The sequence below is a fragment of the Tinamus guttatus genome, unplaced genomic scaffold (assembly GCF_059628265.1).
Source record: "Tinamus guttatus ecotype Peru unplaced genomic scaffold, ASM5962826v1 Tinamus_guttatus_pri_ptg000208l, whole genome shotgun sequence".
NCBI classification, from domain to species: domain Eukaryota; kingdom Metazoa; phylum Chordata; class Aves; order Tinamiformes; family Tinamidae; genus Tinamus; species Tinamus guttatus.
In genome coordinates this window covers 762,129-1,050,486 of record NW_028288742.1, presented here as the reverse complement: position 1 = coordinate 1,050,486, position 288,358 = coordinate 762,129, and the positions used below count along the sequence as shown (strand labels likewise).

General features: G+C 40.9%; 3 protein-coding genes across 3 annotated transcripts; all 3 read left to right on the top strand.

The window, feature by feature from the left end:
* The first annotated feature begins 47,993 nt into the window (after positions 1-47,993).
* On the top strand, positions 47,994-218,960 carry PLD5 (phospholipase D family member 5). Its single transcript, XM_088524166.1, has 10 exons — positions 47,994-48,265; positions 114,589-114,725; positions 147,722-147,890; positions 155,799-155,913; positions 180,235-180,362; positions 202,170-202,367; positions 207,127-207,266; positions 209,044-209,209; positions 215,317-215,431; positions 217,922-218,960. The coding sequence occupies exons 1-10, from the start codon at positions 48,080-48,082 to the stop codon at positions 218,155-218,157; spliced, it is 1,590 nt and encodes a 529-aa protein (XP_088380292.1). The 5' UTR covers positions 47,994-48,079; the 3' UTR covers positions 218,158-218,960.
* A 31,792-nt stretch (positions 218,961-250,752) lies between these two features.
* LOC104567139 (ligand-dependent nuclear receptor-interacting factor 1-like) lies at positions 250,753-266,386 on the top strand. The gene is made up of 6 exons (XM_088524287.1): positions 250,753-250,922; positions 255,176-256,268; positions 256,901-257,089; positions 260,352-260,478; positions 265,027-265,159; positions 266,218-266,386. The coding sequence occupies exons 1-6, from the start codon at positions 250,753-250,755 to the stop codon at positions 266,384-266,386; spliced, it is 1,881 nt and encodes a 626-aa protein (XP_088380413.1).
* A 13,395-nt stretch (positions 266,387-279,781) lies between these two features.
* MAP1LC3C (microtubule associated protein 1 light chain 3 gamma) lies at positions 279,782-281,706 on the top strand. Its single transcript, XM_088524312.1, has 4 exons — positions 279,782-279,848; positions 279,925-279,980; positions 280,157-280,263; positions 281,179-281,706. Exons 1-4 carry the CDS (start codon positions 279,782-279,784, stop codon positions 281,384-281,386), a joined length of 438 nt encoding a protein of 145 aa, XP_088380438.1. The 3' UTR covers positions 281,387-281,706.
* The last annotated feature ends 6,652 nt before the right edge of the window (positions 281,707-288,358 follow it).

Sequence of the window (288,358 nt, the reverse complement as noted above, 5' to 3'; positions counted from 1 at the left end):
GCTCTCGCGGCCCGCAAGCAGCAGGCAGGAAGGGGAGAAGTGGCGGCCGCGCAGCTCTCCTGGGAGCACCCGCAGGAGCTGGCAGGTGCGGAGCCGGCTGCTGGCTGTGCAGCCAGGACGGCAGCTTCTTCTTGCAGGGCCTCCTTCGCTGTGGGCAGCTGCTGGGGACGAGCTGCATCCTTGTGCGCACGCCTGGGGCCTCCCTGGGCCCTTCTCCCATCTCCTGAGCCGCCCGTCATGGCCAGGGCTGGCTCTGAGAGGCTCCTGCGCAGCGTGCGCAGAGGAGGCAGTGGAGGGGCAGAGCCGCAGGGGCCATTTCTGCACCTCCCGCTGGGGCTTCTCTCCCGGGGCTGCTGCAGGGCCTCGGTGTCTGGCGAGCCGCCTGCAGCTCCAGCCTCTGGGCAGGGCACAGCAGGAACCTCCTCGAGAGCTGCCCCTGCGTGGGCTGTGCGGAGAAAGAGGCTCTCAGCTCCTTTGTGCTGGGCCTCTGAGGAGGGAAAGGGTCACTTCCCCGCAGAGAGGTCCTAGCACGGCCCATGGCAAGGTGCAACCCAAGCAACTGTGGAGGTGAGGAGCAGGTCTGGAGGGGACACAAGTGTCTGTGGGGACAGTATCGTGCTGGAGGAGAGGGCCGTGGCAGCCCCTAGGAAGTAGCGCTGTGAAGATCAGGGGGGTACGGAGGTTGGCTATGGGGGATGCCTTTGGGGGAACAGCGTTGCCCCTTGGAACTTCGGGCAAGCGTGGGAGGAGGAAAGCACTGCCTTAAGGTCCTGGGCCCCCTGCCCCTCTCAGCAGGGCCCCACATGTCTTGCAATCGATGACCGAGCCGGCACGTTGCTCGATGCCGGTCCTCAGGGCATCGTCCTACCTGCGGAGGTGTCCGTGGCCTCGGCTGCCTCCGGAGCTGCCTCAGCTCCCTCAGAAGAATTCAGCAGCTCCGGGAAGGGCTGGCGAGTGTTCAGTGCCTGCGGAGGACATGGTTGGCTGTGGGAATGGCCCCTGCCATGAGCCCTCCCAAAAGTCGGCTGGCTGCCGCCATTCCCCAACAAGGGCTGGGCCAGAGGCAGCTCCCGCTCACCTGCACCACCAGCAGGGCCTCCACGATGCGGGGGGTCAGCGACCCCGGCTAGGCAAGAGAGCAGAGAGGTCCCGTGAGCAGCTGCTCGCAGGGCCCTTCCCCAAGGCCCCGCCGCAGCGCTGGGAGCGCAGCGCACGACCCCGCGACACTTACGGGACCGTTGAAGGCCACGACGGTCTCCATGAGGAGCCGAAGGGAGGCGAGGCGGGTGAGCCGGCTCTCCTGGGCTCCTGGGCTTTGGCTGGGCACAGGGCAGGGACGAAGGCAGAGCTCGCTCACTGCCAGCCCCTCTGCTCGCTCCCCCCCACCAGCCGTGTGCCCCCACGCCGCCACCCTGGCCGCGGAGTCTTCCCGCTGCGCTGGCTGGCTGGCAGCAGCGCTCTGCATCTCCCCTGCCCTGCTGCCTGCGCGGGGGCCCCTTCCTGGGTCCCTCTCCCCCAGCTCCAGCGCTGCCCCGCGCTGTGGGCAGCTCTGCACCGCCGGTGGCCTTGGCGCCGCCACCGGCGCGCTGAGCTCCCCGGCACGCCTCACCTGAACATGGTGCTCAGCCAAAGCTCCTTGGCCTCCTGCGTCCTGCAGCGAGAAAGAGAAGCAGCGTCAGCGCGCGCTGCTCCTCCTCCCCGTCCTGGGCAGAGGCCCAGGGCCCCAGACACATCTCGCCTGCTTGGCACCGCTCGCAAGCCCTCCAAGCGTCCCCAGCACTCACCCAAAAGTGAGCACGCAGGGGCCCATGGGCCAGATGAGGACAAGGCTCCTGGGGCACTTGAGGCCCCCAACCTGCTCTTCCTCATCTTCCCATCCGGATGCCGCCTCATCCTTCCCACACAGCACCCAGAGGTCCCGCAGCGGCACCTGGTGCTTCACGAGGAAGGAGCCACATCTGCCGGGAGGAAGCGCAGGTATCGCCTTGTGGCTGTGTGCTGGGGGCGGCCCCAGCACCCGCAAGGGCACCTTGGAAAAGTCCGCGAGGGCTCAGCTACGACGGCAGCTGCGTTAGCCTGCAGACTGCAGCACAAGCACGTGCCGCTCTGCGGCCCCGACAGAGCTGCAGTGAGTAGCCCGTGCCCGCCGCGTCAGCAGGGAGCGTCGAGGAGGCGCTTTCTGCTGCGGCGGGAGCAGCTGCAGGAGCAGCGGTGCGCGGAGGCAGGGGCCATAGGCGGTGGTTGGGGAAAGGACGGCTCTGGCTGCTCTTCTCACCTGAACCTGGCAATGGCCATGGCATCCGGCAGGAGCAGGAGATGCCTGCTCTTGGTGCGCTGGCGCCGGGTCACCAGCACGCTGTCGCAGAGCAGAAGCCGGGGGCTCCTGCGCGACACAAAGGCGCCGAGAGGCGCCGCGGGTCGGGAGGCTTCCGCGGGCACGAGTCCGTGGCCACTGGCAGGATTCGCGCCGTGAGGGGCCCCAGACCCTTGCTGCGTGCCCTCAGCGGGGCCATCTGCGCCCCGGGCGCCGCAGCACATGGCCTGGCCCATGGTGACACGGCCAGGCAGAGGGCTGCGGTGTGTGCCTGTCCCACGCCGACGAACAGCAGGCGCTGGTCAGGTCGCACCGAGCCTACAGCGCTATCTGTGTGCCAATAACACCGCTGGGCTGGGAGCCTGCGACTCCCTGCTGCCCCGCACCGGCACAGCGCTGCACTGGGGCGCGGGCGGGCGCCGCGGGCCTTATCACCCGCGTGCCAATGGGGCACATTGTGATGCGCCGGCTGGGTCGTGGAGCCGAGCCGGGCATGGGCCAGGGCTGTGGGCGCTAAGGGGATTCTGCCGCTGCCCGGCAACTCTGCCACCGTCACAGTGTCCTGTCTGCTTGGGCTGGGCACCGCTGGTGGCTCCTGCGATGCCCCTTGGCAGTTGCTTTGCTCTCTGGCCGCGGGGCCTACCTGCCCCGTGCCAGCTCCTGCCATGCAGAGGGTCTAAAAGACATGATCAGAGACGAGGAGCTGCCTTTGCGAGTGCCAGTGGGGACTCCTGACGGGAGGCCCGCGGTGCCCGGGCGAAGGGTGCACATGGCCTTGGGGACCATCTTGCTGCTGGCCTTCACAGCCAGCTCCGTGTCGGTGAAAAGCCCCTACGGACAGGCCTCCCCACGCGCCTGCAGCATGCCCTGTTGCAGCTTGGGTTTGTGATTTAAGAGAGTGATGCAGCCCTGTACGGAAATCACAGTTCACACAATCACACAGTCACAGAATGGTTGAGGCTGGAAGGGAGCTCTAGAGATCCTCTAGTCCAACCGCCCTGCTCAAGCAGGGACACGTTGCACAGGGTGGCATCCACGCAGGTTTTGAAGAGCTTCAAAGCAGGAGACTCCACCACCTCTCCGGGCAGCCTGTTCCAGTGCTCCGTCACCCTCACAGTAGCCATTTTCTTCTTCCTATGGAGACGAAATTTCTGTGGTTTACTTCATACCCATTAGCCCTTGTCCTCTCACTGACCAGCACCGAGAAGAATTTGGCCCCATCCTCTTTACAGTCTCCCCTCACGTATTTGTACGTGTCGATGAGATCCCCTCCCCATCTTCTCTTTCCCAGGCCCAGCTCACTTAGTCTTTCCTCATATGGTAGATGCTCCAGTCCCTTAATCATCTTCATTGCTCTGCACTGGACCCTCTCTAAAAGTTCCACGTCCCTCTTGTACTGGGGAGCCCAGAACCGCACACAATACTCCAGGTGCGGCCTTCCCCGCTCTCCATGACCTCTCAACGATGACGGAGAGCAGCTGAGCAAGAATGTCTGCCAGATCCCTCAGCACTCTTGGGTGCATCCCATCCACGCCCATAGATTCATGCGTGTCCAGGTTGCCCAACTAATCTCTAACGCAGTTCTCCTCGACCAGCGGGTCGTCTTCATCTCTCCCGCTCTTCTCGCTTGTGTCTGGGCTCTGTACTTCATGGGGACTAGCCTTAGCATTAAAGACTGAAGCAAAGAAGGCATTAAGTAACTCTGCTTTCTCTGGATCCTCCGTCACCAAGGCACCCACCCCGTTCAGCAGCGGGCCCGTGTTTTCCTTAGTCTTCCTCTTGCTGCTGATGTGGTTGTAGAAGCCCTTCCTGTTGTCCCTGACATCTTTTGCTCACTCTAATTCCAAAGGGGTTTTGGCCTTCCTGGTTGCATCTCTCAGTGCTCCCCGCTCAGTGTTCCTATATTGTCCCCTCTCTGTGGTCTGACCCTTCCTGCACCTTACGTATGTTCTCTTTTTCTCTTTAAGTTTTCCCAGGAGTTCCTTGTCCACCCACACAGGTCTCCTGCCCCCCCCTTGCTTGACTTCTTTCTTGTAGGAAGGCGCTGACCCTGAGCCTGGAGAAAGTGCTGCTTGAACATCAGCCAACTCTCCTGGATCCCCTTTCTTTCTAGGACCCCGGCCCAGGGGATTCCTCCAAGGAGCTCCCTGAAGAGGTCCAAGTGAGCTCTCTGGAAGTCCAGCGTTGCAACGCTACTTGTTGCCCAGCTCGCAGGGTCGTGAATTCCAACATCTCGTGGTCACTGCAGCCAAGACTGCCCTCCACCTTCACACTTCCAACTAGACCATCTCTCTTTGTTAGTATCAGGTCTGGCAGTGGCCCCGCTCCTCGTTGGCTATCATCTACCACGTGCATGAAGAAGTTATGTGCCGTGTTCCGCAGGAACCTCCTGGACTGTCTCTTCCTAGCTGGGTGGTCATCCCAGCAGACATCAGGGGCGTTGAAGTCCCCTGTAAGGACCAGGGTCTGTGATCGTGATGCTAAATCCGGAGCATGCACTTAGCAAAAGAGAGCAATTGCGATGTACGGCTCCGTCACCACGCCGCGGGGGTGATCCCCGTTCCTGGTTTCTCGAAAGCGCTCACCGTCACGCCGCGGGACATTCCCAGTCGCCGGGAGTGAATGCGTTGGCTGAAGGCAGCTCAAGCCCGCGCTTCTCTTGGCACTTGCTCTGGTTGTGCTTCAGGTCTCACACTCTGTGAAGTGTCTGGGCTTCTGCTCCTGCGTGCCCTGAGGTGCTTCCAGGCCAGCAAACGGGCACTTCCGTTTGCTAGGACACCAGCCAAACGCTGGTACCAAGCCAGCCCCAAGGCAATCCCTGTGTTTCTGCTTGAAGGTGCTTGGGAGCTCTTGCTTGCCAACTGCTGCCTTCTTTCCCTTTTCTTCCAGCTTTTCTCCCCCTTTCTACCCATTGCCCGCTTTCTTCTTCTCCCTCTCCCTTTTGTCTTCTTTTCTTAATTCCTACTTCGATTCTCCCCATTCTTTGCTCACCCTTCTCCTTTTCAACTCTTCTTCTCCTTTCATTTCCCTCCTGCTTTCTTTTCTACCCTTTTCCTATTCTTTTTTCTTTCTCCCATTCCTGTCCCCCTCGTTTTCTTCCCCCTTTCTCTTCCCTCTTTTCTCATCTCCCTCTTCCACCGCTCTTTTCCCCATCTTTTCTCTGTCCTCTTCCCCCCTTTTCTCGACTTTTCTCTTTTTTTCTTCCCCTTTTGTTTCACCAGTCTTTTCTCTAGCCTCTTCTCTGCCCTGCCTTTTCTTCTCCCCCTCCTCCCTCCCTTCTTTTCACCACCTTTTAGCTCCTGGGTTTTCTCCTTTTTTCTCCCCGTTTTCCTCAACGGTTTTGGCTCTTTTTGTTCCCCCTGCCTTTTGTTATCCCATTTCTCCCACCCTTTCCTCCTCCTTTTTCTCTCCCCCTCTTTTTCTCCTTTCTTTGCTCTCCCTCTTTCTTCTCCCTTTGCTCTCCCCTTTTCTCCTCATCTCTCCCTCCCTTTTGTCCCCCTTTTCTTTCCTCTTTTCTTATTTCCCCCTTTCCACCTCCTTCTCCTCAACTTTTTTTTCTCCGCCTTCCTTTTCTTTCCCTTTTAGTTCTCCCCTTCCCTTCGTTTTTTTTGCTTCACACCCTTCCCCCCCATTTCTTTTCCCTTTTCTCCTCCCTTTCATTCTTCTCCCCATTTCTCTTCATTATTTTCGCCCCCTTTTTTTCATCAACACTCCTTTCTCACAGTTTTGCTCTTTTTTTCTCTCTCACCAGTATTTCTCCCCCGTTCTTATCTCCCACTTTTTTCTTCTACCCTCTCTCCCCCTTTTCTTCTTTTTTTTTTTCCTTCCATTTACATCCCCCTTGCCTACTCACCAGTTTCTTGTCTCTTCCTTAGTTCCCCTGCCTGTTTTTTTTCCCTTGCTTCATCATTGCCTGCCCCCCTTGCTTTCTCCCTTTTCTTTTTCTTTTTTCTCCCTCTCCCTTTATTCCCCTCTCGAGCACTCCTGTCCCTTGCTTCTTTCCTTTTTGGCTCCCGCTAGCTTTTCTCCCTTCTTTTTCTTCCCTCTCGCCTTAGCTCACCCTTCTTTGCTCTCTTTACTTGCCCCTCTTGTCTCCCCATTCATTTTGGCACCACTCTTTTCTCCCCCTTGCTTTCTCCACCTCTTCTCTCCACTCCTTTCTCTTCACTTTCCTTACCCCTTTCCTTCCTTACTCCTTTCTTTTCACACTGGTCTTTATTTATTTATTTCTCTTCCTTTATCGCCTTTCCTTTGCCCTTTCTCCTTCTGCTTCTCTTTCTTGCTCTCTTCCTTCTCTGTTCTTTTGGCCTTTGCGGCCCTCTCTGTTTCTCCTTCTCTTTCTCTTTCTCCCTCTCCTTTTCTCTCTCCTTCTCCTTCTTCTCTCTCTCCTCCTCCATCCCCTTGGCCTTCTCTTTCTCAGTCGCCTCCTGGCTCTTGCGGCTCTCGCGGCCCGCAAGCAGCAGGCAGGAAGGGGAGAAGTGGCGGCCGCGCAGCTCTCCTGGGAGCACCCGCAGGAGCTGGCAGGTGCGGAGCCGGCTGCTGGCTGTGCAGCCAGGACGGCAGCTTCTTCTTGCAGGGCCTCCTTCGCTGTGGGCAGCTGCTGGGGACGAGCTGCATCCTTGTGCGCACGCCTGGGGCCTCCCTGGGCCCTTCTCCCATCTCCTGAGCCGCCCGTCATGGCCAGGGCTGGCTCTGAGAGGCTCCTGCGCAGCGTGCGCAGAGGAGGCAGTGGAGGGGCAGAGCCGCAGGGGCCATTTCTGCACCTCCCGCTGGGGCTTCTCTCCCGGGGCTGCTGCAGGGCCTCGGTGTCTGGTGAGCCGCCTGCAGCTCCAGCCTCTGGGCAGGGCACAGCAGGAACCTCCTCGAGAGCTGCCCCTGCGTGGGCTGTGCGGAGAAAGAGGCTCTCAGCTCCTTTGTGCTGGGCCTCTGAGGAGGGAAAGGGTCACTTCCCCGCAGAGAGGTCCTAGCACGGCCCATGGCAAGGTGCAACCCAAGCAACTGTGGAGGTGAGGAGCAGGTCTGGAGGGGACACAAGTGTCTGTGGGGACAGTATCGTGCTGGAGGAGAGGGCCGTGGCAGCCCCTAGGAAGTAGCGCTGTGAAGATCAGGGGGGTACGGAGGTTGGCTATGGGGGATGCCTTTGGGGGAACAGCGTTGCCCCTTGGAACTTCGGGCAAGCGTGGGAGGAGGAAAGCACTGCCTTAAGGTCCTGGGCCCCCTGCCCCTCTCAGCAGGGCCCCACATGTCTTGCAATCGATGACCGAGCCGGCACGTTGCTCGATGCCGGTCCTCAGGGCATCGTCCTACCTGCGGAGGTGTCCGTGGCCTCGGCTGCCTCCGGAGCTGCCTCAGCTCCCTCAGAAGAATTCAGCAGCTCCGGGAAGGGCTGGCGAGTGTTCAGTGCCTGCGGAGGACATGGTTGGCTGTGGGAATGGCCCCTGCCATGAGCCCTCCCAAAAGTCGGCTGGCTGCCGCCATTCCCCAACAAGGGCTGGGCCAGAGGCAGCTCCCGCTCACCTGCACCACCAGCAGGGCCTCCACGATGCGGGGGGTCAGCGACCCCGGCTAGGCAAGAGAGCAGAGAGGTCCCGTGAGCAGCTGCTCGCAGGGCCCTTCCCCAAGGCCCCGCCGCAGCGCTGGGAGCGCAGCGCACGACCCCGCGACACTTACGGGACCGTTGAAGGCCACGACGGTCTCCATGAGGAGCCGAAGGGAGGCGAGGCGGGTGAGCCGGCTCTCCTGGGCTCCTGGGCTTTGGCTGGGCACAGGGCAGGGACGAAGGCAGAGCTCGCTCACTGCCAGCCCCTCTGCTCGCTCCCCCCCACCAGCCGTGTGCCCCCACGCCGCCACCCTGGCCGCGGAGTCTTCCCGCTGCGCTGGCTGGCTGGCAGCAGCGCTCTGCATCTCCCCTGCCCTGCTGCCTGCGCGGGGGCCCCTTCCTGGGTCCCTCTCCCCCAGCTCCAGCGCTGCCCCGCGCTGTGGGCAGCTCTGCACCGCCGGTGGCCTTGGCGCCGCCACCGGCGCGCTGAGCTCCCCGGCACGCCTCACCTGAACATGGTGCTCAGCCAAAGCTCCTTGGCCTCCTGCGTCCTGCAGCGAGAAAGAGAAGCAGCGTCAGCGCGCGCTGCTCCTCCTCCCCGTCCTGGGCAGAGGCCCAGGGCCCCAGACACATCTCGCCTGCTTGGCACCGCTCGCAAGCCCTCCAAGCGTCCCCAGCACTCACCCAAAAGTGAGCACGCAGGGGCCCATGGGCCAGATGAGGACAAGGCTCCTGGGGCACTTGAGGCCCCCAACCTGCTCTTCCTCATCTTCCCATCCGGATGCCGCCTCATCCTTCCCACACAGCACCCAGAGGTCCCGCAGCGGCACCTGGTGCTTCACGAGGAAGGAGCCACATCTGCCGGGAGGAAGCGCAGGTATCGCCTTGTGGCTGTGTGCTGGGGGCGGCCCCAGCACCCGCAAGGGCACCTTGGAAAAGTCCGCGAGGGCTCAGCTACGACGGCAGCTGCGTTAGCCTGCAGACTGCAGCACAAGCACGTGCCGCTCTGCGGCCCCGACAGAGCTGCAGTGAGTAGCCCGTGCCCGCCGCGTCAGCAGGGAGCGTCGAGGAGGCGCTTTCTGCTGCGGCGGGAGCAGCTGCAGGAGCAGCGGTGCGCGGAGGCAGGGGCCATAGGCGGTGGTTGGGGAAAGGACGGCTCTGGCTGCTCTTCTCACCTGAACCTGGCAATGGCCATGGCATCCGGCAGGAGCAGGAGATGCCTGCTCTTGGTGCGCTGGCGCCGGGTCACCAGCACGCTGTCGCAGAGCAGAAGCCGGGGGCTCCTGCGCGACACAAAGGCGCCGAGAGGCGCCGCGGGTCGGGAGGCTTCCGCGGGCACGAGTCCGTGGCCACTGGCAGGATTCGCGCCGTGAGGGGCCCCAGACCCTTGCTGCGTGCCCTCAGCGGGGCCATCTGCGCCCCGGGCGCCGCAGCACATGGCCTGGCCCATGGTGACACGGCCAGGCAGAGGGCTGCGGTGTGTGCCTGTCCCACGCCGACGAACAGCAGGCGCTGGTCAGGTCGCACCGAGCCTACAGCGCTATCTGTGTGCCAATAACACCGCTGGGCTGGGAGCCTGCGACTCCCTGCTGCCCCGCACCGGCACAGCGCTGCACTGGGGCGCGGGCGGGCGCCGCGGGCCTTATCACCCGCGTGCCAATGGGGCACATTGTGATGCGCCGGCTGGGTCGTGGAGCCGAGCCGGGCATGGGCCAGGGCTGTGGGCGCTAAGGGGATTCTGCCGCTGCCCGGCAACTCTGCCACCGTCACAGTGTCCTGTCTGCTTGGGCTGGGCACCGCTGGTGGCTCCTGCGATGCCCCTTGGCAGTTGCTTTGCTCTCTGGCCGCGGGGCCTACCTGCCCCGTGCCAGCTCCTGCCATGCAGAGGGTCTAAAAGACATGATCAGAGACGAGGAGCTGCCTTTGCGAGTGCCAGTGGGGACTCCTGACGGGAGGCCCGCGGTGCCCGGGCGAAGGGTGCACATGGCCTTGGGGACCATCTTGCTGCTGGCCTTCACAGCCAGCTCCGTGTCGGTGAAAAGCCCCTACGGACAGGCCTCCCCACGCGCCTGCAGCATGCCCTGTTGCAGCTTGGGTTTGTGATTTAAGAGAGTGATGCAGCCCTGTACGGAAATCACAGTTCACACAATCACACAGTCACAGAATGGTTGAGGCTGGAAGGGAGCTCTAGAGATCCTCTAGTCCAACCGCCCTGCTCAAGCAGGGACACGTTGCACAGGGTGGCATCCACGCAGGTTTTGAAGAGCTTCAAAGCAGGAGACTCCACCACCTCTCCGGGCAGCCTGTTCCAGTGCTCCGTCACCCTCACAGTAGCCATTTTCTTCTTCCTATGGAGACGAAATTTCTGTGGTTTACTTCATACCCATTAGCCCTTGTCCTCTCACTGACCAGCACCGAGAAGAATTTGGCCCCATCCTCTTTACAGTCTCCCCTCACGTATTTGTACGTGTCGATGAGATCCCCTCCCCATCTTCTCTTTCCCAGGCCCAGCTCACTTAGTCTTTCCTCATATGGTAGATGCTCCAGTCCCTTAATCATCTTCATTGCTCTGCACTGGACCCTCTCTAAAAGTTCCACGTCCCTCTTGTACTGGGGAGCCCAGAACCGCACACAATACTCCAGGTGCGGCCTTCCCCGCTCTCCATGACCTCTCAACGATGACGGAGAGCAGCTGAGCAAGAATGTCTGCCAGATCCCTCAGCACTCTTGGGTGCATCCCATCCACGCCCATAGATTCATGCGTGTCCAGGTTGCCCAACTAATCTCTAACGCAGTTCTCCTCGACCAGCGGGTCGTCTTCATCTCTCCCGCTCTTCTCGCTTGTGTCTGGGCTCTGTACTTCATGGGGACTAGCCTTAGCATTAAAGACTGAAGCAAAGAAGGCATTAAGTAACTCTGCTTTCTCTGGATCCTCCGTCACCAAGGCACCCACCCCGTTCAGCAGCGGGCCCGTGTTTTCCTTAGTCTTCCTCTTGCTGCTGATGTGGTTGTAGAAGCCCTTCCTGTTGTCCCTGACATCTTTTGCTCACTCTAATTCCAAAGGGGTTTTGGCCTTCCTGGTTGCATCTCTCAGTGCTCCCCGCTCAGTGTTCCTATATTGTCCCCTCTCTGTGGTCTGACCCTTCCTGCACCTTACGTATGTTCTCTTTTTCTCTTTAAGTTTTCCCAGGAGTTCCTTGTCCACCCACACAGGTCTCCTGCCCCCCCCTTGCTTGACTTCTTTCTTGTAGGAAGGCGCTGACCCTGAGCCTGGAGAAAGTGCTGCTTGAACATCAGCCAACTCTCCTGGATCCCCTTTCTTTCTAGGACCCCGGCCCAGGGGATTCCTCCAAGGAGCTCCCTGAAGAGGTCCAAGTGAGCTCTCTGGAAGTCCAGCGTTGCAACGCTACTTGTTGCCCAGCTCGCAGGGTCGTGAATTCCAACATCTCGTGGTCACTGCAGCCAAGACTGCCCTCCACCTTCACACTTCCAACTAGACCATCTCTCTTTGTTAGTATCAGGTCTGGCAGTGGCCCCGCTCCTCGTTGGCTATCATCTACCACGTGCATGAAGAAGTTATGTGCCGTGTTCCGCAGGAACCTCCTGGACTGTCTCTTCCTAGCTGGGTGGTCATCCCAGCAGACATCAGGGGCGTTGAAGTCCCCTGTAAGGACCAGGGTCTGTGATCGTGATGCTAAATCCGGAGCATGCACTTAGCAAAAGAGAGCAATTGCGATGTACGGCTCCGTCACCACGCCGCGGGGGTGATCCCCGTTCCTGGTTTCTCGAAAGCGCTCACCGTCACGCCGCGGGACATTCCCAGTCGCCGGGAGTGAATGCGTTGGCTGAAGGCAGCTCAAGCCCGCGCTTCTCTTGGCACTTGCTCTGGTTGTGCTTCAGGTCTCACACTCTGTGAAGTGTCTGGGCTTCTGCTCCTGCGTGCCCTGAGGTGCTTCCAGGCCAGCAAACGGGCACTTCCGTTTGCTAGGACACCAGCCAAACGCTGGTACCAAGCCAGCCCCAAGGCAATCCCTGTGTTTCTGCTTGAAGGTGCTTGGGAGCTCTTGCTTGCCAACTGCTGCCTTCTTTCCCTTTTCTTCCAGCTTTTCTCCCCCTTTCTACCCATTGCCCGCTTTCTTCTTCTCCCTCTCCCTTTTGTCTTCTTTTCTTAATTCCTACTTCGATTCTCCCCATTCTTTGCTCACCCTTCTCCTTTTCAACTCTTCTTCTCCTTTCATTTCCCTCCTGCTTTCTTTTCTACCCTTTTCCTATTCTTTTTTCTTTCTCCCATTCCTGTCCCCCTCGTTTTCTTCCCCCTTTCTCTTCCCTCTTTTCTCATCTCCCTCTTCCACCGCTCTTTTCCCCATCTTTTCTCTGTCCTCTTCCCCCCTTTTCTCGACTTTTCTCTTTTTTTCTTCCCCTTTTGTTTCACCAGTCTTTTCTCTAGCCTCTTCTCTGCCCTGCCTTTTCTTCTCCCCCTCCTCCCTCCCTTCTTTTCACCACCTTTTAGCTCCTGGGTTTTCTCCTTTTTTCTCCCCGTTTTCCTCAACGGTTTTGGCTCTTTTTGTTCCCCCTGCCTTTTGTTATCCCATTTCTCCCACCCTTTCCTCCTCCTTTTTCTCTCCCCCTCTTTTTCTCCTTTCTTTGCTCTCCCTCTTTCTTCTCCCTTTGCTCTCCCCTTTTCTCCTCATCTCTCCCTCCCTTTTGTCCCCCTTTTCTTTCCTCTTTTCTTATTTCCCCCTTTCCACCTCCTTCTCCTCAACTTTTTTTTCTCCGCCTTCCTTTTCTTTCCCTTTTAGTTCTCCCCTTCCCTTCGTTTTTTTTGCTTCACACCCTTCCCCCCCATTTCTTTTCCCTTTTCTCCTCCCTTTCATTCTTCTCCCCATTTCTCTTCATTATTTTCGCCCCCTTTTTTTCATCAACACTCCTTTCTCACAGTTTTGCTCTTTTTTTCTCTCTCACCAGTATTTCTCCCCCGTTCTTATCTCCCACTTTTTTCTTCTACCCTCTCTCCCCCTTTTCTTCTTTTTTTTTTCCTTCCATTTACATCCCCCTTGCCTACTCACCAGTTTCTTGTCTCTTCCTTAGTTCCCCTGCCTGTTTTTTTTCCCTTGCTTCATCATTGCCTGCCCCCCTTGCTTTCTCCCTTTTCTTTTTCTTTTTTCTCCCTCTCCCTTTATTCCCCTCTCGAGCACTCCTGTCCCTTGCTTCTTTCCTTTTTGGCTCCCGCTAGCTTTTCTCCCTTCTTTTTCTTCCCTCTCGCCTTAGCTCACCCTTCTTTGCTCTCTTTACTTGCCCCTCTTGTCTCCCCATTCATTTTGGCACCACTCTTTTCTCCCCCTTGCTTTCTCCACCTCTTCTCTCCACTCCTTTCTCTTCACTTTCCTTACCCCTTTCCTTCCTTACTCCTTTCTTTTCACACTGGTCTTTATTTATTTATTTCTCTTCCTTTATCGCCTTTCCTTTGCCCTTTCTCCTTCTGCTTCTCTTTCTTGCTCTCTTCCTTCTCTGTTCTTTTGGCCTTTGCGGCCCTCTCTGTTTCTCCTTCTCTTTCTCTTTCTCCCTCTCCTTTTCTCTCTCCTTCTCCTTCTTCTCTCTCTCCTCCTCCATCCCCTTGGCCTTCTCTTTCTCAGTCGCCTCCTGGCTCTTGCGGCTCTCGCGGCCCGCAAGCAGCAGGCAGGAAGGGGAGAAGTGGCGGCCGCGCAGCTCTCCTGGGAGCACCCGCAGGAGCTGGCAGGTGCGGAGCCGGCTGCTGGCTGTGCAGCCAGGACGGCAGCTTCTTCTTGCAGGGCCTCCTTCGCTGTGGGCAGCTGCTGGGGACGAGCTGCATCCTTGTGCGCACGCCTGGGGCCTCCCTGGGCCCTTCTCCCGTCTCCTGAGCCGCCCGTCATGGCCAGGGCTGGCTCTGAGAGGCTCCTGCGCAGCGTGCGCAGAGGAGGCAGTGGAGGGGCAGAGCCGCAGGGGCCATTTCTGCACCTCCCGCTGGGGCTTCTCTCCCGGGGCTGCTGCAGGGCCTCGGTGTCTGGCGAGCCGCCTGCAGCTCCAGCCTCTGGGCAGGGCACAGCAGGAACCTCCTCGAGAGCTGCCCCTGCGTGGGCTGTGCGGAGAAAGAGGCTCTCAGCTCCTTTGTGCTGGGCCTCTGAGGAGGGAAAGGGTCACTTCCCCGCAGAGAGGTCCTAGCGTGGCCCATGGCAAGGTGCAACCCAAGCAACTGTGGAGGTGAGGAGCAGGTCTGGAGGGGACACAAGTGTCTGTGGGGACAGTATCGTGCTGGAGGAGAGGGCCGTGGCAGCCCCTAGGAAGTAGCGCTGTGAAGATCAGGGGGGTACGGAGGTTGGCTATGGGGGATGCCTTTGGGGGAACAGTGTTGCCCCTTGGAACTTCGGGCAAGCGTGGGAGGAGGAAAGCACTGCCTTAAGGTCCTGGGCCCCCTGCCCCTCTCAGCAGGGCCCCACATGTCTTGCAATCGATGACCGAGCCGGCACGTTGCTCGATGCCGGTCCTCAGGGCATCGTCCTACCTGCGGAGGTGTCCGTGGCCTCGGCTGCCTCCGGAGCTGCCTCAGCTCCCTCAGAAGAATTCAGCAGCTCCGGGAAGGGCTGGCGAGTGTTCAGTGCCTGCGGAGGACATGGTTGGCTGTGGGAATGGCCCCTGCCATGAGCCCTCCCAAAAGTCGGCTGGCTGCCGCCATTCCCCAACAAGGGCTGGGCCAGAGGCAGCTCCCGCTCACCTGCACCACCAGCAGGGCCTCCACGATGCGGGGGGTCAGCGACCCCGGCTAGGCAAGAGAGCAGAGAGGTCCCGTGAGCAGCTGCTCGCAGGGCCCTTCCCCAAGGCCCCGCCGCAGCGCTGGGAGCGCAGCGCACGACCCCGCGACACTTACGGGACCGTTGAAGGCCACGACGGTCTCCATGAGGAGCCGAAGGGAGGCGAGGCGGGTGAGCCGGCTCTCCTGGGCTCCTGGGCTTTGGCTGGGCACAGGGCAGGGACGAAGGCAGAGCTCGCTCACTGCCAGCCCCTCTGCTCGCTCACCCCCACCAGCCGTGTGCCCCCACGCCGCCACCCTGGCCGCGGAGTCTTCCCGCTGCGCTGGCTGGCTGGCAGCAGCGCTCTGCATCTCCCCTGCCCTGCTGCCTGCGCGGGGGCCCCTTCCTGGGTCCCTCTCCCCCAGCTCCAGCGCTGCCCCGCGCTGTGGGCAGCTCTGCACCGCCGGTGGCCTTGGCGCCGCCACCGGCGCGCTGAGCTCCCCGGCACGCCTCACCTGAACATGGTGCTCAGCCAAAGCTCCTTGGCCTCCTGCGTCCTGCAGCGAGAAAGAGAAGCAGCGTCAGCGCGCGCTGCTCCTCCTCCCCGTCCTGGGCAGAGGCCCAGGGCCCCAGACACATCTCGCCTGCTTGGCACCGCTCGCAAGCCCTCCAAGCGTCCCCAGCACTCACCCAAAAGTGAGCACGCAGGGGCCCATGGGCCAGATGAGGACAAGGCTCCTGGGGCACTTGAGGCCCCCAACCTCCTCTTCCTCATCTTCCCATCCGGATGCCGCCTCATCCTTCCCACACAGTACCCAGAGGTCCCGCAGCGGCACCTGGTGCTTCACGAGGAAGGAGCCACATCTGCCGGGAGGAAGCGCAGGTATCGCCTTGTGGCTGTGTGCTGGGGGCGGCCCCAGCACCCGCAAGGGCACCTTGGAAAAGTCCGCGAGGGCTCAGCTACGACGGCAGCTGCGTTAGCCTGCAGGCTGCAGCACAAGCACGTGCCGCTCTGCGGCCCCGACAGAGCTGCAGTGAGCAGCCCGTGCCCGCCGCGTCAGCAGGGAGCGTCGAGGAGGCGCTTTCTGCTGCGGCAGGAGCAGCTGCGGGAGCAGCGGTGCGCGGAGGCAGGGGCCATAGGCGGTGGTTGGGGAAAGGACGGCTCTGGCTGCTCTTCTCACCTGAACCTGGCAATGGCCATGGCATCCGGCAGGAGCAGGAGATGCCTGCTCTTGGTGCGCTGGCGCCGGGTCACCAGCACGCTGTCGCAGAGCAGAAGCCGGGGGCTCCTGCGCGACACAAAGGCGCCGAGAGGCGCCGCGGGTCGGGAGGCTTCCGCGAGCACGAGTCCATGGCCACTGGCAGGATTCGCGCCGTGAGGGGCCCCAGACCCTTGCTGCGTGCCCTCAGCGGGGCCATCTGCGCCCCAGGCGCCGCAGCACATGGCCTGGCCCATGGTGACACGGCCAGGCAGAGGGCTGCGGTGTGTGCCTGTCCCACGCCGACGAACAGCAGGCGCTGGTCAGGTCGCACCGAGCCTACAGCGCTATCTGTTTGCCAATAACACCGCTGGGCTGGGAGCCTGCGACTCCCTGCTGCCCCGCACCGGCACAGCGCTGCACTGGGGCGCGGGCGGGCGCCGCGGGCCTTATCACCCGCGTGCCAATGGGGCACATTGTGATGCGCCGGCTGGGTCGTGGAGCCGAGCCGGGCATGGGCCAGGGCTGTGGGCGCTAAGGGGATTCTGCCGCTGCCCAGCAACTCTGCCACCGTCACAGTGTCCTGTCTGCTTGGGCTGGGCGCCGCTGGTGGCTCCTGCGATGCCCCTTGGCAGTTGCTTTGCTCTCTGGCCGCGGGGCCTACCTGCCCCGTGCCAGCTCCTGCCATGCAGAGGGTCTAAAAGACATGATCAGAGACGAGGAGCTGCCTTTGCGAGTGCCAGTGGGGACTCCTGACGGGAGGCCCGCGGTGCCCGGGCGAAGGGTGCACATGGCCTTGGGGACCATCTTGCTGCTGGCCTTCGCAGCCAGCTCCGTGTCGGTGAAAAGCCCCTACGGACAGGCCTCCCCACGCGCCTGCAGCATGCCCTGTTGCAGCTTGGGTTTGTAGCCCTGTACGGAAATCACAGTTCACACAATCACACAGTCACAGAATGGTTGAGGCTGGAAGGGAGCTCTAGAGATCCTCTAGTCCAACCGCCCTGCTCAAGCAGGGACACGTTGCACAGGGTGGCATCCACGCAGGTTTTGAAGAGCTTCAAAGCAGGAGACTCCACCACCTCTCCGGGCAGCCTGTTCCAGTGCTCCGTCACCCTCACAGTAGCCATTTTCTTCTTCCTATGGAGACGAAATTTCTGTGGTTTACTTCATACCCATTAGCCCTTGTCCTCTCACTGACCAGCACCGAGAAGAATTTGGCCCCATCCTCTTTACAGTCTCCCCTCACGTATTTGTACGTGTCGATGAGATCCCCTCCCCATCTTCTCTTTCCCAGGCCCAGCTCACTTAGTCTTTCCTCATATGGTAGATGCTCCAGTCCCTTAATCATCTTCATTGCTCTGCACTGGACCCTCTCTAAAAGTTCCACGTCCCTCTTGTACTGGGGAGCCCAGAACCGCACACAATACTCCAGGTGCGGCCTTCCCCGCTCTCCATGACCTCTCAACGATGACGGAGAGCAGCTGAGCAAGAATGTCTGCCAGATCCCTCAGCACTCTTGGGTGCATCCCATCCACGCCCATAGATTCATGCGTGTCCAGGTTGCCCAACTAATCTCTAACGCAGTTCTCCTCGACCAGCGGGTCGTCTTCATCTCTCCCGCTCTTCTCGCTTGTGTCTGGGCTCTGTACTTCATGGGGACTAGCCTTAGCATTAAAGACGGAAGCAAAGAAGGCATTAAGTAACTCTGCTTTCTCTGGATCCTCCGTCACCAAGGCACCCACCCCGTTCAGCAGCGGGCCCGTGTTTTCCTTAGTCTTCCTCTTGCTGCTGATGTGGTTGTAGAAGCCCTTCCTGTTGTCCCTGACATCTTTTGCTCACTCTAATTCCAAAGGGGTTTTGGCCTTCCTGGTTGCATCTCTCAGTGCTCCCCGCTCAGTGTTCCTATATTGTCCCCTCTCTGTGGTCTGACCCTTCCTGCACCTTACGTATGTTCTCTTTTTCTCTTTAAGTTTTCCCAGGAGTTCCTTGTCCACCCACACAGGTCTCCTGCCCCGCTGGTGGCTCCTGCGATGCCCCTTGGCAGTTGCTTTGCTCTCTGGCCGCGAGGCCTACCTGCCCCGTGCCAGCTCCTGCCATGGAGAGGGTCTAAAAGACATGATCAGAGACGAGGAGCTGCCTTTGCGAGTGCCAGTGGGGACTCCCGACGGGAGACCCACGGTGCCCAGGCGAAGGGTGCACATGGCCTTGGGGACCATCTTGCTGCTGGCCTTTGCAGCCAGCTCTGTGTCGGTGAAAAGCCCCTATGGACAGGCCTCCCCACGTGCGTACAGCATGCCCTGTTGCAGCTTGGATTTGTGATTTATGAGAGTGATGCAGCCATATGCTGAAATCAGAATTCAGGTGTATACACTTAGCAAAAGAGAGCAATTTCAAATTCCGGTTCAGTCACCATACCATGTAGGTGATCCCATTACCGGTCTCCCTAAAGCATTCACTGTCACACCACGGGACATTCCCAGTCCCCGGTAGGGAATGTGTCAGTTGAAGCCCTATCGAGCCAGTGGTTTTCTTGGCAGATCCGCTCATTGTTGTTTAGGTCTTACCTTCTGTGTCTGTCTGAGCCACATACACCCTTCCCACATGCTGGTCTGGCTAATCTCCATCAGCCAGTCTCCCAAACAGTTCAGCAAGAAACATTGATAGCGGTCGATCCATCCACGGGATACATACAGCCGCTCATCTTCCATGAAGGTCTCCCTCTGGTCTCCTTTGCATTGAGATAAGGCAGCTCCCTGTGGCACAGCTGTGGTGCACAAGTGCCCCCTTACTCTACTGCTGAGCTTCCCGGGAACCTTTCCCTGGCTCATCTCCTGGGAGCCTTCTTCCATTGTAGGCGTTTATTGGTCAGCCCCAAAGGGCGAGATGCCTCAGACCAGAATGCCTGCCCTTGAGCCCTGGGAAAGGGATGGGGCAGCTGAGGCTGGCTGCCACTGCCAAGCACCTGAGGGACAAAGAGTTGAGGAGCACACAGCACTCACTGCAGAAGGGAGAGCAAATAACGCATAGGCAGCCTGAGATCACGGACAAAAAGGACCCTGCAGGAGGGCCACCAGGGGAAACGTGCACCAAGTCTTGCACATAAGCAGAAATAACCCTAGGCACCAGCACAAGCTGGGGGCCAGCATGCTGGAAAGCAGCTCTGTAGGAGGGCCTGGGAGTCTTCCTAGGCAACAGGGTGCAATGCCATCTTGGTCTTGCTTGGTCTGGTCTGGTAATCTCTCTGTGGGTGCAATGGGGTGTTTTCTGCTCCTTCCGGGCCTGTCTCATGTGCAGTGTGGAAGCACAGCTGGCAGTCCCCAACCCTACTGCTGGCTCTCGCCATGTTCCTTCTGTTTATGGAATGTTGCCCGGCACAGATTCTCACTACTGTGTCCAGATAACTTGTGAATGTATCTCAGAATAGAAAGTCCAGCATGCTTTTGGGCTGCATATCCCAGTTTCCAGTTTCTCTCACACTAAAGATGTGTTGTCTTAGATTTAGACTGAACTGTGTTTCATCTTGTATCCTTTCCTTCTTGTCCTTTTGTTGGGCAACCTTGAGAAGAGTCTGATTCCATCCTCTTTACCACCTCCCTTCAGATAGGTATACATTTTGATAATCTTCCTGCAGCTTTCACTTCTCTAGGCTAAGCAGTCTCTGCTCATAAGAGAGATGTTTCAGCCACTTCATCATCTTAGTTGCCCTTCACAAGGCTTCTTCAGGTAGCTTCACATCTCTCTTGTCCTGGTGATGTTAGCACTGAACACAGCACTGCAGCTGTGGCCTCCCCAGGGCTGAGGGGAAGGATGGCCTCCCTCCACCTGCTGACAGTGCTCCTGCCGATACAGCACTGGGCACCTCTGGACACCTTTGCCACAAGGATGCATTGCTGTCTTGTGTTCAACTGGCTGCCAGGGCTTTCCTGCAGATCTGCTTTCCAGCACAGTGGCCCCCAGCTTTTACTGCTATATAGGGTTATTTTTGAATTGGTGCAGGTCTTGACATTTCCCCTGGTCGTCTCCAGGGGATTCTGCCCTCCAAGCAGTTGATGTCCCACTCATCACACAGCCGTGCACAATGTCAGCTGCTCCTCACAGTTGTGTATCATCATCAGACTTGATTCTGAGACTTGCTGATTTTAAAGCTGCAGAACAAGGGATTGCCTTCTTTCTGGTTCCCCATGCGTCTGTTAAAATACCTTGGAGCCAGGAGCAGATATGTCATGAGAATTTCCTGGTTTTATTGGATGCTCCCTGGCCATGGACTTTTGGGCTGAGAGATGAGTGAAGCAAGTGGGAAGGTATCACCATTTAGTACCAAAAGATGTGCATCTGCCATTTCCTCCATCAGAGTTCTATGATTCCTGAATTACATCTTGAAACGCCATATAAGGGAGAGACTACACCAATGAGGAGGTAGCAAGCAGGGCATTACATATTCTTGTTGACCAAAAACCTTGTCACACTAGCCTAACTCTTGTTTTTCACCCATGCTGGGGGCTAGAAAGAGCTCTACCTTGTAATTAATGCAGTCTTTGTGAGAGACCATGAAAGCTGATGGTTTGCATTTGGATGGTAGCCTCTGTCAGGGAAGCTGGTAAGATGATCCTGAATTGTAGGAAGGATGAGTTTGGAGCAGCAGCTGGGCCAGTTTTGTAACTAGTTGGTTAGCTAAAAAGCTAGTTTTGTTTAGATTGCGTGACACTTTTTCATATTCTTCCATGAAAGATGAAACAGAGCTCCAGAAAGCTTAAGCCTTGCTTGCCATGTACTTGCCATTTGTTTAGACAGGCATAAAAAGTAGTTGTTCACTCAACATCCCCAGAGGTTTGTAGCTGTCTTTGTAGCTGGTTCAGACAGGGCTTCTACATGAGCCCACCAGACCCAATCATGGCCTAAAGGAAACAGCTGTCCTAGGAATAATCTTAATGCGGCCTTGCGTTCTCTTTGGCATGTCCTTTGCAACCCCAGTCCATGTGGGGCTCTGGGCGTTGTTATATCTCCTACACCTAATCGCAGGCAGAAAAGGTCCCTTGTTACCTGAAAAACACTGTAAATTCCCATCAGTGCCGGCAAATGCACTGAAGCCCACTGGATTAAATTGCTGCATTATATTTAAAAAGGAAAGCATTAATATTCTGGTAAGGTTACCTTTTTCTTCAAAATTTTCCATTAGCTATTTTCCATCATGCAATTATGGTTTAATTACTTCCTAACACTTTTTAATATATTAATGTTTTGTAATAGTTTTAATTTAACAAAGAGGAAATGCAGTCCATTACACATGATTAACATTGCTGTTAAGAATACATTCATGGACAGTGTTAGGAAGGTCATTTAGATTACAGAGACAGTCTCCAATCATTGCTCAGCACTCAGTTCTCCTGGGCATGTGTGAACTGCAACTGCATTTATAAATCTTTTGCTGTACTTCTGGAGGATCCAGCATGCAGTTTTAGATTAGTTTTGGTGGAAAAATATTCTTGTTCTTCAAACACTGTCATAGAGAATATTTGGCAATTTTGGCTCTAAGTTTATGTTTCCTGGATGTCAGGCAAGTGTGACACGAACAGTAAGACTTTCATGCCTGAAAGAACTATGAGCTCTGAACTATAAGCCACACAGGAATTTAAGCAGGATGGAATGGCAGGATAGGGTGATTTACAACAGGCCACACATCCTGATTTTGGAAGGATGCAGAGAAGACTTCCCTCTCACATCTAAAATTGTGAAATTCAAAAAATACCTATAAATATTACTTCACCATCAAAAAGAAAAATAAAGACCTTAAAATAAAAAGAACCTAACTTCGTGTCAGACATATTTAATAGTGTATTTTGCCTTGGTATGTTTGTACCAAGCTATCTTAATGATTTGTATTATGTCAAATAATTCAATATTTTGATTTTAAGATGAACTGATAATTTAAAGGACATTTAAAATAAAACAGTCATGCTTACAGCCACCAAAAGATCAAAATCATTCCCTTTTACCATCTTTCTATGCTCTCTGATATTGCAAAGCTCAGACATAAGTAGAAGACAAAAAAAAAAAAACTCCCAAAAAGTCATCTGCCACCCTGCAATATGTATTATTCATCATGAATGTTTTATATGGGAGATGTTCACCAGTCTGGCTGCTTCATTAGCTCTGGGTTGCTCAATACCCAACTACAGAGTTGGCCTAATTTTCATAGGTGCTTACAGCTCATAAAGAAGTCTGTGTAATCTTGCATTTGATGTACTGCTCTATAAATCAGGCCAGCAGCTTTCAGCAGGGATAGTAATTAAAAGGAGAGTGGTGATATGTTGTTTAATTTGTGTGATAAATAAACCTGAATGTAAGCAGGGATATATTCCTGCCACTTAGTGGTTCTATCAGCTACTGACATATCTAATCAGAGAAAATAATATTATATAACAAAAACTGCATTTTTTAATACATACGATATAAATATATATATGCCCTCTAAACCCAGTGCACAGTTGGTCTGTTAATCTGCTCTCCTAATATGTTGTCCTTTAACTCCTTAACCTTCTTCCTTCAGGTCAGTGTGAAAGGAGCTGGTACAAAACAACAGCTCCAGTTACCACTGCGGTAATACACAGTTTTGGAACTTCTGGTCTTTACAGTGATTCTGATCATCCTGGCAGAGTATTCCTTACACAGTGAAAGAAAGGAACAGTTTAACTTACGACATCAGTGAGATATAGGTAATTACTAGATGAGAGCTTTTTGTAGACAGAAGAGCTGCAGCTCTGAAGGCCTTTCTGCTTCTCCAGGGAAGTGAAGGTTTACAGCTACTTCTCAGGGAAAGCAGAGTTTAAGCTATTGCTCTGTGGGGAGATCATTGCTATTACCAATTGAAGTTACATTCTCAAAGGGCACATGATATACATAGAGGCCTGGATTGCCTCCCTGTGTTTAAACATCTCTGCTAGATGGTAGTAAAAGTATCAGCATTAGGCCGTTCGTGTTCTCATTTTCCCTTTTCACAGACACACAGGGATCTTGCTTCCATATATGCAGCCAGCTGCTGAGGGAAACATTTTTTTCTTCTGATTCAGATGAAAAGCTTGCAAGAAATTAGCATTATTTTTATTGTATGTCATTTGCTTATGCAAAATTCTAACAAAGTAAGAAGCTTGAATTGTTAACAGACTAACCATTTAAGAGCCATACACATATATGGCTCATATATTGAATCCTGTCTGCTGTTTTTTAAGATGCAAGTCTATAAACAAAAATTACTCTCATAATTTGTAGATCATTAAGAATAACTGATGAAAGAGAAAAATATATGAAAAATAACTGAATTGTTGATACATTCTCAGCAGGAACCAGCATAAGTTCCAGTATTGGTAAGCAGTGAACTCTTGCAAAATTATTTCAAAGTGTTAAAATTATTACTATAAGAAAAAATATATTACTATAAGAGGATAACCCAAATATATAATTTACAGTTATTAAAACTCTTGATTTTATTTTTTTTCAGTATGCTAGTATGGTCTTCTCTGGAGATACTCAAAACTTGCCTGGGCAATGTGCTCTAGGTGACTGTTTCAGCAGGGGGGTTGGGCTAGAGATTCCTTCCGACTTTCTGTGATTTTGTGGTTTTGTGACAACTGCACTAGAAGGAGATTCAACCTCAAATTTACAGATCCTGTGCTGAGACAGAGATCTACCACAAAAAGATGGTCTCCCAGTTTCAGGTCAGACTCTCCATTTCTGTTCCTATTCTGCTTGCCCTGAGATTTACCACCACTAGTGCCTGGGTGATGGTCCATCTTCATAGACCATTGTGAACAGCTCTCCAGCAGCTATCTCAACTGAGTGTCTCCGTTGATCTGCCTCATTTCCAGACAAAATCCTTAGTTTTGTTTATAGCTTCCCTTTAATTTCCCCACTGAACCTACTTCTTGTATCCTTAATAGTCCCTATCCAATTACTCCTAACTTAACTTACTCTAAATGCCTCTTTCATCTCCATCATCCTTGTCACTAATCCCATTGCCAGGAGTGGTGCTCTTATACCAAAAGATATATGGTTGGCTTGGGAGCCTTACTTCTAAACTCTCCAGTTGAGCTAGTCAGACTTAAGACTTGATAAAATTAAGATGTTTCTAGATGTTGTAGCCAGATTAGCTGACTCACTGTAACCTTTGAACAAGAGCTACACGCTGCGAATCTTACGCCAATACAGATGCTGCAGACTCCCCAAAGAAAGGGTTGGATCTAAGTAAAACCTAAAGAAACTATATAAATCAACAGTGTAACAAATAGAATTCAAGGCATATGAACTCTGTCTAGTATAAACATTAACAAATCAAAATGTGGATTTTTATTGCAGGTATTTTCTTAGAAATGATAGTTTCTCTTTAAATAGGTACAGTTAATTCTAGCCCAGAGTGAAGGAACCGGAGTTTGTTTCAGTTTGTAAGTTTGGATGCTCATGACACTTTTTCTCAAAAGGAGGAAAATAACTACAGTAACATACGGAATAAAGCATTTATAAACAGAGTACAATAATACAGTAAAATACTGATAAAAAAACCAACCTTTTAGTATATATAAAACATACTCTCCTCTGCCAGTGTTGAAACGTCATAAATGAGAGTTCAGTTAAAAAGAAAATCAGGCACCCTGTGTAGCCATGTATAACTTTAAAAGTCTGAAAAAAATGGAGCAGAAAAGAAGTTTAAAAACAGAACAGGACAATAAAAAAAAAAGAAGGGTCCTTCATTTGATATTTTTAGATATTCTATAAAGGTGAATTTTATTGCCAATAGTTAGAGATTGGCTTTATCTTAAGTGATATCCACTGCTGATAAACACTTCTTGTAGGAAGACAATGGCTCAAAGAAATATGAACAACATGATTATAAGCATGAAAAATAGGAACAGGACCAAAATGTTTACTTGAAATTCATATGTTCCAAATTTAAAGATTGGTTCACTTCAATGTCAGTCTTCCAGTTCTAATGTGAGCATCTTCCGAGAAAGCCAAAGCCAGAGATCAGCTGAGTTATTTGCCTGTAAGTACTTGTTATTTCAGATGTTCATCCCTGGATGTATTACAAAGCAAGCAGAGAAATGTTTGAAAAATTTCCTGAAAATAGCCTCTGAAAGCCATTTTGATGCTCTTTACCACTGTTGAACACTAGATAAATGAAGGCAAGATTTAATGTCCTGCATAGTTCAGGAGGGAGTGTGCTATCTTCACTAGGAAAATGACCCAACAAGTGTGCCATAAGCTAACTAACATAAAAAAAAAAAAAAAAAAAAAAAAGGTGAGAAAACTATGGTGGACCTTGGCATAGAAATTTGTACTGATTCCATTTTTTTCCCACTGCTAGGTATAGCCTTGGTGTGCCAAAAAGGAATTTTTAGCACTAACCTTATAAAACTGAATCCTAATCTGCTGATGTGCAGCTAGGTTGCTACTAGTGCCCTTAACTGGTGATCATCTGTCAACCAAAATTAGTGCTCCATTCTGTAATGTTACTATAGACAGAGTGGGAATTTTCAATTCAGACTCTACAGTTATTCTTAGAAGCTTTCCCACTATGTTGTGATAGTTTAGGAAGAGATAAAAAGGTTCTGATTTTCTTTCTAAGGTTGTTGTGTCAGTTTTGAAAATTAATAAATGTGCTTGCTTCTGATGGAATATTCTGCTACATAGATGTTCAGTGATTTTTACAGTCAGTATGCTATATGTTATTAACATTCCCAGGAATTTCAGAAAATCTTTATTATTCCAGAAGGGTTGAAGGCATGTCACTATACAGAATGTCACAAATTCCATGTGCAGATGAGTGCATCCCTTTTATCTTTGAAAACAGCTAAAGTCGTGCATAGCCCTTTTAATGGGAAACATTTTGTTTGTTTGTTTAAATGTAAAGATTTAAGTAGAGAATTTTAATTAGAAAGTTGTATTGACACTTCAAGGATAAATATGTTTTGGATAGAAAAAATATTAAGGAGAGAGATGAGATGTTCTCTACCACTCTCTGAGATTCTAGGTACAGAAAGGTATTTTATTAAGCAGTACCATGGAGAAGTCAAATCTCTGTTTATGGTGAATATACTAGACAGTTGTTGTAAACTGATGTGCTGGATGGATGGGGATAAGTATTAAGGATAAAGAACACTAAAGAAAAAATCCTGTGAATTTAGAGGTGCTCTTAGAAGGTCAAAGTCATCATCCTGAACTTGAATTTGTCAAAGAAGTTAAAAGCTTTCAAGTCTATAATGAGATTGAATCTTTGATTGATGTCCTTCTTTGGGTATAGCTTATAGGAATCATAATTTTATAATGCTATAAAATAATCTTTGTTGTCATCAGCTATACAGAGGTGATCAAACCTATTCGTATTAAGTGTTTTCCTCTGATGCTTTGAATTGTCTTATTTCTCTCTACTGATTACAACGTCTTTTAGACTAAATTACTCGCATAAACTAGAGAGCATATTAAGATGGCTGGGGTTTTCTCTCCCTCAAAAGTCCTTTCAAATGATTCAGGTGAAATCTAGGTCAGTACCTGAAAGGAGTCTGTCAGCACTCCACATAGCTTATAGAAAAGTTATCAGCAGTAAGCGTAAAGGCTTGACCTACAAATCCATGGCTCAGCTTCCAGTTTTGACCACGTTGAAGCCACTTACAGGCAGCAACTGCTTTCTCAGGGACCCATTTTGATCACAGCCTACAGTTGGTGAGGTCATGTAAGTGCTGCCATTTCCTGAAGCTTCAAGCTTCATCTAAAGTTGTTTTTTTTTAAGGAGCCTTCGTGCTTAGAGTGGCTTCTGTGACCTCTGACATATGAATAGCTTGAACTGAGCCTGTATGATACAACTCTTTTAAATTACCACTGATGTTCTCCACGTATTTTCTAAAGTAGGTGACTGAGAAAGCTTGACACTTTCCTTTTTACCATCTAAAGCATTAGCATAAAGTGTACTGCAATTTACAATATAGCTATTACATATACATATACATACATATTACATATAGCTATTTTACAATGTTATTGCCATCCCACAGTTATCTTATTCTCTTTGTTTGTTTGTTAGGGACAAATATAAAAAAGAAATTCACTATCTTTAGAGTTAAAGCTGATTTCACCCTTTATTCATTTATAATCATTCTATTTTAAGCATTATATATATATGTATATTTGCTAGATACTAATAACATCCAGAAAGGATGTTTAAAATATCTATTTGATCTCTTGGATACTGTAAGTATAGAATTCCTGGAAGTCATTGCTACATCTAAGATTTTGAGCTCAGAATTTGCAGTCATCTTTTAAAAGGATATAAACTGTAGTTGCAAAGACGAAGAATTTGTTATGCTCCTTTATGAACACCCTCATTGCCTCACTATTTAATACTGCATCTAATTTCCAGTTTGAACCCTGTTAATTTCAGACAATTTCAATTGTCGTTGGTTCAATTAGGGCTATTCATAAAATACCTTTATCTTCCTATAAGCTCATGAACTTGACATGGTGTAAGGTATAGAGAGCACCTGAAGGAAACAAAAGGCTGTTGAAATCTAGTAGAGGCAGGCGTTGACAGCTGGTTACAGACCCCAGTGAAGGCTTTTCCTCCCCCCTCAGGAACCCCCCCAGGTTTTTGTTGTTCCTGGCAGGGGAACACATGAGAGGTGTTTCTCTCATGACAAAGTCATTTTCTTCCCCAGCAATTGTGGGTTCTTGAGATTGTGGAAAGTCATGTGCCCTACCATTTAATTATTCTTCCTGTAGAGATGATATAACCTATAGTGAACTTGACTGCAACAGAAACATTATTTATTTGAATGAGACTAACAAAATAATGCACAACTTCTCACTTACATTTGATGTTCAGCTGTTCAAAATTAGGTTCCAAAATACACAATTTAGATGGCATCAGATCCAAAAGTTTGTTTTTCTCTGCATCTAAACTCAATTTAAAAAGAGTGATCTCAAATACTCGATCATTTATCCTCACACACCCAATGTTTGTGACATGAAATTTTGTTTCAACATTTAAAACTATTTAAAGTTCATTTCAGTTATTTAAAAAGCAGAAGAATAGCACATTTATTTCAGACCATTTTTTATAGGCCATAAGATAGTAGTGACTTTCTGTTACTGTCCTAACATGGGCAAAGACCTGGTAGTTTGTTGACAAGTATTCAATTTACCCAGCTCCTGAATTCTTCTGAAAAAAAGATGAATCTCTACAGAGAGATTGTATGCTGATAAGATAGTGAGTTCTCCGACACAGATAAGCTGAGGGGTATGTAATTTATCTGCCATCATGTGAGTTATAAATCACACCGAATCACAAAAACACAGAATCACAGAATGGCTGAGGTTGGAAGTGACCTCTGGACCTTTCATCAAGGCCAACGAAGATCATCTAGTCCAACCCCCCTGCTCAAGCAGGTTCACCTAGAACATGTCACACAAATATTTCAGGGAAAAGCAAATGGGACTAAATAGAGTTTACTGTCATTTTTCAGAACTCTCTTCCAGTGTATAAAAATCACAAGTTCACACAGGTGATCTTTCAGAACTAATAATTTCTTTTTTTTTTCCGTTATTTTGGTGTGAAATGGTACAGGACAAAAATAGAGAAAGAAAAAATATTGTAGATAACAGCCTACAAAATGGCCTCAAGAGCGGTAGAGAAATGGACTCAGGAGACACTATATCAGATATTACTCTGATGCTATATCTGAGCATAGCCAAAAGACCAATAAGAAGGCACACATATTTGATATATTTTAACATGTCTTAATGTAGTAATAAGAACAGAACTTTAATTCTCTCCTTTCTCACTAGGAAGTCTGTTACTGACACCTACCTTCAAATTTACCTTTGCTGCAGTCTGTGGCATTTTGAATTTCCTTCTGCACTGTGAAAGCGATGAGAGGAAGAGAACTAAGGCTCTCTTTTATTACTTGCTTTGGAACAGGCCGCAGAAATATTTCTCATATCTTCTTATTGGCCTTCTGGCCATGCTAAAAAACGAAAGTGCAATATCTAATATAGATCTTTTGAGTATTGTATGCTACAGCTGAGGACATTTCTCAGATTAAAATGCCTCTTCTTTCTCTGACAACTTTGGTCTTCGATTTAAATTGCAACATTTTGTTTTCCTCCAGTCAAAACTCTATTTTTGGTATCATATCCCAGATTAACACATATTCTGAAGTTATTGCTATGAAGCGACTTGCAAGTTGATAAGAAACAAAACTCACTGATTGTAAATGCCAGCAGTATCAGTAGAAGATTACTGAGTATAAGTTTTTGAAAGCCTCTTTTCTGTTTCTGTGCAGTACTGCAGGAGATCATCTCCGATGGGTATAAAAGACAAATTCAGATTGTTCTCCCCAAAATGGCAAGTAAAACACACTGAGGAAATCTTTCTTTTGTCAGATAGTAGACAAGATTACAATGATTCAGACACTCCTATCAATTTTTGCGTGCACTTAGAAGATGCAGCCAAACAATCAAAATCTGTTACCTGTGTGGCATTGTTAATCATTGTAGAGAACATTCATATATTAATCAGCTCCTGGGAAGGAACAATATATTAAGAATACTTTGTAAGAGATTTACATATTTATGATAGCAGCTCAGTACTTGCAGCTTATACAAAAATAATGTGCCTGCATGTCTTCGTTGAAATCACATGGAAGGGCATTATATACTACTGATTGAAAATGATGCATCGTCTTTAGCTTTGATTTCCAATAATAGTATTATTATTACTCTCTAGTAGTATTATCTCAGTAGTATCATTCTCTAGGAACTCACATTATTTGGACTGATGAATGTAAATTTTTTTTCTGAGATATGTCTGCTCATCCTAGGAACATTCACCATTTTGGTCTGGTAAAAGTACTATTGTTTAATATCATTTTAGGTGTTGTTTTATATGTTTCCTGAGTGTGTATTAAAAGAATTTCACAAGTTTGTTTTTATTTTGCTGATCATAGAGCCAATCCCATAGTCTGTATTATGACAAATATGATAAAAGTGTACTTGGCTACAAAGGGTCAAAAAAATGACCAAGGCAGCTTGTACAACTTCTTCCTGGTGCCAAAAAGTCCTCCCAGCAATCATGCCTGTTGCTTTTCCTGAGTCTTTCTGATAAAATGGATCGCAAAAGGAGGTTGGCAGAAAGACAAAACATAATCTTGAACTGCACCTGTCCACTGAGGCTCCCTGTACTCCAGAGGAAGCAAATAATAGCTTTGAGAGTTGCTAGGCTGTTTACTTCTCGTGTGTGAGGAGGAGATACAGAAAGATTGTCTTGCATGAATGCAAAATCTAGCTCATTAGAGAGCTCAGCAATGACCACAAAAATAGCAAGAAACTTCACCCTTTATCCCTGGACTGCCATTATGTATCTTCTTGCTCAGTATGGTATTACTAGATCAATGGGGCTGCTGGCATTAATACAAAGACCAGCTTTGTTTTTTCTCTGAATTTGTTTCAGTATGACTTAAACCTGATAAAGAATTCATATCCCCTGTGCAGATGGGAAAGATTACTGGGTTACCAAACAGAGGAGATGTAATAGTCAAACCTGCATCCAGGAAATAGGAGTATCTATCTGTTAATGCACTGTCAGCAGCTTTTTATTTTCTTCTTTTCCTTTTCATTTTTTTTCTTTATCTCTTTTGCTTTTCTTTTTCTCTTTCTTTTTCTCTTTCTTTCTTTCTTTTTTTTTTTCTGGATATGTGTCTGCAGTTCTTCTGAATTTACATGGAAACAAAATTTAAGAAGTTACATGTTTTTACTCCAGATTTTACTAATACTTTTCCACAGACATGGAAAAGCACACACACTAAGTCTCTGGGTCACCAGTTCTCTCTGTTGTCTGATTTTTATAACTACAGCTGATATTTCAGTCAGCAAAAATTGCGAGGGACATAAATAACGAACACACAGGACATGGGAACATAAGAGTTCCCTTTATTCTAAGACTCCAAGAAGGACCTTTAATATTAGTGGTGTTTTTGAATGACATTGAAACCTCCAGACACTAAGACTGATTTTAGAAGCATCTGCACTTCTTGCTCCTGAGCTTGTTACATAGCTGCTCTGTGCTCAGGTATGCAAAGGTGTGTGGTACACTAGTATGATCCCCACCGCTCAGGTAGGCATTAGGGATAAGAATAGCAAAGAATTATCTGTGACCTTTCTAAAGTAGGTGTAGTCTGTGCTTGAGTCACCTGATAGGGCAGAATCCTCAGCACGGCTACTGACTGAAACAGAGATCAACTTAATTTTCTTTTCCAGTCTGTTTATGCAAGTTGAATAGTAATCATCTATGGGGAAGGAGAAATCACTTAACATTTAGCTCCTGAGGCACATGAGTACATGTGCAACTGTGCATAATTTCCAGTGTACAAGAATTGGTAAGGTAGCAGATCACTAAACTGAACCTAGTAACATGTACAATCATATTATATCCTAAGAATTCCAGCTCCTTCTCATTTTCTGTTGCTGATTCCTTATAAGCCTCATTTGCTAGTCAGGAATGGAAACAGGTTTAATATGAATTGTTGATAAGGTGCAATCCAGTAAAGAAAATACCAAAGATCATCAGTAATGTTAGATTAACTACTATACCATTTGCATAAATATTTTTCTACCGTATTCTTTCTTTTTCTTTTTTTTTTTTTTTCATCAGGCAAGATAAACACATTAAAACTCAATGGGATGTGATACCAGGCATAACAAACATGCCAATGATGCATAATGCAATGGTATTTGCATTATTGAATGATTAAGTTGAGTATAGCTTAGTAATATCATTTTAGCTAACCAGAGTGGATAGAAAAAAAACAACACTTAAACTCTACTCAGACCTATACTGAATAGAATAAAGAACTATCTTTGCAAATTACTTTCCTATAATCACATTAATTGCTTCTTTCTGATTGGAGTACTAAAACTGTTGCCTGTGCAATAATGAGTGCTGGTACAATATGCAGACCTTTCAATGTCAAATGAGCAGTCACATATGTATTATAAAGGACAAAGAGAATGAGGAGGCTATAGCCATGTCGGCAGCCCCTTTTGCCCCATTGCTTCCTCAGTAAATTTTCTGTGGGTGTGAAAAATGCTTTATAGTTTAATGGATTAAAAAATATGACTGTTAGAATTGGCCCATCACAAGGGGCAATGCAGCAACGGTTGTTTTCCTAGTTCTCCCTAAACCATTGATCTTTAGCTAGTGATGTCCCCCCTTCACAAAGAAGTTGTTCCCAGGACATGGTCCTGGGCAATGGGTTCTAGGTGACCCTGCCTGAGCAAACAGATTGGACTCCAGAGGGGACCTCCAAAGGTCCCTTCCAGTCTCAACTGTTCTGTGATCCTGTGAAATGTTAAAGCAGCTATGCATGATGGAAAATGATAGGAAGAAAAGAGAAGGAAAACTTTGTACATTCCCTAGTGGACAGTCTTGGGAGTAGCAGCTCTTATTCTACACCTGTCTTTAGGAAAGGATGGGTTAAACCAGAGTGCCATACAGAAGTTCACAGAAAATGTAGGCAAAGTCTTTCAGTAAAACAACAGATGTTGATAGCAGAATGTAAATAAATAAAGAAATAGATAAATAGTAGAACAAATGTCATGTTCCATGTTCCTTTGCCATTTCTGTCTGCACACGTTACTTTCTGACAATGTGAAAAATACATTGACGTTCAAAGATCATATTTTTGATGATTTCAAGAACAATACAGGAAGGCTGTAAAGGTCTGTTTATACTGATCTCTACTGAAAATAGAAGTGTGCTATGTTCTGTATGGGAAGTCTTCCCTTTGGAGATGGAGAGAATACAGTGCATCACAAGTAAGATAAAAGTTCTGAACTTTGATGCAGAATAAGATTTTATTGCTTTCTTCCTTATTTTGCCTACCTAAAATAATTCATAATTCTATTTTGTGGTTCAAATCTCAGCTGCTTGAAAATATAATTTTAATTTGCATATTGGGAACAAGAAGTAGACGAAAGAGACTGCTCACCTAGTAACAGATTACTTAGATCTGGGTTATTCTATCTAATCTGTAACTGCATTTGTATTAAAAACCTATCTAGGGGTTTCCTGAACTGTAGTGTAACTGGATTGTCAGTCACTTATCATCAGTAGTAGCTAATGGCCCACCTATTTTAAGGTCATTTATATGGAATTCATTAAGCATAAAAACAAAAGTAAGAAAGTCATTGAAGAAAACTGCAAAGAAACATTTGCATCTTTTTTTCTAAAAAAAAATCATTATGATTTTGAATTACATTTCAATCACTTTAGTAGGGATTTCATTTTTTAGTCCAGAAATGATTACTAAGATCATTACAAGTTCTGACTACTTCAGAAATGAACAAAAGCTCACCTAAGATCATCCATCCACAAAAACATGCTTCTGCTTTCTGACTAAAAAGTGAATTAAGGACAATGTAGAGAGAAAGGTGAAAGTATTACCTTGCTTTGCAAGACTGTCAGCAATCTATCATTTCTTCAGAAAATTCACACATACTTTGAGCTTTTGCCCTCTTTTATTCTGTGAAGCTATGTCCTACTTCCTCTTTTGTGTCTTCAGGGCAGAAGGACAAAAGGCAGAAAAAAAATGAGACGGGAGCTTGGATGTACATGGTAAGACCTGTGTGTTAAAATTAATGGGATCCACAGAGAGGAAAGTGCCATAGGCAGCAACAGGAATAAAAGGCCATTTGCTTTCCTTTTGCAGAAAGGGAAGCAGCATAAAAATATGCTGCTACTGCTGCCCTTCTTTTTCTTTCTTCTTTTTTCCTTCCTTCTTTTCTTTCTTTTCCTTCATTTTCTTTTCCTTCTTTCTCTTTCTTTCTCTTTCTTTCTCTTTCTTTCTCTTTCTCTTTCATTTCCTTTCTTCCTTCCTTCCTTCCTTTCTTCCTTCCTTCCTTCCTTCCTTCCTTCCTTCCTTCCTTCCTTCCTTCCTTCCTTCCTTCCTTCCTTCCTTCCTTCCTTCCTTCCTTCCTTCCTTCCTTCCTTCCTTCCTTCCTTCCTTCCTTCCTTCCTTCCTTCCTTCCATCACTCTTCTGTATGGGAGGTCCAATGTACAACCTGCAGAATGCTGTTCCAAAACATAGGAAACACAGAAAAACATCAGGAGTTCAAAGGGGATGCTTGGCCTATATACCGCTGTGAAATTGTCTCTTTTGCTGAAAGGAGTCACTGTTACAGAATGTGGGTTTTTTTTTTTTTTTTTACTACTGCAGAAGACTGTTTCTTCACTGACTCCTACAAAAATGCTTGCCTTATTTATGCCACATCTGTTTACTTTGGTAGAGCCAGAAAAAAAAAGCTCTCCCAAAACATGCTTTGACTTTTAGAAAGCAGCAGTGTGTGTAACATGTCATCTACCTCATGTGCATATAGCATTATGAGGATGTATAGTCAGCAGAAGCACGCACACACACACACACACACACAAAATAATGCCAGAGGGAACTGCCTCACAATTGCACTGTGCAGCTCTAGGAATCCAAGGTCATTTCTAGCACAGTACTGACTGAAAATCCTCTTGTAACTTAATGAAGCAGTCCCTCTTCCCTCTTCTTGTATTCTTGACAAATACAGGAATTTAAAGAGCGTGCATCATATATAGTCCAAATTCCCATCAAAATGGGCACTTTGTATCTGCTTTCTGTTTTTTTTTTTTTTCCTAAAAGTCTGAGGTACATCTAGATCTTATTTTCAAGCTTTGCTCCACAAACTTAGAAGCATCTTTGTTTTTTCAGTTTTGTCTGTTTACAGACTGCAGGACTTGTAGTTAGACCTGTCACTCAAGGGCACTTCAAATATTTTAATGTGCAGCCATTTCCCAGACAGTCATGGCAGACTACCAGAATTTGATTTCTGTGGTAGGGAAATAAAGGACTTAATCACTTTCTTAGGAATCTTTATTTTTTCTGACAAAGCAATGCTGGAGTTTTGGCTGGATATAGTGTCCAGTCTTACGTAGTAACGTTTGCAGAACTTACTTTCTCCAAGGATCTCCTTAGATATAATGAACTTCCCCACATTCGTTGTGTTTTCCAGTTGGTTTTGGATACCTTCTCTCTAAACTCTGGGCATGTTCCTTCCTCTTTACCTTGCTCAGGATACCCTATTTCCCATATACTTTCCCACAATCTCTGAAATTTCTCTCTCCTCATCTGTAAATATTGCTTCTTTGCGAATACCTCCAAATTTTCTTTTTTCAAGGAAGATACCATACAGAATTCCTGCTCCTGTCAGTGTCCCAACTCTCCCAATCATTTTCTTCTTCTCATCCAGCCTATTCTTGGCAGTAGAGAAGGCATATTAGAAGAAAAATAGTGCTCTACTCAAACGTTGGCTGATAAGTTGTTCAATCCCTTTGAAAAGTTCATACTGTTAAGAACTGCGGTCATAATATCTCATGTTGTGAGGCTTCAAGAGTCGGTAGACTGCTGTCTCATAGAACACCAGGAAAACAGCACTTTCCTTAAAGGAACAAAATTCAGACTTTAATATTTTTGTCTGTGCTTCTGTTAAAATCCTATTATTCTAGTAGCTTGTCCCCAAATGATTTTAATGAATGCATCCCCTAGTGAAGCTTTAACAATGTACAATCAGGAAAAGCTCTGTTCTTTCCTTGTGTGACTTTTTTTCACTGGTTCATTTCGCTGATTCTTCACTGCTTTGTTATTCGTTTTATCACAAGAGTATTTTAATCCTTACTGACCAGAACAAGGGGAAAAAAAGAAACTGTGCTAAAGCAGAAGTGAATGGGGGAAAAAGCTGTCGCAGAGAAGGCTAGGTCTCCCTCTCCTGCTATTTCCCAGTCAGTCGTAGCAACTGTGCCTGGACTAGCTTAGGCTGAATGTGAGTCCCCTCACAGTCCTGCCATTACCAATGTTACTCCCATCGCTTGTAAATGTGAGTAGGGGCACATCCCACTACTCCTTCTGATAAGGACTTCTTTCACTTCTTTCATACAGTGGTGGTAGTTTCAGGAAAGGCTTGTTTGGGAGGAATGCTAGAGGAATATCAGCTCCAAATGACTGTCTTCGTTTTTGCAGGGTAGCGTGAGTTACAGCCTGAGCTAATTTTAGGTGTTATCCAACCTGTCAGTTAAGTCAACAAGCAAACCTGGGATAAAAAAGCAATGCCTCCACATCTTGGCCATAGGTCGTAGAAAAGTGACTCATTACCACTAAAACTGGGGAAATAATTAGATGAACTAGGCAAGAAAAACAGAGGGACCGGAGATGGCATTCAGCCTGCCAGACTGGTCTTGTGCAAAGCTACAAGTGAGCGAGAAAATAGGGAGAACATCAGGAAATGCCCAGGTAAAAGTAAAAAGATATGAGAATAACAAGAAGAATTCTAAACTACTGTGTCCAATGTGGAAAATGTGCTGAGAGGCCTACATGAAATATAAGAACAGATTACTAATATAAAAATACTATTATTTAATGCTAGAATTAAAATAACTGTGATGTTTTAATAATTTTAACTATTTAGCATGTTTTTTCTCTCCATTCTGAACTTTACAACTTAAGGTATGAGATGAAATTATATAGGCTGCTTTATTAGATTTGCAAGACATATCCATTATTAATAACCTAGTCTTTGAAGAAACTATTCTGTGAAAAATTGTTCAGAATGGATTCCCTTAATATATATTCATGAATATTCAAGTTAACTTCAATGTGTTACTGGTACAGAAAACTAGCAAATAAATCTTATGCAAATTTTTCTCCTTTCTTTCTAGAGGACAAAACTATGTTAAAATGTTGTTGGCAGACACATTTCTGCTCTAAAATCAGATGTGAGTAGTGACATCCTCATTTTGAGTTGTAGTTCCTTAACCACTAGCAGATTGCAAATCATTACTTATTGTTTGGCCAGAGAAACTCCACTTAGGAAGATCTGTGCTTAGCAGGCATGCAATGAAATACTACTTTATCCTTACCAACATCTCTCTCTCAAGTCCTCTTTCTTTTGTCCTCTACCCTAGTTTTCTCTTAGGCCCCATCATGCTGCTCAGCCTCATCGGGTTAGTTCATCTTCTCACATTGTGGTCCCACAGTCATTAAACAGGGTGTTACATGATACTGTTTTTTTTTTTTTTTTGGTCATTTGGCTAAGACATATATAGAAATCATGCTGTTCCTTGCTTTTATGATGGTGCTAGCCAGACTGTACGTCTGTAGAGCTAGAGATATGGGGAAAGATAGTATCTCATCTAGTCATAGCTGTTAATGAAGTGTTCATTGGCATAATTTTTAACCAAAAGACAGAACTTATTTGATGGATACTTTGGGTGTAGGGATGCAATATTTGTCAAACAGCATCAGAAGCTCCCAAATGAGATATATTGAATTGTAGAAAGACAAGCCTCAAAATTCTCTGAACACAAACCTCTTCTCTCTCCTAGTCAAATGTTCAGGACTGCCCAGATTCCAAGAAAGCCAGTCCTACTTTACTCCCACCTCTCATTTCTCTATTCCAGCTCCCTTCCCTTTTCAAACTAACTGTTTTGTCTTTTCATGTGTCTCTGTAAACTAAAGAGGTCTTTTCTAATTCTGTCTCCCAACATGAACAAAAAATATGGACTTAGGAAATCTTTGCTTAATCTGTGGCATTGGAATATCCTTTAGTTACAGAATTTCTTGGGATTTCAAATGAGTTCTAGCAAGTATACACTGAGGAAACCCTATAAATTAGAAGAAAATACCATATGGGTAATTCTGGGTGGACTTTGCAAGAGATGAGAAGCCACATTCCTATACAAAATAATTCCCTTAAATATCTTTATTCTGTTCCAAAGCATAAAGCATGCTAAAATCTTTCTTTATCTTTTTCTTCATACAGCTTGTTCTCATGATCTTGTTCTTGTTCATGATTTAGATAAGTTTCTCAGGAAAGGAAAAAAAAAAGTAAGAATATGCAGGTACTACAATGGAAAACTTTAGACCAAATTACTAATCTGAAAACATGGTTTGATAAGCAAAATAGACTGACAGCCTCGGTAAAAACCTCACTAACTCACTAAGAGGATAAGGAAGAAGCAATTGACATAGTATATCAGACCTTTGATAAAATGTTTGATATCACTCCACATTGGGCTCCGAAAACCAAACTAGAGAAAATATGCGATACATCAGTAGTTTCAAGCTCTATCCATTTTTGGTTCCTTTCTTTTTTCTAGAATGGGAGCAGACTCCTTGCATGAAGAACATACATCTGATGACAAGATGCCTTAGCTTCTCACAGAACATGCAATCTTCTGAAAACAAGAGGCATAGGTTAGTGAAAACAAAATTAAGTAGGAGCTCAAATGATTGACAAATTGCACTTGGAAAATCAGATATCAGTGTTTTGATGTCAGAGTGGAGGTCTGCTTTATGCGCTATTATGCACAATGTCATGAATAATGGAGTACAGATTACAGCCAGGGAGGTTGTGAAAGATATCAGCCTTGTCTCTGATGTGGAAGATAAGGACTAGTATTAAAAATGGCACTGATAAATTGAAAGTGAAAAATGATCAGATTGAAATTAATAAGGCTTTGTTTTTGGAAAAAAAAATTAAAAGTCCATGTACAAAATCTGACTGATAACTAGTTATGCTGTCAGCTGGCATAGAATGATAGGTAGTTTATATGAAACTACCAATGGCCTGTAAGCCAAAAAAGTGAGACGACTGCAAGCAAGATGAACTGCCTTACTGGTTATAGAAAATGGAATGCGGTATACAAGAAATGACAGAAAATTATTCTGTTTTAGTTGGCCTCTGCAAGGTAAAAGCTGGAGCATGGTCTTTGGTGCTATATATTAAGGAAAGCAATAAGAACACAAGATTTAGAAGATATGATCCTTGAAAAGAAAATCAGTTTTGTTTAAAGGAGAGAACACAGAGCAGCAGTCAGGAGTTTGCAGTCACTGTTGTACACTTGAAAAAAAGAAAAAACAGAACAAAATTGAAGCAAAGCAAATTTAGGCTAGATATTAATAAACTCCTTCAAAGTAGAGGTACCTTGGAGGGAAGGTTTAAGGCCTGTGTTAGAGAGAATCTAAGGCACTAGTCTGGTTTTATTCCTGGGGGAAGATGTAAACGATCACTTAAGGCCTTTCCAGCTCCACACCTTAATGAGTCTGTGACAGTTGCACCAGAACTCCTAATGATTTATTGCTGCTTGCTCATTCTTTCTCTTATACCCTGGAAATGGAGGGAGAAAGAAAAAAGGAAAAAAGAAAGAAGGAAAAAAAGAAAATGAGATTTTTGTGGCCCAGATGTATGACTGGGATAATTCAATTTTCATTATGCAGTAATGTCAATACATAATTTGGACTTTTTTTTCAACATTTCAAGAATTTCCACCTGTGAAGTGTAGAACTCTGGAAAAAGTTGGGTGAAGGATTTGAGCATTACTGTAACTCCTTCAAACTTTTCAGCTTCTAATTTTATGTATGTTGAACATACCTATAGTAGCACATTTTCATTATATGAAGAGAATTTAATATTTTATAGAAGGGAAGGAGGATTCTGTAAATTCACTAGCAAAAACAACTTGAACCTCCTCAATCTACTAAATACTAAGATACCCTTTTTGCATCAGTTTTCCTTACCTTTCCTAAGAGCTATCTCGGCTGCAGATGTTTTCTGCATGAAAAATATATTAGTGCCAGGAGAAGGGAGTATATGTAGATGAGATGTCTATCTCATATATGCTGATCTTTAAATCAAGGCAATGCATCAGCGAACGATTTGCTGCACATCTCAGGGCTTAATCTAATCCTTTCTGTGCAGAATAAAATGAGATCCTATGTACCACAACTCATTTTCAGGAATGGATGATGCAATATGTCTTGAACATTCATAGCTATTTCCAGGCCTTGCGGATAGATGAGCGGTTTTACAAATTGAGAAAAGTTTCTCAAATATTTTATTTTTCAGTCTCCCAGAGAATTTTTTTTTCCTAGCATAGAGTATGCAAAGCTTGTGTTGCAGTTCCTTCCTTGTCTGTTTACAGCAGTTGTATAAGGAGTTAGCAAGGTTGAACAGCAGCAGGTCTTGGTTGTGGATGTAACAGAGTAGCTATCTTAATACTACCTGGTGCAACATAAAAGGACCTAATCATATGATACAATCAAAGAAGTGCAGCTTGAGGGCATATGTATTTATGCTCCCTCTTTTAGCTTTTCTCCACCACTATACCCTCCAAGTGAGGATACAATTAAGTGAGGGAGAGCTAAGACTTTCTCCTTAAAGCTGCAGTTCTTAAGGCAAATGTATTGTTATGTTCATCTCCTTCTAGAAGTTCATAAAGGTTCAAAGACCAACTCATGTCCTGAGGCGCTCACACACAGATTCAGTCCTCCAGGATGGGAGCCATCGATGATACAAGAAAGTGTTTCATTGCATAACTTTAACACAACTGTAGATCAATGAGCCTACAAGGATGTGTAGAATTAAGTATGAACTTTCCCGAATGTCCCCTTTAGAATAAATTAAATGCCACAGAAATACAAGTATTGAAATGAATTGCAATTTACTTTTAGGATGGGGAAACAGAATATCCATTCCTTCTTTCCTGTTTTCTGCAGGGGGAAATACTATGTGTATATATGTATATATATATTTAATCTTCAAAGCAGCTATTGTTGCTCTGAGTGGAAAATAGTCCATTAAGAAGAGAATGCCTGTTGCTTTGACTCCTGGTCCTGCAGTTATTCCCTTTCTTGAATTAATTTACCTAAGTAAAGAACTACTCTAGCCCTCTAGTTATAAATCCTTTGCACTAGGAACTTTCTTCAGTTTTGTTGTTTTTCAGATTGTTGTCAGGGAAGATTCAGCTTCCTGGCAGCAGAACACCATTTTTATTTTTTCTGTGGATTGCTACAACTCACAAGCTGATCCTTATTGCCTATTTGTTTTATCACCATTTTATAATAAGGTGGGTTGCTATTTGGCACCTGTAGTTATTTCCTTCTGCCTCTTCTGCTGTATACAAATAACGCTTGACACATTTCATATTATTGTTTTCCTGTACCTTATTGCTCCTTCACTTTATCTTAACTTGTTTTCAGACTTGGTTGTGAAATAGCATCAAGGCTATATAGTAATCAAGAGTCTGAAGAAGTCTGTAATGTAACTGCCAAAATCATGCAATGATCTTCCCTCAGTCCAGCTGAGGACATGTTTGTTTGCCAGGCTGTCTTTGGTGTTCCCAGACCACAGGCTGCCATAGTAATAAAGCCCTAATAGAAAAATGAAGTGACAACCTTTTCTAATCAGATAGAAACAACAACAACAACAACATCAAAACTGTGGTGTTCAGTGATTAACAACAAAGCACGGTGCATTATCCAGCTAAATAATGAAATGAATTCCAGGAGATCTAACCTCAATCTTTAAGTTTGTTTTAGGCTACTGATATAACTTTGGGCAATTCGTTACACTCTTGGAATCTCAATTTCTATCTGCTAAAGAGGAATGAAATTGCTTCCTTTCCTTTTCCTCTCTTGGTCTACTTTATCTCGATAGAGAACTTCAGAGACCAGGGAAATCATCACCAGGAATCATCATGGGGGATATGTCTGTGCAAAACCTGGCACAAAGAGTCCCAACATCTCTGCCTTAGCACAGCCGAATTTGACAGTGTCTTTAGTTTATTTATATCATACCTGTGCTAGAATATATGCTATTTACCAGCAAGTACTAATGCATAGAAGGCTTGTCTTGAATCATTAAGCATGTGTACAGCCCTTACAGCTCAGCAAGGCTTACATCAGATACCTGTCTGTAAAGATGTGCTTCCTCATAAGTAAAGTCTATGCTCTGCTGTAGCCCATGTAAATACATCCTCCCTGGAGGTACCAGTTCAGAGACTGATCTGATTGAATCACCTACCTAAGTGTGATTAGGTAAGGATGAACTCAAATTTCACATTGACTCATAGGTCTCATATCGTCTTCTTTTAGGTGCTGTCATACCACTAAACATTTTCTTGGTCGTGCAAGTAGGTCTGATATCTGATATAATGTGAGGCATCTCTTTTTTGGGGAAAAAAAGTGATGCAGTGAGAAGTGTTTCAGGTCAACTGTATTCACGGTACACAGGATTGTACAAATAAAGATGACTAACTTTTTCTTGTAAGCTTTATTGCAATTAGAAAACAGTGTGTGTTAAAGCTCCTGGTGCTGTAGCTTGTAGCGTTACGTTACTGCGCTAGTATCTTTGAGCCTATTTCCTAAAGGCACTTAGAATTTAGGGAATTTCCTTCACTTGAAAAAAAAATAGTTGCAAAAAAAAAATCTCTTCTGTAGAATCAAGTTGAACTTCTTGAAGAATACTTTGGGGGCACACAAAATTCTGCTTTAAATGATTTAAGAATATTTTAAGGTATATATTTTTGTATAGTAGAAATAAGATTTTATAGCAAAAGAAAAGTCTTACTTGCTAAGAGAGCTGTTTGCCCCTTCATCTAATACTTTTAACTGATTTTTTTTTTCTCAAATAAGTGAAAAAGTACAGTACAGAGGTACTTCGTTTTTATTATTATCACTTTTTTTTTTTTAACTAAGAAATTCTCTGTGTTGTCTAATTTTTTTTTCTGGAATATACTTCTTCCTCTTTCCTATCTCAATTCATTGTGAGGATATAATTTGAGTAAGTTTTAGACTACAAATATTGGAGCTCATTCTTTTCTCGTATGGCCCTACCAACACAGACACTTCTGCTTTTTAACTTCTCTGTTGTTCATGAAGTGAATGCTCAGTTTTCCTCTCTGCTCCCTCCTAGCATTTCTTGTTGTGACAGTGTAGAGCACATATCCCATGTTAGCAGCTATAATTGAAAATAAAAGTAAAAGGGCATTCCTCTCTCCCTGGAGAGAGCCCTTCCTCAGTTTGTGCAGGTCCCTCACCTACTGTGCTTTCAGTTCCAGTTCATGGGGAAAAAAAGAAAAAAAAAAAACAGCTTTTGTCCCCCCCTTCCAGTATTTTTCCTCTGCCGACTACCTCTGCTTTGTAACAATTTTAACTCTTCCCTTCAGAGCAAGAGCACTCAAGAACTCAGATCTTGTCAGCAGTCTGCCTCGTGCTTAGATAAGCCGCCCAGATAAACACAGCAGGAGCAGCACAGGCTGAGGTAGATGTGAGCCTAACGGGGGAGCAAAAACTGAGCCAGGAGCCTTCATACAAATGTCGAGGGTCTCGGGCTCAGGGGAGGGACCCTGGCACTGCTGGCTGCATGTTAATTTTAAGGCCAAATTCTAACCCTCTGGTTATACCTTTGCTATATGATTATTTTTGTCTCATGACTCCAGTGGGGACAAGGGAAGGCATGAGAGGTGCGATGGAGGACAGACAGCCCCATTAGTCTGTGCCACTAGTTAATGTTATTTTCAGATGCAGTATGTAAATTGTTGCGGCCCGCATCTAAAGCTGTTCTTTGGCAAATAGTGGATGGGGGTGCAGGGTGGGATGGAAGAGCAGAGGAAGAAGTCAACTGAACTTTGAGAAGATGAATAATACCACATTTTCCTAGAGGAAATGAGAGTATCCCAGCCCACATTAGTGTGCATTCAGCACAGGTTGGGCTCAAGGGGCAGGTGTAGTGAGGCCCTGGGGATTGTATGCAGGGGGAAAGGATGGCTTGGGAGACCCATTCCAGCCCTGGACCTCTAAATTGCTTGGAAAAAAAAAGATATTTGCAAGATAACTTATTTATTTCATATAGAACATGGGCAAATCTCTTAAATCTCTTAGATATTTTTGTTCAGTTCCTAAAGGAAATGAACCTTAGGTAATTATATTATTTGTCTGTCACTTCCAGGCTGATACATGCAGAAACACGTGGCTAATGTCAGCCAAATTTGACATGATGTCTCAAGAGTAAATATGTTCCTAATGTGTTATTCTTTTTCTTTTTTTATTTTATTTATTTTTTTTTCAGAGAAGACTGAGCTTAGGGTTAAAATTTGGGTCAAGAGACACAGAAGAAGTTGGTTAATGGTTGGATCCTGGAAGACATGGAGGGCTAAACAGGCAACATTACCAGTATGGAGCAATATTTCTCTGTTATTTCTGAGGTAGGTGCCTGATAAACTCATAACTCTGGAACACCTCCTGCCCCAAAACCTCAATGTAACCTTAGCCTCCACCTCACTGTTACATACTTGCAATATGGATTCCTGTCCACAAAATAAAGATACAGGTATTCCCCAAAAGTTACTTATGGGGATACAAAAATTAATTACAATTCTTGATGTACCACTATAGATTTTCTCCTCTCCTACTTTTTTTCCCCCTCTCTGGTTCTCCTCTACAGCAAACTTATGTTTCAGTGATCAGCAGCTGCTACCAAGGAGGCAGGACCAGATAGGCTGGGAGACAGACAAACACAGCAAGGCAATCAGCTCAGAGGAGACAAGCCCCTGCAAAAGGTTTTTTGCTGCAGGCTGCTGGAGTTTAGGGATCTAGGCAGCAGCTGTTGGTGGTTTAGTAATTCAGAAATTGACAGAGTAACGGTTTAAGCTATGATGTGCTTAGGGATATCAAGAGGGTGTGCAGATCTCCCCAGCTCAGTCTTGTCAGTAATTCTTTGATGAGAAGGTAAGTTCAGCTGCAAGGTGAAGTGGTTTTTGTCCTCCTGCTTGGAGCTCTGCTGCTATGGGAGCTGGTGTTCAACATTGCCCTTGGACTGGGCACCAGTTGGAGCCTGCAGGTGATTGCTGCCTGCTGTTGTGGTCAGGTGGAGCAAAGCCCAAAAAGTGGGACAGGGCTTGTGAGCAGTGCAACTGTGCAGCAAAAAATGTAGTGAGTGCACTATGCCCTCAAAAGTCTCAAATTCATTGCAGGTATTTGTTTCTCTCAGTTATCCAGCCATAATGAAGTTTTGTTATTTAGTGTTTGTTGGTTAAAAAGTCTGATACTTTTTATAGGTGTATTGCAAGAACTGCTTTTTAAGAGAGCAAGTACTGTGTGTCTAGAAAGCTAGAGCAGAGGGACTAAGTCCTTAAGCCTTGTCTGGACAAGACTTCCAGAAGAGAAAAGAATTTGCCTTTAAAAGGAATCAGACATGTAGTGGCCCTACCTGAATCTTTTTCACTTGCATCCTTATCCTGTCCTTCTCATGGCCCTGAGTTAGCTCTGCCTCCCACAAGGTTCATCTTGGTGGCAGAGAAAGTGGAAAGTTTGGCAGACAGCCTAGGAGTTTCTCCGAATCTTGGTGCTACAATGGAGAATGACTTAGAGGACTGTAGCATGAAGTACAGTGAAATAAAACATGCTATGATATGCATGACTTGTATCTACTGCTAATGGGATAAGCGCAGTGCTAGTGATTTCAGTTGTTCTTGCTGCAGTGGTTGTCTGGTTCTGGAAGCAAAGGGCCTTGACGGGAGCAGGTGTCTGGGTAATTCTGAAAATTGCATGAAAGACAGACAGCAATTTAATCCTACTCATACAGCCAATTGGAATTGTTGACCTGCCACAGAGCTGATTGAATTTTAATGAGAGTTGAATTATCTCTAAATTATCCTGGATGGTATGGTTGTGGTCCAGACAAACTTGCTTTCTGCTGAGGTCCAAACCAGGAATAAATTGGAAGAGAAATACTAGAAAATGGTGTGTAACGCTCCACAAATTGGATCGATAGCCACACGCTCACGGGGGATTGGCATTGTACTCTTAGGTTGTTTGTTATTCTGAGTAAAATTTTTATGAAGGCACAAAAATTTATAGTCATTAAATTAAGTTCTCCCAACAAAAACCTTCCTTCCTGATTGAGGTTAGGAAATAGCATAGCACTTGTAGGTGTAGTTTACGCATAGCACTTTAATAGGCTTGTTCTGGATTTTTTTTTTTCTCCTCTCTCATCCTAATGAGGACTGCGGTAGTATTAGTGGCAGCAGCAGCAATAGTAGAAGAGAACACATGAAGCAAAGCTGGGGGCCATGGCCCATAAAGTTCTGAAAAGGTGAGCAAGCTCTCTTTAATGCCTTAGGAGTTAAAAACAACATTAGAACTCTATTTGTGAAGGTTGCTGGTAATCTGGCTAAGGACAGTAAGATAAACTAACCCTACAAAAAAGCTAAATCTGTATTTAAAAGAAAAAAAATGAAGAAGTGGCGCAATATATTGTACTGACAATACATTGTGCTGACGTAGAGTTGTATGTTGATTCTGGTCTGTCACATTGCAATGTTTTAAAGGATGAGGAAGAAAACAGGTGGAGAATGCAGAATGACACTAAAAACAAACTTTTAGGAAATATTTGCAAGCAGCATAAATGAGAAAGAGGAATAATGACAAGGCTTAAGTGTTTTATATATCGCTAGACAAACAGTGTGAAATTTTCCAGGTAAAAACAAAAAACAGCATAGAACATCATAAGCATTTTTCTTTTTTCCAGCAACAACATGAACTTATCCTATCTGGAGAAACTTGGGGGCTGTGTTTGGGGGGTGGCTTGTTTTGACTGAGTGCTAGCACATATTCTTGTTCCTTGGTTGTAGGTGCATCTATGTGCACATAAAACTTGGTTATAAAGGGGCATTTGCAAATATAGCTTGGTTCAGCAAGCTTTAAATCATGATACTGTGCAAGAGTTTATGACTAGTACATTGCATGGCCTATCAGAGCAGTATTTCTGATCCTTCAAGGGTGTCTTGCATGAAGCAGAATCACATGGCCCTAACTTGTTCCAGGTGCCAGGAGAGTGCACTGGCTTGCTGCTCTTGTGACTTGGAAATTCCCAAACTTAGTCATTAACAGGAGAAAATGGAAGCAGCTCAGCTACTCGGGGGGAGGGGGAAGCTGTGAGTTCTTTATGCTAGTAAGTAAAAATCATTCACATCTAACATTGATGGTTCTGATTAATCAGTGTCTGGCTACACTTAGTTTTTATAGTATTTGGGTGTGTGTTACCAAACCTGATGTTATTCAACTCTCCCCCCCGCCTCCCCCACCTCAGTGTTTCATGGTCACTAAAATACTTGTACTACCTGCTGATGATCATCCTCAGTTATGAGGTGTGGTGTGTGCATTTTTTTTGCTCTCCTCTTTTAAAACTCAGAAGGACAAAATTTGATTTGCTGCTGTTTTTCAGCCTGATGGTGTATTCTTGCAAAACACCATTCTGATCATAAGAATATTCTACATATGTGTCTTGATCATATGAAAGTAGACTTCACTCCAGATGAAGCTGTTACCAGAGAGTTATTTTTAAGATGTTCTCTCCAACTAATCTCAACCAATTATTTTACTATTTGTTATCCAGTTCTCTTAAGTCAACCGGACTCGGTGCAACCTTTCAGTACCACTTTATCTGCGTTGCTGCATCAGTCTTGTTCCCTGGCAAACTACAAGTTTTCTCCCAGCACCTATTCACCAGCACCCGGAAAACCGCTCAGTAAGTATTTCGTGCTGCTGCCTGAGGAATTCATTCCTTGTGTGTACCTGATGTAGCCGTGCATAGTGTGGGCAATTACTGAGGTGGCTCTTCGTGGCATGAGAAAGTCCTTTTTTCTTTTTTTCATTTTCCCTTGTCGGATCTCGTTTCTGCTAAGCGAACGTCAGCCCCTCCTGGGGGCAGCCTGTGGGGACACGGCCCCGGGGCAGCTCGGCCCCGGGCAGCAGCGCGGCGCCCCGGCCCCTCTCCCCGGCCCACCCCGCAGCAGCGGTGCTGGGGCGGCTCCCGCGGGGGCAGCAGGGGCGCGGAGGAGGCCCGGGGGAGCCGGTGCCGCCGCCGGGAGGGGGGAGCCGCGGCCGCCGCCCGCGGTCCGGTCCGGGGCGGCGGCGGGGGCGGAGCCGCCGGCCGCGGCGGCGCCTCCACTGCGCCAACCTGCAGGCGGGCGGCGGCCCCGCCCGGCCGCGCTCCGCGTGCGCGGAGCCCCGCGGAGCCTCCGGCGCGGCCCGCGGAGCCGCCGTCCCGGGCAGAGGCGGCAGGAGCCGCCGCGGGCTGCAGGGCGCTGCCGGCACCCGGCGGCAGCGCCTCGGAGCGGCGCCCCTGCCCGTGCTTCCCTGACAGCCCTCTCGTACCTGCAGCTCTCCTCCTCCCGCTGCCTCCCCTTCCTCGCCGTCCCTCCCCTCCGCTCTTTGTTTTCTTTTTCCTCCCCTTTCCTTCTTCCCCTCACCCTTTTCTTTTCTTTTCTCTCTCTCTCTCTTCCCCCCCGCCCCTCTCTTATCTCGGACCCCCTTCACCCAGTGCCCCTTAATTTCTCGCTTTCCCCTGGCTCTTGCTTGGACCCTGCCTTGTCATGTCAAGATGGAAGTCAGGCATGACTGGCTCTCCTCGTCCCCCCACGAGGGCTTCGAGCAGCTGAGGCTCAAGAGCAGACCCCGGGAGCCCTCGCCGAGCCTCACCCGCGTCGGCGCCAACTTCTACAGCACCGTCAAGCAGCAGGACTACAGTGCCAGCGTCTGGCTGCGCAGGAAGGACAAGCTGGAGCATGTAAGCCCTTTTCTCCTGCTTCCCCATCCAGAGCTCTCCCTAGGGGCTCCCTTGGGCTGCCCCTCTGCCACCTTGGACTCGGGAGACAAGTGGTGCTTGGATGTTCCCGGGCATGACTTTGCCGACTGGCAGGGGAAGGAGCCACCTGGAGATCCCGGGCTGGCCAGAGCCCAGGTGCATCGGAGTTGATGCCCCCATGTCACATGCAGAGCTCTTCCTCACTGGAAAGATTTTGAATGTTCTTGGCTTATTCATTCTCTTCCCGCAAATTCAGCACTAATGTGGGAGGAGAAATATTGGGGTGGTGCAGATGGAGGTTAGCGCGTTTATCTCACAGTGATTATAATGTAGTTCTAAAATTGCCAAAAGAAAATACAGTCTTTAGTTCTAGATGTGTTAGGGTTTTTTTTTTTTTTTTTTTTTTTTTTTTTCCCCTCTCCTTCCCCCTTCTCTCCCCTTCCCTTCCTTCTTGGGACTTTGAATATTTCCAACCTCTGTTGGGTGGAGGAGATTTTTTTTTTCAAGGCATCTATTCCTGCAGCAGCAGAACGTAACTTAAGTCTGTTTGGGACCACAGCAGAATGGATACTGGAGCAGCTGTGGTGAATACTTTATGAGGTTTAAGGTGCTCCTAAGTATATTCCCATGTCTTAAACAATGTTTGAAAGGATTTTTCGTGTTGCTTCTAACATCAAGGAAATGAGCTGAGATGACCAGCGTACTGTACGGGAGTTTTCTGAATAGCTTACTAGATGAACCCTATTGTTAGTGTGTACAGTACAATTGAAATAGGGGAGTAGCCGTGTGTTTGCAGGGATGTAGGCGAATGTGGATGGCTTTGCATAATGTAGCAGTGTACAAATTATTCAGCAGCATAAAGAATGGCAATCACTGTCTCATTGACTTGGAGTTGCACAGAAAAGCACTTCTTGCGATGCAGCCACCTGAAGTCTCTTTCAATAGAAATTGCTTTGTTACAAGGGTACATTACCTTTGTTGCATGAAAATTCTCAATGTCATAGCAAAATCTTTTAAAGGTGAAACCTGGAAGGGAGAAAAACACGCGCATACACACACACACACGTGTGCGTGCACACACACAAAGAAAAATCCCAACCCCAAACTATCAACTGGTTGATAGGGTGTTACCTTCCCTTTCTACCGAACTGCAGAATATTAAACTTGGGGTGTTGACACTTCTGGGTGGGGGAAAGGCTAAAAACTGATGAACTGCTGGAAATGTCACATTTCAAATTTTGAGAAAGGTATCGAATCCTCTCTGCCCTCCTACATGCGTTTTTGTGATTCTTCACTCTATCAAGGAAGCTGCACAGTCGTGAGCTTGTAAGCAGGGTATTCTCCCATTGTGCATCAAAAGGAAGGTCAGTGCCTCATCTCGGCAGGACTGATGGCTAAAACACAGGAAGCATAGGAATCTAAGCCCTGGCTTTTTTAAGAGACATTAGCCAGACGTGTCTACATGTTGATATGTGTCAGCAAGTAAATGATTATAGATGGGAGAAGTAGTCTGTTAACAGTTTGATAACTAAATACTCTTCCGGTAGCTGATGATTAGCATGGTCACATATCTGTATTCAAAATTACACCATGATATTAGCGTGGATGGGGAAAAATAGGCATTACTTGTTTGAAGATAACTGCATAACCTTAATTTTGACTTGCTTTTTTTCTTTCCTGATGAAGTCAGTATTTTGTCACAGTAATCATCTTCAATAATCCTGCAGCACTGGTGTGAAGAGGCTTTTTCTGTATTAAGTTTGGTAGGAATACATGTTCTTCTGGGGATTTCACTCTCATTTGATCTAGTTATTTTTATTCCCATAACCTGTATGAACCATGGTAAGAAAAAATGGAATATTGATATTTCTTTCAATAGTTATTTCATTGCAATTTGTTGTGAATCCTCTGCAGTACATTAGATGTGCCAACAGTGCATATGTGGAAATAAGTTCTTATGATTTCAAGTAATGCATTATTTGTGAGTGCTGTAACAGACAAACTATTCAATGGCTCAGTTCTGTGGATATGAATAAAATATATATTAATTTCTAGACTGTTTTGTTTATACGGTTCTGATGCAATGTTGATATTTTCTTTGTCATTCACAATGCCTGTATTTTTCAGATAAGGCTTTGAGGTTCTTTATGGTTTTCTTGCTAAAGAAGCTGGTGTCCACATGCCACTCTCCCAGTGCAAAAGACAGACCAAAGACGGATCGTTTTGAATGATAGGATGTATGATAGGTTACAGCCAGTCCTGGAGCATGAAGGTATGCATACTTCATGAGGTGGCTCGAGAGCTACATTTTTTGTTGCAGTCCCTCTCTGAGACAATTAGGTTACTTGAGCCTTGCGGAGAAAATCAATACTCAAGGAGTGAGCATACATGCACTGGTTTTTAAAGTATGTAGTTATAAATTCGGTGCTTCGCAGCAGTAGGTATAGGCAGAAGAAACATGTATAGTGAGTGTAAGTTGGGATATTCATGAACTTATTTTCACGTTTTATAGGTACTCTATAGGCCTTGGGGAGAAGTTGTTTCCAGTGAAATTGTTACTTAAAAGGATATTAGTGTGGTTATAACAGAAATAAAATAGGGCCAGTATATTTTCTATACTACTTTCAGTAAATCCTTGTAGACCACAGTTGATGATAATGTATGATGAGTACTTTAAAAGTGACTGGCAAGACTTATTGATGTGAGACACTTACCATAAATCAATCTATACAAAAAAAAAAAAAACCTTTAAAAACCTTTTAAGAACTTAAATGAGTTTATATCAATTATATACTCCACATTTACAAATAATTTGCTTCTAAATTTCAAAACTGTAACAAAGCTATTGAGGGTTTTGTTTATCTTTTACTGACCTGAGTTTGAAGTTTGATAAAGTTATGAGGTCCAAAATTCAACCATTACCATGACTTTCCTAAAAGCAGAACCAGTTCATATATAAAGATATGATGATGTCTTAAAAGTTGATTAATACTTAATGACTGAGTGACCGCAGAGGAAGTTGAATGCTGGAATGTATTGCTGGCTTCATGGTAGTTGTCTGTTAGGTGAATCTCCAAATAATCTGTGTCCTTTGGGAAAAGCTGATGGACATGACTGAATAACCAATTTCTACTGCATGACCCATCCCTGTTCTTTCTTTCCATTTTTATTCTGTGGAGTCAAACATAATTTTTAAGACAAAATGAGACTGCTTTTATGTATTTAAGGTTAGGCTGTTAAGGTATTTTTCCTGAAGTGCATGTGTACTGTAGCTAATAGGTCAAAGTGGCAATATTTAAGTTAATGAAGGAAATTATCAGAGGTGTGAGGAAGCTTCATGTGCTGGGTGTGATTGTAGCAATGTTGCAAACCTCTGATTAACCTCTCTGCAGAGGTGATTTTGTTCAAATCCTGAGCATCTCCTTCAGCTGGTTCCCAATGCCTTTTTGTAAAGCTGCTTATCACATACTGGAAGAAACAGAGTGAAAACTGTTGTGTGAAAAGTTCCCAAGTCTCCTTAAGTGTTTTTGTGGGGAGATAGGGATGCTTTGTGTTGAAAGAGGGATGTGTGTGGGGAGTTGTCTTTTTTTTGCTTTTGGGGATTTTTTTTTTTGTTTGTCTAGGGATGTGAATTAGGTAAGAGGATGTAAGGATGAGGAGAGGCAGGCTAGCCTGATAGCCCTCAGCTGCAGAGAGTTACCCAAGTCTGATTTAACTTACAGCAAGTCTCCATCATGTTTGTCATTACTAAAAGATGCAGAAATACCATTAGCTACTTTCTTAGTACCTCAGCACAGTATTCAAAAACACAGCCTAATTTTAAACATATATATATTTTTAACCCATACTCTGACAGGTAACACCTGAATCATCGATTCAGGGGTGCTTCATTTTTCATTTTCATGAAAAATGCAGATCTTCCTTCTTAAATATATATTGGCAGTTTCTCTCTTCAGCCACTTTTACATACAACTGTTCACTCAAATACATTAATTCTAAGAATTTATCTTCTAAGAATTGCCTTCAGTAATATGGCTTTGGTGCGTTAGAGAGACTTGGTATTGGAAGAATTTGCATTCCCTAGAGATAGTCGCATGTTAGCATTATGACAATTGGTAAAAATTCTTGACAATTTAATGTGGCATCTCATTTTTACTTAAGTTTTGATCAATAACAAAGATGACTTCAGGATTTTTAGATTCTGTTTAAGCTTGCTATATTGCAAGCTGGCTTGATCAGTTGATGCCACGCAGTCGATGGACACACCGCTGCTGGGTTGGTGGTGTTGCTACTTGGAGAGGAAAGCAGCAGAGGGAATGCAATGCCATCCCTCAACAGAAGCAAATGAATAAGCAGATGTTTGGTCTCAGACACTTTTTTCTTCTTTTTGCCTCTTACGGTACAGGATATTTAAAAACAATGGTAGAACATTTTAATATTGCATTTATGCTCTCACACATATGATAGTGCAAGTGTTAACAGGCAGGGGAAAGGCTTCTAAGCTCCAGAATGAGATATGTTAAGGGTGACAGAAGATACTGCGCACATTGCTGTAACCTGTAACAGGTGAACAAGGAAGGGAAACATATCTGTGATACAAAGGAAAAAAAAATGTGAGTGGATCTCAAAACCGAGCCAAATCTGTTGCTGGCTAGAGCCAGAATAATAGAAGTGAGAATAATAGAAGTTACTGAATTGGGAATGTGTCTTATAGTAAATGCAAACACATGGCTTTTTATGAGTTGACAGTCTTTAACAAATTATTTATTGTTGCTTAAGGCAATCTGGAATAAATTCAGAAACCAATGAAGAAATGGACTGTGTGTAATGTGTAATGATACATTTCCAAGTTTGTAAGTGGGGATAAGTCAGGGGGTTCAAAACAATTAGTTATCAGCATTTGGATCTTATTTAATGGTGCAGTTGCCAGGTTTTAATTCAAAATGTCTATCTGGCTCAAGAGAGAGATTCCCAGCTTCCCCATTTTAAAGAAACAAACTCCATTAAGCAGAGGAATTTTGGCTCTCTTGTAGCAGAAGGCTTGGATGTTTAGGAACTGCTTGACTGCAAGATGGCATTGGCACATGTTGAAGTGCTTGCTGAAGCAGCAGCATATAGTTAGCTTTGTAGCTGAGAAACTGTGTGAAGAGGTTCTTCTGTTGAAGTGCTGTTCACCTTAAAAATCTCTCTGCCTGGTAATGTTGAGTAGTTATGATACTTGCAAGCCATTGCATATTGCCAAGCAGTGAAGACAACAAGCTGGTGGTTCTGTTTTCTCTTTCCAGTTTTTAAAGCTTCTCTCCTAACATAATAGGAAAAACTCGCTATTAGATTAATGTAATTCATTGGTTCTGATGAATTCAACATCAGTCTATTTGAAAGCCCAGATCTTCAAAGCTAAAATTAAAACAGCTGAGAGTCATGGTCACTGTAACAGGCTTAATTTACTGTGTCTGGCTCCTTGTTGTTGCCTAAGAAAACAAAACAACTTGAATTTTCACAGTTGTATTTAGAACTGATTTTACATACGCACGTGCAAACTTAATTCAAACCATTCAACAATTCTTTGAAAGGCATTTTTTTTTAGTTTTTTTGAACAAAATGCGTAAGTCTTATGCAATGTTTGTTCCAGATGCTAGCTTCTGTGAAGATATCAGTTGTCTTTAATGCATCTATCCTAATGCTACCAGCATTAAAGAAAATCCTAATTACTTCTTTAATACTGTCATCCCCTTTATATCTGTGTTGACCATCCTTTTTACAAGGTTTGAAACAGTAGCTTCAGAAACTTGCAACCTATTTTCTCTGGCTGTTGCATAAAGAAATATTTTGTAATCCTTAGTAATCTTATCTTGTAGCAGACCATTAACAGTAATGGTTTTAAAGATAGCAGGGATGCTTAAGAGAGGCTAAGCAAATTATCCTTAGTGAACATCTCCAAACGCAATCACTTCACTGACTGTAGAGGATGCCCAAAGACACTGTTCAGCTCCTTGGCTGAATTTTCTTTTTGTGTGTCTAGCTTGGACCTTTGTCCATTCCAGAACAAGGAATGCTAAAGCACTGTGGTGAAAATCTTTACCAGACTCTTCAAGGAAACAACAGAGCAACTTGTCCCAATGACTTGGTTCATCACCTCTCAAGATAGGAAGCGGTATACTAACTTACTGCTAGAAGAGAAATTCTAGTGTTTTTTTTTTTCTCTTTGGGGAGACCTTTCCTGAGGAACATGCTTACAACCACCTGCTTTTCCTCCGTTCTTTCTATAATCTCATTTAAGGACTGATTCTCAGGCCTTTTACATACAGTCGTAACTGAGAAGAACCAGCTACTCTGTCAGTGTCTTGGAAGGGCTGTATACCCTTTTAAACTAAATATTCTCTCTTGTCCTTTATCTGAATCGTAAGTGAAATTTATGGAAAATGAGACTTAGAACTTAGGTGCTACTTTGAATTTTGTGTTTGTAGATGACAGCTATTAGGATACAAACCCACCATCTTACTGTTCCAGTGCAATGACATTCTTCTGATGTCTGTGTTGTTGTCTAGTCTGGTTGGACAATCCAGTTGCTCGAAATCTCTCCTTCACTGGTCTTGGGAACTAACTAGGAGAGAGAATATATTTAGGCTAGGCAATAGGTACATGCTAGGATCCGTATTTACTGATTGGACAAAAGGTAAAACAAACAAAAAACCTGTGCTTGCTGCTTGCTCATGGCTTCTGTGTGCCTGGATTTCCGATATGGTGGATAGAGAAGTGGATGCACACCTAAGTCTTTCCTTATTTTCTGATGGGGAGACACTTGATCATCCAGATTTCTTAAGGTTAGGAGGGAAGGGAGTTATCCTTATCTTCCTTAAGAAGTGACTTAAATACTGGGCTTTAGTGTGTGTAACTATCTTATGGAGGAAGAGGATCTCAGGTGAGAATGAAGAAATAGGTGAGGGGAATTAGGAGAACCTCAGAGTTCGGGGAAGAAAAAAACACGTAGGTGATACCCTGGCTCCACTGAAGAGAGTTAATCAAACTCGAAGTTTATTAGGTTGTAAGCATATTCTTGTCTTCTGGATACTTATTTATCAAAACTTTCAATCTGATTTTTTTAATGCTTTTTAAAGTTTGATCTTCCAAATTCTGTCACTTTTAGAAAGACTTTTCAAATATAATGTATGACTTGAGTATATTTATAGGGATTTAACTTGTTTTGATTTCGATTAAACGTCTTGTGTAACTATGTAGAGAGCATCTAGCTCTGGACAGAGAAATATCAAAGTGATTTTTTTTTAGCAATACTTCACTGGCTTGATGTTTGAAGATAGAGGCAAAATCACTTAAGAGATTGTAATGCCTTTTTTATACGTGCGGTATGTGCTGAGGAATATAGTTTAATTTCTTGCTTGGAAACATCACTTAAGAGATTGTAATGCCTTTTTTATACGTGCGGTATGTGCTGAGGAATATAGTTTAATTTTCTTGCTTGGAAACATGAATTTCATAAAGCTTAGATGGTTCTATTTCTGACTTTTGACTGCTGTCAACATAATCAGCAGCTTGTTTCATAATTTATATAAGTTGCTACAGCTCATAAATAGTAGTGATTCTATTTTAATTTTTGTTGCTATTAGAGTTCACTGTCTACAATAGCACTCAAATGTCTAGTGGAATAAAAAGCTGATGTATTTGAGAATTGCCACTAATAAAGCAACTAGCAATTCAGATAATTCTTGCCATTCTGATAAATTATATAGGTTGGATTTCCTCAAGGCATTTTAACTGCTTGGAGCAGACACAAATGTGCAGCAGTGCTAAGGGGTTGCTGTGACTGTGACCGATAATCAGATTATCAGTCCCCAGTTTGATTTCTTCTCTGTGTGTGTGTGTGTGTGTGATCTTATTGGTAGATCAGGCTTACTTGGGGTCATCCTCTAGCTTGACACTGTATTAGTGTAGGCTATAAAAAGCCTGTCTTAATGAGCAGTTATGCTTTTATTTTGAAACATGAATGAGTAAAAGCTAGTAGTAACTTCAGCGCTCCCAATCATGGCAAACATGACACATCTCATTAGTGCTTTCAGTGTGTTACTGAGTGGCTGCCTCTCATGTTACATGGCTCATCCGTTCCAGGCAGCGTGATGTACTGGGCAACCTTTAGCTGTTGTTTCTCCTGAGGCAAGTGTTAAAGGTGGCAGTGATTTGAACCCTACTTTCTCAATACGGTTGGTGCGCTTGATCTGGGTCCAAACCCCCAGCAAAGTCTCTACTAACCAATAGTGCAGATGTGAACTGTGTTTTCCAGCTTCCTGAGAGCTCATGGTGGGTCAGCTCAGCTGCTGTGGGACTGGGGTAAAAAACTGTGAGTCTAGCTATAGCATGTTAAGCAGATGGAGGAAGAGTCAGGCACAGAGTTCTTATCTCTTCCTGAGTTTTCACTCTGGACCAACGGGTTAATTGCTGAATGCATAGTTAGGAGCACTTAGCTGTTAGCATGCAGCACAAGCCTTGACAATAAGCTATGAAGGTATCCTGATACATGAGACAGGATGCGAAGAAACAAAGATGTAGGCTCACATGCAAAAATGAGCTAAATCCAGTTCACCATTTTAAGTGCACCATTCGATGGTTTCCTTCTCTACTCTGCATTTTGAAACAATTTGTTGCATTTGAAACTGTCAGCTTCTAGTAGTAATGAACAGCTGCCCGAAGAACTCTCAGAAATAAAAAGCTATCTATGAAGTGATTGCTCTCTCCCCAGTTAAAAGTTTCATTGATAGGCTATGTAGGTGGGGAAAAACATTGGTCCAAGAAATGAACAAACAAAATGCCAAACCTAAACCAGATTATGATGGCATTTTAATGATTGTAGGGATCATATGTCTTCATCTCTTGTGCTGCCTGAGGTAGAAACCTGCAGCTGCTTTAAACACAAAACCTGTTGCCGAGTAGTTGAGCCCATGGAAGGACAAAGATGGATGCACCCAGGGCTGCAGCAAAGATGGTCTTGTCAATTCTGTGGTCTCCCTGTAGTTGCTTATCGCAGAGGACCCAAGAGCATCTAGAAAATCTTGTGTTGCTGAAAACATTAAGAAAAAAGACAAGGTGACAAATCATGAAATGGCTTCCTTATTGGTCTCCTGACAGAAGCAAGTTTAGCCTCTTGAAGGGCAGCAGCTGCACAGCTGGCATGGGTGAGGCTGGGAGGTTGAATGGAGTGGAGTAAGTTGGGGCTGAAGTTCTCCAAGTTCCTCTGCAGACCATTTGCTGCTCATTCAGTGCTGCCTTCATGAGTAAAATAGGTGGGAAGTTTCCAGACAAAGAGCTGATTTATGTGGCCATTGCACTTTTTGCTCATCCCCTGCCAAAATATTAAATACCTTTTCTGCTTATAGAGAATTGTCATACAGTCCATAGTAGTGTGTTTAGGCCTATAAAATCTCAGACTGAAGATGTGCTATCTACTGGCTTTTGTGGTCTTTGACATCTTACAGGGAAGGGGATATCCTAGTTTTCCAATGGGAAATGTAATGTCAACTTCTGGCAGGTTTCAGCCTAACATTCACAGTGTCTGGAGGTAACTTCACTCACCATTTGAAGCATTTGCTAGACTGTGCTATTTCTCCATGCATGTTTTCATGCAAAGTAAAGGTGAGGTGTTTCAAGAATAGTTAACTTTCTCTACTCTCTGCATACAAAGTCATTTGGAGCCATGCATACAGTCCTGTGTATAAGTGCTGCTTAAAATAATATGGGGCAATGTATATTCTGTGCAGCCTATATAGGATCTGTGAATTCCCTGAGAAGAAGATGCATCATCTTTTAAATCTTTATTTAACAGGACTTACCAGATGCAGCAAAAAGTGGCTACCTGGGGTAGTTTTAAGGAAGCACAATTTGCAAATGAATGATTGAAGACAAGCAAGCAAAAAGAACTTTAAGTGAAGGAAAGCCTGATGATTTTGAAATTGGTTGCTATTATTATTATTTTCTTGTTTTTATACCAAATCTGATGCTTAAAATTTGCTGGTGCTTAAGGCTTTGGGATGCTATGAGCATTGAAGAGATCATTAATACACTAAAAGTTGTTTCAAGCCTTTACCTTGAACATGATTTATTGTTTGAGTCAATTTTGGGGGTCTAGCATGAAGCAAAGCTATGGAAGCCTTTTGGAAAGCATTACCATTTTAACACAGCAACTTCCTTTGTCAGTGTGAGCTGCTGTCCCAAGAGACTTGCTTGAAATTCCCCATTGAATGTGTGACAGGCGGGTAGCACCTAGCCCTTCCCTTGTTGTTTCGTCCCATTTTACACAGTATTGCACTCTGAGTTTTCTTGTCATGGTTCAGCTGCATCTGACTCCTGCTGCCGAGAGCTGGAATGTGCCAGCCTGTATTCTCTGGTTGTGCTACGTGGACTCTGAATGCCAGGCAGCCCGAATCAGTCAGCTTCTGCAGCCATATGATAGCTGAAACCCTGCACTTCTGGAAACTTCAACTCTTTTTTTCTCTTTTTCTGAGCTTTGTTCCTGTCTGGGTGGGGACTCTTCCTAGTATTCTGTTCGGCTCTGAATAGCTGCTGATGTTTAGTTAATTTTGAGCAACAGCTCTATAGCACAACTCTTCTTTTACTTCTCTGAAAGTAGATTTATTGACCAAAACCTCACTGTTTCTTCCATGATACTTGATGCTTCCCTCATCTTCTGCTCCTCTGAACCTTTTTTGGCAGATCCGCAGCCCTGTTTCCATATTGCATGTCACCTTTTGCTATAGACTTTCTGTAGGGAGCTTCCAAGAAAGACATGGTGAGTGCCGTGCAATAGGATTGCAAAGCCTTGCCCTTTTGCAAGGGGTGTGTGTGTGTATACAAGTATGTATTTTTTTTTTTATTTATTTTGTATTGTTTTTGGTAGGGTGGTATTTTCCAAAGTCCAAATGTTAGAAATAGGGAAATATTTTCTCTTTTATTCTTTTTCTTCCTTCTCTTTTTCCTCTTTGACATACTTAATTTGAAGAGCCAGAGAGTGACTTCACCTTAAGCTCTATTGTGAATGTTTGCATAAAAACTGGCTAAATGGAGCAGCAAGGAAGGAATAGAAAAAGGAATTTTTCAACACTTGTGGTTGGCTCCTTGGAACAGTGGGTTCTAAAAACACAGGAATTCTGGTGAGTGAAAAATTTGTTCTACAGTATAATAAATGATTGTGTATTTGAACTACTGACTCTTAATTTCTGCCTGGGACATGTAGAGTCATTGGCTTATTTAACTGGCCTCTATTATTTTTGAGAGGAATGTGGAAGTTATACATAAAGACTTTCAAGAGGGGTATAAGTGTTTAGACTGAGTGCAGGGGCTATTTCTGCTTTCCAAAAGAAAGAGGTATTTTCAATGTGAGTCGTATCAAATGTCCTAATGCAAACCAACTCCAGCTAACAAGTTACTTGGTAAATTTTACTGATTTTTAAATTCTTATCTTTTTGGAAATCACTTTCTATGTCTGGATGCCAATAGTGCTTTGTCTTCAGCACTTTTTAAATCCGTCTTAGGGGAGGCAATTGGAGATTCCTAGGTGGCTTTAAAAAACCTTTTGATGTAAACCTCCACAGTGTGCACGAACAGTGTGCACGAACAGTGTGAGATGAGCTTTTGTCAGACATTCTCTTTATATACTACAGAGCCCACTCCAAATGTCTGTGTGTGTGGATGTTAGCAGAAAACAGAAGTAAAATAAAAGTGAGTCTTATGTATTCTGTTCAAATGTCAATTTTAATAAGTCACTCTCACTTTTTTCAAAACAGAATTGCTTTGAGATGTATATATTTTTCTTACTGTTTCTTTTTGCAGTCTGGTAATTTCACATTGATTTACATAATGATTCAAGCATCATCCTTACTGCCTGTGAGGAAAAACTGCATTGAATGTGGATCCTATGGATTCTGAGCCAAAAATGTGAAAATTAAATAATGCTTTTTCTTAGTTATTGACTGCCGTATCATCTGCAAAGTTGTTGTACTACTTGAAGCGTGTGGAGAGACCTACACAAATAATCACTTCAATCATCGTTTTTCCACACGAATAACCCATTGCGTGCTGTGACTAGTCCCCATTTGTCATTTGAGCGACAGCGCTGTCAGCCAGAGAGCTGAAGCGCTCTCTGTTGTGCAGTGTTTCATGAACATCGAAGACAACATGACATTTCTTTCACTGTGCATAGGAAACAAGTTGACACATTTATTCCAGTTAGCCAGCAAGCCTTTACCTTTCATCTCCTATATGCTGTGGGGCAGAAAGATACAAGGAGTATAGATAAACTCTTGACATCTCCACTGAAGACAGGTATTTTATTAGTAATGACCTGGAGTTGCATCTATGTATGATATTACTTCCAGGTATAGCAATGTCATCCGTTTTAAATCCCTTTAGAGTTTTTCTTCTAAACTTTGTAAGTCTAATTTTCAGTTGAAGATGGAAAGTATCAGACTGCTGGGCCCTTGGGATAACGTTGGTTCTCTCCATTTCTCAGTGCTGAATTTATGTCCATTTATATACATTTTAATGGAAAGACCGATATGTAGTTGTTTCAGGGGGAGGAGATGTAGCTTAAGGGCTCAGACTGCAGAGAGTTTTCTAACACTTAAGTTGCTATTACCCTACAAACTAGTTTGTGATGGGGCAGGGGATGTTCATTTTATGCTTGCCTTTTTTCTTTGGGGCTTCAAATACAGGACTAGTTTGTTTTATTTCCTTCTCTAGAGGCAGAAAGGGATGACTTATTTTCATTGATTTCAATGGAAGTTGTATATTGGTCTGAAAAACCTGTTTCTGAGCTGCCTGTTCTTGTTAGTTGGTTTGATTGGATGCGTTTTATGTCTCTTCAGAGTTGACTTTTTGTTTTGTTGTTCATGTCTCTCCCTCCACCTGCCTTAGAGGAAAAACTCCCTATGTCCTTTACATAAGGACAGAGATGAAAAGTTGTCTTGGTGTTGTTCTGGATTTTTGGCCAAGGTAGCACCATCCTTTGCATAACCTTCTGTGTGACCCTTTATCAATGCCACATATTTACTCCCCTTGCCTTTACTATGGGGAACCTGACTCATTCATAAGGAAACTTGGTCTTACATTGGTCTTGGTCTCTTCTGGTTATAGCTGGATGCTGCTTTGCCTCTTGCCTGCTGTGAACAGATGTGCTTTTTGCATCTTGATCTTGCTGATAATTCCAGTTCAACATGCAGCTTTAGGGTATATTCTGATATATAACACTTGTGGGATAGATGATGGGAAGCAGTAGTTTTGATGCCCTCCAAAGGGCCTCAAAGTTTGCCATCAGTGTAAATATCCTTCCCTTTTTCCCTGTGATCTTTTTCTCCCTGTGGTCCCTGAGTTTCCATATTGGTTTATAAAGTGCAAACCCTTTAAATGGGAGGCTGGGGGAGGGATTGTCACCTTCTTCCTGTCTGCTTTGAATAAAGGAAAGGAGTGGGATTTGGACCTATGAAGCTATGGGCTACCTTGAGATGACCTGTGAAGCAATGATATTTTTATCATCCTATATACGTGGAGTTTGTATGCAGATAAAAACGTGTGAGGAAAATCTACCATAATTTTTGGGCTTGCTGCATTCTATTTTCTTTATGTGTTTTCAGCTTATGCCTTCCTCTGCTTCCTATCTTTTTATCCAGTTTGGAGAGAAAAATAATTTTTTGAAAATGTTACCTTGCTGTGACTCCCTGGACTCTTCTGAGGTGCTGTTTTGCCTCACTGATGGGTTTTCTTGTAGGTCTTCCTGCAAGCTCTGCCAGAGAGAACTGGGAGTCAGGTACTGGTGCTTGCAAGGTGCCTCTCAAAGTTGTGACAAATCCTTCTGGGTTTTTTGTTCTGTGATTGTTTCATTTACTTTGGAAAAGACTAGATTGATTTCCCTGGGGCTGCCAGTCCTAGAGGAGTAAAGAAACTGAGCTCTGGCGGCACTTGCTATTCAGTCTAGATATTGCTATTGCTATTAAAAGATAAAATTTATAAATCATTGCTCAGCATGGTGGAAAGGAGTGATGGAAAGGAGCATGTTGTACTTTAGTCTACCTGTGGTAGGGGCATCATTGTCATCATATAGGAGATGCTGTAGGACTTCTGCAGGTTTTATGAAACCTGTTTTAAACATGAATAATTGGTTATGAAGATGGCATATTACAAATGGAGAAATAAAAGGTATGGTGCAAACTTGCAGTTGAAGATTCCCAGAAATTATTCTTCAAGTTTTTTTTTAATAAAGCCTGCTGCTGTTCTTGCTTTCTAATTCTTTTCTATCTAGGGAGAGCAGAGTGAGGTTCCTGGCTTGAATTCTTGAATTAAATTATTGAAATTAATTCTTGAATTAAAGCAGATAAACCTACAGAGGGAAAAAGAAAGGTGTAGAGAACCAGAGAAACTGCTCTAGTGGCCTTGAACAATGCTGGAAATAGACTGCTGCTCTTGCAGTAGCTGCTGGTACGTGAATAGATGCAGTATTTACCTTAAAGCAAGCAAGCTATTCCTGCTGAAGGAGGCAGAGCTTAGGAGAAGGTATGTGTGTAATCTGTGTCGGGCATGGCAAAGTATATACTTTTTCACAGGATGATCTGGACATGAACTGCACAACTTTAACCTCATTGCTATAGTCATCAGCCTTTACAGTCTGCCCTGAGATGAAATATTAGAAACACAAGACTTAACGCAGACTATGAGATAATTGTATTTAGACCTTTAAAAAACTGAAAAGTTAGCAAGCCAACAAGACTGAGTGTATTAAAGTGTAGGCATCATGTTCCAAACTTTTACAAAACTGACTGCTGTGTTATGCCAATGGAAAATTGGTTTAGCCCTCACTGACACTGACTGAGAATAAATGGCCCATTAGAATATAGGAATATAGAAGCTGGCTTTTCTTCCCCTTTCCCCTGCACAGCAAATCTGAATGACTCTTTAGAACAGTCATTTGGTAGAACCTTTATCCTGGTTGCTTGTAGACTTGAGGTATAAGTTAAGCATTTATCTGCCTAATTTAGATATATGAGCATAGCATACTGAGGCCTCAAACTGTAAATGTCACTAGGTTGGGTTATGGGTGGTGGTGGTTGTTGGTTTGTTTTTGTAGACCTGAGCTTCTGAAAACTTAGAGTATGAATCCCTTTAAAGCAGAAGAAGCTGTTCAGCCTAACTGATAAATTTGAAATTGTGTATCAGGTGTAATAGCAGGACTTGAGAAGGCCACAAAACAAATCTACCAGCCAAAAAGGACGATTATGGAATTATCTACATGGGCTCATTGAATCACATTAGAGGATAGTGGATAAAGTGCTGTCCTTTACCCTTGGCCCTTATCTCTTCCCCAAGTCAGAATTGATTTCTCTCTTGTCGCTCCTTACCACACTTTCTTATTCTTATGTATGAGACAAGAATTGCCTAGGAAACCAGTTAATGAAGGACTCTGTTCTAGGGCACAAGCATACCTGCTTTCCTAGGCTGGTCTTTGGGGAGCTGAATGATGCTTGATAATAAAATTACAAAAATAATTCAGCTTGCAAGGAACCCCGGAGGTAATCTGGTTCAGTGCAGACCAATTAGACCGGATTGTTCAGGACTGTATCCATTTCATTTTTTAATATATCCAAAGATGGAGATTCCACAACCTCTTCTGCTACTTGTTGCAATACTTGACCATCTTCATGCTAGAGGAAAAGCAATTTTGGTATCTAATTGGTATTTCTTGTCTGTCTGTGTCCATATTTTCTTGTCCCTCTTATCACTTGTCCCTCTTATTCTTGTCCTTGTATTATTCTATATCACATAGATCTATATCTTGTCTTGTCTTATTCTATTATCACATGTCCCTCTTATTCTTGCCCCATCTTCTCCATGCTTTCCCATTAGATAATTGAAGATAACAGAAATTTTCACCCCTACCCCTTGGCTTTCCTTTCTTAAGGGTGAAGAAGCTCAGTTCTCTCACCCTCTACTTGTACCTCATGTGCTTCAGGCTCCTGACTGTCTTGGTGACCTTCCACTGGATTTCTTATAGTGCATCTGTGTCTGTCTCGTATCAGGGAGGTAAACGTTGCATCCTCAACTGGATGCAATAATCCAGATGCAGCTTTACAGTTGCTGAACAGAGAGAAAGAATTGCTTCGTTTCCCTGAAAACTACCCTTTAAAATAGTATGCAGTTGGCCTCCCTGCCATAAGAGCACACTGCTGGCTTTTATTCAATTTGTTGTCTCCCAAGACTCCTGCATCTTTTTCTGCAAAGCTTCTTTCTAGTGTCAGCCTTCCTGCTTGTATTGTTGCATGGGGTGTTAGTCCATTCTTGGTGTGGGACTTTGCCTTTTATCTTCATTGGCTCCTGTAAGCCAGTCTGAATAGCGGCCCTGCTTGTCCACTATGCCGAAAGTCACTCTGTGCTGGTCATTAATAAGATACTAAACAGTATTGACCCTGGTAGCAATCTTGGAGAGACTCCTGTAGTCTCTACCAGCTGGGCTTTGTATACTGGCTACAAACCCTTTAAGAAATGGTTCAACCATTTTCCCACCCATCATTTGCTTACCAGTGCACTCCTTCCCAATTTGTCTGTATGGATTATGCAGGAGACTGTCAGAGGCCTTGCTAAAGTCAACTTATGCCACATCTTCTGCTGTTATCTTGTCTACAGAGCCAGCCTCTCATCAGATTAGTGCAATAGAATTTGTTCATAGTAGATCTATCTTTTTTTCCATATTCTTGTCCTCACCTGCCACCTTCTCTCTTGAAGAATGAGAAGCTCCACCATTTGGCCTCTAGATGGTTTGTTCCTGAGATTGGCTGTCTTTTCAAGCAGGAGAAATCCAAGGCGAATTTCTCCCCTTCACCCACCCCTTAGCACACCCAATTATTACTTTGGATGGCTCTACAGGCAAACTGTCTTCAGTTGGACTGACTTGATTAATTTGTTTTGGGAGATATCACAGATTCTATTTGTAACTAACCTTTTTGTGTTGGAGGAAGGAGTATGTGAGAGTGGTAGTGACACTTTGAGACTTGAATTGTTCACTGAATTTCCTCATGTGTCAGTGGCTGTCTTTGCTTGCAAAGTGACCTTAGCTTAACTGTTTCAAAATTTACCTGGCTTTAGTAAGATGGACACACTATGAAAGAATAATGGCCTTAGCTGAGCAGAGTAAACCATGTTAAAATCACAATTCATTATAAGTTTGTATTCAATTTTCAGATTGGGTGTCCTAAAGCTGACCTAACTTAAAGAAATGTTTTGGGGCTAGACAGCAAGATTCCAGAACAGCCCTGACTTACTACTGTGTTTGAAGAGCAAAAATAGGCTTTGCATTTTCCATGTGACCTTGGGCAAGATATCATAGATTTGTTGTGACTCATTTTTTTGAATATGTAATGGACTAATAGCAGTGCTCAGATTCTTATCAGGGTTGCAATGATATATCCACTAAAGATCATAAAATATACATATGGTCAAGTGGCGAACCATATGAATACTTTAGATAAATGATAATGTATCATTTTTCATTTCAGCTTCCCAGAATAGGTAGCGAGCTGGCAACTTAAGATGTATTTCCACACACGTCTGCTGTGCTGGCAGATTGTTATTGAGAAGTGATGTCCAGCTTCCCAACTTGCAGAGTCTGCCACCATCTTTGTGTTGGTGATGGTGTGGTCAGAGGCTGAAGTGGTCAACTTGCTGATTTTTACAGAAAATTTCATGCCCCCTTCCCAGATGAAATGCTGTTTTTCCGACAGGTCAGCTAATTCGACAATGATGTTGGTGCAGGGTAAGCTTGGTGTGGGAGAAGAAGTAGGAGCATGAGGTGAAGAGGAAGGTAGGTGGTCAGAAACATCTCTTGGTGGTTGCTGCCCTCTGGACAAAACAAAGTAACACCTTTGGGGTTGCATTTGGTTTCATCATGGCCTCTTACAGGCATGGCATCCTTTCTAGGCCTTCATCTCTTTTGGAAAAACCCAGACTCCCTGGGTGCAATGCTGTAGATTCTTGCAATGCACAGTATCTGAGGAGGGGTTACTTCAATTAACTGTAGCTTTGTCTCAAGGCAATGTCACTGTGAACCATTATCAAGCCAATTTTCAGAAAGCAAAATTCTACTTACTTGGGTCAGAAGCACTATAGAGAGAATGTTCTCCTAAATAACAAGAATATATTATTTCTCCTGATCAGCCTTCTGTTTTCTAGGTATGCAGCATGCTTGTACCTTTCTAGGTACTCCAGCATGCTTGGACATTCTTAGATTCAGAATATTCATCAGGTAGAAAAGATGATGTAGAAATGCAGAATCCTGATCTGGTGGCTCTAACTTTCAAGAATTTCGTGCACGCTTTTAAAGTATATTTGTTTAGACTCTTCCTGAATTTCCTTAAAGTATGTATGTTTAGACTCCTTCAGTAACAGAGAAATGCAGACATGTTGTAATTGTTGTTCTTATATTTGAGAATAAGGGAAATTTTGTAGGTATCTGTGGTGCATACAGACGAACCTCTGAACTGTTCTCTACTTTAATACCATATAGGAAAGTATTGAATGCAGCCAAAACTTTGGTCAGGGGTTCTGCTTGGGGAATAAATGGTGTAAATAAGCTTGTTTTGCTAAATAACTTTCTTAAGAATTCTGGAAGATAATCAGTAGTGGGGGAATAAGGAGGAGAAAGAAAAGGTGTAGGAGAAATCTGGAAACCTGTGGTCTGAAGGGAGAGGAAGCTGAAGGCATGTTTGGGGACAAAGCTCCTGCAGGTGGGTTCACTTCTGTGCCTGGCACTTTTAGGCTTCAGCTTATTCAGAAGCAGGCATTGAGCACTGCTGTGCCCTGACCCCTGGAGTGGTCACTTGTGCAGTATTAACAGGAGGAAAATCCCGCCAGTCAGTTTGACCCAGCTCCTGCAGGGAATCTGTTTTGTGCAGCTTGTTGGTTCCCATCCCTTAAATGCATCTGGGTGCAAATCCAAACAGCCGTGTGGGGGTTAGGGGAATTTGCCGTATCAACACGTGGTGAGGAGGAGTCTGACTGCTCGCCTCAGAAAGCTGATGCTGTGAGGACAGGGGCTGCACTGAAGCGGTGCCACCCTATGCTATGGGATTGTCACTGTTGTGGCCTTGTGGACTCCATGTGCCTCTTACCCTGGCGTCTGGAGCGTGACTTGTAGCTTGTGGTAGGTGTGGAATCAAATCCTCAAAGACGTGAGCACAGCACGGTGTGTGGAAGTTCATATACATGGCTCTGTGTCTATAAAAGCAAAACATCGATTCATTTCATTTTGCTCAAGTAACTGGAGTAATTATTTAGAACAACAAGCAGTCTGATGCATAGTTAGAAAAAAACCTGCATATGCAGACAACATAACAGATCTATTGAGTAATAGCAATTGAAGTGGTGCAAAGCTACTGAAAAGGAATACATGTAATAGCTATGTCTTACACAGCCCTTCCTCAGAATGTAAAGGTTATTTTTCAGGGAAACATAAAGATTAGAAAGAAAAATGGGGTGATAAAAGCTGATGGCAAGTATATGCAGAACTTTATTACATGTTGTATAACTGGATCACTGGAAACAGTCCCACAAAAATATATTCTTAAGTAAATCACAGAAAGAAGTAAAAGGAGCATGAAGAGTTCACATAGTAGATGCTTATGTCCCAAGGTGATATTAACTGAGTGCAATAATTATAGATGATGTTACCTTTTAAGCTTCAGAGTAAGAATGAAAATAAGTGGCTACCGGTATGAAACATTTTAGAACTTATTTTTCTGTCTTTCATTTTCCCTTTCTAAAATTATGACCCTTTTATCCAGTCTTTTTCATTACAGTTTGTATAAAAGAAATGAAATAACATTGTTTCCAAGTCCCTGTGGATTATTAATACATCATTTCTTTATAAGCTTAGCTTTACTGATTTAATTTCAACTAAGCTAAAGAAGTTCAGTTCAGAGAAAGTGCTGCTTCTTGTGCACAAATATAGCCTGCGGTATAATTGCATTAGGGTTATCAAATAAAGGAGGAACACAAATTTTCTCTCCTAGAATATAATGCAAGTTTATCCTTACAATTGATGTGTTTTATCTGGTCGGCTGCCTAATTTTTCTGTCTCCTTGTGCCTCTTCTTTAGGACATAATCTAGAGCCACTGAAAAGTTGCTATTGATTCCAGTGAACTTGGCATCAAGGTCTTAAAATTCTCAATTTTAAGCTTTGCAGGAAGAAATGTTGATGGCTTATGCAGTGCTGATTACTGTGAAGACCTTTTTTTGAGATCTTTGGTCTGTGCTTCATTAATGATTGTATATTTAGCACAGAAACATTGAAACTATTTTTGTAAAGTAGACTGTAGTGTTGTGTTAAAATTGCTTGAGGGTTGTGTGTGTTTTTCAATTTAAGCATTAATGTGCAGCTATATGCTTATGGTGTATATTTTCTTCTATAATAGAAAGAAGAAAAACTGCATAACAAGAGCCATGTTTCATGTAAGCTATAAAACAGAAACCTCACATAATTAAATGATGTTTTTGCAGAAAATTAATATTAAACTTTTGCATTTTGTCCATCAGGAAATGCTTTTTGATCCAAGCAGGACATACGCTTTTAAATAGTGTTGGAAATAAGCAATGCACTTCTGTGAGTATGTAAGTACTGTTTCATGGTTTCAAGACATAAGCAAGTACTGTTTCACAGTTTTAAAAAAGAAAAGGTGACAAAGATCAACTGATCTGCCTTCTTTCTACCTCTTCAGAAACCTTGAGCTTACAGGGTGGTTTGCTATTTAAGTTTTGCTCTGCTTGTCATCTGGGACCTAGTGCTTCTAGTGCCTGCAGATCAGGTGTTCTGCAGAATAGACAGCTGTTGTGTGCAGTGTATGAGGGACTGTATGAATCTGAGTATAGATGTGAGGAATGCACTTGTTTTCCTTGGCTGGTTAATGATATAATCTTATCTTTGTTTTCTGGAAACTGAAGTTACTGAGTCAACATTTTTCAGTCAGATGCTGAGAAAGAAACTTTGTTTTATTTTTTTAAAGAATCATTGTCTATCAGCAATCTAGTTCTTGTCCAGATAAGACTAGGTGAATTGCATGGACACAGTGCCTCCCAGGAGGCTTACTGCTCAGCTTGGGTGATAAGTTATGGTGAGTGTGTTTGGCTTATGAAGCCTATGATAGCACGTAGGTGTCTATGGTTGATATTTTGGTTCTGGTAGCAATGAAAGTGTAGAGACATGGCCATGAGGCTATGACATGAATAACTTTCCAGAGACGTGATAGATTAGACTTGTCTTCATAGATCATTTAAGCCAAGCTGATTGGATGTCAAGCTCACTGTGTGATTGAGTTGTTTTTTTGTAAAGGCAATATGGATGTATTCCAGTTCTATGAGAGTGGAAATGATCTCAAACAAGTAGAGAAAGTAGGAGGTTGCACTCTTATTTTTAACTACGTTATTACTGTATAATGCTGTAGTACTATATATTTGTGGTGAATACTGTTCTTTACTGAGATTAATGCCTCTTGTGTGGTATAGAGCATGAATAGTGAGAAACAGATCTTTCCTAAAAGCTAAGAAGAAAAAATAAAGGCACAAAATGACAATTTGAAATTGAAATGAATTCTCCACCTCCCAGATCAGTGTCCTAGCCACTATATTTCAATTTTTGGCTTGTCCTTTTTAATTGTAAGTGTCTCTACCAGGAGACACCCTGGCCCTGGTTTTCGTCTGTCCCTGACATTTGCACAGACTATGTCTATGTTAGCAAATAGTGGAGATTAATAGAAGCAGATCTATAGAGCAAAGGATTTAGTGCTGTAGACTGGGCATTGATAATATACATGTTTTGGAGGTTTAAACAGGATTAGCTCTAGTCTCGTTCCTTTCCCTGAATATCTGTAACAAGCCTCTGAATATTAGTTTCGCTCCCAGAGCAAGTCTACAGGTTTAATTTAGTCTAGATAAGTCTTATTTGCTTGTTCTAAGACCATTCCAAGAAAAAAAAGCTAAGTGGAGTTGGTCAGGACTTTGATCTGGCAGATGTAAGAGTTTAGTGTGAATTACATATATTTGGTATGTAGTATTTTGCAAGTGATTCTCAGTCTTCCTTCCCTCCCCCGCCCCTTCCTTTCCCTGCCATTTGAAATCAAGTAATTTTGAACAGTAGAATTAAACTGCTTCTTCAGGCATGCACTAGTTTTGTGAGTCAGTAGCAGGAATTAATGTCAGTGTGATTTAATTGCAAGATTTCAGAAAGAGGAGGAGTTGGTCGTTGCTCAGCAGAGTTTTGCCCATCACCTGGGAAAGCCTGTTCTTAGTGTTTTGCATGTAAGCAAATCAGGATTTCATTAATGTAGAGGGGAGATTGGCTTTGTCATCCAGAGAGCCATTACCCATAGGAAAATGGGAGTTGCTTAAGACTTTCTGAAGTATGTAAGTTCCTCAGCCCTTAGTTTTTCCAAAAGTGATTTTTTTCTTGACAGTTCAGGCTCACAGTCTTCATCACGGCCATATTTTTTCAATGGTATAAACAAGTGAAATGCAGCTGAAACTGCTGTGGCAGTATGTGATAGACTGGCAAGGAATTTGGCAAAAAGAAAGGATGCCCAGGTCTTGAATTGGCTCTTGGGGCTAATTTGAAATACCTTAAAGTCATTTGATGATTAAACCATTAATGAACTTAAGCTGTGCCTTCAGTTCAGCTTGACCGGTAATAAGTTCATTAAGTTATTCATTACCCAACATTAAATTTCTGAGCAGTAGCTTTCAGCAATGCTGTAAAAATGTGAATATTAATCTAAATTACTATAAATGTCTGTTATGCATTTCTTCCTGCAGTATAATGACTGTACATGCCAGGCACACATTATAATCTTGCTCTGTTTTGTGCTTCTGTGCATAGTGTTTTTAGAGCTCTACTCAAGCACTTTCTGGCTGTTCAGTCACTTCCTGCTAGCCTGGAGAATACAGCCCCCAACCAGATCTCATCTTGTACATGTGTGCAGATAATTGTAGCTTTTTTTTTTTTTTTTTTTTTTGATGCTGCTTTATTGCTATTTCATTTCCAAAGCCAGTGAAGTTTTGGATGTAAAGAGCAAAGCTGAGAATATTCATGTGCTAGTTCACATCTGACTTTACTTTCATGTACTTCTCCATATTGTCGTTTAAATTATTATCAGCTCCATCTTCAATGGCTCAAGGAGATGGCAACATCATCCCTCATATTGGAGCCTTGCAATGGCATAATGCTACCCATGTTGTCCAGCCTGCTGCCCTCTTCCTTTCTCCTGGAATGAAAGTCTGTTGCAAAATACTTGGTATAATATCTTTCACAGACCTGCGGTGGGAAGAAATGTGGCTCTCCAACACCATGTTTTGTGTGCCCGTAAGATCAAAATCATTTCTACCAGCAGATTTTTTTTTATCTTGCTGTATGTATATTTGTTTTTAAGGATGTGGTCACTGGACTGACAGTTCTGTCCATCTTTCTATGTAGTGAGAGAACCTCTCAGTAGCCTTTTAAAAACACTGATTTTGCCACTAACAAGGCTTTTGACTTTGCTTTGCCATGGGCAGGAGCCCCCACACTACTTGGGATACTGATCTTTCCTTAATGGACTTTAAGTTTGGTAAAACCACTGAAAGACACCTTTGCTGTTCATCTCACTGTATTTGCTCACAAATAGCTTTGGGCAAAACCTCGGCTGCACTGTCCTCTTTTTGAGGAAAAAACAGCCTGTCCCTTAAATCCCTTTTTCCACTTTGGAGACATTTTTGTTTGAAGGAGTTGGCTCAGAAGTTGTGCTTTATTTATTTACTAGAAGCCTTTCAAAGATTGTATCACTGAGATCAATTCTTCACTGTTCTCACTAGCCCACTGAGCTGCAAGAACATCATCTGCTTCTTCCATCATTTTTTTTAGATATGCTGTCATTTCCAGGGCCATGTTTTGCTCAGCTATCTGACCGCTTGCTGTCTCCCTTCCCAAGATGTTACCTGGTTTTGCAGTCTATTGTTTATAGAATGTTCTCATAATCCTCCTCTTGCTTCTTCAGAAAGTTGTTTTCTAAGAGCATAGACAGAGCTTTTGAAGTACAGAAGTGTTTGTCCCTGCTGATCTTTACTATTTTGAGTGCCTTGTTCATCTCTGCTCTAGTACTGGCTAACACGTTTTCTTTGAGGTGATTTTTTCCGGGTCTTTTCTACTCTCTTGACTTTTTGCAATGCCTATAGCTCATGTGGTAACTTAAAAACATCTCTTTGCTGTTGCTGTTTTTCCTTTGGGGGAGCAGATACTGTTCTCTGATAACTGGAGCTACTTCGGTGCCTCAGATGGTTGTCCTGTTGTCCAGATTTCATTCCTGGGCTGAATACCACAGCATTTTAATTCCTTATTCCTTTAAGTCTGTCAGTGTTTCCACACTGTATCTTTGTAGTTCATCCTTCTGGCAGAGATTATTCTGGAGAAGAATGGTAGCTGCTGGCATGGCAGATCCAAATACCTATCGGCATTAAAGTGATAATCCTTGTTGCTTTTGTTCTGGTATCATGGCAAAGGTAATTCTAACCTCACCAATGTTGCTCAGCGCTGTGCGGGTCTCTTTCCTGGTCAGCCTGTGCTGGAATTGCATAGTGCATGGATTGACAGCTGTAGATTTGTAAAAGCTTGCAATTTGCCTCACTTCTTGGTCATGACTACTTTGGAGATGTGTTTAATCAGAACCACCTCCTTTCCTTGCTCTTCCTGTGTCTGGTACCTGAACAATGAGGTGTAGCTGTTTTTCAGTGCTCTTAGAATCACTCATTTTCCCAAGGACCAGATGGAGAGGTTCATGTGTGTTTCTGCGAAGTATAGTTGCCACTGAGCTAGTTACCCTGGAACAGTTTGGCACTCTCCTTGCCCTGCTGTTTGGGCTTGTGCTACCATGTCTGTCAGGTGCTCTGTTGTCACCCCAGACCATGATTCTCAGTCATCTGCTGCTTTCCTCTGCATTTTTTTTTTCACCATGTAATTTTACAGTAGAACCTTGTGGCTGTCTCTGGGCTTCCTCTGATGTTTCTGAGACCTGCCGCTCTAGTGGGTGTCTCTGTATCTGGCACCAGCTTTCTGGTGGCAGCTTTGGAATAGTGTTGTGATCAAGGCGGTCACAGGCTAAGGTGACCCTCGTGTGAGGTAACCTGGCAGTCACCCTGAGCCCGGGTGATCTCCTCTGCTTGAGTCACCTCTCAGACTTCTTGGCTCAGCAGTGGCAGCTTTGATCTATCTGCTGCTCCTTTCCTCTTCCAGACGAGTTTGAGTTTGGCATCGGGCAGACCACTGCAGCAAAATTAAATGTCTGTTATAATCCAGGAAAATTATATTACGTGTAATTTTACGTGGAAACAAAACCAAGTTACATCGACGCAGCTAATGTTGTTACATAGGATACCAAATTCATTAATAACGATTAGCTGATTTTTAAATTGGCAGTTTTTTCAGTGAATACGTTACGTAGGCTTTTTTTTTTTTGTGTGTGTGTGTATATATATATATATATATATATATAAACCCTACTGTTTTAAATAGTCAACAGCATATATTGCGATCCTTCTCTCATTCTTGCTTAGCTTAATCAAGTTAATTCAAGTGCTTCTTCTATGGTAATGATATGCTTCATTTTTCAGTATTTATTGTGCTCTGGGAAACTTGGGCCCTGGCGGTGCTGTACCCCCCCCTCGTGGTGAAAGAGAAACTAGTAGAAAAAGCCTGACAAAAATCTCCTGGAAAACAAAGGGAAGACGGGAGATGTGCTGATTTATATCAGCTGGCAAGCTTTTGCTTGCTGTTTTGAATTCTGGCAAGTATTTCTGTAGAAATAGTAGTTACTGGGGGAGTGCAGTGCTGAGAGAAGTTTTTCTCTGTAATGGGAATGTTTTGTTGGCTGATAAAGTATCGCGCTGTTAAGTGCAGTATTTTAAGACTACATGACATCATTGCTAACATACATGGCATGGGGAAGTGGGGGGGAAGTATTTTCCTTTGGAGGACTCTTTGGCCTTTTCTAAAAAAACAAAACAAAAAACCCTCTTGGGTCAGTTTGCGCTGGAAGGGTGCTTGGTGTGAGCAGCCTGTAAAGCTTACAAAGCCGTGCCATGTTAATATTTTGGTCAGTTGCTGTCTGACCCTTATGACCAAAACTTCAATTTCTTGAAGGCAAGACTCCCTAAACTGCTTTCTGCTTCACAGCTATCATTAGAGTTGTGTGGTGGTTTCAGTACCCATGCCCAGGAACGCGATGCTGCTCTGCCCAGTTCAGTTGTGCTGTGTGTCAGAGCAGTGTCATCCTCTCTGACCCTCTTGATGATGGTAAGGATGGGTGTCAGAAACTGCCCCCCGTCTTGGGGTGGTTCTGGGTCACTTGCCAGCTCCCCTATGGGTCCTCTGCACTACACTCGCAGCTCTGGCCCTCACTTGCCGTGGCTGCGAGTGAGGGTCTCATAGCTCTGTTTTTCTTTGTAAGCTCATGCACGCATGTGCCTATGAGGGAGGTCTTTGCTTCAGCTCTGCTTTGATGCTGTTCCCCAGCCGTGGCAGGCCTGCGTGGCTGGAGGCCGGTGCTGCCATGCGGCCCCCTCGCTGTGGCCCTTGGCAGGAGCAGCCCACAGAGCTGTTGTGTCTCCCTGCCCGGAGGGGATTTCCTTGTGCACGGCCTGTGTATCACAGCAGAGCAGCCAGCCTTGCTTCCAGGCGGCTGGACTCTGGGAGGCAGCACTCCTATGTGCTTTCAGCTGCGTCTGTTAGATAGGAAAGATGTGTTGTTTTAATTTTTTTATTTAAGCATGATGGCATTTCTCCTGTAGTTGTTCGCACCTCTAAAATACCCTGTCGGCTTTTCGCCAAGTGACGGAAAAAATTCTCTGTGAGCCTTGTAAGCCGTGTTTGGTCTTGATGACGGTGAACACCCATCATCCTCTATGTATTAGCACTAGCCATTTAACTAGCAGACATCTGCTGTGCACAGGGCCATGCACCATACTAGTTCATGACTGTGAACTCGCACATCGTTTTAGAGCTGTGTAGTACAGGCAGTCTTTAGCAAACCATTAAACATTTAGGGGTTTATTTCATCCCATGGCTACAGGTGAGTAGAGTTGTAAGCAAGCAGCCTCTGCTGCTTCCCTTCTACTTTGTTCATCTCTGCTCTACTTGGAACATCTAAATCTATGGATTGAGGGGGGGAAAAGAGAGATGGGGAACCAGGATGAGTTTCTTATTTTTTACAAGTAGGATTTTCTGTTAAAGTTGTGTTTGGTGTGGGCCCAGGAGAACTTAAACTTCTGCTTGTCACTTCAGAACATCAACTGGCATGCATGAGGCTATGCTTCTATGTTATTCCTCCCAGAGCATAGGACTTAGATATCAACAAAACTTTCAACGAAATCTATTGAATCATCTGAGAGAGGATGTAGCTCATTTTATGGTCTTACTGTGGAGTGAAATATTGTTCCCTGCGAGGAAGAGTAGCACTCGACATTTGTTTTTGTTTTGTGCTAACAGCTAAATTTTTATATTCAGCATACCTAAGAGAAGAAACAGATCTGGACCCATTGCTGCTGTTCTCCTCCACTCTAGCTTGCTTGCTTGCTCTTTATCCCTTTCTTGCTGTGTGTGCCCGACTTTGCACTCTTCTTTCTACCTCTCTTCCTCTCTTCTTCTACTTAATAAAATTAAGTAGTGGGAAAGCATACTGATAGTGGAAAAGCTTTGTCATTTGGCTTTGGCTGGTTTAGATTTTTGGAGGCATGGTAAAATCCTGTGCTTCTGAGTCTGTGTTCAGGTGATTTTATTTTTATTTATTTATTTTGTTAGCACTGAAAGAACAATATTTTATGGATTTGCACGCAGGATGCACTTCAGAAATATTGTTTCATAACTATCCTAGAGAAACCTACTTCTCTGAAACAAAATTTTTGATTTTGCAAAACTAATTGGGTTAGTGACAGCTAAAATCTACAAACAGCCAGGATGTTAGAGAGAGCCAGGGAGATCTTATTTTGAAGTAATGGGGCTGGTGAAAAGGACCCTAATAAATGAGGAAGGTTCTGTCTGAAGCACAGTCTTGACATTTGTTGTGTTAAAGTATTGTCCTCGTAAAATAGGAACACAGGTCTGTCTTTCTGAGTAGTAGGTCTGGTTGCTCTGGTTATCTTTTAGGCTCCTATGCAGAAACATTGGAAGCAAAGAGACTGTTCAATCCTTCCTCCCATCTTGCCATCAAACCCCCATTTTTAACTGGCATTCTGCATCTAATAAGACTTGACACACAATTCCAGAATTCTAATGTTCAAGACAGACAAACTCCCACATACTTAGGCCAGGATTTTAATCTGTTTGGATGCCTAAAGATTTTGAAAAGCTGTTGTGTGCTTGTTTGTTCCTTTCCCACTCCTGATGAAATGGAATATGTTTTAAATGGGGAAGTGTATGCTGCTGTTCTGTATAGATCCCTTTTATGATGGATTTAGACTTTTTCTAGATGTTTGCGAGAGGGAACAGGAAAAATGTTTATTTTATGAATTTATTAAATAATTCTGAGTCTTTGGTTGATAAGTTTCCTGGCCTTTGTAGTTATTTTTTGAGGTTTTATATTTGGGTTCATTTACTGACTTTTAGAATTCCTGGAGTCTTATGTGCTGGCACATAGTTTTTGCCCTGTGAAGCCAAATACAACAGCATGGGTCCACTTACCCATTATAATTATGATTTCACTTTAGTTGTTTGTAGGAAGATGTCTTTGGATCTTTCCATTATTTGTTAGAAACTATGGGGGAAGGCAGTGCTGCTCCTTAATGTGAAGTGCAATTTGGATAGGATTGATTTCTTGGAGTACACTCCCCAAAAATACTTGTCATGCCTTGCAGCAGCCCCAGCAGATCCAAAGCAATTTAACAGATCTGCATTTAAGTTTTTCAGGACTTTTAATTTCACTGAAAAATCAAAATACTTTTCTTTTTTTCCTCAATTCTGTCTTAAGATAGAATTTGAATGTCTGAAAGGCAAGAGCTTCTACTCAGTTCTTTGGTAATGTGGATGTTTGATACCATTTTAATGCAGGCAAGGTTCCCTCCTTGCAGGCTGAGGGCTCTAACATGTAATTTTATATGCTGAAAAGAACATAAATGCAATGAAGGCAAGAATAGAGCTGACAAAACACAAGTGCTTTTACTTCAAATCCAACTTGGATTTTGTCAAACAGCTCGTCATGTTTTCCTTAATCATCTAGAGCATTCAGAGAACTCCATGTGTCATTGGAAAGATCATTGCTTATAGAAACCTCTCTAAATAAGTGTTTTTAACACAGTGTCTGTTAACCACATTTCAGTAGATGATTAGAGAAAGTTAAAGGTTACACTTGAGAACTTAATCCTAACTTTAAACTAGCCTCTGACGCATGAGACATGACAGTTAATCTATTGAGAAAGAGGAAAAGCTGGAAAATACATACTTACTCCTGAGTGAGAGGACTGTGAGCGGTCAGTACAGTATTAAGGGTTTTAACCCAAACTTGAGGAGGTGAGATTTCATCTTTTAAAGAGAAAATTTCATAAACCTATACAGAAAACTTCAACTTTCATTTGCTTGCAGGTCCCCCCCACCTCCCCCAGTCACAATAATTTCAAGGTTTGTTTGGATGAAAAAAGTTGAGGTTTACACTGAATATATATTGTTATACCAGCATATGATTTTTTTTCCCATGTGGTAACAACAATGTGTTTGTTGGAACATACTTAAGGTAAACTGAAAAAGGTGCCCTTCTGAAGCAAGAGTACTAATGTTTAAAGCAAATCAATTAACTTGAATGTTTTTTTATATACCTTTATAGTTGGATGGTCCTGTTCATTTTATATAGACATATCTTTTAATTGAAATCAGGAGATGATGTTTATATTTGAATTTGGAAGGTGTATGTTCTAAATATGAGAAGACCTGTAACAATTTGTTCTGAGAAATATAGTTGGAAAATTATAGAGAGCTATAGTTGGAAAAGACCTTCAAGACTGAGTGCAACCATCTTTAGGTGGAAAGCAATATATATATTTAAAAAGTAAGAAAGAAAAAATCCTCCCAAAGTGGTTTGTTGCAGTTGAGCTCTTTCACAAACTCATCTGCTGAGTATCAGGGATACCGCAGTGAAGCAGAACTATTAAGAGGAAGCCTTGCATGTCTGCAGGAGCCACTTGCTGCGCTTCTCCATCAGAAGATGGAGCAGTGGGCAGTGCCCAGGGCAGCTCCTCTGCTCCAAAGTCCCTGGCTTCCTGCCTACATGGTGAAAGCAGTGCCTATATCCATTTGCTTTAACAGGCCAGCTATCTTGGATGCTGTTGTCCACTCTTGTGTTGACATTCTCCCTTGGTTTCCAAGAGCTTCTTTTCTCTGATTATTACCTTCTGTCTTCTTAATCATTCTTTCAAAGCCCATTTCAGAGGACTCTGCTTATTTCTACTCTTGCTGTGTTTTGAAAAGGCCTTGAATGATGGTCCCTTTATGTTCATTTACCCAGATAATCTCATCTGCAAATATAATTTAAACTGGATCTCTGTCATGAAAGCATGCCAATACATTTCTTTATTCCAGGCCTTTCTTCTTCAGCCAGAACTGGAGAGACCTTTGTATGAATACCTAGCAATTGGCTTAAGCTCAGCAGGGCTAAACAGAGTTCCTGTAGATTCTCCTACTGCTTTCCTGTCGCTCTGGAAAACCTGATTCTGTCTGACCTAATCCTGTCATGGTGTCCACTACACAGGTATCATTTTGTACTTTTCAATTTTCTCTATATTCTGGCCTCAAAAATAAATTTCAGTGTTTTTGATGTCTTATATCTTCTTCTATATAATTTTGAAAATAAGGTCATTTGTGAACAAGCAACAGAACTTTTCATGCAATTTTTATTCAGCTTGCACAATGATTAGTCCAACATTCCTACAATCTTCAAATCATTCTTGTGCTCTCACAGCCATTCAAACAGGTCCTGTGAAATCATTACTATAATCTGTTGCAAAGAGAAGATTGGAAAAGTATTGTTGTCTCTTCAGAATTTGTCTTCTCTTCTTGCACTGACCATAGTTGTGGTGTTTTTTTTTTTTTTTTTTTTTGACTTCTATAACATCCCCTTCATGGGGGAAACATCAACTCTATCATCCTGTCCTTAAAATACTGGACACTCGCACTTGTGCTCGCTCAGCGCAGTGATGTGTCTGCTCCTTGAGCGCACCTCCTGGTGTCACTGCTGGTATAAGGCTTTTTTCATTTTAACCAAGTAATTAATGACAGTTACAGAATGGCAGAGCAGCTTTCTGTGTGCCTCTTTCTGAGGGGACGCAGGAGTGAAATGTGTAGTAGAAGTGCTGGTTGGTTATTTCAGCTCTTCAGAACTTTATGCATCCCCTTCACTAGGGAAAGATGCCTGAAAAATATCCAGCAAAGAGCAATCCTATTGCAAATGAAAAATGCTCTTTGCTAATCTGCAAGGGTATTTGGCTGTCTTGCAAAAACACTGTGTGTTTTGGCAAAGTTAGGAGCTTTGGCTTAGGAAGATCCATGTTTGGAATAACAGGGTGTGTTGCAAGTCAAGATTCAGGTATCTTGGCAGAGCTGTATGCGTAATCTGGCATGATGCCTGTCTGCACTGTGCCTAGCTGTAGCAAGTGCTGAAGTCCCTTGTGAACAATATATGAATCTCATTTTGGAGGAGGGAGGGGAAAAAAAAAAAAGAGGAGGAGGGAAGACGGAGCCAGGATTTATTTTAACATTTAGAGGATATAAAAAACAAGTGTCAAGAAGCAAAATATTTTTATGAAGCATTCTGTGCAAATTCTGCAACTTCTTGTTGCAAACCTCTTTTATCGCTTGGATTGGCTGATTTCCAAAGCATCAAGGCTAGAAATTGAAGGACTGAAATATAATCAGTGGTGATACATTTTAACCACATAAAACATTCTCTGCCTCCCAAGCCTCGGGTGTCTCTAGTAAGCAGTGCAACAGCTCCTTGCTTCTGCACTCCTGACGGGGGAAATACTGGATCAGAATGGTAAGAAGCTGTTTAGTTTTCACCAGATCTAGATCGATACTTTGAAAAGAATGTTTAAAAGCTGCTGATGAAATTAGTAGGGAGCAGTATTTAAACCATATAGCCAGTGTCTACGATGCAGTGGCATTATAAATGTTTTGTGGGAAGAGATCAGCAAAGCAAGTTGGTGACAAATATCTCTGGCACAGAATATGTTGTGCAGCTTATATAAAGTCTTTTAAAATTTGAAAACAATGACTGAAATTTAATGTAAAATGTGAGCTTGCCTAGTGGTTCATTTGCAGGATGATAATTGCATTAGCTTTTATTATAGTTTTGCATTAGTAACAACTGGCACAGATGATATACATACAAATATAAATAAAAATCTATGGCGATTGCTTATACTGGCTGTATGTTTATGTGTTTTCTTTGTTGTTTGTTGTTTTTAGGAAGAAATATAAATGCTCTGTACAAAGAAATATGCAGATTTCTTTGTGATTGAGAGCCACAGAGACTTTATTTTTCTGTGTTTTCCCTCTATGAAGACCTGTTAGTTACATTGCATTTCTCTGCTGTAATTGCTGGGTGGGGTAAATAACCAAGTAAAACTTTTTTGGGACAGTGATTTTATTCAAAGTAACAATATAAAACCACTTCTATTATTTTAATAGAATATTATAAAATTCATAAATGTAAAATTTGAAAATATTGTGAATCAACACCAATGTTGTTAGTAATTTAAACAGTGCCTGGAGATGCTATAAAAACATTTATTAGTGGTTTTCTAGGTGTTAAGCATTTGGTGAGGGAATGCAAATGTTGAGGATGTTTACCGTATACATTAGAGGCAAGAGTCATTCTCAAGACTGTGCTTGATGCATATTTCAATAAGAAAAAAATAACCATCTCCTGTATGGGAACTCAGCCATTCATTTTAAGTGCGTACCAGAGTCCAGGAATATATTGATTATGAAATTATAGTACATCAGGGTGAAAAGAAAACAAATCACTGAAATCTGAAGAGTACTGAAATATGCTTACTTGACAGCCCAGCTGATGTGTGGGAAATTATTCTTTTTGTGATTCAAATGGAAGAGGAGAATTTTAGAAGAGTAACTATGGGAATTTGAAAAGTGCACAGCAGATGTGAAACTGCCTGATTTAGTGTTTTTCATTTCTCTTATTTATTGTTGCTCAGCAATCTGAAAAAAAATAGAATGTAAGAACTGGAACTATCACTGACGCTTTTTGATCCTTTTCTATACTAAGTGATTTCACAGAATGGCAAGAAATACAACACAAGTGAATTATGATAGAGTAAACTGTTATCTTGGGCTATTACAAATTCTGACTGTAAACAAAATTCAAGAACTAAAGACATATGCTTTCCTTTTCAGTATGGAACATAGAGTAGGAAATCTTTAACTGGAGATCAGACTCTAAGTTTCATGGAAGTTTCAGAGTGTTTAATTCTTGACAAAAAATACCCAATGCATGAAGTATCCAGAAAACACTGCTATGATACTGAAGGGACTTCAGTATAACTTCATTATGAGAAAACGGTGTGCACATAGTTGATGTATACCCTTATATATCCTCTTTTATTATTTGTTAAGCTTAGTGATTACAATAGGAAAAAGCAGCCAGTCACCAGTGTTTTCCTGGCTGCTGTATCTTGTATATAAACATTCCAGGTGCCCGATTCCTTAGCATGTCTGCATTTGACTTGCATAGGGACTTCAGCTGCAGAAAATGAAGGAAAACAACAGAACATATTTCTCTGGTCTGCTTGCTCAGATAAAGTTTAAGCCAAACTAAACTTGTCTTGTTTCCTGCTTGGATTAATTAGTTAACTAGCGTAGTTAGTTCCCACGATATCTATTTCTTTTAGTTTTGATTGCCTAGATAAAGGTGATTAGGAGGAGAAAAGCAACCCCTTTCCTACACAGCTGGAAAAAGTATCCTTAGTAGCAATCACCTATATAATAAATGGCATAGCGAGTCCAAGTGGCATTGTCGCTTTCTTAAACTCTTAAAATGATGCACTTTCTTTCAGAATGTGAATTCTTAACGGATTTATTGAGGTCACAGCAAACTATCAAATGCTTTGGATAACTTTATTCAAAGTATTTTTTTCTGCTAAGCCTAAGGAGCAAAAGTAATTTTGCAAATCATGTGCCAACCTCCCTTGAAAAACTTGCAAACTGGAAAGTTACTGCACTGCTAACTTTTAAGGAAATATCCTCTGGCATTAGTGCAGGGGATAACAACTTTGTCTTGTTACTAATGCAAAATTTAAAAAACTTACTTAATAGTTGGATGCAGTGTTTCTACAATATATCTAGAAATGCATTTAGATTAAATACTTTTCATCTCAGTGACTAAATAGAAGTCTGATAATCCTGAAGCCTGAAAATGTAATCCTCTATTTAGAGAAATTTACTGCAAATATAAAAATGAGGAAGGAATAAGGAGGCAAGTGAGGGAATAAGAAGAATGCGGTTCTGACCTGCAATGAATTTAGCTCAAGACTTGATTATATTTTCGGATTTTACTGTTTTGTTTTTTTCCATTGTTCTCCTGACACTTTCTTGGCTAAAAATACTGTTTGTTCATTCTGGAGTGGCCTTTTTGGCTTTAATAATGCTACTACTGAACAAGTATGGAAGGATTTAAAAAGAATCTGATGTTTGTTAATTTTTTTTGTTTGGACTGAGATGGCTTTGAGTAGCAGAGTAGGACCAGATGATCTTCAGATCATCTGACTACTCTAATTTTGTGAAATGCTCCTTTGAGGGATATCTCAGTATAGCTTTGTCAAACCGCACAGTGTGTGTGCCCTCAGTAGTAACTTGCACGCCTCAACCAGCTTTTGGCACGCTTTTGTTCAGGTGATGTGCCATAGCTGTGCGACAGGCTGTTCACCTCACCAGTAAGCCATACATCAAGTGGAATTCACCCTTGCATGATCCATAAATCTTGTTTGTGGAGAAGAGGGGAAAAGATGCCCCCTGTCAGCGTTAATTGAAGCATAATGATGACATATCTCCCAGAATCTACTTTAAGTGTATTCATAATAAGCCTTGTTTTGAAATCTCAACATGCTTGTTTATGGAGCCTGGATCCTTTCCGTGAACAAAATAGGAAAGGAAGCAAAATTTATGCAAGGATTCCCAAACTGACTTTTTTTTTCTTTTGGAAAACTGTTTCTTTCATTCATTACCAATATACTCTGTAGATGAGATTTTGCACACTGAAATCCGTGCTTTAAACTTGCAGTTACACTGGCAGTGCACCTTAAAAGGAGTTGCTTTTAGGAAGCTATAAATTATTTGCTGTGGTTTACATAATGTATTAGGAAGCCTGCTGCATCTGTGTTCAAGATGGGCTTTTATTCCTTCATCCATGCAGCAGCTAAGGAAACTATTGAAAAGGTGTGTGTTTAGTCTCAGCCTGCCCTGCAGACTGGGGTTCTTTTGTTGAAAGTGAAGGTCCAGGAAAATGAAGGTGGGAAAAGGTCAATCTGGTCTCTAGCTGAAATAATTCATGGGACAACTTCCTGAGTAATAGAGCTATAGCTGGATAATATACATTTTTCTGCCTCTTGTTAATGCTCCTATTAGAAAATTTGCAATAAAATCTTTCGTGTGTTCATCTTTTGACTGACTTTTTGCTGCACATATCATGGTCCTCATACTCATTAAGAATAATGGCCCTAAAATATCAGGGTTTAAACTCACTGTGGACCTTCTGTATAAAAGTTTGGGATAAGAATACAGGATGCTAACAACTGTATACTGATTCAATAGTTTGCAGAGGTAGGAGGAACCAGTTAAGAAGCTGTGCTCTGAAGCATGTGTTTCTAGTGCTTGCATAGGGAGTGCTGTGGTCCAAACTGAGCCTGGATCCTGTAAGGTGGTTGCAGATGCAGTGCGGAGCTTGGTTGGGTTTCCAGGCTTGCTCTAGTGCAAAAAGCCCTGACGGGAATATATCATAACTAAAGGAAGTCTCCTGCACTTTGGTCTATTGTAAATCTCTGTTATTAAAAAAAAAAAAAATCTTAATGTGTTTTGCAATGTTGTGTTACCTGTGCAATCTGCAGAGTCAAACCTTGTAGTATCATCCAGTAATGGAGGGGAGAACTCAGAGGTGAGGCGAAACCACTACACTTCTGTTTCTAGTCCTATACCAGTATGGCTTTCCTAGTAGTTGTCATGGACCTAATTCAATAGTGCTAACATTTGGGTAGGTTGTAGATCATGTTTTGCAGCCCTTTCCCCCCCACACGATGGGAAGTGGCCTTCATCGCACAACTTCAATGCAACTGTCTTCCCGACCATGGAACAGAAAACAGTGCGTGTGTGTCAGCCTACCAGGCTAAGGGCTGCTGACATGGCCCTTCCTATGACTGGAAAGTGAGAGTCTTGTATTTTGGCCGCGTAGCAATCAAAATGATGTTTGGTCGTGTGAGGATTAAGGCTGAAGATTCATTTGTAAAAAATGGCAAGAGGAAGCATGCTGCAGGACTGCACTTCTGATTAACTCCCTTCCTGGGAATATGTTTTGTTGTGGTCTTTCCTGTTCAGAAAGAATAATCTGTGTAACAGGTTAGTGTTTTCATCAGCATTAATTCTTTAGCGAATTACTAAAGACTTGCAAGGATATGTACTTGATTTGGCCCAAACCTGCCATCTGGTGAACAAAGACAGCTGTTACTTGGGCTTCCAGTTCATTCAAGTAAGAGAAAGATCTTGCATTGAACCCCAAATTTAGCTTAGAAAAAAAGTTCCATCTTTTACTTTCATTGGAGAGTGTTGAAAAACTCCATGATGAAAAGTTCCCTTAAGTAAATTAGATTTGTTAGTTTCTTTTCTTACTGCGTAAAACTTGCTGTATGTGCTACCTGTTAATCTTTTTGATTGTCTGAAGGGACAGGAATGTAAAAAGAAACCTCTTTTGTGCTGGCATTCATTTCTCTGTTACACAGAATAGGCCACAAAAGCAGCACTTCTATCTCATAATTCTTCTACAGTGCAGGCAGAGAGGAAATCGGTTCCTTGCACATGCACAGCATGGGAAAACAGGATCTATGTGATACATGAATGCAATGAGCTGGGGATGTCACAGGCAGAATGCTTGGGTCTTTGCTAGCCTCTGTTTGATACAAAAGTGATCATGACCGATTCTCAGAAAGTTGGTAGTCGGCTATTTCTTCTCGGTGTGTTTGGGGCTGGCTGTGGGCTACATTTCTTCTGTCCACCCATGCCAGCTCTGGTGCTATGGTGGTCAGTGGGTGGTGGGGAGACCCCCTCTCTTCTAGATGCACCTTGTGCGTAGCTTCTGTTTCAAAGTCATCCATGTATTTGCCATTCAAAGCTAATGGCTTCAGAATGAGCTCCCAACAAGTTGCAGAAGAGCTTGGGAGATTTGGTTCTGGGGGATTCTGACTTAGTGATTCTGGTGGATTGAGGGTTTTAGTGTAAAAGTTGACAGATGATTGTTGTATTGCTAGATGCAGGAAAGACAGTGGCTATTATTCAGGCTAAGTATTTGGAAGGGGAGAAAAATACTGGATTATGGATGTAATTGGAGATGGAGCGAGCACACCTGCTCTAAGATTGCTGGTTCCTCCGATGCTGGCAATAACAAGGTTTGTAGTGTGCATGGTTGCATAAAACCATGTTTATTCTTGCCTTTTAAAAACAAAGCACAAATCAAGTTGTCTTCATGGGATTAAAAATGATATCCCTGCACTAAATGTGTATTTTAGTGTTTACCTATACTGGAACAATACTGCAGTCCAATAGGACATGCATGTATAGTTAAGTGATTGTAAAAAGAAACAAATTTGGAAAAATACGATTGTACAAGTGTTCAAAGTGGTGACAAATGAAAACTAGTTAAAAATACTATTTTTGATGCCAGAGAACATGCAACTTGATTGTGCTATAAAAGAAAATTTATTATGTGATATTTTAGAATTTATAAGCATATGACCTTATTACTTTAAAGTATGTAATCTTTTGTTTTGCTTATATTTCACCAAGCTCCTCAAATGCTGTAACTCTTCTATACATTTACTAGTTAAGTGGGTTTCACTATTACTTAAGTTCCCTTCCTAGTAAAAGGAAAAATTTAAAGTATTTGTAGAAGGATCTGAAGGGTGAATAAAGGTTGAAAGACTGCTAATACATGTTGGTGCAAGTTACCTTAATAGTCTTAGTGTTTGTAGCAGCCTTATGTATATTCTAGTGCAAGTTGCTGACTTGCTGTGGATCACTTTGACAGCCCCAAAAGAGTGAAATCCCCTCTATGATCTGTGTCAGGTAGTGGTGGTGGAGCACATATGCTATATGATTCCTTTCAGTGATGGAGAGGGAGCAAGTGCATTATTTAGGGACAGGGTAATTACATAGTTGTACGTAAACGATACCTGCAAGATGCTGTTTGAGAAAACACTTAATAGAAATTGATTATTATAAGGAGAAAAGGACTTTCTTCTTCAGAATAAGAGCAAATTTTGTTGATTTACTCTTTACATCTAGAGTTGTTGCCCTCTCCTCCTCCCCTGAGTAGTTCGTCTCCTATTTGTAAAGCAGTATTACTTATAATAACTTTTGTATCTTCAGAAAGGAATTAGACAACTATGTTTTGTTGTACTACTGGAATAATAATACAGAGCTAATACAGACCACTATTGCCTAAGTGGGTTTCTTAGGTTAAATCAGTTGCCGTTTATGGAAGTAAGGGAGCTATCAAAACTTTCCAAAGTCACAGTTTTCTCATCTATCTACTACACTTCAGAGTGTATAGGTGGTTGCTACTGTTATCAAACCACACCTATGTTTCTTTAAAAGTGTCTGAAAAGGTGACATTACTAGTTCATCCCTTGCTAGCTACTATCCTACCTAGAAAGTCCAGAATGACTGAGACAGCAAAGTCGAAAACAGAATAAGGCGGTTTTAGGGCTGAAGCTTACAAGTGCTAACTTACGGGCTATGGTGTGTTGTGTCTTTCCTCTGCAGGTAGTCACATAGGAGCTGCCTAGGATGGCTGAGGACGCCCAGGCCATCAGTCCTGGCTGGGTGCTGCTGAGCGGGTGTCCCCTGCCCAGGCCCTGCCTCATTTCCCCATGTCCTGCCCTTCTCCTTCTGACACTCATAAACATTTCTCTTTGCTATGAGATTGCTAGGCAAAGTTTTACTTGCAGGCCTAGCTTGAGAAGGGCAATTTTGCTTTACTGCTCCAAATAAGAATTATGTTGGACTATTGCAGTTGTCTTTGCCTGTTCTATACTGAGACAAAATATTATCTGGAGTTTACATACAGCTGAATATTCTTGCAGGTTTCATTATGAGCTCCAATGGGGGGGGGGGGAAGTTTTTGAAAGGCCTGTTTCAATATTTTAAGTATAATTAAAAATGGAAAATAAAATTGGAATGTCATAAAAATAGCTAAGTACTGAAGCAACTTGAGAGCCCAAGCAAGTCTTCTTGCAGCAAGAGTGTTTTTCGAGCAGAGGTTTAAATTGGCCCTGAATTTGATCAAAGTTGCCCATTTTGATGTTAGAAGAGCGACTCCCAGATGCACCAAAGCCCATTTATAGTCCTCAAAAGTGACATGTAAAGACTTAGATAACTCACTTTCCTTTGCATCATTTTTGCAGTATAAGGAGATTTCCTGAGACTTTTAAAAAGATTGGAGTTTTTCAGTTCAATCACCTGCTAGAATATAGTGGCTTTGGCAAACATTTATTTAATTGCAAGGAAGTTAGAGGTGCAGCACGCAGTAAGTGTGGGTAGACTTTTCCCCCAGGCGCCCTGTCCTGGGGGAGCAGAGACAGGGCTGAATGCAGAGGAAGCAGAGGGGACCCCAATGTGGCCACGTGCACCTGCGTGTGCAATATTGCTCCCTCTTCCCGTTTCACACCTTTATTAGCAAATATGAGGGCTTCAGCTCTTTTCTCACTTTGGCTTTCGGTTTTGATATGAAGTTTTGCACAGAAAACAGGGCAGAGCTTTTGACTAAATGGCATCGTAGCAATCAGAGGAAGGGAAGATCAATTTTATTAATTTGGGGAAGAAATCCTGATTGAAGGCATGGAGCTGAGTTTGTCAGGTTTAAGAGCATCCACAACCATGACCTACATAACTGTTTTCTTTGAAGTAGTTGCTGCTGTTTTACCAGCTAAAGTGAAATGAACAGCTCTATGGCAAATTGCTAGAATCTAGACAGGAAAACCCTATCTTGAGCTCAAATGTCTCTTTCAGTTTTAGTAGCGGCATGTGTGTTTTCTGTTGAGTATCTGATCTTAGACTGTTTTGTACATGTGTGTGTATTTTAAAACTAAAAGCATTACTTCTGAATGTACGGTGCTCTCTAGGGAGGTGGTTGCAGGGCATGGAAAGCCATGTTTTGTTTTAAATTTTTACTACCTTTAAGGCCTGACGCTCATTCAGCTGCAGTGAGGAGTATCTCATTTATTGGGTTATAAACACGCTTCTCTCAAATGCAAAAATAGTTGTTTCCTGGAGGAGGCTTGGAATGCACACTGCTGTACCTGACAGTTAATTAAAATTCAGTGTTGTTTGTTCTTGCTTAAATTAGTGGAAAAAAGCTTTGAGGAAACACCATGGAGAATAATGTTCTGAGGATTTCAAATTATTTTGAAAGATGAAAATTCCCATGACTCCATTCCTTAAAAAGCTGTAGCATAATTCAGATGCATCCCTGCCACCTGTCACTTTTTTTTTTGTTTTTGCATTTTAGAGTAGTTTCTCTTGTGTCTCTCTCATAAATAAATAACAAGAGTGAACTGCAGAGAGCTCCTGCTATTATTTCAAATTTTCTTAGCAGCTTTTTTGCTGAGTTCTTGTTTGTGAACTACATGCATGTACTATGCCTACTAAAGCAATGTAACCCACCCAGGCACACGTATACTGAGTCAGAATCGAGTCCTTTCATGAAGTTACACCAGGATTTGACTGATGTTGTTATACAGATATGGAAAAACATGCGTAATAACTGCTTGCAAACAAAATTTGAAATTAGTGCTTAGCCAGCCCCTACCATTTTCTTTATCTTATGCACAGCCTCCCACACGCAGGAAGATGCTAAAACTCGTATGAAAATCAGTTTTGAGCTATGGCAATTAGGTCTCCAGATGTCTGATGGTTTGGCTTAGAAAACAGCACAAGAGCTTATCTATTGCTGAAATAAAAGTGATTCAGAGGGACCAAAAGCTCTTTCATGATGGCCCATCTGCCAGGGTGCACGTCTCACTTTTCATGTGGTAAATAAGATTCTGGAGTAATTCTTTAAATCACTGCTGCAAAGCTCATTACGGAGATCTCAGGCTTGCTAATAGTGACAAATGGCAGGCATGCCAGACGGGCAAAGCCTGTGGAGCCGCACGCGGGGCTCGCGAGGCGGCCAGCGCCGTGTGTTTGTGCAGGATACTCAGCACTTGACCTGTGCCATTTCCCTGCCGCCCTTTAAAGAAACATGGGGATGCACACGGAGCGGGGTGGGAAGGGGAGTTTTCTGAGTCTCCTTGCTGAGTTTCTGCCAGCGCTTTCCCCCCTGCAAGTCAGACGCTTGGGTTTTAAGCTGTCCTTTCATGTTACGTTCCCGAGCATGGAGCAGCTTCAGGCTCGTGTTGAGCTGGGCAGCCTTCTCTTGTTGAAACGCTCTGCTTTGGAGCCTTACTGGGCTCGGGTTTTTGAAAGGTCACTTCCCAACCGGTCAGCATCGAGGGGGTGCTGACGTCTTTGCCAGACAAGCCCCTTGTATATGTTATGCTGAAGTCACAGCTAAGTGACTAATGCTCCGCAGACTGGCTTGGTGCCTCCAAACCTCCTGAGGGAGTGTAATAACTGCTGCACTCAGGACACCTGGAACGCATGCACCTCTTAAAAGATGAAATGTAAATTTCAGGGCCTAATTTTAAGCAGGCAAATGCTATCGTTTTGCCCTTGGTTACCCAGGAAACCAATTAATTACTATGCATTTGCTTCAGCAGTCTGTATGGCGCTTCTAAAACATTTTATTATAATTATTTTTCTTTTTAATGCCTTAAGCTAGTGTTTGTAGAAGAGGTTGGCTTGATAGCTCTGGCAAACGAAAGAGTCTGCCTGCCCACGGGTAATATGTGCTCCCAGGCAGCGGCAGTGCAAACTTCCTCCTGCTGCTCTGGCAGGTGACACCACTTTTCCGGAGGTAGGGAGATGGTGGTGGGATGAAGAGTTGGAGGAGGAGGTAATGTCCTCCTATTATCAGGTCTTGGTCCCCAAAATATGCAAATACTGCCAGGAAAAGTGACCTGCATTTTCCTTCCATCATATAAACCAGCTGGGCTGAAAACGTGATAAATTCAACCTCTGGGAGCATCCCTCAAGCCTGCGAGCATGTCACCAAGAGCGCAGCCTTGCTCGTCATGTCACACTGGAGCAGCTGATGACCAGCAAGCTCATGAAATTAGCGGAGTTTTTTTTTCTTAGAGCCGAGGTGGACGCATTTTCAAAGAGTCCTGGTGCTGAAGCCTTCAGCAAAAAGTCCTAGGTTGATATTTGCAGATGAGAAGTGAAAGGGAGAAATCTAGGAGCTCACTCTATGATGTTGTTTTCACAGTCAGTTGTGCTTTCCTTTCCGCTTGCCAACCAGAATACAGTTTCTCTTGCTGATGACTCTAGTGTATAATATCAGTCCTAATAACTACCAATCACATAGGAATCTGAAAAGATCACCTAGAAAATAGTCTTCTCAGATGAGTTGTGTAGTTGCTTTACAAATCGTTTACAGGTCTTTTGTTTCAGTTGGGTGGTAGCATGAAAATAATAGAATGACAGGGTCATTCTCTTTTTCTCTAAGAATAATTGTCAATTAGCAGATGTATTCAGAAAAATACTGAAGTAATAAGAATGGAACATAAATGTAATAAATTTTGATTTTGCAAATATATGCTCTAGTATGACTGAAAATTGAAACACTGAAGGAAGAGTCACATCATCTAAGTTCAATCATCTGGACTGAGCATCTCTGATCATTTTTGTTCAGAGAAGCTTCTGTAGTTCCTGGAGAGATCTTCCAAGAAGTCATGAAGACCCCGTCTGTTCAGGGTGTGCTTCCAGCATGGCTTGTACAATCCTGTTCAGGCTGTGTACCCTCCTTCAGGCTATGCAGCCCCATCCCTGTTCTTCAGCCATCACTATTGCTTATGGGATGAATTAGGTCAGGGAGCCAACTGGTTGAAAACTAACTGGGAATTTGGGTCTTTGGGGATGGAAGACACTGTCTGGAGGGGAGAGTTTGGCATGCTTAGGAAGGGTATGTGATTTGGCTTTTTAAAGACAGGAGTTCTATTAAGCAGAAGTGAAAATGTCAGGACTTTGACTAAAATAAAACACTAGAATTTATTCCCTGGTCGCTAAGGGAGAATTATTTTTCTTTGTCATTTTGAATCATTGATTTTTTTAAAAATCATGTCATACTTTTAAGTCCGTCATTTAGATTTTGAGGAAGAGCTGCAAGTTTTGCTAGTTTTTCTCTTGCAGACTGCACAATATAAGGATGCCTATATTAACAGTGCCTCGAAACCTGTCTTTCCAGTGTCTAGATTCAAGATTCATTGCTACATTTAGTGTTATTCTAAGAAATCCATGGTGTATTAAAGTTACTGTAACTGTGCTATTTCTGTTGATCTGAGTGCATGTTGCATCTTCTTAAGTGAGAAGCTGGGAGAGTGCATAGGAGAAAATGGCAAGCATCTTATATCTGAATTCGAATGTATTCTTCCTACCTGAGGAATTAGTGCTTTAGAAAACAAGGAAAAGTATGTTTGACTGTTACAATGCATTTAGGGGTTCTTAAGTTTTCAAAACAAATAATCTGGAAAAAATTTCCACGGTGAATTGTTACGTTTGCAGAAGTAAAGAAGATGGGTCTGTTACAGGGACTATGAAATGTGTTTAATAATTCAGATTGAGACCATTCTTTATAAAACTGTAAAAATTTCCATTTTTGAAAAATCTTATTAAACCTTGCTTTGCTGTAGTGTTATCTGACTTTTTGTTTTTTAAATCAATATATTAGTCTTTATGTTTGTGTAACCCCAGGTTTTATGTAACCAGTCCCATAGCCATGGCCTGGTAAACTTCGAAGTATTTGGGGAAGTGACGTAGATCATGTGTTTTTTGTCACCAGGTTGTTTGCCCACTGCAACGGGGTAGAAAGTGGCTAGACAGCACAAGAGAGCTGTTGAAATACTGTGGAGACTAAATTTACTCTGTTGAGGCTGGTCAAGAAAAGAGCCAGATGTTGCCCAGCTGCAATGCAGTGCCTACTTATGTGTCCCTTCCGTGCTCGCTGTCTGGAGACACATTTCACCTAGTTCATATAGTTAAAAGATGATGATAAATGGCTGTTATCTTCCTTATGTGATTTGTAAGTTGTTAATTCTATTATTTAGGAGAAATATTTACTGTTAGGGTCTTGTCAAACTTCTAGTGGAACTAGTTGGACCTTTTTTTTCACCTTAATGATCTGTCACCAGTGCCAGTAATTCAACTGTGCTTAATGGGAATTGCTTTACTGACTGACACCAAGTATGAGAGTTGTCCCATTTACTGAGAGTCATGCAAATCTTGGGTAGTTATACCCAGTTATAGATTTCACTCATTTTCCAATGATGATGCATATCTCTACCTTTTGTTACAATCACAGGCTATTCAAAACAGGTGAAAAACAATTTACAGGCTATTTAAAGTCTAAACGGATATAATTCTGTGGTCTAGATTTGTCTTCAGGTGACTGAGAAATAGCTAGAATAATAAATCTTTCACTACTATTTGTGAAAGAGGAGACAGCTATATAGCAAAAGTATGTGGAACCTTTGTTTATTCTTTGAGACTTATTTGTATTGTTGCTTGTATTTATATGAGATGCATCTACATGAAATTATATAAATTAACATGTATAAAGGACTTTTTTAATGATAAGTGACCATTACTTTTCTTAACCTGAATTTGTAAAATAGAAAGCAAATTTAAAAAAAAAATGGAATGTGGTCTTCATAAATGCAATGCACTTGCTGTTTGGAAGCTGTGCATTGACAGAGGACACATGGCAGTGTATGGGATTGGGGAGATCCAAGTTTTCATACATTAGCGAAGAAAAAGGATATCTCTCTGAACCTGTTGCTAATAGCTGGATTTAGATTGGTAGTATTGCTTTTCTGACAGATTGGATGGGATGTTCTTTGCATTACTTCAGACAGTGCTAATGCTAGCACTTTTTTATGTTGGAGTCTGTTTTCTAAATTCCTCTTGGTGCTGCTTATATGTAGCTTTTGCTCTTGTTTTTATTGAGGTCATTAATTTTGGTAAACCCAAGCCACACAAGTCTGTTAATACTGTCACAAATCCAAATAAAAATGGCTGTAAATTTTTAAAGTTATATGTAAAGTAGTGTCTGAACCTCTTCCTCCCTCTTACAGTACAATAAAATGTACTGAACAGCCTAGAGGCTGTTTTTTTAATATATTTGCTTTGTAATGGTGACTTAGATAAAACTGACAGATGAATGTTAATCCTCACTCTATACTCATTTGGAAGAGGAGAGAAACCTTGAGAAAGTCCTTCAGAATAGATATAGTAGTGCAAGTGTTGTGATTGATAAGAGTTCAGGCACACAAAAGCTTAACAATCTGCTACGTGAATGTGGAGTGTATGCTTAAATGGTAAATGCAAGGTAGTTCAACTTAACCTGCAGTGAAAAGGGTTACATTGCCTTCAGTTGTGTACAAATTGTTATCATGCTTTGCTAGATTGATGGCGTGTGAATTTAGTTACTTGAATGTGATCATGTAGCCATTTTCACTTTCCACATAGGCTGTCCTATTGCTTTATGACTCAGAAGTGAAAATGCCAAGTCCCTCGGCAGGAGCAGTTGAGCCCCGTTGTTGGCTTGTGCCTTATGCAATGTCACTATTGTAGTGGATTTGCAAGGTTTGACCTCAGCATTTGCCCCTGAAAACTGCTGTCAGTGAACCTGACTTTCTGGTCAGACTTTGACAGCAACAACAACAATACAATAGCAATAATGTTGTCTCCTCCTCCTCTTTCAGGACTGTGTTTGCCTCTTTGGAGGGGTGTAGGGGCTCTGGGTGTCCTGAAGTCGGGGCTCCCTGTCGCAGTGGGACCAGGCTGGACCACCAAGGTCCATCCCCTGTACCTGTCCTTGCAGGAGGGAAAAGAGCGGAGTTGATGGCTGAGATGCTCAGGGCCAGTGTCTTGTAATTACCAGCTTTTGAGGGTTGCCTTATGTGTGTGTGGTTTTGTTTGTTTGTTTATGGCTGTGTCCAGTCTGCGCTGGTCAAATCCATGTAAGTTTTTTAGCATCATCAGTACACTGTGGCGAGGAGTTTTGCAATTTCAGAGCACATTCAGTGAAAGAGTAGCTCTTTCTGTTCGTGTCGAATGTGCCACGTAACTGATTTAATGCTCTTTAATGTCTTTATTGACAAAGACAGTGAATAACTGTTTCCAAGTCATCTTTTCCATATCATTTATTTATAGTTCTGTGACTTTCATCCTTTAGTCATGCATTTTCCAAGATGAATACTTCCTGTTTATTTATTCTTTCTTTATGCAGAAGTATTGTAGACTTTGATCACGCTTTTCGTTCTTTTCTATACCTCTTCCAGTTGTTCTGTTTTTGAGAAGACCTTGAATTTCGAGTTGTGGGCACATTGTGGATTTATACGTCTGTGTAAATCAGTTACTGTGTTCCTTTCTTAGTAGTTCCTTTCTTTGTGTTACTCCTTTTGACTTCTGGGCACTAAATTGGAACTTCTGCAGAGCTATCTACTATAACTGCTTGTGATCTTGCTCACAAATGGTAATACTCAGAGCAAATTTTGAGGCAAATGAAATTAGGAAAATTTTTCCTTATGTGCACTGTTATATGCACCTGTATCAGATTTCTTTGATTGTCCAGTCACTCAGCATCATCAGGTCCTACTACTGTTTCTTACCTTTAACTACATTCTTTACTAATATGTGCAACTTTGTCATCAGTTAACTTTACCTCTCCACTAAAATAAGGGGGAACTTTTCACAATGAAGAGGATCAATGAGAACAGTACTGAATGTTTATTCAACATGGTCACGTTAATGTTGGAGAAGAAAATTCTACAATTAGAAAATTATTACTATATTTAACTTTTCAACGATGCACGAGGATAACTTCACAGGTTGTTTTCTGATATTAACCCTATTTATATTAACAAAATAAAAACAACAAAGGGATTGTTTTAGCAGAGTAGCTGTTTATAATGTTTATCTTTACAGAGCTTCTTTCTAGTTCAACATCTTCAGAACTCCCTAGGTGCATTTTGAGGACTGAGATAGAGCGGAAATTGTGACCATGGCGGAGACTAAAACGTAAGAGGGAATTCCTTCATAGTCATAGCATTAAGAAGTTCCTGTGCTACCCAAGTAAAATCTCCATAAAATAAATGGGTCTGAAATCTATTAATAGAACTCAAATGTGTCTAGTGGCTTAAGGAGAGGGCTACAGCAGGGGAGCACTTAGTGTATCATCCCAAGAGGAGAGGAAACTCTGTGCCTTTAGAAACAAAGCCAGGGAAAGAAATAGCTTGGGTAGAAGAGGAGAGGTCATTCTTGCACTCAGCAGGAAATGACAGATACTGTTTTAATAATTGACCAGTATTTTGAGATGCGGTGCGACAGTTGTTCAGCTTTTGTAAGGTATGATGGGTGGAAGAGGCCATCATATGCAATTCACTGTGGCCATGGGCTGGCAGCAGCCAAAACTACTGAAAGTTTCAGAGAGCACACTAGAAATGAAGACTATCTGCAATGTGGCAAAAATAGAGAGAAGTTGCTTCTGCTGCTTCGTCTGCTTTTGGCACCCTCCTGTATTCTTAGGGGACTTTGATGTTGTTTTCTGACACTTCTGACAGCAGTCAAAAGATTTTGTAGAACACACTGAAGTCTCCTTGGCTTTGTGAGTGAAGGTGTTGGGGCATGCGGTAAAGTTGAAATGCATCTTTGTTCTTCAGTGCCAAGCATCTCTTCAGAGATGCGGCAGAAATGTTGCGGAAACTGAAGGAGATCAGTGAATGGTAGCAAAAAGATATAACCGAAGAAGAAAAGGGAAATATGCTGCTAGTGCTATATGGAAATATTGCTTTTTATTCCTTGGATATACCAGACACTTACATGATGAAAAGGAAGGAGAAAAAAAATACGTAAAATGAATTTGAGCACAACTGTATTTATGGAGGGGATTTTTGAATATCTCATACAGCATGACAGTATTTGCTCCTCACTATGCTCCCTGCTCCAACATCAAGACCACAGAGGGAATGGAAGTGCTGCGGTTACTATGACAGCACTGGAGCGCTTGCACCGCTTGGCACAGCTAAACCTCCGTCTTCAGGCCTCTTGCTCTGTTTGCCTGTGAGTCAGCGTATCATTTTCAGGGGAACTTGGCATCAAAACTCAGTAATATTTTCATGGAAGTGGTCTTTTCATGTTTCTTAAAGTAGCTCTTTCAATTCCTCTTTCTTCCTATGTTACAGAATCATAGAATTGTTGAGGTTGGAAGGGATCCCTAGAAATGTAGTCCAATTCCTCTACTCAAGCAGGGACACCTAGAGCATGTGGCACAGGGTGGCATCCAGGTGGGTTTTGAAGATCTCCAGAGAAGGAGACTCCACAACCTCTCTGGGCAGCCTGTTCCAGGGTTCTGTCACCCTCACAGTGAAGAAGTTCTTCCTCACATGGAAGTGGAACTTTGTGTTTCAACTTGTACCCACTACCCCTTGTCCTGTTATTGGCCACCACCGAGAAGAGTTTGTATCCTCCCTACATTCACTCCTGAGGTACTTATGCATATTGATCAGATCTCTTTTCAATCTTCTTTTCTCCAGACTAAACAGGCCCAGCTCATTTAGTCTTTCCTCATATGATAGATGCTTCAGTCTCTTAATCATCTTTGTGGCTCTTCGCTGGATCCTCTTTAGAAGCTCCATGTCCCTCTTGTACTGGGGAGCCCAGAACTGCACCCAAAACGCCAGGTGTGGCCTCACCAGAGCTGAGGAGAGGGGCAGGATCCCCTCCCTCGACTCAGCTCTGTGTTGCTCTCCATGGTGAGCTCTAACTTAATTCTTCTTTTCCTGTCCTTCTGTAGAGTATAGGCCATAGATTTCTCTTCTCTGAGATGCTGAAAACGGCAATTCTGGCCCTGTAACATGGCATGAACAGAACCACCTTCCTGATTTTTCTGGCTGTATGTACCTTAGAGAAATAATAGATTAAAAACAACAACAAAATGTTAGCACTGGCTGCTGCAGACAGCCTGCTATCTGTCAACTCCGTTTTAATTGCCTTGCACAGTAAATCAAGATTGCTGTCAGGAAAAGTGGCCTTAAACAACTTCTGCAGCCTCATTATCTTTGGCTGCCTCAGTAGTGCCATCATCTAGTGAGCATTAATGCATTTTGGTGGCATCGAAGTAGCTCTGGGGCCATGCCAGAGTAAGGATGGTGCTGGGCTGTGCTGGCCAGCAGTCCCTGACCCTATCTTACCCTGGGAGAGTGGCCCAGTTTACCTGTGCATTAGGAGTCCTCCTTGAAGCAGCTCTGCTGGCTTATGGCCACTGAGCTGCAGGATGGAAGCGCACAAAAGCTTGGAAGAGGACAGGGTAAAGGATACTGCCTTTTTCGATTTTCTAACTAGATTAATTACACTTGTCTAGTGCAGAACAGAGCATTGGAGATTTCTCTTGTTGTTTGTTTTATAGCCAGAAATCTAGGCTCTTTTTTTTTTTTTTTTTGTCAAAGGGCCCAAGTAATCATTTATGGTCCCTGAGCATTGAGCATTCTTACATGGTAGAGATGCAAATAAATTTCCATAGTTGCCATCTACAAAGTAATTTGCACAGCTACAAAACATCAGAAAGTGAATGTATTAATTTCTGCAGATATAGCAAATAGATTCAGTGGAGCCATCTCTGGATGAGTGCAAGCATATTTATTGAATTTGTAAATGGCTAGGTAAATTCTCTTCATTGCGAAGTACGATCACTTAGGTGAAGACTGGTAATTGGTGCTCACATTTAAAAATATAGTTTCTCTGCTTCAGTTTTACCTTTTTATCTCCATACAGGTCTCTGGATTAGTGTAACTGTTGAGTTTCATAATATTTTTTGAAGTATTTCAGTTTATCACAAAACAAATAGCGCGTAGCTGAGAACTCTCATTTAGTTTATTTTTCATTATACCTATTATTTTGTTTCTGTGAGGACTAGTGTAAAAGCTATGTGAGAGAGATATCAGAATGTGTTACATGAAAATATTTTTATCTTTACTAAATAATTGGTAGAAATTGTCAGGTATAGATGAACTAAAATGAGAGCGCCAAATTTTGTTTATTTATATTAGCACAAATTTTGAAGAAGAACTTTGAAGAATTTGGTGAAGAAGCTGCTTTCCTGGTTTCTCATTTAATTCATTCACTTTTTGACTGCAAAAGTGTAGTAGCTGAGCACAGAGCTAATCTTCAGAAGCAAATCCATCCTTGCAGCAGATGAAATGAGATGTCTTGCCCTTTGCTGTGTCCCCTAGAGAGAAAGGACAAAATTCAGAACTCTAACGTTGTGGAAGGGGTTTTCAACATTGGCACAGAAGAACAGGATGAGGAAAATCTGTAAATCTGTCAAAAAGGCTTAGCAACAACGCAAAATCAAAATGTCATCTCTTCTTGTTAATAGGGTAATATGTGAATGTAAATGGGTAATATGTGAATATTTAATAAGGCAGCAGATGCTTTGAATCATCTGTTAAATTTCGATCAACGCTTTTGTGTTCAAAATATAGATCACACAGATGACTTTACACCATACCTAAAAATGTCATATATTTAGCGTAGTCTGCAAGTGTGATAAGGAGGTTGGTCTCACAGAGCACCTTGTCACACCAGAGAAGGCCTTGAGCTCCAAGGTTGCCACCTGGCCGTATATTCCGAACATGCCAAAATGAATGCTGTATCTGTAGTTTTGTCATTGACGATATCTGAATTTGGGCTCAGGGAAGTGAATCAGCTTTGGCTTTGGCCCATATCTAATTATGTCTTTAAATCCCTAGGGAACTGAAGTTTTCATAGCCAGACAGAATGAACTAAAGAAAAGGCAAAGGTTTTAAATAATGAAGTACATATTGTCCCTGGAAAAGGTTATGTTGAACAAGTGACTTTTATGTGATTATAGCCTGCATTTTAATGCCCTCTGAAATTGAAAGGTTATGGTTTTATGGTTTGAAAGGAATTTATCACATTTATATTCAAAGTGGAATTTTGACTTTTGCAATACAAAAATAATTACACATTCTTTTTGAAGATTGAGTTAAGTCTTGCTCCATTTAAGATCTGTGGCAAAATTGCTGTTATCCACAGGGATTGATTCAAAGCCAATAGCAAATTCAATACAAAAAGGAGGTAGGAAGTCAGGTGAAAGGCAGCAGCAGGTGAGAGATTTGCCAGTATAAAAACAGGGAGCGTGAGGAATGGCTTAGAAGGTCATGCCTGGTGTGATCACTTAAATCTGTACTGGGAATGTGCTAGCATTGGTTTATCTTATGATGAGTGGTAGATCCTTAGTGGTTAAGCACATCATTTCAGAGAAACCTTCTCTCTAGTAGCTCCTTCCTAAGCAATAAGAAGTTCATTTGATTGCCAAGTGAATAGTAATATGGTGCATGTGTTCCCAGACTTTCATGTCCGTAGTGCATGTGAATCCATGTACTTATCTCAAAGGCACAATGAAATTCTGTCCTTTACCACCTATTCTGAAGATATACAGACTACATAATAAATACTATGTTTGTCTCTATTTTTGTGATGTACTTTTCAGCATTTAATAGTGCATACAGATGCTATTTAGGCTCTTAAATTTATATTTGTAGGTATGTTTCCAATGTGATTTACAATTACTGTTTTCCAGAAAATGCTTTAAGCTCCAATTAATGTAATATGGCCTACATATCTCAAATTACTTTCAGAATGCCAACAGTTCATTTACTAGTCCTACTTTCTGGGAAAAGAACAAAATTCTGTGTTGTGAGACCTTTGGAACTTTTTTTTGTTTGTTTTTTAATATGAACGTTTCTGACAACATAGCATATGAACTTCAGACATTTGTGTATTTTTATAAACCTAACAAATGGCTATTTTTTGAGAGGGAAAGATTCTAATAAAACATTGTTATACAGAACTAGGACTGTATTTTTAGATTGGTAATGAGACTCACATGCTGAACTGGGATTTCCCAGGCTAATCTTTCTTCTAATCTTTCTATCTTTCTGAAGCTTTTTGCAGTAATAGGATTTTGCTGTTTACCCAAACTGAAGCTACACTTTATTTTGCAGTTTTGAAAGGACTTTTATGGTTTTGTGAATATAAACCCATGCCAGAACAGTTTTACAGCAGACTGCCAACCAAATCAGTGTCTTATATTCCAAATAGTTTTGTTACCATTCTTCCAAAAAGAATATTCTTTTTCAGTAATCACTGTCCAAAAAAAAGCCCCAGTAGAATGAATGGTGACAATGTTTACTGATATTTGTTGGCGTGCAGTTGCATTTTCCTGTAGCTTTCTGTGAAACATCATTATTTCTATCACTTAAGTGCAATACACCTCCTCTCCTTTCAGGAATATTGAAACATCAGTGAGAGTTGGATGCCTCCCCCTTGTCAAATTGCTTTGCTGCAGAAGTTGGTATTTTGTATTCAAGGTCTGACTTCATCTCTCTTTACAGTTTTCTGCCTTGTTGGGATTCTCTCCTGCAGAACTGAGAGTAAGGAAGTAGAACTTCACAGTAGCTTTATTCCATGTTTTGGTTTATACAATGATTGAGAAGTCTTAACTGCAATGATTTAAATATTTCTAAAGATTATCAACTCATCTGAAAATGGTCATAATACAGGAGACAGGTGGGCCAGGATATTTGATGTTTTTGATGGGAAGACCTGTACAGTCTTCCTTGGTAGCAGTCATAATTGCCTGATAACATATTTAATCTTCTAGACTATTGTCCTCTCAAAATGAGATTTTCTTGGTCAAGGTGGTGTGTCCATGTGCGTAAATAGTATATTTATGTGCCTGCATCTGTTTCCTTCCTAATAATTTCAAAACCATTAGTTGACTTACATAATAAAAAAAGTGGAGGTCTCCAAGAGCTCTTAAATTCCTATAGGTGCTGTGAAAAGTTGATAATGAGTTGAAGAGAGTAGTTGCCCAACTAGGAAGATAGCTGCAGTGCAGACTACATTTTACTCAGTTCTGGAATATCCACACTGAAATGTTTTTGTGACAGGGCTCTGCTTTATGAGAATTTTCATCTTAGGAACAAAATCCAATCAAAGACAAGACAGAAAACATAGGAAGCCTTTTTTTTTTTTTTTAATGTAGCTTCAGTTAGTTATGATGTTCGTAGCTTATTTATACATGCAAGCTGGTGGAATATAATTTAGAAAAGGTAGAATATTTCTGATATAAAGAATAAGAAAAACAAAGCAAATATTTTGAATGCCTATAGACCAACCGGAAATGAGTTTAAGTCAGTAGAATAAGACTATAAAATAATTATTAGTCTAAGGAATGGGTAGGGCAAAAGCCTTTTCTGCAAAGGCAATGTATGAGGAATGCAACACCAAACCTGTCAGAAGGCTGTAAATTGGAACACCTTTGTACCCCAGCAAAGCAAAAGGATTCTGATCTTCGAGTGTGATACAAAGGCCCTCCAGGAAAGACTGAGCAGAGGGGAACATTTTCACTGGTGAAAGAAGTAGCAGGTGATCCCAGAGAAACCTGAGAAGTTAAGTAGAGTCAAGTGCTTTTGCATTTTGCTGGTGCGGAAATGTGCTTGTATCATCTTCGAGAAACCTGATCTCTCTTACCCCACAGAAGCTGGAAGCTGATGGTGATGCTTCCTGCCTTTCCCTTCAAAGGTCTCTATCTTCAGGATGTTTTGAACCCTGGTATTCCTTGTGTGGGCTCCTCTGTGCCGTGGGAAGAGAAAAAGAGTTAAAATGGCAGAATGAGGAATACAGTGGGCACTTGCTAGAGGGAGACCAGCGGTGGTGATTAATATTTTGCTATAAGTAGAGCAGGGAAAGAGGAGAGGACCGTTGTAGTTGGCACAGTGAAAGAAAGGACAGTCATGAATAATTTACTTTGGACAAATTGTGTGGTTCTCTTCTATTTTTTTTTTTCCTGTTAACAAATTCACACTCATTGTAAGTAGTCTACTCTTGTGTGCTCTTTTTGCTGTAATTCAGGGAAAGCTTTGAGTGTTTCTGAACCAATAAGTCATTATTAGTTATTAACAATTATTGTTAATTGTCACAATCAAACATTCTAGTCATTGAAACCCTTGAAAAAGTAATAAATTCTTCCTCTGCCTCCTCCTGAATGGGCTTGTGTTTGGGTGGAAAAAGAAAATCATCTAAAAGGCCCTGGTCTGTTTCTTTTCGTAGTTAGAGAGAAGTGGAGTGGGACAGAGCCCCTGTGTCCCCAGAGAGGGTGACCACGTTTCGGAGTAGCTGTGAGAGGGAATCCTCCTGCCTTGACTTTTTTCACTCAGAGTGATGGAGCTCCCGTTGGTGATATTGCGCTTTTCCGTCTCTTTCAATCAAGGTTTGGTTGGAGTCACAGGAAGGGTCAGGTGAATAGGGAAGGCAAAAAAGGCCAAAGGGGAAGACTTCTGTCTTTGGTTCCTTTTCTGCAGAAATTCTGAGATCTTGTCTTGGAGAATTCCTTCAAAGCATGAGGTTGGCAAGGAAAGATCTGGGCTGAGTATCTTTGTTTCCTTCACTCCAAGAAGTGAGTTTGCCTTGTAGGAGCCTATTTTCTAATACATGTTTTTTAGTTCCTGGAAACCTAAATTGGTACAGTAGTCCCATCTTTGACTCATTTTGTTCCATATTTTCCAGTCAGTAAAGGAAATATCCATGAAGTAGAATTACTTCGATTATAAAAATTACAAATAATGTCATTTAATTGAAACAGAGAATTTTACAGCATTAAAAACATGGTAGCTAAATTGCCTTTCAAGTCTGTCATAAGAAAGAAAGCATGGATCAGATACACATAATCACTATAATTATCTGGCTTACCTTTATCTTGCTGATTAGCTTTGGATCATAAGCCCCTCTGTATTTTCTTTTATCCCTCTTGAAAGTAGAATATAATTCCTATTGTGAACGTCACATTGGTTGTGTTCTCTGTGACAATAGAATTAACTTGCTTGGCCAAGTAGCAAATCTATTATTTCAACACATACCCAGTGTAGTTAGAAATTCAGAATGAGCTAAAACTAAATGCTTCCTATATGAGATTATTTGCTTTCATGAACTTGTGTCAATTTATAACAGTGTTAATAAAACTTTTCCTCTAAGTGTGTCTCAGCAAAGTAAGTGAAAGCATATTCTCTCTCTTCTCTCCCACTCCCCCTTTTTTTCTTCTTTTTCTAACTTATTTGAACTCTTCAGATTTTGTTTTTGACACATCAGGCAAACCGGCGATTTACAATTCAGCTAATTTTAAGCCAAGTTAAATCTAGCTCCAGGTTCAGTTGCAGCACCTGCCTTTGATTCTAAAGTACGATTACTTTCCCTTAACAGGCTGTTGCTGTAACTAATGCTGCATGCGCTCTCAGCCTGCCCCTGCTGCAGGGTGAATGATTTCCCTGCATCCTCGGTGGAGAAAGGTTAAGGCAATGAATTTTGCATCGTTAATTAGACTGGCTACAAGAAAGTTCACATCGAGGTAGGGTGATGAATCCTGCTTGAAAACCATGACAGACCCTGTGAATGAACGTGCTAGGGCTGACTAAATGCACGATAATCTCATGTTCCAAACGGGACATAGGCAAGTATTGCAAAAAAAAAAATCTTGGTTATTTCTAGAACTTATTTAGTGTAGTTTAAAAGCTGATTAGCAGAAATACTGGATAAAAACATCTCAGAAATGTTTTTATCTATTTTTTGTTCATTATTTTTGTTGCTGATGGTGTTCTGCTTGCAAGTCTTAGGTTGCTTACCTTGGTGATTAGTATTTATTTTTCACAGTGAAAGTACCAAGATAGATTACATTTCTTTTTAAATGTAATAGGGGCTTTTATGATTTATAAATTAAAGACAGTGGGTATAGTCTGGCCAATCTTCACATACAAACCTATCTATCTTAATTTAAGCTATTAGCAGTTTTTCCTTATGGTTTAAGAACAGATTCATGCTGCCTTTTAAAGGTCATAATTATATATACATTGTCTGTGTATGTGTGTGCGTGCCTGTATATACACACACACATATCTATCTATATATATATATATTTGACTATAGATATTTGTATGGAGGGTGAAGTTATATATAACTACTGACCTGGAACAGGATTTACATTGCAACGTCTTCCTGATTTCACAGAATATGACACGGATATGGATAAGATCCATATAGATATTTAGGTGCTTTTTGGAGGCCAAGTGTGTATAGATTGACTTGTCATGGACCTACTCAATTTCTCACTTATCCTGATGTTTTTAGGAGTCCTATATTTTACCCTAAAAGGTCCTTTGCATATAAAGGTGCATTTATTGTGTGTAAAATAGCTGCCCCAAGTCTTGTTTGTCTTCTCTATCAGGCAGTCTTGAATTCTTTGATGTTGTAATTCCAAATACTGTGATACCAGCACCCACAGTACTTCCTATATGTTCCTTAATGCTTCTTGTTCTGGATGCATGGTTTGCAAGTGCTCGGAATTAACAGCAATAATTTTAGGGTCTCTTCTGCACCTTGATTTCTGTGGGGAACTGCCAGATTTTACCGCCTCCACAGATTGTCCTTTGCCCAGAACATGCATTATTTGTGCGACAGTTGATATTGAAATTTACTTATATATTTTGCTCCTTTAGGAGTCTTATCTCAGGAGTTAAAGCAGTCTGTGAAGATTTCTACCCTAATCCTTCATGGTCTGGGGCAGGTTTGTGTTGCCAGAGGAATGTCTGTTAAGCCGATTTGGAGGAATGGAATGAATCTGGAGTATAGGGAGCAGAACAGACGCTTTGGTGCTCCAGCCCACATTGGCGTTCAGAGGTGACCAGATGAAAAGAAATCCTGAAATAAGCAAATACCCGTTATGTACATGTTAAATGCACAACTCTAACCGCTTCAGTGATTATTTCAAAGGTGGGACCTTTTTGCTTTCTTAGTGAGGCATTTAAAATAATTCTGAAAAACCTACAGTCGTGAACGTGTTTCACCTGCAACTTATGAGAAGACTCTAATGCTCCCCTTTATAGGTTAAAAATGCTTCATTTTGCTTTAGACTAGAAATCATTAATCTTTGGGTTTAAGAGACAGCCCGTACTTTCAGCCGTTCATTTCAAAAGCGATTTAAAAAAGTCACGGGTCATGGGCTGTAGGGAAAAACAGGATTGTGATGAATGGGAAGGAAACTACAGAAGAGATGGTAGCAGTGTAGAAGGTTTCTCCTATTGCTCAGTCAAAACGGAAGAGTTGTTGGCTGGAGACAGACCCAATAGGGCAAGTTACTGCAGAATCTAGTCGAGAGGAAAAATCGGGGGAGGGGGACCCCTCTGGTTTGTAGAAATGCCGATCTTTCAGGCTAGCTTTTCATTTAAGGTCATTGCCATCAAACTTAAGCTAGGAAATCGAGCTATTGATGAGCTTTCTGACTGCTAGATCACCTGTGCTCTGGGAATCCCAGCATTCCCTGCCGGTGGTCGGGCAGCCTTGGCCCCTGCCCTTGTGGGACCTACAGGCGTGAGGCATGAGCCTTACAGGCTCGATGCCCCCAACCCGCCATCCTCTGGTGATCCTAAAGACTGGTTTTAAATGGGCTGTTCTGCAGGACGCTGCAGGGTTTACATCTTAATTTCTTTCTTAATTTTGTTCTTTCTCATAATGCTGCCTGTGGGATCTAGCTTGTGATTGGGGAAAAAATAGACGTGTTTGTATGCTCACTGATATTTTTGCAGCATTTCAGCTAATTTCCGCAAAGGGCTGAGTTCAGTTTTTAATTAGCTTTTGTGGACTACAGTTGTATGTAAAAGATCTTTTATTTGCACATTAAAGATCTAACATATAAAGTTAAGGGCTGTATGTGTGTAAGCATTAGAAATGCAGTTTTTAGGTGCACTTTTCTAGTTCCTAGATGCTTAAGTGCTAATCTTAATGTTTTACCTCTTTTCACCATATTTTTCATGTATTAATTTGTATCTCTTCAATTTTGTATTCCTTTAGATTGTTCTCAGGAGTTCTTCTCATTCTTCTTCGTTCATTCTCCTCTTCTTCCTCTCTTACTTCTGTCTTATCTTTCTGGTTCCTTGTCTTCTGTTCAAAATTTTTTTCTCCTTTGTGAACCGTAGAACTGGCTTCTTTGTTTTCATATTGGATGTATTTTTCCCCCCTTCATATTTTCTTCTCTCTACCCTTTCCTTCAGTGTACTTACTTTTTTTTTTTTTTGGTTTCTCAGAAATGGTAATTGAATACTTTTTCTGGATTCATTTAATTGAATCCTTAGGTTGTGTTTTTTGGCTTTTTTTTTTTTTTGGCATTGTTGTTGTTGCCTATCTTGCTTTGGGTTGTTTTAAAGAAACTTTGTCTCTTACCAAATATTGGAAGTGCTGATCCAAATGGAACCTGACTGTACCTCTGTCTACCACTTCTGTCTGTTTTCCCTCGCAAGTTCCTGGTGGAGGAATGGGACTGATGCTGGGTCCGATAAACATCCTTGCATAGGGACTGCAGGTTTAAAGAAGTGAAGAGCTGTTAGGATATAGAAATCCTTTTTCCAGAAATTTTTACGCTACAGAGTCGATGTGTTGAAAAGTCAAGATCTGATTTCAGGCAAGTGGCACATGAACATGTAAATGTATTAAGGCTCTTCTCCCCTTCTCATAGTAGTTCCAGTGAAGAAAAACGTCCTAGAGATTTGTTGGTCAGGTGCTGAGCTGAGTGTTCGTTGCTTTCTGTAATGTGGCCTTTTGGGTGGAGAAGGTTCAGACAAACATCTCTTGGAGCCTTGGATGTCTTCCAGAGCTTATTATTCTCTGCTTTATGATGCCCTTGATGTGAGTGTGCTGTACGCACACTGGACAGTTGGATGAAACCTGTGTTTAGCAGGCAGTGGAGACCCTGGGCATGTGAGCTGTGGTTCTAGGCCGCCCACGTCTGCCTCAGTGCAGTGATTTGGGTGTCTCATGGTCCACCTCTCGCCCTGGGGTGCGAGGACACACGGTGCTGAGCTGTGCGCACTGCTGCTCAGAGCCTTGGGCCGTCTTCCCCTTGGGAGAGGCATGAGTCTTGATCCCTCTCAGCCAAGTTTACCTGGATAGCGAATTTCCTAAAATGCCTCAGATAATTAAATTTCTATAGATCTATTTTCAAAAAGGATTTCAAAAGTAACTGGAGAGACACTAACTGATTGGGTAGACAGTGTGACTGCATTTGCCTTGTTTGTTTAGAAAACATGACTGAAATTAAAGACTTTTTTGAGCATTAATTCTTCATCTGCTTTCTGGTTGTTAATTGGGGTAACTGCAGGACTAAATATTTACAAGAGACTGCTGTTTGGATTAGTGTGACAAATTCAGTGAGACATTTCTAATACAGTAATGGCACATCTACATCTTCTAGTAATAGAAGATAGAGACACCACAGCTCAAGGAATCTGTTTTAGCACTCTTTTTTTTTTTTTTTTTTTCTGTAAACTTTTCTTGTGTTGAACTGAAGGAGTTTGTGCTGCATTTATCACTACCTGTCATGGATGGGGAGAACAGGTTGCTACTTTCTCACTGTCAGCAAGCCTTGATATATTTCAAGGGTTTTATAGTCTTCTCCCCCACGTGTGCTTTTTTTCCTTCAGGTTAAAGACGACCAACTTTAAAAATCTTTCTTTCTTCTAAAACAAGTGTTTTAGATCTCATTGGCTGTTGCTGGTTCCCCCCCCCCCCCCCCCCCCCCGAGCTCTCTCTCTGATTGTCCAGGCTTGAAAGGTGAATAAGATATATCAACTTGAAATAAAGAAGAAGGATTACTTTTGCCTTGTATGCAGTACCATGACATAGAGGTGTAAGTCCTCACAATAGTGCGATAGTGGTTTCATGTTCACATTGTAATCTGGTCCCTCTGTAGAAAAAGCAAACAATACAGCAGCATAGAAAATACCTCCCTCTCAGAGCAGTGGTACATCTAGCCTGGTACTGTGACTCTGTCAGAGGCAATAACGTCTCCCCTGGAGTCTGAATTAGAGGGCAAATCCCTATCTGCTTTCTCTAGATCTCCTTTGGTTTTGTTGTCAAAGACTTTGTCTAATCCCTTTTTAAACCTTCTGCTGCTATTTGCTTTCACAACCTCCTGTGGCAACAAATTCCAGAAGCTCAATATCCACTATATAAAAAAGTACTTTTGAAACTTAGCTCCTACTGGTTTCAATACACATCTGTTTCTGATATTATAAATCTTGGTGAAGAGCAGTTTTGCCTTCACTTTACCTGCTGTGTTCATGATTTGGTATGCACTGATAATATTCCTTCTCTTTTCTAAACTACTGAGGCTCCAGCCTCTGAATCATTTTGGTTTTGCTTTTTCGATTGCTGCCAACTGCTGATAGCACTTCTCTCTCCTTTAATTGAATTTTAGCTTTTCTCACCTTATTCCCTAATTTTTCAAAATTATTTTGAAATTTTAATTCAGTCTCCCAATAGGCTTTCAATATGTCCGGATTTTGCTTTAATTACAAACTTACGAAGCACCTTCCATTTCTATTCCATAATTTAGATTAATGAAGACATTGAACAAAAACAGATGAGCAGCGAAATCCTTTGCCTCCATTCTAAAACATCCTCCCATTTTTTTCAATGAGCATGCTGTTCCAAACATTTTTACACTGCTCCTATAATAGTCTGGATTAAGTTTCTCTTGCTTGCTTATAAAAAAAAAAAATACTGAGGATCAAAATATGTTATTCTCATCTTTTTTTTTTCTGGGAGGGTAACATGAGTCATGATTAAGAAAAATGGAAGTTAGAATAGATTGACATGACTTGTTGTTGACAAAATTGCTCATCTTCCATGTGTTAATATATAAGCACCTCATTATTTGTTCAAGTATTTTCTAGAGGTTGAAGTTGAAATAACTAGTTTATTATTTCCAAGCTCCTATTCCCCTGCTCCGTTCTCTTCTTTTTTAAATACAGATGCTATTTTTGTTCTTTTCAGCCTTCTGATACTTTGCTCATTCATTTTCAAAGATAAGCGCTAAAATTGCTTGGTTTGCTTCAGCCAATATCTTATATTTCCAAAGGTAAAGTTCTCTAGGGCCCAGCCATTTTGAACGTATCCAACTCACCTTCGCACTCCTGGAACAGTTTCTTTTTGTTTAATAAGAACTTCAGTGCTGATTGGTATTAATTACACTAAGGGAAGACTTCAGTGAATTTTTTTTACTATGTACAGATTAGCATCGCTTAATGAAAGCACTCTTTATAACATTATTTTTCCAAAAAAAAAAATGCACATAATGATTTTAAGAACACAGGAAAATAATTGATAATCCTTGAAGTCCAATTACTTTGCTATCTTTTTACTATAACATTCCCTGAAATCCTACTCATTTGCAGAATTTTAAGAGTTATTGAATGAGTTATTTGTGTTGAAGATGCGCCGTCCTGTTCTCGCACTTCTGTCAGACATGAGGCAGAAAAGGCAGCAGAAACTGATAGGACGTAAGATATGAAAATCCCCCTTTTATTGCTTGTGAGACTCTGACGGAGGCTAATTCAGTATGCTATATACATATTATGTCTTTATTTGTTAAACAGATATAAAAATACAGCATTAACTCAAACACATGGCATGCTGTGTTATACTATGCTGTTTTCAACATATATGCAATGTCAGGATTTTGTTATTTCTATTTGATGAGAGAATGGCATTCTTGCATTGTATTGTGGAAAAGGAAGTTTCCTGGTCAAGTTTTCTTTGCTGCAGGGATACCATTTTTTGTGAAAGAAGCAAAAGCTTTATGGCTGTTGTGAGTGTTATTGATGGCCACTGAGCAATGTGAGTGAGGAAAAGATAGAGGTTTTTCTCCTCCTTGCTATCATTTTAAATTCTACCTGGATAGTGTAGCTCTGTTCGAACCTTAATTGGCATAGAATATGATTTCTCTTAATACTAAACAAATATAAGCAGGGTCCCTCTCAGATGAGAAACATCTCAGAGTAGCCGTGTTATATATTCATTGCATCTTTTCTTATTTCTCTTTTTTTTAGTCTCTTATTCTCTACCTAGGGATAGAACAGTATGAAAAATACATGCTTTGTTTAAATGAACACAGTATTTGAGGGGATTTATTTAAGTATTGCTTAAGTTACATGGTAGATATGAAAGAAGTGCACTTTGCACATGAAGAGGGAAATAGCAACATCTTAGATGGTTCTTATTCCTGCAGGTGTTTCTTCCCCTTTCCTTCATAAGCTCTGAAGAAATCAGTCTCCCATGTACCTGAATTTCTGTGCTGGCAGTCAAGAAGTCCATGTGTTGCCACTGAAACTCTCAGCTGTGGTTGTCCTCTGGGACATCCAACCTACCTCCTGTGTGGCACCTCTAGCAGCCTTGAGAGCTTTAAAAAGCTGTAGTAAATAAGAATCAAATGCTCTTTCTCCATTTTCAACAAATACGGGAAGGAGAAAGATTACATTGCAGGAGAAGAGACTTAAACTGGACAACAAGGTACGAATGCATGGATTAAGTTGCCTCTTTCAACCGAAGTCCTTTAAGGACAGGTTAGATGAACATCTGTTAGGAATTGTATATGTAAGAAATAATCATGTACATGAACAGAGGGGTTGACTACGTAAGTTTCAGAGTTCCTTTTCAGCCCTATATATGATAACTAAGTGTTTGAAATCTGGAACACGAGTTCCTTTAGGTATTTCCTGAAGGAAGCAGGAGATGGATCTGATACCGACACAGGATTCCACATGGCCAAGGAAACCCACAACAGCCCTGTACCAAAGGAACAGGCTGCCCCGGCCCCCTGGCATCCGAGGAGCAAACTCTGGCAGCTTCATCTTAGTCTCTATGGGATGCTTCTATGTTGAATTAAGTTCTTTTGAGAAGTTTGCTATCACTCAAAAAAAAAAAAAAAAAAAAAAAAAAGTGCAATAGACCAGCGGTATTGTCTATTTTAATCCATTTTCATTAGAAAAAGACTATTAGAAAATTGCCTGCAGTGTGGCGTTAGAGCATGAAAACTACGATTTATTACCCTTGTCAAAAGAAAAGCTCAGGGGACTTGTTTGGTGCCAGTGGCTATTCTTTATTCTTTGTTTTCTAATCTGAACACCAATTTGAGCATGAGCAATATTCAGATATACATGTCTAATGTAAAATTTAGTTTGAAAAGATTTAAAAGCATCCAGAAAATTGCCACGTGGTAGGAGCAGTTCCAAGATGAACTGTTAAAACCATTGAAAATCCTCCTTAATAACTGTGTAAACTGTTTAAAATGGCCTTTACCTATCCCTTTGAACGTGTGACTAAAAATGTTATGGTAGGTGAATAGCAGTTTTGGAATTTTTCCTTTGTTGTGTTGAATATTTGAGCTTTTCTCAGTTCAAAGAAAAAATACCATGGCTACAGTTCGATAATCTTTTTCTTTTTTTTTTTTTTTGTTCTTTTTTTGGTATGGATTTTAAAGGTCCCCTACACTATTTGTAATTACATTATTAAGCAGGTACTTAAGGCAAAGTGAAATGAGTAATCCTTTATAATTGACAAAGGAAAAACGTGCTATGTACAGGATTTATGTAAATAATAAGGAGAAAATCATATTTGTGTAAGTCTGTCTTTATTTCAGATCTGGTAGAATAGCAATAGTATTGCTAGTGGTGTTAAGCTGTAAACTTTCACAACTGAATGAATAAGGGTGTAAACTTTATACAAATACATATTACTATCCTGAAGTCCAGAAGCCTTTAATTCCTATTCCATCTAAATTCCAGGAATATATTCAAGCTGGATTATTCAAATTGGAATAGCAGGATCCATGCTGTATTTTTGGGGACCTTTCTCTGTTGCATAGAAGGGTACTTGTATTCCCAGTGTGACCACCTGGGAACTTATGCTTCCTTATATTGAAGGAAATCAGGATATCAGTTTCTCATGCTATTATTATGTGTTGTTATGCCATTTTTATGTTCTGAGGTTTTGTTTTGTTTTTGTTTGTTTTGCATAGCTTTTGCTTTTGAGCTTTAAGCTTGGTAAAAGGTTTGGAAGGCCATTTTACGGCTTGTGATGTGCATCACAGAAGTCTGGAGGCTTCTTTTAATGACGTATCACTTGCTGCCTTGGCCTCCAAGAGCCTTGGCCTGTCTGGGCTGCTCTGGGGACGCTGCAACTCAGGGCGCCTGCCAGGAAGGAGCGATGCAATCCGCGCCAGCAGCACCCTGACAAACTGTGCGTGATAAAGATCATCCTAGAGGGTTTCCTGTCCTCATGATGAACTAGCAGAAAGCAGCATCCTGGATCTGAACACCTCTTTGTCTTTGAGGCTTCTTAGTTTTTCTTACCACTGGTACGATGCAATATGGTAATGTTTTGCTATTCATTCCCACCACGCATATGACTGCAATCTTGGTTCTGGGTACCAAAATGCAGTGCTTTATAACTCCTGTTCATATGTTGCCTTTATACCTAGAAGCAGGGGGGGAAAAAAATCTGAAATATATTCGTCTGGGATACAGATTCTGTAAAGGCTTGAAGATTTTCTTATGCTGCATTCTTGAAAAGTTTTAGATAGTATATTAGAAAATACAGATTTAAACATATATTTGAAATATATAAAATAAGTATGCATGCAGCTTAAGCTGCATTTTTTTACAGAAGTTTTTCCTGTTTCTCTGAGGAAATTTTCCTGTGTGTCAGATAAGCATTTATTTAAGTCTGTGAAATTACCTGATATGCTCTTAAATGAATTCTTCTCAGATATGCCCTAAATAGGAATTGTTGCTCATTTAAAAAAAAAAAAAAAAGAAGAAGAAAAAGGAAGAGATAGACTCTTTCGGTGTGCCTGTGGGAAAAGGTTCTATTTCTGTGAAAATTATTACCTCTTAAAATGAATGTCAGGGACAATGCAAATATAATGAAGTTGATTTAAAGCCATAAGCATGAGGTTAATGCACTTTCCCAGTCCTTTATCCAGATTTCTTTATCTGAACATAAGATTTTAATAACAGCCCAATATTGAAAATTAAGAAAATAATCATCACAATGGAAGTTAGTTTTTCTTCCTCTCTATGTCTTTCTGCCAACTTCCTTCCATAGGAAAATGCACATTATACCTGTTTGAACATTAGGCTTCAGAATACAATAATCTGTCATTCATGCAGCTCTGCAAATTATATGTGAGAAATTGCCATTGAAGGCTTCACATTTATCTATAGCTGTGCAGGATTGCATCTGAGTGTTGCAGGCTTTCATATTACAGAATAAGGAAATGCTATATCATGAGTGGTGTCCATCATATCAAATGACAGTGTCCCAGCGTTTCCTTGAATTCTGTCATCCTGTGTTTTTTTTTTCCCCCTCCTTTACAGTGTAAGTACAATGGGACAAGGACTGGTCCCAGTTTCTCTGTGGCTGTGTCAGTTACAGTAGTAATAATAATAATAATGTCAACCACTTTGGTATAGCAACAAGAAAATGACTTTGCTCTTCAGTCTTCTTGCATTAACATGTTTTATTTCCACTAAGCAAAACAAAACTCTCAAGACTGTTGAGTGCCATCCTAGAGTGTGTATTGTAACTGTGATGCATAATCAGAGAATGTGTAGTTAATGTGAAATTATTTTAATGCATAATGCTTTCCTTGTCATGTAGATGAAAAACATCTAAAATCCTGAGTATTGGCTGTGATATGAATTATTTAACAATACCTGACAGATTCAAGGTACATCTCAAGGTGATACCTGAAGGACAGTGTTGAGAATACATTTTCATGCTGAGGTGTATTTCATGTTGACAGCTATGGCAGTAAGATGCTCAAAGGATTTTAGATCTATTTAAAAGTTTTAGAGTCTTAGGTCATTACCTGGAATGTATTCACTCCACTAAAACTTCTTAAATCTTAATCTCTTTCAGTCCCAGCAAAGATGCATTGTGATCTTTGCACTGGTATGCTGCTTTGCAATTCTGGTTGCACTGATATTTTCGGCAGTGGATATTATGGGAGAAGATGAGGATGGACTCTCAGAAAAGAACTGTCAAAATAACTGTCGGTAAGAGGTAACAAACAAAACTTCTCTTTTGGGGTGGATAAGTACATATGTGTTACATTATGGTATGTGGTAAATTACATAGACCTGTGGGTGTAGTTGGGAAGAGAAGTAGGCAATAGGGAAAGAAATGTTCTTTTGTTTTGAGGCTCTTGTTCATTTGACAAAATGAACTATACTATTTTGTAGTTGTTTTTGACCGTATGGTCTCAGCAGGGCCCTTGAGCAAGTTTGAGTTTTGTAAACCTGGGTGGAAGCCCATTAAAATTCAATAAATGACAACTAAAGTAGCTCACTTTGTTCCCAAATCTGCCTTGTGTTTCTTTGATCAAGAACCATTTTCTTCTGTCTTGAGGAAGATCACATGTCACTTGGCTTAAATTACTGCCTCCTTTATATAAATCCTGTTCATCGCATCCCACAGTGCCTTGCCTAGGAACTGTGAGAAAAATTAGTGATACTATTAGAAAGACTGGAGTAGTGGCTGTGATGAATTAAGATGTTACTCAAACACCTGCCGTGGTTGTGTATTTCTTCCAATCTTAAATTTAAGTAGGTCATTATTTTTTCAAATCCTGCATTTCAAGGCTATGAATTTCATTCTTCTGCTCCTGTGAGGTTCCTTCCTGAATCTGTTTGTCTCTGGAGACTGTTGCTTTTCCTTCATTGTACCTCCCAGGCTCCTCTTCTATAGACCAGTGAAGCTGAATCAGAAAATGTATTTGTACATTATTTATTTATTTATTTATTAAACCAACCCTGAACTTGTATATAGAGCATCCTCCCCGATTCAGTTCTTGGAGGGCAGTCCAAGACAGTCCTTAAATAATTTCTCATAAATCCATGCTAAGCTGATCACATAATCCCAAAACAGTTGGGATGAGTAGGCACCTCTGGAGCTCGCCTGGTCCAACCGCTCTGCTCAATGGAGGGTCACCCATAGTAGGTTGCTCAGGGCAGTTTTGAATTTCTCCAAGGCTGGAGACTCCGCAAACACTCTGGGCAACATGTTCTAGTGTTAATCACTTGACGCGATGTGATCTAGCCAACTGCCAGTGGCTGGGTATGCAGTGAGTTGCTATTTATTTTTTAGAGTAGCCAAATTAAAATGTAGAGTTGGTTTGAGCTCTTTCTCCTTTCTATTCTTTGTTGCTTTTGTGGGCAGACACTTCGAGGTGAGTGCCTTTATATACAGCACCTATGCAGTTAGTAACAATCCAGTAAGTTGAATTTTGCCTCTGCAATTTGACTCCTTTTTAAAAAAGAAAAAAAAAAAAAAGGAGATTTAGATTTGCTTATCCTTTCAAATAGGATACACCTGCAGCATCGAGTATTTGTATTCTGAAATCCCACTCTGTCTAGAGTAACAGTCCTACCTTTCTGTGGACAATTCTGGGCAGCCTTGTAATATCTTGCTTGAATTTTCAAGCATTCAGCTAGCTAGCTTCCCTTTCTCCCATCAGGGTCTTGGATGCTCTTAATAGCAAGTTACTGCCTTTAAAAATTTTTGGAGAGAGTTTGGAAGATATACTGCATGTTTCACCTCTACACCCACTTCCTCCATGTGTGAATCTTTGACAGAATTAGATCAGATGAGGGGAAGGTCTTTGTACTCATTTGCTTGGATGTGTGCTCAGCTTCAGCGCATGCAAGAAGTAATGGGCCAGGTTTTCCTCTTTATTGTATCACCTAATGGTGCCCCACAGTGTTCTGAGTAGCTGCATAGACCTAACCAAGGAGGAACTTTCTACTTCGTCACTTTCTGTTCTTCAAATGGCAGGAGATTGAGGGGACACAACATAAAGTGACAAAGCAAGATGGGATAGTATTTTTTCATTTCTAAGAGACTGACTGCTTTTGTCTACATGCGCTGAATACCCCAATATCTCCCTTTCCAAAGAGTATTCATGCTTTTTTAGTTACCAATCTTCCTTTCCAAAGAATATTCATCCTTGGTCAGTTCTTTGTTGGTTGGTCTATGCCATTCTTGTCTCTCTTGGGCTGTGTTAGAGAAGCCTGGGAGTAATTCCAGCATGTTGACTCCTGTTATGTCTAAAGTCAATGAAACTGCTCGGCATTTATAGTGATGAAAAGGAGCTTGGATCCCCAGTCTATTTTAAGGTGTCTTTCAGAGTGATTCAGGTGCGTGATCTAATTACTAATACTTGACCCAGAAGGCCAATGGATGCTGCATGTATAAACTGTCTAAACTATTTCTAATAACAGCTATTGCAATGTCCAGGTGCTGGCAGCTGATGCCTGCTAGCACTGAATCCTCTTGATCCAGTGATCCCATGGAGCTCCTTTATGTGTTAAATATGTTGCAGGGCTAACAAAAGTGCTGTAAGACCAATTGATTTCTGTGGTATTTATTTAGTATTTAGGTAAGCACTTTAAATAGTAAGACAAGAATTACTGAATTGATGCATTTCTGCAGTGTGAATACTTTCACTGATATTCAAGAACAGTTTGTTTAAGGCTTTCATCTTCTGTACATCAACTTTGCTTCTGTGTTTTTATTTTAACAGAAAATATATTACAAATGGAATTGTGGTCTAGAATAGTTCTGTGACTAGAACTTTTTGGAGCTTGTGCCAAAAAAATAACAAGTGACAGTTAATAAAAAGAGTGAGAAAGTAGAAGAATTCTTTTATATAAGTTCCAGATCTTTTTTGTAGCCTGAGAAGGGGAATCAGGAAGGTATGTTTTATATAGCATTTTCCAGTAAAGTCTACATCAGTATTTTTGTTTTGATTATATTTTTGCTCGTGAATATGAACACAACCTTTCTGATCTAATCATTGTAATTCAACATGATATGCCTTTTCCGTTAATCATTCCTTTTATCTTCTTACATTAAAAAAAAAAAAAAATCTCACTGCATATGTTTCCAAAAAGACCTTTTTCTTGATGGATGCATTTGTTCTTGGGGGCTTTGTAACAAAATTTGCGAGAGAAATAAAGCAGCCTTTTTTGCATGTCTTCACAGATGGCCGAAGTGATTGTTGTTGGCCACCTAAAAGGATGCATGGGAAATAACAAGTCTAAAAGAAATTACTGTATATTTGAAAATAAAATTATTAAATATGATTTGATCTTCATGTTGAAAAACTCAGCTTAGAACTGAGAACTAGAAAGCCTCTGGCTTAGAGGGCCATTTGGGGCTGCCACAAAATGAGGTCAGATTGCACACCATTTCTCCTTCTGTTGCTTACGCTATTGGAGGAACTTGGTAGGCAATGATTAAGTAGAGTTTCCCAAATATTCAAGAACAACATGAGTATTCAATACGCTTTAACTATGTAAATTCTAAAGTGACTGAAATTCATTTATTTATCTCTTAAGTAGTAGATGCAGAAATTGTTCTACTTTGCTAAGCCTACTTAGTGTGTTATAATTCAAAAATACAAACAGGTAATAGATAAATAAAAATTACAACCCTGACCTAATAATTGAGGGTGAATATGAGGGCAAATAAATGTACTTGTCAGACTCATTACCAAGCACTGCTGTAAAGCAGAAAATGAAAAATAAAATTGCAATTTAAATGGGAAAATAAGCCTTTTTGGATATATTGACGCAATAATTTTAAAGGCAGTAAAATCCATCTTGGAGAAGATCAAGCACCCTCAAAGCTTTCTGAAACTACGCTTTTTTCATTGGTCTAAATTTACTAAATTACTGTGACTTCTATAGATGCATATACTGCTATTCAAATATTTGTGGAAGTAGGAGCGAAGACCCAAGTTTTGAAGGTCTCAGATTCAGGATCTGTAAAGCTTACCGAACAGACACATTCTGGCTTCAGAACTGAAATTAAAAGTGGAACTCAACTAGCTGTTAAACTATGTTGTTTCAATTGAAATACTACTGCTTATGCTTATTTACATTGTTCCACAGAACTCTCATGCTGTGAGCTATATTTGGAGTGACTGACTTACTGAAAGCATTCATTTTATTTATTTATTACAGTTGGATCAGGTCTGTTATGAAGCATCATTTGACTTTTGGAGGGTGCTGTGTATTCTTGACTTTGTTCCACAACTTTTGATTCCGGAATGCTAGACGTAACTATAAATGTCTATTAATGATTCCTATTAAAAGGCATGTCAAGCAAATGGCATTTAAGGTAACAGTAAAATAGTAATGACTGTGAAAAGTGGAGTTTTTGCAGTTGGTGCTTAGTATAGATTACAAACCATTCTTCTGATACATCCAGGGTAGTGTTGTTAATCACCTTTGATGGATGGAGCTTTTTAAGAGGACATGTTTGCCTTGTCTTGCTGTGCGTCTATTAAGCATCACATCTGTAAGATTAGATTATTGTAATTTGAAAATAGTGCTTTGTAATGCCTGACCTATTCTGAATAGATCTTATATAGCCTGTGACATAATGCTAGTCAAGATCCGCTTGGCTTTGTTGAAAATGGCTGGCAAAATCAAAAATGCCCAGACTGAGAAACAGAAGAAAATACAACTATCAAGAGAATCTCTGCTATCCGAAGTGTTTGGATGAAGTTAATTTTGATATACCACCAGTAACTCCAGCTGTTCAGTACACCTCTCCTACTCCTGCTTGTTTCTGCTGATCATTCTGGTAGGGCTAATGCAAGCCTGCCCATGCCTGCAGTGGTTCTTGTCTTGGCGGCTTTACCAATGCCTGCTGGAGCAGTAGCAGCAGCTGGTATGGGACCTGCCTCTTGAGTGGGGTTTGCTCAGGCCTCTGTGAGGAGATAAAGTGGAAGAGGAGAGGAGGTAGCTGCTTTGCTGGGCCCCCAAGTATGTCTTAGGATGTAGTAAGATTGCTGTAACAATGAATATTTTATTGCAGTTTTTGTCTTTCTCTCCATCTGATGATTTTTGGGGGATTTTTTGTTGTTCGTATGTCATCTTTTTCTTGCTTCTTGGATTCTGTTCCAGTGACACTCTGTGGCTCTGCCTTCAGAGTAATATGTAATGGAGGTACTTGGTCGCTTGTGTTTGTAGGTGTGTTGAGGAGTTTGCCTTTCTGTATAATGTGATAGGGTGGCAAAGCTATTTAGTTCACTTGGTGATTCTGGAGAGGCTTTAAGAAATTCTGCTCTACAGCAAGTAGCTGTTGATCCTAATGTGGTGTTCATATTTGCTTTGGAAATAGCCTGGATTATTTCATGAGGAGGACTTGAATTCTTCGTAATTTCAGTATCCTACGGGACCTGAATTGTCTTTTGAAAGGCCAAGCTCCAGGACTTCGCAGTGCCTTGCAGCACTGAGGTCCCAACATTAAATCTTATCAATAAATATTGGTACAATATTTATTATATTTATTAAATATACAATTAGTTTTAAAAAAGTACAATAAATATTTATGTGGATCTGTTATCATATGTTGCTTTCAGGTTCATTAGATAATCCCTTTATTCTAGTGAGAGTGAGTGAATTGAAGCCCACAATTGATTTTTCTGTTGCTTAACGTAAATCTTTTTTTCAGATTCTCTCTGATACTTTGCAACATTATTAAGCAAGTGTACTGCAACACATGCACACGTCGTTTTACTTTGGAACGGCTTTGACCCTCGCTGATTGCGGGGCAGATTTTCCCTGTGCTGCGTAGGTTTTGAACATAGCAAGGTTTATATTGACTGGCTTCTATTTAATAAACAAACTATGACAGGCATAATAATTAGATGTCTAAACAGAACAAGATGCTCAGATTCTGAAAACAAGCCCGTTAAAGAGCAACTCAAGATTTATGTTCACAGAATACTTATGCCACTTGGTGTAAAAATGCCTTCTGTCATCTTAATGACTGTTGTCCTCCAGTTTTGGGGTGATTGACAGAATGAGCTAAAAAAACACTTCTTAAGAAGATCTATATAGGCAGTCATTTTTATTTTTGCTTTGAAAGAAGAGAGTGCCTTTATCATTGAACTTTCTGTGGCTTGATGCTGTAAAGAAGCCCTCCTGCAAAAGCATTCAACATCCTGAGCCAGGGAGGGAAATCAGTAATTAAATGCATATGCACAAGAAGAAGGTCCTCAGCTTCCTGCCCTATTCTTTGCCATTTTAGAAGAGGTATTCCAATAGAAAGAGTACTCTATTAACAATGTCCCAATAACCAAGCAGTGTAAGATTTTCTTTCTTCTATCCCTGCACTGATACTGAAGAAAAAAAGATTGATTTGTTGGTTTTATATTTTCTTTTGGCTATAAAGAATATTCTCAAAAATTAAAAAAATTAGTGCCAAAACTCATCAGCATCAAACTATTTAGATCTCATCCTGTTTGCATTACTGCCAACAGATAGCTCATCACTAACAGCATTGCAGAAGTAGGTTTGGACTTCAATTCATTTATTCCAAATTGGCAAGCCATTATTTCACCCATCCTTTCTTCAGTTAAGTCTCATGGTTTCCTCTGCAGTTCAAAGGTCTATTGAAGCATATATCTGTTTGTTTCTTCTTCCCCGACTTAGATCAATGAGCTCACATCAGAGAAAATCTTCCAAGCTCCAAAAAAAAAAAAAAAAAAAAAAATCTCTGAATTCTAATTACTTCAAGCTTTTTGAATAATGTAGATCGGATAAAGGAACAGTTCATATACTGGAGTTGCCATTCTTCTAACTAGTGTGCTGAGGATTCTCTATGATCAATTCTCTCTCTCTATCTTCTGCCCGCCCACCCCCCCATGTAATGTTCAGAAAACTGAAATATTTTCTTCCCAGCAGGACTCATAAAATTCCCAAGGTCATTTTCTTCACCAGATTGTAAGCCTGCTGTAAATGTCATTACAGAGTTATTAGATCTAAAATTATTGATCGTTCTCCTGATCTTGAAGACTGATTTGCCTTGTTTCAGAATGGTTTTTATTCTGCTTTTGGTGAGAATAGCAATCCAGCTACATAAACCTCCCTGATAAATCTTTCTCCTTTTCCTCAGTGGGAAAGACATCAAAAGAGGCTGAATTTTCCAGCAGAATCTCTCCAAATTCCTCATCTAGTTCAGGGTGACTTGCTTGTTCTGGCAGGGCTGACTTTGCACCAAGTCCTAGGAAGCACCTGTTCCAGTGACACCACTTATTTTTAATTGCTCCTCTGTTCTCAGAGCAATATCTAAGGAAGGTGTTTATTACCTTGTCATCTTTTTTTTGCATATGTGTGGAGCTCTGAGTCTAATCCTACAATGCTACTTAGCATCTCCTTGACCAGCATGATTTGATGTTCCTCAGAACTCAAAGAATATGTCCCAGCCTTGCTCCTCCTTGTGTGCCCAGTGCAGGCAGTGCAGGGTAGCTGGGTCTGTCAGTCAGCAGTGAACTTTGGTCTTGATACCCAGCTGAAGGGCAGGGAGGAGTTGGCAACTGAGGTTTGCTGGGACTGTTAGCTAGTTCGGCAGCTCTGTAGATGTTTCAGGAAGATATACATGGGTGAAATGGTTGTGCTGTTCTTTCTCCTTAGGAAGACTGCCTTCCTGGTTTGTTTTCCTCAGATTAACACAGGATAACCTGGTATAGGCAAAACCAGAGGCACTGGATCCTTCATGTCCTTGTTCCCTAGGTAGCCTGCAGCATCACTGCCAGTGAGCAATGTCCTAGGTCCAAACTAGTAGGCAGCTCTGTCTCTGTTTATGTCTTCCCTTAATCAGAGAATGAAGAGTTCAGTTGCTATGTTCAACTTAACCACATTCATTCCTCCAAGAGGGAAAAAACATCTTGGGAGTCTTGATCCATGTTATTACCCATAGTTTTTTTCCCCTGTTACTTATTGTTTGTTTGTTTTTCTCCCTAATGAATTTGCTTCCTGTCAACCTGATCTGAAAATAGAAAATCAAGACAAAAATACCACCCTGGTCATTTGCCAGGTATAATTACCTATTTATGTCATTTATTCCTTATTTAATGACCCGTTCTTTCTAAACAAGAATATTACAGAATTATCAAGCAGTTCAAAGTGAGTTTTCATGACATCATAATTTGATAAGTTTAAATCTCGGGTTCATTATGTACGAAGTGTTGAAATGGCTCTTCCTAGAGCCATTAGTGATTTGCATGCCTTCTGATATGAGGGAGAATTCATCTCGCCTCTGAGACTAAACTGCTGATGGATATTTAATGGCACATTAGAAGCGTTCGCTTTGAGTTTTTACTCTTTTTGCCCAGATCTCCTTAGGACTCTCAGAATAAATACGCTATATTCATGCACATGAACAGAGATGATTTTCTGTTTCCTTTTGTCAATTTAGCTGACAAACAGATAATTGTTCTTCGTTGTGCTGACAATTATTTGTATCTTTGTGAAAATAAAACTCTTATTTAGTATTCCTTGTTGTTTGTGAAATACCTTATCTAATCAGCTGAATCAGTATCTGAAATAATAGATTGCTTCTACTGGGTGCGTTTTGGGAAAAAAATGCATTCGAACTAATAGCTTAGAGAAATGTATCAGAGCTCTATACCTAATCACCAGAACTTTAAAAGTATTTCAGAAAGAAAGTAAATAAATCAAAATACTGTACCCATACGCCATGAAAAATTATAGCCAATATGAGTTTGATGTGTGCCATGGAAAATTATAGCTGATATGAGTTTAACTCATACCAAACAAATGGTAACTTTTATGAAGACATGGTATATGCATGCGCAACTAAAGGAGAGAGGGCAAATACCATATTGTAGTAGGCTGGTAGTCCTGGAGGTACTTGGAGAGGAAACCTGCCCGCGCAATTGCAGTGTATGGTGCCCATCTCATGAGCTAGCAGAGGGGTCCCAGACTCTTACCCTAGGACACATCCAGCATGGATTCCCCTTGGACAGACATCCAGATATGTAGCATTTCCACCTTTTGAAGAGAGCTTCCATCACTATTTTCATCTTGGCCAGAATTTTAGCTACACATTTTTCTTTTTGCCTTTTTTTTTTTTTTTTGTTTCTTTCAGAATCTAATTCTAATGATGGGTAGCTCTACATGGGGTAAACTTAATTATCCCATGCTTTTAAGGCATAATTACAGCAGAATCTAAAAGCAACAGGCAGTAGTCAAACCTATCATAATGCTTAGTGTCCTGGAACATTTTCATAGAAACTTGCCTCCATAATTTCAGTACCAGCAATGTCCTTTGGGACTGGACGCTCTGAGTATTTTATTCCTTTTGTTTGTGATCTATACATACATATTTTTCTTCCCATTCCTATCTACAGTATATCTGCAGAATTTTCAGGTTTGTTTTCAAATAGTTGCTGGCGAAAGGTTTTATTTTGAATTTTTCTTTGTTTTACAGTGCTTCAGGGTTTTTGTTGTTGGGCAGGAAGGGCATTAATTAAGATTAAGGGATTGCTGCGTTGTGTAAGCTCCGTTGTGTAAATGTCTGTCACAGAGTATCTTTTTGATCCTATTCTGGGGAAAGGAGCTCTTATTGAGGAGGTTCCTGTTAAGTTATTAACAGGATAAAAACATTAATTTATGAGGTAAATAATAGTTTTATTCTGAAAGCTAACATACGCTTATCCACCCAAAATCACACCAAGACAGTCAGGGCTGCAGGCCTTGGTAGAGCCAAGTGTTAGTACTGCCTCCAGAGCTGGGCAGAGATGTCCTCCCCAGAAGCATCTCAAAGGCAGGTAGGCAGCTGCCCCTCCTCCAAGTGGAGCCCTGGGATGCCATGTTCAGCTTTTGCTCTTGCTCATTTTATCAAAGTAAATGCTGTAGTTTCAGGCAGAGCAAAAAACATCTGTGACTAAATGCTATATACTTGTTACAGTTTATGGGAGTTGAAGATGTAATTAGCTATGCTTTTGCTTTCTCATGACTTCCTACAAAAGCTGCTCCTTATTGTCAAGATCAAGCAGAAAAAAAGGATTTTAATGTTCCTTGCTGCAAAGAGCCTAACAATCCTGACGGCCCCTGTTTGGCATGCTCACTGGAGGTGAAGGCTGCTATTTGAATTTTCTATGGAGTGTATAGACTGGTCAGATCAGCTGGCTTCTCCATCTTCAGCCCTCATCCCCCAGCAGTCTGCCACTGGAATCTGCTGACCAGCCCTGAATTCTCTCTGCACAGCTGCAAAATCCATTAAAACATTTTAGTGCTGACAGGCAGAAATGCTGTAAAAATGCAAATTTTCTTCTGCTGAAGGGCAAGAAGCCAAGAAATGCTTTTTAAAATGTCTCGCTGCTGAGTAAGGGTTATGGGGAGTTCATACAGCTGGAATGCAGAGCTTTACGCAGCAGGAGAGAAGCTTATATCTTCAGAAAGGTCGCTAGTATTTTGGTTCTTTAGTCACTTGTGAACTTTGGTGAAGGGTGTTTTCTTTCTGTACTTTTTTTTTTTTTCCCTTCAGAAAATGCACGTCTTTTGCCCTGATGGAAGGACTGCTTTTTAAGGTCCAAAATGGCACTAAATACTAACAGTTAGAAGCTTGATGGAAAAATCCAGGATGGAAAAGTCAGCTCTGTACCAAAAAAACTGAAACATGCAGGGTTGTGCCCTTGACTCTCTTAATGCAGTGCTGAGCTGGAGAGACTTCCCCTCGCCTCGCTTAAAAGCAAGGAGATGGAACACAAGTAACAGTGTGTTCTGTTCAAAGGGATGAAATGGCAAGTGCTCTGTCTGGGTTTTGGAATAGGCAGCAACCTTTGCTCAGCAAATGAAATGTAATTTACCTTTTGTCTCACACAGATTAGTATTATGTCTGCATAACAGTTGATGTTCAAGACTGTCTCCAAGGATGCTATTTTCTTCCTTTAATCAGGAGATGAAAAAAAGCAAGGAATTGATTGTAATTCTGCCTTTTACTCTTGTAGAAATGTACTTCCTAAGCCAAGAGTCTCATAATTTCATCTTCTGTATGGATGGTGCACTATATGGGCTCTTCAGGCATACTGTGAATGATATGTTCTCTGAAGTGATGTTATATTAAACTGCTGTGGTGTTTTTGCTGTATTTCATCTTAGCTTTCAGTTGTATGACAGATGATAGGATGATATGGCGTGCAGTAGCCCTTTGCAGTTTAACAAGTTACTTTCTTTGAGGATTGCCACCACCATGACAGGTTTTGTGCAAGTATAAGTAATAAGCAAAAATAAAATGTATTTGAAACTTCTCAGAACATTCTGAGAAAAATCTGGGCTGTGGAAAACTATTTGCGATGTTCAGTGCAAAGTATAAAAGTCTCATGAATAGGAGCAAAATCTAAAGAAGGCAGCTGAAATCATGCCCTCCCACAGTGGAATGAAGCCTAAAAATTTCTGCAGGACATTTGTCATTGTTTGAGATGCTCAGTAGCACTGGCATACATGTACTATAAAGGTGTACACAGATGACAGTTGAGTATGTTCACATTTTAGCCTTACATGCCGTTAGGTAAACCCTGGTTAGAAATTTGAAGAGTTCTTTGGAGATTCTGTACTGAAAACTTCTAGACTTTCAAGCACTGATAGTTTTGAGTTTTTCTTTTCATCAGGAAATAACTATAACAGCCATGTCTAGAGAACCATGACTCATGAATTCCAACTTTGTTCTGGACTCTAAAATAGTATGACCCAGGGGTTTTATTTGGAAAAACACCTAAAGACAATAAAAATTTTGATTCAGATCCATAAAAAACCATCAGGTCTGTATACAAAAACCATGGAAGATTTATTTTGCTGTGGGATGTGCACACAAGTTCAGGTGTTTAATCAGTAGCAGTGGTCAAGGAGTCACTACCTATTTTCTAAATGCTGCCTTTTGTTTAAAGCCCTCTTATTTCATTTCCCAAGTTAAAAGGTATTTGTAACAATTCATTCCTTGTTGCATCTTCTCTGTTTTATCTCCTTTGCTCTCTAGCTCCAGCAATCCATCATGATGATGGTATGAGACTAGTTTCCTCTCCCAGTTTTCAGCTAATGAGAATTCATTGAACTCATACTGATACTAATAACATGGCAATGAAGAGGGGCATTTGTTTGACATGTTATTTATGGACTCCCTGTGCCTCTCACCATGCAGGGAGGCAAGAATGCTGACTCGCATTTTATTCAAAATGACTATACTATGGGGCGCTTTTCCTAGGCATTAACGATGGCTTAGGGGAGTAGAAGGTAGTTGGAGTCATGGGGGAAAAGCAACTAACCCTCAGTTCCAGCTCCTTAATCCCCAGTAATTACCCCATGTTTATGTTATTACCTTGTTTCAAGATTAATAGCAATAAGAAAACCCTGAATTCTCCTGTCCCTGACTGCTTTTTTTTTTAAGACTGTATGTTGTAAATATTGCCTCATTGTTCGGTGTTTTAGCTGGTGCCAGTGTTTTAGCTAGTACACTGTGCTATATCTTCACACTGTAGGTCTAATGCTAGCCTTGAGAGTGTTTGTGCAGAATACTTGAATGCCTGAGATACAGAGCAAAGTAAAATTGCTGAACTGAACATCAGAAAGAGGAAGAGATACAGAAAGGGGCTGTTCTGACCAGAGGGGTCTTTTCAGCATGTGCTTTTGTTTGCAAATGCCATGCAGGCCTTTTACTCTTGGTTAAACAGCTGCAAGTTAGCCTTTTTTTAAAGGCAAAGCAATGTCCACCCCACTGTGCTAATACTGGGAGTAAATGGAAGGCATAGATAGTAACTGGCAAGAGCAAAGCACTGCTTCGCTGAACCTTGCATCACCCATCTGAGTGAAATATCAATAATTTTAAATTTAACCCAGCTTGGGTCCTTTCCTTTTTCCACAAGGTGTTTTGCTGATGTGCTCAACTGGTGCTCGCTCCTTCAGGTGCTTCTCAAAGACACTACTCAGCTTTATTTGGGGAGGGAATTTACCTTAGAGATGGCTTCTGAATTACTGCAAGACACCTACATAACAAAGTATTTTTCTTGCTTGAGAGTTAACATGTAAAATTTACTTTTTTCTGCAAAAAAAGGCTCATTTTAAATACTTACTTTGGTTCTTTTTATATACTTAATTTTTTATTGTTACTTTGTGTAATTGGTAGTAGGGTTGATATGACAGTGAAAAGTAGATTTTTGACACCATTTATCTCATTAAAAGAGATAAATGTCTGGTATGCAGAGTGTTCACAGTAAATTATAGATTACTTGGAATCTATAGATACTGTGGAATCTTTTGATGCTGTGCTAAAGGAGCAATGGTAACAGAAATGATCGTTTGCTTGTTTTTCTTTTCTTTTTTAAAAAAACATTTCAAATTAAAAAGAACTAATATGAAACACTATTAAACATATTCAATCTGATGAACTCTTTTTATAAATTCGAAACCAACATGTTTTGCATCAGGAATTTGAAACTAATGCAATTGTGCTTGCAATGGAAAAGCAATGTTCATTACAAAAGCAAGTATTTTGTGTATTGTTACTAAACAGAAGTAAAATGTTTTGGCTAGTACTTAGCGATGTTTTGATGAAAACTTAAAACAATTTTATTTTTGTAATGAAATGGTATTGTTCATGTTTTTGCACAAAATTAGAGCAAAGCCCTTATTTCAAGCAGTAATTTATTTTCTTTTTGGGGCTTGGATGAAAAGGTGCTTTGTGTGCATGGTTTCTGTTTTGGGGCTTTGGCCTTTTTGGTGGAAAAGCTGATGTCTTGTGCCCATAGCAATTTGTTTAATTTTTCAAAAAATGGTATGATTTGCTATGGAATGGCTAGAGAGAAAGCCCTGAAAAAATATAGGTAAATCAAACAAGCGTGGCCTAGTGCAGTTTTGATATCTGAGCAACCACAGAACTTAACTACGTAAAAAGCGTTAAAAAATCATAACTTGCACTTTTTTATATATTTTTTTCCAATTCAGTATAGTTACATCAGTTATGTCACCAGACTTCTTAGTGTCCTTAAATAAGAAACCAAACTGAATATATGTGTGGTCTTTTTTGTTTGTTTTTAAGCAAGTAACTTTGGCCTAAACTTTATTTCAGTCCCTCGTCTTTTGCTTATTTGATTTAATAATAGAAAGCTAGGAGTCACACGAAGTGTTTTGCCCACCCTCATCAGGCAGTTTGTTGATGTGCTGAGGAGGGATACTGCAGAGACTATATTTTTATGACTCACTGATGTATTTAATAGCTACGTTCTAATTATAATATATGTGACTATCACTTCTTTTTTTCAATACCTAAGGTGCCAGAACATAATAATGGGTAAATTTTTCATGGTTTCGTGTATTAACAGAAAAGGGCTGATACTATAATAAATGTGATTCTCTTATGTATTCAAGCACTCCAGTTCACAGCTGGTAGGACTACAGACTTGGGTTGAGCTTATCTCTAAATTACAAGAAATGAAAGATAAATTTTTATTTAAAATAATAATGTATGTCTTCTTCAACCAAAGCTCACAAATGATAATTGCAATGCAATTATTTAATACTTAATTAAATTCAGCAACAATGAATGAGATAAGGAAGGATTGCCTAGAAGACATGGAGTGCATAAATGTAAAATAATATTATGAACTTACGGTGGATACCAAAAATTGCCATTTTGTATTGAGAGCAGAGAGAGAATTCAGTGCAAGCTTTTTTTTTTTAATTGTATAATTTGATTTTTATCTGAATTTTCCATCTACTACATATCTCACTACTGTACTCAATTTCTTCAACTACTGGTTAAGTGACAGGTAAAAAATAACCAAACAAAATCCAAGGAAAATACCTCATGTAATATTTTCAAATAATATAAGATATACCATGCTGCTTTAACTTGATGCATTAAACCTATAGAAAAGCCAAGCATTTTATGTTTTGTTTGTGTGAAAGCCTAATGTTACTGGGATTTCTCTTAATATTGAGAAACTAATAATGAATTAGCTGCTTGACAAATTTCATTGTAAATTGTCCCTAAACAGTGTTTTCTGAGTCTGTGTAGTATTAAGTTAAACTCTTAAATTTAACTTAATCCTGGATACAGCATAGATGTGCTGTTGTATTCTACAGTATTCCTGTGGCTTTATTTCCTGAGAATGAAAGCAAGTTTAAGGATGCTCAGTGCATTTGCCAGGCTCTTATGAGCCACTTGGCCTGCGACTGCCAGGCAGTTGTGCCTAAAAGAGATGACTTTCATCCTACTTAAAATAATAATTATAAAAAAAAATCTAAAAATACATTCTTTCTGATTGTATTTATTGAGCTAATGGCAAATAAAAGGAGTAAATTCACCCCGTTGCTATTTGAAGCTGGGCACTCAGAAGAAAAATGAGTTAAATTATTTATCCCTGGTTGCTCCACCTGGTGCTAGTAGTCATGTTATTATCCAAGAAATTTACTTGTTTTGCCTCGGATAAATTTGCAGCATGAACTAGATAATGAAATACTGAAGTGAGGATGTTTCTGCGTATGCTCCTGGATTTTTGGGGTAAATTAATGTGGATTGGGCAGGTTTTCAGCCAAGACCTGGAGGAGGAAGGAAGACCAGAAAGGGAAGCATTACTGTAAAATAATTTGGGAGGTAAGGCAGTTTCATAAGTTGGTGAAAAGATGCTAAATTCACACCTCAAAGAATTCTTCTAAAGGTTTAGTAACGTAAATAAGGTATTGACAAATATTAATCATAAAAGTGGTGATGAATTGAGTCAGGAAACAGCAGTGTAAAGAGAGGGCTAGCAGAATGGAAACATGTCAGAAAAACATAATAAATGATTTAATTCTTGCCTATGCAGTAAATGATTTATTTCTTGTCTATGTAGTACTTGGTAGAGCAGGAAAAAAAAAATGATTTACAAAGACTAGATCTTGATCCTTTAAAAGAAGTTAGTGGAATATTTTTACAAGCTTTTCCAAGGAAAGGAGTGTGTCCTGTCCTAAGTAAATATACACACCTGTTTTAGCTAAATTAAAAATATTGCAGTCACTCTTCCAGTGTTGGTTTTCTACCTAGTTGCCATCTATGGCCAAGAACTTCTTCATTGTATAATTACACCAGAATTACAGAGAGGTCAGATAAGATTATGCTGATATATCAATGTTTTTTAAAAATTCTCTTGAAAACTCTAGATTGCTTTTTATAGTTCTACATTCAACTTGCTGTGTTAACTTTAATGCTTCCTGAAAGTAGTCTCCTTTGGAAAATCATGCATCAAAATCTATGACCAGATTACAAAAAAACAAACAAACAAACAACAAAAAAAACCCCAAAACAACCTTATATCCTGACATGCAAATTAGGTGGAAATTGGGAGCTGAACTCCAGAAAGTAATCTAGTAATAAATAAAAATATTTTGAAAAAATATTTTGAAAATCTACAGGAAAAATAAAAATCCACCCCAACCAGTCAAGTTCTCCTACTCCTCGTGTCCAGAAGTATTCTTTTTTAGCAGAGTGCCTTGCCTTATCCCTCCACAAACGTGGGATTCTCAATTGAAATGTTCCTCTGAGCAATTCTGGCTTAGGGAAAGCAAATGTCACTGAGCTCATGTCGGTTCTCTGGCAAGGAGGATAGTGTCTGCCTTTTTGGGTGAGAGATGGATAAAGAGCAGAAGAGTGGGGCTCTAGGCCTTTCTTTGCATCTTCCCCTATCAGAAGACTAATTGTCATCACCATATGAGGGATAAGACCAGGACGAGTATGATTGGTATGATTTTTTGTTTGTTTGTTTTTGTTTTATGGCAGCTGTGCATAGAAAGGAATGCAAGGTGCTTAGGGACCTCAGAATGAGCAAAATTGTAAAGAAAGAGCTTGGGGGCATTAATGAGGCTTGCTCCCTGTGGATCTGCCCCCTTGCAGCAGACACTGAACTGTCCTGGAGGGCTTTTTTTTTTTTCTCATTTTTTTCAACAACATATTCTTTGTAATCAACAACCATTTAAGCTTGACGGTTAAAAATGTTCACTTGCAATTTTCATGGCTTACAATTTAAAACATTTGTTTCATCTGCATAGTAATTATTTATCCTTTTTTGTATGCATAAACTCATGAGATATGAAAAATTGCTGGGCTAGAAATAACAAAAGTCAAGCATTAAAAAGATCAAACAGACAGTTAATAGATTTGAAATGAAATACCATAGCATCCCTTATGCATAGGCTTTTTGGAGTTTATTTAAAATGATTAAGCTACAGTTAAATTCTGTTCCAACTGAAAGATTGGGAATTTTGTTATTGACTTTAAGACAATCAGTGCTTAACTTCTGTTTGGCTTCATTGCCATCGTGCCCATCTACCACCTCAGGTGAGGGTCATGTTTGGACTGCTGCTTGTGCATGTTTTCCAATGATCAACTCAAGTGCACCTGGGAATGCAAGAGGAAAACTATCAATCTTGCAAGAAGTCTTTGACAGTGGACAAATAGGAGAGGTAGGGGCTGGTATTTTGTTATTTCCTTTCTCCATCACTAGTAACTTAAACCTTCATAAGGTCTTTTATTTTCTCAAGCTTTATCCCTGTTTCTATTTTTTTAAATTGTAATAATAAGAGCATTTTTTTTTTAGAAGATGCAGCTCATTGGTCAGTTGTGGCATTTATCAGCCATTTATCAGCATCCGCTGGGACCACGGAACAAGGATATACTTGTCCTACTATAGCATGTTTATCAATAGGCAGAGTTTGATTAATGAGAAATAGATCCTAGAAATTCTCTCTTCAGGAAAGACTGTTTGTTTGCTTGTTTTGGAGTGGTATAATGAGCTATAATGGAAGTAACACTTTCTAGGAAAAGACTCCACCACTTCTCATCCCTGAGATTTTTCTGACATTGGGAAAACAGTCTGAAATCCTTCAGATCAATATTCTCTAATATTCTCCCGTTCTGCCATAGTAAACCTCAAGAGGGGTTTTGAAGGATTAAACGAGTCCTGGATAGGAATAGCAAAGTAATACAACTGTGGCATTAGTTTTGTCTGCCCTCACTTGTCTTCACATGCCAGTCTGATAGAGCCAGTATTATGTTAATGTTCAGTAGATGTTAGATATTCCCCCAAAACAAGAGGTCCTTACCCTAAAGAACTTAATCCTTATCTAGAAGGAAAGTTAGATGCAATTACTTATTATTAAACAGCTTTGAATTAAATTTAGCAAGAGATGTCAGAGACAACAAAGGGCTTCTACAAATACATCAGCAGCAAAAGGAAGACTAGGGAAAATGTGGGCCTGCTGCTGAATGAGGTGGATGCCTTGGGAGGAAGGAAACAGAGAAGACAGTTACTAAGAAGGTGATCAGGAGTAATCAGCATGGATTTACCAAGGGGAAGTCATGTTTAACTAACCTGATGGCCTTCTACAATAGGATGACTGGCTGGATGGATGAGGGGAGAGCTGTGGATGTTGTCTACCTTGACTTCGGGAAGGCTTTTGACACCGTCCTGCACCTAGGGAGGAACAACCCCAGGCACCAGTACACATAAGGAGAGGGACTTGGGGAGTTCTGATTGACAACAAGTTAAACATGAGGCAGCAATGTGCCCTTGTAGCTAAGAAGGCCAATGGGATCCTGGCCTGCATCAGGAGGAATGTTGCCAGCAGGTCGAGGGAGGTGATCCTCCTCCTCTACTCAACTCATGGAGCTTCTCGAGAGAGTCCAGTGTAGAACAACTAAGATGATTAAGGGACTGGAGCATCTATCTTATGAGGGAAGACTAAGCGAATGGGGGCTGTTTAGCTCAGAGAAGACTGAGAGGAAATCTGATCAATATTTGTAAGTACCTTGGGGGAGAATGTAGGGTGGATGGGGCCAAACTCTTCTTGGAGGTGGCCAGTGGCAGGACAAGGGGTGATGGGTACAAATTGAAATACAACAAATTCCATCTCCATGTGAGGAAGAACTTATTGACTGTGAGGGTAACAGAGCCCTGGAAGAGGCTGCCCAGAGAGGTTGTAGAGTCTCCTTCTCCGGAGATCTTCAAAACCTCCAGAGGTTTTGAACCAGCAGGGAGTTGGATTAGATGATCTCTAGAGGGCTCTTCCAATCTCAACCATTCTGTTATCTAAAATGCTTACCACAGCAATATGCTGTGGAAAAAAAAAAAAAAAAGAAAAGAAAAAAAAAAGGGGGGGGGGAGGGGGCAAAAGAAGTGATTCTTCCCATGCATTCAACACTCATGAGACCCTGTTTAGGATACTATGCCCACTTTGGGGTTCTGCCATTTTGCAGTGGTATTAGCACCCTGGAACAAATGCCAGGGAAGGTCACCAGAATGAGCAAGGGACTGAAGCATATGAGAGTACAAAAGAATGACTGAATTTGTTCAGCATGGAGAAGGGCAAGGGGATATCTTATGCTGGCTATAACTGCCTTATAGGTGGTTTTAGCAAAGACAGAGCCGGTCTGTTTTGGGGGCTACACAGTGATGAGGTAAGAGTAGCAGATAGAAATTGCAGCACAGGAAATTCCAATTAAATTAAAGGGATTTTTTGTTCTACCGTGAGGATGGTCAAAATGGGAACAGGCACCCAATGGGCCTGTGGGATTTCGATCCTCAGAGATGCTTAAAAGGCAAATGGGCACATAGCTGAGCAACTTGAGGTAACGGAATCCTTTTTGAGCAGGAGGCTAAACTAGATGAACTTCAGGGAACACTTTCAACCTAAATTATTCTATTATGTCTGTTCTTTTGTTTACAGGAATCCAGATTAGAGCTCCTTTCTGCAGTTGTGTTGTTTCTTGTAGTTACTTGAGCTTTCTATGTCTGTTTCTCAGAGGACTGTCTGCTTTCCGTAAGACTCAGTATGATGTAGGTGATTATTTTGGCAATTTCTTTTATCTTTGCCAAGGGTTAATTCTGGGTCTTTCACTGTAATTTCTTTTATTTTTTTTTCCACTAGATACCAATTATGATACAATTTCTTATCAGGCTCAGGGTTAAACCCTCAAAATCGTGCTTTACAGGCCGTCTATATTTTCTTGATCTTTTTGTCCTCTATGCTTCAAGACATATGTCCTATGTTAATTTCTCATGGAGTTCATCATTTCTCAGGTTCTGTAGTTAGTCCATATTGGTTTAGTTGGAAATGCTTTAAAAAAAGGAAAAATCCCCAGAAGCAACTTAGTAATAAAGCTATCTCAACTGTCTGCTGTTCTTCTGGAAAGTGTTGCTTACAGTTTCAGAAAAAAGGTTGTTCAAAGGTTTTCTCAAGTCTGATACGCATCTCAGTGTTCATCTGATATTTAATTGTTTTGTTTTTTCATTTTGCCTATCTTTGACTTGTATTACTTTGTGAACTTCATGTAATACAGCACTCTCACAAGAGTAGGGAATGGCAGAGGGCTTTTTTAGTCAGTGTAAGCCTGTGAATAATGTAACAGCTGACTCTAGAAGCTCTTAGAGATACTTTTTTCCACAGACGTCTTTAGAATTAAATTTGACCAGAAAATATATGATCTGAGGACAGGAAATAAATATAGGTGAGCCAAAAGTGCCCTTTCCTCACACTGAGAATGAGAAAGGGTGCGTTTTTTCTTTTTCCCCAAATTTGTGAGGTTGTAATAGAATGTAAATAAGTCTCTTGATTTCTCATGGGGGTTTACTTTCCATTTTGCTTAGCATTTTGATTTTGCTCACTCCTAGGCAGTATTCTACGTGTAATTTCACTAGAGTTTTCTTTATACTGTTTACTGGAAGCAATTCTTTAGAGAAACGGAAAAAAAAAGAAGATAAAATTGCTTAGAGATCAATACAATACAGCGCATCCAGAAATGCAAGAGAACCATTAATGCCATTTTGAACTCATACAGAATAGGCACAGGCAAAAACAAGAAAGGGGCTCTAAGAATGGTTCATGAAAGACCCCCTTAGGCAATTGGTTGAGCAGAGGGAAAGCTGAGAAGGAATAGATTGTATTCCGTAATATCATGGGAGAGAGGAATTCCAGGCTGGCAAAAGTTTTATTCTGAAAATAAAGGATAGTGCACATTAGACGATAACATGTCTAGCAGGTTTCTGCTTTTAAGAGCAGCAAGATAAAAATATTCCAGTATAAGAGGTGGAGGTAAAAGGCTTTCTCAGTTCTAGTATCTTTTTCTCATTATGATAATTGAAGAATGAAAATAAATAAACTGTTATCTCAGAAGTAGCAAAGACAGGGACTTGATCATCCAGGAAACCCTTTTTGCTTGAGTTAAGAACTTGCATACACTTTTCACCCACTATTTCCGATACACTTTCTGTTCTTGGCTTACTGACAGCTGCTGGAAGGTAGGGTAGCACTGTTTGTAAATCAATGCAACTGTTCTTCCTGCTCATTGAAGGTAATGGTAAGCTGTGGCAAACTTTCAAGGAATTATCATTAGAAATACATTTCAGAATTTAGTGCTGTGCTTGTTATATGGAAGCTGCCCAGATATCCATAAACTGTCTTTAAAAAAAAAAAAAAGGCAAATTAGATTTGCCTCATGCCTCCGATGTAAACAGTTTGATGATGGACAATATAGGCAGCAATACTTGAAAGTCTATTCCTAAATATTGTGTACTCTGTGGAGATTTACACAGACTGCTACTTCCTACGGCCGCAATTCCTAGGAACTTAACTAAAGATGAATCCCACTGTGTCACTATTAGAGGAACAAGGACTTGGAACAGTGAAGAGTTTTCAGTCTAAACAGACAAATCCGTTATGGAGGAGGAACAGGGTAGGACATTCAGGCAGAAGGATGGCTTGCAGATTTCACAGAAATGCCAAGATTTCTGCCACCTAAATAACCTGGAAGAGATTTAATGAGTAGAAGATTAGGCAAAAGGAGCAAAACCAAAGAGGTAATTTAGTATATAAAACAAAAGTGCTAGGGGAATGCTACTTCTAAGGGAGTAGGAGCCAAGAGAATGGAAGAGATCAAAAAGGAGAGTACTACTTAGAGTACAAAATGCTGAAAGAAAAGTTGTTAAGTGTTTACACCAAGCTGTTCTGATGCAGAGACCACCCCAAAACAAACAAACAAAAAACAAACACATAGGAATAATCAGCCTGTTGTCTTGAGAAAGTAAAGTGGGAAAAGATTAGCAATGAGGGTAAGAAAGAGCAAAGTTGTGTTGGTCAGAAGGAAACATTGAGGGAAACCATTTGTTATGCTATTTGAATTTTCTCAGAGCAGATCTGAGCCCTTCTGTTTCAGCTGTGACCCCAAATTTCAGACACACGCAAACATTGATTTGGCATCCTGAGGGGAGAATGTAGGGGAGGACTTTTCTCGGTGGTGGCCAGTGACAGGACAGGGGGTAGTGGGTACAAGTTGAAACACAGGAAGTTCCATCTCCATGTGAGGAAAAACTTCTTTGTTGTGAAGATGACAGAGCCCTGGAACAGGCTGCCCAGATAAGTTGTGGAGTCTCCTTCTCTGGAGATCTTCAAAACCTGCCTTGGATGTGACCCTGTTCCATGTGCTCTAGGTGTCCCTGCTTGAGCGGAGGGGTTGGACCATTCTGTTTCTGTGACATCTGTAGTGCAAAAAGAAAGTCATAAACAGAACACTTTGTGTACAACGCTTGGCCTCTGTGTTCTTTTGCCTTTTCAGATATTAAATTCAGCCCCAGCGTACTTTAAAATGTATGATGATTAGTGTTTAAAGGAACTGTTGCTTTCTTTGATATTCTGTGATTCTATGAAAAGTGCCTTTGTCTATTTGAGAACAATTTCTGCATATTTAAAACAAGAAGTTCATCACTGATACAGGATTTATTTGAATCCTAAGAAATTTCTTTCTGATCAAAATATAGGAGTTATCCAACTAAAACAGGGTGCAAATTAAAGTTCTGATAGCAAGCAAAGAAATAGAAGACTATAGATATACAGTGTGGCGATTTTCCTAGTGGCCCTAAGCCTACAGGCCTAGTTGGAGGCCTGTAGCTAGCGGTGTCCCCCAGGGGTCAGTCCTTGGCTCAGTCCTGTTCAATTTATTCATCAATGACCTGGATGAATGCACAGAGTGCTCCCTCAGCGAGGTTGCTGATGATACCAAACTGGGAGGAGTAGCTGAGGGACCCCAGAGGGACCTGGACAGACTGGACAACTGGGCAGTGAAAAACCTCATGCAATTCAACAAGGCCAAGTGCAAGGTCCTGCACCTGGGGAGAAATAACCCCAGACACCAGTACAGGCTAGGGACCAACCTTCTGGGGAACAGCTCTGCAGAGAAGGACCTGAGTGTCATGGTGGACAACAAGTTGACCATGAGGCAGCAGTGTGCCCTCATGGCCAAGAAGGCCAATGGGATCCTGGGGTGCATTAAGAGGAGCATCTCCAGCAGGTCGAGGGAGGTGATCCTGCCCCTCAGCCCTGGTGAGGTGTGAAAATGTTGCAGTTTGAAAGCCGTAGTGGTGGTGGGGGGGAGAGGAGATATCAAATCAGTATTGGATTCACAAACAGTCTGTGGACTGTAGGTCCGATCGCCTTCCTAGGAGCGAATCGAGTTCCCAAATAGTGTGATCAACTATAAGCTCGACCCTGGCAGTATCGGATTCACAAACAGTCCGTGGAGCGTAGGTCCGATTGCCTTCCTAGGAGCAAATCGAGTTCCCAAATAGCATAATCACCTATAAGCTCGACTCTGGCAGTATCAGATTCACGAACAGTCTGTCAACTGTAGGTCCGATCGCTTCCCCCAAAACAAGTAGCCGAGTTCACAAACAGTATGATTTATTCAAATGCAACATTTACAAAGCAGGTTTTGGATGTCAGTACAGGAAATTCTCTACTAGAGCGTGGGGTTTTAGCTAGCTCTGATGTACGAACGTGCAATCATCACTCACCCCAGAAGATGGGAGAGGGCTCTCGATTCTCCTCAGGCAGCGTCCTGACGCAGGGGGAGGAAAGAGGGATCAGCACATCAACTGATCCAGAATTTATGATGGATTCTTCCCTCTCACTTCTTAGTCTCTTCAGGCAGCGTCCCAGCGCGAGGGGAGGGTAGGGTGATCACCCTGTCGACTGACCCAGGAGTTACGATGGTTTCTTCTCCCCAGGCTTTTCATCCTTAGTTCACCTTTTATACTTTTCTTTACATTCAGGTGGAGCTTGAGTGACTAGAGTCATACTTAATATTGTTATTGATTGGTGAAAAAGTTTCTTGCTTTCATTTAAAGGTACAGTCAACCGAAAATCTAGAGCACATGCTCAGTGAGGGGTGGTCGTACCTCGGAGGCGGGTAACTTTTGGGATGGAGGTATGGTTTTCACATTATAATGAGCATTCCTAGAATGTGTATAGTTTTTTTTTCATTAGGCTTAGAGAATTGAGTAGAGTATGCAATTGGTTGAAGCAATCATGGTTCCACCAAGCTAGCTGCTGACTAAAGCTTTTATTTTTTTATATTTTACTAGCCAAGAATCTAGCCCTTAAAATCTGGCAAGCCTGAGTGGCGCATTGTGTCTAATGCTAGATTTGGCATGCATGCATCATGATGGATGATCATGAAAGCAAATAGGTAGGAACAACAGTACCAATGTGATCTGCAGGTTGATTATGAAAAGATCATGAGAAAGACCTAAGCGATGAGGAGTGAGAATACAAGTTAGTATACAGTTAGCATGCTCAATTGCTTCTGTGGACTAAGAAGTAAAATTGGAAGGAGCCTAAGTGCAAATAAGGGACAAGTAAGGAAGGACACAGCTAAGAGGCAGCTTCTGATTTTAGGCTTCTGCTGCAGTGCTTAAGGCTGGAGTTTGGGAAACACTTGAGGTTGGCAGGTCTATTTATACCTACTGCTGTACCACAACTTCCTGCATCAGCTACATGCTGATGAGCATCAGGGAGCTCGTTTGGGTGAAGGGAACCTGAGTGTTCTGCGTTCTTGTTCACAGTGTAACCATGCAAGTGTGTGTTGTCTTAGGGAAAGAAGCAATGCATGCCTGAATGGTGGTGTTCACTCACTTTGGGAAAAAAACAGCTTATAGTGGTCACTGAGCAGCAGTCAGGAATTGGTCATTCTCTATGAAATTAGAGAAAACTTTAGGCCCAGGATGTGGGCAGCTGAGCTACATGGTACCTATGCTTGTTGCTAACTGTTCTGCTAGCCTAAGATCTTGGCCTGTTAACAATATTTGCAGAATTTAGGCCAGAGGTTGGCAGATCCATAAAATGTCTTGCGCAAGTTGCAAGACACCTCAACAGACTCCAGTTTGTGTTTGCTTTGGAATTCATCTTCGTCTCTTGCATTTATAACGTAAAATGCTGTGGCCCTGTCCTATGTCAGAATGATCAAGATGGTCAGTGTGACTGAGCAGGCACGTACTGACCATACTTGAAGAGTTGAAGCCCAGGACCAGTATGTAACTCCTTGACATGAAGTAGTATCCTTGCTGAAACCTCTGTATTTTATTGTATGCTTCTTCTGTATGCTTTTATTGTAGGCCACAGTTGTATGACTTCATTTACCTAGACACTATCACCTGCTAAACCACTCCTCTTATATCCTAGTAGGTGGTAATTCACACGTCTAGGTACAGGGAAGTTAGGAAATCTGTATTTCCTAACTATGCTCCTTGACAGGCTTTTACCCTCTAAACCTCATATCTGTGTCTGACTACCATTATCTTCCAAAATGATATTCAGACAAGTTTTGAAGAAAATTACAAGATGAAAGATCTTCCTTCAAAATAGACCCTGTATGTCAGCAGAATTCTAGCATAGTTTGATTTCTTGAAATAATAGATGTTAATATGCTTATGGCACAGTCGTCTTAAGTGTATGGCATCATGGTGAAAACATGTATTTGTCAAGGAGACACCAGCAGCATATTTTCAGTTTAAACTTCATACTGGTCTGTTCCATGCAGTGCTCTGAAATGTTCAGATTCAGCTTAGTACGTGGAGCCCCATGCTTCTTGTCTGCAGAAAAATATTTAATATCAGAAATCTGAATCTTCCTTCACTGAAGACCTAACTGAAAGTACCAACTTAAGCCAAACATTCAGTTTCTCAAGATTGTGTTTCTGGAGATCAAAGTCTTCATGAATAAGATTTAAATAGTCTACAAGCAAATATCTGCTAAGAGCTTTTGTAGTGTGCATATATGTATAGGCACACATGCACATTCCCCACTTAATAAATGAGTTTCTTAGTATTAGAGGATTGCTATAGAACTTAAAATATTCACATCTTAATATAGACTCTTTCTTTTGAATACACAAATGTTTGAGTTCACAATCCATTTAAAATTAATCTTCTCTCTTCTCCATTCTAATCACTGTGTTCTGCCAAGAATATTCTTGAGCGGGCATGGGGATGGGGACATGTTTTATTTAAAATTGAAATAAACAGAATAAGTACATGTGATACCTGGCTGGTTTTGTAATTTATCTTGTTAAAAAAAGAGATGTAATTGTAGAGTAAATATTACATTAATATTAAATTTAACTTTCCTTTATGGGCTATAACATTTTAATGTCCAAATACATTGCATACTTTATTTTCTGGAGTCTGATACCAAGTGGAGGTAAGGATGTGGATTTTGCAGAATCTTAGAAATGTATCAGTAAGTTATGCTATACTTCCTCTTTTTTCTGGGACACTTCTCCAAACACAGCAGAGAGAGTTTGCTCTACATGTTTTTGAGATGGTGATTATGTGAGAGCAGAACATTATGCTTCTGTAAAACCCTTACACCCGGAAGATTCCAGAAATGAAACAAGGAGAGAATTGCCTAATGAAGACGACCAATCCGAAGAGAACCCGTGGCGATCCGACCTTAAAAGGAAATACCCGATTTTGTGTAACCGCCTTCCCCTTGCTTGTATAAAAACCCTGCGCGCGACACCAGAGGGGTCCTTGGCGAGATTCCCTGTTTGAGGATGAGCCGGGGACCCCAGCTAGCTGGCAGTAAAGTTGGATCTTGCATCTGTCGGCCTCTCTGCTTTTGTCTCGCTTGCGGGCTGGGGAACCGGACTTAACAATTGCACCCTCTCTAGAAGGATATTTCTTAATTCCTTGCAGAAACAAGAGCTGGAACTGTGGTTCTTTTGAGGAGCCAAGGTAGAAGATGGGCTTGGCCAGCATGACATCTAGTGAGCAGATCTCATGTGAGAAAAATGTGGTAGGAGTGCTGTGATGTAAGAGGAAGTAGAGAGCTTCAAGGCGCATAGTAAAAGCCTCAATTAGAAGAATCGGTCTGGAAAGCTGTAAGACCCTGGAGCATAATAAAGGAGGAGCTGGTACTCTATGAGGAATCATCCTCATGCAGGTCAGAGACTTGTGTACCCGGGACTTCTGAGCTAAGAAAAGAGGCCATGAGTGTTAAGTCCGGTCCCCCAGCCCGCAAGCGAGACAAAAGCAGAGAGGCCGACAGATGCAAGATCCAACTTTACTGCCAGCTAGCTGGGGTCCCCGGCTCATCCTCAAACAGGGAATCTCGCCAAGGACCCCTCTGGTGTCGCGCGCAGGGTTTTTATACAAGCAAGGGGAAGGCGGTTACACAAAATCGGGTATTTCCTTTTAAGGTCAGATCGCCACGGGTTCTCTTCGGATTGGTCGTCTTCATTAGGCAATTCTCTCCTTGTTTGTAAGGGTTTTACAGAAGCATTCTCACATTCCTCTCTTCTCCTTGTTCATTTTTGAGAATTCCTTCTCGGTCATCCAAATCTAGATACTGTTGTCGCATCACCATTAATCGTACAGTACCCACCCGATTCTTTACAAATTCTATTCCATTCTCCAGTATTTATCAATCTGTGAAGGGTAATCCCATGCTGAAATGGTCACACATTCCCAATATGAACAATAATACTGATTGGGGCTATTATAATACCCCTTCCCCAGATTCGAACTAGCATGCTAGCTGGTTCAGACACGGGCTAATAGGAACTAGAGTACATAGATGAGCAGTGAAACTAGGGGATCCCGCTATGACCCTTCCTTTTGCCAGTGGGTCCGAGTTCTGGAAATTCCAAATCACAGGTCCCTCCTCATTGCACGTCACTCTTAATCCCTCTCCTTTATTCACAATAAGCCAAGATTCTTCGTGTGGCAATGAACCACCTGCGCGCAGGAGGCTCAACAGCAGCAGCACTAGCAGCGCGGCGTGCGCCAGCTCCCGGGCGCCCTCCATGCCGCCCCAGCGTAGCTGCCGCTCGCACTGCCCGGCGCGCACACATGCCCGAGCCCCCAAAATGTTAAGTCCGGTTCCCCAGCCCGCAAGCGAGACAAAAGCAGAGAGGCCGATAGATGCAGGATCCAACTTTATTACCAGCTAGTTGGGGTCCCCAGCTCACCCACAAACAGGGAATCTTGCCAAGGACCCCTCTGGTGTCGCACGCAGGGTTTTTATACAAGCAAGGGGAAGGCGGTTACACAAAATCGGGTATTTCCTTTTAAGGTCAGATCGCCACGGGTTCTCTTCGGATTGGTCGTCTTCATTAGGCAATTCTCTCCTTGTTTGTAAGGGTTTTACAGAAGCATTCTCACATGAGAAAGTATCTTTAAGTAGTATCCTGGTTTAGGGGACGAACTTGAGTAGAACTGTCCCTTCTTCAGTCTAACATACAGCAGCCTTATGACAAAGATATCCTTTGCCCATCTTTCATTTGTCTCACACAAATTGTTGGAAAATTTTCGTATCATATTTCTTCCTTGTAATGATGAGTAAACTCAGATGTCATGGAGACATTAAAGTGCATTAAAGCTGGATGTTTGCTTATGTTTAACTAAAGATTGAGACAAACCACAATGAATAATGTTCCTCAGTTAATTGTTTTAATATAGCATGAATATTTAACTTTCAAAAGAACTTGCCTCATATACTTCCATAATCACTTCAGCTGAACTTCTTGACACAGAGCTGTAAATGTTTGCCGATCACCTTAAGTATATTGAAGGAACACACATACAGCATATTTCTATTTTAATGGTCCTGGTCCTTTTTCTACTCTAATTAACCTAGATGCTAAAATAGGACTGACTGTGTTTCCTTCTGAGGAAAAAAAAAATGGTGTGAGGTCAGAAATGAACATTCTTGCTCTCTGACAAAAGGACTGTCAAAGATGAAGGAGAATGCTTTGACTGGGACAGAATTTCCTTGGAAATACTAAATGCAAGTCATGTAGTTGAGCTCAGAAAAGTTTTATTATTGAGGTCAAGGTCTATTCTTTGCTAGAAATTAAATATCATTATACTGCTCACCATATTTCTGTTCGCTTAGAGGAGCTTGAATCTCAGTTGTGACCCCAGTCCACCTCTATAACTTCGCAAAAATCATTTACCTTTCTTTTAGGTTTCTCCATCTGTGTGAGGTAGGGTTGAGAATATTCAGCTATACAGTAGCCTGTACTGGCATTAATCAGATGAAATACATAAAGCATCAGGAAGTCTCGAAAGGGGAAGACATCTCTTCAATAAGTGTTAGATTATCTGCTAATGATTTTGAGCATGGGAAAAGTCAGTTTTAACCATCACGTTACATTTGTTAAGTTTTGCTTTGTTGATATGCCATTATGGGAGAATAGGTTATACAACCGTTTCTGATCTTCCTTGAGGTCTGTGAATGACCTTCTCTCCTGGAGGCTTTTGTTATACCAGTTTTTAAAAAAGTACTCTGTGGGTCATATTGGAACAAAAATGAGAGCAAAGTTTAGCTTTTGTTGATGAAACTTTGGCCTTTGCAGACTCTTGCAAGCCTAAACTTTTGCACAGAAAAGTTTGATAAAACTCTCCTTAACTTGCGCTGGGTGTTTGCTGTTGTGCCTGAAGAAGAGGGAACATTATGAAGGCAAAATCACTTAACTCTAACCACCAAGTTTCTAAACTTTTTTATTTTTTGAGCTTGACTGAGTTTTTGAGTGGGCAAAGTAGGTTCATTGTTAAAGAGGAGTGTGAGAACTCTGAAGACAACAACAACAACAACAAAGACTAGGAATTATACCTCCTCTGAAGAGCAGTTTCACTAACTGGGAATGCATTCAGTAGTCAAACCAAATTATAAAATGGCAAGAGCTGCACAGTTAAATCTGTAGTTTAGTTATAACCCTGTGGCTTGCTGTGTGGTACACAGAGTGAACAGTGGGCACTGATCTTCCTCCAGGTGAGGAGCAATTTGGACCCAACAAAGACAGAAGGTCTCTCTTCCTTCCCAAGAGGCACCTTGTTCCTGGCCAAGGTGCTTGTAATAGGGGGAGGAGTTTCACAACACCTAACAAATATTCACTGCTGCTCTCATTGAGTAGGTAAGTGTTTTTAACCTGTGCCATAAGAGGAAAAATAATTTTTGTGTGCATTTTGATGGTATTGGTACTGCCTAGCATGTCTGTAGAGCACCAAGTTGTGTGTGCAGCTCTTTCAGAATTGCACTTTAAAGCCTAAAATTATAGATCGGAAGAGAGCACAGACCTGGAAGGCAGGTTACTGCAGGAGTCCGTCTAGATGGTGTTCTGTGGATGGAGATGGCCGAATTCTGCCTTCCCCTCTGTGTTATCAGCATTATCAGTGTTCTCAGAGAGTTGTGTGGCTGCCATTTGGGTAGTGCTCTACTTGAACCTGAGCCCGGTGCTGTAGTGCAAGCAGCCCAGGTGGCTTCCAGGTCAGCACTGTCTTGCTTCCAGCTATCTCTGAAGGCTGGCTGTACAGTGAGCCTGTGTACACAGACTGGGTATATAGTCTTCACATTCTCTCCCTCTTCTGAGACTAAATAACTCTGTCATGCCTCAGAAGTAAGCAGGTATATTATTGTTTGACTAGATCTGGGTCCTAATCTCAAAAATAGCATATTTGGCTTCTCAGACTTGGAGATTTTGCAGCTCTTCAAAGCCAGAGCAACCTACTCTAGGTGACCCCACTTGGACTAGATGATCTTCAGAGGTGCCCTTCCAGCTCATCTTCTTGGCAAATTTCAGCCTGACAAAGATGGAGAGAGGAAGAGTGTAAGTAAAGTGGGTCCTTTCCAGGGAGCCAGTAATTCAGTACAGCCCATATGAAACACCTCTACAAGACACTGGAAATGACCCTGAGGGATTCAATCCTCTCAGGTAATTTCTTACACTCTCATACATTTGTTCACATGCATTCCACCAGAAGAGTATGTATGTGAGGCAATACCCTAATGTTGAGTTTCCATTACATCTTTATTTAAGGGAATGATGTACACTTTTAGATTATTACTGTATCAGAACCATATTTGCTGGATTATTTTTGGAGTAAGAGTGTGACAGAAAGACGGTTTCTGGAGAATATTCAACATAACCTTTTTGTATTGACTGTGGATTCCTTGGGCATCAGAAAGAGGCTCAGAAAGACCTGGATTCGTTTCTCATCTTTGCCACCTTTTTACCTTGTTCTAGTGATTAGTTTGTTTTGTTATTCTTCTGTGCTTTGGTTTGCGCTTGTAGAGACTACCTATTTTGCTGTGCCTCAGTCTCTTATTCTGAATAGAGTAGGTGGCCCTTCTTATAATATTCGGAACATGAAAATTACTATTGATTAGCAATGTTAATTATTCACAGAGAAACAGATTAGACTTTCAAGAGATCTGAATAAAGTTTTATTGTGTTCTGTATTTGTATTAGATGTTGTAGAAATAAGTCTAAAACCTTGAGAGTTAGAGTAAGTAGGTTTACTTTTAAAAGTATGGCAGTCAGTGGAATTATAATAGCATTTACTTTTTAGATCACTAGTTGCTTATGAAAAGGTTATAAACAAGGTAATTAAAATGTTTTAGAATAAAATGTACTTGAAGACATAAAACCATTTTTTTAAAAAACATTTAAAATATTTTACAATTTATTTACTAATGTTACATTAATGTACTAATGTCCTGTTGGACAGAAGTAGGTAAGTTTAATGCTAGGTGGTAAACTAGCAGGTCCCAGTTATGCTGTGAAGAATCTAGTCAGCAGTTGTAGCATAACAATATCAATGTCATATTACCGTTTTTAGGAAATCAATTTTTCAAATAAGTTCTATGATGAAAGACAGAGCTATGCCTGTTTTTTGGGCCAGGCAGGAAAGAATGTGATATTTACCACAGATTCCCTCTAGGTTTTTCTTCAGAATTAATGAGTGAAAAACTTTTATTGGGTTAACTTTAAAAACTTGCACAATTATATTAATAAGCACAGAAACAGGATGGAAATATTTGATGTACTTGGATATGATGAAAGCAAGAATTGTCTGAATCCCTAGATACAGCTGTGTGTGTGTTTTTGTTGTTGTTTTTCCCCTAAATCCAATTTGTATGATTCACAGTAATTGGGAGCTTAAATTTGGGCTCTAACTTGTACAAGTTATATTTTTGATGAAATGTTCATCTGTTTACCTAAACACAGAATTGATAGACTTCTTTGACTTGAGATTTTCTTTAAGCTTCTCTAGTGAGTGTAGAGAGGAGTTTTAGCTCATGCAACTTACAGCAGTGAAGCAGTGAGGCAGAATGCTGAACAAACCACATTTTCCCTGAAATAGAGGGGCACATTTTGAACTGTCAGTTTGCTGTCACAATTATTTACCATCCTGGAGGCATGTGAATGTATGTTATTTGGATGTGTTTTGAATAATATAGAAAATGAGATTAAGGAACCTTTCAGAATGAGCAGAACTCAAAAAGAAAAGAAATCCTCCTCCTTATTGCTGGATCCCACTCTGAGCTTTATGCAGGTAAACAGGAGCAGAGAAATTAGGTACCTTGGAGCACGTGGTAACAGAGAATTGATTACATGTAGAGACTGCAGCATAATGAAACAGCAGAAAAGTCTTAAGAAAGTAGCAGGACTATGTGTTCTGTCACACTGTGTATGGGGCTGCTTGTGGGACAAAAGAGAGGGAAAAATCAAGGACAAAGGTGGCAAAAAGAAGAGACTGTTTCATTTCTTTCCCATCCTCACCTTAAGGACCGACCCCCGAGTTACTATGTTATAAGAAGTAAGCTTTTATGTTTTCAGCTAATGTGGAAGAGCTCCAAAATTTTCATTTGTTTTGCTGCATGCACAGTGGTTCCTTTCCGCCTTTTATTGTTTTTGGAAGTGCAAAGCATGGCAACTTCAGAGTGAGCTGCAGGACAACCAAATGCCGAGAGCCCCTGGGAGCAGATTGTGAAACACAGGCCCCAAAGATAACACTCTCTACCATTTGGGACTTTTTTTTTCCTGACAAGAAGTGTTGTTGTTAAGTGGTTATTTTTTTTCCTTATTATTCTCAGGGTTGCTCTTGTGGAAAATATTCCTGAAGGGATCAACTATTCAGACAGTGCACCATCCCATTTGTCTCTTTTCCAAGGCTGGATGAATTTGCTTAATATGGCTGAAAAGTCTGTTGACATAGTGTCTTCCCAGTGGGACCTCAATCACAGTCATCCATCAGCATGCCAGGTATGTTTTAGCTTAAGAAAAGGGGGGGAGTTTAACAATGTTTTGTTTGTTTTATTTTTCCGTTATTAGTTCTATAGAGCTATAGTCCTTTTCCATAGCAGACCTGTTTATTTGGGTAGTCTAAAAACATTATCTTGTAAGGTTTTTCCTGCTAAGTCATGGCATGCTGGACTAGGGAATACATCAAACACATATGTCCATATCACTTTCATGTTAACAAAGAATGTATTGTGTAATCCTAAGAAGCTTGCAAAATTATTTCTGTATTGGCATATCCATAATTGGAAATAACACTAAATCTAAATACTTATTTTCTGGTTTGTGCAAGCAGTCAAATAAAAGAGCAATCATGTGGATTAATCCTGTACTCAAATAGAAGGGTAGAATTACTCTTAGAAAGAGCAGTGTAATGCCAGATGGTTTCCCGTACCTTTTGAAAATGAACCTTGGGGAGGCTCAAGACTTCTTCAGTTAAAGGCAGTAGGAAAAAAAAAAGAAAATTTGCAAATGAGATAGGCATTTTTTGCATAATGCTGTGGCAGCTAATGCTTTGTTCTTAGAAGCAGTCCTGTTAGAAATGTGGTAGGGGCAAGTTTACGCTTAGAACCACGCTGTCAGACTAAGGTATTGCAGAACAGACAAGCTGAGAGTCTCTTCCTTTCCACAACATTAGGTTTTGGCCAGAAGAAAGGCAGCTTAGCCAACATGAAATGGGTTAAAACAATGGCTAGGCAATAAAGGAATCTGCTATACTATACCACAAACTTTCTAGTTTCCTCTCTCTGTCTGTTGATGCTCTGCAGTAAAAATGCCTTTTGCTCTATGATAGACAATGCCTGGTACTCCGAGCAACCAAAGATGGCCTGTATTTTCAGTCATTAATGGAATTCTACTTTTTCCAAAAGAGGCTGTAGCCTAGTTAAAGGGCGTACATTCCCTTTTCTTCGGAACAAGTTGCCGCCTTAGAATATCCATTTAAATGAATGAAAACCTGAAGTGAGCAGCCAAATGGAAAATGTAGTGCAAACCTTTCAGAATGCTTATCAATATTGGAATATACTTTGTGAATTTTTTTGAGCATCAAAATATTGAGATTTTTCACAATGTAATTATGTAGCTAAGCTTTATTTAAATTCATTGCCTAAGAAATTTAAAATCCATGTACTGTCATTCAAGCAGATGAATCCAAAGAGATAGTGTCTTAGATGTTCCCAGGATGTGCATGAGTTAGTATGCGCATGAATCTTTTAAAAAAGTTTTCATCAGAAAAAAATTTAACATGTCATTTGCTTCAAAACCAGCAGAGCCTAACAAATCCCAAACAGAGAACAAAAATAGCAAACTGGAAATTGGGATTTCAGTAGTTAAGCATCAAAGCTATTCACTGTACCACATTCTCATGCAAAGTAAAGCTATAAGGCATTTCTAAATGAATGTCAGAACAGGAAAAGGAAGAAGAAAAACATAAGAAGAGGATTTGCCTCTTTGTCTTCAAAAGTGAAGTTTAAGACGTAAAAATGAAATGTATTTTTCATAATACAATTTCTGTCTGTCTGTTATCAATTTCTGTCTGTCGGTGGTTTTACGAAAGTAATGGCTTTTATTGAGGGTCATTAGTGTGCTAGTTTTTTCTCAATTATACAACAGTGTGGTCTGAGCAGCTGATACATCTTTTTATCAGGCTTGTCTATTTATCCTAAAAAAGCTATGCTGTTAATTGGCCAGTTGACTCACCAAAGAAACTGTCAAAAATGCTACATTTCTTAGAAATCTCTGCCCCGGAGGATGTGTGCGTAGCTTAGCGTATGAAAAAGAGAGGAAGAAAAGGGGCGTAGATGCATTGGTTTTCTCCATTTCCATCTCTGGAAATCAAACTTCTTTGTAAAATGAAAGATGAATGCCTACAAATAGGAAAAGTATTAGGAAGGGTAATGGGGAGAGATGCAAAAATTTAGGTATTGTGATACATAATGAGTAAATTTTATTTGCTCCTCTGTTAGAGACAGAGGAGATTTGGGGGGGGTTTTTTGTTTGTTTTTTTGGGGGGTTTTGTTATATGGATACTCTTGTATAATTAGCAGTGTGTGTTTTGTGAATAGTGAAGGCACACCGCAAACCAAACTTCTTGACAAGAGCACTTTAACAGATGTGCATTTTGAAAGGGAATAGATGAATAGGTGAAACTGCTTTTTTCTTAATTTACTTGGTTTAATTACATTTTGTGTGAGCGTGTGTGTGTATATACACAGACATTTATACATATGCGTACCATACCTATTTATGTAAGACATGATATTACAGATATATAAGTATACAGAACTCTTTTCCCTATGTGTGTATAAACTTCTGGAAGTTGCTGCTGGATTTTTCTTTATTTTCATTGTGGCAAGATTATCTCATCTTCTTGACAGGTGCCTCTTCATGTGTTGTTGTTATTGTCCTAAATAAACAGTAATTTCTGACTGAGCTATCCCAGTCACAGTTGCTCTGCCCAGGTGTCTGAGTTCATGGGACTTGCTGGATTGGAGCCTTCAAATGCAGGCGCACGATGCTGCCGTCTTTCATACTGGCACAGTCTGCATGCCTTCCCCAGCTTCGGAGGTCAAATGAACGTGTCTGTGTGTGGTGAAATACTGAACAGGTTTCTGCACACATGCTTTTCTCACTGAAAAGAAGCACACATTTCGGCACCTTTGTGTTGTCAACTATATGCATTTTTCAAGATCTCAAAGGAGATGTCTTTGGATCATAAGGCAGGTTTGGAGATGCGTTCAGAGTGCGAGTGTGTGACTCCATTTGTGGCAGTCTAATACTTAGAGATATCAGAGGATAATAGAAAGTAAAATTTTGAAGATAGCTTATCTTCCCAATGGAAGGAAGGGTAAGATGAACCCAAGATAACACCATTTTCGAGATTTTTCACAATTGATTTCCTCTAGCTCATCTCATTCTACTCCCTGAATTAGTTGGGGAGAATATTGATCCTATGTTTGCCAGTCAAGATGTATGATGATTTGGTGACACCTGGGATAACTTAAAACCTGTATTCACAAGCAACTGTTGTCCTCATTCTTTAATGCTACGGTTAGAAACTTTTAAGAATGATGTTTATATAATTCCAACAAGATGGTCCTCACAAATTTAATTTTAAGTAATAAGGATTAATCCCATTGTAGTTTACTGACACTGCAGTAGGTATGGCACAGTTCTCCCTGCATGGGTATTTGGATGACCATAAGATAGATAGTCAGAGGGTGGATCTGGCTGCACTTTTTTGCAATGATCACACAAAAAGTAGTGGTTCTGACTTTGACTCTCTCTGTTTACCTATTGGGCAGCTCCCAAATGACTTGATGGAGGAAGTCTCCTCCCTCTCCACCTGAAATGAGTCAAGTCCAGTCTTGTAATGCAGTTTCTGAAGGTGAGAGTTGTGTGTTGCTTTCAGATGTGTGTCACTGAAGGTCCTTAGTTGGCTGGTTTATGTACCCTTCTTTGAAAATTATTTTAATATGTAAATAAGTACAAGGAAGATAAGAAGGTCTAACAACCTAATAGTGAGCAGCAGAAATCAGCTACAAATATGTTAGTTTATATTCTTTTCTGTAAGCTCCTCCTTACACAACCAGCTCTCTCCAAATGAAGGCATTCCCCAGAGGCAGCTGGTAGAAAACAAGATGTAGAAAAAAAAAATGCCTGTAGAAGCCATTTTTTGAACTCTGAGATTCCAAAAATTGACATTCGCTCCCTTTTCATTAGATAAGTTAGCTAGAAGTATGTGAGGAGAGCATTTGAGTTTCTCTGTTCTGCATTAAATGGCAAAGCTAAATTTAGGATTCAGTGATTTATTTGCTATTTGCTTCTGGCTGTATTCTGTGATTTTAGTGATATTTTAAAGATGCTCCTAAAGACTTGACCATAGGGCAACTTTAGAAAATATTGGTAGAATTATATAGAATAAATTTAGAAGAAAACTCTAGAAGTAAGCTTTTTCTTTCCACAGAAACAAAACTGCTAAACATTGAATAAACCTTAGGAACCCAAGTTACCCAGAGGCACAATAGTCAATATTAGATGACTGCTTCAGTAAATAGAACATTTTTGTGTTCGTGTTGCCCCTATTTTATTTTTACTGAGCAGCGCATCCTGCTAAGAGAAATCACTCAGACCTAGAGTTATTCTGCCCAGTGGGTGTTAAAATTGTTTTCGGAGACAGTTTCAGGCCTTTTTTGTAATAATAACTTATATTTATTTATTTATTTTAAAGCACCAGTTTGCTGCGGTGTGTACAGTTGAGACTGATGTTTCAGATGTATGGTAATTTAAAGAGAAAGCTTCTAGCTGAATGTCAACTCACTCCTTTTGCATATCTGCTTTACATCCTGCTTTATTGTGTTCAGTAGGTGTTTTTTTTCGGAAACACTCCTGCTAATGTGCAGGGGAGTACTTTATCGGGGTAGGCAGATTTATAGTTGGTTAAAATGCAGGTGCTGTACGCGTGCAGGCTGAGCACGTGTTGCTGATCCGGAACGCCGTCACGTAGCGCCGCGGCGGTTGGGCAGCGCCTCGCAAAGGCCGCGTGCTCTGGATGACAGCACGAGGCTGCCAACTCGGCAGGCGCGTTTCAAACACACTGACAGCAGGGACAAAACTCTTCAGACATTCTCCCAGGTGCTTTTTTTTTTTTTCCTCTTTCCATAGAACAAACCGGTAAAATAAAAGTAAACATGTCAGAAAGTATAGAAACTTAACCTCAGATTAATATTAATGGACAAAAAGACAGCAATGAGGGAAGAAACAACGGGGAAGAAACAATGAGGGAAGAATACCTAATACCTTCCTTTACTACTGTGCATACAGATTTTTTTTAAAGCAAAATTTATGTATTTTTATAGTCGCTGGAAAGAGGGAATTCTTTATAATTCTGGTACTGGGTGGTGTTTTTTCTATACCTTTCTAAATACATCTTCACAGTGACTGCATTTCTGCTCTTAAGCAGCTTGTGCTGGTTATAGAATCACTACTTTTGTGTGCTTTAAATGTTTTATGAATTTGAGGTTTCACCATGTAGGAACACAGGTAGCATATTTAGGCAAAAAAAAAAAAAAAAAAAAAACTATAGTAAGCGCATTGTTTCTGATGTGCCCAATAGGAAAAGAGATGTATTATCAGAAATGTTCTTTTTATATGAGCGAGAGGCACCCCTCCAAATGGTCTATAAGATGGGCCATTGAGTTGACAGTATGGGCTGTAAGAGTGGCCCTGGTGGCCCATCAACAGTGCTGTGTTAGACACAAGATTAGGTAGAACTCCACATATCTTGTTTTTTTTTTTTTTTTTTTTGCTATGTAAGACAATTTTGACAAACTAGAATCAGTACAGAAAGTCCAAGCTTGTTTAGGAAGAGATGCTAATAGAATTAGCCTACCAAAGATTTTGTAAATCGTACATAAATATGTTCTTGTGTAGGCAGGAGTAGCAATAATGTCCATAAATAATTACTTTGGAGAAGATTGCAAAGAGTCATCCCACGAAACAGTTTATCACCTTTGCATATTTGCTTTCTAAGCATTTCTCTAATAGACTAGTTAGCGCATTAGGGTTTAATTCATATTGATTATTCAAATAATTTCCCATCAAAGCCATTCATACTTTTTCCATGTTTATTCTTATATGCTGCAGCTTTCTATTATGTTTCTACACAAAACCAGGTTTGACAAATAACTTAAGTTTTTCTTTCTGCTTAGTAAATTAAATTGACATGTAGAACCTGAGTTGCAGTTCCTACATGGATTACTGTATGCCAATTTAGTCCCTAATTAGCCCCTAATTTTCCCTGATTTCATTTCCACAAAGATGAAACTAATGCAGCTCAACAGCTGCTGGCCTCTTCAGTAGAACCCTGGGTGAGCAGTTGCCTACAATCTAGCACCCGGGGAGCCTGTTGTCAGCTTGGAGGAGAAACAGGACTGCTGAGGGCTGGCTGAGGGCTGGGTTGGACGTGCAGGGGGCCAGCCTGGTGACTATGGATCCTCTGCTCAGCTAGAGTCTAGCACTCCTTTCGGGGGCACCCAAAAGAGTCCTTCTGGATTGAGATGGAGCTGCTACATAATCCTGTATGCAGTGTCTGCTCTTTCCATCCCTTGTAGTTTGTTGTAACAAAAAAAGTGAAAATTAACATTTTTTTTCGGCTGTCTGTTTGAACACAAGAGAAATGCGCTCTTCTTGACTTGCCACATGCCTGAAGGAGGACGTGGGCCATGAGGGTTAATCAGTGGCTAGATGAGTTGACTTCTGCATGGATACAAGACACAGAAGGCATCCCCCTTATTGTCTCTTGCTTTTGCTGTGGCAGCAGTATGCTGGCTATGAGATCTCTGTGCATCCCGGAAAGAGCTGTGAGTTTGAGCCAGCAAGCAGTCATACATATCAAAAGTAAAACATAAACAATAATTCTGTGTTTCCATTGAAGTCTCCAGCTGCTCTGTAATTCCAGGAAATCTGGTTTGTGAAAGGCCAGGCATTTTTTATTTTGCCAGGTACACTTGAATATTGGACTCGAGACTCTGGAATAGTGAGTCTTAAGAAATGGGTTTCTCCTGCCTCTGGGGGAAGAGCTACTTTCGGAGGGGATTGTCAGAGCAGCCAGAGGTGAACACAGGGCCTGGGGTGCCTGTCCCCAGGGGTTGCGCCCGGCGTTGTGTTAGTCAGTGCTGCATAAGTACTTTGAATTAGAACCATATTTAAGCTCCCCAAAGAAACACTGAAAGCAGTTTAGGTGTGCATTGGAGTAAAGCTCCATGATTTCACAGCACCGAAAGAGCCTTTCAAGGTTTTTTTTTGCAGCAGCAGTTTGTACAGGAAACTGCCTACCATGGTTCCATGGGAAATTTTATTTTTTACCTGCTTACGTTTTTAAGTTCATGTATCTATTGCATTTTTGATTTGCTGTCAGCTTTACGTGATAGGTTTTGCCTTTAAGTCCCAAGTGTGGTGTCTATAAAGGGCAGAGCCTTCGTCAGCTGATTAAAGCCAGAGGTTTTGTGTATTCTAGCACCAGTTGTAACTGGTATCTGCTGTAGTATAAAGAACAGCAGTAGGGGAAACAGTCTCCAACTCTGCAGTTGAAGAAAAGCTGTTTTATACTTGACATATGTATTTAAATACCTCTAATTGAACATTTTATTTGACTTCAACTACTACGCCACGTCTAAAGAGTCAAAATCTACTATGCGATCAGAGGTCCTACTCCTTTCCTTTATTTCATGGACTTGGAGAAATAAGACCAAATTTTAAATCTTGTTCAAATGAAACAAATACCTTAATTGATTTGTGATTTAACATGCCTCTTGTCTGGCATAAGAGTCCGTATCATGTTGTGTGTTAGCATTAGGGCTTAAATCATAAAGTTATAATGGTATAGAAATGACATGACATACATGTAGATTATTATTTTTCTTCCTGGTGTAATTTTCTATTGGATGGCACCAGAATGATGTGAAAAAAAAAAAGAAATTACAAAATAAGTGCAACAAAGTCTTTTTCCTTACACTTTTTGTCCAAATTAAAAAAAAAAAAACACAAAGCAAAAACAGAAAAGCAAACATTTATTTAGAAGAAAGATAGTGCAGAAATACGTTTATGTAGCATCTGGCACCGAGAATGAAGGGTGAAGCAGTGCCAGATGTCATGAATGGTATTGTCCAGCCTGGGAAAGTTTGGCTTTTCTTTCTCCAGGAAATATTATTTGTGTTGCTAACATCTAAGGTAGATTCCATCACATTTAGAAACTTACTTACTTAGCTGTTGCAATGTATTTGTCTGTTTTAACATGATATTTTAGTTTGTTGATGTGCTACTTGAACAGTTCTGTATCTCACAAATTCTGCTTTCCTTTAATGTTCTTCCCAGGGCCAACGTCTTTTTGAAAAATTGCTAGAACTGGCATCCCGAAATATTGAGATAAAATTAGTGAGTGATAAACTGCCCATGGAATCAAAGGTATTAAACGACTTGAAAACAAAGGGTAAGACCAAGGTCTTTACATTGTTATGCCATTGATGCTATATTACCTTCCTGTTGCTTAAAATTCAGTCAGGTGATGTGAAAACCACAAACTATTGTTTTAAAAACACACATATTGGCTTAGTAGTGCAGCATATAATTCTTCAGATTTCTTTGGCTCAGAATTTCTAAACCAACTGAAACTCTGTCATTGTAGTTAGAGCAAATGCTGGCAGCTTAGAATTGGTAAAAGGGTGGTGCAGTGATTTGATGTTTAAACACATTGAAACTTTGCTAATGGTAGATAATACAACTAAGAGACTGCTCTTATGCTGTGTAACAAGACAGTTTCCTAGTCTGAGGAATTCCAAAATAAAATAAAGCAACGTATCAATGGTATTCAAGGGAAAGCACTAGAAAAACTGCATAAGTTTTCAGTGCTACGTGTATTTCTCCAGGTTCCTTCCACTGTCTGTGCTTTCAAAGGTTAAAATCCATAAGCAGAGAGGTTACACTTAGACTCTACATGACTAAACAGACTTTACATAAAGATGTTTCACATCAACAACAAAGAGAATTCAAGAACTGTTAAAAGAATCTCTTACAAGTTTTATTAATCTTTTATTGATTAATAATAATACATTTTATTGAATAATATTAATATGCTTTCTGTATAATAAAAGTATGATCTTTAGGGTAGGATGTATATTTAAATGGAAAAAAGAACCTGCAGAATTTAGTGGCATTCATGTCTAACATGCATTAATCTAGTATATAACTCACAACTTGAACTCAAAAAAATTAATCAAAGCAGTTGTTTTAGCAAGTAGCATGCAGCAATATCCTAATATGGCATGTTTGTACATGGTAATGAATAAGCAATACCTTTTTCTGACAAAAGAAAAATGTTTAATTAAGTTCCTTGTACTCTGTTGACTAGGTAAATAAAAAAAAAGTTATTGATGGAGTTCCTAGTCCCTTAAATAAATCATCTTTTCCTCAAGGCTGACATGTTATTACAATGAAGTACCTGCTGATGCTGCCTATTCCAGGACTTTCATTATTTATATTACCTATCCAAAAGTCGTATCGCTTCTTTGGTAAGCAGTGACATTGTAGCTTTGTAAAACATCTATAAAATAAAGAGTTATCTTCTGATGAACTGAAAAATAAATGTATATTTTATTATCAAAATCAATGAAGCCATCTTTGTGAGAGTGGTTTCTTTTCCAAGTTCACAGAATTGCGATTCTAATATCTTAAATTCTTCCCAGTCAGGCAAGGTTAGAGGTAGTGTCTATATATTCATATTCACATACCTGGCAATAAATATTTTGTCTGTCATTTTTTTAAAGTACACAATATCAGAAACTGCACACTTCCAGAAAGGGGTGAGTAAAAATTCATAGCTAGAAAAAGGACCCATATTCCTTCAGTTCTGTTGGAATTAATCAGACCTCTGAGCTTTTTTTTTTTTTTAACTAATAAGCAAAATATAAGGCTTTTACAATTTTGTTAGCTTCAATTTTACTCATGTCTTGTTCAGATTTATGAAAAAGGAAGTTTTAGAATACTGAAATGAAGATATCAATATATTTAAGTACTCTGAGCTACAAAGAATTCCAGGATATCACTTTTATCTAGTAAATTTGAGAGTCTTGCTTTCCTCATCCTTGATCTTTGTAATTATAGGTATCTTTGTGTAATAATGCCCTTTTTCAAAGACTAGTTTTTAAACTTCTTGCAGTTCTCATCATGAAGGATTTCTGTGTCATACTGCATTTGGTTTGTTTATTTTTTTATAAATTCTAATATTCTTGTTAGAATGTCTTGATTATGATGTGGCTGATTTCCAACTCTGTTGCAAGTCTTTTGCCTGCATTAAGGTTTGTTTCTTGTTTTTTACTCCAGGAAAACTAGCTAAATATTTCCTTCTGCATTTCTGAAAATGAGTAAGTTAATTTTAACTTGCCATTTTCAATTAGCATGTCAGATATAGTCTCCTATGCTGAAATGAGTGGACCTTGTATAAATAGCTATGTTGTGGTTTGTCTGACACTGTATGCCTGGCTTATGTCAAATAGAAGTGAACCTTGTATGCTATCTTAAAAAAGAAAACACACAAAAAATGTAGCTCAATTTCCATTAGTTCAATAATAATAATAACACAGTCAAGGGAAAACATAACTGTATTAGACTTTTTTCCACATCTCCAGGAAAAAAAGTTATTATTACCTGCTATTGTTGTCTTAGCTGATGACAGACACTTTAATATCCTTTGCTATTCCTATCCAAAAAAACTGTCTATTAAAATTATTAAGTCTCTTCTTGTGAGGCTCCAGACAGCTGCATCCTTAGAAACTGATTCTTGAAATAGAACCTTGCATTTTCTTTTGGACCTGTATATTCACAATTATAAGTTTTATATAAATAAATAAATAAATATATATACACACACATATATTTTTTTCCCTGATCAGATGCATTTGAGGAAGAAGATGCATGTTCTTTTTTTTTTCTTTTCTTTTTTTTATGAGAAGTGTTGCTTTTGTGGGAAAGAAGGCAGAAATATATTAGCAGCTCAGCCAAGCTTTGAAGCTTGCTCAAAATGAAGAACTAGAATAATTTTCACTAAAATAGCCAAACTCTCACTTGTGGTATGGCCTGAATTAGGCAGGTGAGGGTCTATACATTACTGTGTAGTTCACTAGCTAATAAACTGAGCAGACTGTTCTGAAGAGCATTTCTCCTTTGAGCCTGAGCCATGGCCAGCCATATGGAGGGAAATCATGTAGCTTGTGGGGCTCTAGGAGCTTCTTGCACTCCTGAGTCTCTGCCCACCTTGCTTGGTAAGTGTAGCCCAACCTCTTCTTTCCAAGGTAAATGACTTGCAAAGCCAGGCTGTCTCCATCTCCAGGTTGGGGGTTGAGTAGGCTGTCCTAGCCAACTCAAGAGGTGGTAGCTCCTGCACAGAGGAAGGGGAAGAGCCTTGCTTTCCTTGTCACTGGACTGTATGATTGGCACTCCCGTGCTGTGCCATGTGGGCTGGTTCCTGAGGTTGGGATGAGGTATAATTCAGATATTGGTGCCAGGATAAATGCATTGATGTGCTGCCCTGGAGCCTCTGAGGCTGTTGCATCTAGGTCTCCCCACACATCTCCTGCAGCTCCACAGCCCATGGCTGCTTACCTCACTCTGTATCCTCATGTGATGCATCTTCCCCATTTAAGGAGCCCTGGCAAAAGTCACAGTCCAGATACTGTGGCATGGCCTATCTTACTTGAAGGAGTAGTAACTAAAGTACTAGTAACTACTAGTAACTAAACTTGGTTGACTGTACTGTCTCAAACAGTGCTTTTGTGGGCTAGGAATCATGATGGATAACAGCACAGCCACATCTTAGCACCGATTTTGAAGAATACTTGTGCCAGCCAGATTATACGAGCAGATACTTTATTTTTTTCTAGACAGAAATGCCTGGAGCCCCCTTGCCTCTCCTCAATTCTGAACTGCTGTAGAAGACAGTTCTCATAAAACCTTTCCAACCCAGGGCTATATCTTTGAGTCCTCCTTACATATCCTTCCTGCCTTGCCCAGCACTCTCCCCTGATTAACAGGAGGAGAAAGTTGAGATCTCTTTTCAGATGATGGGATCAGATAAAGCACATTTATATGGACAGGAGAGCAGAAGTGAACTGATACAGACTAAAATAAAATGGATAATTAATTTACAGGTGCAACGTTAGTGCAAATATTTGAGCTAGCCGTGAATCTGTGGGTTGCTCAGGCACTGTGGAAGCCTGTTTTGTCATGTCTTTGCTTTCATGACTTGAGCCAGTTGTGAAGCAGAGAAGCCTGATTATGGAAGGAGTCTAGTGACTACAGCATGGAATATGGTTTGATTTAGTGCTCTAAGACACAGCCCACCAGTGCTGTGGTGATGATGGGAGCCTCTGGGTGCTGTGATAATGTGTGTTGGCTAATAACTATTGTGCTGTGAAGGATTATTTGGTAGCAGACCTAAACATTGTGAAATTAGGAAGTAACAGCCCGAAAATGTGTATTTATGACCCAGTCTTTAATTACAATATTAGGTGCAGTATTTTGCATAGAATAGCTGACTGCTACTTGATCTAACCTCACCACATGAGGTAACTGCAAGTTTTTTTTCCATTTTATTGAATGAGAATATAATCAAACATTTTAATGCCTGAGGCAGATGGAGCTCATTCAGGGGATATGATTTCTGTGGGTAATGGGCGTGATCCTATCTTTGTATTTAGTGTATATCTCCAGGCATACACTGCTCCTCCGTCAGATCCTGCACTGAATGCAGAATGATTAATTTCCTCTTAGACTCTTCCATGATGCTTTTCACTGGGGTATTTGAGTGCTCTATAAATACAATATTAATGAGTTTTTCTTTACAACATCACTGTTAGGTGAGGTAGGTTGCTGTTTCTGTCTCTCAGGAACAACTAGCAATTATTAATTCCAGCACAGGCAGTGGAAACTACACTGGAACATTTGTTTTACTGAAGTGTATTTGTAAGTGGAAAAGAAGAAAACAACAAAAAAAAACATACACGTGTGTTCCCCATTTATTGTCAAAATTGTTCCCAAATGAGTCGTAAACAGTGATGCTATTTCAGTAAGACCTTTTGTCATACCCAGTCTGCAGGTGAAGTCTTGTTTCTTTTAGCTAATGTTAAAGCTACATTTCATTATTTTTCACATGTATGCACATACTGTGCATAAATGTATGTGTGTGTCTTGTGAAAGTTTGGCAGACTTTGGCTTGCTAGATGAGCATCATCACCTTTATTCTTCTTGTGCTGTGACATTAGCTTATTAATGCTTGTTTTCAAGGTTATTGTTTTAGCCTTTCTTCAGCTGTGGCTCACATACTAAATTGAAACATTTCTTGTAATCCTCCCACTCTTTGCACATAATTATGTACCAGCTTTTGTTCCATGCTAACGTTTGAATAGTATTGTCTCCAATTAGCAGGTTGTTGTATCATTTCTTACGTGTACGGAACCTAAATTTTCTGCTAATTATGATTTTATTTTAGGCAACAGCCAGTGTTAATGCTCTATAAGACATGCCAGTGGATTTCCTTTCTCCAATTTGCATTGCTGCACTCCTTTCCTTTGTGTTTTTTTTCCCTTTTTTTTTTTTTTTTTTTTACTCCCTGTTCATTAATCATTTTTTATGTATTTGCAAGGAATGTGTTGGTTGGGGGTGTCCTGGGTGAGGGAGATATGAAAGGAGGAGTCTGTCCATGTCACAAATGTGAATAAAGAAAAACAACAAACAACTAAACATGCATCTGCTAGCTGCTGAATGGTAGTGATGAAGCTGAAGAATGGCATGTTTTCTCTGTGCTAAGGCAGAATTTAATAATTAGATCATATGTGCAACTGTTACTCATCTGAGCAATTCAGCTACACTTGTGCACACTTCCCCAGGATTATGTTCGGCCTTAAACAGATAAACCACAACAGGAAAACTGTAAACTTGTAATATTGAGGGGAGACAAATGAAAATAGTTGAGCTTTTGGGGTTTTGATTTATGCCCATTGGATTGCAAACACTGAAAGGCACTATTCCATGAGAGATTAAATCAGTCTATATCTAGGCAGCTGCTTGATCCCAGCCTCCTCCTGCCCTCTGCCATATGCTGCCCCTTGCACCAGTAATCATGAGCTGAGATGATGCAGGGGGGCTGATTTGGCAACAGGCTGTTTTTTTTGGCCAGGTTAACTGTCATTTGCGATAGATCCCTGTATTACTCACTGTATGAACTCACAATATAAACATAAACAAAGCTACATAGGAAGTATGTAGTTGGGGTTGGCAGTGGAGACAGGACCACTGAAATCTCATTTAGATTGGTATAAATTGTCATGGCACCAGCATGCTTAACAGTTCACGTAACACCCAAGGATTTTTAATTTTTTTTTTTAATGCAATTGTTACTTAATGGATAGCAATTGTGAATATGGATTAATAAATCAGATAAAATGTATTTATAAATGTCCCATATTCCATCTGCTGCTTTTGGCACATTTAAGGGGGAGTAGAGTTTTACAAGCTGTCAGGCTTGTTCTTACCTGTGGCCACAATCACCTTCCCTATGTCTAGCTGTATGGGGCATGGGAGGAAAAAAATCATTCCTTTAACACACTACAGAATAACCACTAACCTTTTGTTGTATTATAGGAAAAAATGAAGAACAGCTGAGAACTATCAACCTGGTTTCCCCAGGCTGTGATTTAAGCATGTAACATGGGGCTTGTGCTATGACAGCAGCCTAATAATACTTGTTTTCAAGCTTACTATTTAAGCTGCTATTAAACAGAAGCATTTCTTGTAATCCTCCCATTCCTTGTGCATAATTATGTACCATGATTACAGATGTGGCATGGGATATGGTGCATAGGAATGGTCTAGATTTAAAGCTATTTTCAGTAGTTGCATGATGATCTGAAAAGAGAAGCTAAACTTTTCTATTTATATTTAAATAAGCTTTTATTCCTTTTTCATATGAAGATAATGCTGGGAATTGATATCAAAAGAGCACTGCAAAGACTACAGGAAAATACTCTCCATTCATGGAGAGATAGATGTAATCCTGAAGCTGGGTCTTCAACAGATTTCTCTATGTTTGTGTGGCTAGATTGTTTACAACAAAATGGGTACATTGCATAAAGGGATCCATCTCAAGAATTCTTTGAGCAGCCTTCCACTGAATAAGATATATGATAAGGAACAAGAATAGGTTGCAATGGAACAAGATTGGAGAAAATACAGGGGAAAGTTGTTTTATCCATCTACCAAAAGAAAATGGTGAACATTTTTGGTTTTCCTTTTCACTCTCTTCTGACTAAATCTCTGACTAAATGTTGAAAGAGAAATTCATTTCCCTCTGTGAAATTCTTGCTTGTGAATATTTCTTCTTTTAAGATGCATGAGCTGCGTGATGTGGCTTAAGGAATTTCAACCAAAACAGTTGCACTGGCATAACTGAGAGGGGATGCATTAATGGTATGAAGAATTGAGATGAAGGGAAGAAAGGAAACAAAACTGCCTTAGGCTAGTAGCTGGAATTGCCACCAAAGCAACTGATATCATAACACAGGATGGTAGAGGGATGATTCTGGTAATATGTCATGCACCACTTAATTTTCCTACAGTGACATTTTGATTTGTGGCACAAGAAATTATTTCCAATCTTTTTCAAAGCAAAGGGGGACAGAGGGAGAAATGGCAATCCCACATGGATGGCTGATAACATAATAGAAGGTTTGTCAAGAACAGTATTGCCATATTGGCAATGATGTTATTTTTCCTGCTAGCCATTATTTGTCATTGTTATGCATACATGACATTACATACATGGAATCAGGTACAGTGGAGTAGTGAGCACTGAACTCTGAAGTTGCCTTAGTTGTACAGTCGCAGCTAAATAACTTGTGCAGTGCTGTTGAAATAATATCTGATGGATGCTTCATGAGAGTGTGGAGAGTATGAAGTTCAGTTGATGGTTATGTGCAAGACCTCAGATGGAGCAGTGTAGTTCTGTTGCTTTCTTGATCAGTCTTTTCTAGGCCAGATGCTGTAGGAGGGTGGGAGAGGAAGAGTATTGGAGCTGGAATAAGGGTCTTGATCTCTTAAAATTCAGCAGTACCAAAAACAGATGCATTTTTTCATTTGCTAACTGTCCTCCTGAGAGGAGTAGGTAATTAAGATCTATGCTTCATAGAGTTAAATGAAAAGGGAAAGAGAATGAGAGTGGGAGGGATACTTTTCTCTGTTTCTGTGAAGTTTTCAGATTTTGAATGTTGATATTTTCTGAAACTCTTCTCCAGCCATACGTTAAAATACGAGAGTATTCAAAAGGCATCTAATGGAAAGTTGCACTAGCAAAGCCTTTGGCATTCTATTTGAAGTTCATTTTTATATTTTGATTTACTGGGAATCAGGCTTTGTTCCTTTTTTATTGTTATTTAATATACCTTGGATACCCATTGTAGAGTAGATGCATGCTTTGATTTAAATTTTTTTAGCTGCTGCTGGAGATTGTTTCCTGATATTTTCTCAACAATTTTCAACCTGTGACAAGCAATCTTGGAGCCAAATCCAGGATGAAAGACCTCATTATATGCTGCACTTCTTAGGACCTGTGTAATAACTTTGACAGGATTTTCATCATGAGAAATACGGAGCAAAATTTCCAAAACTACTTGCATCCTTTCTTTAAAAATAAAGGGAATTGTTACCAGTTTCACATGGGAGCTTTAAGCATTCAGGTACCTACATAACATCTAGGCAGCACTAGCACACAGAAACTTCTGCTTGTTTGTTTTTGGGAAAAGCTTCTCTGTTTATGAACCTAAACTCCTTTGTGCATTAGTAGATGTTGTTGAATCCACTAAACACACATCCACTAAAATGTTGATATTAAGGAAAAGTTCAGCATCAGTTTTATGTCTCAGTTCCATGAGGATTCATAAGCAATCTATTCTTGCTTCTTTCTGTTAGAGGGCTGGATCCTGTAGTGTAAGGTAGGCCATGTCCAGTGTTAAAAAACCTAGCTGAAAAGAGAGGGTAAATAGAATTTCTGTGTAATATCTCAGAGATATGCATAGAAGTACAGGTTGTCTTTGACATACAGAGCACCTGTCTGAGTTTCGACCTCAGAACTGGGTTCGATATCCTTCTGTCTGATTATGGTTTCTAAACTCTTTATTTGGAGGAGAGAAGGCCTACTGTACCATACACTGTAGGCCTTGACAGAAATCAAGTTGTTTAAGCTAGTATTGAAGATCCTAAAGCTGGTAAAATAGAGTTTAGGAACTGCTGCTGGAGAATATTCTGTAGTGGAACTCCCTCAGAATCTCATATTTGATCTGCTCCAGTTTTAAAGAATCTCTAGCCCTATTCAAAGATGACCCCATAGTAGTCATCCATCACTGGAGATGGAAGAAACCTGGTTCCAATCCTTGTTCTGCTCGTTCTGCTTAACCCAGGCGTATTTTGAAAGGAGTGACTTATCCTTATTTGTAAATGAATTATTTTAAGCTTCTAACTGCAGGACGGGATTTTGAAACCCCTTTGGAGAATGGGTCCCTCTGCGCAATTTGCAATGAAAGGCAAACTACAAAGTACGTATTTGATGTTTCCTATTACCTAGTTCAGAAGTCTTGTACCTCAAAAAAAACCAAACAAACAAAGAAAAAAAAAACGGATAAGGTTCATTTTTTCCTGTAAGTTGTATAGGAAACTGAAGACCTAATTTGGGCATAGAATTTCCACTAGATAGCAAAACAGCCTCAAATTAGGCTCCATAGTGGTCAGATTGTAATGTGAAACAACTTATTTTCTCTTGTGAGTCTGAAACTCACTGACTTGGAAGAATATTTCAGCGTGGCCTGCTTTTCAGAGCTCTCTAACATTCTAGAATTAGTACGATAAAACTGTGACATACAGAGCCTAGAGAGAGAAAATAAAAACCACTGTAACTGCAATTCTAATGGGAGACAGATCCTTGAATGGAATGCCTTGTTTTGCCAAGAGGGAGATGAGAAATGTTTATTTAAGCCAGGAATGATTTGTGTCCACAGTAGCCAAATATGCAGGCAATAACTTCTAATTCTTCGTTCTACCACATTTATGTCGGTAGACTTTATTTACATACCTCTGCTGTCCTGTTCCCAAGGACAGTACCCTTGCATTGGTAATACATATTTTTGCATTTTGAAAAATCAGTCATGTGCTTTCCAATATCTGTAGCCATCAATTCAAAGAAATGTAGATATATAATACTACACATCCTGTTCATGAATTAAAGCTAGACAGCAGCACTCTTAAGACACTTTTAGGTGTTTAGCAGAAACAATATCATAGTTCTTCTTTGAAATCTATCTGAAGTCTTGTACAATAGATTGATCTTGGTTTTCGTGCATATTCACAGTCTGCATATTTCTTTAATCTGTTACTTGAATCTGCATGTGCATTCATGGATTTGGCAGGAATTAGCAAGCTTCTGTTTTGTAAACTCCAGAACAGCTACGAACATTGCTACTCCAGCCATCCTTTGAACAGACAAATTGCTTTTGTCTAGTAATAACTAATCAGGTCCCACATACTGAGTTCACACCACAGGGAACATCTCCAAAATAATGCTTGATACGTGGCATGTTGGAATGGGTTGTTTTTGTATGGGAATTGTTGGTTTGAGTCACTGGCACTTTTTATCACGGAAGAACCAATAACAGATGGTGTTAGCAGAAATGAATTTTTACATTTTTATAGTGTATGGGTAGCATGCAAATTCCTACTTATAGTTACTAGAATTGCTTGGAGAAGCTGCCAGGGCTGTCTGAGCTTGGAAAATACTTGTTGGGTAGCCATACTGATGGCGTATGGACTGAATAAATGGACAGTGAGGTGGACTCAAAACTGACTGAAGTGTCACGCTCAGGCAGTTGTGATTAGCAGCACAAAGTCCTGCTGGAGGCCCATCACTACTGGTGTTCCCACGCCACTGGAAGCACCCTCACAAGTTTGCAAATGATACAAAACTGGGAGGAGCAGCTGATAAACCAGTGATTGTGTTGCCGTTCAGAGTGATCTGGACAAGCTGGAGAGATGGACAGAGAGGAACCTTGTGAAGATGAATAAAGGTAAGTGCAGGATCTTGCACCTAGATAGGAATAACCCCATGCACCAGAACAGACTGGGGCAGACCTGCTGGAGAGCAGCTCTGTGGAGAAGGAGCTGGAAGTGCTGACAGACACCAAGCTGAAAATGAGCCCGCACAACAAAGACAGTCTACATATCCTGCATGAGGAAGAGTGTGGCCAGCAGATTGAGGAGAGTGATCCTTCTCCTCTACTCAGTCTTGGTGACACCACATCTGGAGTGCTGGGTCCAATTCTGGGCTCTCTAGTTCAAGGAAAACATGAATTTATTGGAATGAATCTAGCGAAGGGCCACAAATATTAGGGGACTGGAGCATCTGTTATAGGAGGAAAGGATGAGGGAGTTGGGCCTCTTCAACCTGGAGCAGAGAAGGCTTGGGGAGATCTGATCAATGTTTGTAAATGTCTAATGGGAGAATGTAAAGAGGACAGATCTAGACTTTTCTTGATGCTGCCTGCTGACAGGATGAGAGGCAAGAGACACCAGGTGAAACACAGGAAATTATACGAAGACAAGAAAACACCTCCCTGTGAGGATGATTGAGTGGTGGAACACCTGAGGGTGTGGGTGACCTTGTTTGAGCGAGGTGGTTGGACTAGGTGATATCCAGGGTTCTCTTTCGGCTCCAACTCTTCTGTGATCTTTTGCTCCCTTTGCAGAAGTATTCATGCCCCATGATTTCTCTTGGCTACATAAGCTAAGATGATGAACAGTGATGTTTTATGAGTGGATTTTGTTTTTTGTCTTTACACAATCCCAGACTTTTCTTATCCACTTGAAACCTCATGGACTTCCTAGAAATACGCTTTGGGCAGTCACTGCAGTCTTGCTGGTAGGATTTGGATGCTATTGGTAAGATTCTGCATGCTGTTGCTTGTGAGCAAGCATGCTTCAGCTTTCCTGGTGTCAGTGAGTCTGTCACTTTGTTGAAACTTTTGACATCATCTATATTGAAATGTGATTCTAAACCAGGGCAGTTCACAGGAAAGCATAGTCTCAAGTGACGTAGCACCAACACTTGGACTTTTTAAGCTGTATATTTGCTGCTTAGCTCAATAGATTTAATGCTTCTATTTCAAACCGGCAATTAAAGTATTATGTACTCAAAATTAAACAAGAAGTTTCCAAAAGCATCTAAAAGCATTAATTAATGTCCAAATCAAGCTGACACTGAATCATTTATTTTTGATTTTGGTGAACATTTTGGAAAGGCTACTCTTAGGAAAATTTACTGCCTGTAACAAAACTGTACCATAAAGTGAAGTCATGTGACCAAATTTTGCTGTCTTATGCAATATTAGCTACCGATCTTCATAACAAGGACTTGTCGTATTTTGCTACCACTGATAATTTGGGTAATCCTGTATCACTTTTTAATATTAGGCTTCTACAGCTCTTTGATATTTTGTAACTGACTTTACACAGCTTAATTACATTAAGGTTGTTCTGAAGGTATCTCATCTGGAAGTAAAGTTCCCGGAGTGGTACTTTCAATTTACTCTCTGTCATTCCATCTGTCATTTCACACCTTTGCAGAGTGATTGTCTTTAATGCTTACAGTTTGGAGCAAAGTACATTCGACATCTTTTCCTTTAGAAAAAGATGAGTTCTTAATAAAGAACTTTATTAAGGTTGCAATGTGAAGCCTTCAAAAATGAGAGTTCCTAAGCAAAGCGTTATAGCGCAACTATATTGAGACAAAGAAAACACACTAAGGGTCTGTTATTGGTACTATTGGAGCGTCATCAGAATCACACATTTAAGGAAAGAGTATAACAACTAAATCAAGTTGAGGATGAATAAATTGCAATTTGTAGATTAGGAACTCTCTTATTAATGGGATTTAACAGTGCATTGTGGTGTTTGGACTTCATTAATTTGTAAAATTACTTTTAAATCTACTTGTATTTTTGCCATCCAAAATGCGTAGCAGCAACATGTTCTGCAACTTTGCTATCCACTGTTCCTCAAGACCTTATTGATTTGCTTTATCATATCTTCACATTTGACTTTTTAAGAATTTTGTTCTTTTGGATTCAAATCTAATTACTGAAGGATGCTATTTTATTTCTATTGTTCTTCTTTAGCCTACTTTGATCATCTCTTGGGAGAGAGGCATATTTGTTTTTGGAAATCAAAAACATTTACTTGGGACCCCTCGTAAAGCGTTTTCATGTCTTGCAAGGAAACAGCAAAGATGCTTCTTTTTCACCTTGAAGTTCTTTTTTGTGTGCACACTCGTGAAATGATGGTGGTCTTTTTGAAGCTAATGTTAACACAATGAATGTTAGGGATGCAGACCTAGAATTGTTCCCAGAAGGTTTTTGGATTTGAATACCGCGTGGTCATCCTTGCAAGAGTTGCTTTGTAGCTTTTGAGTCTGTGAAGTAGTCATTTATAGTATCCAAAAGTACATCCTTTGCATTACGTTGGGCCATCAAGCTGTCTTGCAGTTATGATGCAAACTTTAGTTGGATATGGCATTCTCTTTTCCCATTGGACCATATCAATTTTAATTACATTTATTTCACTGTGATTTTCATTGTAGGATTGCATCTTTCACTTTTTGAACATCAATCAGGGCTTCATTTGGAAACAGACTTGCTTCATTTTTTATGTGATGCCCAATTCTGAAGTGAGATGTCTTCATGAATTGTCAAAAATAAATGCATGCTGTGGTCCCATAAGATGGAGGATAGCTTTATTCCATTTTAGAGATGAAAAAGCGAAAAAACAAAGATAAATATGAAAACTTCCATATATTTTGGTGATACATACAATCTGTGGGTATTTTTCTTTCTTTAAAATGTATTTATCATTCTGTAGCACTTAACGCACATCAGCGTGGCTGCAAACAGAATTAGATCCCAAGGGCTCAAGCTAAGTCCTGAGAAAATGAGAAATGCACCTGGTCTGGCCTCTCACATGCAGAGAAGCTTTATGGCACATCTGCCGTGAGATCCAAATATTCTCAGTAGTTTTCAGGTGCTTTAAATATGCAACTATCCTTCTTTCTTCTCTCAAAACCTAGCTTCATTTGCTCCCTTTTTTTCTGTATTTTGTAATACCCAAAATATAGCTCCTACAGCAACAGTCTGCCTTACTTCAAGGTCCAGATCCCATCCCATAGCAGAATGGCTTCATATGGCCCTGCTGAATACTACTTTGATTTCTTTTCCATTGCTTCAATTCAGGAATTGCTGCCTTGTCTGTGTATTTACTATGCTTCATCTCAGTATTCAGATAGATATGTCAGTACCTTTCTTAAAAAAAAAAAAAAAAGAAAAAGAAAAAGAAAAGAAAACCTGCTAACTGAAAAGCTATTGATTTTGTGCCTACCATGTATTTTCTCAGAGACTTAAGCATCAAAGCATTTTTTTTTCCTGACATGCTTTTTATTTTTCATTAGTGCATTAGATGATTTTTTTTCTGCTTGTAACATTAGGGAGTTTTTCTCTCTAAATTTTTTTCTATTTTTTGTGTATGAAACATCTGTGCATCTGAAACAGAACGATGAAGCCTTCAAATTGTATCCAATGGGCTGATCAGAGCAATAGTAAATCAATGCAAGATTCTTGTGCTACAACAGAGCAGCAATGTCTGTTCTGCATGGGTAAATTATTTTTAAAAAACTGTCAAAATGCCTTGTTCTTTTAAGAACATTAGGCCCATGGTGAGAAGTAAATGCCAAGCTTCAGTTGTTGTGCAGACTAAGAAATCAAGAAGACATTGCCAGAGTCCAAATCTGCAACAAGTCAGTAATGTTCTTTGTCTACATTAAATAAGTATATCATAAGTTAATACCTGCAGAAGTTCAAGCACTTATGAAATAAATAAATAAATAAAAAGAACATGACCAGGTACCTAAAGTCTTGAATAACCCTAAAACTTTGAGGAAAATCTTTCTTTCCCTTCCAGAGGCTTGTTTCTAGGCCTTACAGAGTTTACCATGCTGCTCATGTTTTTGGAGAGTAAAATATATTCCTCGGGCAAGTGCAGAATGGGGGAGTGAATGAATATCTTAATAAGTATATGTGAAAAATGGAATAGTGAATAAGGGGGCAAGGGCAAGAGTGAAATGATAGACTGAGAATTAAGTGGGAGCGGGTGCAAGAGAGGAAGAGTGAAGTGTGGTGGGAGGAAGCAAGAGAGGAATTTAAATAAATAGAAAATCTATGACAAATCAGATGAAAAGAAAAAGTGAAAGGCAGAAACAGAAAACTAAGTAAATTAGGAAAACATCCAAAGAGAAAAGGCAAGGTAGGTTCTTCGTGAGCTTGTAGCAAGGTAGATGAAAGGAACGAAATAAAAATTAGAAATTGAAGAATCAAAGGCTGACCTGTCAGGATAATAGGACAGGATCAAAGGAAAGAGGCAGGAAAAGATGCTGAGAGAAAAGTAGTAAGAATAAGCAATAGGAAATAACTGGGCCACTGGCAGACCCAGATTTAGTTTGGGTGGTGCTGCTTCCTTCCTTGTATGGCCCTGGCCAAGTCACCTAGCTCACTTGTGTATTTTAGCCTGCAGATAATCACAAAGAGCTGCTCAGAGAATCAGTTTATTGAAGTATGGAAAAGACTATTTCTTTTATGAAGGTATCATAAAGACAAGAAGTGGTAGTTCAGGATTATATGATGTTGGCCGGAGTTGGGGGAACTGTGTAGAAGAATCAGTAGCAGAACATGAGGGCCCCTTTTTTGGGGGACCTGGTTGCTAGCTCTAAAGATGTGTCCATCTGGCTGCAATATGTAGCACCGACCTCCACCCATTTCACTGATCTGAGACTCACAGAGCACCATCTGGGTTGCGAAAGTAACCTTGGGCACCTACCCAAAGCCTTGTGCAACATGCTGACTACAGAGGTGGCTTGGGACTGGATTGTTGCTGTGAATCTTTAAAAAAGTATAGTTATGCTACTTTATTTCTTTTATATCATGTTTCTGGCAGTTATTTAGTGCAAGGCTCCCTCACACCTGCTAGTATTTCCTTTAACCCTTCCCTTTCTCTCTCGGAGCCACACATTATCTCACTTTTTCAGCAGTTACGACTGAGACGGTTGAGCGCTCATCAACAGTAGTTGTCCTCATCTCGTTGCCATCCTCTTTGTCTGCTTTCGTGGGTACCAATACTGGGATTTCTTTCAAGGGAAGGAAACTGCCATAAGCCAAAGATGCAGATACACACACACACACACATATGTATAGAGAGAGGGTCTGAGTACCACATTTTGGGGACAATTGTGCAAGTGTTGTTATTACTAATCAACACATTTAGAAATGACAGATACTGAAGGTTTTGAAACATCCAAATGATATTTCATAATATCATAAAGAGACAAATGAAATCATGATAAGTTAAAAAGAGAGATGAAATATTCAGTAGTTTTTTTTTTTTTTTTTTTCCTTACAGGGTGTTAGCCTTCTTGGTTCATAGAAGACTGTGATTCTAATTCTTCATATACTGAGATTAAAAAGTGTCCCTGAATTCTGGGCTGTTTCATCTAGAAGGTTCACAAATGAATCTAGTTCTTCGTAATGCTAATCTTAGTAAAGAAAAGAGAGGCTGGGAGGTGTGAGAGGGAAGAGTGCATGAATCTACTAATCTCTCTTAATGTATTTAAAACAGCTTTCTTTTATAGTAGGAACTTATGCAATTATAATTAGGCAAAGAAAGAAAACCATATTCCAACTTCAGTCATTCTTTCACTGACTGTAAAATGGTCGTCTTTGAAGAAGTAATATGCTTTGTTGCCTAAATCAACTAAGAAAATTAGTTCTCCCAATCTGTAAAGCAATCACTTGCATAGCTCCATCTAGTAAATGAGCAGCCTACTCTGCAATAATGAAGGGCAACAAAAGATGTAGAAAATTAAAGTTGTTACAGGCTCTGAAGAATCATCATACTCACAAAACATAGATTTATTCTCTGGAAATGTTGTTTTTCTTATTTTTCTAGAGAAATGCTGAGTGCTATTAAGGGGAAACCACTGTACTGATCAGCAATGCTGTCAAAACGTTATTCAGAAAAGCTATTATTGTTTATATGAAACAACTTAAATTGCTCTTAAAGAAGTAAAAGGTGATTGAAAGTTACATGTCCACAAAACATGAAGATTTCTGTTTGCTGTATCAAGCAGGAAAATATGTGAAGAACTTGGACATGAAATGACTGTTACTTTCAGTAAAATGATTACACAGTAAGGAAAAGCTGTTTGCATCTTTTTAAGTTATGCTGGATTCCTCTGCCTGCCAGTGCTGATGTGGTGTATGTGTCTCTATTAAGAATAAAGTAGACCCATTGTGGTAGGATATGTAAATATAAAATTTTCATAACTAACTTTTGTTAGTAAGAAACTAACATAAAGTGAAGCACTTTTTCTTTGGAAACGGAATTTCCATATGTGTAAGGACCAGGGCCCCCTGTTCTAAGGATTCCTCCCTGGCTGCAGCCCAGAAATCTGTGGACAGGTTAGTGAAACACACTCACATGTGACTATATAGCTCGAGTGCTTGTAGGAAAGCTGGAGCAGAGCATGCCTATGCTGTATCTTGCTCTGTGGTTAAAGAGGAGAACTCCTAGCTCCATGCTGCCCTGCTTGGCACGATGTGCCAGCCCCGCCATAAGGCCCTAACTGCTGGTGCTTCATTCGGTGGGTCAAAAATTGTGCTCTGTTGCATGGGCTGGCATTGCAAAGAAAAGTTGTCAGGCCTGTCTCTCCTCTCTTCAGCAGGCTGGGGGGGAAGCGTGTTGGTTAGGTGTCAGTTTTCCTGCTGAATAAATCAAAAGGTCAAGCTAGGCTGTGCAGAATGCATTCCTCTGGGTGAAAGCCGTAGCGCTCTGACGCTGAACTCTGCTTTCAGCAGGATGCTTGACTGAGAAATTGGTCTTTTGGTTGTTTGGACTAGGACAACAAAGGCCAACATCTGAAACCTTGGAAGGTCCTCTAAGACGTATATTTAGAAAAATGTTACCTTGGGAACTAGCTAGCTTCCAAGCTATTAAAAAGATGTCATTGAAGTTAAACAAGCAATTTAAAGAAATTAATTCTGACCTTTCCTTTGTTCTCAAGAATCCGCCTTTCTGAATATAATGAACAAACCCTGCACACATGAGGGTCCTCTGACAGCTTTTCCTGGATCTTTAGTGTTGCTGCAAGCCCCTGTGCAAGCAACTTGTGGGAAATGTCACCTGAGCAAATGTGGGTACTGTTCAATCTGCTTTGTTAGTACAGAGCAAATGGTTGCACAGGATAAAAGGCAGAGTAGTACGGGATTTTTCCAACCCAAACTTCTCAGAAGCCTGATTTTTCAGAATAACTGAGGTTATGATTATATGGATGCATCTTTAAGCATTGGCAAAAGCAGCTCCTGCACCTTCCTGTGCCCAGTCAGCCACCAGCCAATCCTTCCCATCCCTGCTCCACGCTCAAAAAAAAACTGTGTCAAGAAAAAAACTGTTTACTGCCATGTGGTGAGCTGTACTAGTGAATGGGGTATACACTTGAAATAACTATTTTATTTTTTTACTTGTTTTTACCTGGATCCCATTTTTTGATCCTGTTTGTTGCCCCAAAAGCTACTTGGGCGTGGCTGAGGAGGAGATGGAGGGAAGGAGTTGGGCAGCTAAAATGAGATCCATACATTCCACTATTACTGTTAAAAGAAATGTTTGAGTGACCATGCCAGGTCACCATTCATTACTACTTCATTTTTGGCCAGGGAGTTCGGTTTTGAAATGCTCTGCATGCTCAGCAGCTCCTCCAGGAGACCCTTGATATGGCAAGGGAGGTGAATGGCGGCAGCATGTAGCACACAGCATATTTTGGAGAAATTTGTTCTAATCAAGTCATACTGCAGCTCTGAACAGTTGAATCCCTCCATGTCCATACAGCACCCAGTGGCAGGAAGCCCTCAGAAATTAGCTACGTGGCCCATGGAACTACAGTCAGAGGTTTCTGCCCAGTGCTTCCAAATTCCTCAAAAATGTAAATGTGACATTGGTGACCTAAAATGCAGCAGTATTTTTTTAATTAAAATATCTTCATCAGGAAGGGGGGCTCTCTTTCAAGTTCAAGAGATTTTTGTAATATACATTATTTGAATGCTGTAGTTTAAGGCTGCCATATCAAATCAAGGTGCTCTGAGTGTGGGTTGTGTTGAGATGATGTTCAGAAGACTGCTTGAGCTTGTTGATAGGAGACGATTGCTTTGAGTAGCTGCAGTGGGGTTTTTTTGTTCTGTTTTGCCTGGCATTTAGCAGCATATGGAGCTGCTAAAGAAAACGTAGCAAGGTTTTTTATTGTTCTCTGTTTCTTTAGATTATTTATGGGTCTGAAATGACAAATGGAGGATCATTGTGGAATGGCAAGCTTTGGTCCTGGCAGTTTTTAAAAAGGAGAGGGATGTGTGTGAGGAGGGGAGGGGAATGGGAACAAAACGACTGACATGTAGTTAAGGTATTACCATCAGACATTTCCCTAAAAGTCCTTGAGTGTGCTCTCTTTCAAATAAGTCTGGATGATTAATCCTTCTGGGGCCAGGCAGACTTCAAAATTGCATTTTGAATCCAATATTCCATAAAGAACACAGAAATAGTAAATAGTCTAGTTTAAAGTTTGCTTTTTAATCATTCAGAGCTGTAGTAAAAATAACTTTGTATTGTCAAGTTGCGCGCTCCCCTGCTTTTGTACTCGTCCTCCTCTGAGTGCTGACAGGTCGCACTAATGGAGCTCCTGGAACAGCTCCAGACTTTTCACAAGCAGTTAAGAGAAAAAAAAAAAAAAGGCATAAAAATTCCCAGAGATATGATCCTCTGCTTGGGTCACTTGTGTCTGTCTAGTATGAGACAGATACTCTGACACTCGTGAGCCAGATATGGATAACTCTTGAGTTTTTGTCACTATGGAATAAAAAAGTATTCATAGCTGCATTTTCGGCTAAGGCTCGTAATTGAAGACAAATAAGTATATATATATATCCATAGCAAAAATGTGGGGAAGGAGATGTTTACTTTGAAAACTATTTATTTGAGGGGAACATATGTGTAGACACGTGTTTGTACATGTGTACATATATACTCACACATCCAGGTTTCTTAGAACAGATTGTATCTTAGAAGATGAGTTGTGCCTCTCAGGGCAGGGTAATGAAGGATTTGTCGTCGGTCTTTCTAAGCTAGCACACCATGATTAACTGCACCCGTACTGCTCGGAGAAGGCTGCTTAGCAGGAAGAGAGCAGCTGCTCTCTGGAGCAATGGCAAGTGCAGGGCGTGCTGCCCACAGCCTGTGGGAGCCCCCAAGGGAGGCCGTGCACGGTGCCCCACTGGGTGCTGACGCACTCGTTGTGCTCTCGAGTGCCGCCTTTGTGAGCGCTGGGCCCATGGTGTGCGCTGGTTAAGTCTGCTCTTGGCTCTGGCTTGAGGCCACACGCCAACATGAACAGATGAAAATCAAATGAGTGCCAAATGTCTGTCAGCAGCAGGGTTAAAAAATAGGCCGTGGCTCAGATTCTCAGATTCCAATTTAAAGGTCATATTAGTTAGAATATTTGCTTGGGAATGCGTAGATTTAGGAGGAAAAAAGAAAGCCTGCTGTGAGAAAAGCGTGTGGTGATGAGAGTGAAGGAACCTCAAGAACAGAGTGTGTAAAGGAGAGCAACTGCTACAACTGTGGTCAGTTTGTTGGTGGCCACATGTGGGGAACGCCATCGGAAAGACGCATAGTGAATGAGATGCGGTGTAGGAAGATTTGGTGGGTTAAACCTGCCATAAGAGGCACTGAAAAGCCCCCATCTGTCTCTTGTGCCTTGGCAGCGCTGCCGTTCCTGCCTCCACAGCCCTTTCTCCTGGGCTTGAGCGTGACCTCCGGTCCCAGCTTGTGCCGTCAGCTCCTGTATCTCCAGTTCTGCTGTGAGGCAGTTTCTGCCTGTCAGGGATGACGAGGTCAGAGCTGTAGATCCTTCTCTCATCATTGCTCTGCCTGTTGCAAATCACCAACGGCTGTTGCAGCGACTTCTCAGATAGCCCCAGCTCTCCTCACAACACTTAGATTCTTCTCCTTTCCCCTATTTCTTTCTCTCTGGTTTGAAAAACTCGGTAGCGGAAGTAGGAAAGTTGTGAAGACAGAAGGCCAATTTTAGCCATGTACAAGCAAATGCAACTTCTGTTTCTTGGGCGTTATGTTTGCTAACTCCAGAGTGAGTTTAGCCTGTAACTGGTGCTATTGGAAACTGTTGCAGGCAGACTTCGCGTGTTTGCTTTCAAGACAGCTGTGATAATAGCAGCCTCAACAGTTGCTCTTTCTGGGTTTTCTTTACAAAAGCCTTTGCTGTATCCGTCAGGGAGATGAATTGGCTCCATACCAGGACAACAGAGTAGTATCCTAGACTGCTGTGGGCATTGAATCCACGGCGTCCTGGTGCTCTTCTGCAGCCCATTCAGTAGATCCAGTGCAGGGGCCCTGTCCATGTCCTGCTGCTCGGGCTCTCTCCCAGCTTATATAGCTGCTTGGGGACCTTGGCTGAGTGGTAGCAAAATATGTGGCTCACATATGCTGCAGCACAATTGCACCAGGATGCATTTCTGGACAACACCAATTTTTTGCAGAATAGAGGCTATGCAGAGTGAGCTCTTGAATAATGTCTCTTGTTAACTACTTACAGTGTTTCAACTCATGTATATGGAAAAGATGGTAGCCTTAAGTTCCTGTTCTTAAAGTCAAGCATGCTTTGTGGCCTTCCCAACACTCTTGCAGGAGCAGACTGTGAGGCAAACAGCCTGTTGCATGGCAGGGCATGGTGCTTAGCACTTGATCATGCCATTCATCTGCTCTGGGATAGTGAATTTCCTTGGGAAATGGACTGGAAGTCAGTCTTTTTCTTTTTGCAGTACTCTTCTGTCTTCTTGTTCCAGTATGAGTGAGTAAGATACCAAGTGCAGCATCTGTAAGGGGCTGCTGCCTCTGTGCAGAGAAGGTCCAGGTTCTCAAGGGCAGGGGCTCCTCTGGCATCACCAGGCTGCATCAGTCATCTCCCTTTTGCAGAGTTCAAAACCTCTCCATCTGGAAGAAAAAGTACTCAGGCGTATCTCTGTCATTTAAAGCACACTTTGATCCCTTCAGTGTTCTCTGTGCTGCAGGAAAAGGGCAAGCTGTGCCAACCTTTACAGTGCAGAATTTTATGGGGCAGGCAAATCCACTTGACTTTTAAGTGAGAGCACTACTTTTCCCTGGGCTGTCACGCAGGAGTTTAATATTCAGTGAGCCAAAATTATTGGATCTGGTTTTTAAGAGTCTGGCATCTATATTAGCAATCAAACCCACAAATTATGCCTTCTGATTGAACTCTGATGACCCAGAGCTTTGTGTAATTGAGACTGAAGCATGATAAAGAGTTCTGTTATGGCTTCATGTATTGATCAGTCTGGTTTAATTTTCTCATGGGACCTGTACCGCACTAGGGATGATGGATTGTGCTGAAAGCCTGATAAGCCTGTTTTAGCACAATATCTCAGGACTCTTAAAACAGAGGCAATTATCAACACTGATGCATGTTTCTTTTTCCTGGTTTTGATTTGAATGGTAGGCAGTATTTCCTACATTGCATTTTTTTTGATAGGGGAAGTATAGATAGAATGATAGTTTCATTCCACTGTGCATGCCCACAGGAAACCTGCCCCCAAATTCTAGACTCTTGCACCTATAATTTTGGGTCAATTTTCCTAAAATGTCCAATATTTTTAACAAATCTTTTTAATGTAAATATTGTTGGCAAAATAGTCTCCTGTTGTAACTCTGGCAATCAGCATCTTTATTCACTATTGTATACCCTCTTTTCAGACTGTGTTTATTTTAGACTTTGAGGAAGTTCAGTGTTGCTTCAGACTTTTTCAGCTTTCCAATAAAAAATTTCAACACTTTAATCATGGCCTATTTGGTGCTATTTTGTGTTGCAGGTGTTAAATTCATGCCACTTTAATTGGCAAATGGAAGTATGTGAAGAAAACATGAGAGCAAATTGCTGTGTTAAAACTAATTATTTGAAAGCTGTGTTTAAAAATAACCATGTTATTATGTTAATGTTAATTATTATTATGTTAATGTTCTGTAAGTTTAGCACCTTACAGAATTGTTTTCTTAGGTAATAGAAAGAGTTGCTTTATGTTTTGTTTGTTCATTACAGAGCAATTTATACTATTTTGTGCCTTCTGGAGTCTTTTCCAGTTTCTTTTTCCTTTCACCCATATTCATCTCATTAAAGAGTGTAATTCTCCTTATTAATGCATGGATTAGAAGTCATTAGCAACACGTTCAGAGGAGTAACATTTGGGAAATACCTGTTTCTAGGCATAGATAAATGTGGAAGAGTGAGGTCTGAAAAAAATGGATAGGCAAGTGAATTGCACAAAATGTAATTCTACAACCATACTCTAAATTACGTAACCTACTCAAAATCCTGTGCTGCATATTTCATGCTTCATGAAAAGTGTCACCTTATCTGACTTTTTCTTGGTGCCTCAACTTCTAGGTTCATTCATCCACATGAGAATTACAGTTTTCATTATAAAAGGAAAATTTTTAGCACTGGTAATTATAACTTCAAAATGTGACCTGAATGTTTCTTAAAAGGTGAACATATATAAAAAGAAAAGTATTTTAGATCCCTCAATATCCTGAAACGGCCTTAAAGCCCTAACTTCTATCCCACCTTTGCTGGAATTTGCAGTGCTGGAAACCACATGAATATTTAATGGCAGCCGGCTGGCGCTGTTACTGCCCTCCAGTCTGCTGTTGGCTGACACTTCTCTCCTTCCAGCTTCCTACATTATGAGAAGGCAGCTGGCGTATTTTAAATTGCCTTCAGCAATGATTACTTCAGATTAATCACCTAATCTTGCAAACATTGGAGCACTGAAGGAACAATAATGATGTGAGAAATCCCATGAACTCATCTAATATTAAACATATTCTGAGTTCAGCACTGCAAGCATACCGATGAGACCTGATTCATTCTTACGTGATGGAGCCAACATGCCCTGGCTTTGATTTCAGAGGCCTGTAATCCTCACTAAAAGGATGCAATTCAAAGTGATAGTTTAAATGTCACAGAAAAGTAGGATTAGGTGAAGTTGCAGTGTACCAAGCCTTGATTTATTTCCTCTCTGCTTAATTTGGCTCTCAGCCCCTGTATACTTAACACTTTGATCCCACAGTGCAAATGAGTAGAGCCTGCTTCTTGGGTAGGGGGTGTAATTGAGATGGTATTTTTAAGTTCGTTATTACAATACACAGCATGTATAAGTTACAGAACAGAACTTTATACAGCTTTGAGGATGTACAATACTGAGGAAAAAATGAGAATTATGTGGTTCTAAAATTGGGGAAAGATAAGTAAACAGTATAACCCATGGGAATGTTCCTTGGTCGTGTTTTTCTGGAATATATGTTAAGTAGGATCTTAAACAGTGTGACAGTAACATTGTTTATTATTAATCTTAAATCATAATGATATGTCTAATTGATGCCATTCACTAGTTTTGATAGCTGAGACCCTAAAATGCGACTTTTTTATTTTCACTTTTTTCAATTTCTGTTATTTTAAACTATATTACTCACTGCTGTGTCCTTAAATTTCTAGGTGCCGAAGTGTTGTACATGAACATGTCAGCATATAATGAAGGCCGGCTTCAGTCGTCTTTCTGGATTGTTGATAAACAGCATGTGTACATTGGAAGTGCAAGCCTAGACTGGAGATCGTTGGGGCAGGTAATTTAACAGAAAAAGCACTCCTATAGAGAAAGGGGGTAGAGTGAGGAACAAAAGCTATTTCTAATAGCTTGCTGGTAGAAGGACTGTCATAGTTTTGATAGCTATTCTGCATTGACAAAAGAAAAAAAGTGTTATGTAGGTATTACTTCTTTTCTTCGGAATACCTATCCTCAGCAGTTACCTTTGGATTAAATGTTATATATATATATGCTATTCTGTTGAGAAATTTTAGACAAATCAAATTGTACTAGAAATCACAGAGTTATTTTTAACTAGTCCTGCAGAACTTCACCTAGATAAAAATTTCTTTTGATTTTTCTGATGGTTTTGATAGGTGAAACTTGCAAGTTCTCACTTACTAGAAAGAATGATAGTCAGTGAAGCTGCTGGGAAACCCCACCGCTATGGAAGCTCTTTGGTAATATTGTGAGCATGACCTAGTTCTGTTCTTCCCTTTAATCCAATTGAGAGAAGCAACAGTGGAAATGATTTCCCAATGGAGATTGGGTCTTAACCAGGGACACTGTGGGGCAAACTGTTCTCATTAAACTTGAGGGAAGGATTTGTAGGCACAAAACTCTTGATGTTTGTAATGCACAGCAGAGTGGAAAAGAAAGTAGTTATTGGTTGCAATGAAAAATATACTTTCAAAGTGTGAGTAGAATCTGAGAAATACGTGAATAGTTTTGGTAATTTCCAGTGATTTCTGTAATGAAGAATATGTATGTTGGTTGTGCAGAAATTTTTAATGGTTATTTTGAGCTAAGGCTTTGAAGATAGGAATAAAATTAACTCAACCACTTTAGTGAAGAAGAAGGTAAAGTCCATTCATCTTTACTATTCCTATGTGTATTAATTTATTTAAAAAATAACTTTTTTATAGCAGCTATAATTTGAATATTTCCATAGGAATCTGGAAAACTGGTAGTAAACAGAATGTTTCTTGTGAACCAGAGGGAAACCAGAGGATGTCATATTTTAGTCAGAATGAGAACATATTACTTGAGTATTTGAACTGTTTAGAAGATTAAAATCATATATGTTGTCCATGCCTCATGAGCTGAACAATGTTTCTTTGTCATAAACAAGAGAGCTCCTCACAAATGTATTTATCTTGTAAATAGTTAATGCTCTGTTTTAGATTTAAAGCCTCTTTTAATATGAGCTTTAAGCAATGATGATAACAGTAAGTGTGAAGAAAATAAGGGACTCTGCCGCACAGCTTAGTTGAAAATATTTTAATGATTTTGTTTGTGACCTCTCTCACAGAAAGGCTATAACATGAGTTTTTTTGTAGTAAGTAATTCTTGCTTCATATGGCATGCCTATATTAAGCCTTGTTCTATGACAGTTGTTTGCAGGTTATTGTTTCAAAAACAATTCATTGTTGTTAATCTTATTTGTTTGTCTTGTTTTCTGGGTGCATTTGGAGATTTTTTTTCCATCTTACTGTCTTGTAGCAGTAAATTTTAGTGCATAACGGGAAGATGAAGTCCAGAAGAGCATTTGTACAGAATAAAAAGAAATGTGTCCCGTGAGTTTCAATTAAAGAGAATATGCTCTCAATTAGTTGAGAAATATACTCTGGGATTTGAGAAGAGCCTGAAAAAAATTAGGTGCTTGGCTCCTTTTGACATCAGATTTGAGTATCCAATTCCCTTACTCCAGAGGTTTGGGTTAGTAAATCAGGGCAGCTGTCAAAATGCTCTCATACGCTGTCCTAATATAATCATCTCTCTTGAACTTTCCTTTTCGCATGAGAGGCAAATTACGCACAGAGCTCCGTCCTCTTGCCCCGAGTACTATCCTCAGGGCTAAATGCTTTGGCAGACACAGAAGACCTAATCTTAAAACTCCCAGAGAGCCGAGTGCTCGCTGAGGAAACAGGGCAGCCCTGGCTCTCGCCGCGGGAGAAGGGAAGGGCTCCTGTGGGAAGATCTCTGCGGATGTGGCCCCACACTTCCCCATTACCTGCTGTCATTATCTGCGGGGCGAGGGACTCAGAGGTGACCGTACTGCCATGAGTCACATACAGTGCTTTAAAGACTTGCACGTCTTTGGAGTAACAGACCTGCGGTTACTGAATCACCGAGCCGATCGGGCCAGTTGTGGATCCTGGCAGCGAAGCAGAGGATAACGCGCTTTGACGCCGTTCTAGCAATGTGCCCTGTGTGCAGCCTGCCAGGCACAGCAGGGGCCTTCTTCCATCTTCCGCCAAGATGTCCAGGACATGTTGGTGACCCTGGAGCTGTCAGTGTCCTAAGATCTGTCTGCACATCCTGCTGCAAAGCTAATTACTTGAGCTCATCCAGTCTCACATCTGTGAACTAAAATACAATGAAAAGCTTAAGATCATAACTGTGCACTGTTACCATATCTTTTTTTCATGCCTCTCCCTCTGTTTCCTACATATGTATACAGCTTCTTCCGTACTGAGCCTTTGCATACCTTCAGGCACAGTTCATATAGGACCAGCTGCTTCTCTGCGGCAGCAGTCGCACTAGAAGCACGGTGGCTCTCCACGGTATTTCCAAAGTTTCCTTTTGAAGCTGTGCAAATAGAGTTAGCTGCTGCATTAGCTCTCCTTTCCTGGCTCATATAAATGCACCTGACCTTGTAGCAAGCGGCAGGCTGGAGCCACTTGCTAGAGCCAGGTGCTGCTGCTCTGTGTTCGTCCTGCTGCAGTCAAAACTGGGGTGAGCCCCCAGCAGATACTTTCACATATAGAAGCTGTATGGGTGGTAATCCCTTTCTGGATGGTGGTATTGATAAGTAATAGCAGCAGAACATACCTTATTTTGTAACTGGGCCTTAACTGGTGACAGGTTTGTTCTAAGAGAAAATCTTTGTGGAAAAAATACTGTGTACACAGAGCAACTATACACAGGACCAGTGGTGGGCTGGAGGTTGAGCATGCTCTGACGGCTTGTTCAAGTTTTGCTTTTCAGGTATACAAATCAAGTGAGAATAAAGATAGAGATTTTTCGTAATTATTTGTAAACTTATCTTAGACATATATATTCCTTCTCATAATGGTGTAGGATAAAGACTAAGAAGACTAAATATAGTATGTGTGTGCAAAAGATTTTGTGTAATTTGGGGGTACTTTTGGCAGTTACCCTTTTTAAAATGACATTTGTTATAATCATATCTGCATATATAATATATTTCTTTCTCCAGGTAAAAGTACTGCTTGAGAAACTGTTTTTTTCCAACCATTTTCACCATTACCTAATTAATTATATACAGACTCTTTTACTACTGCACAACTCAAAACACTAATAAATTGCCATGCCTTTAACATGGAAGATACTGTTTTTTATTGCAGGGTTAAAGATAAGGGATTGTAGCAAAGGGAAACAGTTTTAGCCGTTTGTGCTTTTTACAAGAACAGAGGAGCTACCTGAAGGTCTGAACACCTCAGATGTGAGTTATACATGCATCAGAAAAAAAAACTGTTTCAGGAGGATTGCCAGATATGGCATAAAATGCCCGCATCTCCATTTCCCCTAGCAAATCTGTTTTGCCCTAGCCTGGAAGTCTCTGGATGAGCCTATCTGAATAGGTTTATATTCAAGTAAAAGTACTAGCTGAAGGTTGCACAGACAATCTCTGTCAGAGCTGGCACTGGAGCTGAACTCCTTTAGATTTCACTACCTCAGTTAAAAATAAATCAAAGAAAACCCCAGCAGTTCCAAGCTTTGCAAGGTTGAACAAGAAGTCCCTGTATGCTGCCAAATGCCCATCTTGCGCTATAATCCCAGAGCCCTTACCCTTCTCATCACTTAACTGCTAGGGCCTAAAGATGCAGAAATGCTCATATGTGACAGCAAAGCTCAGGGTATTTAACATATAGCAGCTGAACATGGTATAGGAGATTTATACAAGCCTTCCGTTGTATAGATTTAACTGTGTTTTATTGCTATTTTGTCCTTCTGCAGAAAAATATGAAAAAAAAAATGTTAGCGTCGTTCTTCTGTTGGGAGCCTGTGTCTAAAGCTGAAATAATATATAACTGCTTATAGCTTCACTGAAAACAGCATCAGGACATTACATATACCAGGGTATCAAATTTGTTTTTACAGTCTCTGAGGAGAATTAGTAAGCTGGATGCTAGAAGTCAATCTTGTATGAGGTTTACTGAGTTGTATTGGCCTTTTCTTTACTTGTCATCCCTGACAAGAAGTGATACTGGTATTTCCTTTAAAAGGGAACTTTAAATCTACTTTAAAAGTAGATTTTCTGCATCAAGAAGAGAGATTTTTGTATGCTGCGCATATTACTTAGGGAGTAACCTTTAAAGTTACATATATCCTTGCACTTTCATCATCAAAGTTTTAGTACTAGTCAAGAGTCTCAACTTCAAAATTATGCATGAGGCTGGTTGCATAGTCTATTAGTAAGTTTGTTTAGCACTTCTAATTGCAAAATTTATCTCAAGCTGTTGGCAGGTTTTCCAAAACACTGATTATTTTTACTGAAATGGTTTAGGCCAGTTGTCTGCTTTGGTCTGAAATCAAACCCTGCAGGTGAACGAAAGATATTGTTTAGCCTCTCTGAAAAACAGAATTAACAAAACATATCTTTTTCTTTTTATCCACAGTAAAGTATTTTGGTAGTTTTTTTCAATGTGTCTAAACTTTGTGTCGGGTATAAGATTTTTTGTTGTTGTTTATTTGTTTTGGTTTTTTTCCCTGTTATTATAAACACATGTCAAACATTACATACTCTGGGAGAAATCATACTTCATGCACTCCGAGCAGGCAAATCTTACAATTTAGCAGCAGGGCTTCAGAGAGTCCTTTCCTGCCTGTGGTGCTGCGTTTCCCATTGGTAAAGGCTTGTTAAAGCAAGAGGCTAGAGAATAACTTACGGGAAGGTGCCAAGAGGATGGGGCCAGATTGTTTTCAGTGGTGACCAGCAACAATAGGCAGTGGGGAAATTCTGACGGAATTTGAGGAAAAACTTCTTGACTGTGAGGGTGACAGAGCACTGGAACAGGCTGCCAAGAGCGATTGTGGAGTCTCCTTCTCTGGAGATTTCAAAACCCGCCTGGATGCCGTCCTGTGCCATGTGCTGTAGGTGACCCTGCTTGAGCAAGGTTGGACTAGATGATCTCTAGAGGTCCCTTCCAGGCTCAACCACTCTGTGATTCTGTGAACTGGGAGAACTGTGATTCACTCTGTGATTCTGTGAACTGTGAACTGCCTTGTGCTGTGAGACCTTGGAGCATCCCTGTTAGAGAGCCAAGCACGGGGCTCTAGGTTTGCTGAGACTGAAGTGGGAGCAGGCTAGGACAGGAAGGGGCTGAGTGGTCAGAGAATGGTCTGTATCCGAAGGGATGTGGTCACTCAGGCTTGAAGCTGGGAGCCACAGAAGGGAGCAGCAAGGCCAAGAGCTGGTGAGTGAGGAGGCCAGGAGCCTGCTGGATGTGGTGAGGGTGATGGTGGTGAGGTTGGAGAGAGGTGGGAAGGGAGATATGGAGTAATGGGAAGACTCTAGAGGTCCTTTCCAACCTTAACCGTTCTGTGATTCTGTGTAACTGAGACTAGCTGGATAAGGAAGTGAAGTGGGATGAGCTGCAGGGTAGACTTGTTAAAGCGAGAGGCTGGAGAAGATACAGGCGGTGTGAAAGTTGCAGTGTTGGTTGGGAGGGAAGAAACTGTGATGTGCCAGAAGAGCAAAAATGGGTCTTGTGAGGCAACCAGGGACAAGAAACAGGAAGCTGGGGCAGAAAAAATAGAGTTTGGGTTAAAAGGCTGAGCATCAGACCAGGAGGGCTGAGATGGGAGGACAAGAAGCGCAACCTGAGACAAGGTAGCTGTCTGGAGCCAGAAGCTGGCCCAGGAACCAGGAATCCAAGGAAGAGAGTAGGCAGAGATGGCTGGGGTTGAGGTGGCCACCTGGTCGCTGGGGGACGCTCTCCTCAGGACATGGTAGTTCGGTCCCCCTTTCCCTGCTATCAGAAACCACTGGTGCCACCAGTGGCAGAAGGACACTTCCCGTCTTTAATCCCTTAGTACCCAGTGGTGATTTTGATCCAGCAGTGTACAGATTTTAAAAGATTTTTTTTTAAATGGGTACTTTCTAGTGTCAGGCATATTTTCAGGGTTTGTTAAAACCTTTACCACTGCTGTTTTCTCCCTTCCTCTCTCCTCTACTTAAGGCAGTAGCACTTATGAATGTGCTTAACTAAAAAGTTGTGCCTGGGAGCTTGCTGCACTAGAGCCTTATCAATGAGATCTTATGATTATTTTCTCTTTATACCTCTTCAGAGTATTTCTTATTCCTCTCATCCTGTTTGACTGATAAGTATGACTTCTGCAGTGGTTTGAATGAGTGATGTGTTTTCTATCAGGTTTTTTTTTACTTTTTTGCAGGTTGGTGTGTTTGTTTAATTTGACTCTTCTGAATCATTCTTTCTGAATAGGTAAATAAACAGTTACACTAATAATGATGGTTTCCTTAAAATTTTTCTGATCTCCTTTTACAGTAATGGCTTTCCATGCATCTTTACTTTGTCATCACCTTCTTAGGACCAGAACAGCCAGGGTTTCTACCTCTTTCTTTTTTTTTGCTATTGCTTTGTAAACTGATAAGATAGTGGAAAAAAATATGAAAAACTATGAGTCTTCCAAGGTCTTGCTGCTTTTCTTATAGCTATTTTAGCTCATATTTTTAGCAAGTGTGATGTCTCCACTGGTTGTTGTTAATAATTTCTGTCTTTAATTCCTTTTTGTAAGATCTTCATAATGTATTTTCAGATTTACCAGCTCAGTGAAAGACTTCTAGAAAGGCAGTCTCTCATTCTTTGTGATGTGATGATCTTCCTTGGCTTCAAAGCGTGATTTAGGGGGGCCTAGAAGAGGCAAAGGATGAAGATAGGATTATAAATAATATTTTAAATTTTTTATTTCATGTAGATGATCTGTGCCATCAGCTTGATAACTTCCCTGTTCTGCTTTCCTGACACACGTTCAGTAAGGCTCATGCATACAACGCACAAAACCGATGTTCCCAGCAGGGGTTCTCACCCATCACCATTTCTGAGCAGACTTTCCTATAACCATTGAGGAAGCCAAGCAGTATATCTGTTGGGCAACCTCCTTAAGCACACATTTAGGTTAACAGCGTGCCGAGGTGCATTCTTACTGAGCAAAAGGCATGTAACTGTGCTGAAATGTTTGGCTGGATAAGGATCAGTCAGACAGGCATCACATTAGGTACCTACACTGCTGAATTGATGCCTGTTATTTGAATTAGTAAAAAAAAAAGTGGTAGTGATGGTGCTTTATTCCAGTTTCCCAATTCCTTGACAAGACAGCCTGTTAATGTACTAAATTAAAGAAATTGATTGTGTAAGAATTGTTACCATCCTTAATATTAATGCACAACAGAAGGTAACAAAAATGTGCCATGTATTTCTTTTCTTCCATGTCTCCTCCAAAGAGTTCCAGTGAAACCTAAAAATATATTTTGCATATTAATTTTACTAAGGAGCACGAGATTTGCTGTACAAACTAAATCTTTAATCAGCTTAAAATGCACTCTTGGAACTCCTCATGCTGACAACCTTTTTGGAAAAGTTTTATTATTCACACAGATGAATAACTGCATCTTTGGGACAAACAACTGTGATGTATTAGTTGAACCATTTCAGCAAAATACATGTATGTGCAGTAAACACCCAGCCTGAGGAGGATTCTGTTACGGAAAATGATTTAAACAAGTAAAATTAATGTGATTGTCTTCACTGGAAGTGGAATGAGACTCATGTTAAATACCCTTGTGTCATGGATGAAAAGAAGTGAAAAATATGAACGATGACAGGTAGACTGTGAGAGAGCTGTCCCCATTAAGGTTATCTGATCAAGCTGTTTTTCAGTGCAAAGAGGAGAGTAAGTAGAGGGGGAAATGATAAAGACGTATGTGAGGGTGTGGGACTTGTGGGACTATGTGAAACCTTCCTAGAAATGTTCAGGGAGAGTAAATCATGGAGGATTAGAGAGGAAGGAGGTATTTTTAAAAATAAAAAAAAAGATTGGTGTCCTTCAAATTCTTGATGGTCAGTATGCTGCAATCTAGTCTAGCTTCTTAATGAATCATTTCTTTATTACCTTCCTTGTATCTCGCTCAGCCCTGTTCGTGAGCGTACTGTCAGCTCCAGGTGCTGGGGGAGAATCCAAATCAGCAGCTGGATTCAAACCGGGGGTGATGGTGACTCCCATGGCCATGGTGCCAGCAGCTGGGGGCAGAGGAGGGGGTAGCTGGGGAGGAGGAAGGGGCCTCAGCTACCCTGCTCGAGTCTTATGCAAGTGAAATGTAAGTGCAGGTAAAATGTGTATGAGTCAGGGATACCTGCCCAGCTTTGCCTTAGGGTTGCCTCCTATCAGAAGGAGGACTGAAAAAGTAAGTCCTGTTGTATTTACCAATAAATTTATGAAGAAGTATTAATTCTCAGTAAATTAGACGTGGTCTTACCTGTAGAGTTCTTTGACCTTGCTTCCCCCATGAATTGACGTCAGGCAGTGTTTTGAATAACAAAAGTTAATCCAATCATCTCTGTTGCATAGAATCAATGTGTTTTGTTCTCACTGCCTCTCAGCAGCGCCTTGGGGCGCTTTTTAAAATGTCTCCTGTGATGGGTAGGAATCTGACAGGACTGCTAAACACTAGTATTTCATTATCAGGCAATTTCTTCTCCATCTTCAATTCATCTCAGTGTAGGGGCTGCTGATTGTATCTGCATAAATTAAGGTAATTAGAAAATTTGATAAACTGTCCCAACAATATCAGGTAGGAACCAGTGACATGTTTTACCTTAGAAGTTCGTTTTTCACTTAATGTTAAAAAGTATATATATATCAGAGCTAAAATGCTGTAGAGGAGCACCACTTTTATAATTGCATAAAATATACTTAACATCTCTTAAGGATTGATTGTACAGTATATGCGAGTTAGAACTATTAAGAATTATCAATTACATTTAGATTTAAAGAATAAGAAGACAGTCATGAGCTTATTTATTGTGTTAATTAAATTGATGAATCTACAGTGAAATGAGCTGTGAGATGTTATATATAGTTATATGAGTTTCTGTTAATTCTGAAAATATTTATTAAGCATCTGTAGATACAGTAGATAAATTACTTTTTTTAAGATAAACATGAATAATATTTATATTAAAAGTACACTGGATTATGAAGCTTTAGATTCTCAGTTTTGTGAAGCAACATTTCAGTTACTACAGCAAAAGATTGCTCTGTCGAAAGATACGCACTTTTTTGCATGGAGATTTTAAGTAAAAAAAGAGTTAAACAATATTTTCTTGGTTTTAATATGAATTAAAATTTCATTATGTTCAATATGAATTGTTTTAGGCTTTTTTTTTTTTTTAGACTTATCTGTACTAGAGCTTGCAGCATATGGGCTTCAGGATTACTCAGTGTTGCTGCTTAGCTGCACCGATACCATAGAGAAAGGTCGGAATTGGATTGAAAGATCCTGGGGCTTTTAATTTAGTTGTCCAGACTCTCCTGCTTTGTAACATCACAACAAGTAGACTAAAGCAGTAGGTAGGATTCTTTTCAACCTCCCTGTCCTCCTCTTGTCTCAGGGTACCAGTGACAAGTAGGCACTGATCAAATGTAACCCCTTTTTCTTCCTGCTCTCTTCAAGGTGATAAAAACTGGGAGATGGGCATGGTATCTTCAGGCATTGAGAGCTGCATCTAAAAGGGTGCGTAACCCTTTACTAAAATGTCCTATCTGAAATATTGAGAAGCAGCGTGTGGAGGAGTGTTTCTGTCGGAGCTTAGGGCAGCACTTGGTTAGCAATGCCACTCATGTTACTCCTTTTTCTCTCAGCGCCCATTTCTGAGAATACGGATCTGAATCAAAGCTCTCCCCAAGATCAGGGAGCTCTGGAGCAAACATGATCCATGGTTCTCTTTTTGTCCTCCCTGCCTTCCGACCACTGTGAACAAAGCCTTTCCTTAATCTATATCCTGAGAAAACTGTGTTGTTTATTTGATTTTGTGATCTAGATTATCCTCCCATAAAAATAATGACGTAAACACTGAGCTGCTCTACAGCTCAAATACATCATGAAGGTTCCATTTGTTTGCAGCTTTCCAAAATTCTTGCTATAGAAGAGCCTCCTCTCCAAGTTGATCACTGAGACAGGATCTGGACATTTGCGATTTCTGTTAATGACAGTCGCGTCTTATCTTTGCAGAACTGCACAGAGTGAAAGGTACACTGTAACCTTTTTTGAGCTTTTTATCTAAATGAGCCTCTCGAAGTTATGAAATGGTGCGTCTGGCCCTTTTGAGATAAGGCTATTTGACATTTAGAGAATTAGACTTTTTTCACTCAAGTGAAAGCTATCCTGAGAGTTTCCTTTTGATATAATGTTTTTCTAGTATGAACACCAATTGTATCTTTTAACATGCAATTTAGACTGTTGCCAGTCCTTACCACCTTAAGCAATAAATTTCCTTAATTTCCGTTCTGTCCCTGAATGTATCACTGTTAGTAAACAGCACAATCTGAAGTGTCCTGTAACTGGAAACGAGGCTTTTTTAGCTTGATTCTCTACCAAGGATTAAGCAAGGTCTCATGGATAAACTCTAGCACTTCCAAGGAAAGTTCCAAAGCCCACAACAGAATGCCTTTGTGGTGTACTTAAATTCATATTTCTGTGTTAAATAATCTCACTTATGTATTACAGAGAATGAATATTCACTTCTAGGAAGTTGTGATTAGCCGTATGATACAATCCTGAAAATGCCTGTGCTTCTCATCTCCTTGATTTCTGCAGGATTATTTTCAGGACTACCTAACTCTTCTCCAAAACAGTCGGCTTTGCTTTTCCTTTGCTCTCTTGGCAGGGGGCAGTGGGTGGGAGGCTGGATGTTACTCTTGGAAATGTGACAGTGACCATTTATCATGCTGTAGGGGGGATGTATTTTTGGAAGTCTGGTGTTTTGTTCTTCTGGGATAGGTCCTACTGTATTCTGTGCTATATCTAGTAAATCAGGACAAAGTCAGCACTGCCTATTAAACTTACTGGCCTTGAAATCCAGTATTTACAAATGAATCCCAGTGGAGCCCCTGTGATATTTTGCCTCTTACCAGCATTGCTAGTGGGCAGAGATGGTTAAAGCCAGGGAAGAACAGGGTAGCCTGGCTGCTGCACTTGCTTTGCTTTTGCATGCACCTCTGCTGCTGCAAGGCAGTGGTTTCTGCTCTTCCTTCCTCCTGTGGGATTTCTGGTTTTGTCATGAAATGAATGAAGACAATATGAGGCTGTATATTTTCCTTGCTTTTGGTGCCAAAAAGACCTCTTGTGCCTCCCCAGATTTCCTAATTTCTCCAGATGCAGAGCCCATTCCCACTTTCAAGGCATTAGGTATTCCCATTTATCATAGCCCTTTCTCTCTTAATGCTGCTGCCATGTGTCATTCTCACATTAAGTCTTTGCATTGAGTGTAAGGGAGGACAAAACATGTCTTGCTGCGTATTTTACCTGATTTCTTTTGACTGTAGGAGTATGCTCAGTGCTCCAGCTCTGACCTCTGAGATTAGATGCCTATTTTCTTCTCTGACTATTCTCTTTTTCATGTGTTGCGAGAGCTTTGTAGAACAGATTTAGAACAGGTTTACCTTCCTTTGGAGCAATCAATAATAAATTGTGTAAATCAATAAATAATGAACCTGCAGACTAAAATGATGGAATATCCAGTTTGAGCACGTGAGCTCATTTCTTTCCAAAACAGCATGAGATATTAATGTAGTTTTAATGTAGTTGGATCTCCACAGTCTGGTGAAAAAGGAAAAACATCCTTTCTCCAGGAAAAAATAACCTCCTAATTGTTTTCTTGCTTTAATACTTGTCCATGTCCTGCAAATAATTAAGTGTCATATAGGATGTTGCAGAGAGAGTGTCTGGTTCTGTTCCACCATGAAGGTGGTCCCTTAGATACCTGACAAGTAATATCCATTTGTTATGATTATCAGACTTAATCTTTGGATGGGCTCTTGGCTTGTTTAGGGAAGTGGAGACATGAAGGAATTAAGTGGCAGAACATACATTGTGCGTGGTAGCACAGAAAATACAAAATCAGCCAGAGAAATGTGTGCAAAGCTAGAGAAAGCTTTAAAGGCTGGTGTCTTGGAGCAAACAGGCAGGCAGTGTGGTTACCAGACATTACTGGCAGGAAGTGTTGTAGGAATCTGTACTCTAGAAATAAGGCTTAGTAGCCTAAGAGATAAGCTGCTGAAATGAGCAGAACCTGTTTTGGGGAATCTCCCAGAAACTGTAGCATAAAGATGCACTTGGCATTATTCTGGCCCATAAAAAAAAAAAAAAAGGAAAGAAAAACAGGCAGCAAGGCAGTGACATCAGTCACAGCAGTGAGAATGATTTCCAGGCAAAACTCTGCAAGGTGCGTCTGCAGCGAGTAGAGCGGAGTGCTCAGATCCAAGTGCAAAAGTCCTCAGTCCAAACACGCTTAGGAACGTCAGCGCTGTCGCTTCCTTTGCCATGTGTTAATTAAAATCCCTAAAATAGTGCGGGCTGCTGAGAGGCAGTGCCTGCTGGTGCAGGTGCTGCAGCTCTGTGCTTGCTGGACGGGGCTCGCTCACAGGGACCCCGGGGCGCCGGGGGCGGTGGGTTGTGCTCACAGCTCTGCCCTGCAGCTCCCTGGGGTTCAGTGGTCAGCCAAGGGCAGGCAGGCCTGTGGAGTCGAAGGTCTTAGGACCACCGTGGGCCCTTGCAACCATTCTGATAGTCCTATGCTTGCCCACTTGTGTAGTCTATGCACCCATGGACTACCCATGTGGTCCATGTCCAGTGGTGGCAGCATCCAGCTCAACAGCTGGTGATAGTTGTGAGTAATAAGTGACCTTAAATGGGGGCAAGGATGACAGTAAATCCACTGCTTTCCCAAGAATGTGATTTATGTTGCACGGAAGGAGAACTTTCTGGTTAAAACCTGCTTGGATCTCTGTGGGGAAGCTAATGCACCTCAGTCTATGCTGTCATCTCCCACAAGAACTAGCTAGCAACCAATCTTGGTCAGAGATGCTAATGAATGGAGGCAGCTTCCCCTCAGAGGGATCTAGTTATTAGAGTACCCCATCAGATGAGTCTTGTTCAACTAAACAATTAAAATAACCACATTAAAATAATTATGAAAATGTATTCCCAGTATGATGCCTCCAGTGGTTCCCCCCACACACGCACTTTGGCATTTCAGATACCTTCTAGATAGAAATCTGCATTCAAAACTGCCTCAGCTCCGACAAGGCTCCCAAATGCAGCAACCCAGTTGCCTCCCACTCTTAACAGTGAAAATTTTCCAGGGAAAACTGTATTTGGTATTTTCCTGTGCAAAAGATGTAGTAAATCAAGCAGAAATAAAATGCCATAAATCTCCATGAGTCAGGGCAAGGAAGGACAATCAATTCAGTCATTCTGTAAAAAGAGTAATAGATCTGCAGTTCGGTCTAAAATCTCGTCTTTCTATATACATAAGTCATCAAGCAGAACAAAATAGATTCCAACAAAATGTTCCTTTCGTATCAGTGTACAGAATTAATGGCATCTCAAAGCATTTTCAGGTTTTGATGTTATCTTCATAAAAATCAAGGCCTAATTTGGAAGTCATCATGCAGTTTCCTTTCCTAACTTTTCTAAGTAAATGGCAGTCACTGAAAGAATGAAGTTATTGACATTTGCATGAAAACTGCCCAGGCCATTTTTTTTTTATCATTACTTAAGAAAGATGTTGTATGGGCAGCACATACAAACAGAGATGTGAGATGTTTCTTCAGAAGATTTCAGAAGTAATGAAAACTCCTCTACTGGATAATCCCATTTTTGTAATCACTGTAATGATTTATTAGGCAGTTTCTTTGAATTTGATGGTATGGTAAATTTGTATGGTTATGTAGCAAATTATTGTGTATGTAGCTCTGTTCCATAAATACAGAACATGCATAAACCACTTAAAAACTCCATGAGCATATATATATATATATATATATATATCTACAGTTTTGTGATGTGCATTTTATTTGTTACGGTAATGTACTGAAAAATTTAATCTCAGTTTAAGTAGGAATTATGTAAATGATAAAATTTATCTTCCAGTTTTAAGACTAGAAGTGAATGTTAATGCTGAACTGGAGTGACATGCCAGGTATCTTTACAGGTATTTCTTTGCTTTTCTTGCAAAGGTTGTCATTACCCAGTATTGCAGATGGAAATGTCACCGAGTCTTAAAATTGTCACAGTTGTTTTATATATTTCTTTCTCTTCATTCTTTTCAAAGTTAATTTGTGTAAGAGATATGTAAGTAGACACTATACTGGTTTTTGTTGGCATACTTGATCTCTGGCCTCTTTCGCATGCAGTACTTGTGTTTCTTGCACAAGGGCTATTCCACAACATTATGTAGAAACTGAAAATAACTTTTCCATGCACAGGAATAGTATTTGCTGTGCTACAGATAAACACTGAGGTCACCACCTTATGCAATAAATGGAATAATTCCCCTGTTTTCCACGATTAGTCAGCCATAAGATGCATTCCTGCAATTTGTTCATGGAGGAGCAGCTAATGAGTGGCTAGCTGACACTTCAGCTTCTTCGGTGCGTGCACAGAGCACACGCTTGTTGGATGACCCACAGGACATTGCGTGTTCCACATGTAACATAGTGCTTCAGCAGGAACAGGGAATGAGCAAGACATGGACTGGTGCGTTACCAAATTTTGTTGCTAGGTTCAAGGGGCACAAATTTGATGTATTTAATTCCAAATTCTCTTTCTAGAAAGTTATACCAGGACCACATCTTTACAGGAGAGTTTGCTTCCATGTAGAAACAGCCAGAAACCCTTGAGATTATTAAGGTGGCTACTGAAAGTAATAGAAACAAAGGGCAGTTATGGATTGCTTAGGCAGATTTTGTGTAGGTTAGTCATTGTCTTGGGGCTGCCTATGTCATATATTGTTAACGTACTATATCTATCTCATTTGGTTGTACTTAGCCTATCTTGAGGCCCTGCACACTTTATTTAATCGAGGTTCAATCTACAGTTAATCAGAGCTGTTGGCTGTCTGCTTACCTCAAGAGAGAGGAAAGGTTTGTAAGGAGTCTGATCAGGTAGCCTGGCAAGGCAGAGCAGCTGGAGCAATGGTTCGTGAGCAGTGACTGCCCCAGACTGTGTCCGTAGTGCTGGGGAACTGCCACTCTGGCATCAATGCCTACCCTTTTTTTTAGAGGAAAAGCCACGGTGTGTTTTGGTAAGGGTTTAAATAATGCATCCACCTATATAACTATGTGCTGTTGCATTTCCCTGAAGGCCCCAAAGTGCAAAAGCTTCAAACAAAACGGATGCATTGAGAACAAGGGTTTATGCATAGATACAGCCCATATTCTGAAGTCAGCCCTTTGCATGTTTGTCTCTGGGTTTGTACAGTATGTGTGGAGGCTGCCCCTTGCAGCTCTATTTGGGATGAGGAGACCCACTGCTAAGAGCTCATGCCACGGGTGCCAGCTGAGGAGGAGGAGGAGGAGGAGGAGGAGGAGGAGGAGGAGGAGAGGCCGGACGCCCCCGTGGACCAGGCTCCAACGCAGGAGAGGCAGATGCAGCAGGCGCAGGGATGTATGTACCTGCCTGTGGCGAAGGAGATTGGAGGCCTTTCCAGCAGCTCATCGTTGCTTTCAGATCACTTTGTAGTTTTTTTTCTGCTTTTTTACTGATACAGTGAATTATTTAATACCATTTAAGTGACACTGGCACTGGAAGTCTGATGAGGCTTGCTAGCAGGGAAGTGGAGGCCAGTGTTGCATGTTCCTTGTCTCTGCAAGCAGCCTTTTCCTTTGATATAAGGAACAGAAACTGTATTTGAAAAGAAAAATGGAGTCAAATTAGAATTCACAGTAATTAGGTTTCCTGCAGTAAAACAAGAAATAAGTCAAACATGATCCTGGGAAATGGCTCCTTGCGGTTCCAAGTTTGCTTTTCCCCTGAAGAGAAAATTGAAGTAACGCTTGTGCTTGCTTTGAGGGGGTAATGAAACTGTAAACTGAAAAGTCATTTGTAAATGATAAATTAGCCTGTGATTATACGAAGTGATATTAATTATGCTGATAGAGTATAGGGCAAGGAATTTTTAACTGATTCAGTTCTGCCTTCTGGCTTGCTCTGACAGCAGTGATGCATCACGCTTGCTTTATTAGTGAGCACCATCACGAGCAGTAACCAAACCCGTGCTTGTACTCGTAATACTCTGCTAGGTTCTGCACGAACATCAGTACAGAGCAATTCATGGTTTAAAACATTTATACAAATACATTTGTTTTTTGCAGAGTTTTCCATATTAATAGAGCAGATGATTGAAAAATAGTCAGATGATGGAGTTATTTTCTAATACAGTAAGGACACTGGAGATTACTGTTTCTGTTTTGAAGATTAGATGGCAACTTCTACCTCACAAAGTATTTTTCAAACCATGCTATTTTACAGAAAACCCCACATCTACATGTATGTCTAGCTTGCGTTGCATCTCTGTGGCATCTTTCAGCAGAAATTAAATGCTTTATCTTTTGTTCAGGGTGGTTTCCTTACGATCAGGGTGCTATGCAAAATAATCTGCTGAATCTAAGGTGAACTGGAAATAAGGAGAGTATCTCTGTTCTTGACCTGTGGACCAGCAGGAAAGGAAACAGGACAAAAAACCTATCAACTCTTAGAATATTTGCTCTTCCTTATTGCAGCAGCTTTTTACGACTAGGTAATAAAAATGTACTAAGTTGTAACTTTCTTAGCACTTTTATTCTGCAAGAACCACATACTGCAATCTATCAAATGTACTTTCCAAGGATGAAAATTAAAGAAGCCTGGACTGCCAAGCCAAATGCAATTGATTGATTCCAATGGGACATGGTCAGTCCAGTCCTTCCCTCCCTTCCTTTTGCTGAAAGGGCATCTTGACTTTGTGCTGATTATCCTTGGATGCTTAAGTGACATTCACTGCAGGTGTAACAAATGCATTGCCTCTCTCTGGTCACGTGTTTGGGTTCATTTCAGCACTATGCCTTGAGTGATAGTTTTACATTTTCAGTGAGGGATCAAGTTTTCAGCACACATTGAGAATGTATTCTGGTGTCAAGTAGAAAAGATTTTTTCTAGTTCAGTAGAAATGCTGCCTGACAGACATTTATTTTCAAGTGACTTAAAATCAGAATGAAGGAAACCTACTCTTTGACTTCAGGCAATGATTTGTGTGGTGTGGGGAGGTGAATTCAGTGAGAACTAAAAGGCTGATCAATTTGAAGGACTAAATAACACAACAAGGAACATGGCGTATCAGGAACATTTACTTATCTTGGTAATTTTTTCTTTCTCTATTGCGGTAGTTTTTAGCAAGACATGAGCCTAACAGAAAGTCCCCATTGTATACAGATTTCAAAGCTTCCTTTGGCAGTGTGGTAGTTTTAAATACCCTTCCTTGAATTTTGTCTTAATTTATATGTTTTGTATGATTTTCATATTGTTTATCAGCTGTGTTTTAAACTACATTTGGACTTTAAGAAGCCAAGAATCCCCTATTCATGGTATATGTATGGTGTAAATACAATACATTTGAAAAAATATTGTAGATATTTGCAACTCTTTTTATGCATCTTCTCCTGGTTAAATTTTTTAAACTGTTAAATATTTCAAAGTTGTTGCTCAGACTTCAGAATATTTTGGGCAAAGAAGCCTACCCAGTAAAAGAGATGGCCCCAGAGATAAGTTGATACATTTGAAGACTGATAACATCTGCACAAATGCCTCTGCTAGGCATGGAAGACATGCATGTATAGGTCTAGCAGGGTGAATCAGTGGAGGATGCTCTTTTTCAAGCGCAGTAAGGAGTTCTTCCTCATACTAAAAATCAATATCTTCCTCTCCAGGCTCTACTTGTTTGTTTATTTATTTATTTATGTAGTTTAGCTTATTTCTATAGCTTGAACATCGTTTATCTTTCGTGCAGTGAACCGTTTCCTGGGTCTTGTGTAATCGTCCACTTCTCTGGTGCTTTAAGCAAGCAGTTACTGGCAGGAAAGACAAAGGTCGATTTGATAGCCATGGATGGCCGCTTTGCATAAATGTTAATGGCTCTGCTAAGAATAAAGCAAAAAGCTCCCCTGTTTTCCCTTCCCTGATTGATAGAGCTCTTCTCATAGAGTCAGAGAAAAAAACCTTTCATGACAGGACTTGAAATTTTCTATCTAGAAAGCAACTGATTTTCATCTCAAAATATTCCAGTTCTGTTGTGCAGCAGGCTCGTTTGTGGCTCTTACTTCATTTCAGATTCATCTTCCTTCGTTTTATTAAGATTTTGATGTCTTTTTGAGACGCTCTTCACTCTACCTTTTTCAGTGATGTTTTCATTACTGTGCAAGTCACTTTTAAAACACAGTATGAAGAAATACTTTCCTTGCCTCATGAGCTTTTGCCCTAAAGGATTTTACTATGACAGGTATCTCAGATGATGCTTAGCTGCAGGTTTCAGTCATTGCAAGTCAGGGAGCAATACTCAGATCTCAGTTCTTTCAGTATGAAACCACTTTTTCTGCCTGTCCTTTGGGATTATTAAAAAAAAAAAAAAGTCTAATGACAGCAGCTCTTGAACTGAAGTCTGTTCCCTCATCTAGATGACATGCTGCTTCATACTAAATCTGTCACTAGCAGCACATCCTTGCTGCCCACTCTGAAATGCCTTCGGGATGACGGGCTTCATAATTAATGGGAAAAAAGAGCAGTCTCTCCTCACCTCCAAGTATGGGGATAAAAATAGGCTCAGTGGGGAAGATGGCTTTGAAACAGGAAAAAAAAAAAAAAAAAGTTGGTCTCCAAACCAACTCGAGTTGTTTTGCAAGGAAGTAGGAGGCTGAGGGCTTATTGCACACACGTGAGCACTGGTTGTATTGTTTTCATTTCAAGGTGACTTGCACTTAAACTGGCCTGTAATGAACTAGGAGCCGTGTCTAACCTGGTTTCCTAAGGAAATGAGGTCTCTGTAGGAAGCATGTAAGTCACTATCTGCCTTCCTTGAACATCTTTGAATCTGCTTTCCAGGTTCAAGCCGGTTTGAACTTAAGTTCATAAAAGCTTAATGTAAATAGGCATCTGGGGAAAGAGGATAAATGTGTTTTCCCGGAGAGGAAAGTGGACTGTATCATGTAGCAGGGAATGCACATTGGGGAGAGCTTTTATCAGGGCTGCAGAAGCAGGGAAAGCTTTGATCAGCTCGTGCCTCTGGAGAAGCCGCCTGCAAGACGCGGTGCCTCGGGAAGCCGGTGCTTGTTACGGCCCTGCAAATACATCTTGGGAAACGACTTCATTCCAGTCTGCAGTGTGAGTCTGATGGGGGTGACTGGGGGCACTCATGGGCCTTTCCAGGGAGCCACGCTGGCTCCTGCCCCTTCCCCAGGGAGGTGCTGGTGGCAAGGCCCGAGGCAGACGTGTGTTTACGAGGAAGCATAAACAGGCACGGTCAGGCAACAGCTGATATTTTATTTTACAGTCGGACTGTGGGAATCCATAAAAATTGCACTTAAAGAGATTAATGCCAGAGGCCTCCACCTTGCAGAGAAGCGCAGAAGGGGTTGTAGTTTGCAGGCAGGAAGGCAGTGAGCATCCCTACCCAGAGGCAGGGAGTTTGCAAGCCGGACAGGTTCTGGTGTGGTGTCAGAATGCTGTTTTATCCTTGCTTTTAATGGAAGAGATAGACTGGAATAGTAATAAAGGACCGATAAGTGGAAGGAAGACTGTAACCATGTAATTATGTGAGAATCTACTAGCAGCCGTGAAAGGCTGATGAAAAACCACATTATGCAGCTGCGTGTTGCAGAATACCATTAGTGAGTGCTTTGCAGCAGCAAGCCCAGCAATTTCAGGGCAGCATTGGGAGCACACAGTGAAAGCAGAGATAATGTTAGTGTAAAATATTTGGAGATAAACAAGTGTATAGAGGACAGGGATGGTCTAAAACTGGATACAGGAGAATCCTCAAACATATCAGCACCCAAGAGAAGGGCTGGGGGAAGTTATTTTAAACAAAATGTTTGACTGGGTTGTTGGGCACAGCTTGGAATAAGTTACATTTATTACAGAAACATTTTTATTGGCTTATCTGTAAAATGAAAGGCTGCAGTGCACTAAGCTATATTTTCCAACTATTCAGAAATTATGGATTGTTCAGGCTAATGGAAAAATCTAAGTTAAGTTAAAGAAGCTTGCAGAAATTTTTTCATTTAAGCATTTGGATTATTAGATGACATTCCTGTGGCTGAAATTTAGTAAACTATTTGGGGAATTAAATTGTTCATGGTTGTATATTCTGATATTCTGAGTATTTCCAACTCAAGGACCTGAGGAAACTGTGACTTACCAAGTTTCTTTCCCATTAATCTCTCACCCACCATAAAATGAGAATAAAGGTCCAATTCTATCCTGCACTTCCCTTCCTCTTCCCATTCTTGCGCAGAGCTTTTCATCCACAGTCAGGGAAGATTATGCAGGAACAAACTCAAAGATAAGAGTGTCCCCGCAGGCTTTACAAAATGATGTGTTCCTTCCAAGAGCTATCCCACATGACTATGGAGACCTTTCTCATCTAAGGAGAAAAATCAAAGCAGATTTCAAGGAGCTGCTGAAAGGATGTGCATGCTGGAGAGTTCATATGGTCCTGATTTTCTCTGTTTTGCTGGGTCCTCTGAGACATGCTACCCATGGAGCTTGCTTACAGAAAAACAGCATGGATCCTTTAAATATTTATCCTGCATATTGTTTTCCAGCAGATACATGGAGATTTCCTTCTCACTTTAGTTTTAGAGATGGCTGAGCCAGTGTTAAATGCAGATAGTGAGTGTTCAATAGCATCTGTGCCCGCAGCAGTGCTTCCTAAGCCATTGCAAAGTAAAGGAAGGGGGAGTCAGTTGTGAGTGCTGAAACACTTTGTTCGGGGAATCCAGGCAATATATGTATTTTTGATGAAAATATATCAACAAGTTAAGTGCTAAGTGTGATAAGTGAAATCTCTGACAAATTAAGATTTAAGATAGTCGGGAGACATGCTTTTAGTTAAACGCAATGGTAAGACTATGTGTCCGTAAAAGGTTAAGGCATTATAATTAAGGTATTATAATATCCATGTTTACTTGGGCTATTTATCCTCATTCTTTATATAGGGGAACAGTGATGCTCACAAAGTGCTTTTCACAGAAGAATATCATTATCTATGTTTTTATACGTGAAGAAGCTGAGGCTTAGAAATCTGAGGTAGCCTAGTTGAGGTACCAAAGCACAGCCGTAGTAGAGTTAAGAATGTTTTTTTTCTCCTACCTGGGTGCACTATATACTCAATTATTCTTTTTTAATGGCGCGGTAAACTTATCTTCTGATACCAAGAAATGTCCAATGTCCACAAAAATGGTTTCTCTGCCAAACGACTGTTGCATCTGCATTGTGTCCATGAGTGTCCATGTGTGTTGCCTTCTCCCAGGACATATTCCAAGGAAATATGCTGTATATGGACACCATGTCCACTTTAGACTTTGAAGAGCTAGCTCATGTGTTTGCCTTTAAACAGTATTGTTAAAGATGTTCTTACAGTTGATGGTAATACCTCTGAGGACAAGGTAAGCTTTGGAAGTTACCCTTCAGACACTGTTTATGTGCTTGCTGCATATGTTCTTACATCAGCAGAAAAAACCACTAACGATACAAACTTTAATTTCACAGATGAAGGAGCTCGGCATCATCGTGTACAACTGTAGCTGCCTCGTCCTGGATTTACAAAGGATATTTGCCTTGTACAGTTCATTAAAATACAAGAATAAAATACCTCCAAGTTGGTCCAAGAGGCTATATGGAGTGTACGATACACAAAATAAACTGACCCTGCAGCTGAATGAGACTAAGTCGGAGGCCTTTGTGTCGGTAAGTCCCGTATCGAGCATCTTGTCTTGTTTGCTGGAAGGAGGGAGGGAAGGGAGGAATCTTAATTATCACAGCAGATCTTTTGGAGGACCTGGAAATCTAAAACATCTGCTTACTCTTCTAATATTATCTGTTTTGGATAACTGAGCAGTGGGTTAGGTAGATGTTAGTAGTATGCATGAAAGAAACTCATACAGAGATATTCATAGTTCCCTACGTAAAGTCCGTCACAATTCTGTGTTCGCCCTGACAGATACTGGCTGGTGAAAAGCATGTTTATTACTGAATACTTTTGCTTTTGTGTTCTGTATTCTCTCTTTGTTTTAAAATTCCTCTGTTTTCTTTCTAAGTTGCTGAGAGAATCTGCACCACATAAACCCTTTAGAAATTAACAGGACTGCTGATAAAATTAACGGGACTCTTAATGCAAACATATATAGTGTAAATTAAGCTGTGGTGTAAATTAAGCTGTGCTTAAGCATTTCTCTAAATTGGCCTACCTGAAGAAGATTCACATCGCTGCTAGGTACTTAGCCAAAAGAAGCTATAAATATTGCACATTGTGCCAGGGACTGGAAACTCGGCTACAGAGATAAGGCTGCTACACTTATCACTTACACAAGACAGAACTTGACGGGAAGTCTCACACTGCTGAAAAATCTAGTTGTTCTGTTCTCTGAGGAAATAGGCATTTCTATAGATATACTTTCGTGGGGAAGTCTGTAACTGAAAGGTTTAAGAAATGTATTGTCTTTTCCTATTGTGCAGAAGAAACAAATCACATTTTTTCATTCCGATTTTGGTGACATTGTACCTGCATGTAGCTTGCCAGGACTGAAGCTGCTGTGGAATTTAATCTGTGTATCATTCTTTCTTCTTTCCCTGTAAAGAAGACCACTTTTCTCACTCACATTCAGGAAGCAACAGGGCAGCCCTTCAAGGTAGCTCATTTATTTACACTAGTGGACATAAGCAAATGACTTGCAGTAAATGAATTGTTTATCAGACACCTAAAATGATATAATAAGCTTGCCATCAAAACTGGTATTTTTTATCGGTGTAGTTCGTAAGGATTAAACCTTTTCATCCTGATCCATTGAACACATGCATACTTCTGTAGTAGACTAGCTTTTATTTTTTAAATGGTATTTCAAAACCTTTAAACAACTGAGTTTAAGCTTGGCAAATACATATAGATGAGAAAAAGAGGAAAGAGAAAAATTAGAGAATGTCGTAAATCCCTACACTGTCCCTGTTTATATTTTATGGGTTGAGAGGAAGCAGTTCTCTTAGCAGTGATGCACCAGAATTAGAAGAAAGATGCACAGGATGATAGAGATGGAGTACTGTCCCTTTTGGAGGTAATTACATAAGTAAAAAAAAAAAAAAAGATTTAAAATCAGGACTATCATGAAGGTGATGAAGTTTATTTACCACCCTGAATAACACAAGGGACAACCAACCCAATGCTTTATAGCCAGTTAAGTCTAAAATAACACAAGGCACGTAGCAGGCTGTGAAGTCACAGGAGCCTCGAGCACAGGGTGCTGGTGCAGATGTGTGGTTATATGGGGCAGGATTTGCCTGACATGTCGTGAGCCTCACAAAGTGCAGATGTCCAGGTTGTTCATCTGCCACAGTCAGCGGAGAGGGATGGCTGTTTTGGAATGAAATGCATGAAAATCTGAAAGAGCCTAATACAGCCAGGATTAATAGCCCTCTGAACAGCCATGTATTCCCATTGATTCTGGACAGAGATGTGAGGACTGACTTGAAGTAGAAGACTGATTTTTGGACACCTAGCTAGAGATCTGTAAAATGAATCCCACCCAAAGTAGCTGCCCTTCTTAAAAGCAGCATGCAAACTCCTACCTCTTCAAAGCATCTGGTAAGAAATGGAGAAGTCCTGCTGAAAGCCCTTCCTTCAGAGCACCAGCAGTGAAGGCTTCATAAGAAGAGTAAAGAAGGTCTCTACAAAACTGCTCTTCTGCAGTGTTCTCAGTGTTCACTTCTCTCTGATTTCTTTTCTTCTTTTCTGCACTGGGCGAAAGGCCTCTTGTCTTGAAATTCCGCTTTGGAAAACAGGAAGGAGTTACTGGTACTCGGAATCTCAGATCAGCTAAGTCTAACTGTGGGAGGTCCCTGAACTTTTAGTCAGAGACACTTTAATACTAGGCTATCATCAGGAAAAAAAGAAAGAATGCAACTTTTATAGATTAACTATATGAATTTTAAGCTTGGGAAATGGGCTTGGATGAAACTAAAGCACCTCTACTTGTTTTGATGTTGTTGTGGTGCAAGAGAAAAGAAAACCTGCTCTCTCTGCAGGCAGGGACCTAGCACTGAATTGGTGCAGACCTCTCGAACTCAGTTAGCTCCCAATATATATATTATGCAAGAACTCACCAGGATCTCACAAGCATGAATTTGCACAGCCTGTAAAGCAAGGAGTTTGTGCATCGGCATTTACTGTGTGTCAGCAGCAGTCTCTGTTTCTGAAATCAGTGGAAGCCTTGTCTATATGGTAAGAGATGTCTGAATCCATAGGTGAGAGTGACTTACATTACACTGTTGGGAAACATATTTGATTTCTTCCTTATGCCGCATTTCAACATAGCACCAGTCTCTGTGCTGTTCTTTCCCTCTACTAAAAAGATGAGGATCAGGAAAAGAGTATTATTTTTATTATTTTTCATCTCAAAAGATATGAGTGAGGGAGAAAAAAATTAAGGAATTTCAATCTTTATAATCAGTTCTTCCTGCCTGCAAACAGGCTGTACAGTAGATTTCTCACCTGCTATCAAATTCCCTGAAATTCAGCAGCTGTTTGCCAGCGTGCCCGTCGGAAGGGCTCTCTCAGCACTGTGCCGGCCTGGTGTGGAGAAGCAGAGTGTGAACGTCGCCGTTCTGAACCAGCAGGAAGTCCAGAAGAACGTCCCCTGCAGCCCAGGGAGCAGCAGTGGCTGCCCCGAGCGCCCTGCTGGAGGGGCCAGCATGGGCAGCTGCCTGGGCCCGGCTGCACCTGCACCCCAGCCGTGCCGAGCAGCGGCATTGGGAGCTACCGAAAGGGCCACGTTGGCAGCCTTGCCTCTGGAAGACGAGTATCAGATGAGAATTTGGTCAGGATGGCAAATATTAAACACTGAAACCGATCATGTCCCGAAGTGTTCAGTGAGCTGAGGGGTCTGCTGTTCCGCAAGCTGACGAGTGGAGTGCCCGAACACAAGCGTTAAGAGAGCAAATCTTACCAGAAATGTTCATTTCTAAGTATCTTCTAAATCTCTTTGGTGCTCTGGTCCTTAGTATAAACTCAACTGCAAAAGAAAATGTGTAACTGTTTCATTTTGTGGCTGTTCTTTGTATAGCTTAAAACTTCTATCCAAGAAAATATTAAGAAAGTGTATGCAAATAAGATCACAGTGCAGTATCCTCTTAAAAGTCATTCAGATAATAGACATAAATTATGTTTAACATAATCATTTTACACTTTGTTTCTTGAGTCCAAACTCATTGTTTGGAAATATATTTCACTTTCAATCTTCCTGTATAGAAAATCCACACATAAAGTCGTCTTGTTGTTGTTGTTAGTATAGTTGGGAATCATAGCTATATAGTTGCTTAGCAGCAACACATCTTCCAGACTGTCTAATAAACACAAGAGGGTTTGGGGTCTTTTTCCAGTGCGCAGGAATGGATCTCAAATCGTGGTCTTCAAATCTTACTACTTTCTGACCGTATTTGCTTGCAGTAAAAGTAAATCCTAAGAACACCAGTCAGTGGTTAAGGCACCATTGTGATAAGCACTGTACTGGGGGGAGAAAAGAAAGAAAAAAAAAGAAAGAAAATCTCTCCCTGAAGAAAACATACTAAACTGGACGTCAGATATAGAGTAAACAGATAGTAAAGGCGAGATCAAACAGCAATAGGGAGGCAGTGGGTTGGTAGAGCGACTGGCCCCTGCTCTACCTGGCCCCTGGCCCCAACTCTATAAGTTGCCTTTAACAACCACTGCTCCAGGTTGGATGTTGCCTTTGAGCAGCCTGCAGGTAGCAGGCTCTTTCCCTTTGCCAATCTGAGAGGAAGAGCAAAAGGTCCTTGGGTTCCCTTCTAGGTGCAGGGGTGGCTTCCCATGGCTTCTCTTAGCTTCTCAGACTTTGCCTTGCTGGCAAGCAAGGGAATGACCTGTTGAAAATTCCTAAATGCAGAGCAGAAAACTGAGATCTGAGCTTCTCGCTTACCAACTCAATAGGTGGTGTGTTGATGTTTATATATAAAGGTAAGTTCTAAAGATAATTTTCTTGAGAATCTACAGCATCTCCTTGCAGCAGCGACATTTAGCAGGTGGCATAATAAAAACTTACAAAAACTTGGTTCTTGATTGCAAGTGATAGATCAGCTTCACTGTTTAAGAACATTAATTTTTCTCCATTTAATAGTAGCCGGTACTGTGACACTTTGGAACAAAAATTCTCTGATCCATAACTTTTCAAATACAGTTGATTTGATAGCATAGGATGTTTCAAGTTTGTGCTCTCTGCATTTTACTTACACTTATATCTAAATGAAAAGCTCTCAAAGGAAAATTGAGCAAATTACTCTCATTTGCAACTTTTTATTTTCTAGCAGGACAGTTAAAGGTATCACTTAACAGTCTCTACTAAAATATCTAATATTGCTTGCCAAAATGGGGGGCATTGGGGAAGAAAAAAAAAAATTTCCACATATTTTATTTGCAGTATTTGAATTTTTGCCTTCACAGAATTCACCTAAACTCTTCTGCCCAAAGGACAGAGTCCTGGATATTGAAGCTATATACAATGTTATTGATGATGCAAAGCAGTTTGTGTACATAGCTGTCATGGACTACTTGCCTATCGTCATTGACACAAATGCTAAAAGGTGAGTGTCCATGTCCAGAACAAGCATGTTTTCTTATTGCTGATAAGGCTTACTGAACAAAATGAACCCACAGGAGATTATTCACTACTGTGGACCAAATTTCTTGGGGCCCAATTCTGCTCTTATTGAAATCAGTGAGAGTTCTGCCATTGACTTAAATGGGAGCAGAATTGGGACCTAAGAAGACATTTCCAGTTTTGGGTCCTAAGGTTTGGATCTGTCTATCGAAGGAGATCAGAACTTCTCTAATCTGGCCATCTGCAAATGACTGGAACTGAGGAATACAAGAACCTGCCTGTATAAGAATCCTCTTTCTTACACTGATGTATTCAGTGCCTTGATACTAAAGCTTTTGGCATTCTGTGAATACAAATACCATACAAATGAATACCATACAAATACTTGGTGTGAGAGAGAGTGAGTGTGTATGGGTTTAAAAGATAAATAACATGTGGAGTTCTAATATACAATGTAGGAGATGTCATCATTTAGCTGAAATATATATACATGAAAATTTAAATTCTGCAGCTTGCACTTTGTACCCCTTTTTGGTTAACTGAAGGTTGCTAAAAACAAAGCCATATTTTTGTTACTCATGGTGTATGTATGGACCACATTTTTAAAAAGTGCTCCTGACCCAAAGCCAGAGCCACAGTGTAAAAGAAAGCCCATCAGCTCAGAAGGCTAGGTAAGTGGTCCCTGCTGTTCTTGAGCATCTAGTACAGCTGATCATTGCATCTATGTGCTCTAAAGTAAACACTATTAAGCAAAACTAAAAATCTGGTTCTTATGTACTTTTTTCCAGATTTTATTAATAAAGATGGAGAAATGGCTTTTATTGAAATTTGTTCAAAAAAAATAAAACAAAATTTATCTTTAAACCTTTCATTAACCTATTTGGATGCCATGAAGCATTAAGATACTTTATTTCCACGGGAGTTTTTTAAATGAGTTTATTTCATACAGCTTATATCACACTGATAGAATCATAGTTTTGTAGGAACCTCAGAGTTTCATCTTATCCACCCTTGTCATTTTTTCTTTATGCTGTCAAGAATGCACCTGCTCCCACCCACAGTTTGGGAACTAAAAACCCCTAAATAGTGGCTGTGAGAAGAGCGCCGTGGAAGCTGCAGGAAGCTGCCTCAATGGCAGTTTCTCTCTAGGAAGAAAGGCAGCCTCCTCCTTGCACAGCCCATCTCCTGTCCCCGCTAAGCAGTGTGGACACCCAGCAGGGAGCAGTTCTCCTTCCTCCCGCTCGAGTACGGAGTTTGCCAGTGCAGAGGAAAAGTGAGGGTAGGGGGGGATTCTGTGCCCCTTCCTTCCCTTGTGTAGCTACTAGAAAGTGCTTCTTGTCCCCCCAACTGGGCCGGGTAAGGAGCCCCCTATAGCTGTAGCTCTTCCTGTTTCTTTGACCCCTAGGAGCTCTACCTGAAGGCATTGACAGAGGAGTAACATTGATGGCCAGAGGGAGACAAGGGTTTTGTGCGGAGATTTTGTATTTTGTGCACGTCTGTAGGCAGCCCTCCCTCCTACAGAAGCAGATGTGCGCAGCCATCTCCATTGCCTCCACGGCTTTGGTGCAGGCAGAATGACGTGAAGGATGCCAGCAAATCGCATCGGGCAGATCCCCTTCAAGGGAGAACCACAATCCTTAAGCTGCTGGAAAACACTGTTCAGATTTTTTTATGGTTTTCTCTGCGATATCCAAGTTTGTCTGGATAAAAACTCACTTATTTTTTAAGATCTTTCAATGTACTGTATTCTTTCTCCACAGATACTGGCCATATTTAGATGGGAAGATACGAGAAGCTTTAGTTTTGCGAAGTATTAAAGTACGTCTTCTCATAAGTTTCTCAAGAGACACAGATCCCCTTACATTTAATTTTGTTTCGTCTCTCAAAGCTATTTGCACTGAAGTTCCCAGCTGTAGTTTGAAAGTTGTAAGTATAATCCATAATGTTTCTGAAATCCAAGATTCACCCCCCTCCAAAAAAAATCAAGAAAACCCCTCAACAACCGAAAAGATTTCTATTTTAGTGTGGAAACGTTTACATTTCAATAAATAACATATGTAATATAGTGGACTAAATTTAATCCTAGTAGTAGCAGACATAGAAACAAAGAGGAAAGAAAAATGATGCCAGGAGGCAGCCTGTGCTGCTGCTCATGTAGAACCAGACCTGGTCCTTCATGGCAGAGCCAGGAGTGTGAACCAGGCTCATGTCTGGTTTAAATCAACTGCTAAGAGTAAATGTGACAGCAACGAAATGCTTTTTAGTTTGGATTCATGTAAACCTTAAGTATCCATAAGTATCTTCTTTTCCTCTAATAAAGTACAAAGTACAAGAAAAATATAACGGAAGAATTAACATTACCTTCAGAATTATGAACAAGTATTATGTAACCATATTTTACATGTAATACAAAAAAGTGAGAAATGCCATATACGCACATGCTTGCATTAGAAAACAGAGTGTCTGGTAAGTGCTATTTTAAATTGATATATTCTTAGGAAATTGAGGGATGCTGGAACTCGCAATCGTCTTGCACCAGTTTTTTTCTTTTTTTTTTTTGAGAAAATTGTACTAAGTTGCTAAATCTGCTTGTTATTTTGACTTTTAAAAATTGATAATTAAAAAAAAATAGCAAGTTTTTCTCTTCTACATAAATACTGTGGCTAGAGTATCTTCAGTTACAAATGCAAAGATAAGAATTTCTAGGAAAAAATAGCTCATTCCAGATTTTAATACAGTTTTAATTTATAATGTATCTCACCTCTGTGCTGTGAAGCAGCTGGAAGTTTTGCATACTGGGTACATTAGTGCATTAAATAATGCTAGTGTTAAGATTGATTTGTTTATAACATCTTCTTAAGGCTCAGAGTGTGCTGGTTACTGTTTATGAAAGCATGGCACAGACTTCATCACAATACTCATTTACTTCACAAAATATGACAGATAAGTATTGTTTTTTTCTAATTTGCATTCCATTTGCTTTCCTGGTTATAGCTAGGATCAATGGGTAATTTTTTTTTTTTTTTTTGAGGTGAGATGGGGAAGGGAACTACAACAGTTAACAAGGTAGAAAAATTAAATGGAACAAACTGAAGCACCAAAAGTTCCACAGGAACTTAAGGAAGAATTTCTTAACAGTGAGGGTGCCAGAGCACTGGAACAGGCTGCCCAGAGAGGTTGTGGAGTCTCCTTCTCTGGAGATCTTCAAAACCCGCTTGGACGCAGTCCTGTGCCACATGCTCTAGGTGACCCTGCGTGTGCAGGGGATTGGACTAGATGACCTCTAGAGGTCCCTTCCAACCTTAAGGATTCATGCTTTCCTTTGGTTCTGCTTTGGATATGAGAAAACATGAAATCCAACTAAACACTGTAGAGAAAATACAGTCAAGTGAGTCATGTGTTGTATGTTTTAATACACAAGAAAGTTTAAATTTTAAGAGGAACCTAAGTTAGAAATTTTTCACTAAGATTATGCTTAAACTGAGACATTGAATGGTCGCAATTCAGTTTAAGTTGTCCTCCTACCTTAATGCTTCTGTGACAGAAATGGTACTTCCCCATCTTCCACTTTCCTGGGCATAGCCATACAACATCTCAGCCCTACAACAAGTATTTAATAACTTTTTCTTTCATTTAGGCTTTGTTCCCTGTGAAAACCTTTTTTGGGGATTGTTTCTTTTCTTGGAAAGAGCACTCTGGCACATGGTTTCCAGGGGTGCCCATGGCTTGCTGCAGCTGTTTTGCCAAAGGCAGTATGGGATATGGGACACACTGTCAGTCTGGGAGAAGACTGTCCAGCTGCTTCTGTTGGATGGGTGTCTCCACTCCCCCAAAGGTCTCTGGCCAGGCCAATGGAAGCTTTCCTATTGCCTAACTAGATACCAGGGCCCTGCAAACTAGTTATGCCTGGCAGTCTCATGATGAAAACCTGTAGCCAACCCCCATTTCTCTCACTTCTGACTTGGTTGTAGAGATCAGAAAGGCGGGGGGCTGCAACACATGATTTCCAGATAGTTTAATTTTAGTGCATTTCTTTCTAGAAGCATTTTTTTCCTCTTTTGCCATAAATATTTCTGGCAACAAGAAGCAATTAACAGCACTGAAGCCAGTTAGAAAGAGATTACTCCTTAATTAGACATTCCTTAGCATCTCACTATGGATTGTGGAGTCCACTTTAAATAAGCATTGAGGATTCATAATTATTGGATTCAACTGAAACTGTCCTTTGAGAACATGAATTCAGTGTAAGTACTCTGCAAAAAAAGACCATTGGGAAGTGCTTAAGAGGAAAAAACCTTTTATGGGAAACTAAATAAATGCTCTAAGTCCATGGCTAAGCATCAAGTAGAGAACTGCATACCAGCCTTGTAGCTTATCCAGTGAGCTCTGTCCTTTGCTGAACTACAAGTCAGTATGAAATTAAGGCCTAAATTGTAAGGGGTAAATTCAAAACGAAGAACTCCTCAGCATGCATGTATGAACTTTAGTATTCCCCAAGCTGTGCATGTTTGTCTCTGTAAATATGTATTACCTGTGAGCAAGAATGTACAGTCAAACTCCAAAATGTGAATTAAAACAAGGCCTACTCTGTTGCTTAGTACTGACTAGAGAAAGTAATATACTCTTAAAGAGCCCATAGAAAGCACAAAATAGAATCAAGCTAACTTTAGAAAACTGGGAACCAGGAATAAGGGGAATGTCCCAGACACAAGTACTGCAGCACATGACATTCTTGAGGCACCAACTGAATCTGAAACTGAATTTTGGGGTTATACAGGTGTGTCCTGCTGTAGGAACCTTTCACTGTTTCTCACACCAGATACACCAAAACAAACATGTTCTACAAGTAAGCAAAGTGTAATGAATTAACTGTGAGACATTCTTGCTTTAGAGCAATAATTTAATGCTCTACAGTCCTAAAATAAATATATAAAATTAGAAAGGATGAAAGCTCAGCAAGAGATACAATATTGCCAGTAGAGTAACACAATACTTCTTTGAAAGGAATGTGTTGTAAAAACACTAGTATGTGCTACTCAGGGCCCTATGATAGCTCACTTACTCATCTAAACTACATCTGTGTATTCTGTATGTGGGCAGATAGTTTTCCCACCTTCCTGAATTGTCAAGGAGTTAAGCACTTGTCTGCTACAGCTGGAGAATACACTATATTTTTCAAGCCACCTCTCTTTACCTGGCTAGTATTTAGTGCACCCCAGATTTTAGTAGTTTTAATTTACAGTGCAGCTCACTTAGCTCGGTGCTGTGCATCAGCAGGATGTTCTGCATACTGGGTAGGTGTAGCCACTGCTCTTTACCTGCTTACTAGGTTATACAAACATCTCAGTGTATTTATCTCAGTGTAACAACTTTAACTTGGTATTTATCTTTTGGACCATTTTTGCAGCAAGATACATAATCTTTTGCTAAATCATGGAAATCGTTGCCTGCTACTAAGCACTCTTCCCATTCACCATCCTTAGAGTACTCCCTTCAGACATTAGTATTATTGGCACAGTGGGTGACTTCAGCCTCCAAATGACCGAGAGTCAATGCGGTGCCCTTGAAGGACACCCTATGGCTGCTCTGTTCTTTCTTGCTCTGTTGTGCAGAGAAAGCCATGAGCCTTTTTACCTTTTTAATCAAACACTGAAGATTGTACAGAACTATTCAGATCCATCTCTGGGTTGCTAAGTACATACGTGCTTTGTGGGTACGTGTTTGCACAACTGTTCCTCAGGCAGGAAGCTTGAAGGTTTGATAGTTTATGAAAATTCACGCCAACTAGCTGGTAAGCTCTCCTTTGTGGCTGTAAGATGGCTTTTTCCATTTCTCTTTTAAGTAATACTGAAATTGGTTGCTAGTGATGTTTAAAATGTTTAACTACAGATATGTTTTTTCCATGTTTATCCAGTTTAGTTATATAGTTAGAGCTCAATATACAATATAGATCTCATCTGAAGAAGAGGACAGTCTTTACTAATGCCCTTGTAAAGCAATCATTCTATTAAAAAGTCTGAGTTTTTAATGATTTCTGTTTTTAATTTTAAAAAAAAAGCCAAAACCATTCTTGGAATTCTGCTAGCTTTTGAACTGAACACAGAAATTAAACTGTGGAAGTTTAAAAATGCCATGTACATGGGTAAGTAGGCATACAGTAACATATGAAAGTCAGAGACTGCTGGAGCAGATCATGATGAACTTATTACAACTGTACTACATGACTACATTTGGGCACTGAATTGTCCACTGAGCTTCTTATTAAGATCCAGGTGGTTGTGACCATGAATAGGGTAATGTTACAGCTAGTTAACCTGGCAGGCTATTATGTGCTGTAGATCACTAAGTGGAAGAAAAAAAATCCCTGAACTTCTACTTATTTTCAACAATGAACAACTAGGTATTGGTTTAAAGTTGAAATATGCAAAAAAAAAAAAAGAAAGAAAAGACTTCTGCTTTTCCACAGAAATACACTTCTAATTGTTAATTCCTAGTGCATTAAAGTCCTGTTTCACCCTTAAAACAAAAATCTGTTTCATCAACCTTGGGGAAAAAAATAGCAAGCCCAGAACAGAAGCCATTCTGTTCAGCACCGGCATCACTGTAAGCAGAGAGCAGCAGGACTGAGTGGACATTGAGCCTGAACTGGTCTTGGCATTTTACATAAAGCTCTTGCAAGCGGTACTGGTGCAGTCTCTGGCAACAGAATACTCATCCTATGTATTTTCCAAGGGGAAATATAGTAATTCTAACTTACAGTCCAAAGCATAAAGCACTAGGTTAATCAAAAGCCTTTGGCCTGCAGTACCTTTTGTCTGTATTAATTAGGTACTAATCTGAGATAAGTCTGTACAGTATCTACAGTGTTCTTCAAGGAAAACCAACTAACTGTAATGAGTGAGATGAGTAAAATCTCAGGAGAAAAAAATCAGTAAAATAAGAGGAGATGGTTTGAATGAATAGTACTACCACTGACACACAGCTCTCCATACGCCCTCGCTATTTATGTGCAGTTCTGAAATGATCACTAAAAACCAGTGGGATACAACCTAACACTGGACTTTCTGGTACTCAGTAACAACCTAGAATTGAGTTTTGAATGGCTATTCTGAAAGGCATTTCTGTACCTAAAAGGATTATGCCAAGGTTGTGTTGAAGGTATCACTGGTTCAAGCTGTGAACAGTATATTAAAATTTGGGAGACAGGGGGTACTTTTTGTTTGTTTTTCAACTTTTGACTAGCTGGGTTTTACAGCCAATTACCTTCATTAATGATATCTATGTCTTAGAATTTTTTTCCTGGGGAAGCTACACACATCATCACCTCTACGATAAAGTTTCCAAGTTCCACACTAAATGTTTAATTTCTTCTTCATCCTCATGTTATTTTGGGGGTATGTAACTATCACTTTCCCTAATGAAACAAATAATACTTAGGCTTGTAATGGAAACTTCATTTTCTGCCTGGCACTAAGCTAAATTAGAAATACTTGTAGCTCTTCTATAAAATCTATCAAGTTTTACCCTTTAGGGTAAAGCTGATGTATTTTTCTCTTATCAAGCAAGTTTGATCTCTGTCAATCAGATTTAATCTTGAAAAGTTGCAGAGATGGGCAAGTTTCCCATTGTAAACTAGGCAGTGTGTAAGATAAGGGTATTAATTTGGCTTGTTGGCAAGCTTGGCGAACAGGATGCAGAGCATTACTTCAAAGCCCAGTGGCCCTTGATGAATGAGGACACGAGCTAAATACACTTCTGGCTCTTACCTCGCAGAACACAATGGATATTTTGTTCATTTCACAGCCTTTATTATAAAGCACTATATTGCTTTTAGTCTGCTGTAGCCAAAGCATTTCAGAATGCCAAGGCAGACTAAAAATCACAGAATTTGAGAATTTAGTATGAAATTTCAATATACACTGTTTTAGTCAAATGAATGCTCACCTACAAAGCCAGGCTGTTCTGTCAGGAGTAGCAAGACAGAGAGAGAAAAAAAAAAAAAAACACCTTATTTCCTATCTGTTTTATGGCAGAAATTCTTTGACCTTGAAGAAGAAAGTGCTTGCTTTCTTAAAGAACAGAAGAATGCTTCCCTCCCCAAATTAAATCGTAACAAATATATGGTGACTGATGGAGCTGCATACATTGGTAAGTAACTACATTTCAAGAAGTTCTAGTTTATTTGTAGCCAAAAGTCCAAAATAATATTCATTTGTAAGTGAGAAATCTGCAACTGATATATTTGTTATATTAAAAATCGTGGACTCAACTCACATCTTTAAGAACCTGGATGAAGACTAAGGTTTTAAGGGAAGATGAAATTTATCATTAAAAAAAATTGTTAAGATAAGTTATGCCCTGCTTCCTCCTATGAATCAATTTCCCCAAAAGCAGCATCATGTTTTCCGTATTTAGAAGCAGAGTGAAAACACAAACACAGGATGACCGAATAAACTGGGTGATCAACATAATGTCCATCACCTGAATGAAGGTGGACTATTCTCCATTTTCCACATCCTTATGAAAGAAGTGGTCATCAAGATACATATTAGAAAAATGGCTGTCGTCTTCCTCCTCTCTGAGTCATCTTATTCACTGTATACAGTAATGATATATTTCAGGTACCCTTTATTAACATTAGGTGCATTTCTAATAGATAAGAAAAAAATTCATTGTGGGTTAAAGATATATTTAAATAATACATTTGTGTGCAACAGCTAACAAAGGTTCTTTATCGATCAGTGCTCATGAATAACAGCTAAATTAAAAAAAAAAAAAAAAAAGACTGCTTGAGTTCTGCTCCAGGACCAGAAAACTATTACAGAAATAAAATATAATTCAGGAGAGATTCTATAACGTCTAAAGAAAAAACGCATTCTAAGAGCTGCAACTCTTGCTTTAGTTGCCTGCCTGCTCCTCCTGAGTTTTTGTAGAGCTTATAGCCCATGGTCATAACGGGAGCTAGGGTGACTGCAACCCAGAAATGTTTCTGGTCACCTGGATAAATAATGGAGAATCACAAAGGGACTAGAGATGTATGAGAGCTCCCCTTAGAAGCTCACCTTAATGGGTTCTTCAGTATATCCCCGTTTCTTAGACCATGCCTTGAATTAAATATGTGGACCAGGATGTAGTATCCACCCTTTAAAACTGTCATCACAAGATCATAGCTATGACTTGCAGAAGCCATAGAGATATCATTAAAAGTTTTCTGTCACCTAAGATACTCTGTGGAGTACTACCGAATCCTAAAAATTCCCTTTCATTCTTTTAATCACTTTTGTTTCACAAAAGCCATTTCTCCATTCTCTTTAGTATTTTGGCACCCTAGTTTCTTTACCTATCCAAATCTTTTTTTTTTTTTTTCTCACTTTCAGTAGTAAATCTTAATCCTCTCAGGTCTTCTCTCAAATGTTTTATGAGTCACACTGTCCTCATTTTACTTCATTTAAAAAGCTTTTCAATGCCCAGATCCAATGTCAGTAACTTGAAGTGTCTACACAGCATGCATTCTTACCCAAGTTGCTTTTATTCCTTCCCTTCTCCTTTCCTCCTTTGTGCCTCTCATGTCATACAGATAATTGCATCTTGGCATACATTCCACAGTAATGCTGTGTAATGTGTTTTTTGTTTGTTTTTAAATAAAGAAAAAAATGAGGCTGGGTGCTAGGAATACAAATGCACACGGTTAAAGACCTGATGCATCTTTTCCTTGAAAGTATATGAAGAAACGTTCCTTATGATCAGAACGTGATTTACAGTTCTTGACAATTTCAGAATTCTTACATTTCCCTTTGCAGTAACTGAACATGGCTCTCAAAGGAAGGGGTGTGCAGTTCCCACATTCCTTCAAGCATGTATGTCCAGACATTCTGTTTTAGAAGATAACCTCTATTATCCAGTATCTGGAGAAAAATAATGCATTGTACAATAAAACTCAAATATCTATTTATTTTTATTTTATTGCAGCTATAACTGATATATTTGTTTTGTATGTTTTTTCATTAATCCAGTTATCCTTTCTTACCTTGCTATTGCCAGGATTTGAAATGCTCATTCATTACCTTAAGACTTCACGCAGCCAAGGGGTAGTAACTAGAATAAAATAACAATAGAATCTGCTTTCTTTTATTGAAAGAGTGTCTGTCAGCTGGTAACCTGTATAGGATCTCTTGATATGGCTTTGCATTACAGAGCAACCACTATCCATCCCATGTATGTTAAGTCATTTATACAGCCAGGAATATTTTTATCCTTGGCACTGAAAAGGCTGGTGAGGAATGTATATAGAGTAATAACATAGTATAGTATAGTATATACAAAAGGAAGAACAATATAGTTTTTAACAAATCAAAGGCTCTGTTTTGGCTTGTGATGGATGAGAGTTGCTAAATTTGCACAAACCATCTGCACAGCACTCTGGTACATGATGAGAGATTATTCTCTTTTCCTGTCAATATCAAAAACTGATTTCCGTATATGTCTAGTAGATCTCTAAGTAGGTTTGGGGGAGAATTATACTTTATTATGCTGTATTGCCTTTGGCAAATCAAGTTTTTGTTGTTGTTATTGTTTGATTGATTTTCTAAAAAAAAAAAAATGTTCAAACTCATTTTACATTCCTGCATTTCTTTGTAGGTAATTTTGATTGGGTAGGAAATGCTTTTACGCAGAATGCTGGAGCTGGCCTTGTTATCAACCAAGCAGACGTGGGGAACAGCACAAGCATCATTAAGCAACTCAAAGCTGTTTTTGAAAGGGACTGGTATTCACATTATGCCAAAAGTTTACAACCAACAAAAATCCCAAACTGCTTTAATCACAAACTTAATAAATCAGCATCAAATAAGACTGCCATGAGCAATGTGAATTAGAAAGACTATTCTACTGGTTAGTATGGCAATGAAGAATGAAGGACGTAGCCCTATTTCATACTTGTAGAAAAAAAAAAAGACTTAAAAACAGCAAAAAAAGGGGTTTGGTTTGGGGGATTTTTTGTTTTTAGGAAAAGCACACTTATATAAAAAAAAGTCTAAACTATATTCTCTATATTGCATTACTTAAGACTTTCAAATTTGTCACTTCTGACACTGAACACAGTTTCTGCTACCATGTTACGTTTAAAGTTCCTCTTTAGAATGTAAGAGCATGCATCAGATTTTCAGTTCTAGGACCTTCCCTACTTTCTATCCTGGCTGGAATGAACCCAGAGGCAGGACCAAGATTCAAGCTGCAAAATGGCATTCCACGAGCAGTTATTATTGACTTATAAACGGATGGGAAATCTCCCCTATTGAAGGAACAAGCAAACATTTGTCCGTATAAATCATTCCCTTTAAATGAATGGCCAGTCATTCAGACTTTTACTAGTTCTTAGCACATAGTTTGAGTATCACTCTTTCTCCAAGTTTTCTAACTATCCTTAAAATAGATTAGAGTTACATGACTGGTAATGCATTCATCTCATAAGAGTATCAGAAAGTTTTGAGGAATGGGGATTGGTCTAATCAAATTCATTATAATCCCTACAGCCTCCCAGACAAATGGATTTCTAAGTAATTTGGATTTCTTTCAACATAGCACTTGCTTCTAAATATACTAGTATCTAACTAAGAAATTTTCTGTATTGTGAGTATGGTAAAAATCAAGGACTGACTTTTCCTGAAATCTGAAGTTTGTTTATCTATCTTCCCAATTTAGACATTTATCGAGTGAGAGTCAGCAGTTGTGTACATAGGATTAAACCAATGCACATATTAGTATTAAATACTGCTTTTAAGAAAAGTCGGGGGTTGTGTAAAACCATACAGTAGTAGTTAATTGACCATACTTCAATTTTTGCTGATTTTACGCCTTTAAATTCTTTTTGTTAGCTGTCACTTCAAAAAATCTTGGAAAGTTGTACTCTAGAGTTAATATATCACCATGTAGGTGAACACATCAGCACAAACAGAAATGAGATACTTTCATTTGGGCCAGTTTCATTTGGTGTTAAATAATGTGCCTCTACAAACAGCTCAGTTGCAGAAAGAAGCAAAGTTCTGTAAAACTGCGAATTTGCTCTTAAAAAAAGGCCAAAAAAGGCAAAATCTTTGACAGTGCTTTTTTGTTTGTTTGTTTTGTTTTTCCCAGTCTGAGCTGTATCAGCTTAGTTTCTTAACAGAAAAGTTTCCTTCCTGTTCTTCAACTTCTGCTGAAGAAATACGGCTGCGAGAACAAGCTGCGTTCTGCGTTTCGTTAAAACATTCCCTAAACTTCTTCTGAAATGCAGATCATTTTCACCAGGCTGTGTGTTGTTGAAGGCACACTTTGGCACATAGGCACTGGAGGCACATGGGATAACGGAGAAAGGAGAAAAAAAAAATGTCCCAAGGGACTGTTTTAATAACAAGTTTAAAAAGTAGCTTGACTTTCAGACACAATTTTCACTTGCAAATTAGCGAGGTGGGGGTTGAACAGGAGCAGAGGAAGGTTTGATTTTAAATTAAGCACAGTTTAGGAAATCCTAAAAAGAGAGTGTCATTTTCTGACAATTGCCAGCTAGAGATATATTTCAAAATCAGTTATGAATGCAAAAGGCCCATTTTGGTAAATAATGTTCATTTCTTTCGGACTTTCCCAGATCTGGATCATTTCAATGATAAAAGAAAGTAACAAGAAAAAAAAGTCTATAATCTTTGTCAACATTAGCAGAAAATATTCTGCAATTCTAATGCTCAGTAACGTTTTGCTAATATTAAGATTAAACCCGTGCAATTTATTAGCTTTCCCTCACTCCAATGAATAACAACATATATTCTGACATTAATAAAAGAAACAAACAAGTCTAAAGAAAAAAAAAAAGGACATTACCTGAGTTGCTGTGGAGGAGAGCGATGTTTTTTTCTTTCTTCTGTATATAATTTTGGAAATAAGTATAGCAGCTAAAGGAGAATGTTATTTGTAAAGTTTCAGGGGGACTCTAATGGGTGAGTGATTTTAAAGCTTGCAATGAACTTAATACTGAGTCCTTACTTAAGAAACCAGTAAATAATAAATCTGTCCTGAATTGTTAGATGTAATACCTGATGGCAATAATATATATAAGAAGAATGAATCAATGTAAGATTTTTCCCCTTTTGCGTTATGGTATACTAGAAGTGTGTGAAGTTTTTGATATGATATTTTGTACAAATAATGAAGAAAACTCAGTGGAACCAAGTTTTGTCAAATGATAAAGCTAAACTGTCTGTTTTCAAAGAAAGACTGAGTGACAACATGAAATTACAGAGTTACCACTGATCTTCTATATCTAATATACCAAATGAATGATTCAGATGCAGTAGTTTTACTAGCTAGTATTGGGTAATACAATCATAAAGATTAACTGGGTCCATTAGTTTGTACATGCATTCTTACTGGCTTGATGATCAAATTCTGGTGCTTCAATGACTGAGAAAAAAGCTCACACAGAGAAGTACTTTTTTAATAGTAGTAGTAGTAGTACACTGTGTTTTTATGAATGGACAACTTCTACTGGGAAAGAGTGGCCAGCCATTCTGCACTGGGACTGGCAGGCACAAGTTTCATTTGGTATAAAGTCTGGATTAATAATTTAGTAACTGTTCAGAATGGCAGCAGCTCCAAAGTAGTAAAGGCAGCTTTGGTCTGTTACATTAGTCAAGAGAAGGTGCATCCTTGGATTTAAGCAAGTAGAAAGAAAAATCAGATTCTTTTTAAAATCTGTTAAAGGAAATCATAGGCAATTATTTGTTCAGGGTTACCACTGTTACTGTTTAACAAGCTTTGGTAGAGCAGGCTCAGTTTTGACCTCGGTTCTTTCTACCAGTGTGAAGTTGGAGCACTTGCATTATAGTTATTTCACACTGGCAGGCACTGATCAGAATTGAGGCCAGTTTTTCCTTGCTTTAGCTGTCCCAAATACCCCCACTGCACACCCTAATTCCAGTTTGAACAGGAGCTTGCATCCAAAAGATGTACTTTCTCTAACACCCTTCTAAGCATTGGTAACTCTGTCATATTACAGGTGATTTCCTAAAGAGAACGGCTTTATTCTTAAAGAATATAGACTGTAATTGTTTGCTGCAAACATTTACTAGTGCCTTATTCATACACAAGTTTTTGTTTAACTGTTCCTCATGTGAAGTCCTGCTGAGATCTTTTGTCTAGTACTGAGGCATACAGTGAGCTTCCTAAGACTACACAGTGGCGTTTACAGGCTGGTATGTAAAACTGGAGTCACAAAAAGACAAAAATTGAATGGGAGGTGGGTCCAACCAGGAGCACACCGAAACCTGAGTGTTTTTATCCAAGCTCAGTTCTAGATCTAAATTTCAAAAATTACTCCTGCCGTTTTTATACACTGACCCCCAAGTTCAGTGAAACCATTCTGTGCTGTTGTGGTCTGTGTTAGTTGTGGTCTAAAATAAGAAAAATCTGAATTCCCCCAACATCTGGTTGAAATCTAAACCACCACCACTGCCACAGAAGTTCCTTTAAGCACAGGATAATGTCCAAAACTCACAGTGCCTGTTTTACAAATGTTACATATCGTATTAAGTTGTGAGTTATTTTGGGCAGGGCAGCACTTGGTCTGCCTAAGCATATACTCGTATAATACTGCAGCTGAGGTACAATAGGTATGGAAGGTTTGTTTCGTTTTTTTTTTTAAAAAAAAGGGTAATAGAGAAGACCTAAAACTTCATTAGTCTCCTGAAGCATGAAACAACCATGGAGATTACCGTGCTTGAAGACGCTTGAATGTACCACACTTTATGTGCTACTTCATAATGTTCACAGCTGGCTCGGCAGAAAAGGCTGAGTTTTTGTCCGATTTTTTTCTCCTCAAGTGTTTCTAAGAAATGCATCTTCTCTGACTGAATTCGGAGATGTGTGGCATGAAGTCTGCACAGTACAAGGCTTCACCTTCCTTCCAGTAAATGCAGACCCTGTGGGCAGTTCAGAGGAGAGCATGAGAAGCATATATGAAGTTTTCATAACGGTATTTTTAAGAGCTAGGCATTATTTCCGTTCGACTCTCTCCACAAATTATTCTATCACTGTCTTGCATTCCATATGCATATGTGTATTTTTTGTGCCATTTAACCCAAATCTGAGGTGAAATACCGACAGATAATTTCTAGCAGTTTTTTTTTGTGACTTTAGTGTGTACTTGCTGTGAAAAGCACAGATGACAGGACATCAGCTGGCTATCCTAGTTCTTCAAACAACGGCTTTTGTAAACATCCCCCTCTTGAATAACATGCACTTGACTCTTGAAAATGGCCTTATGGAGACCACCAAGTTATGTTAACCATCTGGACTTCAAAATTAACCTTTTATTTTAGTACAAAATACTGACTACATGTGTAGTATGTTTTGAGATGGCAATTGCTGGCATTCCATTTTACTCCTATATTTCCTGTACATGTATACACTTTTTTTTTTTTAATCAATTTGTGTAAAAGGCAAGATGAATCCTTGGTGTATTTGAAATTCACAGTCATGTTTCTCCGAGATAAGTAAAGTTTCTCCAAGTAAAGATATTTCACATTAGCACTATGTACTATAGTAGCTCTACTAATACTGTAGAGTGGTTGTATTTCTTAGCTATAATTTTTCATTTTAATTACTGCTGGATGCTATTTATGAATTTCTCAGTGTTAAGATCAGGTTGCTCTTGCATTATCACTTTGCACAAATGCCTTAGAAGCTTGCCAAACTAGCATGAAGAAAAAAGATCTTGTTCAAAATAGTTTAGACAAGAAAAGAAGGACTCATATGCTTTATACTGTGTGGCTGTTCAAGTCAGTAGATGAACCCTAGTCTTAAAATACAGTGGAGCTTTCTAGGGCCTTTCCTGTTTGAAGCCCATGCAGGGCTAATCCAAATAAAAGCTTGTGAGGATCTTATCCTAAGACAATCTGAGGGGACAATCCAGTGTCTTGAGTGTTCCAGTGTAACTTAATTCGTATTTTTTTTGAAAACACATTTTTGTCCATATCCATATGCTACAGCTCCGTTAACACACTAAGGTTTGGTTTCCTTTAAAATTCAACATAAAAATAGGACAAGATAAGACTGTGTGGCCTATTTCTCTATACCTTGTTAAAATTAGACTTAAAAGTGCAACTCAGTTCTGGCCGTGTGTTATTCCAGTACAGTCAGAGTCTGCTCTATTTTGCTCTCAACAAATTCAACACTGCAGTTTTTGAGGTATAAATTCACTGTTTTTAATTCTGTAAAATGAATAGGTTAATCTTCAAGAACAGAAGTGAGGCTGATGGTTGATATAGTTATTGAACAAAACAAAATATAATAAAATTGCCCACAGCTATAGCATTCCGTAAGATAATTTTGTGCTCCTACTGACAAAAGTTTTAGCTTTGTAACTACAAATGTAAGCAATAAAATTATCTGCATCGTGCCTGAGTTGCATGTACGCATATTGGTCACTGCATCTCACAGTAGTCCCTGCTTTAACAGCTTAAATGTAATTAGGAAAGGGGAGAAAGTAGCCACAGAGGTCAAATCAACTTGACTCACACTAGGTTATCAGACTGGGTACTGGCTGAAAACCTCTGAGCTAGGTTCTCATTTTGTCCTCTCCACTGCAAAACTCTGCATTTCTTATCCATCTACTCTGCTAACTTTATATGTGACCTCCCATGACTGTTTCCAGAATGTGGGAAGGAAAGCATTAAATATTACAAAAATAGGATGCTCAGAGAATGAAGAAATCAAGATAAATATGATCCCATAATTTTTTATATTACAGACACTGAAGCAAAGCAATACTGGAAATGGGGCTCTTGGTTGTACATTAAAAGTTTTTTAGCACTCTTCCCACACTAATACAAACTGAGGATTTGTAGCACAGCAAATGCCTACAAATGATTGCAGCATGTGCAGCATTTATTTAGGTTTTCTCAGTACAAAAAATCAGTCAGTCAGTTACTCATCAGTCTGAACTCTTCATAAACTGGATGATTTGAAACATAAGCACAAGTGTCAGGCCATCAAATTTAACAAATAGAATCATTAAAAAAACAAAAAAAAAACCCTAGCCTTTGGCAAAAGTGTTAACTATATAAAGTACATAAATGACTTAGAAGCCCTTGTTCAATTTTCAAAAACAATTTGGAGGAACTTCTCAGGGATATTAATGGGGAAAGAATGCGAAATTTATGTGAAAAGATTACAGGCATACATCTTTATATGTAGTGTTGTCTAAGGCAGACAACATTTAATATACAAAATGGGAAGCCCCTCAAATGGAAGTATGTGGAACTAGATTTTAATGACTGATATGCTAATAAATGTTTTGAAGTGGATTTCCTTACTATTAGTTATTCCACATTATTCTGCATTTGTATTTCTTCAGAGGACACACTACCTGTATTTGTGTTTATTTTGAAATCTTAAAACTCTGCACAAAAGTAGGATGCTCCCTAGAAAGGACAATTTCTTCTTTCTAAAGGTCAAAGAGATCATCTCCTAATCTTGCTTGCCCTTTTGCTGTCTCCTGCTTCCTCAGCAACCCATTCCAGGCTTTTACTTGTCATTCCTTAAGGAACATAGAAAACAAAAGAAAATATTTTTAGTCATTTCTTATGAAACCTGCTGGCTGCTTAACAAGAAATCTCTAATATAATACTCAAGAAACCATAATAAAGGAGTTCAAACACATCATGAAGGTGCCCAACATAACTCTTCACCTGGTAAAATCCACATGCAGAAGTCAGAATAAGAAATATAGAAGAAAGATGGGAGGGGAAAAAAGGTTTAGCAAGTTTAAAATGAGGTGAGGTTCCTTCTGCTCATATAAATATCTGTTCTGGTGGCATCACTTATTTTAATGTTATCTATTTTTAACCATACACCCATATTTGTAATGACTGGTGTGCAGGTAACTTCAGCAGGAAGAAGCACAAGGAGAAATGCCCCACTAATGGTGCTCCTTCTCCTTGGGAATTAATTTCTTCACAGGAAGGGGAAGAGGGGAAGGCAGGGAATACTCAGAAATCTGTCCAAGGAGTAGCCCAGACTTCTACGAGAAGCAGTCGGTGAGGTTTCCAGAAAAAAACAAAGATCCTATACATGCAACTCCCATTAATTCTCAAAAGGTGGTAGAATCTTGGGCCTCGGCCTAATCCCAGTTTCTCTGTTACAAACTGTCAGACTGCTCAGGAGACTTCCTCTTCCTCCTCGCTAATCTACTCAAAGTAGCTCTCATATCTGCTTTTAGCAACCTCTTGAATGTCTCATTTTAAAAAACTCCCAGAATAATTAAGACTTAGGCCTCTGAAGAAAAAAATAAATGGCCAATTCAGCTAAGGGCCCAATGAGTCTAGTGTAAATATTAAAAAGTGTAAGAAATCAAGATCAAGTAACAAAGCATATACTCATTTTTACCAACATATATAAAATATATGTGTACGCACTCCCCTCCACACACACCACGAGAGAGCAAGAGAGGGAGCACACGAGAGCGAGCATGCACAAAAATCAGAAAAAAAAAGAAGGAAGCAGATACCTTAAATTAATGAAGTTGATACTCATAAATAAAAATACCAATTGTTATGTGTGAGGGCAATCCCCACATCTAAAATGCTGCTTTTAGTATAAGAAAGATGCAGTAGATAGTCTGTGAACGAGTATTTTTGTGCAAAGTAGTTTGAGCCCTGAAAGTCTAACGTCCATCTACAGATGGGCATCTGCAGATGCCCATCTACTTTAAAAGCAATATTCATGAGAGCAAGCAGCGAACTAAAACTGGCTGTAAGTCCATTTTCCAAGTATCTGTTGATACAATAAAAGCACTGATGTCCCCATATCCATATTAGATTTCAAAGTCCTTTTATCAGATTCCAGATAGGGAGATGGGGCTCTCCACACATCCACATCCACATGTCCTCGGCAGAAGAGTGGTATCTGTGTCAGAAGAGCTCCAAACATCTCTAACACAATGACTTGTTCCACAGTCCTCCTACAATTAAATTAGACTAATAATAAAAGAGAGTTATTACATTACTTACTGGAAGAGGCCACATGTCCTTTTTGCTAGAAGAGGTGAATAAGCACACATGAACAGACTCAACGTAATGACCTACAGAGGTAAGGTTCTGGCCACAGCACAGACGTGCATTAATGTTCTGTTCATAAGTTTCTGACAGCACATACCAAAGCAGTCTACTCACCACTTTTATAAAACCAAGGAGCGACGTTTCTCTGTTCGAACTCAATTTTCCCTCTTCACTTTCTCCAATCCCTACCTCCTTTCCACACTCCCTCACGCACACACTTTTGGTCCTTAGCATATGTTTCCATTACCCTCCCCTCTGACTCATGTGCTTCTTTTCCTTTTTGAGCTGCTTCCAACTGCGAGTGCTGTTTCTGTGGGAATCCCCTGCTCTGCTGTACACAGGGACAGATCCCTGCAAGTGAACCTGTAACTGCATCTTTGGTGGTGTGATGTGCTGACTTTACTTGAAGTGCCCTGAAAAAGAAAGCAAATGCACATGCTATTAAAAGGCACTAAAAAACCCTGTTATATATGAAAACAAGCGCAACCAGGGAAAAGCAGGAATACAGGAAAGCAGGGGTACTGGGGAATAATAATAAAAAAACACTCACAAGGAAAAGGAATACCTGAAATGATTTTTAAGTAATAATTCTCAATCCCATTTCACGTTGGGATGTCCAAAACCAGAAACAGGACCTACAGCCCAATTCTGCAAACAACCCACAACTTTGTCACGAACCTTGCCTCAAAAAAATTGTTCGCTGCTCTCCTGGCCTTGCCATACCAGGGTATCCCACCAAGCCAGGCAGTGACAAGCAAATCAAACTACTGACTACTTCAAGCCACAGAACCTCAAGGTCGCCCTCCAGGAGGCCATTGGCCACAGAGGGGACTCACCTAGGCCTCCACCCCGTGACAGCGAGACAGCTGCAGCTCACCTCCAGGTAGGATGTCACCGCCTCCTGAGAGCAAACTGAGAAAACTTCTCTGCAAATGTATTTTATTTTAAATCTGTGGGTGTGACTTTGGCATTGTACTGTTCCCCCTCCCTCAAACACAGTCTAAAAATAGCAGGAGTCCTTTGTAAAATATCCAGGGCAAAAACCATCTGTGCTATATAGGTTTACTTGCTCTGATGGAGTAAAATATCAAATAGAAAATCTGTCTAAACTTGTTTTGAAAACTGCATGGCCAGCTTATGCAGTAGCTAGATACGTGGCAAGGTTGCAGTGTTACTCTCCAAGGAGAATACAGTAAATATGCTTATATATTTAGTTTATTTATTGAGCATTGTGTAGTCTCCAAGCTCTACTATGAGAGGTATGGGTAACTTCTCATTGTCCTTCCTACTTCAAAACCCAGTATTTATCACAGATGCATACAGTACAGTGGCATAGCTTAGGCCTGTTATATAGGTCAGTTTCTGCAATGCACACATGAGAACATAATTGGCCACTGCAAAGGAGAGTGGCTGTAAAATCTATTTTGGATAACCCAATTTGTATTTGAGGAAATGGATGCGTGGTCATTTCTAGAACTGTGAATATAAGGTACCTGCTGCATGCTTGTATATTTGATGAGTTTTATTATACTATATCCTTATATGAATGCCTATGCAGTGTAAATGCTTTAATATGAGATATCTAATGTTTTTTTACACATTATTTTCTAACGATGCTACATTTTACTGCATGTTTATCCATTTTTGTGTCAATATAAAGCGGAACCAGGAAGACACATGATTTTAATAACTTACACAGCAACCATTCAAATCCATTATAAAAAAAAATGTTCTATGTAAAGACTTTTAAACTTGGCAAGAATGTGCTTCCTGTAGACAATGTGCTTGGTTCACAGCAATACCTGTGTAATTAACCTTTATCTGTAAAATCACCGAGTCTGCAAACGGGGCTAGCAACTCCGCTGCAAACTACTAGGTCACTAAGTTTTGATACCTTTGAAGATGTAATTCGTCCTATCTTTACTAGAACAGCAGATGAGACCAATCCTGAATCAATTTGAAAACTAACGCCCTGTAGAGTCTAAAACTGAGCAGCTAATGTGTTTGGTGCTGCAGGCTAACAGACAATGTAGCAATCTCTTTTTTAACAATACATTCTCATATCCTAATAAAATGAGTTCCTATTTTGTTATCATAAAGTGGGCCCAGTGTTTACAGAGTTACTAAACGTAACCAAAGTTCAATGTACCTGACTGACTTGAGATGATTCATTCTTTGGAGGAAAAAAGGGGCTCACAGGGTTTTCACTGGGGCTTTTAGGAGGTGGCTTGGTACAGAAAAATGCTGCTGTTGCACCGGCGCATTATAAACAGTATAAACAAGTCACTGGCTGAAGGAAGGACTTGTGGCTAAGGCACTGTCAGTGTTTGAAAGTGGGTAATACATTATACTGCTGCAAACTAATTTACCAATGATATAAACACTAAATCAAGAAAGAGTAATGCATTAAAGCTATGTAAATATTGATTTTTAATGCTGCAGCATCAGAGACATCATTTTTCACTGCTTGGATATCCAAGGATTCATAGTATTACACAGAATGTATTTCATCTGCTTCATTTTTTAGTCTCAATATTTTCATTCAAAGCAAACTCCTGTTTCTTTGTACTGCACTGAAATAAAATAATTTTGTTTCAGTACATAATGCTCCTCTTGTTTTCTGTCCGGGCTGTCCCACTCCGTGCTTGCCCCTACGCGCGCGGGGCCTTGTGCAGCTGCCCCCGGCTCCGGGCCCGACGCAGGCCCTCACACGGGCCTAGCGGGCAGGACGCGGAGACGCCTCCGGCTCAGGCTCCGAAGCCTGAACAGGGCTGGTACTGACTCGCTGCGGATAGCTGAGGAACTTTACAGCTGCTGGAGCACAGGTTTTAGGCCTGAGACACTTAGATTCTGCTTAAACCCCCTTTTTAGGCACATCGGTTTAGGAACTCGGATGGCAGCCAGGCCACGTCACCCAGCTGTAGAGCCCAGAAACTGCTCCTGGGCTCTTTTATTGCCAAAATGCAGATACGCAGATTGCTGCAATTACACTGCCCAAATCTGAACCTAAATGGCAAGTCTTGGTGCCAGACACAAGCGCAAACTTTTCCAGGGTAGAGTTTACCTAGGCACCCTCGCAACATGGCACAGGGCTCAATCTCTGGATTTCCAGTTCCTCCATGCCTAGACAGGACCAGTCGCTATTGGTCCCAACACTGACCCATAATCCAGACCACAAAACACAATATTTATTAGAGAAGATCTTGAAATACTAGAGAAAAATAAAATGAAAGAGAGAGAGAAAAGACAGCTCACCAAAGTAGCTTAAATTCTAGAAGAAATAATTAAAACTGTCCAATCTGAGTAAGCCCTGGCAAAAATCAAGGCCACAGAGCCTAACTGCACTTCAAGCCCCAGCCTTTTCTTGTTGTTACTGTTTCTTGTAACAGGGGAAGCAAAGAAAAGAGAGAAGAGAGGGGTCAGATTTTAGGTAATGTACCAAAATCGAGACATCCTCAGCTCCTTCAATAAATTACTTTAATAACTCAGCTCATCAGGAGTTATTAAAGGGAGGAGAGAGATTCACATGGCTTAGATTCTTCTGCTCATTCCCTACAGACAACCTAATCAATCTGAAGTAACTACGCCGATGGCATCAAAGTGGACACACAATTTCTTCCAACAAACAATAGTTACTGGTGTAGAGCATCTGCTAAAAACAAACAAACAAAAGGGTCTGCCTAGATTGACTTTTGGCAAAAGCAAGTAATATTAAGTGTAAACATTTACAGCATGTTTTCATACTTTAACACTTGCATAAGATTTAACAGACTTAGAAAGAAGACTGGTTTTTTCTCCCTTAGATTTATTGTTTTCTCTAATAATTAGAGAATATACACAGCCTTCTTGGCCTACTCTCCATCCCCGCTCTCTGCTACCTTTCATTTCTCTTACTTGACCCATGGCCAAAACTACAAGATCTCTCTCAAAAAAAAAAAAAACCTCTGATCTAAAAATTTCTAATCAGCTCTAGTGCTCAGTAACTTGCTTCAGGGCCCTGGGCAAGAGGGTCACCGCATTCCTTGTAGTTTGAAATCAAAAATATTCTCTTTAAGCAGGGGATAAGTTTAAATGGAAAAGGTAGTAATTCTGACAAGAGAGAAAGCAAAACCTCAGCATAACTGCATAACCATAGCTCTCAGCTGCATCTTTTTTTTAAGAGTTTGTCTTAACCAGAAGGGCTGCTTTTCGACTGCACAAGTCACCATAAGGTAAGCTGTGGCAGCCCAGACTCAACCCACAGTTTCATATACAGCAGTAATAGAATTCTTCACAAAATAACAGTGATGACCACTCTACAACAAGGAGAAAGAAGCACTTTTCACGCAGAGAAGCCTTATCATAACACCAAAACTATTCCCATTTCCCCCCTTTATTGTAGCAGTGTCTAAGTAAGTGGCTCATTTTCCTATTTCTTTTTTTGCAAATTTCTTATTCTACATGAATTATTAATTTCCTGTTCTTCTGGGGTCCATCTTCATAGAACACCAGGTATGCGTGCTACTAGAAACCAGCACACAGGCACTCAGTGCTCTTTTCACTGCACTCTTTCAGGTTCAGTGGACTAACAACCATATGAAGCAGTATACAGATCCTACTCCTGCTTTACAGATGACACAACAGAGAATACCCCATTTGAATCACTCACTATCCATGGTATCATAATGGAAATCTTTTGCAAAAGATGTCAAATGTTAATTTGGCTGCAGACATCCTTTTCCTTTTTAAATATCCCTTTCAAATATCCATTCCCTCTAAAGAAAGATGCAAGCTGGTAACATTTGGAAGTACTGCAGGGTGGATAAAAGTTAAATTCCAATCCCAGTAGCTGTAAAGAAACCCATCGTAACATTCCAGCTTTATTGGACAGATTTAGACTAAAGACAGTCTAAGTATTGATTGAACAGTTTTTTTCCCTGCCCTTGATAGGATCCAGCAGAGTTTGCATTCCAGTGCAGCAAAATGTCTCTGGTCACAGGGATGGGTCTCCCCTCTGCTCAGAATCACAGGCCATGAGGTATTGACAAAGGGACTCGGGTATATGCACAGAGATGTCAACAGCTTTCAGAGGGACTGCGCAATCCTAAAAAAGGCCACACATCAAATATAATGGATGATGCTTACTTGCACTACTAGAACATTAAAAAAAAATAAAGCCTTTTGAAACATGATCTTCATCTCCAGGGAACTGCATATCTTTTTTCAGATGAAGGAGGGTCTTGATCCCAAAGCTGTTTACATCCGCAACTCAGAAACTCACCGTTTCCTGCCAAGAAGAGTTCTCTGTAGGCCTCTTGCTAATTTGTTGGCACCAATACTCACTTCTCTCCAAGTTCTGCATGCATATTTACGCAATATGCTGCAGTGAAAAATATCCATCCAGTCATGGCAAACCACCGAGGAAAGACAACAGCAGCTCAGCTATGGTATGCTTGAATGTGCCGACAGCCTTCGCGTTAAGTAACATGCCAAAACATATTTTCTTTCCCTAATTAGTTTTTAGTAGTACACGTCTCAAAGGAGCTGAGGAGAGTAATACCTAATAAGGCATTGAGACAGTCTGTCCCTAAATAAACGGCTGCTAAATTGCATACACCTATTGCCCCAACACAAAATTCAGCGTGACTTAGAGAACTCTGCTAAATGTAGCCCAAGTTTTCAACTGCTTCTTCAGCCTACAGTAATACAGGCCAGTGGCACTTTATTATAGACTTGGAAGTAGTGGGTGGGAGTGAAGAGTGAGGGGAGAGAGGGGGGGAACGGGACCGTAGTCTTGTTTCAACACTGTAGTTCAAAATGGTTTTATGAAGCATATACTAGATGATGCAAAGATAGCCAGCCATTACTCATGAGTTCAGCACCTAAACATCACATTCATATTGCTACTCTGTATCCTTTTTATGGCTATAGCCCATATCAAATTACCATGGCAATTATGTTATTAAATAGGTTTTATGGACAGTTAGTGTAATACTCCCAAAGACTGTGTGCAGCCTGATGAAGAATGCTAACACAGCAACTCTGAGGGGTTTATGAGCTACCAGAAAGTCAAGTCTCCCATAGAAAAAACATCTTAACAACAAGCTCATTTTAATGACATAAATGCTTAAAGCATCTTAACTTATATACAACTGACCTTAAGGAATAGTTCAGGAACATCTTTATGGCTGTCCTAGGCTTAAAAGATACAGGTCTGCTCATACAAACTCCTTTCTACCAGAAGTGCTATTTAAATCAATGAGGTAACTCCAGGGAGCACTGTAGGATCCACATGTTCATTCCTGTTTGCCCTGCTACATTATTTAGAGAGATGAAAATGCTGAGAATTTTTAGGAATGGTCCTTTAGGAAGTTTAAAAGAAAAAATAAAAAAACGGACAGTAGTTATATTAGCAGCATAGTAAGTAAGTACTTTACAGACAAGCAAAGCAATGAAATCTGCACCTAATGATTTTCAAAGAATACAATCCTGGACCCTTTTCATTTTATAAAAATGCCTTTGATTCCAATAGCTCAAAAATCAAGGCTGGATATAGACAATCACAAAAACATCCCAATCTGTGGCTACTGTAACATCCAGTAAAATCTGCTCCCTGACTTGGATTGCTTCTAAATATGAAAGTCACAGCAGAATCACTCTTTAAAAAAATTAATATCTTCTTGATTATCTCACCCATAACACAAGAAAAATGTTATTTTAAAATATTACCATGCATTCAGCTATTTCATAGAACCCCTAAAACAGGGGGCAGATAAAAGCTCAGATCAAATACATATTCCGATATACTCACGAAACAAAATTGAATAGAGATCTATACATCACCAGAAGAAATAAGTAAAATTTACTTATGCAACCTAGCCCATGAAATGTTGAATGTCAACATCTTTTACAAAAAAAAAAAAAATAAGTTTTGATTTAAAAACAAGCAAGTTTGTCCAAAGGCACCAAAGCTGTCACACTTCATGATAAAATTTATGTTCCAATAAGATAACTTGTAAAATGTTTGGGGCTTTATATAAAACAGATCTGAGTCAACTTGAGCATGCTTTATACCACGCACAGATAGGAAACCATATTTTGCACAAAGCACAACTATAACTGTACCAAAAGTCAACACCACTTAAAGAATGAATAGGACTTTTCATTTACACAGAGAAGACATTAAGCATGTAAAATATTAAAAGATATTCTGTAGGATCATAACCAGAAAAATGTAACACAAAAGCAAAAATCAACATGAAGATGTGTGAGAGAAGACAACTTGAAACTGGAAGGATGTCTTCTAAGAAGCAAAACAGAACATAATAAGGGTTTTTTTGCCTTTTTTTTAATCCTTAGTGAAATAAATATATAAGTACAGGCCTACATATTTAAAACATATTAAAATTACAAACTCCAACCATTTGAAATAAAGGATAAAATGTCTCTGGAAGAAGTGAGATACCAAAGCCATCTTTTTCTGAGTCTCTCTTTCCAGTGAGTTTCCTATAAACTTCAAGACCACAGGATTTCAATTTACAAGACAAATGTAAAATAAAAACATGTCATTTCCATTCTAATGAATATAACTGAGAACCAAATTCTATCTCAGAATATAGTAACATAAATAGGCCAGGTCCACGTAGCCCTGCTGAAGGCCAGCAGAACACGATCCTTGGTGCCTGATCCTCCTTTTAAAGAAAAAGAAGAAGAAGAAGAAAAAAAGCCATTAAGGGAGCTAAGGGCTAAGGAAAGCATGCTGATTCAAACTACATTAAGACTTTGGCTATAATTTGTTCAGTGAATGGTTTGCTTTTGATGAAATGTTCTCTCCCCAGTGTGTACATCATCAGTGCTTTCGGACATGAGTTATTCATCACTGCTGATTTCTCAATTAGAAAAGCAGAATAACCATAGTTTTCATGGTTTGTGTTCTTTCACTTGTTTATTTCTACCAGCTTATAAAATGTTTGAGCAAACTATTTACAAAAAGAGTTAAGACACAATATAGTTCAGAGTCAAGAACTCTCCATTACCTTCAGACACCTTTGTCTGGAAGGCATCCTTCTCTCCACACACGAGGAAAGAAGCCAGCTACAGCTCTCAAGCAGGTAGAGCAAAAGCTTTCTGCAAGAACCACTTACCACTCCGATTCACTTCCTCAACTGCACAACAAAGCAGCTTTCAAGGCACACTTCAAGGGCACGCTTCTCTTCTGTAGCTGTGAATCATGGTAAGAGCCCTAAATATGTGATTATAAATACAGCAAATAACTTTCCAATTGCCAAGTCAGTTTCTACAACTGTACATTTAAGATGTGCCAGAGGAAAGGAGAAAAGGATCTTCCATGCAAAATCAGTGCATACACCAGGACAGAATAAGTCACTGGCATTTTTAAGTGCTGAGGCAGGAAAAAATCCTTCAAAAAAACGAGACACAATATTCAGAGCTGCCCAGCTGACTATGAACACCAGAGTTGCTTCCATGGTTGCTCATTCAGAAGATGGTTAAAAATGAAAAAAAAAAAAAGACTTTTGTGACTTTCTAGAAAACTATTTATTCATACCTAACCAGTTAAGAAACCTGTCTGTGACTGGGTATCTTTGCAGATCAACTCAGCAGTCATACTCATTGCTCAAAAATATTTAGTACTGGAGAATATCTCTATCTGCTCATGAATACTACACGAGTATCATTTTTGAGTGAGCTGCTAAGTGTGAGTTATTAATACAAGCCTAAATATGAAGGCTCTTTAACTAAAATGGTTTGACAGGATAAGCCAAGTATGAGAGAGAATATAAAAGCCAATTAGTTTTTTTATTTTGATTAAAAGCATATTTGCAACACAATAGAAGATGAAATAGAGACTTTTAAAATTTTAATAGGGATATAATGCTTTGTAGATTCTGGCTTATTTTCCTTTGAATGGTCAAATGAAAAGATCAGAACAGTCACAGAAAAGCACGCCTTTCATGGAAATGTTCTTAAATGCATCATTTTCCCCTATAAACCTCAAGTAAAAAGATTTATGAGAACAATAAATTAAAGCATAACAAGGAAGAAAATGTTAACGTTGTTACAATTTTTAGTACTTAGCAACTCCATTTTGTAAGGAATATACGTAGCTGTCTTTGGCACACTGTGGCCAAAGAAATTATTACTGCATTAATAAATAAAATAAATTTTAAAGACAGACAGACAGAAAGAAAAAAAGGCTAGAAGTTCAGACAAGATAGAACTTTTTGCATTTTTATTAGAGAGAAAGAGAGTTTGTTTGTAATTTCACCTACCAGTTTTGTTAGTCTGCTGTGCATTTGGTTAGATGAATAATGTGAAGCAGAGAATTATTATCATTATTTTTTCTGTAACATGTAAAGAAACTGAGCAGGAAATATATTAAATATCCCATTAATAAGATCAAAGTAAATCTTCATCAGTAGTTCCACAGGACTCACAAAAGTTTACCAGCAATAGAGAAAATTATCTACAAGAACCAGTAAGGTTTTACTTGACAGAGGCAATGTTACAGTACAGTTCTGGATGGGTACTTAGATATTTCTATGATTTCTTAGATTTTCTATGGTGGCAAAGGGCCCCATAAGATTAGGGCTATGGTCCTAGCTGTGGCAAGGGGATTCGTTGGACTCGTTACAGGTGATTGCAGGCTAGGGCCTCAACAGACACATTTCCACCAAAGCATGAAGACAAATGCAAAGTCAGCAGTGGTCTCCTCAAGAAGCAGAATGACATCTTCCTGAAGCCAGGGCCCACAGCTCAAAGCAGGCGGTATACCCACATAAATTAGTACAATTTTTCTTGAGAACTGAATGTAAGCTTCACAAACATCATGTCCATCAACTTTGTTTAATTCATGAGAAATTCAGTACATCTGATCTTGTGACTAGTAATTTACTACCCAAACAAATACTGCAACAATTTTTGGCTCAGCTCTCAAGTCAAGCCAGAGATCTCCAGAGGATCAGCAAGTCAAAAAACAGTCCTAGTTCCCAAAGCAACCCAGACAACCTTCATGTAACTTGAACCTCTCCAACACTGTATACTATTCAGAGGGATTAGGAAGCATTTGGCAAGTAGTCCAAAATGTCACACTTGAGAAACTACCGAATAGAGTATTGTGAGCTCTTCTGAGCTGGGACATCAGGAATATGCAGGTTGGTTTGCCGTCATACAAGTAGTCGGCGACAAAAATCTGGATGTGTTCATAGCACTCCTTTCTTTATGTATCTGTGCCAGTTTTGGGCTACAGCAGGTCCTAAAAGGCATGAGGCCTGAATCCAGACAAAACTGATTAAATCTCATGGTAGAAATCTGATTAGGCAATTGGCCGTAATCAGGCAGATAGAAGCAGAGAGTAAGTTTTTGCTGGTAGACTCAGTTCTTTCAAAGACAGTTCAAGAAACAAACACACAGAAATCCATTTCTTTGAAACATTTTAAAAATGCTTGTGCGCTATCTAGAGGTCCCTTCCAACCTTAACGATTCATGCTTCCCTTTGGTTCATTCTTTGGGTATGCAAAAAGATGGACAATCAAGACATGTTCTCACAGAAGACATCTGATCACATTTACCAGGTTACAGAAGATCACCAGAGTGGATGTGTTACTGTGTATGCACATTATGAAAGAAAACATGCTGGAAACAAGTCCCGATTCCAGCTCCAAGTGTGTGTGGAATCAGTCCCTGTGTCCTTGCTGAGTTCTGTGAAAGGGCTTTATCTTGCCCTTTCATTTCAAACCAACCACAAAAAAAAAAAATCTAGAATAGGAGCCACTCTTGCAGAATAACAGCCTGAAGTAATGGAATTCGGTCCCTTATCTAAGAAAAACCTAATATCCCGGTCTCTTATTTCCTGGACAACTTCGCCAAACATTGTGCAAAATGTGACAACTTTTAATTGGCACTGCAGCCTGCCCTGGAACAGATTAGAAAGCAAGGGAGAGGCTTAAGGAATTTACATCAAAAAGGCCAGCAGAGACATACCCAGGAATTAGACAGACCACAAGGCAACAGTCAAAAGCAATAGAACCACCTGAGAAAAACCTGGCAGCAATCACACAGTATGGCAGTCACGTTCCCATCACAAGGTCAAGCTCAAGGCACCTAGACATTAGTGAGAGGTTCCCATTTTTCTGTGACAACTAGAATTGTAAAAGAGGATGTTTCTATTACCAAAGTCCTAGTTTAACCACAGAGCTGAGCAGCACATGTTTTTTCCTGAAAACTCCCCCTGAACTGGCACCATCTTCAGCATTACAACTCTACTCAATATATGAACTTTATGAATATAGGAAGTAATAAACACCAAGCTCAAGCCTGACAATAATGACCTAAATTTGTTTTTGTGCAGAGATCAACCGTATTACTGATCGATCAAACAGATGAGTGCCAGTCTTACCAACCAAGTGTTTGTGTTTGGCACAAACACTTCAGCGTGACACCTCTAAAACAGCAGTGCTAAGCTGGATTAATGCTAGCGTTAAGACCAGCATGCTAGCACGAGGAAGAAGGAAAAATCAGCACAAGTCAACTTTGTTAAAGAACCTGGCCAGGTATTCAGAGCCTACATTACTTGATTTATGGGGTTAAACATTTTTAATTGAAGCACTGTTTTTTTTCTAGCAGCGTTCGTCCTACAAGAGCCCACGACATCTCTGCAAGTATTTTCTGGCCTTAAAAGCAACCAGTGCAAGGGGTCTGCTACAGCACAAACACTTGGTGTAGGAAATCCATTGATTTAAGCAGCAGTAACCTCCTTCCTATAGTGCTGCCTGGTTACTGAGGCTGCGCAAAGCGAGCACAAACCCCAGGCCCGCCGCCATCTTGCGCTCCCCCCCTTCCTTACCCCGGCATGTGGATGCTGAAATGGCGGCCCATGTCACACCCTGGTGCGCTTTGGTCATGGCGATGGACTCCCAGCAGGGAAATGGGACAAATTTTGTTTTGATTCTCGTTTATTTGCTTTCACAAAGTTCAGGCCTTTGGAATAGTAGTTCCATAGAAAGAAAAAAAAAATTACCTTGACCTGCTGTCTGCCATTTGCTTCCCCTGCTGCTGGAAGGGAGCTTGCTGCTGGAAGCTGCTGGAACAGGAGCTTCAATGTTCCTGATGAACAGGAACACAGAAATGTTCTGTGAGGGGGAAAAAAAAAAAAAAAAAAAAAAAAAAAAAAAACGAACACAGCCCCTTTCACAGTGCAGTTATTTGCTGGTAGAAACAGCAATCTGTGTAGTCTGCAAATTCCAATACAAATGCAGTTTTGTACTAAGGATATCCCATGTTTTGAAAGTGCAAAGAGATGAGAGGCATCAATAAACCCAAGCTTCAAAACTGTAGAAATGGCAGCAGTGGCTCTGTTTGATCTCAGCTGGGAAATACCAACGGTCACTCCGCTCCTGTGCCCCCTTCACACTCAACATGGATACAGCAGGTTGTAGCCACCTTGCAGCCTGGGGTGGTTCAGGGTTCTGTGGTGCCCCAGCAATGAGGGAGAGCAGCAATACAGTTTCTCTGCCAAACCTGTTCTTTTGTTTCTGGCAAGAATATACTTAGATTTCATTTTGCTTTGGAAAAGAACAAAGGAGGTTTCTCTGCAGGGATTTAATTTTAGATCTCTTTTCAGTACCCAGGCTTGTTCAAGCTATAGCTTTGGGCAGCAGATTAATCTATGGGAAAAAGTGTAATGAAAAACTGAATTGGTGAGGGCTGTTACAAGAAGCAGAAGGCTCTAGAGGCACACAGCAAAGGTGAACAAAGCTCAGGAAATGCTCTGAAGGGAAAAATCCTCTGCTGGCCATGATAATATCTTGTGTCATTTCCACCTACAGATTCTGTGGCCCTTATTCAGTCCTAATGCAGTGGGGGATAAAATCACAGTAAGTCAGGAAGAGACCCCTGCAGGTTATCTAGGGCATCCTTCTTCTCCAAGCGGGATCAAAATTAAGTCCCTGTAACTCACACATACTGAGCCTGAACTCATTCTTTTACCAGAACTGTGATCATGATAATCCTTGCTCATTCACACCCCTCAGGGCCTTGAGAGATGTCAGCTGAAAGACTTAATAGAAACTGAAATGTATTTGTTTCATTAAGTAATTGCAGAAGGAACTGCCTAAGTTTGTAAGCCCCTTTAATGACTTTAATCATCTCCTTACTGCTATCACTGTTGACTTGGAATGCTGTCTTTATATAACATTTAAATGCTGAGAGTGAGCCTAATCTCCAGGTGAAATTAAAGTCTGCACAGTGTATGCCCCAAGCCAAAGAGTGAAGGTCAGCAAAATGATAAATCATGGCACATCAATACTGACTAGGTATAACCTCGCTATCCCATTTACCCCTGCAGTCTGGGAACAGCAATGGGACAGCCGGGTCTCTTTACCAACTCTGCATATGCAAGAACCTGCACCGAGCTGAATACCCTCTTTCCCATCTGAAATTTCTCTCAGACTCGCCCAGTAGATTCACATTTCATATTTTATTCTCCTGGTGTCTGAAATGGCCTTTCTCTTTGGCGTGTATTTAGAAATGTCCTATGTAGGGCAGAAAAGCAGCTTCTGCCATAATACAATTTTGAGTGGGACCAAATACATTTAAAAGAAGATTGCTGTTCAAAAGAAATGGGTTTCACTTCGCAGTAGATATTTTCTTCTAACTTTTTAATTTTTACACAGTGCTTCTGCTAACCTGGATGCAGGAGGATTCCCAGATGGTCATGGTGCTGCCATTGCCAACCAAAAAACAAGCAGAGAGGGCTCACAGCAAACCTGTCCTGTGTTATGTGTAACACTCTGCAAATGATCCTAATAGTCATGGAAATGAGTTCCATTTGGCATGAATCAAAAGAGCTGCTAACTGAGGGCCTCTAAAATGGGCCTGTTAGGAAAGACAGAAATAATGAGCTGTTGTACTTTTTTTTTAAAGCTCATTAAAGTGGGACAGCTGTTGTTTAACAGCTAACTGCAGGAAATGAATGCCAAGAGTAACAGATATTTCAGCTAAGTAAGGCTGACTACCTGCCGTTGATCTGACAGCAATTTGCATATCATACCTGGGGTGTTTTAACCTCAAAACTTGACATTTTTTTTTGAAACTATATCATAATTACAGGTATAACTGCTACTGCATATTAAGAAGGCGGTAAACGCGTCACTCTAAGGGCCAAAAAGATCAGGTGGAGAATTTCCAGTACAACTGAGGTAGCATGCCGTGTGCAATTTCAAACCCAGTATAATCATCATGACGGGAACCTCTAGAGCAGCAGTCCCTAAACCATGTGCAACATCATACCTATCATCCCTTCCCACATTGCTCATCACCACAGGAAGCTTCTGCTGCAGCAAGAGAAATGGTACCTGCACTGCACTTTCTCATTTTTGTTACAAGTCAGTGTGTGGGCTTTAGGAAGCTATCTGTTTTCCCCTCTGGGTGAAGAATGAACAAAAAGGCATCATAGTGTGTCAGTTTAGAAGTCCAGCTATAGCTGAGAGGCAGGAGCTGAGATTTGAAACCTCACAAGGGAGAAAACTAAAGTGAGATCTGCCTTGTTGCTGGTGTGCTGGAGTAGCCATGTTCTACATGAAGCCATATGTGTTTGGTGTGATTGAAGCAAACACATACCTCCAATGAGGGGAAGTGCCTAGCTGGAGATGTTTGGAGGTATCCAGTAATCACTGAAATATTGCTTCTCAGCAAACTCAGGCAAAAGTCAGGCAGCTTGGGCACAGAAAGCAGTAATTTTAAATCAAAGAAAATGTAATAGATGGAACATGGCTATGCCAGACATTCTGAGGATCTCATTCTTGGGGCAAAGTGTTTTTATAGCCCCAAATTTACAGGCTGTGAAACTGATGTGCCCTCAATTCTCAACAGTGTCATGCTGACTGTATGAGAACTGTTTCAGAGAACATAAAACAGCTCAGATATTAATCCCTGCTGATTAAATAGTAGAGGATAATAAGTATGATAATAATAAGTCTGATAATAAGTCATAAGTATGACTTACTCCCAAGCTTTTACAATTGCTTTGGACAATACACAATTTGCTCACAATTCCAGCTTTTTGCCACCTATGTCCTTTGGCAGATCTTACCCCTGCTGCTCAACAGTACTGCCTAAATAAGAGGAAGAATTGCCTTTTCTGAAGACCTATGGAAAATAATGATGCTCCCAAATACTGAGGAGTTTGTTTACTAGTTTGGAGAGGGACCTTATATATGAGATTCCGTTCTTTACTGCTACCCATCATACTTGACAGTAGAGTTAAAACAGCACTGTTTAGGGAAAAATCTATGCATTCCTTTACAGACTCAGACACCTTAAATAGAACTTGGAAATCTTAAGCAAATTAACACTCTGATGAATGCAGTCTCACACACTGTCATATGTTAATGTTGACTGTTAGCTAAAGACAGGCCAAGTATATGTCTATTTTTAAATTGCTTTGTCCTTCTGAATAGTCATGTGGAACCTATCAAAAATAATACAAACACTGTTACATAGCTACAGAACTTTAAGGTATATATCCACCACTCTTTATGGACAAAAATTAAGGATTATTCCAAGCAAGTAAAAGCCTTTAGCAGTCTCTTACCATACTCAAAATGTCTTTGGCTAGGCAGGAACAAGGTGTATGAAAGATACCAGAGTTTCTGCGGAATAAAAGTTTAGAGCAAAACATCTCCATTTTATTCTTATTCCCTAAATCTTATTCCTATTTAAATTATTTGCTCATGAGCTATATGCAATGTTTCTTCCAGTAATATCTCTAAGCTGAATACTGTATGTGTTAAACAGTAATCTGCATCATCTCAGAATCAGATCTCCAGAAATTTATTAAGTCTCTTAATTTAGCAATTGTGAGGATGGAGGAATTTAAATGCACACCTGTAGGGACACTGTAACCCTGTCACTGGAATGTAGATGGTTCAGACAAGATAGTATAGATGCAATTTCTTTCTGTAGGATTTCAGATTTAATAAGGCTTTCATCAAGCAAACAACTTAGCCATCCTGAAACAACAAAGCTAATCAACGTGAAACATTCAGCATGACAAGTTACTAAAGCATATGCTTCCCAAGGGATTTGCAGTGTATAAAGACACTGCAAAACAAGGAAGAAGCACAGTCATGCCAAGATTCTTTTTAAAGAAATCCTCACAGATAATATTGGCACATCCATTACAGGATAGAAACAAATTTTTCCAACAGACAGTCCCTATAGATGTTACATGCAGCTCAATACAGTAGGTGTCACTTATTGGGAATAGGATTCCATTCCCTGTCTTTTCCTTGTCTTTAAAAGAGACTGAAATCATTACAGAGCATTAGATTATTCAGCCATCCTCTCACAATCAAGCTACTGTCTCTGAGGCATGCAGCCTTACCCAGGCCACCACTAATATGATTTTAAAGGGACACACTAAGGTAAAAGGATATTCCAAAATCAGAAAAAAAGGAGCCTATCACTTGGGTATTCAGAGCAAAACAATCCGTTCCCCATTGACCATCGTCAAAAGAGCATTTAACATATGACACCCATTATTTTTATGAAGTCATATTTGTATGTCTCACTATGTGTATTTGTATGTCACTATTTGTATGTCAGGTACTGACAAGACAGAAGTAGGACTCAGATATGGATTTTCAAAGGTGTTTGTGGTTACAACACATGCAACAAAACTTAAGTCGCTGACCAACACACATCTCAAGAGGCACACGAAGTCATGATGAGTAGAAAAAGCTACTTGCTAGCCAGAACTTTGGTTTCATGGGCAAGTCTGTCCTCACCATACTCTATCCACTCTACCCACTACAGAGATAGTAGAGGAATTACAAATACTGTTTAATGTGTCTTTGACATACAAGTGACACACTAGTGTACGCAGCATCTGACTCATACTTACCTAAGGTCTCTGGGGCCTTGCAAGCCTTGTTTCATAGCCTAATGCATCATCATTCACAATATAAATTACATTCCCTTTCTTGGATATTCTGACTATTTTTGGTCAGGCGCAAAACCTAAGCAAAAATGGCACCACAATAAACGACAAAAGTGGCAAATGCCATTTCTGACCCAGGAGACAAAGTTGGAGCGCCCAGCTATACTAACTTTTTCCTTTCTCTATATTACAATTAGATATGCTAATTTATATGAAATAGTCCTGGGATTTGTCCATTAAGCCAAAATCTTATAGTATAGTTCCTACTGTGACAACATGCAGGCACTAACTCAAAAGTAGCTTGAGCTAGCTGTTCAGTAGCAGGCAGTATGCCTGGTGCTGCCTAACTTATCTTGAACACCCCAAGATCTCTGACAAGAAAGACAACCAGCACCGAATAACCTGTGATGCTCTCTGCATGTCATTAGGATTGAGGATGAGTTGAAGGAATTTGTCTGTTTCTGCATTCTGGGACAGCAGCAACAACAAAGCCTCATGCCTGTTCATCCTCCTGTGTGAAGCACAGGCTTTGTATTCAAGAAACAGTCTTGAATGCAGGTGTTGTGGTCTGTTTCTATTTTGGGTTTGCTGGTCCTTGGGGATGCGTGTTGTTAGGCAACCCTTGGTACTTCATGCAGTATCACATGCAGTTTTCATTTGCCCTGTCATGACACAATAGCTTTGGTTTTTCATTCCAGAGGGAACTGCTTACAGCAGTAACAGCCAATCTGAACACAGCATACAATGTACACTGTCATACTCGATGGCAGTAGATTAGGCAGCAAGAAGCGAAACATCTCTAAAAAATGCTTCTATGAAACCATACAAATATTCTTGCGTGCTGAAAATGTTATTGCATACAGTCTGTGCTAATGCTGCTGTGAGATAGCTTGTTTTCTAGCCCCCCCGAATTCATTTATTCTAAGTTCATTTGAACTATGTCATCTGCTAACAGCAAGTCTCAGCAAATGGCATTACGTTACAAGGAAACAGCACTTGATTGCCAATTGCCTTCCCCTTGGCCCTGCAAGTTCAGAGCTGAGTCTTGAAATTCCCTATGCTGGGACATAGTGGTGTCTCCATGCCTAGTATACAACTCATTATATTTCAGTTGGATGGAGGTAAGGCAGAAAAAAAGCCAGAAGGATATAACAAAGCTTTAACTGGCCTTTATCTTTGATTTTGAAGATCCATTTTGAAATTCCTTACCTCTCTGTGCTCCCCAAGGACAGAATAATCATGATATCAGCACTGGCATTGAATATAGAAAGTTGATAACTGTTATCTGTCTTGCTGTGCTGTAGTTTCTCTGTTCTAGGCAGCAAACACTAAGGCAAGAACAGATTCAGTGCTGAAATACCTCTGATTCAGATGAAACTGAGACATAAAAGATTTAAGCACAGGCCTGCGAACGTAGTTGTCCATAGCTTAGTGAGAAAGAATCACAAACAACAGCCAGCCCTCCAGGACTATCATAACTGGTAGCACTCATATACTGTCCATCTTAAGCCCTCTTTTTTCCAGTTTCCTTCTCTTCCAGCTTTTTCATCCTCTTGAAGACTCCTGAATGACTGGCTTGTTGGTGAGACTGGAGATCACACCGGCGATTAAATCACTTACATGCAGCAAACGCGTCTGTTTCCCAGGCTACAAGGGGCATTAAGGCAGCTGCCTGCACCTCACTGCATGCTCTTACCAGCTCCTGTGTCATGCTCTACTGTTGCGGCCGAGCATGAGAAGCCGCACTTAAGTACCATGTAAAATCCGGTAATACTCCCCATGCCCCAGTAGTTCAGGGCCATACTGAGCTCCAAAGGTCTATAAAGATGTGCTGTAATCATTCATCTTCAGTGCAGAGTTGCTGACCATGAAATCTCTAGCTCCCAAGAGCAATTTTAGCCAGGTATCCTGGGCAGGAAAAAGCATCACTGAGAACTGAAATAAGTAGAATCATTTAGAAAGAGAAGAGAGATTTGAATCTCATCAATTCAGATGTGGAAGAAGTATAGAAGCAATGATATTTTGTCTCATTAGACAGAACTACTTTAGCCTCTGATGCTTTATTTGGATGTCACTAACTGCCTCCTGTTTAATTGCCAGATTGGTGACTTCTGCACACGCGTGAGAAGATGGCTATTGATACTTGCTCTCTCTGACAGGGGAAAAGGTTCCTTTGTCATCCCATTACCATCCGAAGAAGTAACATTTCGGTGCCATCTTCTTTGTAGCTCCTATTATCCAGGCATCATCTGATTCATATTTAATCATTTTGTGTGTAAAGAAGAGTTATTTACCGCAATGGCATGAGAAATTTGGCAAAAATTTGTTCTTTATTGGTATACTCTGGTCAGTGATACTGAGAATATGGACTAAGCATAAGCCGAACAGACATTTTATAGTCTGTTTTATACTAATCTTACAGGCAGAAAAGTATCTTGTGCCACCTCCTGGAAAACACTGCAAATTACAGTCTCCCAGGAAACAGCAAAGTCAGTCCTCTCTCACCTGGAATGAGGAGCCCAGATGCCCAGGGCAATGGAAAAAACCTGAAAACACAGACACAGAAGGATGTGCTGAGACACCTGAGCTGCGCGGGACAGCGGCCTCCATCAGCGCTCACATCCAGCAGAACTCACTCGCTGCACTGCGGCATTCGGGCAGGCCCTACTTGCTCATGTGAAACACTACAAAAAACATCATTGGCCTTGGCCAGTGCGTGGCCATGGTGATTCTTTATAGAGCTACTGTCATGTCTGTGCCCATTCTGGGGCCACAAGGGTTTAGCGTATATCATCTTGGCCTCTACAGTCAGCGGAGCAGTGTATTCATACATTAGTGTATTCACACATTAGCTAATAAATTCTTCTTGACTCTGTCAGATGTACCTATGGGATGATTCATCTGCTAGCTGCAAATCTGCCCACAGATCATTGGGAGTTCACTGTATCCTACCTTAAGAACCAGAGTTGAAGCAAAATGTTTTAGCTAAGTTGCTAAGCCAAAAGCTGGGAGGAGCCTTATAGTGTGACACGGGGGTCTCCTCACTAAATTAAGTGGGCTGAGAAGGACTTTTTCTCTGACAAAGCTCATACCTCATCTAAAAGCTTTTGCTTTCAGCCCCTCCTAATAAGAACTGTATTTTTTTAATATATAAGTGAACCCTTAATACATACCCTTAATATTAAGTGAACACTTAATATATAAGTGAAGGCCTATAGTCCTTCTTTTCCCATCTTTCAAGTTTCCCCTTTCAGCCTATTTATCACTCCGAGATAGGATTTTTCACAAGCTGAAGCAGGCCACCTCTTTTCAAAACCTGAGATATACTACATTTTAATAGTCAGAGATAAGGATCTGAGAGAGATAAATAAACATGGACTTATTATTAGCAAGTGCTTGATATGCTAGGACTTCACCCAAAACCCACTGAAATTGGAATCTTTCCCTAGGCATTTAAGACAAACAGTTGTGCAAACCGAATACAAAACAAACCTTCAAGTTTAAGTCTAACATCGACTCAACATCTGTGATACGCTCTATCGCCAAAGTATCACCAAAGAAGCTAAGCAAGTTCTTATCTCAGTATGGAAAAAGCAGATAGGGATTTGCTAATGAAACCTCTGCCCTTCTCCCTGAGCTGTGAGCTGGAAAAGCTTTCTGGTTTTGCAGCCCTCTCGCCAGGACAGTCAGACAATCATAGGAACTCATCACAGAGAACTGATGTTTCTTTGCCTCTTTGCTCTTCTTACAAGTAATTTTCTTGCCCCAAAGCTATTAGATGGATAGACATGAAGTCATGAATGACTACAAGGTTATTGGTACCAATTGCTGCTGATGAGAACAACTGGAACAACAATCAACAATTTCCAGTATTAAAGCAAAATGGCTTTCAAAACTATACAGCCTGATTTGTGACCAACTAACTGAGCTGTCACTAGTAATAAAAGGCAAAATTCACCTTTGCAGGAAATAGCAAAATGCAGTGCGAAAGGAAGGATACTGATTTCTTCTTAAACAAACTAAAAGGGAGAAGTAAGAGGGGTGCTAAAACAGTGAAGACCCAAGCCACTCTATTTAGAAAGGAACTAGGCACAGATAAATTTGTGTCATATTGCATTTTTCTTTCATACCTCCCTCCTGCACACACACACACAAACACCCACAGCCCTGCTCTCTGCAGTTAGATGTCACTAGCTGGTGCCTCTGTCTGCGTATCCTTTTTTCTCTCCTGCTGTCAGACTGGTGCACAGCTTTTATCTTCCCTAAAATACTTTTTAGGCTTTGAAAGCTGCAGGTGGGCAGGGCACAGTCAGCCAAACTGCTTCGCCGCCTTTGCTTCTGCTGCTTCCCAGATCACTAAAATAAGCTGGTGGCCAAGAGGAGGTGAGAGGGAGGGACAGAACTGTCAGCAATTCACTTTCCTCTTGACTCTGTCCTTCAGCTTGTCCCTTGCCTTCCTTTCAATCCTCTGTTTCCTACCTCCATCTGCTGATGGCCATGGAAACAGTTAATGCTGAATGTCTTGCTGCACACAGGTACAATGCTGAAGGTCAAGGTTATTCATGGGTTCAACAATATAAAGCACTTTTTTCTATGCTAGAACCACATATGTCTCTGTATGCTCCTTTCTCTTGCCACATCACAACAGGACATCATTTCAACAAAACTCACGTCAGCAGGAACAGGGGAAAAAGTCCTTATTCTCTTTCTGAAGTTTCTGCTTCATAGGCTCTCTGGGGCAAGAGCGGTACTTCTACCTCACAGGCAGGAGGTGGCCTTGACTTCTGAGGATTCCTCAGATAGCAACAAAGGACAAATAACAAATGTCAGCAACCTCACAGCTACAGACACACACAGGTAGCAGGTGTTCATCTTACACGACAGTTCTGAAACGGGTCCTTTGACTTAAGGTAAAAATCCTTGGCAGGATGTGGCTGATTGAGAACATTCCCAGAAAATCCATATTTCAGGTTGAATTTAACCTAATGACTACTGGAGAAATTCAGGAAAGGTGGTCATGCTTTCAAATATTGAGCACAAGTCTATTATCATCATGCTATCTCTCACCAGACACTTCATTTACCTGTTTCAGATTTCTCTAGCTTTATTTCACTGATTGGAGAAAACTAAAATGTCCAACTCTTGAGCAGATTTTTCCAAGAATTACTGACTTTGGATGATTACAAAAAAGCAGTTTGCTTAGTTCTAGAACTTTTTGAAACTGCAGGCACATTTCAAAGCATATCCTGCGGGGAGTGAAGCAAAAGTCACAGCTTGTTGTTTGCATTCTTGTGTTGTGTCAGCCTCCCTCACAGCCATGCAGGCTGCAGGAATGACCAACATCCAAAACAACCTTTTTTCTCCCCAGCAATTAGGTTCCTAAAAACCAGCAAGCAGTGGCACTTCAGTTCCTGTTCAAGGACCACCTCACAAGATGACCTGTAAGACTAGGCTTAAGTAGATGTTGCTGTGGAAGAAAGCAAGCCAAGGCAGAGTAATGGACATTGCTGAGATGGTCAGAGATCCATCTCTCTCTCTCTCTCTTTAGTCCAGATTCAGTTTGCAGTGTATCAGTTCCAGGTGGTACCATGTGCCCTGTGGCTCTGAGCCACACGAAGTTGTTGGCTCTAGGTTTCACGGTCTCTGCTCTATTTCTGCAAAGTGCTACAGCAGCAATGTCTACCAAACACTCTGCTTGGCTCTGGTGCTGATTGCTTAGCACCTCATAGCAAAAAGGGCTAGAGTAGCAATAAGGGATTTCATTCCTTAGGCAGAGTAAAATGGCAAATCAGAACTCTGCTGTTATCTTTCATTACAGAGAGAGAAGGTACTAGATGAATCTCACCACCATGGCAGAGATATACATTAAAGGCATATGTTTCATTTAGTGACCATACACAGGAGTTTCTTTTCAATGTGACCCTAATAATGAAATTTTTAGCTAGAGTCTGCCGTTGCTAACTAGAATGCTATTGCAATTTTTATTTTTAAGAAATAGAGCTCTACTTACAATCTATATTCAAATCTGTATATTTTTTGAAACTTCATCTTTTCTTGCCTTCTGTGACATGCTCTGCAATAACATCAAAAGGAGCAGCAGTCACTCTGCCAGTAATTGCTGATTTCATACTGGGGGAGAAAGAAGTGATAAGCAGAGCCAAGAATACTCTTAGCATAGCTTATTTTACTGTATACCTTGCTCACCAAGAGTTATGACCATAAATTCTTGCTCTTAAGCATTCACTGAAATCAGTGTTTGCTGCCTTCACTGAAATCAGTGTTTGCTGGCCTACTTCAGCTCCAATAAATAACTTCTTGCTTTTGAGTTCACGGCTTTAAAATTGAGGCTTTTCTGTTTGCAACATTTACGACAGCTTTCCTTTCCTCACTAATGCCGTATTTTGTGACAAGGTAGGTTCTAAGAAATACAAGTGCATGTTTTCAGACATGGGGCAAAGGCAGAGGTGCCACCCAGGGACTCCTGCATGGACTTGAGCTCAGAACAACTGCAGCCCAAAGCCCCAGCTTGCAATGGCACGAGCAAACGCAAGGTGCACGGTAATGTCACTACACTTAAGGACAAGAAAGAAGACAGAAGATATGTTGAGTTTTCTCTGTTGGAAGCAGTAATAAAAATGTAAAAACGGTTATGAAATGGTGTGACTACAGCCAGAAGGGGTTAAGCGTAAGTGCTGGGCTTGTATGTCAGCAGCTCAGCAGCTGGTGAAAAACATAAAACATGCAGTTGAAGAGAAGATGGTACAAGAAGCAGGAAATTGCTTTCACTAAGGGCAGCATGGCCCCACATCGGATGTCTAATAGGGCTATCTGCCTGCCCTCCATTATCGAGTCCTGAGCTCCATCTTGAGCACCCCCGAGCAGGCAGCTGCTCTCGCCTGGGCTGCCCCCGGGCTGCTGGTGACAGGGCTGGGTTTGCAGCAGCGCAGGGGCTGAAGGGCCGTGCCCCGCAGCGCTCACCCCGGCGCACGGCCGCCTGCTCCCCGCGGAGCAGCCCGGCGGGGTGAGCTCCTCCCACCGCCCCAAGCGCTTTTGGAGACGCCGGGACGCACGTCCCCAAGGGTGGCCCTTCCTGCGGCCGCGCGAGTCCAGCAGCTCCGCCAGCCGGCAGCGCCCGGGGCCGGAGCAGCCCCCGGCTTGGCCCCCGCTGCTCTGGAAGGTTCTCGGGCGCGGGCAGGTTCCGCCACGTCCAACGGCTGCTCTGTGTCCAGGGGCTGCCGCTCCTGTAGGGTCAGGCGCGCCTCAGGCACTCGCTCTATTATCGGCTGGGCCGGGCCAGGCTGCTGCCGCACCTTATAGGTAAGACACGAGTTTACTGAGGAATTCGGAGTTTATCCCCCAAACCTTGGGCTTGCGGAGGCGCTCGCAGCCTGCCCTGTCAGGCAGGGGTGGCAGCGGCTGTGGGCTGGGGAGCTGTTGTGCAGCCGGGCATGGCGCAAAGGGAAAATCCACCAAAGGGGGCTAAATATGAGAAATCCTCCCCATTTCCAAACAGCCTGGAGCTGATGGCTGGTGTGCGGCCCTTGCAGCTCACTAGGGATCTGTGCCACGACTCAGGCCACAACATGCTGCCATGTGGGGCATCTGAGCGGGGGCGGGGGTGGCGGCCCTTGTAAACAGGGCCAAGCACCACTGGCCTGTAGATAAAATAACACCCCCCTGCCACACACCCTCTGCAGCGAATCTTTGTACAGGTTTTGGTGCCTTGGGCCTCACTTAAGAGCCTGGGAGGGGAACCTCAGCTACAAAAAGAGAAAATCCCAGGCAGAGGAGTTGTGAGAGAGGCAGAAACTGTCTGAGGGAGGAAGGCCTCATGGGTCGTCCTTCTGTGGTAGTCGGGAAGAGCGCTCGGCCTTTGACTTTTCCATTAGGGTTCATATACATGGTCCATGGAGGAGATACTGCTCTCAGCAAGAAGTGCTCCTTTCTGAGCCCTGTAGCCTCAGTGCAAGCACTTGCCTCCCATAAAATATACTTCACTGACGTAGGGATCACCTGTAGAAAAAGAGAAAGAACTACGTGTGTGTAAAAAACAAAGCAGCAAATCTAGCGTCCTAACTATATTTTGTATTGCATATCCCGAAATTAGAGTGAGTTCACAGACCTCTGTGACTGTCCCACATAGAACTAATGTCGAAATAAGGGTACCCACCAAACAGAATTTGTTTCCTAAAGAGACCTCTGATGTGACCTCTCAAAGGCACCTTTGTTATATGTTAAATCGAGTCCAGGCAGAAAAACTTCATGCCACATCAGCAGCAGTCACGCTTGTACTTCAGGAAGTCTGAGTTTTCGCAGCAGTAGCCTTGGAATCCCTAAAAAATGTTTTATATAATGAGATGTGTTTAAGAACTCTTATAACCAAAATAAGATACTAAGTAGCCTTGGAATCCCTAAAAAATGTTTTATATAATGAGATGTGTTTAAGAACTCTTATAACCAAAATAAGATACTAAGTCAAAATTTTATAAATGAAAATCTAATCAGAATATAAGTATTCATATACATTCACTATTGTGATATTTATATGCACATTTTTATCAAAATATTGGGGGATTTTAGTATTCGTGTATCATTTTTTATATTCAAAACAGGTCTGTTTTCATCTTTCATGAAGCCAGGCCAGTGATGTGTTAAATTCCTAAAGTGTATATTGTCAGACAGTTTCAGATGGAAAATATTTGTATATACAATGTAGAAGTAATAAGGGGATGTGTGATGCTTCTTAAGTCTGAGTGCTCTGCTTTGTAGTTAGTTATTTTTAAGGAGGGGGGAGAAGAAGGAAAGATTTTTATAGTGGTGTATTTTTTGTGTAAACAGGGCATTTTAAGGTACAAAATTGAATGTTTCTTTTTTTTTAAATGGCATTGGGAACTCTTGACCCAAAACACAAGTGGTTGTCACTTGAGTTCAAGGACTAGCAAAAATCTCACATTAGCAGTCACTGTGGTACATTGCCAGAACTGGAAGGTACAGTATATATTGTTCTTCACTGTGATTTGCTGCTATTTAAAGTCAGTAAAATGCTAGTATTGAGACTCCTTGGGTCTTTCAGTGCTGAGACACCTTGACATTCCATGAACTCAGAAACTGCTAGAACAGTGACACAGTAATTCAGATTTATAAAGCATTTCTGTTGGCTTTTTTATGTGTTTCGTGGTGGGGCTTGTTTGGCAATGACAACTAGCTGGAAAGTCTTTAAGCATCACATAAGACTCTAAACAGCAAATTTTGAGACTATGATAATGAACCACATCACCATATCAACTGATTCAGAGCCTTTACAGCTACATTTAAAGCAGCTACATTTAATAAATACTTCAAAGGAAGACATAGGCAGAGCTATTGAGTCACTTCTGAGCTGCAACTATTCAAGACGTAATACATTGCAAGTCATGAGTCTCTTTGGTCTGAAGAAGGAAGGATACCTAAGCACCCAGTATTGTAAAGGCTCAGCACTCAGGTTTAGCACTTTACTAAAGTAACATTTCAGACTATTCATGCACCCAACTTTGCCAGTGATCCATTTCTGCTCATGAGAACAATAGCCTGTTTTCATGATTTTAGCAAAATTCTCCTTGGTGAACTCAGCAAGGTGCTTTCCAGTCATGGCTGTGAGCTTCTCTGGCTCATGTAAATTGTGTCCAGCTTTCAGTTTAGGTCATTTTTGATAGATTTCCCAAGCTCAGACTGTCTGCCAATTCCTTCTCCCTAGATGTCTGATCTCACAGTGACATCACTTTAAGCCCCCAGAGTGAGTGCTAAGATTTCTGAGTAGTTAAAACTTTTTACCAAACTTCAGTCATGTGGGGACTCTGTGCTTGCAGGCACTCGAAGCAATGAGATGCATTAATTGCAATAAAGAGAAACGATAAATATTCAAAAGCCAGCTACTCTTTAATATGAAGAAATATGCTGCTCTTGGAAGTGCTGCTTGTGCTTGCCTGGTTTTCTTTCCTTATCTGCTCTACATTATAGAAAGTTGTTGCCTGTACAACTTTTATATATGTGGTACATATAAGAATATGAGAGATTCATAGCAAGCTGTGGAATTCCATACCTAAAATGGGTCTCTCAGAATCAAGGAGTCTTTCTTCTGCAACCATATATTTTTTTTTTCTTTCTAAGCTGGTTTCACAGTTCAGCAAATCTTCTAGCTATCAAAACCACAACTCTCTCCTTTTAATTCAAGAATCACTCGGGGTGTGATTGCGCAGCAGCAGCAGAAGAATGTTTAATTGTTCAGGCCAATTGCAAAGGCCTGTGCAAAGGTTGTTCATAGACTTTTCTGAGCAGGGGTCCTGTCCTAGCTTGATCACTACCTAACTCAGAATATAGATACGATCCTTATAATAAGAAGTGCTTATCTAGGAGAAAGTAAAGTGCTTATCTAGGAGAAAGTAAAGTGCTTATCTAAGGAAAAAAACATGAAGGATAACAAAGGGAAAAAAAGGACTTATATATTCTGCTTGTTACAGAAGGTTTAACTCATCCTATATGTGCAATCAATTATTCAAATGATTTGTTGAAAATTAGTATAATTATTTCTAATTATTCCTGATTAGATTCAGGGAATTAATGTATATTATCTCTGCATCATAAATGCAGTAGGCCTGTCCTGGAAGTAAAAAGAAATCTCATTTTATTTTTCAGTTTATTTGTTTTTACTTTTTAGAATTACCCAGGAAGGTTAATTTACATGATCTGTTAATAAAGGCTCATATAACTAACTCAGAGGAATAAAATTGTATGTATGTAAGATAAGAGGCAGAATCACTTCAAATTATTGTAGAGGGAAAATCAATGGTCAATTCTATAGTCAGGAAGGCTGAGAAACATCTGAGTTGTGTAATCGGCATGCAAATAATGCAAGTGTTTACTTTCTACAAAATGAAGTCTGTAGTGCCAAGATAAGTAGGCTGTTCCTAGGAGAACAGAACCATTGGAATAGGACTGATGAATTCAAAATTAATTTGTTTTTAATCCATTTCTATCTTTGCCTTTCTTATGATGTGAATTTACATTCATGTTTCATTCTACTGTAGACTCAAATAGGCACTTTTAGTTGGTTAGCATCTTGCAAGTATAGCTATGCTTAGGAGCATTTGATAAGTCCTGGATAAGCATCTGAATCTGTTTGTGTGGTTTTTTTTTTCTTTTTTTGCTAAGTCTTTATTAAAAACCATGACAAAGCTACTGGGTCTGATTCTGCTACAGCTGACAGCAGTGTAAGCTGGGAGTGACTGCTGAAATGAATTAATTCTGCAAGCATGGTAAAAATCGACTCTTTGATTAAGCCCATCTTTATTAGAAATGATGCACTTAATTGCATTGTATCTAAGAAATCACATCTTCTTATGTGAGTGGATGGGGATGCTACATCCAAGAAAAACAGATTCTGTCCCCGAGCAGTTTGCACTACCAGGCCAAATAGAAATCCTACTAAAGCTGACAGGAACTCACTGATCATATAACTGAAAGTTGGAAGTATCTCAGAACAAATGTATGCTGCAGAAAAATCCTAGTGACTTGATAAGCTTTAGTATTTAAATTACAAATATATTTCTGTGTTTTAATTAACTTATTTTAAGATAATTTTGCTTATGAAAAACAGCCATTAAAAAACACTGTTACTGTGCATTTACAAATATATAATAACATTTTAATTTTATTTTAAGTGGGTCAGCTGCATAAATGAAGACCTTCAGGAAAGAGATGAAGACAGCGGAAACTTACTGAAGCTTCTGCATCCTTCTTCCTCTGGAAACCTTGCCAGCATATACCAGCTCGTCATAACTCACTTGTCTAAACAGAATACATTAAGTCAAAGCCATAATGTTTTTCTGGTGCCAGAAGCCAATACAACATCTACTCTGATGCTAGTGTATCCTGCTTTAATAGTGAAGAGTTTTCCTACCAGAAGTTGGACATACTAGAAAATGTTAGCATGACCTCTGCTATAAGACAAAAGTTGTCCTCGAGAGGTTTGAATGGTCAGAGTAATGAAGCTGCAGCTGGAAACATCTCTCTGGAAAGATACCCTTTACTAACTCGTTTTGACCAAGACCAGGTGCCACTGTCAGGAATCACAGAACTTCTTAATGTTACCAAGAAGCCTCAAGGACCATTTTTTAAATATGATCTTGAGATACCACCTCAAGCCAAAATTGTATCTGTGCCACTTTCTTCTCTCCCTCTTAAAATTCAGCAACTAATCTCAGCCAGAGCTAAGAATGTCTCTGACATAAGACAAGCTACAGAAATACCAAGTGTTACTTATGTGTGGCCAGTAATAAAGATGAAACATCCTTCCAAATCCTTTTTGACCATTTTACCAAAGTCATTAAAACCAACCAGCCCAAACTTAGCAAAACAGAGTTTTGAAGATGTGCAGTGTTCCCAAATAAGCCCAGTGAAACAGCATGCACAAGAAGAGCTACTGAAAACAAGATCTTGTCCCCTTATTGTAAAGTCATCTAACAGTATTGTTTCAGTGATTTTAAAATCATTGACCAATCCTAAGAATAAAGATTTAAAAAATATGTTACCACTGTCATCTCTCAGTCCTATTGGAAATAGAGACAAAGTAGATATTCCTCTCTTTAAGGATAATGCTTTAATGATACATAATGGGAGAGTTTTCTTCCTCTATGTAACAAGGGATGAAGTCGTGTCATCAAGAATGGAAATACACAGCCGTGATATGTTGCTTAGGAAGACAGCAGTTCATGTCATAACATGCAGGGCTATTCATGATATAACCAGCAAGGTTCCGCATCCACCACTGTCAAGAAAAAAAAAGTATTTTTTAAAACAGAACATAAAATGTCCTACTACCCCCCCATATCAACATGAAACTTTCAATGCAGCACTTTTCTCTTCCCACGGGATGACTACTACATCTCAGCCCAAATGGTGCTCTCCTTTTTCTGGGAAAGAACAACAGGTAGTAGCATGGGGTGATCAGCACAATGTCTATATATGCATAGTACATATCCACTTTCCTTCTAAGATACAGCAAAAGGCAATGAAGGTGCATTTTGTAGAAGATTTTTAAGAAAGACGAATGCTCTGATTTTGATTTCATAAGTTAAACACAGTGGGTACAAATCCCTGTAGAGCAAATCAAAGTAAGGCTTGCAGGCCTTATACCTTACAATATAAAAAGAAAGTATAATTAGATAATTTAGGTTGCCTCATGGGGTATATCCAGATTTCTTAATACTTGAGCCGGATGAAAGTACTGCACACATGGGGGCAACCTGTCATTATTTAAGAATAGTAAGACTTAGTTTAGCATAATGGTAAGTGTTTCCCAAGGGAGAAAGTGTTGTTTCTGCAAGCAGATAATAAGTGCTGTCAGCATCACATTTTAAATAACAGTGAATTTTGGAGAGAGAAAGGTCTAGCTGGAAAGGCCACTTCTGAATCAAAATTTCCCTGCAAAGCCATCTCCCTGAAGTATGAAAAAACTAGAAGTAAGAAGTAAACCTTGAAAATAAACTGGAGAAGTTTATCTTCTTTATGAGTAAACACACACACCCTCCCATAGTAAAATTCTATTCTTTCTTGTTTCAGTTCTTCAATCAGACTGTTTATCCACCTGAAAAAGACTTGCAAAAAAATGGAAAAGAAGCACATCAGGAAAAAGACAGTGAACTGAGAAAGAAATTTGGTATTGTTAAAGATGTAAGAGTGTGTCTGAAGAGGATAAATCCAGCTGAATTTATGGAGGATTCTGGTAAATCTTCTGCATTTAAATGGAAGGTAACCACCACGACCGAGAAAAGGAAAAACATGTCAAAGGTATTCGATAGTCCATATACACAAGTTCATACACATTCAGACACTTTTAAGTGATTGTTACAGTGCATTCTTCAAAGCTTTTCATCTCAATTGCTAAGAAACTGTAGTATTCCCATGCAGTCTGGTGAGAAATCAGGATTGGCATTCTCAATCTATTTATTTAGGGGGGCCTGCTTGGCATCCTAGAGGCTGTGGCATGTTGTTCTGTTCAGTCCATTGGGATCAGTGCAGCTTTTTCCTTCTTGGAGCTTTTTGACTTAGATTTAATTTCTTATGTCTCTCTTCTCTTTTTTTCTGCAGAAGAAACTGGAGGAAATCTGTTCTAGGTTATGATCTTATAGAAATGAGAAGTATCTTTGAAAAAGAAAACTGCCTTTTGTGATTAGATTTGGATATCAATATGTATTATGCCATGTAGCTGTGAAGGTTTTAACTCATTTGACCCTTTGTCATAAAACATTTTCTACAGGAGAATCTTGCAATGTTTGTAAGGATTTACAGTGCCCATATTTTTAATATCAGGGGCTATCGGTAGAGTCAGCAAACTGACTGTTGATAGCTATGAGTTAGCCACAATATTTTGGCACTTTTATTTAGTTAAAATCTCTAAATCTCCCAAAAAAGCATTGTTGCCACACTGAGACCAAATAAGGACCTCAATTTGATTTTTCATTTTTATAACATTTCTTTAACGATTCCTCATTTTCCTAAAAAGCTGCTGAAAAACAGGATATGAAGTGCATGAGGACATTCTCTCAAAGACAAATTTCTCTCCAGTTGAGAGAGAGAGAGAGAGGCTATAGCAGAGGCCAGTTCAAAACTGGAGCTTTGAATTTAATACTCTGAGGCCTCTCCATTCTCCCTGTCATTATGGTTTCCCTCTGGAGCACAGTGACCCCATGCTTTTCAAACAAGTAGTCTTCAGAGCAGTTACTTGGAAAATGCCAGGGTCTGTCTTTTATTTCAGTTCTAGCAAAAGTTTTGGCCAGGATGCTAGCTACTGCTGAAGTATTTTCCAAGTCTATATTCTTGTTGCAGGTCATATAACTACATCTGAAAGAAAAACCTTTTTCTGTGTAGAAAAAGTGTCCACTGACCTCTTATAGCCAGTTACAGTTTGCAGTCTGTCTGTGCTAATGTCACTTTCTCCTAAGCAGAAACAGGAGATTTTTACACGGCTCTTTTTGTTTGGTTGAAATACTGACTTTCCATTTTTCAGATGTAGAAGCACAAGCTACAGGTCTTTAGTAATCACCCTGTCTTTGAAAAAGTCTTGTTCTAAGTCCTTGCTGAGAAGTATTGTTTGGAAGTTTTGTCTGCTTTTATAGTAGACTCTCAGAACAGATATCTACTTTATCCACTCCTCGAAATTCACAAGTTCTTGGTTGTGAGTGGTCTGCTCTGTCCATTTTGTGTTTTTCTGTGTTAAAGTTGTTAATTTATTTCAAGCCGAACATAAAATTTCTAACAAATTAATATTATATTTCAGTATATCTTTGTTCAACTTCTTAATCTGTAGTAATTAGCAGTCACCTGTATTTCACCAAGATGTGTTTATATCAGATGTTATCAGTCTGTAGTGTTACACTTACATTTTGTGCATCTGAAATTTAAACTAGCATCACTAGCCCCTTCAATGATCCCGGAGAATGGTTTACTTTTATTTGCCCTGTATCAGGACATCATTAGTATATGCTATGTGTTCAGCATTAATGAAAAATATATTGTGTATTTTGTGAAACACTTCAAGGCCAGATAAAGCAATACCTTCCAAAGAGTTTGTTTAAAAAAGAACAGGCATGAACTACTTTCTTTTTTTTTCCCTGCCAGTACCCAGATGACGAATCCATTGTGAGAAAATTTCTGTGGCTTTCATTTTTCCTAAAATTTATTTCCCAGTAAAGCCGCCAGGATGGCTTCTCAGGACAGTCAGATTTTGATAGTGTTTCTCCATATATCCAAATTATCACTTACCAACATGCATACCCATTAAATAGGATCAAATAGCTCATGAACCCTTGAATTTATTTTACAGCTGTTTTACACAGATGTTTCCATTTGCTAGTCTGCTGCTGGAAGCGTCCAGTTACCAACGATGATCTTAAAAGCTCTCACCTTAATTGCTGCTGTGACTGCCATTACAATATTTTCTGCTGTCGCATCCTCTTCTTTGCAGACTACATTTGCTTTGTTGCATTCTGTATTTTTCTGTAGACTTTAACTAAATAGTTCCTGCAAGAATAGCATGGTGGTTTTTAACAAGACCCCAAAAGAAAAGGACTTCATAAAGGCAGAGGAGATGTCTACTTCCTCCATTTTTAAGTCACATTTCTCTGCTTGCAGCAGGCAATGTTCTGTTTCAGCATATGCTTTAATGAAGGGCATCTTTTTATGTGTATGTTTAAAATTATTTCTGATAACCATTTAATAGAAGTATATTAAATTATGTTTCAATGCTCTGAAATACCACTTACACATTTAATACATGGCATCCTAAATGAATATTTTGGCATATTAGGATCTGTATCTACATCTTAGGTACAGTTACATCTCTTCGAACAGCACACTAGAAGTGGAGCTGAGAAATGAAACTAATATATACATTTGATTTTTCCCAAATGAAAGCTAGTTAGACCACAGGACCCAAACTCAGACCCATTTGTTGTCAACAGTATGTTTAATCTACTGGTTTGCCAAAGACCAGAATTTTGGATTGTACCTTAAAAACTCAGACTCCATAATGTAATGATGTAGTGATGGCAAGCACAAAAAATCTTTTATAAAAGATCTTAGACTATCATCAGCCACAATATATTCACATACCAAATGCCAGATGTGAATACATTGCCTAACCAGAAGCTCTTTGTGGGCAGGAACAACAGTCTTGGTCTAATATATGTTTTTTGTTGTTGTTTTTCTCCTGCACTGCCCAGAGTTTTTGCACATGCTTACCAACCTAGCTCATTTTCTTAGGAAAGCGAAGAAATTATGGATTAAGTGACAGGTGACGTGAGAGTTTAGGCATTAATTGCCCCATTTGCAAGACGTTTCTTCCTAGATAATATGGAAAAAGAATACCTTAGCTATAAACAGGTGACTTCTCCTCACACAGACCTTCTTACATATATAGGTCTTCTTCTTCAAGTAGTAAAAATTGCATGATAAGGGTATCAGCTCCAATTAAAGTCAAGTCCATGCATATTGGATCCTTTTTGTTTAACAGCAAACTCTGCCACTGGGACCAGTTTGTGCAAAGCGAAGAAAAGTAACTAAAACAGTGGAAATAATCTTAAAACAGAAGAAGAAGAAAGAGCATTCAACTCAAAGATGCCGATACAGAAATGGAAACAGTGAAAAAAATGGAAAGTGAAAGTCTAAAGAAAGTCTAAAGATCCTCTTTTGGGAAGAGCACAGAGCAAAGTTTGTGCATCTAAGATGACCTAGATGAATTTCCCCACAGTAATATTCCACTTTTGCATAAAAATGCAGAGGTTTGTGAAGTGTACTTTCTCTGCAAATACAACATTTGCAAAGAAGACATCCAGAGGAAAAAGAAATATAAATACACTTTAAAAACCTTTAGAGAATGAGAGAACTAATGCATAAACACAAGCAACAATAGGAAATTGGTCCTCACTACTCTTAAATTATAAAACTTTGAATCAGTATGCTGGGGCAGGGGGATTGTTTGTTTTATTTTCTATTGTGCTTTTGTCCTTTTTTAAAAAAAGAACATATCACATTTAGTCTTCATTTCTGAATTTAACATACCTAAAACATACTGATTATTCATTCCTTCAGAATCCCTTCTATTGAGTTGTTTATTATAGCCTGAATGTGTTCTCTCTTACATGAGTGGAAAGTGATGAAGTTTAACAGACTTGTACATCTGTGGGAGAAGAACTAGATCATACAGAGGCCTCCTGTACTCACAGACCACTAACCAGAAGTTTTTACATAGATACCTCTGTATTACTTGAATTCAGTAACATCTGAGTTTGTAATTTCAGAAAGTTGTCTTTTTAAATGAAAGTCCTTTTACAAAGCTAAACCTTTTTTTTTTTTTTTTTTTTTTACTGCAGGTAGTAGAATACCAATATAATAAAGAACTAGCTCCATTAGTTTATACTTCTCCAGGGCTTCTCCTCCACCACACAAATCTTGTGCCACAGTGAAGAAATTGGCAGCGATTCTTCTAACAAAGTCTTCAACTCTTGCCTAATTGAAGTCTGATGTTCACCTCTTGCCTGAGACACCATGGACAGAGGGGCAGCCCAGGGTGGCAGGAGTTGGGAGACCAGGGAGCGGGAGGACAGAGCTCCTCTTTCTCTTGGGTGCAGCCTGCATCTGACTGAATGCCCTCAGTCTGGAACCAGATCACATTTTCACTAGCGACCATATACCTATAAAGACTGCCAAGAGCACCAAGAGTTAAGAGGTGCTCACTAGAAATAAAATTGTTTTACTTGAATGTCTGAGTTGCAGAATAGGCATTTGCTGATCTGTTAGTCTGAAATTTCTTTCTTATTTGGCTAATGCTCCCAGTTGTTTGCTGCTAGTGATGTGTTACATGTCCTTAGAGGCAGAAATATCTGAAAGTTTGCTTTAAGGATTAAAGATATTAAGTGTTGTTATTTAACATAATAAGAAAGAGGCCCAAACATGTTTCCTGTTAAACACTGGCGGAACCTTAACTATATCCAATACCAATTTAAACCAAGAGAAAACCTATAAAGCAAAAACAGCATCTAGTGGCATGCAAATGCATAAATCCAGGCAGAGAGTTTGAGAGTTTCTGACCATATTGCTGGTATTGGTTTCATAGCACCCACTGGCTTGTCTGTGTGCCCCATACTGTGCTGCTTTCTTGAAGCTGGTGTTGCTGGTCCGTTAGACAGTGGCAGTACAAGATTATTTCATGCTCCTTCTTTGACAAAGGGGAGATTTATGATCTCTAGGGAAAAGTGTCCCATCATTTCTGCCTGAATTACTTTGTAAGATAGTGAACTTCAATACACAGTCTGTGGTTTCAGTGTTATTCCTGGATGAGCAGCATGCAGGCAAATGGTCAAAACTACCAAACCTACCAAATAAATGTCTTTTTCCTTGGCATACTGCCCGCAAATCAGCCCACAGGTAGGCTGAGCAGTCAGCAAGGGGAGATTAGTTCCTCTGGATACCACCTGGAAAATGCAGGAGGGCAGAATTTGATATTCATAAAAACTGTATGGGTCGTTTTACTCAATAATCCAACAACGCAACTCAAATGAGCGAGCGCCGAAATCTCAGTCCTTAAATTTACTTCAAACAGCCTAATAATGTAAACTTCAATAGTAGCTTGTTGGCCAATGATCCAAGAATAAAGTAGCAATCTTAGGTTTTATATGTTTTGTATCTGTCTAACCTGAAAAGTTCATTTTCTAGTTGCCTTATGAAACTGCAGTACCAGACCAAGGCATGCTCGGTATTCTTTGTATGTCTGCTGGAAGCCAAGGGCTGCACAGCTGCTAACTGTGCACAGATGTAGATACCTCCCATCAGTATGTTCTCATTTCCTGGAAGCAAAATAAATAGAAAGGTTGGAAGTGACATGACTTCACTGAATAGAGTATTAGAGCATCTTTTCCAGCAAGTATAAATTGTTCCACGGCTTGATGTTTGTTATTGCTTGTTCGGTTCATTATATCTTTTGCATAGTGTAATAAAGTTGCTAAGCTGTCCTGGTTTTTATTGTTTTATTTACAGGCATATTTTGAGAAAAGTCACACTGGTTTGGAGTTGCTCTTTATTAAAAGGCAAAAAGGGAATATTTTAAAAGAAAACCACAGATTCCATTTACCACCTCACAGCTTCCTCTGTCCACAGGGCCTTTTATAAACTCCTTCCTGACAGCGAACGCCCTGTAGTGAAGGGATGGCCTCCTGTGCATGCACAGACCAAACACATTGCCTAAGTACTGTGCAAACTAAAGAATGTATAATGTGCCATATTCTGCCAACCCTTCCAACAGAGAGTCTTGCTTTCTATGCGGGAGAGCCCTCATTGCAAGAATCTGCACTTAAGGGCCTCACACTCCCAATTCATCTTTTGTAAGGCTCAATTCCCATCTATAATTTTCCCACAAATGCTCCACACTTTTATTCCTGGGAAATATCATACAAGATATATAGTACCCAGAAAACAAAACAAAACAAACCCAGTCCTTTCTCTCCCATTATTCATTACTAAAAAAAAAAAAAAAAAACTTTCAAATACAAGATTTTCAGCCCTATGCCAAAACTCAACACAACATAGATAATCACATATTTAAAAAAGTTGGGCCTTACCATGTTTTCAGTCTTCCTTCCAATTAGCAAGCATTTTATAAAATTGTTTGGAGTTTACATGAAATTCATCTAGAATTGCCATAATGGCCCCAAATAACAATGAGCAATCTGGAGAGAATGGAAATTTGCAATATTTGACAATTTGCCATTAGGCAGTCCTGATTTGCTATATTATTTCCATAATTTCTCATCATTTTACTGGAATAAGCTGTGATATGATCATCTTCTCCAATCTGTTTTTGAGGTAGATAGGTAGATATCTTGATCTTTATTTTTAAGTTCTCAAAGAGAAAAAAACTCTTGAGTTAGGCTTCAGTGATTACATTTCAAATGTTCCTTGAACATGGTCTTTGTAGTTAGAAGAACTCATGTAATAAAAATATTTTGCATCTTCTTTAATTCCTTATTCCTTACTTACACCTTTCCTCAAGGTGTAAAGGTTCCTTTCGGTTTATGTAGAGATAACAATAACCTGCAAGTGTTGAGTTTTTGAAGCACCTTCACATGCAAGTGCCTCTTGCTATGGACAACACCTGTGCAAAACGTTTTCTTTTGTATGTGAAACAAGTTTTATAGGTAGATAAAATAGATGTAATCAGGCTACCTAGAAAATTTAGAAAGATAGATAAGATATTGATAGATATTTCAAATTTAGGTACAGTGTGAGCCCAATTGTTAAGGCTATCATTAAATATGTATTTTAGATGATCTGAGATAAAATAGCAGGTTTAGGTTTTCATGCAGCAACGTGTTGCTGGTGCAGAGGAAACCTGACAAGCAAGCTGTCCCCAGGGGAAAAAGGAAGACAGATATTTGAACACTGTGGAAGATGGAGGTAGGGGGAGTAGGAATTGCAGTGCATCGTAGGTGGCACATACAAATGAATATTCAGAAATCAGAATGCAACACAAAATGAATACCTATATTGTTTATCTGATTTTTGGCATCCAGTACTGTTACAAATTTTAGGTGCTGGAGCTGTGTTTCATCAAAAGTCTCCAGGCTTAGTTCCAGTTCCCAAAGACTTTGCTTCTGGTGAACTAAATCCAGCGCTGATCCTTCCTTCCCTTGCTTCTGTCTCGCGGAGGCCTCTGGATAAAGAGCCTTTTCACTGGGCCACCTCTACGCTGCTCACTTAAAGATAGAAAGTTAGTATCTTTGTACAAGTAAGAAGTAAAGCAATGTTTTTGACAAATCTGTTGGTTGTGCAGAGCTTCTGCTTCTGAAAGGGAACTAGTGGGGAAAAGCAAAAGGGAACTGTTTCCTAGTTTTATATGGACAGCTTATGTTTCCAGTAAAGTGCAAACAAGACAACACAACAAAACAATAACAAACGAGACACTTACATTGCATAAAATCAAGGTTAACCCTGTGATTTTTTTAAATCAAGATTATGTTACCTCAGTTAGTGGCCTAATCACACATCTGCTTTCATTTACCGGCATGTGTTTATGTATGAATTCATAAAGGTCACAAATATCCCTAAGGCAAAAAGCCTGTGAATCACTCCCAAGACCTCCTGTTACCGGCGGTTTGACATGAGCCGTGAATTAAGTTCTTCCTCATGAACAGCCCAGCAACTAGCGCTGCTGATGAGAGCGAAGCTGCAAAGTTGTTCCCGTTTGGTGGTTTCCCAACGGCAGCGCGGACGCTCAGCCGGCGCCGCCTCCTGCCCGTGTCCAGGAGCCCTGTGGTCCAACACGGGGTAGGAAGAGCCCTAATGCCCCACTCGTTGCTGCCAGCTCCCACCCCAAGCACGCGTATAAAAATGCAGCACGCTCACCTGAGTGGGGCATCGATGAGGAGTGCTGGCAAATATTACTGAAACCAGCTTAGCTGTTCTGAAATTGGCTTATGCTAAATGTTAACAGCAAGGTATGCTAAAGACACCATTTCACCACTTACTTCACAGGCACAACAGAATAGAGCTGTAAGTCACGGTTACAAAAATCGGACTCAGTTACTCTTTTGAACCAAGCTAATTATGGTAAAACAGCTGACAGCCAGTCTGAAGTTGGAAGAGAAAATCCACCAACATCCTTACTACAGGCAGTGGGAAAATGAGTGAGGTACTTCCTTGAAACTTTCACTAATATTATACTGCATCTCTACGGTAATGACATTTGAAACATGCACAGAGCAAACAAGACCCGAACAGTTTGGTAAGGGAGGAGACAGACCTAAAGCCAAAACAGCTATTAAAAAACAAACAAGCAAAAAAGGATACAATCTATTGTCATATAAAAAGAGTCTTAAGAGAGAAGATGCTGGGGAAAATCTATGGCCTGTTATACCTGGTGTCAGACTAGAAAAACTAGCCATTGCTTCTGGCCTGCACACAGATAAATCTATGAAATTGACACATACATTTTACTGACTTAAAACCTGCCTCAGTTTGGTAGAATAAATTCCCTTCCAATCGCCATGGTCAGATTTGTTTCTGGAACTATGTAACATAATCTGTTAGAATCCAATGTGAATTTCCCAATCTTTTAGCAAGAATCTGCGTTAGGAGACACATTAGTAATTTGAACGTAGATAATAATCCCCTTCTGCAGTTCACATTAACATCCATCATTATGCTCAACCGTATTTAAACATCTCTTGTGTATCGAAATTCCAGAAGTCATGAAGTCCAGACATCCCAAGTTTTGATGAGAGGGTCCAAGTTACTACGGAGGACAGTCAGGAAGGAGTGATTCCTGCTAACAGGAAACCTCAGAATCTCTTTGTTTTTGGTTGTTTTTTTTTTTCAAAATTTAGCTTCAGTGTGAATCAGATGGACATTGTTTTCTTCACCGTCTCCCACTCGGCAGGAAGCCTATTAGACCAGGGCTCGGCAGCGCTGCCGCAGGAGTATCGCCAACAGCAGAGCCACGTGTCAGTGCCACTGAAGGCAGGGGGTTCCCAGACTCCCTGCCTCCATGGCTGATTCACTGGGGATTGCCACGGGGAGAGAGGCTTAAGGCAGCCTCTGCTTTGAAGAACTCAGCAAATGCTCACTGAGTGCAAGAAGTTCAGACTCCAAAACCTGCAATCTTTCAAACAGAGCTTGCTCCATTGGGAAGCCTTCAACCTAAACTCTCCATTTGGAAGCTCCTTTTATGCCACTGATATTGACAACACGATGGAGAAAAATCTCATTTCATGCAATAGGAACAATACTAACAACAATGTGAATAATGTGAATGTTAAGTCTTTTAATTTATGGAAACTCTCATAACATATGCGACTATCAGGAACCATTTTGGGGTCGCTCTTCAGATGTGAGGGGTGATGTCCACTGATCTTCAGCTGGCAGCTCTCCAAAATTGCTGCTCCCCGCTGCTCCCCAGCAAAGTCTTACTTCTCGCCTCCTTACAAGCACTGGTCTCCTGTCTGCTGCTCCAGCTAGAAAGTCTTCATAGCAACATCCTTGTTTTGCACAGTGTGTGTACAGCACCAAGCAGAAGGCGCTCTCATACTCAGCTAGTACAGAGAAGAAGAAAGTACAAAGAATAAACCTCCTGTTAAATCCATTACTAAAAAACATAATCCTCTAACAGGTGGATGGATATTGAGCTATATTATTTTTAGAGACGAAGACATTTTCATTTAATTAGCAGTCCAGCTACTCTACATTAAGCATGTTATGCCGTAATACAAGGACCATGTCTCGCAGATTTCTGACTTACCTTAATAAACAAATGGAGTCAGGGAAAATCAAAGATCCTCATTACCTTGATAGAGGTACCGAGAATTAATGCAAACTCACACTGAAACTGGTAGTGCTGTTGGGCATTCCTGTTCACTGTGGAAAGCAGCAATTGCCCTGGCTTGGGCAATTATAGTAAATAATTCATGCCTGAAACTTATGCTTCAAAAATCCACATCACATCTGGCCTGGCTGGTCCACTTCACATCTGACTTGCTGTATTATGAAAAAATCACTGGGTGCTGTATCTCTCAGAGGCCCTCATATAATCGTCTGCTAGTCAGACTTCTAACAGCCCTACTTTCTACCATCAGTTGGGAGAAATAAATGCATGTTTGGAACCCAAATCAACCTACCATTTTTCTTCCTCTCTCTTCAGAGGTGCAGTGGTCACAATCAGTAGACTCCCAACCTGGGAATGATCTTCTGTCCACGAGGCAAACACAGAAACTGTCCCTGCAGGTTTCACAGGATCAGACTTTCTGCAAAGAGACAGAGGCTGACTGAAGGTTTTAGAGTTTTCATTGCAGTGTGTGACAATGTGGTTATAGTTAGAAAACGGAGGGTATGAAAAACTGCCTTCTTCCTCTGCAGATGTGCTGCTTTTGTGTCTGAGTCAGAGCTGCTAACGTTATAGGCAAACTCTTTTTAAAAAATAACTCTGAGAGGCCAATTAAGGAATGGACCAAACAATCTTTTAAGTTGGGCACTCCTAATTTAGAAAACAGAGTCCCTGCTTGGTACTAAATCTACAGTCTTACGGGAGAGCTGAAGAATAACACGGTGTGCTGTGAAAAGCTAGACTACTACTTGTTGCTCAGTTTGGTCATCCAAATGACCAAACTTACGCTGTTTACACCAGAATCAATTCAAAAACCAACTAGTAAAATTCATGGAAGACAGTGGGTCCTAGGGTATTTAAATAGTAACCCTGGCAGAGAAAATGATTGCACTTTGAATGGCTGGGCATAGAAAATTTGTTTGTACTGTAGAAATATATGAACAAGCCACAGTGTGCAATTCTGTTTTTCATTGAAGTAGCCTTTCAAAAACATTTTTTCTGTAGAACATATTTACAGGATATCCCTAATTGCAAGCACATAAAGCATTAGCAATTAGGAATTTTAACCAAATTATAAATTTGGGTTTTAAAAAATTGAATCAAGAATGGTGATAGCATCTATTTCTTTGCTGTTTCGATTTCAAGAGCTTGGGGGCTTGTATTTTTCAGCTCTTCTCTGTTCCTGTGAGGGGTAGAAATATGCTACCCCTCATTATAAAATGACACCCGAGACATGTTCATGGGATGGCAGGGAATTAATTTTTTCTTAAAAAGTGCAAATATTGTAAGATAGCTAAAACAATAAAAATTGTCAAATCTCCTCCATTAATCATTTTAATTGTGGTTTACTAAAATACTTGAATTTTTAAAATGTTGATTCAGAGCAATCACAGCTCAGTATTCTGATAAATATCCATGTAAGTTCATTTGTAGCAATCACTCAAGCTAAAATTCAAGGCTAGTAACAAATATGTTAATAGAAAAGCATATAAAAATATTTTCATATGAGACTGATGAACCCTATTCCAAAGCAAAATCCATGTCAGTTACTATTATTGGTATGAGAGAGCATATCAAGCATATTCCAAATGAGAAAAAGATATCACCTTGCTAATAACTTATATTTCTACATTGCACAAATGAGGAATTTGGTGCCTTCGCTTAGATGGGTTAAAAATCCCACCAGAAGAGCAGAAGAGGCTGCAAAGGCAGACGCGAAAGCTGTGCCACAGCCAGAAATGTAATCCAGGGTTTCAGAGCTGATTCTTAAGAGAAGGCCAATCTTAAAGAGATTCTCCACTGGTTAAAACATACAAACAAACTTTTTGATAGCAATCAGTGTGTGGTGCCAGAACGCTAGGTGGCTCCCAGCGAGAGAGCTGCGACTGACCCCCAGAAGTTAGCTGAGCCTTCACTCAAGAGAACGAAAAACAGAAAGGAGCCACATGAAAGTGGCAAGATGCCCAGTTCCACAGAGTTAAATAGCTGGAGTCAGAAAAAAATACTGACATCAGAAGTTACCAAACTGTACTGCATTGGAGGATGGGTTGACCTGGGAGAGGAGCGGACATTTCACATACCTGTATCCAGATGAGTGGCACTTAACTGTTGTGCTGGAGACAAGATCACTTTAGGTAACAAAGGAGGAAAACTCTCCACTTCCATTCAGCAGAGGCAAGGCTTGCTCTAGGGCCTTCTACAGGATTAGGCCAAGTGTCCCACCACCATCCTGATGACCTCCCTCACCTTGAGTCACCCGGCCATTTTGATTTCCTCAATACATATTACATGCCTGTTTTCATTAAAGATTTCAAAAGGGTTAATTCTGTGCCTGTTGAGGAAAAAATCTCAAATTCTCAAAAAATTATCTTGCTTTATCAAGATATCTCTGAGAGGAGATCCAGGGCTTCGTGGAAGAAGAGGACCCAGACGGAGCTCTCCAGCTCCTCTTCTGTGAGTCCAGCTCAAGTAATTTTTCATTAGTGACTCTCTCACCCCACTTCCTTTACTTTGTGACATTAATATGATGCTAGACACTAACTCACCACTCTGGAGACATACGTTAGAAAGGCAAAATATCTAGTCATCTTTAGGCGGTTTGCCACCATCCATCACCAAGTCCATTTCAGAGACAACTGTGGAGAGTTGGACCAGAAAATAGATTTTAAACCACATTACACATGGGAAACAAATACTGTCCAGGAAGCCTTTTTACAGGTCTAAATTATAAATCATTCCTTGGAAGAATTTTTATTTTGGAGAAGCGTTTGTTGAAATGTTGCATTTGACCACAAACAGCTGGACTGTTTATTCATTTAGTATCATTTACGTCCATAGCAACTTGTTTGACCCACTTTGTATATATGTCTACAAAATGAGAAAGAGGAAGAAATAATATATGTGCATGTGTGTATATACTTACATATAGTTATATATACTTGTAAGTATACACACACCACAATGTCTGAAGAGATACATCATTTCATCTTATGTTAAAGAAAATTCAAGAAGAAAATAATTTGGTTTTAACTCCATTTACATAGGATAATGAATTTTCAAAGGCAGGAAAAGTTCTTGTGTTGATAAAACATTTTTCTTCAGCTTCTGCAGTATGTGGAGCTTTGTTATATGGAGCTAAATGCTACATAAGGAACAAAACACTGAAAATTAGCAAGATTGAGCCTGATTAATTCTTTTTGTTTGTCTGCACTCAGAGCTGATGCAAATGAATGCTTCAGCTGTCACAGAGCTAACTAGATTTCTCAAAGAATTCTTAGCAATATATGTAAATACACATCTACGTGTACATCAATGATGTAAAATTCAGCATAATTCGGTGTAGCATGCTTTTACTCAAACACACAGACAAAATACAAAAAGTAGGCAAGCATATGAAGAAGGAAGAGATGACCTAGAAAAGTGCCTGATGAGATATTTAAATATATACTAGAACAGAATAGGAGAAACAACTCTTTCTTTCCAAAAGTTCAATGTATCCTACTAGATTCTGATCATGACTTTTGGGAAATGTTTGGTTTGTAGCAAAAGCCAAAGTCTGCAAGCAGAGATGGTTTTAAAGATGAGCACCTCTGGCTAGTGAACCCAGAGTCTGCAAGTTTTCTGGTTCGTGGGACAAATCGCCTGTCATGCTGGTCGGGCGGTGAGAGTGGGGGGAGTCATAGTCTTAGAATCACAGAATCACAGAATGCTTAAGGTTGGAAGGGACCTCTAGAGGTCATCTAGTCCAACCCCCCTGCACATGCAGGGTCACCTAGAGCACGTGGCACAGGACTGCGTCCAAGCGGGTTTTGAAGATCTCCAGAGAAGGAGACTCCACAACCTCTCTGGGCAGCCTGTTCCAGTGCTCTGTCACCCTCACTGTTAAGAAATTTTCCTTAAGTTTCTGTGGAACTTTTGATGCTTTATTTTCTGGCCATTACCTCTAGTTCTGTCGGTGGCCAGCAGTGAAGAGATGCCAGCACCATCCTCCTCACTGCCTCCCTTGAGGTACTTATAGACACTGATCAGGTCCCCTCTCAGCCTTCTCTTCTCCAGGCTGAACAGGCCCAGCTCCCTCAGTCTTTCCTCATAGAACAGATGTTCCAGGCCCCTGATATCCTCGTAGCCCTGCGGTGGACATACGCTGGACCTGCACTGGTCTTCATCACATACAATTGATATGAATTATTGATAATGAGCAGGATCCACACCAGGAATCCAGAACAAGCTGCCCTGATACCACTAGTTCTGTGGGTGATTTGATCCTTGGGTACGGGCTCCCTGAGGTAACTAACAGGAGCTATTCGGTACTCAACACTTGCCATCTATCGCTGCTTGCATTTCAAAAAGTTCAAAAAGATTTCATCTCAAAAGATCTTCAGCTTGCATTTAAAACATGAGAAAGAACCTCTTCATCAGCATTTACTATGCGGGACTCTTGTGAGCATCTCTCCTTACAATCACAGGGGTATCTGGAAAAGGCCACTGATGCTGGCAACTGCCCTGTGGCTACACAGACCATCAATAACAACTGCAGTCTACTCCTGCCTTCAGCCCTCGTCCACAGCAGTGTGAACCTAGCATTGTAGCACTTTGCAAGACACTGTTTGAAAGAGGATAAGGAACCTGAAAGCAAACAGATGACGAAAGCTTTCTGCTTTCTCAAGCAGCCAGGGCTGTTCAGGAAGACAAAAGGCAGAAGATGCTGGCACTGGCGAGGTCTCACACAGTCAACACCCGCTTCACGTGCAGCATATTTAATTTGGGGTTTAAGAACAATTCACCCCTTCATAAAGATTGCCCACTGCAACCACGGCGCTGAGGTGAAGGTCAGTAGGAACGGTTTATCTACTGCCTACGCGTTGGTCACACAACCTGACGCCTATGAATTGTGCAACAGGGCCATGTTTTGCACTTTGCAGTTCACAGCTCTGCTCTGGGTTAAGTGTCCCCCATCCCACTGCTGTTCCCCAGTGTTTCACTATAAATCTACGTCTGATAACTATCTTCTATAAACTATATAGGCCCTCTCGTCATAACTGAGCTTTAAACAAAACTCAAGTTACAGACACACAGTGGACAGGCTGGATTGCCCTGGTTCATCCTAATGTGATTAAGTCACTTGAGGCACTAAGGAACTGAGCAAACCTGAATGTTGTTAAGCAAAGGAAATTCTGTTGAAAGTGACCGGGAGCACAAAGCAAGGCCCCTCCTAAGAGGCTGAGCTCTGTGGAGGTTATTCACAGAGCTACTTCATGGGCTTAGTGTGGGCACTATGAAGGGAAGAACTTGTGCCATAGATCATTCAAGCACTTGGACCGCGCGGAGCCGCTGCAGGAGCACCTCTTTCTGCATTCACTATATGCAGAACCCAAGAAAACTAAGCTCTGGATTTATCATCCTCACTTAGATTCCTAAAGCAGACAGTTTTGAATATCTGACCTGGGCTGTGATTCTCAGAAATCCAGTATCAACCCAAACCAGTTCTCCATACATTCAGATTCAATAAATTCTTTCATTTGTGTCACACACACACTCAGCTCCATAACACGGTTGTCATGCAGCTAAATTTGGCCACAGTTACAAGGCTTGTTTAAGATCACACAGCAATTCACACTGACATGAGTAACCCAGGAGTCCCAGTTCTCAGCACACAAAGTCCCCCTCTCTTTCATCTATTTTTTTTCTAACATCTTACAAAATTCCCTAAATACAACTTTCTAAGATGCAGTGACAGAGTAGAATTTGCAGCAGGAAAAACTCAATTTTTACCTTCATGCTGCAGGGTTTTTTTTCCTCCTATTTTAGATCTAAACTTCAGAAGTTTCTGCTGAAAATATTTGAAAAAGGGACTTAATATCCTGAGAGCCACAGTTTCTGAATACCTAATGTGGGCATCCTAAAGGGTACAAATTATCATTAAATGCAGAGCAATTTCCCAGTAGGATTAGAACTCTTTAACAAGCGCTTGAAAAAGGAGGTATCCAAAAATCCCCAGATCCCAGCCACTCTTGGAGACTGTGAGCTGGTCTCATGAAGAGCTGTGCTTTTGACCCCAAAAAGAGCTAGAAACTCTGCCCTAGCATTGCAGTAAAAGACAACAAAGCTGCCAGCTTCACAGGGACACACTAAAGATATTTTTAACATTCTCTGCTCTCTGTTAGTTAAAACACCCTTTTGAAGGTTAAAAAAGAAACCAGATTCTAACATGCACAAACCAAAACCCGGTAGTTACTTTTGGCACCATCTGACACATTCCTAGCAGTCTCAGCAGGAAGGCCAGGAACAGGCTGGACATAAAGTCACTGAGGTCCGATCTGAAAATAATTCAGCCATGCTAGAAAAATGCTTTAAAACCTTTTAGACAAGGAAAATCTCTTGAAGCGAGGGTATTATTATACATAGGTGAGGCATAACTTTTAAATTCAGTTTTACAGAACAGAGAATGCTACTTCCCTTCATCAAGGCACAAGTACTGAGATCTTTACTCACAGGAGCAACATTGCTAAAACCAACAAGGCAGGATACAAACGCGCTACCGAGTCAAACAGTAAACACCTTAACAGGAGAGGGAAATCGTGCCTCCAGAATTCCAGCCATATATACATCCGTAAAAATCAGATTTATTCACACAGATGCTCAGCAAATTCTAATCACATTCAAATTTGGAGCTCAGGCTTTTGCATTAACTATTGCTTGCAGAGCACAAACACACACGCACATTCTCCTAAAAACACCAGCGATTCAGCAGCAACACTCATTAACCAGGCCCTGCGCCACGAAGGGCCTTGTTATCAAGAAACCCTGAGCAGAGTTATTCAATGTGCTCCTTCACGGCCAGCCTGTAAAGCAGCCATGATCACAGAGGGCTGTGAAGGTTTATGAAGGGAAACCCACTAACTGAAGTACTGTAGTTCAAAGAGAAGCTTTGTGTCTTCTCCACACGCAGGAACTTTTCTTCAATTTTTGAAAAAGGTGGCCAAGAAAATTGGCTGGCAAGAACATTAATTTGGTTTCATCTCTAAGTAGAAAATATAATACCATGCATCCTTATCAAAATGAACCAGGTTCATTACGGTGGGAAAAGAGGATCCGGCGAAGCGATTCCTTTTTTAGCCTTTTCAGCATCATTTTAAGATGTTGAGCTCAGCCCCTGTGGGACAGGAAGCTGGTGACCCACTGGAATAGTGGGAAACTGAAAAGCAGACATAAACTTACAGGGGCCTTGAGCAACGATTCACTTATGCCACCTTTGCTTAAAAACAGCCACTGATTTTTTACATACAATTAGAATCTCCAATTTGAGCAACGCTTGCAAAAAGTCTCATGGAAAAGTAAATCAGTGCTTCTCAAAAGTAAAACGCTGAAATGTGGAACACCTTAAAAATTAAGGATGCTGGGTCACTGTACCTTAGGCTGCTCACTCTCTCAAGATGATTGGAAAAGTTAATAAAATAATGTTGGGAAAGGTCTCAAAATCTTTAAATGAAGGATACAAGGAAAAATGTATTTAATGATGCCCCTGAAACCAAAAATTAACAGAAATGAAGTGCTCCACCACAGTATCTCACTGTTTAAGTTTTGCCATCATTAGGATGTTACTTTAATATGTGCAGCATGTGCACAAAGTCATTAGCTGAATACCAGGTCAGGACAGTTAAAGGGAGCAGATGAGAACAGATGAAATAAGTTTAACTGAAGTTTCCTTTGCAGAAGCGACATTTTTATTGCTTAGATAAAATCAAGATCTGATGCAAGATAGTTACATTGTCTCTTATTAAAAAAAAAAAAAAACTCATTTCTGAACCTAGCGGCTATACCAAGAAGCCATCAGAGAGCTGACCAGGGTGCAGGCTAAAGGTCAAAAAATTACAAGGCAAAGAACCAAAAGGATAAAGAAAAACTAATGAACAACCCTGAAATACCACTGGTAACTCTTAAACTTATCTCAGTATTTTGAGAGGGGCTCAATTCACAATTTGAGTCTTCTGAACAGACAGGTTAGGACCACAAACCCGAGATCCAAAACTAAGCATCCACTAAAACGCAAAGATGCCCCCACTGTTATTTTGGTATGAGGGTGCGTGAGTTTGGGAAGAAGATAAGTTATTGGCATACACTTACATCCAGGCTCAAGAGAAAGAAGCAAAGGGTGTGGGTTTACTACAGTACCCTTGAGGGCGCACAGGCAGGTTTGGAGTTACAGAAGGGAAGAGGGAGGCAAAGGATTCCTTACCTGCAGCCAGCAACGCTCAGGGAGCGCACAAGAGTCCAGGTTGGCTCTTTAGAAAACCTTTACATTGGCTGGCTCAGCTTGACCGCTTGAAGGCTTCTCAAACCCCTCCTGACTCTATTTTATTCTCCCCTACAGACAACCTTTGTGAAAGCATGTATTTAAGGTAACTGTATACAGTTCTATAAAGCTTCATAGGTTTTCACCGTGTGATAAATACTGTTTGCCAACGCACATTTTTTCCCCAGAACATCATGCTGCAGTTACTCTTCTGATTCAGTGAGGTTGCTTAAATAAGTCCCTGTCCCTCTAGTGCTCTGTCATTCACATTCAAGTCGTTACTCTACACATAACTGTTTTGTGCCTTGTGCAGTTACTCCCTCAGCCTCTCCTGCTTACATATCAGCTTGTGTCCAGGATTACTAAGTGTGAGATGGGATTTATAGCCCAAGCAAAGCCTCATATGTCAGCCAACTTTTGCAACACTGGAATTAACTCACCAGCACCTGCATACTGACCTATGAAGAAAGACTCGTTTCAGTTTATGGTGAACTGCAGCACTTTTCACCACCTAACAGTGCAGCAAATCATTTCCACCAGAACACAAATCATTAGCAGTGCAGTCCACGCTTTAACATTTATTTGGTTTTTCTCTGGGCCAAACCCAACCCCTGGGTTTGCCTTTGCTAGGCACCAAGTTGAAGTTGTTCAACTGTCTTGGCAGAATAAACTGATTGGATTCAGTCTGACTTCAGCTGAGCGCTCCCTCTCCCGAGCTGGGCGGATTAAGGCCCGGCAGCGCAAACCTGGTGCCGCCTCCGTCCTTGGCACCGGCTCCTGCTGCCCGGTGGCCGGAGGCTGGAGGGGACGTGTGCCCGAGACCCTGCCCAGCGCGGCAGCCTGAATGAGGGGTGCATCAGCAGCCCCAGCAAGGAGTAGCCTCGTGCTGCAGGAACCACCACGTCTTCAACCCCACCTGCCCGCAGGGGTCAGAGCCCTCTAACCCCCGGGGCTCGCAGGGCTTTTAACCATGAGGGTACCTAAGCACCAGGGAGCGCTGGTGACTTCCAAAGTGAAACTCATTTTGGTTAAAGAGGCTGAATTTAGTTGCATGTTTTCTGTAACAGGTAAAATCCTGGTTAGAGCCGCTTAGTGCTTGTGTGTGCTCCTGGAACTGTAACCACTGTCTCAGCAGGCAGCCTGATGGGACCACCTCAGTTCTCTGTAACATACTTGGGTATTCGAACACAATTGCAGAGGGGAGGAAGAGTTGGTAAAATAGAGATGCAAAATCTCAGGATCCATTACAAGATCTTTTTTGTTAGTGTCACAGAGCTTATTAAAAGCAATCCACAACCACAGCAGATGGCAGGTACTCCAAGTTTCGTGTGTGCTGCAGAAATATTCAAAACTTCTGCTTCAGAGCGGGAAAGCTCAGAGGTATCAGCTCAAGGAAAATTCACCATTAAAAGATGCATTTAGCATTTGCCTTTAAGGAAATACTCATTTAAAGATCCACTAGAAAGTAACTGGACATCCACATCCGCACTTGCCAGATTTATATGTGCTCTTTTATTCTTGCAGCCGTTACTAGGAAGCTCTGGAAGTGTGATTTTAATATGCAGCATGAGTAAAGGCAGTTGGTCAGGGTTTTTACAGGGTTTAAATGTAATCACATACAAAACCTTGAAGATTATTTGCCTGCTTGTATTTTTATGTTTTTTTTTTTTTTGATTCCTTACAAGGCAGGGTGGTCCTGTGATCACACCAATGCACTTGCACTCCAGGAATCCAGAACTGGGTGTCTGTTGTGCCACAGTCTTCTTACAAAATTGCATGCAAAGTGTTACACACATTTCTTACATCTTGGATACTTGCAGTTGCCATAATCATGAATGCCCCATTTTATCTTGTCAGGGCAATTTAGATTTCAAATTCTTTAGAGAGGGGTCATTTCTTTTGAGCTGCTTTAGCACAGTGGGACTTGCATATCCCTAGGGGCCCATATGATTTGAATGAGAGACCAATAACCAGAAAAAATTGGGGAAATACGCTTTTTTGACTTTTGGGGGATTTTGTCTAACCCAAATAAAAACCTTCTGAACAACACAAGCATTAATAAAGCAGCACAGACTAAGGAAACAGCTGTACATTGGAGCCTATTCATCACTCTCACTCTGCTTCCCTACTCAGTTTTCAAAAACTCAGGAATTTGGGATGAAAAAATACAAGAAACAAGGTAAGCAGTGAAAACAAGTGAAGGCACTAAACTGAACTGTCAGGCAAAGCAAGTCAAATTTTAGACTAAAGGCTCACATTTACTGGGAAGCCAATGATAAGCACCCCCTCCCTTGGTCAGGAAGCACAGCCCTAGGTCACTTGCTCAGTTGTTAGTGGGACATTTCCTACCACCCTTCTTCAGCCTCTCTTCATATGCTGCAATTCTGTCTTCCACGGGAGCTCCCTGGTTCATACCGACATTAAAATTCCGCAGAATCCTCAAGCATCGGATGCCCTGCACACTCCCGCTCAGGGAAAGCAGTTCCCTCACTAAATCACACCTGCTTTGCTACAAGGTTTTTAATGTCTTCAGCTGGAATGAGACAATGCAAAGGGCTTACTGTTTCCTTACTGCTCTTGTATTACATGATTAGATCTACTACGATGGGATCACTTTCATATAAATAGAAACAATAGATATACCACAATTCAATTACACAGTCGCAAACCTGGGACTTGAGAAAAGTCCATGAGCGTGGCATTGAAACCAGAACAGATAAGATACACATATGCAAACTTGTGCTTTAATGTTCAGGGGCTTAGAGGACTCACAGGAGTGCATCTTTGGGGTGCAGTCCAGCAGACTTCGTTCATGTGCTATATGTAAGTTTACTCTGTATCTTTACCATTCTACTCATACCTCTGTTCACCGATCTCATTAAATAGTTGGTCTCACCCAGATGAGTCACAGCTTTGCGTCACTTCCGTGGCACGTGCCCTCCTCCCCTTGTGCTTCCTCAAGAAAATCAGACCCAGTTTTGTAAGCAACCCCCTGGACTTGCCTGCGCAGAAGCAGAGCTCTGCCCACAGGAGCAGTGGTTTCCAGACCATTCCTGTGTGGGCTCATGTCCTCTCTCCAAGTCAGAGCTCCTGCTCAGGAACCCTTCAGAGCAAGGACCTTGTCTTCTCTACGCCATTATATTCGCAGTGCCACGCGGGGGAGCTGGTACCATGACTAAAGCCCTTCACTTCAGATCGTTAGGAGAAAAGGACAGCTCAGCAGCAATGAACCTTCACCCACTGTGTAAGGGCCTGAAAGGGCTGCTTGAAAATGGTGACATGTAAATACACACTGAGCACGCATTTTAATAAAGATCTTCTTTCTCAAAATTATATTGTTTGCTGAATCTTAAGAGCATCTTCAGTGTTGCACAAATCACTTTTTACTGTGGTTATACATTTACAAATGTACCTTTTATTCTTTAAATAAAGTCTGAGGTTCTCCTATAATCCAGAAGATTCTCAGAACAGAAGAATTTGTAATAGTAAGAAATATTGCAAGACTAAAAATAAAAGTGTGAGAGGTGACAGTTACTGATTCTGTCTTGAAAAAGTGGCCAGACCCAGGAACTCATAAATCCTAGCAACTTCGGGTTGCTCTCAGCTTGATAGATTGTATACAATGCAACTGCTATATTCAAAAGGTACAAGCAAAGCAAACTGAGTAATGGGGATCAATCTGAAGCATTCACTGAGATGCCTTACACGGTTAACTGCAATTCAGCTAACTCTGCTCCATGGTGAGCTGTGTCTGGCTGTGAAATGCCTTTGACAGCTGAAGTAATAGCAGGAACAAACAACTCAAAAAGCAGGTAATGGGCCTAACCATATTATCATATTCAGCCAGCAGACGGACTCGAAGTCCTTTTGACAACCACTGAAATCACGATCTGTAGAGACAAAACCGATCTTTAAAGCTGCCGCCCCAGGACCCAAGGTGCTGTGACCCCCGGCCGAGCTCCCACCCAGCTGTGGCGGAGACATGAGGCGCGGAGGGGCTCCCGAAGAGGAACGACGGATGGAAAACGCGCCCCGGGGAGCGGAACACCCGGGGCGCCGCCGAGCACCCGGCAAAGAAGCTGCTGCCGCTGCTGCCGCCGCTGCCGCCGCTGCGGGGGCGTCGCGGCGGCGCCGGACGGGGGCGGAGAGCGGCCCGGGGGGCGCCCTCCCCCGGCCGGGCCGCCCGCACGAGGCCGGCGCCGGCACCGGGGGCGGCGCGGGCCGGGCCGGGGGCCCATAAGAGTCGCGGGGCGGCGCTGCCGCCGGGCTCGTGCGGGTCATGCAGGCGGTGCCGGTGCCCGGCGGCCCGGCCGCCTCCCGGCCCTTCAAGCTGCGCAAGAGCTTCGGTAGGAGCCGGGGCCGCGGGCGCGCGCGGGGCCGGGGCCGCGCACACGCGTAACGCGGCTCTTCTCTCTCGCGCAGCCACCAGGCGAGAAGAAGTAGCCGGGATCCGGGCGAAGTTCCCGACCAAAATCCCGGTAAATCTCTCTGTGGTGCCGCGGAGGTTGGTGCTGCTCTTTGAAGAGAAACATTGAGGCTTTTTTTTTTTTTTTTTTTTTTTTCCCTCCAACTTTTCCTCTAAGAGGGAGGGGGGGAGGAACTCAGTGTTTCAGATTTTTTTTTTTTTTTCTAAGCGTGACTTTAATTAAAACAGGTAATTGTTGAAAGGTACCATAAAGAGAAATACCTCCCTCTCTTGGACAAAACCAAGTTTCTTGTCCCCGAGGAGCTGACCATGATGCAGTTCATAACCATCATCAGGTAGGTGAGGTGGGGCTGTGGTGGGCTCGGCGGCAGGTCTCCATTTTCTAGCACTCTACTGTAAAAACTTACCTAATTTGTTTGTGTGGGAGGAAAGTGTAACGGTATCTCTGATGACTGTCATCTCTTACAAGTACTTAAAGAGTGTCTTGCTTTGTCTCTGCCTGAAGAATTTAAGGAAGTTGTACTGAGGCTCTGGGGTTCTGTTCTGCTCTTGCTCTATTGCTGGCTTACTTGTTTGTTGTTTGTTTGTTTTTTAAACTGTAGTTTACTGAACCTGCTTAAGGTTGCAACAACTCACAGGTGTGAGCTGTGAGCACTCTAAATGCTTCTCACAGCTTCTTAATGCTTCTAAACAACTCTTTTTCCCAAAACAGTATGTGGAAATCCCATAAAATCAGCAGCAGTCTCTGACCAAGCACTACAAAGCCCATACCTTTCATGCAAGGTTTCTGTAAACTACAGAAGGGCTTTTTAGATATCTAATATTTTCTATAAGAGATGCATAACTTGAGGATCTGTATTTAATACCTTTTGAGAAGGACTGTTCTTTCAGAGACCAATACTTTAGCAGACCATGCTGATATCATTTGTGATAGCAATGCTACAGAAGCTTTTGGTTTCTAATCAGCACTTCTTTTGGTAGGTGGGAACACACAGGCTAGACTTGGTAGCAGTCATGGTCTAACAATTTGATTTTAAGCCTCAGAGCACAAGCCTTCCAGCTTCCAAACATAAAGTTAACTTCCTGGTGATGAAAGATGTTAAACCACATAATGACTTTATACAGCATTTTTTGGACATAGTTCATGTTACTACTCCACATAATTTATTTCAAAGACTAGAGATGAAGCTTCCTTGAATTTGCTAACACTTAATCTTTTTCTTTTTTTTTTCCCTCTCCTCTTAACTCAGAAGCAGAATGGCTTTAACTGCTACACAAGCTTTCTACCTGCTGGTGAACAACAAAAGCCTCGCCAGTATGTCCTTGACAATGGCAGAAGTGTACAGGGACTACAAAGATGAAGATGGCTTTGTGTATATGACATATGCCTCCCAGGAGATGTTTGGATGCCTCTTACCCACTGCTCGAGGGAAAACTATGGAATGCCTTAAAACCTAAGGTGATGGTATCTACTTGCTGTGGCTAAGCAGCTATGCTATGGATCATGCCGGTGACATGAAGTTTGGAGATGCTCCTTCTAATGAGTTCTTGAGCTCGGTACTGGGGAGTGATGACCCAGAGGTTGGCAGGACCAGCTTGAGGCAGAAATAGTGGTTCACTTCCTAGATAATAGTTTGTATATATATATATTTTATATTTAAAGACACTATGGATTTTTGAAACTGCACCTCCACTTTTCTTTGTAATACCAGTATGTTTGTAACTGCTTTTTAAGATGTCCCTAAAACCTAAGAGTAAAATAAAGACACTCTTAAGTATTGGCTGAATGTTACTATTATTCTGGGGAAAGATTGTAGGAAACTACCAGAATTTTTCCAGAGCAGTCCCTTTTTTTTTTTTTTGGTGTGTATGTGTGCTCAATTTCCCTTTAATAAATGAAGGATTGCCTGCACAGAGAACTTTAAAATTTCTGAATGGAATAATGCTTAAGTTTGATCACATGGGAGCAGAACCAGATTTATAAATGGCTCAAGGTTGGTATCTGAGCTCCAGGTTTAAAAGTAGACTTTAGTAGCACTAAAGCAGAGTACAGATGCAGTGTACATTAACACCTAGATAAACTACTACTGTCACCTGCTACAGAAACTGCTGTGAATGTCTATGGTAAAGGTAAATTTGGTTTAAATATGTAATGATGGGTAGTAAGCATAACCAAAATATGGATTTCAGAACTTGAACCTTAGCTTAATCAATTGTTCAAGAGTCTGCTCTTACTACTGAATCCTGCCAGTGTGCCTCCTTCCCCTGGAGGCACACTTCTGTCTTGTCCCCAGGAAACTTCAGTGACCTTTCTCTAAGATGGGCAGCATGTGTTGTATCTTGCAATTCAGTGTACCAGTGTCTCTAGGAAATGTCAAAAATACCAAGTAGTGAAATGCCAATTCAACTAACATGCAAACTGGATGCCTAAATATGAACCACAGGACCTCCTGACAGGAGGTTCCATCTGAAGTGTAGCCCAAGCTAGTTTTTTCCCCCTCTCCTAGAAGTAAGTATTGAAGTTGTAGTGTTTTCATTGTGCATAATCAACTTTAAGCACCAGCTCAGCTAAAATCTGTTACTGTGCAGTTAATTATCAACATTCATCAGCCTCAACTTAAGAATCTTAATCTTTCATCTTACTGTAAGATGAAAGTCCTATGCTCAGTACTGAACTGATAATTACAGAGATTAATGGGAGAATTGTTAGCAAAGGAGAAGTGTTGATAGTATTTAAATGCATAAGGAAAGAATTACAGCCTTTTGCAGTGGTTCTCTTGCACTAACCATCTCTTGAACTTGAGACTCTGAGCATGTGTGGGTTCAAGCCTCTGCATCTGAAAAAAAGCTACAGCATTTGCCTGCTAAGGGGTACCTGCCTTATTGATGGGGATTTTTGGCAACTTGTAAAACATGGAAGGGAAGCACAAAGAAATCATTGACCTGACTGAGTCAGTGGAAAGTGTAAGGCTATGTAATAGCATAGGTTATGAAAACATGTGGACTTTTGGCTCCCAGAATATGTTACTAGGGTAGATCTCGCTTATACTCATAATAGAAACAGTTTCCACTTCACAAATTGAACTGAAATAGTCACTTGTTAGGAGCCCTGGGGAAGGCACGAAGACACCTGTTTGGCAGGAGCCATGCAGGGCACTGCTGCGCAGCTGTGGGAACCTCGGCAGGGACAGGGAGAGAGAGTGGGAACAGCGGGAAGTCTCACTAGGCTCAAGCTCTCTTGCCAGTCTAAGAGCTGGCTTAATATTTTGCTCCGTTGGCTCCTCTGTGTTTGTCTTCCTGTCTTGTTTGATACTTGGTACTTAAAGAGGAAAGCCCTCCAAGTTCTTGGCTGGAGCAATAATGTCTGAAAGCCAATTTTTTTTTTTTTAATATAGTGGTTGAGGTTTAAGTGTTGATCCCTCCACTTGTTATTGCTAGTAGCTGTGTGGTGTCTAACAGATGGAGTCACAGATTCAGCCCCCTGTCCTCCCCCAAAATACAGTAAGGTCAGTTATAGGTAAAAAACACTAGACATGTTTAAACTGACTTGTGGAACCTCAAGAGAAGACTGAGTAGCTGTGAAATCTTCATCACTGAGTAACAGTAACAAGCCTGCCCTCCTCTCATCGTTAAAACAGATAGATATTACTATCAAAGGCAGAATGTCCAAAAGCCTTAGAATACGTCAGGAGTTGGATGCCAAATAAATAGCAGTCATCCTGCTGTTGGACTTGCTTTGGCTTGACTAGAAAGTTTGGTTTCAAACAAATGTCTCTTGAGCTGGGGGAAACAACAATGAGAGAAGCAGCAGATGGGGGCAGGGGGAAAGGGTTTCTGTCCTGCCTGACATACTGACATCAGCAACTGAGATAACCACAACTGCTCCCAACATAGCTGCTGTTTGAAGAGACAATATTTGCTTAGACCATTGCTAACTGATCAGAGACAGGAGCATAGTTATTGCAGTGAAGGACAACACTGTAAGCCCATGTAAATTTTATAGTTGTTTTTTATTTATCTCATTTAAAAGGGGAAAGCAAAGATGCTGCTTGTGCCTGTAAAACTATTGTTATTTCTGAACTGTTGTACAGCCTTGAGGTTTCCGGGATCAGTGAGAGAAAAATAAAACAATCTATCTGAGGTGTACTTCTGTTCTTGCCATAGACTACAAGTTAAATAAGTTAAATTCTGAGGTTTTTGTTTGTTTGTTTGTTGGTTGGTTGGTTTCTTTCTTTCTTTTTGTAGTGAAATGAAGTTGGACAAATAGTATTAGGGAGAAAAGAATTAAGCTCTATTTGCCCTAGCTTTGGTATGGTATGAGGAAAGATCTAGTGAGGATAGTTGTATATATTGCTTGTGTTCTTAAAAAACTAAATCAAAGCCAAACAGAACAAAGATCCCAGGCTGTGTCCTTGATGCAAAAATAAATAAATAAATATTAATGAACCATGCCATTCATGGCTATAATGCATGGCTGCACAGTGGCTGCTTTGGAACAGAGTAGAGGTTTCTTATTTTAAGAAGTTCTAAGCAAGTTTGACTTCTGGGTGTCTCCTGTGAACTACACATATCAGCAAGGCAACTGGAGGAGAACACAGTAGCAATTCAAAAAACAATCAACCCTCAGTTATGGTTTTTGATCCAAACAAGCAAATAAAAAAGAGAAGAGCAATGTCACCAATGTATGTAAGGTTTCAAGAGGATTAACTTTTTTTTCCATGCCTGCTAGCACTGAAGATTCAGCTGCCTTGTGTTTGCCTCGCCACAGCTGGCATACTGCAGTCATCTACCAACACAGCTACAAGTTGTCATTTGTTGCTGTAAGGCAAGTGAGATAACCTGGGCTTGGATTTTGCCACACAAGCAGCAGCAGGAGCTTTCCAAAGTTTTCAAACTGTTCTCATTTAAAAATTACTCGAGAACATTGTGCAGGTAAAATAAATGAATTAATGGAGATATTGAACTTCTCTCTAAAGTACTGGAGGCAACAAGACATATAAATCTAGATACCTTTTTTTTTTTGTTGCTTTTTCCTGCTAACTACTTCAAGACAGTGGTAGCTTAAAGGTAAAATATTAAAAGAGATAAATTATTAAAAATACAGAGGCATATTGTATTCCTCTTCATTTTTTAGTATAGATATAATAACAAGGTAAGTTATAGGAAGTAATAAGAACTTACAAGGAAGTAATAAAAACAGAATATAACCTTCATCATCAAACTGCAGTGCTGTATTTCTGTTTTAAGCAACCCCTATAGTTACTATATGGATCAAACACACAATCGAAAAAACGCTACACAGGATAGACACTATTTTTAGAACACTGGTTTTTAACTTATAGACTATGAAGTGGAGAGGGCGGAAAGAGGGAGGATTTCAATGGACAGCTTCCAAGGAGTATCAGAAAAGCTTTTTTCATGCATGTTACAGTGCAGTTTACGTACAAAATTCAACGGAACATACTCTTCATTCCAGGATCACTACTGCAGAACCATTTCTAGACAACTCTTCTAAATTCAAAAAAAAAAAAAAAAAAAACCATTCTTTATCCACAGGGCTTCAAATCAACCTATTATATTTTAGTTTCGCAAAAATAATTGAGTTCTCCATATAGGTAGGTGCTCCATTTCTGTGGTGCTTGCTAGAATATTTCTTAATGGTTGTGTACCCAGCCCTTTTCCCTGATATTTGCAGGTTGCTTGCCAAGACAAGAATTTCCTTAGGTAGCTCCTACTTGTTCCTACAGTCTATAACATGCAAAGGCTGTATAATAAATAGCAATCTGATCTTAGTTAGAGGAACGCTAATATAATTGTAATGAAGATAGCTGGTGCCCTTACGGCTTCCCTCTAGAAAGTAAGTCACAATTGCGTTGCTTTTCTACATGATGATATTCGTGAAGGTAACATTCATGTTTCACACAAGTGTTTGATAGTCATTGCAGTCCACACTGGTTTTGAGGACCATACAGCAAGCATCAAGGCCAGAGCTTGAGAAGCGGCCCAGGCCTTGGCCCGCCTCCCCACCGCAGGCCCTCACTCCCTTGGGAGTGTGTCATGCCGGGCACACGTGGAGTTTCCAGAGCAGGCGGGAGGGAGCGAGGAGGGGCTGCTCAGCCTCCTCAGACCCCTGAATACATCATGTCCCGCAGGGACTGTAAAGCAGCTTTATGAGGCTGCTCGTGATTTTTTGCAGTGTGGGCTTGGCTGGTGGTGTTTATTTTTGCAACTACGCCAAGAGCCCGGCTTTACTTGCTTGCCTTCTGTGTGAAACAGCATGATCTGTATCACAGAAAAACCTTGGCCAAAACCCACTGTATAGCAGAGAGGTGGGATAGCTATGACTCTTCCACCCTTGAGACAAAGCAGAACGAGCTAGGTCCGTCTGCTGTCCACCAAGAGATCCCTGGTAGACCCCAGGCTCGTTTCTACTGCTTGAAAACAGAGCCAAGCTCTCAGCAACCTGCCAGATGGATATACAGGGAAATCTTTATGTCAACCAACCAGTGGGTGAGGAAAGGGGACAGGGAGTGGGGTTAAACATGCCCATCAGTGCTTCCACCGAACACAGCTGCAGTGCTGTGTCTCCACCAGCCCTCCTGTGACTGAATGGAAAGCCTGAGCGCAGCGTGACATCGCTAGGGCAGCTATTACCTCCGTTAGCTCACATAAAGAAGAAGGAAAACACGAGCGCTCGCAGGTGGAGGGTGGATATAACCCTTTCCTTGGGAAAAAAAAAAAAAAGTGAACTTTGTCAATGGAAAAAAACACACAAGAAGGTGCTGAAAGGAAGACACGGTGAGCAAAGAAATTCTATTCTTAGTGCTGGCACTACTTCACAAGGAAACTTGGCCCTTACTCTGAGAATTCAAAAACTTAATGTCAAATGACTGTTGCGCATATGGTCTGACCAAAATTCCCTAAAAAGCTGCATCTGTAACCAAAAATTAACAGTCAAATAATGATATGAGCTGCATATTTGAATACTGGATGGCTGAGGAAAAGTAACTCATTTTTAGCAGCTTGACACTAAAACACAAACCATCCATCACCGGCAAAACCAGCTGCTGTACTACAGGTGAGGGGAGGATCACCAACTTAGTGCAGACACATTTGTGCTGTCTAGACTGTCAGGGTAACCCAATCATCACAGGGGTTAGGAAGATAATTTTGCTGTTCAAACTAAATTGGTTCTGTTATAAGCCTGTCAAAAGCATCAAGATGGGCCTCAGAAGAAATACCGTATTTTCCTAGGAGGCTGCTGGATATGGTTTAACTCTTCTCAGGCATCCTCATACTCATTGACTTTTTTTTCCTGTTCTTTTCTGGAAGGAGCCCAGACCTTCTGTGTTTTCAGAACCTAGGTACAGATTCCAAGGCTGCTAAAAACTATAAATAATGACTTTAGTTGCCATGTAACAAACTCGTATGAGAATTCACAGTTGTTCTGTTATTGTAATTCAGCCTGTGTTGAAGTCACAAAATATGGATCTGCCTCAGCCTCTCAGACTTCTAAGGCAGATCTGGAGCATCAGTTTAAATGGGATGGTTGAGGCTGTCACTGCCATTTAGGTAGGTCCCCTCTCCAGTGGATTTGGTTGATAGAAAGTGCCTGATTCTCTCAAGAACCAGCTGCAAAAAGCTGTATATTTTAGCGTTGCTTGTTAATGTGAACTACTTTTACCTCAGGTACAACAAGGCAGGCTACTGTGACTGTTTAATTTGGTGGCTCAGCTCCTCCAGCCAAATTTGCCTCAGAAGAGGGATGATTTCTTACATGAGTTGCTTCAGTGTCAGACTGGTAGCAGTGGGTGATCTCCAGGAAAGGGTCAACACAGAAGGAATATGTTACAAGAAACTGGGGTGGGAACTGCTACAGGTAGTAGTTAATCTTGAAGTGTCTGTAGGTTAAGCTATGGCAGGATCTTTGCCATCTGAGGCAGCTGGTTCACTGGGCAACTGTTGAGCATGATGACCATGTCCATGTGCTCCACAGAAGCATCCCTGATAAGTCAGTGGATAAAACAATTACCTAGAGTTGGGGAGACCTCACTGGAATTCCCTCTTCTGCTTGAAGAGGCTGAGCCACACAGTCCCTGCTGCACACCCTGAGGTAGCTCCTGTCTCTCTAAAAGCCAGCGGAGAAAACGTACTTGCTGCAGCTAGAAGTTAGGCCCTTTCGAGATGGAGCCTAGAGTGACATGGGAGATTTGGACAAGGGGCTTGAACTCACCTCCCAAACTCGACTTCTATCCTAGCTTTCCCCTCTGAAAATAACTATCCAGCAGTTAGATCTGTGAGAGGTTTCATTTTACTGGTGGAAAAGCTAGGCCATTTTGATGGACCTGATCCAAAGTCTTATAAAGTAAAGGAGGCAATTCCAGCAGAAGCTAGAGCATGCATTGAATGTACTGCTCGGAGCCATAAAAG

Coding starts and splice junctions, on each gene's coding strand:
- MAP1LC3C (XM_088524312.1), top strand. CDS start 279,782: ATGCAGGCGGTGCCGGTGCCCGGCGGCCCGGCCGCCTCCCGGCCCTTC. Junction 279,849..279,924: donor CAAGCTGCGCAAGAGCTTCG/GTAGGAGCCGGG, acceptor TCTCTCGCGCAG/CCACCAGGCGAGAAGAAGTA. Junction 279,981..280,156: donor AGTTCCCGACCAAAATCCCG/GTAAATCTCTCT, acceptor TAATTAAAACAG/GTAATTGTTGAAAGGTACCA.
- LOC104567139 (XM_088524287.1), top strand. CDS start 250,753: ATGGCGCAAAGGGAAAATCCACCAAAGGGGGCTAAATATGAGAAATCC. Junction 257,090..260,351: donor CTTCTGCATTTAAATGGAAG/GTAACCACCACG, acceptor TTTGTTTAACAG/CAAACTCTGCCACTGGGACC. Junction 260,479..265,026: donor CCGATACAGAAATGGAAACA/GTGAAAAAAATG, acceptor CCTCATGAACAG/CCCAGCAACTAGCGCTGCTG.
- PLD5 (XM_088524166.1), top strand. CDS start 48,080: ATGGAAGTCAGGCATGACTGGCTCTCCTCGTCCCCCCACGAGGGCTTC. Junction 48,266..114,588: donor GGAAGGACAAGCTGGAGCAT/GTAAGCCCTTTT, acceptor AATCTCTTTCAG/TCCCAGCAAAGATGCATTGT. Junction 114,726..147,721: donor AACTGTCAAAATAACTGTCG/GTAAGAGGTAAC, acceptor TATTATTCTCAG/GGTTGCTCTTGTGGAAAATA.